A 230,741-nucleotide genomic window follows, 5' to 3' on the forward strand; every position below is an offset into this window, starting at 1 on the left:
GCCTAGAGTGCAATGGCACAATCTCGGCTCACTGCAACCTCCGCCTCCTGAGTTCAGGTGATTCTCCTGCCTCAGCCTCCTGAGTAGCTGGGATTACAGGCATGCACCACCACGCCCAGCTAATTTTTGCATTTTTAGTAGAAACAGGGTTTCACCATGTTGGTCAGGCTGGTCTTGAACTCCTGACCTCAGGTAATCTACCCACTCTGGCCTTCCAAAGTGCTTGGATTACAGCCATGAGCCACCACACCCGGCCGATACTAATTTTTTAAGCAAGCCAGGTGACTCTGCAGTGCAGCTGGCATTGAGCAGCACAGATCTAAACCTATAAATGTCCCCTATATGCCTCCCCCGATCTCTGTGGTGCTTCCCCATCACATACAGATGTGCTACAGAGAGCCTGCTGGGAACTTCACAGTCCTAGTGCTTGACACGCATTGTCACTTTCACCTCTGTTATTCTGGGTACATCAGATGTCCTATCCCGACCTCAGTTTTCTTATATGTGCAGTAAATAATTTAGATGAGGTATTCTGGAAGGTCAGAATCCAAAGAACAAGTTATCATTAGGGGGTGTGGAGAGTGAAGGTGGTGACTATTTAAAGTGCAAAAACGTACCAAGATTATCATCTTTCTTTTGCACATATCTAACTGTGCATCTGGGCACCACATACTCTGTGGTGTTTTCCTCTACTTTGAACCACTCCTCCCCGAAGAAGAAAAATAACTTTTTATTGGAAGAATGTGAGCCCCTTTAAATTATCAGGCCCAGAAAAGTATCTAAAATATAACGGCAGTCAGGTCTCACTCCTCCTTGAGCTAAATAATTACCTCTTACAGCTCCTTGCCATGCAGCTCTAGACTAACTGAAGCCAAATGACCACAAAAATGCCATACATCCTGTACTTCAATAATGAATAGCCAATCACTAACCAATGCCAATTCTCTAGACCAGTGAGAATTCCTAATAAATAAGTTTTATAATAACCGCTTCTGATCTTTTTTTCTTTATAAATATTCTCCAGAGCACTCCCCAAGGCAAACTGATGATGTATCCTGGGCTGCAGTTCTCAAGCTTGGCCCAAATGAGAGGATTTTTCTCAGCCCCTTTGCCAGGCACGCAGCAGGAGGCACCCCATCTACTGGGCCTGCCAGGCCGCGTCTGGTTTGCACTCCAGCGCAGATCCCACAGCAGCTGCTGCTGCATGCTCAGGCCCCAGTGGGAGGGGGTATGTGAGTGAGCGAGTGTGGGGTCCAGCCAACCATTCCAAATGCTGGCACAGGGGTGGGCTCCATGCAGGGTTTGCAGCTGGACCAGGTGTGTCACCCCAAGGGGAATGCAGTGGTGCCCAGGCAGGGGTGCCCATGACCCTAAAGCCCTGAAAGGGTGTTACAATGTGCTCATTAGCTCTTTTAGTCCCGCCATCCACAGCCCAACAGACGGTGGCATGTTAACAGCTCAGCCAGCCCCTTGCCCCATTCCAGCCCACAGCTCCGGGGCCAGCTCAGCCCCATCACTACTTTCCATCATGTGAGGATGGAAAGTACTACTTTCCACCAGTGGAGGGCAGAGGGCCACAGTGTTACAGCCTTTGTGAGTACCCATGTTCAGTGGGTCTGGAGTTCTTGTCCCATGTTGAAGAAGAATGAGGTCACACTGGCAACTGAAGGGTGATGAGGGCAGAGAATTTTATTAAGCAACAAAACAGCTCTCAGCAGAGAGAAGACAGGAAGGTGGTCTCCTCCAGCGTGGCTGAATCTGGGGTTTTTATAGGCACAGGATGGGGGAGGGGCAGGCCATAAGTAGTATCAGAAAAGGCAACGTTCAATTGGTCAAAAAGCATTATTCAGAAAGAACCAATTGGGAAAGGGTGGGCAAATAGGAACACTTCTCACTCTGGGTCACAGGTTTCATCCAGAACCAACAGTCCAGTCTTTCAGACTTCAGGCTGTTTTTGGCTTGAAGGTGGGGTTTCACTGGGGACCCGCCCCTATCGGCCTAGGCATTTTGTCTGCCTCCTGCTATCACAAATAACTTTATGATTATTAATTTTGCCTCAGCTTCTTCCTTTAGCTTGACATCCCGTTTGTGATACAGCCAGGCTATCAGCTCTACACCATCTCTTCCTTATCTAGATGTCACCCTTATCTGAAAGATTCCTTCTCCAGAAGCTTCCTCTCTCCCAAACTCCTCCAACTGTATGTGTTGGGGGTGGGGAGGGGGAGCTAGCAATTTATTTATTGATCTGCAACTCTGTGCCAGGTCCTCCACCAGGAGCTTGACCTACTCCATCTTTTTTAATTCTCCTAACTCCCCTGAAAGGTAGATAGCACCCCACTTCCTCACAGCTAAGGAAAGGGAGTCTCTAACCACAGCAATTGCCCTGATGTTCTACCCCAAATCCAAAGCCTGTGTCTGACTCTCCCTGCCTCCCCCTTCACCACCCCTCCACTTCATTCCCAGGGCACTAAGTGCAGTCAGCAGGTTCCTGCTCACCTGTTCACCACTGGACATAGGCCCTGAGGCCCTACAACCAGTGTGTACTGCATGAGTAAGCCCTAAACCCTCAGTCAGAAAGGATTTTCTTTTGTTTGTTTCTTTTTTGAGACAGAGTTTCGCTCTGTTGCCCAGGCTGGAGCGCAATGGCGTGATCTCTGATCACTGCAACCTCCGCCTTCTGGGTTCAAGTGATTCTCCTGCCTCAGCCTCCCGAGTAGGTGGGATTACAGGAATGCACCACCACGCCTGGCTAATTTTTTGTATTTTTAGTAGAGACGGGGTTTCTCCATGTTGGTCAGGCTGGTCTCAAACTCCCGACCTCAGGTGATTTGCCTGCCTCAGCCTCCCAAAGTGCTGGGATTACAGGCATGAGCCACCGCACCCAGCCTAGGATTTTCTAATAGGATCACGCCACGCCCCTGATTCAACCCCTTTCTTCAATGAGGCCACTGCTCACCAAATTAAGCCCAAATTACCCAAGGCCCTCATCGTCATTAGCCACCCTCTCCACAACTCCCTGTGCTTTCCTACCTCTGGGTCCTCTCCGACTTTTAAAGCCTTCAAAGAATTTAGCAGGAAGATAGTTATGTTAAAAATCACCTGGCCCTAAGGTCATCTCTGGTGAGAATAGCTGAATGCAAATTAAACTGACTCATCATAATAATAGTATGCCCTAAGGCAACCTGCAAATGTGGAATCTCCAGTACACACACACACACACATACACACACACACACACACACACACACACACACACAGAGAGACTGAATTAGAATCTGCATCTTAAGGCTGGGCACTGTGGTTCACACCTATAATCCCAGCACTTTGGGAGACCGAGGCAGGTGGACCACTTGAACTAAGGAGTTCAAGACCACCCTGGGAAACATGGCAAAACCCTGTCTCTACCAAAAATACAAAAAAATTAGCCAAATCTGGTGGCACAGGGCCATGGTCCCAGCTAGTAGAGAGGTTGAAGTGGGAGAATCGCTTGAGCCTGGGAGGTGGAAGTTGCAGTGAACCGAGCTCATACCACTTCACTCCAACCTAGGTGACAGTGAGACTATGTCTCCAAAACAAAAATCTGCATCTTAATAAGATTCCTAAGACAGGTTCTCAAACTTGAATGCCCTGGAGAGCTTACCTGGCCTGGGTGCCACCCCAGTTGTAATTGGTATGAGGCGGCTTCCCAGTAACTGCTCACTCATTTAAACGTAGTCATTCAGTGACAGAACACTACCCTGACAGAGTACCAAAGACTCAACTCTCATACTGCTAAGAGGTAACTTTTTAGAACCTGGGGGAGGCAGGGAGCAATGTGACACAGTTAACTTGAGAAGTTTTTTCTCTTTGAAAAGCAAGTCACTTCTAGGGATTTACTCCATAGAGACACTGTGCACTTTTGCACCATTGTGAAAAGATATGAAGTGGTCACAAGCTTTATTCAAGTCAAATGGTCCCAATAGGAGACGAAATTACTGTATACCCACATATGATGAAATACTAGTTATTTGAGACAGAGACATGGAAAAACATCCAAAATACTCTGTTCAGGTAAAAAAAAAAAAAAAAAAAAAAGAGAAAAAGAAAAAAGAAAAAGAAAGTTGCAAAACACCACATACAAAAAGGATAACTAAAAAAATGATAAATATTAGTATATGCACAGAGAACGCGCTACTTTGAAAGGGAAGTATAAGAGACATATCTTTTAGATGTATTCTTTTTATAACTTCTAGTTTTCTGTAGATCAGAGTTGAAATGCTCTTAGAAAACACAAGGAATATGCTGGGCACAGTGGCTCACGCCTGTAATCCCAGCACTTTAGGAGGCCGAGGCGGGTGGATCACCTGAGGTCAGGAGCTCGAGACCAGCCTGACCAACATGGTGAAACCCCATCTGTACTAAAAATACAAAAATTAGCCGGGCATGGTGGTGCAGGCCTATTGTCCCAGCTACTCAGGAGGCTGAGGCACAAAAATCGTTTGAACCTGGGAGGCAGAGGTTGCAGTGAGCTGAGATCGCGCCATTGCACTCCAGCCTAGGCAACAGAGCAAGACTCTGTCTCAAAAAAAAAAAAAAAAAAAAAAAGAATAGAAAAAAAAGAAAACATATGGAATAAATAAGTCTCAAAAAGCTTAAAAATGTAACGGATAGGCTGGGCGCAGTGGCTCACGCCTGTAATCCCAGCACTTTGGGAGGCCGAGGCAGGTGTATCACAAGGTCAGGAGATCAAGACCATCCTAGCTAACACAGTGAAACCCCGTCTCTACTAAAAATACAAAAAATTAGCCGGGCGTGGTGGTGGGCGTTTGTAGTCCTAGCTACTGAGGAGGCTGAGGCAGGAGAATGGCGTGAACACAGGAGGCAGAGTTTGCAGTGAGCTGAGATTGCGCCACTGTACTTCAGCCTGGGCAGCAAGACTCCGTCTCAAAAAAAAAAAAAATGTAACTGATAACACTGCAGTAATAGCATAGTGACATGGGGAATAAAGAAATCTTGTATCTGAAGAACGTGAGCACCTTTAAATTATCAGGCCCAGGCAAGGCACGGGGGCTGATGCCTGTAATCCCAGCACTTTAGGAGGCCAAGTCAGGGGGATCACCTGAGGCCAGGAATTCAAGACCAGCCTGGTCAACTTAATGAAACCCTATCTTTACTAAAAATACTAAAATTAGCTGGGTGTGGTGGTGCACACCTGTAATCCCAGCTATTGGGGAGGCTGAGACAGGAGAATCATGTGAGCCCAGAAGGCAGAGGTTGCAGTGAGCTGAGATCGCGCCACCACACTGCAGCCTGGGCGACAGAGAGAGACTCCACCTCAAAAAATAAAAACTAAATTATCAGGCCCAGAGAGGTGATAGAATGAAACCGTAGTCAGGTCACTCTCTCCCAAGCTATATAATTACCTCTTGAAGCCAAGTATCTATCAAATGCCATATACCCTATAGTTCAATAGCATACAGCCAATCACTAACCAAGGTTAGTTCTGTAAGCCAATGAGAATTCCTGATAAACAACTTTTGTAATCACCCCTTCACCTTGTGTCAGTAGAGGGTGTAAGAGCAGCTGATCTATCCTTTTTTCTTTAAAAAATGTTCTCTGGAGCACTCTCCAGGGCAACCTGGAAGTGTGTCTGTCCCAAGCTGCAGTCCCCAACCTTGGCCCACCTAAACATTCTATATTAATTTTGCCTCAGCTTCTTCCTTTTAAGGTTAATACTCATCACAAAACAGACATTTGAAATATAAGCTTTATTTTAAATTTAAAGAAATATTGAAAATAAACATTTTTTACAAATTATAATCAAGCACTCAAAACAATTTAGGAATGTTAAACACTAATTCTTAATTCAAAATAATGACATCCATAGAATACAACCCTGGTGTTGGCCAATATGAAGTTTACTTAATATTAGTATTTTATATACACTTAACCATTAATCCTTCCTAAAATTCAATAACGATTTCACTTTATAAGATGAAGCCTTTTATGCAATACCCAGAGATAACTTTTTCAAATATGAAACACTTATACCAGTGAGGAAATTATAAAAACACATATCAATTATACTGAAGGACTTGATTTAGAGGCTGCCTGTATATAGATGCATTTCACCTTAGGAAGTACACATGCACATCAAAACACTTCAACTGAATATAGATGCCATTACATTATCTTAGTTACGTTACAAAGCAAACGGCAGGTTCATAAACGTTGTTCTATCATGTATCAACTGAAAAAAATATATTCAAAAAAAAAGTTTTTGAAGACTCATGGGAGTGGAATGTGCCCGCATTAGGAACAAAGCTTTTACAGGACCACCTGTCTCCAGCTGGCTCCCAGGGACCACTGAAAACAGCTGGCTACCCTCAGAAAGACAAGATGGTCTTGTTAATAATTTCAATGGACTCTCGAAGCTCATCCTCCTTGATCACCAGCGGAGGCGACAACCTGATAATGTCGCCATGGGTTGGCTTGGCCAGAAGTCCATTATCTCGAAGTCGTAGACACACCTTCCAAGCATCACAATCTAAAGAAAAATAGTAAAACGTACATGCTCAAAGATAAATGTTTAAACATCCCTTGCCATATGTATGGGCAAAGTGCAGCCTGGCAAAACAAAATTAACAGAACTTGCTCAAGTAAGGGAAGCTTGGACTGGGAGCGGTGGCTTATGCCTATAATCCCAGCACTTTGGGAGGCCGAGGTGGGCGGATCATGAGGTCAAGAGATTGAAACCATCCTGGCCAACATGATGAAATCCGTCTCTACTAAAAATACAAAAATTAGCTGGGCATCATGGTGCGCACCTGTAGTCCCAGCTACTCGGGAGACTGAGGCAGGAGAATCGCTTGAACCCAGGAGGCGGAGGCTGCAGTGAGCGGAGATCACGCCACTGCACTCCAGCCTGGTGACAGAGCAAGACGCCGTCTCAAAAAAAAAAGGGAAGCTTGGAGCTGCAAGCTTGCTTTGTTTTTACTCCTAAAAATGAAGTTACTCTTCACTTTTCAGCAAGCACATAACTAGGTTTGAATGATATGATTAGACATATCATAGTTTTTCATAAATGAAAAAGACCAAGCCAAAAAAAAAACAAAAAATGTGCTAAGGCTGCTGTATTAATCACACAAGGAACTAATGCAAAAGAACTTGGGTATGGGCTTGGTGCAGTGGCTCACACCTGTAATCCCAGCACTTTGGGAGGCCAAGGTGGGCAGATCACGAGGTCAAGAGATCGAGACCATCCTGGCCAACATGGTAAAACCCCATCTCTACGAAAAATACAAAAATTAGCCGGGCGTGGTATGGCACACGCCTGTAGTCCCAGCTACTCAGGAGGCTGAGGCAGGAGAATCGCTTGAACCCAGGAAGTGGAGGTCGCAGTGAGCCAAGATCATGCCACTGTACTCCAGCCTGGCGACAGACACTCCAGCCCAACAGAGCAAGGCTTTGTCTCAAAAAATAAAATAAATAAAATTCTAAAAAAGAAAAAAAAGCACTTGGGTATGATACAGATGATTAACTGACATAAAATGGGCAATACTCAAAACCCAGTGAACACTACACATTCCAAAAAGGGACTCGCTTCCTGAGCTCCACATTTTATAGCAGCGATTCTCAACCTGGCTGCACATCAGAATCACCTTAAAGGCTATTGCTAATGCCTGTGCCCCGTCCCAGATACGTCAAATCAGAATCCCTGGGGTAAGGCCAGGCTTTGACTCATTTTTTTAAGAAGCTCCCCAGGTGATTCTTCTTATTTTATTATTTTTTTTTTTTTTTTTGAGACAGAGTCTCACTCTGCCGCCCAGGCTGGAGTGCAGTGGCACGATCTCAGCTCACTGCAAGCTCCACCTCCCAGGTTCAAGCGATTCTCCTGCCTCAGCCTCCTGAGTAGCTGGGACTACAGGCGCCCACCACCTCGCCCGGCTATTTCTTTGTATTTTTAGTACAGATGGGGTTTCACTGCATTAGCCAGGATGGTCTCGATCTCCTAACCTCGTGATCCGCCCATCTCGGCCTCCCAAAGTGCTGGGATTACAGGCATAAGCCACCACGCCTGGCCCCTCAGGTGATTCTTTAAGTGCAGCCAAGGTTGGGAGGTTGGAATCGTTGCTTTAAAAGGAAGAGTTATCACAAGAAAATCCAGCAAGGAACACCTAAGGGTTACAAAGGATGTACTAAAACATCTAACACCCAATTAAGCGACAGCCAGCATTATTTTTATTATTGACCCCATAACTGTCATTCATATCATTATTTCTGCTGTTCCTATAACCTCTACTGACACAAAGCATCAAAGGGAGGGAGGGAAGGATAGCAAAGAGGACACTTTCAAGTCCAGACTCACCAACAAAAAAACTTGAACTCTCTAAATACTGCATGACTAACTTAAGGCAGAAAAATAAGTGTCTTAAAGGAACAAGGGTCAAATTGGTTAAATGTGCCTTCATTTAGAAAAGAGCTATATTTTTTATACTCTTAATGTAATTATAAATCAGACAATAATCTGTCTAAAAGGTTTGGTCATTATGTCAGTCAGCAGTTTCAAACAGAACATCCCAACAACCAATTAAAATACCAAGTGTGGCCAGGAGCAGTGGCTCATGCCTGTCATCTCAGCACTTTCAGAGGCTGACGTGGGCAGATCACAAGGTCAGGAGATCGAGACCATCCTGGCCAACATGGTGAAACCCCGTCTCTACCAAAAATACAAAAATTAGCTGGGCATGTTGGCACATGCCTGTAATACCAGCTACTCGGGAGGCTGAGGCAAGACAATCGCTTGAACCAGGGTGTCGGAAGTTGCAGTGAGCCGAGATGGCGCCATTGCACTCCAGCCTGGCAACAGAGCAAGACTCCATCTTAAAAAAAAAAAAAAAAAAAAGTGTGGCCGGGCGCAGTGGCTCACGCCTGTAATCCCAGCACTTTGGGAGGCCAAGGCAGGCAGATCACGAGGTCAGGAGTTCGAGATCAGCCTGGCCAACATGAGGAAACCCCGTCTCTATTAAAAATACAAAAATTAGCCGGGCGTGGTGACAGGTGCCTGTAATCCCAGCTACTCAGGAGGCTGAGGCAGAGAATTGCTTGAACCCAGGAGGCAGAGGTTGCAGTGAGCCAAGATCGTGCCACAGCACTGCAGCCTGGGAGACAGAGCAAGACTCCATCTCGAAAAATAAATAAATAAATAAAATAAAATACCAAGTGTATTTTAGGTCTTCCTTAAAAAATTATCTTGAGGAAATGTTTTATCTCCATACCTTTGGTTTCTTTAATGACAATAGCGTTTAATAATCCTTTTCCTCTTATGGCAGTTACAACATCAGAAGGTAGCTTCATGAGTTCATTTCTCAAGATAAGGCCCAATTTGTCTGCATTTTCAGCAAGGTTTTCTTCTTCTAAAACCTACGTTTAAAGAAAAATTATACAAATGTTAAGACTGTCCTTTTTTTGTTGTTCTTTGGAGGACAACAGGGACTGTAAACACAGGAAAAACATGACTAGATAAAAGACCAAAGGAACTTAACTTTCATTGCTATTTTTCAAAGCCTGTATTAATTTCTAATGAAACACACACTAGCTCAGAGCCTTGCTTTCATCACAAATCTATTGCCAATCATTCATGGCAAAATAGGGATTAAAGTTTATTTAATGCAACTCACATACTGTCATTAATTGAATACATCAATGGACGAAATGTAATTCCTAAACTGCAATAGTTTCTTCCCCCCTCACAAAGATCTATCCCCAGAGATTACATAATAATTGTATGCCTTCAGCAGGCACTTAAAAAAATCAGCCTGAAAATATTATAAATCCACACTTAAAAGAAGACTTGCTTGCTAAGCAAAAAGACAGGGCTGGTAGGTGGGTCACAGTTGAGAGTTCTGTGAGGGCCAGCCAAGGCTGAAGAACCCAAAGCGCCAGGTGACTGTGAACTCACGAAGCCCACGGAGGAAATCCAGTCTACTAGGCCAAGTTTAAATTACTTTTTGAGAATATCTTGTTCCTAAAATTTTTCCTCTATACTTCATGTTTTCTAATATTTGGGATTCTTATTGAATTTCTTATTATACCAGTGGGCCCAAATTAAAAATCACTTCAACATTGCTTTAAAGACTAGACACCGTATGGCTGTATCAGTCTTTACCTCAAGGGCTGCGATGGCCACTCGGCAGCCTAGTGGATTGCCACCATATGTGGACCCATGCTCCCCTGGCTTAATGGTCAGCATTATGTCATCATCACACAGCACTGCAGACACCTGAAAGACAGTCAATTCACCATGTCATTTCTCAGCACTAAGCATTCTACTAAGCATCCTTTTCCCCAGAGTCTCGCTGTCAGCCAGGCTTGAGTGCAGTGGCGTGATCTCAGCTCACTGCAATCTCTGCCTCCCGGGCTCAAGCAATTCTCCTGCCTCAGCCTCCCAAGTAGCTAGGATTACAGGCGCCCACCACCACACCACACATGCTTTTTTTTTTTTCTTTTTTGTAGTTTTAGTAGAGATGGTTTCACCATGTTGGCCAGGCTGGTCTCGAACTCATGACCTCAGGTGATCTGCCTGCCTCAGCCTCCCAAAGTGCTGGGATTGCAGGCATGAGCCACCACACCCGGCCAAGAAGCTGATACTTAATGACGTCAATGAAAGAGTTTACATCTGCCAACCTAACTACCGGTAACGACCTAATGACTTAGTCATACCCTAAAACGTTACAAATACTTTAGGTACACTTCAATGGCACAAAACAATATAATTTTGCAACTAAAAGAGAAAAGCTATTTCTGCAATGATATAATTTCACAATCCCTTCCAACGTCGAGATGAAATGCTTTGTTTAAATGCTTAAAAAACAAAGCTGAGCATTCTTTTTAGCAAAAGTTTTGTCTATTCAGCAAAAACATCTATACTTCAGACACCTCTGATGCAGTAACAATTACTGGCTCTGAAAGGCAAACCCAAGACATGAACTACAACAAACATTAATTTTTTTCAGTCTCTATGTTCACCAGTCATGGTTTTAAACAATTAGTAATATGCCATGCTTCTGAACACTGGAAAAAAGGACAGGAGTCTACAGGAGTCCTTTGAGGGTAAACTGTTTCCACCCAAATCCAATGTCATAGCAAATTCCAAGGCACACTCAATTCTTCAGGCAATAAGTAAGTGGGTCACACACTGGTCCCTTAAATGTTTTTATTACAGATATTCCAGGTGGCCTACAGCACACTTGGTAAAATCAAACCATCTGAAAGGCATTATTGTCACAATCAGTTGATGTATAAATACTTTAGGGGTATATTTTAAAAGAGTAGGAAATGGAAAGAGGGGGGACATGAAACTTACAGGGTATAAGCCCCCAGAAAGGGCCTTTCCAAGGAGGACTATATCAGGTCTGACATTTTCATAATCAACAGCCAGCCATCTACCAGTTCTGGCCAATCCTGTCTGTATTTCATCAGCAATAAACAGAACCTATTGGGGAAAAAAACATAACCCTATTAGTGATCACTTTCGTTTCCACAGGGAAAATAGCCATCTTTATTTCACTGTCCCCCCCGCCAACAATAAATGTGTAATTCTGATGTGCCCTCGGATTTGTAAAAATGTTTTAACCATACACACAATTTCAAGAGTATCCTATGAGAATTCTGTAGACTCAAAAACTATTTCCTTTGTCAGGCCACTATCTCCCTAGAGGCCCATTCTGCCCTGCTCTACATAGTGAAAAGGTGCTGATGCAAAGGTGAGGGTTTTGTATGGCTTTTCTGGACCTAACTACCCTCTGGGAACAAATTAATTCATTTGTTTATTCCACAAACATTTAATATGTGACAGGAACTCTCAAATGGTAAACAAAATACACTACCATTAGCCCTGGGGGAAAGGAGGAGAGAATACAACAAAGGGCTTGCGGGGGCTCATAGTGAAAGGCTCTTAGAGCAGCGAGGAAGGAAACGCTGTTAAGGCCAGGTCTGCAGTTCTGCACAGGGCCCAGGACAAGGCCAGAGACAGGAAAAAGTCAGCTTCTGTGCAGGTTTCTAAGCACTAGAAAGTACTTAAGCTCTTAGAATGCCATCGCCCTCTAGTGGAAAGTAATTTAATCTTTGCATTTATCCAATCAGCAGAATTCAGAGAGGAGTTGGGGAGGAGCCCATTCAGCCTTATCACAAACAGCTAACTCGACATTCAGCCTTATCACAAACAGCTAACGTGACAACCTGGTGCCTGGTGCAGAGCTCTCGCACTCCCATTAGGTAGCCTGGATCCGGAACAACAACGCCTGCTTCACCCTGAATTGGTTCTACCATGAACGCAGCCACATTTGGATCCTGAAGAGCACGCTACAGAAGAAACAGGAATAAGTTTTAATAACTTTCTTTCTACCACACTTGGAAATCTGAAAGCATATACCACACATATTTTCTATTAAGTATGCAAATCAAGTTTTTGCACTAACGTAAATTCTGACTTCACAAGAATTTGAAGTGGAAGACTTCAAATTCACTGCCATTTAATTATCAGAAGCTCCAAATAACTCACCTTTAAGTTACACTAGCCTACATTTCCTTTTTTGCCTCATTCTGTTGCCCAGGCTGGAGTATAGCGGCACAAACATGGCCCACTAAAGTCTCAAACTCCTGGGCTCAAGGTGATCCTCCTGCCTCAGCCTGCCAAGTAGCTGCGCACCATGCCCAGCTAATTTTTTATTTATTTTGGTTTTTTTTTTTTTTTTTTTTTTGGAGATGGAGTCTCACTCTGTCACCCAGGCTGGAGTGCAGTGGCACGATCTTGGCTTACTGCAGCCTCTGCCTCCTGGGTTCCAGCAATTCCCCTGCCTCAGCCTCCCAAGTAGCTGGGATTACAGGCGCACACCACCACGCCCAATTAATTTTTTTTGTATTTTTAGTAGAGACAGGGTTTCACCACTGTCTCTGGTTTCACTGTTGGCCAGGCTGGTCTCGACTCCTGACCTCAAGCAATCTGCCTGCCTCGGCCTCCCAAAGTGCTGCGATTACAGGCGTGAGCCACTGCGCCTGACCTTGATTTTTAAATTTTTTTGTAGAGACAGGCTCTCCCAATGCTGCCCAGGCTAGTCTTGAACTCCTGAACACAAAGTGCTCCTCCAGCCCTGGCCTCCCAAAGCACTGGGATCACAGGCACATACCACCATGCCCAGCCTGTTTTCTAATACACAAATGTACCTAAATTAAATCTGGCTGGGCACAGTGGCTCATGCCTGTCACCCCAGCACCTTGGGAGGCCAAGATGGGCAGATCACTTGAGGTCAAGTGTTCGAGACCAGCCTGGCCAACATAGCAAAACCATGTCTCTAAAGAAAATAGAAAAGTTAGTTGGGTGTGGTGGTGTGTGCCTGTGGTTCCAGCTACTTGGGAGGCTGAGGCAGGAGGTTCACTTGAACCCAGGAAGCGGAGTTCGCAGTGAGACGAGATTGTGCCACTGCGCTCCAGCCTGGGTGATAGAGTCAGACTCTGTCTCAAAAAAAGAAATTAATTACTTAAATTAAATCTAAAGTAAATAGCCTTTTAAAGCCAACTTAAGGCTTTCTTAAAAAGTCTTCCACTTCATAACTTTAAAAAGCTAGCTAAAAACAGAAATTTCACCTAGTAAGTAAGCAGGTATACCCAAGTTAACTGTTATGAAGGACACACATCTAAAGTAGTTGACTGGCTGTACAGAGTAGATCACAGAACTCAGCTTTCTCTGCGTTGGAAACTAATTGATCGCTACTGAGAACAAGTCTGAAATCGTGGCTTAACTTAAGTGAGATAAATTTGCATTACTGTCATATAATGTACTTTTAATTCATATATTCAACAGCTTTAATTTCTATTCCCAATGAGCTGAGCACTATGACGCTAGTGAAATACCTCCAGTGCAGGCAGATCATTATAGGGAATGATGTCGAATCCTGGCATAAATGGTCCAAAACCATCATAACTGGTTGGGTCTGTGGAACTGGAGATAGCAGACAACGTCCTACCCCAGAAGTTTCCAGCTACAAAGGAGAAACAAACAGTGATTATTTCAAAGAAACCCAAAATTCAATAAGCACTATCCCCGCAAAATACCACAAGAAGTTTGACTCAAAAAATAAATCAAGGGCTTGCTTTAGTGCACCTTCGGTGGGCTTTCAATTTTTAAAACCAAGTCTGATATTAAACACCATGGCTCCTATGACACAAGGCCACTAGGTCTGGCCTTGTAATTCCTATTTTAGGCATTTCTCTCTACTGAGCCTCTTGACTGGAATATATAGCCCCTGAAGATAGATAACTTACTTTTCTTTCAATAATCCCCAACCCAATACCAAGCCCTAACAATTGAGGTCTTGAGTGCGTGTTTTCTAGAGAAGGTGCATTTATGATAGTGATATGAGAAAGAATATCCTTCATAGACAATTAGTGGTTTTCCTTTAAAAACTCCAATACTGCAGGCTAACAACAGCATACATTTCCAATTTCATTTGGAGAAAAGATCCTCAAGCAATCCAAACACGTTTCCATTTTACCTTCCTTGATATTATAATCCTTTATGATGCTAAATGACAGACGTCTCCCTTTCTGCTGGAACATTTTTTATCCATTAATAAAGGTGACTGAGGATCTACTATGTCAGGCATTGTTTTAGATGTTGGGGAATAGGCCGGGCACAGTGGCTCACTTATGTAATCCCTGCACTTTGGGAGGCCAAGGCGGCTAGATCGCCTGAGGTCAGGAGTTCAAGACCAGCCTGACCAACATGGTGAAACTCCATCTCTACTAAAAATACAAAAATTAGCCGGGCATGGTGGTGCACACCTGTAGTCCCAGCTACTCACAGCAGGCTAAGACACAAGAATCGCTTGAACCCAGGAAGCAGAGGTTGCTGTGAGCTGAGATCGCACCTCTGCACTCCAGCCTGGGTGACAGAGCAAGACTCTGTCTCAAAAAATAAAAAAATAATAATAATAATAAAGATGTTGGGGAAGCTGGGTGCAGTGGCTCACGCCTGTAATCCCAGCACTTTGGGAGACCGAGGCAGGCAGAACACCTGAGGTCAGGAGTTCAAGACCAGCCTGGTTAACATGGTGAAACCCTGTCTCTATTAAAAATACAAAAATTAGCTGGGCGTGGTGGTGGGCGCCTGTAATCCCAGCTACACAGGAGGCTGAGGCAGGAGAATCACTTGAACCCTGGAGGTGGAGGTTACAGTGAGCCAGACTGCAGACTAGGTGACAAGAGTGAAACTCCGTCTCAAAAAAAAAAAAAAAAAAAAAGTTGGGAAATAGATCATGATCACAACTGGCAAGATCCCTATCCTCAGGGAGCATGATCACAACTGGCAAGATCCCTATCCTCAGGGAGCTTCCTTTCTAGCAGGGAGAAAACACCTAACATAAACCAGTAAAGCAAGTGAGCTGGATAATTTCAGAGAGGGTTACATTCAAGAAGGAAAGACACCATGTAAAATAACAGAGAGGTTGGGAGTTTGTGACATCATGTTTTTATCTTCTCACCACTTCTGCCAGCAGCAACTCAATTAATCAGTGCTGGATTATCGTATTTTGGCTTCATCTCGTTTCTAAATACTGTTCTTGCAAAGCCTCTTTCACCAGCATCCCTTACCTACAAGTAATCTCTTCTTTCACTTGTCCACAAACAATAGCACATTGATTTTGACTAGGTTTGTTTAAGAAGAAATGCATTGATTAGACCATTAGCCTATTTGCTCTCCCCTGCCTAGCCTCAGGAACCTCATCCTCAGTCACTTACCCTGCAAGTATAAAGGACTTACAGTTAGGGACAGTCTTCCTCTGTCTCTCCACCCCACTGACTCACCAGCTTCTTTCAATACTCAGGTGAAAACATCTTTGCACCCTTTGCTATTAAGAAAGAGACTGGACACAGTCTATAAGAATGAAAATCACCAGAAACACCATTTTTGTTTGCAAGAGACAGTTATGTTGTCCTACAATGAAAGCACAAGATTTTTAAATGGCAAGTTACAGAGTTTTGCAAAGATTTCTTCTTTGGGAATACCCTCAAATACCAATCACCTCTGGCCTTCGGTTGAACTCTGGATTCTATTATGTTATGGGGTTTATCATTTAACTGCATGTGTTCACAAGGCAGAATATTTAATGATTTCAACTATCACAAGAATGAACTTTGACCATTATAGTGACAAATCTACACATACTTGTTTTTTAAAAAAAATAAAGCTTAAAAAACAAGTCAGAACCTCTCATTTGAATATCATATAAAGAACCCAACAATCAAACTACATCTTCTCAATTAATTGCTAGTCTCCCTAACCAAAATTCAAGTTATTCCTTTCATCCAGTCCCAGAAGCCTAACAAGGGCAACTCCAAGCCTCCTCTTTTCAACAGCTTCTAAGAGGAACATGGCACAACAGGATCTCCAATATCAAGATTCAAACCACAGTCTATGTAGGCCACGGCCCCACACTAACTTCACCCAACCCCAGCACCCAACACAAACCCTCCACCAGTAAGACTATCTAATTAACTGGATAACTGCTATGAAAAAAATCTGACAGGCAAATGAGAGGAATAGGGAGTTCAGAAAGAAAAATCCCATATATGAAGAAATAATCCCAAGAAGAGGAAATCCCTCATAAATTTTTATGAAACATTCAGCAAATACGTATCATGTACCGGGCAAAACATATTACAAGTATTTCATCAGCAAATTAAAACAGTAAATTTATACATATATATACATATTTATACATATATTTATACATATATAATTTATATATGTATAAAATATATACATGTATAATTTATATATGTATAAAATATATACATGTATAATTTATATATGTATAAAATATATACATGTATAATTTATATATGTATAAAATATATAAATGTGTGTGTGTGTGTGTGTGTGTGTATATATATATATATATATATATATATATATATATATTTTTTTTTTTTTTTTTTTTTTTTTATAATAGAGACAGGGTCTCCCTATGTTGCCCAGAAGGCTGGTCTTGAACTCCAGGGCTCAAAGAATCCTCCTGCCTTGGCCTCCCAAAGTGCTAGGATTACAGGCATGAGCCACCATGCCTGGCCACAGTAAATTATATTGTATGTTTCAATCATAGAAGTTAATATTTAATTTCACATACCTGCAAAAATAATCTTTGCTTTGTATTTCTGAATGCCCTTCACGGTATAGCCCCACTTACGAGCTAGTTTACAGGCAGTCTCTCCAGCCTCCACTCCTATCAGGAGAGAAAAATGTTCAGATTTTTTAAAATGTTAAACTATCAAAATATAAAAAGATTATTTTTGAGGGTATTTAACAAAAAAAGGAAATGTTTTACCTGTATTCATAGGAAGAACTTTGTGGTAGTTGAAAAGTTTAGTAATATACTCCTCATATTCACCAAGTACGTTATTATAGAAAGCTCTAGATGTTAAGGTCAATTTGTCCACTTGACTCTTCAGAGCATTCACAATCTTGGGGTGACAATGCCCTTGGTTGACAGCACTGTAAGAACTCAGGAAGTCAAAATATTTTCTGCCTTCTACATCCCATAAGTAAATACCTAAAATACATAAGAAAGGAAAATAATTTTAGACAATTACTATACGGCATAAAGTCCAAAAATTAAGAATGCTAGCAAGCCCTCTGAATGCCTATATATGAACCTCTATTTAATATATATTTGTAGTTAAAGCTTGTTTTAGCTCAGGCATAATAAACTTTGGTTTGTAAGGAATTACTAAGAATTGTATTTTATCTGCCCAGCTTCAAAATACACATTTAACAAAAATAACACAAAAAGGTTATAAACTCTAGAGTAAAACCTTTATCTAATTCTAAGATTTAGGATCCAAAATTAGAATTTAAAAGCAGAAGTTAGGCAGGGAGCCGTGGCTCACGCCTGTAATCCTAGCACTTTGGGAGACCAAGGCAGGGATTGCTTGAGCCCAGGAGTTCCAGATCAGCCTGGACAACACGGCAAAATCCCTGACTCTACAGAAAAATGCTGGGCATGGTAGTGCGCGCATATGGTCCCAGTTACAGAGGCTGAGGTGGGAGGATTGCTTGAGCCTGGGAGGTAGAGGATGCAGTGAGTCGAGATTGTGCCACTGCACTCCAGCCTGGGCACCAGAGCAAGATCCTGCCTATAAATAAAATAAAATAAAATAAATAAAATTTAAAAATAAAAAAGCAGAAGTTACACATAACAGACAAAAATCATGAGAAGTAGACTATAATAACCCTTAGGATGGAAAAAAAAATATTTGTAAATCATGTGTCTGATAAGGATCTAATATCCAGAACTCTTACAACTCAATTTCAAAAGGACAAACAACCCAATTTAAAAAATGGGGAAAGACTTGAATAGCTATTTCTTCAAAGAAGATATACAAATGGCAAGAAACACATGAAAAGATGTTCAACATCACTAATCATTAGGAAAATGCAAGTTAAAACCACAATGACATACCATCTCACACTCCCTGGGATGGTTATAACTAAAAAAACAACTTTGACAAGGATCTGAAGAAATTGGCACTCTCACACTTTGCTAGTGGGAAAGAAAAAACAAGTTTGCCATGTCATGTAATATGAAACAGATTTTCAATAGTTCAAAAGAAGATATGTCTATAGTACTGGTACCAAATAAAATACAAGCAAATGGCCAAAATGTGTGATACCCTTATGTTGTCATTTTCTGGTACAAAGCTAAGTAATAAACTTTGGTTTTATTTGGTTAAGGCTGTTATTTATTCCAAATTGTAGATTAAATCACCATTTGGCAACTACCACAGTAATCATTTATTCAGGCAAGAATCATTAGTGGATGCTGAAATTGTGAGTAAAAGTTCATGAGTAACTGGATATTTACAGAGTTTTACACTCTGTCCCCATGAGATACTTAATACAAAGGGAAAGAAGACCAAGACAACCAAGGATTGAGGAACTGTTCTGGGTTAAAGAAGACTAGACATGACAACTGAATGCAACTCATCAGAGGTTTTTCTTTTGATATAAAAGAGAACAAATGACATCTGGATTAGGTCTCTAGACTAATGGTGCTGTACCAGTGTTAAGTTCTTGATTTTTACAATTACTCTATGGTTATAAAAGAGAAAGTCAGCTGGGCACGGTGGCTCACACCTGCAATCCCAGCACTGTGGGAGGCTGAGGTGGTAGGATCACTTGAGACCAGGAGTTCAAGATCACCCTGGGCAACATGGCAAAATCTAATCTCTACAAAAAATAAGCCAGGCATGGTAGGGCACACCTGTAGTCCCAGCTACTTGGGAAGCTGAGGTGGGAAAATCACCTGAAGCCGGGAGTTCCAGGCTGCAGTGAGCCATGATCACACCACTGAACTCCAGCCTGGGCAACAGAATGAGACCCTATCTCAAAAAGTCATTGCGTTATTGGAAAGACACACTAAGTATTTATGGGTAAAGAGATGTCATGTGGCGGGGCGCGGTGGCTCACGCCTGTAATCCAGCACTTTGGGAGGCTGAGGTGGGTGGATCACCTGAGGTCAGGAGTTCAAGACCAGCCTGGCCAACAAGATGAAACCCTGTCTCTACTAAAAATACAAAAATTAGCTGGACGTGGTGGCATGGGCCTGTAGTCCCAGCTACTCAGGAGGCTGAGGCAGGAGAATCACTTGAACCGGAGAGGTAGAGGTTGCGGTGAGCCGAGATCGCACCATTGCACTCCAGCCTGGGCGACAAAGCAACATTCCGTCTCAAAAAAAAAAAGAAGAGATGTCATGTTTGCAACTTCCTCTCAAAACAGTCCAGAAAACAATGTAGAATATGCAGGCATGGGAGGGGGAGAAGAGAAGGGAGTGAACACACTAAGACCAAAGCAGTAAAAAGTTAGCACTTGGAAAATCTGGGGGCAGAATAAAAGGAAAATGTCAGTACTACTTGTTACAACTTTTCTTAAGTCTAAAATTATGCCAAAATAAAAGTTAAAAGAAAAAAATGACAGCAATATGACAGTACTTTCCTTATTTCTCTTGCATTCCCTCTTGGTAAGGTCTACATGACAAAGACAATGGTTCCTCTTTGAAGCCTCCATAGCACCTAACACAGCAGCACTAGACACTCAGTAAATGAATTAACTGGCCAGGCGCGGTGGCTCACACCTGTAATCCCAGCACTCTGGGAGGCCAAGGTGGGAGGATCACAAAGTCAGGAGTTTGAGACCAGCCTGGCCAACATGGTGAAACCCCATCTCTACTAAAAATACAAAAATTAGCTGGGTGTGGTGGTGCACGCCTGTAGTCCCAGCTACTCAGGAGGCTGAGGCAGAAGAATCGCTTGAACCTGGGAGGCAGAGGTTGCAGTGAGTCAGGATTATGCCACTGTACTCCACCCAGGGTGACAGAGTGAGACTCCGTCTCAAAAAAAAAAAGAAGAAGAATTAACCATGTCTGCAATATACACATTAAACACATCTAGAAAAATCTATATTGCGAAAATATGGAAGCAATTGTTTTTTTATAAAAGGTTTCAAGAAAAGGGAAGAGATGGATTAATTTGAAACGTACCTTTTCCTCTCTCCAGGGCTACAGGTAAAGGATGGTAGTTGTGTGCACCATACTTATATTCTCTTTCAAAAATGTCATCAGAGGTTGGAGGGCCTTGGACTGTTTTTTTAGTTGCGACAGAGGTAGCAGAAGCCACTGAAGAATGAACTCCGCGACTAAGTACAGCAAACCTCTGCAAATGTGCTAGTTTGGAAAACATTGTGTCCTTCAAGTAGAAAAACCACAGATCTGTCCAAAGAAAAGAGAATGCATTAAGAGTGAGAATCCTTGGCTTATGCCTATAATCTCAGCACTTTGGGAGGCTGAGGCCAAAGGATCACGTGAGCCCAGGAGTTTGAGACCAACCTGGCAACACAGCAAGACTCCATCACTACAAAAAATTGAAAAATTAGCTGGGTGTAGTGGTGTGTATCTGTAGTCCCAGCTACTCAGGAGACTGAGGTGGGAGGATTGCTCGAGCCTGGAAGTTGAGGCTGCAGTGAGCTGAGATTGCGCCACTGTAATCCAACCTGGGACACAGAGAAAGGCCCAGTCTCAAGAAAAAAAAAATGGCCAGGCACGGTAGCTCACATCTATAATTCCAGCACCTTGGGAGGCCAAGACAGGAGGATCACTTGAGCCGAGGAGTTAAAGACCAGCCTGGGCAACATAGTCTCTATAAAAGAAAAAAAAAGAGTGAGAATCTTGAGTCAGGTGTGGTGGTTTGTGCCTGTAGCCCCCAGCTGCTCAGGAGGCTGAGGCGGGAGGATCACTTGAGCGCAAGAGTTTGAGGCCAGCCTGGGCAACACAGTGATACCCTGTCAATCAGTCAATCAATCAACCAATCAGTAAGAGTGCGACTCTTTCCAGAGCTAATGAACTGTGTGTTGACTGAGTACCTGCTAAACACTAAGTATTTGTTAAGCACCTACCACAGTCCAATACCATCAGGCACGATGCTATGAGACAGCTACAACTGTAGGGCAGAGACCAGAGGCAGGGAGACCAAATCAGAGAAGACTGCCAGAGACTAGACATGGGGCAGGAGACAGAGGGACTGACAACTATTTTGTCCTTGTATATGGAGAGTGAAGCAATTAAGGTAGAATTTGGTTTCTACCAAAATAAAAGGGACCATCCTAAAATAAAAACAATAGGTGTGGAGAGGAAAAAGTTGACTTCTGGGGTATGCGAAGTGCTTAACACCAAAGTTCCAAACTATAAAAAGTCAAATCTTTTTTTTTTTTTTTTTTCTTGAGGGTGGGGAGGACAGGGTCTTGTTCTGTCACCCAGGCTGGAGTGCAGTGGTATGATCATGGCTCACTGCAGCTTCAACATCCCTGGCTCAAGCAATCATCCTACTTCAGCCTCTCCATTAGCTGGGACTACAGGCACGCACCACGACACGCAGCTACTTTTGTATTTTCTGTAGGGATGGGGTCTTGCCGTGTTTCCCAGACTGGTCTTGAATTCCAAGGCTCAAGCAATCCGCCCACCACAGCCTCCCAAAGTTTTCAAATTAAAGGTGTGAGCCACTGTGCCCCGCCTAAAATCTTTTACTTAGCCACAAATATCTAAAACTTCTGTAGGTCAAATTTATCATAAACAAAGGTGAAAGGCAAAAAGACTAGGAAAAAAATGTTAACTTATAATAGCTTTAAAGTGTTCACAGCAAGTTGAGTTAGACCAAACATATACATACATACATAAATACACACATACACACACACACACACACACACACACATACACATATATATGAGATTCCCAAACAAAACAATCTATTCTGCTAGGATGGTTGTTTCTACAAAACTTATCCTGAAAAATTGTGGCATAAAAGGTATTGTTGACCAGGTGCGGTGGCTCATGCCTATAATCCCAGCACTTTCCGTAGCCGAGGCAGGCGGATCACCTGAAGTTGGGAGTTCGAGACCAGCCTGACCAACATGGAGAAACCCCGTCTCTACTGAAAATACAAAATTAGCCAGGCGTGGTGGTGCATGCCTGTAATTCCAGCTACTCAGGAGGCTGAAGCAGGAGAATCGCTTGAACCTGAGAGGACGAGGCTGCAGTGAGCCAAGATCGCGCCATTGCACTCCAGCCTGAGCAACAAGAGTGAAACTTTGTCTCAAAAAACAAACAAACAAAAAAGCTATTGTTAGCAAAAGGTAACTGAGAAACTAGAGAGTCAAACTACAAACTACAATCCGTTACTTGTATGAGCGTTAAAGTCTAAACATCGCTGAGCAGGCTGGTGTTTACCCTGCAGCCCCATCACATAAGTCAGAGCCATGGCTACTCTCCCCAGTCACCCCCAGCCCTAAAACTAGCCCCTCCACAAGTCTTCACACACCTCTTTGTACCCAATTTACCATTAAGCATCCTGATAAGCCATGAAGTAAAAACTAAGCTATGAAAGAAACTAATAATTAAAAGGAAATTAGAGCATGTGCATAGGAATCACCTCTGGAAGGGAAAAAAAAAAAAAGCTTAAAGATAAATTCATGATTAGGAGAAAGTTGCCAAAAACTAGGCATACTTATTCCATCTATACTTACTTTCTAAAAGACTAGTTAATTCATGTTTCAACAGAAGTCTACCAATGACTAGTCAAACCATGTATAATCTCACAGCCACTCTTGATTCGAGCTGCCAAATTAGCAAAACATAATACTTAGAGTTTGGCTTACTTCCCTTTAAACTTGGCACTACCCAGTAAATCCAGTATGTTCAGGAATTTGCAATTGCTAAACAAAATCCAGCACTCCGGTTTGCCAAAGACTCACCGACTATTTTTTCTTCCCACGGTTCAGTCTAGAATACAGATTTTTAACCCAAGATCAAGGGACAGTCTGCAGAGAGTCCAAAATCTCCTGAAATAAAATGCAGAACTACATGCAGACGTATATTTTTCCAAGAAGAAGGTCCATAACTTTCATCAGACTTTATCTCAAAGGGGTGGGTACCAACAATCAAAACAAAAGTGATATAAGAATCATCCAACTGGAGGTAGCTGCTAGCAAAAATGTCTAACTGTACTATACGGAACTTCCCCAAAATACTACTGCTAAGTCTAAAACACTCAAGTATGATTTCTTTCTTGGACTCTTTATGCTTTGCTCAGTATGAATAAATTGTTTGATCAACTAAAAAATTAGAACATTAATTTTTGCCTATCAAATTAGCAGTAAAACACTCAGGCAATACTTAGTGGTTCTCTAAACTGTAACAGCTTTCTAGGGCCAGGCAAGGTGGCTCACACCTATAATCCCAGTGCTTTGGGAGGCCAAGGCAGATCACTTGAGCCCAGGAGTTAAAGATCACCTGGGCAACATGGGGAGACCCCGTCTCTATAAAAAATATGAATATTAGCCAGGTGTGGCGACGCGTACCTGTAGTATCAGGTACTCAGGAGACTAAGACTAAGGTGGAAAGATCTCTTGAGCCCTGAGTTCTGGGCTGCAGTGAGCCATGATCTGTGCCACCAGCACTCCAGCCTGGGCAACAAAGCGAGACTGTGTCGCAAAAAAAAAAAAAAAAAAAAAAGAATATCTGAGATTATCTAAATTCAACATTCTTATTTTACATAAAAGTTATCTGCACAGCTAATTTCCAACAGAAATGGGATGAAAAATTCATTTATCTGTTAGGTTTAGGCAGTTTTATTAAAGAATAACTGGTGACAAAATAATATCATTCAAAACATTACTAATACTCATTCTTAAGGTTTTTGTTTCTTTTCACTTACAGATGGAGTCTCAGCTATGTTGCCCAGGTTGGCCTCGAACACCTGGGCTCAAGGGATCCTTCTGCCTCAGCCTCAGGAGGAGGTGGGACTACAGGCATACACCACTGGGTCAGCTATTCTTAAGGTTTTTAAGATGAAGTCTAGATATTTAATCCAACTGGGAAAGGTCAGAAACTGGATGCGCCATGATGTATCAAAATCCTGTAAACGCATTTCTATTAAAGAACCTTCTGTGTTCAAGTTACTGTGCTTGGCACTGTATGAGAAATCTTAGAGCAGAATTAAGATGGACTTAAAAATAGCCAACATCAATAACATCCTCTTCCAAAAAGGTTTCAAAACCAGGATACTCAAGTGGAAAATCCCAAGTTTGGAGACCGGGATTTTAAATTCTGTCTGTGGTTCTGAAGAGTAACTCTGGGTGATTCTGTCCATCTTTCTGAGCTTCAATCTCCCCATTTGTAAAATGAGGTTGAAGTGTTACTGAGGATTAAATGGGTTAATGTTACTGTGCCAAATCCAGCACAAAATGGCCACTCAGTTCCCTTTTGCCCTTAAAACTAGCCGGTTTCTGAAATATCAGAATCAACGGTGCCATGATTTCTTTTTAAAACTGTTTAAAAAGACACACACACACACACCATTTTTCAGTTGATAAAAAATTAGAAAACACAGACAAGAAAATTACTAGCAATTTTACACTTGCATGATAACCATTAACATTTGGTTATTTTTTCTATGCATAATTAGCATCCATATTAGCTTTTTTTTCACCCTCTCCTATAGAATTTACTATTTAAGTCTGTCCTAAAGACTCCCAGGGACTGTGCAGACTTGTAACGGGTCCTAACACTGCAGGCCACTTGTTTTTATGCCTATAAGTCTATACTCTAAGCTCCTTTAAAAAACAATTCACTTTGCATTCCTAGAACCTAGCCCAGATTGGGCATCCTGTGGGCCTTTATCAAATAAAGAGGTCAGTCTTACTTAGGACTCCTGAGGGAGTCAAGGTAGCAAGTGATCAAGACCATGGGATCACCTATCCCTGACCAAGTTGAGTCTAACTCTAAGAGGGGGTGTTCACTCTCTGACCTCATCTAGAATAACTCATCTCTTCATCAAGAGTTTACTTCATTAGATCTAATGGCCTTCAAAGGTCAAAATAATGTGTTCCAGGCAGCTATCATGCATCTACCTGACGCCCATACTCAGGTCCTGGAAATGAGAACAAATTGCTCTTGGCAAGCTAGAATTCTAACACTGAAGGTTTTATCCACGTATTAACAGGGTCCTTCAGGCTACCATTACTCCCTCCATCTAGCCCATCCATCTACATTAGAACATACCTACAGTAAAATTTCCACAAAAGGCTGCATTTTGAAGTTAATTTAGCCTATACTCTTAAAAACTATTTTCTTACTCTAAAAGAATAGTCAGTGTAAAGTTGTACAAAAGCCACTTAAAATATTCAACTTGAGGAGTAAATTTGTTCTTGCTATTTTGACAAATATTTACTTTTCCTGAGGTAACCATTCACAAGTACAGGCCTTTAAAAAAAAAAAAAGAGTTCTACCAACAGAAGTCTCTTTGACGTAATCAGTATTCTGGCTAAAATTCAAGCCAAGTGCATCATTGGCAAACAACTAGTTTTACTACTGAGAAAGGACTGGGGTCAACTACAGCACATCCTCCACACACATCCAAATTCGTGCATTCATCGCTATTTGTAAATGTTTGAGATTTGACAGGTCCTCAAGAACTCACTAAAGGGCATAAAATATGCACACAAATAACTGTAATAAAGGCAAGCTATGGGGATAATACATATTAAGACAGCTGCTTTGAGGGAAAAAATGTCTTTTAAAAATGTTTACTATTTAAAGTTATACTGGATTTTTCTTTGGGAGGGGAGATGCAAAACTAATCTTAAACACCATGAAAAACTGTAAACCCAAAACTATAAGCTTTTTTTTTTTTTTTTTTTTTTTGAGACGGAGTCTGTCGCCCAGGCTGGAGTGCAGTGGCATGATCTCAACTCACTGCAAGCTCTGCCTCCCGGGTTCAAGCAATTCTCCTGCCTCAGCCTCCCGAGTAGCTGGGATTACAGGCACACACCACGATGTCTGGCTAATTTTTGTATTTTTAGTAGAGAAGGGGTTTCACCATGTTGGCCAGGCTGGTCTCAAACTCCTGGCCTCAGGTGATCCGCCTGCTTGGGCCTCCCATAGTACTGGGATTACACAGGTGTGAGCCACCGTGCTGGGCCAAAAATAAGCTTTTTAATTTAACTCTTGTTTTTATGAAAAGATTCATGTAAAGACAGAACCAGGATATTCTAATGAAAGGAGTCTATTGTTATTTCACATGGCTAAGAGCGATTGATTACAATCTAAAGAACAGCTCCGGGGTTAACTGAAAGAACTAGCTTATCCACAGAAACCCTTTCAATCCCAGAAGGAGAAATTTAGAATTTGGAAACTGAACATTAGTCATTTCTTAAGGTAAAGCCACTTCATTCCAAAGTCACTCTCTGTTCCCCCTTAATTTATCACCGTAATTTATCTAAGAGGTAAAACTGAACACCAAAAAGTTAAGATGTAGAGTGACAAAAGGAGACGGTGGGTCACAGGGCCAGTGCCCAGGTGACTTCGGGCCTCAGTCCTCTCGCCAGCAAAGGGCGGACAATGACCCCTCCCGTCCCGCCCGGGAAGGCGATCGAGGAAAGGCACCGGCCAGGCCCATTTACTGATGCTCAGCAGGGTTTGCAAAAAGCCCCCAACGGGAGGTTTTCATGCTGAAAGTCCTGTTGCCCCCCATCCCCCACCATCTAATTAACCTGCACGTTACTGTAAGGAAGGTTCTGCTTCTGTAATTTTCTTTATTTCGACAGAGGCTGGAGAAAAAAAAATCATAGGCTGGAAGAGGGGAGCGATGGGCAGGCCGATCTGCAGGGCGCAGGAGCAGGCCAGGAGGACCCAGCCCTCCAAGGCTGCATCAGCGCCCCCGCCGCGTGACCAGGGCCACCGGTTTACTGCACAGCTCCCCCGTCCCCAGAACGCAGCCTCCCCGCCGACCCCAGGAACCAAGGGTGCCCAAAGGCCTCCTCCCCGGAACCCCGGGGCGCCTCGGGGTCTCCGGGCCGAGTGGGCCGAGTCCTGGCCTCCACAGGCCGCGAGCGCAGGGGGCGGCGGCTCCGCCCGGTCTGGCAGGCGGAGCTGCCACATCCTCAGCCTCTCCCTGCCTCCCGCCCCTCCCGTCCGCCCGCCCGCCCGTCGGCCGCTCTGGGCTGGAACCAGGACTCGGGCCTGCAAGCCGTGGGGCGCCACGCCCCTGCCCCCTGAAGCTGCGCGCCGGCCGGCGACTCCAGGGCGCCCGGGTCCGAGCCGCCCACAGAGTAAACGTGCCGCGGAATCGGGGCTCGTTCCCTGGCCGAGGCCCAGCGCGCCCCCTCAGCCAGCATCCCCCGAACCCGGGCCGCGGCCACCCCGCGCCCGCCCGCCTCCCTCCCTCCCTCCCTCGCCGCTGTCAGGGAACCCCGACCAGGGCCCAAACCAGAGCCCCAGGACCTCGGCGCCCGGGCGGTACCTGACAGCGCCTGAGAAAAACCTGTCACATGCGGAGTCTACGAAGCGCAACAGCGACGCCGGAGCGACACTGCGACTTAAAGGCTAATTCCGCCCCGCCCCCAAGACACCCTCGCCGCTCATTGGCTGGGGCGGAGGGCAGGACACCAATCGAGTGGGCCCCGTCCTCCGCCCCGCCCCCCAGCCGCGCATCAAGGATCTTTGCTCCTCCCGCGGATTCGATCCGCGCTCGCCTATACCTGAGCTCGCCGGCCTATACCTGAGCTCAGCCCCCTCGGTCGCCTCCTCTGGCGGGACGAGAGGAGTCATTGTCCGCCCTTGCTAGCGAGAAGACTGAGGCCCGAAAAGGAAAAGTCTGTTGGGCCCCCCACTGCGCGGGCCGGGTGTGGCTGGAGGCCGAGAGAGGTGAGGCTGGACCGCCCTCCCTGTGCTCCTGGAGGGAGGGACCAGCCCCAGCTCTGCCCCAGCCACAGCTGCGGGAGCCCCATGCCCTTGAACCCTGATGCGCCGCGCGGCTTAGTTGTGCCTCTGAATCCACCTCCAAAAGTCGTCGCTGCCTATGGAAAACACACTGCCCACCTGTTCGCAGCTGCTGTCAGATAATTGAGTGGCAGCAACCCACTCAGAGTACAGATTTGCCTGTGGTGCCCTCCACAGCCGGTTATTAAATTCAGAACACAAAATAGATATTCCGGGACAACCTCATGTTAGAATCGGAAGGGACTTGGGCTTCACTTAGCCCACACATGTATATTAAATTTTGGAAAACAGAGACCCAGAGAAGGAAAGCGACTTACCCAGTCATCCAACAGTAGGGGCAGTCTGGTCCTGTGTGCCCCTCGCCACCCCTCTCAGAGGGCAGGCGCTGGCAGCTGCCGGCACCACATTCCATTAGACCACAATGACCAGTCAGGGGCCCAGCTGGAAACAGAGGGCACACTCCAATGTGAACATTTCCTAAAACGTGGTGGTGGGGGCCCGTGGCTCAAGCCTGTAATCCCAGCACTTTGGCAGACTGAGGAAGGAGGATTGCTTGATCCCAGGAGTTCCAGACCAGCCTGGGCGACACAGTGAGACCCCGTCTCCACAAAAAAATAAAAATTAAAATTAATCTGGTGTGGCACACCTATGTTCCCAGCTACTCCAAAGGCTGAGGTGGGAGGATCACTTGAGCCCAGGAGGTTGAGGCTGCAGTGACCTATGACTGCACCACTGCACTCCAGCCTGGGCAACAAAGCAAGACCATCTTAATCAACCAATCAATCAATCAATGTAGGCAAGTAAACCACAAGGGATGGAAAAATAACCTGGGTCTCATGCACCAGCGAGGGCCATTATCCATCCTAGGCCTAACGGGCTCCAAGTGGGGTTTCCAGAATTCCAGAACCCAAAGAGAGGAGTGTGGGAAAGGCTATCCGGTCACCAAAGTCATCAGCAACTGCATGGGAAGGAGCTGGATAATGAGCATCTCCTGTCAGGCTTCCAAATGGGCTGAAGCCATTAGAAGGCCAGAGGCCAGGGGAGCCCTTTAAGACAGGTCAGCCTCCTGGGACACACAGCAGGGTGGAAAAGGGTGGAGACGGGGTAGGGGAGCAATTGGAAGGCATCCAACATACATAACTGGCTAAGATAAGTCTTAGCTAAGCAGAAAGTAAAGTCCATGCTAAATGGTAGGGGTAAGAAGGTGATATGGGTGCAGAGCTGTGAACAGCAGAGCCGACATCTGCAGATGTGCAGAGCAAGACACCAAAAGGGATTCAGTCCCCCTGGGCTCCATCTGCCCTAGACCAAGGTCACTCTCACAGACTGTTGTGGCCTTGGGCCCTCCGGAACTCACTGAGAGCAGAACATTGCCTTTTATTTCTTTGATGTTCCTCCACAGCACCCAATACAATGTGATTAACTTCCTGGAAGTTAGGTTATTCCGCCCAAGGGGTCAGAAAGGAATGGTTTCTCCATGGTCCTGCTCTATAAACCTGGGCAGGTATGTGGGGCCATGCCCAGCTCTTGGAACTCTTATAGAGCCCAAGACTCCTGAGTTATGCCTTGTCGAGGAAGAGCAGGTGAGTTCAGGAGAGGCACATGACACCCACGATCCAGGGGTAACATAAAGTATGTTACAATGTCTTTGGGCTCACAGATAAGGTGCTCTTTAAGGAGTTTCATATGCAAGAAATTGCTGGAAATGTCTGAGTTTTATCTCTTTCCTCTTATCAGAAAAATGCAATAGGTCCAGAGAGCATGATAACATTTTATGGTTTCTAGACTAGAGTTGTTTTTCAGCATAATGTGGCCTTGACAGAGAGACCTGAACTTGAAAGCTGCTTCTTTTCAACCAAGAAACAGAGCTGCTTTATTTGTATGTATTTTATTTGTTCAATCTAGAAACATAAAGGTAAAGTGTACACTACAAAGATTTTTGAGTCTCTAAAAACTATTAATAATTCAAGTAATTAACTATATGAGGACCATAAAACCTGAGGATATAAAGAGTGACCCTCAGGCCAGGCACAGTGGCGCACGCCTGTAATCCCAGCTACTCGGGAGGCTGAGGCAGGATAATCACTTGAACCCGGGAGGAGGAGGTTGCAGTGAGCCAAGATTGTGCCATTGCACTCCAGCCTGGGCAACAAGAGCAAAACTCTGTGGCCCTCATAACAGACATCCAAGACCTAAATTCATTTCATCAGTTCATTCGACAAATGTCCCTTGAGTGCCTCAGGTGCCTGACCTTGTGAGGGGTTTCACATCATCAGGCAACACCATGTGAATCCTTTTTGTTTGTTTGTTTGTTTGTTTGTTTGAGACAGAGTCTCGCTGTGGCGCCAAGGCTGGAGTGCAGTGGCATGGTCATGGTTCACTGCAACCTCCACTTCCTGGATCCTCCCATCTCAGCCTCCTGAGTAACTGGGACTTCAAGCGCATGCCACTATGCCCAGCTAATTTTTGTATCTTTTTGGTAAAGATGGGGTTTCACCATGTTGTCCAGGCTGGTCTTGAACTCCTGGACTCAAGCAATCTGCCCACCTCTGCCTCCCAAAGTGCTGGGATTACAGGCATGAGCCACCATGCCTGACCCATATGAGTCTCTTCAGTAAGGAGGGAGAAGTTCCAGAAACGCTTCTTTAACAGATGTGAACAAAAATCTTGCGACATTGGTCATCTAAAAAAGCTGCAACCGTATTTTAAAAAAGGAAAGAATCATTGATTTTCTTATACAGACAACTCTTTAGTATTTAGTGGCCAGAAAAACAACGCGTGGGCTATGCAGGTCTCTTGCTTTGCGTTGTTTCCTTCATTGTCCCACTCATCCTGACTTCTTATTAGTATAGCCTGCATATACCTGGGCTTCAAATGATTAAAAAGGAAAATCCAAGCTGACAGCCAAGGAGGAAAACTGATAATGACACAGAGAAAGTAAGTGTTTGGCGGTTTTAACCTGCAGGAGAAATTTTGTTTCCCAGATTATATTCACCCTAAAAAGATGTCTTCGCAGCAGAAGTCTGGGCAGCATGTGTAACGCATCCTTCCTGCTCTCAGTGCACCAAGTCAGGACAGGTATTCAGGTCTGGTGGAGAGCAAACCTCCTTTAAGTCCAGAAAGGCAGGGATCTGGAAGGAGCAAGTTAAGCAAGGCATCGAGGACAGTGGGAGAGGGATCGATGGTAAAAGTTCTGAACTGGAAATGATAGACAGAGGCTCAGAAATGTTGCTGTTCATCTATGGGTCCTCATATGAGGCTGTGCCTGACGGGAGAATTAATTTTTCTCTCCCCTGAGCTAAGCTCCACCTAAGAACTCTGGCTGCAATCCTTTCCTTCCCCCAGGTGAGACCCTCCCTGACAACTGAGACTGAAGAGGCCTCATCCTCTTCCTGAGCACTTCCTGTCCACGTCAGGCTGGCCTGCAGTCTTTTTTTTTTTTTTTTTTTTAATTTAAAAATATACATAGAGACAGGGTCTCGACATCTTGCTCAGGCTGGTCTCAAACTCCTGGGCTCAAGCAATCCTCCAGCCTCGGCCCCCCAAAGTGCTAGAATTACAGGTGTGAGCCACCATGCCTGGCCTGCAGTCATTTGTTAACCTACAATATCTCTCTGGCTCTCTAACTCTGTCTGTCCATTTGAGAAAAGAAAACTCACTCATCTGGGCGCAGTGGCTCATACCTATAATCCCAATACTTTGGGAGGCCAAGGCGGGCGGATTACCTGAGATCGGGAGTTTGAGACCAGACTGACCAACATGGGGAAACCCCGTTTCTACTAAAAATACAAAATCAGCCAGGCGCGTGGTGGCACATGCCTATAATCCCAGCTACTCGAGAGGCTGAGGCAGGAGAATCGCTTGAACCTGGGAGGCAGAACTTGCAGTGAGCCAAGATCACGCCATTGCATTCCAGCCTGGGCAACAGGAGTGAAACTCTGTCTCAAAAAAAAAAAAATGAAATGAAAACTCACTCGTAGCAGGTATTCAAGGTTTGCAAAATCAGGCCAGAGAAACACCAACACCGGACATCAGTTACAACCCCCACAACTCATGCCCCGGGGGTAGATGTTTAAAGGCATTTTTGTTCCTGACTACCTAACACACTTATCTCATGTTCCTGGAATTTATGTTACAAAAAACAATGTACAGACAATCAGTAGCTTATTTTAATGTAAATTCTTGGTTAACAATTTAGGAATTACCTTTTCTTTTTTCCTTAAAAACCCACTTGGGGCTGGGCAAGGTGGCTCGTGCCTGTAATCCCAGCACTTTGGGAGGCCAAGGCGGCCAATCACCTGAGGTCATGTGTTCGAGACCAGCCTGGCCAACATGGTGAAACCCCGTCTCTACTGAAAATACAAAAATTAGCCAGGAGTGGTGGCATGCACCTGTAATCCCAGCTACACTGGAGGCTAAGGCAGGAGAATCTCTTGAACCCAGGAGGTGGAGGTTGCAGTGAGCAGAGATCACGCCTGCACTCCAGCCTGGGCAACAGAGCAAGATTCTGTCTCAGAAAACAAAAACAAACAAACAAACAAAAAAAACAAAAAAAAAAACCCACTTGTAACTGATGTCAGTCAGAGTGTATGATCAGGGCAACTTGAATGGATTGTTCCCAGGTGGCCATCCTCAAGCTTTGGGCTTGAATAAACTCTATACTTCACTGTATTTTCTGAGTCTCATTATTTAAGGTTGGCAATGTCTTATCTTCCCAACCACATTTCAGTTCTTAAAGGCAGAGCTTGTCTTGCAGGATTTTCACAGCCTCCCAGCGCCCATCTCTACATGGCTCTAGTAGAAATTACTATTCTACACTCGTTTGTCACTATTCATCTTTATTCCTCTGGAAAGGAATTAGAGGCAGAGCAGGTAATCATTATGGGAGTGGTTCTGAGATTCCAAAAGCCTCGATTCCAAAACCCTAGAATAGTGACAGCTATTCAAATTAAAGCCCTAGAAGCTTGAGTTGAAGGCAGGAGGATACTTCAAAGCATTATTGCCCATTTACATTTGGCTAACTGTCCCGCTGAAGGAATATCACCCGGGCCTGGCACGTTTACAGTTGTCTGGAGAGGAGATGGACAATTCTCTGGATGTGGCATGAGATCCAGAGGGGAGACTCTGCAAGGATCTTGAGAGCTGGGGGGCTGAGGCCAGAGGACACTGGGTGCCTGAACGACTGGGTACAGGAGAGTGGGGGGAACAGAAAATACCAGAAGAGGGATGGAGGAGGACCAAGCCCATTCAGCTCACCAAGCCAGGGGGTCAGAGCTATTCAAATTAGCCCAGAAGCAAACATGTAAAAAGCCATTAGGCTCACGGAGCTGTGAAAGTCAGCTAAGTCTCAATATTGAAAAATAATATGTTGGCTGGGCGCGGTGGCCCACGCCTGTAATCTCAGCGCTTTGGGAGGCTGAGGCGGGGAAATCCCCTGAGGTCAGAAGTTCGAGACCAGCCTGGCCAACATGATGAAACCCCGTCTCTACTAAAAATACAAAAATTAGCTGGGCATGGTGGCAGGCACCTGTAACCCCAGCTACTTGGGGGGCTGAGGCAGGAGAATCGCTTGAACCTGAGAGGCGGAGGTTGCAGTGAACCAAGATCTCACCATTGCACTCCAGTCTGGGGGACAAGAGCAAGACTTCATCTCAAAAAAAAAAGAAAAATAATATGTTTTCTTTCTTATGAACATAGGCATTAGAGATGCAAATACAGAATAGATTTTAGAGATAAAGAGACACTTTAAAACCTAATCTAGGCCAGGCTTGGTAGCTAATGCCTGTAATCCCAGCACTTTGGGAGGCCAAGGCAGGCGAATCACCTGAGGTCAGGAGTTCAAGACCAGCCTGGCCAACATGGTGAAACCCCATCTCTAAAAAAATGTAGCTGGGCATGATGGCAAATGCCTGTAATCCCAGCTACTCGGGAGGCTGAGGCACGAGAATCACTTGAATCCGGGAGGCAGAGGTTGCCAAGAGCCAAGATCACACCATTGTACTTCAACCTGGGTGACAGAGCGAGACTCTGTTAAAAAAAAAAAAAAAAAAAAAAAAAAAAAAAAAAAAAACTAATCTAACTCTTTTAAAGGCAGAGAAATCCAATCCAAGATTCCAAGGTAAAGGGCCCCCACCTGTCTTATGAAATGGGTCACGGGGGCAGCCAAGAAACTGTGTGTTCTACCAATCGTGTTCCACATTTGAGACATTTAATCAGAAGTAAGAATTTTGACTAAGAACAAAAAAGGTTGAAATAAAAATTTTTAATACAAATTTAAGGAATGAGCAGCAGTATTTATTTAAAGAATATTACATTGCTTGTTAATTTAAAAAAATAAGAGAAACCTCAATTACTAGTTAAACATTTACTTTATTTCCTTATCTATTTAGGTAGTAAGAAGATCAGTGTGTTTTGCAATGATTTTTTTTATTGATTCCATGATTGCAAACTTAGATAACTTTGATTACTTTTCTTTTGAGGACTTTAATTCTGACTCTTTGAAGTTGGACTATAATGAAAACAAACCAGAAAAGAAAAAATTTCCACAGTTTATTCCTGAAATTGTTGACCTAAGTAAATGTAGCTTTAAAATTCTTTGAATTTCAAAGCTAAATGCTATGAAATAAATATATTAATACAATGGGTATTGTAAATCATTTCATCTTTGCTGAAAACATTTAATATTTTTTGCACAGAACTTTGCAGAGAGTTTCACCGTTTGGGACAATCAAGTTCACCAAAAGCAACGCCAGTCCTGGTATTTGGGTCATCAATACGCTCTGTCTTTGTGGCTGTCACATCCTTAATCGTGGTGTAGGAAGCTGGGCACAGTGGCTTACACCTGTAATCCCAGCACTTTGGGAGGCCAAGGTGGGTGGATAATTTGAAGTCGGGAGTTCAAGACCAGCCTTGCCAACATGGTGAAACCCCGTCTCTACTAAAAATACAAAATTAGCTGGGTGGTAGTGGTGTGCGCCTGTAATCCCAGCTACTCGGGAGGCTGAGGCAGGAGAATCACTTGAGCCTGGGAGGCAGAGGTTGCAGTGAACCAAGATGGTGCCACTGCACTCCAGTCTGGGCGACAGAGTGAGACCCTATCTCAAAAAAAAAAAAAAAAAAAAAAAAGTCATATAGAATCCTTCCTTTCTCTCTTTTTTCTTTTGTTCTCTTTTTTTTTTTTTTGGAGTCGGGGGACAGAGTCTCGCTCTGTCACCAGGCTGGAGTGCAGTGGCACGATCTCGGCTCACTGCAACCTCCACCTCCTGGGTTCCAACGATTCTCCTGCCTCAGCCTCCCGAGTAGCTGGGACTACTGGGACTAGAGGCAGGCGCCACCATGCCTGGCTAATTTTTGTATCTTTTAGTAGACACAGGGTTTCACCATATTGGCCAGGCTGGTCTCAAATTCCTGACCTAATGATCTGCCCACCTTGGCCTCCCAAAGCGCTGGGATTACAGGCGTGAGCCACCGCCCCCGGCCAGGATCCTTTCCTTTAACCTGAATTCTCCCCCAAAAGATTTTAGTTACAGGCTGGACACGATGGCTCACCCACCTGGCACTTTGGAAGCCTGGGTTGGGCAGATCACTAGAGGTCAGGAGTTCGAGACCAGCCTGTCCAACATGGTGAAACCCCTAAAGATACAAAAAATCAGTTGGGCACAGTGGTGTGTGCCTGTAATTCCAGCTACTCGGGAGGCTGAGGCACGAGAATCACTTGAACCCAGGAGGTGGAGGTGGAGGTTGAAGTGAGCCGAGATCGTATCACTGCACTCCAGCCTGGGTGCCTCGGTAAGACTTTGTCTCAAAAAAAAAAAAAAAAAGATTCTTGGAGATCCTTAAGTTATATTCTTCTCCACCACCTTAAGTTTGACTTAGTCCTTTGATCATACAAATTACCTTTCTCGGTATTTTTTGTTTTTGAGACAGGGTCTCGCTATGTCACCTGGGCTGGAGTGCAGTGGCACAATCACAGCTCTCCACAGCCTCAAACTCCTGGGCTCAAGCAATCCTCCTGCCTCAGCGTCCTAGGCAGCTGGGACCACAGGTGTGTGCCACCATGCCAAGCTATTTTTTTTTTTTTTTGTAGACATGGGTGGGGGTGGGTCTCACTATGTTGCCCAGGCTGGTTTCGAACTCCTCCTGAGCTCAAGTGATCCTGCCACTCAGCCTCTCAAAGTGCTGAGATTACAGGTGTGAGCCACCATGCCTGGCCTCTCCCCATTTTTAATTCAATTTTGAACTGTTTCTGCAGGGCTCCTAACTTGCAAAGGGCAGTGCACAGCCTTTTGATTCCAAAGAAAATTAAGGCAATTAAATACATTTCAGCTCTGGCCCTCTGAGGCACGTGCTGGTGTCAGTCTTGACTATGGCCCCTGCTCTAAGGAACATGTTAGCAGACCCCAGAGCACCCAGCGTTCATACTACAGAGTGCTTGAGAGAGCAGGCTTTGGATTGAGGCAATCCAGAAGTCAAATCCTGACTCTATCGATAATCAGTTAGGTAACCTGAGACCCCAAGCCTCACTTATCCCATCCTGTAAAAGGAGTTGTTCTAAGGATCACTGACACATGTGATGCTTCTCCAGCTACTTCTAAGCCACCTGGCACCTCAATACATGGTGGTGTAATTATCTTTATTTACAATGATAAGTGAAGGCCCTTCTCCAAGTCCTCTAGCTTTGAATCTTCCCTCTTCTACGGAGATTCTTATTGAAATCTAAAGAAATCAAGTACACATACTTAGAAGGCTTTTTTAAAGTGTCTATTTAAAAGGCAATGATGTCGGATGTGATGGCTCACACCTGTAATCCCAGCACTCTGGGAGGCTGATGTGGGTGGATCGCTTGAGTCCAGGAATTCGACACCAGCCTGGGCAAAACGGCTAAACCCTGTCTCTATAAAAAATACAAAAATTAGCCGAGCATGGTGGTGCATGCCTGTTGTCCCAGCTATTCTGGAGGCTGAGGTAGGAGGATCACCTGAGCCCAGGAAGTTGAGGCTGCAGTGAGCCGCACTCTAGCCCAGCCCAGGTAACAGAGAGAGACCTTGAAGAAAAGAAAAGAGCAATGTTATTTTATCACCAGAATCTGGGATCTGCTTGAGTAATTGTACTCAGAAAAATCCACTTTTTTTTTTTTACTCTGTTGAGTAAGGTGTCCTGCAGACAGCTCAGAAAACTGTTCCCACACTGGCGCAAACCCTGGCCACCCTGGAGTTATTTCTGCCACTCCCTGGAGTTTGGGAAGCACAGTGAGGCTGTATTACAGGTTTTGAATTTCACTCTGAGTTGGTCTTCCTCTGCACAATAAACAAACCATATTAACACTTCCTACTTGGTAATTTTCTAGAGGAAGCTTGAGATAAATCCAGGGAGGTAGCCCAGTGCCCCACTGGCAGATTGTCAAAGGACAGTTTAAATTTTCTTCTAAACTTCCAAAGATTGATGCTAGAAGGAACTTTGGAAACCTTCAAGGCACGTAAGTTAAAGCATCTAGCTCTTTCCTTTTCTTTTCTTTTTTTTCCATCACTCTGTAGAACTACTTTCCTCTTTGACATTTTCTCCCCCAGGCAACTCCTTCTTTCTGTTTGTTTTTTGTTTGTTTGTTTGTTTGTTTTTGTTTTTGAGACGGAGTTTCGCACCGCACCCTTGGCCTCCCAGGTTCAAGCGATTCTCCTGCCTCAGCTTCCTGAGTAGCTGGGATTACTGGCATGCACCACCATGCCCAGCTAATTTTCTATTTTTGGTAGAGATGGGGTTTCTGCATGTTGATCAGGCTGGTCTCGAACTCCCGATCTCAGGTGATCCTCTCGCCTCAGCCTCCCAAAGTGCTGGGATTACAGGCGTAAGCCACGCGCCTGGCCTTTCTGTTTTATAAAGAGTTAATTTGTTTCCTTTCTTTACAAATCAAGGCAAATTAAAAAGTACACTGAGAATTCTCTTTCCTGCTTCAACCCCACTCAGCCCATAGTGGGCAATGCTTTACACTGCTTCCTCGTTTATCCTTTCAATGGTTCTTCGTGCAAATAGAAGCAAATACAAATACATGTCATTGTTCTCTCCACTGTAACACGTATGTGCTTTTTGTACTTTACCTTTTAAAAAAAAAAATGAGAGTGTGTTCCTTTTTTCTTTTATTCTATTGCCCAGGCTGCAGTGCAGTGTCGTGATCTGGGCTCACTGCAACCTCCGTCTCCTGAGCTCAAGCAGTCTCCTGCCTCAGCCCCCCAAGTAGCTGGGGCTACAGGCACGAGCCACCATGCGTGGCTAATTTTTTGTATTTGTAGTAGAGATAGGGTTTTGCCATGTTGCCCAGGCTGGTCTCGAACTCCTTGGCCTCCCAAAATGCTGGACTTACAGGCATGAGCCACCACACCTGGCCTGGGACTTTACCCTTTAATACGCATGAACTTCTGTCTGTGTCAGTATGGAGAGCTCTCCTTCATTCTTTTTTACAGCTACATTAACAGCCCTGTGTTGCCGAACACTTGGATTATTTCCAGTCTTTTGCTATGATAAACAGTGCCACAAAGGACACTTTGTCTCTGACATTTCATGCAGGTATATTTGTATGATAAAGCCCTACAAGTGGGATTGCTGGGTCAAAGGACTTGCCTACATGTCCAACAATAAGGTTAAGACTCTAAACCCAGGGCTTGGATGAGAGGAAGCATGCTGCCCAATGTGTGGTCTATGGGCTGGTGCCAGTCTCTCAAGGAGATACTGCAGAAATTGACAGTAGTCAGAGAATTTAGAGCAACTTTACCTTGTTGCAATACCAAAGTGCATTATCATTTTTCTAAGTAGTTCATTTTTATTGATTTTAGCAATCTGTGACCACAGGAAAGAAAGAAAAAATTACTTTTTTTTTTTGAAATGGGGTCTTGATCTGTTGCCCAGGATGAGTACAGTGACATAATCATCGCTCATTGCAGCCTCAATCTCCCAGGCGCAAGCGATCCTCCCACTTTAGAGTAGCTGGGACTTCAGGTATGTACCATCATGCCCAGCTAATTTTTTTTTATTTTTTTATTTTTTTATTTTTATTATTTTTTTATTTTTTGTAGAGATGGCCTCTCCCTATGTTGCCCAGGCTGATCTACAACTCCTGGACCAAGCAATACTCCCACTTCGGCCTCCCCAAAGTGCTGAGATTATAGGCATGAGCCACCGAGCCCAGCCAAAAAATACTTCTCATGGCTATGCAAAACATGTTTGAAATTACAAATAAAAATCACACCGGGTGCAGTATCTCAAGCTTGTAATCCCAGCACTTTTGGAGGCTGAGGCAGGCAGATCACTCGAGGTCAAGAGTTCGAGACCAGCCCGGCCAAGATGGTGAAACTCCATCTCTACTAAAAGTACAAAAATTAGCCAGGCATGGTGGCGGGCGCCTATAATCCCAGCTACTTGGGAGGCTGAGGCACATGAACCATATGAACCTGGGAAGCAGAGGCTGCAGTAAGCAGAGATTGCACCACTGCACTCCAGCCTAGAGACTCCCTCTCAAAAAATAAATAAAACAAAATAAAATAAAATAACAAATAAAAATGAATGTTTCCAAAGCTACAAACAACTTCTTTATTATTATTGTTATTTTAAAATTTTATGTTGCCCAGGCTGGACTCGAACTCCTAGGCTCAAGCAATCTTCCCACCTCAGTCTCCCAAGCAGCTGGGACTACAGGCGTGCACCATCACATCCAGCAAAGCTTTTTATTAATGTGAGATGTTCCTTTCAAATCATTTCACATCCAGAAAGGCTTGTTATTCACACCTCCAAAAAAGTTGTAGAAAAATAGAACTATGCCTAAACATCCAAAAATAAAATATAATTAAGCTAACGAAAAAGGAAAAACCTATTTCAGTCATTTAACAGCAATGTTTTCAACATCAACATATTGGGGTGTGAGAGATACAAGATTCGCCAAACGTGGATGAGCTGTTAGAAAGAGAGGGAGTGAGAAAGGGAGAGAGCGCCTCTCCCAGATGAAATAAATGGCAATGGCACAATACAAAATGTCATAGGTGCTAAAGAACGTGGTGACATCTCACCTGCAAAAGGCCGGGAATCCCCAGGCAGAAAAGCAAAGCATCAGGAATCAGTCTGTCTGCTGGGATCCAGTCGCCAAAAAATGGGGAGCAGGGATAAGATAAAATATGAATGAGCAGAAAGAAAAGTTTAGAAAATCTATTTATGTTTTATAATCTTGTCCCTTTTTTAATTTTAATTATTAGTTTTTTGAGATAGATTCTCGCTGTGTCACCCAGGCTGGAGTGCAGTGGGGCGATCTCTGCTCCCACTGCAACCTCCACCTCCTGGGTTCAAGAGATTCTCCTGCCTCAGCCTCCCAAGTAGCTGGGACTACAGGCATGCACCACCACACCCGGCTAATTTTTGTAGTTTCAGTAGAGACGGGGTTTGACCATGTTGGCCAGGCTGGTTTCAAACACCTGACCTCAAGTGGTCCACCCATCTTGGCCTCCCAAAGTGCAGGGATTACAGGCATGAGCCACCACACGCAGCCAATCTTATCATTTTAAATGTACATTTTACTTTGCAATGTAGATCATCTGCTAGCATCGTAGCATATGTAAACATATACACATAGCTTAGATAAACACATATATTGGGGATGGTGCAGGATTACTATTTTCTTATTCTGAATGGTATGAGATCAAAAAGCTGATATGGGCCAGGCGCGGTGGCTCACACGTGTAATCCCAGCACTTTGGGATGCCGAGGTGGGTAGATCACCTGAGGTCAGGAGTTCCAAGACCAGCCTGGCCAACATGGTGAAACCCTGCCTCTACTAAAAATACAAAAATCAGCCAGGTGTGGTGGTGCACACCTGCAGTTCCAGCTACTCGGGAGACTGAGGCAGAAGAATCACTTGAACCCAGGAGGTGGAGGTTGCAGTGAGCCGAGACTGTGCCACTCTAGCCTGAGTGACAGAGTGAGATGTCATTTCAAAAAAAAAAAAAAGGCCGGGAGGTGGCTCACGCCTGTAATCCCAGCACTTTGGGAGGCCGCGGCAGGTGGATCACAAGGTCAAGAGATCAAGACCATCCTGGCCAACATGGTGAAACCCCGTCTCTACTGAAAATACAAAAATTAGCCGGGCGTGGTGGCATGCACCTGTAGTCCCAGCTACTCAGGAGGCTGAGGCAAAGCAATTGCTTGAATCCGGGAGGCAGAGGTTGCAGTGAGCCGAGATCGTGCCACTGCACTCCAGCCTGCCAATAGAGAGAGACTCTGTCTCAAAAAAAGAAAAGAATAAAAAAAAAGCTGATATGGACTCAACCTAAGTACCCCTCAATGGATGAATAGATGAGGAAAATGTGGTACATATATACATGATAGGATTCTCTTCAGCCATAAAAAGAAATGAAATTCTGTCCTTTGTAGCAACATGGTTTTGGAATTGGAGGTCATTATGTTAAATGAAATAAGCCAGACACAGAAAGACAAATATCGCCTATTTTCACTCATATGCAGGAGTTTAAAAAGCTGATCTCACAGAGGTAGACAGTCAAATGGTAGTTACAAGATGCTGGGAAGGGTGGGGAGGGGTGAAGAGAGGTTTGGTGAATGGGTACAAAAATACAGTTAGGGGCTGAGCACAGTGGCTCACTCCTGTAATTCCAGCAATTTGGGAGGCCAAGGTGAGAGGATGGCTTCAGCCCAGGGGTTCAAGACCAGCCTGGGCAACATGGTGAAACCCCGTCTCTAAAAAAAAAAAATACGAAAAATTAGCTGGGCATAGTGGTGTGTGCCTGTAGTCCCAGCTACTCAGGAGGCTGAGGTGGGAGGATCGCTTGAGCCTGGGAGGTCGAGGCTGCGGCGAGCTGTGATTGTGATGATGCCACTGCATTCCAGCCTGGGTAACAGAGGGAGACCCTGTCTTAAACAAAAACAAAAACAAAAAACACACCAAAAGACCCCACATAAATACAGTTAGACAGAAGGAATAAGTTTTAGTATTTGATAGCACAGTACGGTGACTATAGTTGACAATAATCTATTGTATAGTGCAAAATAGCTAGAAGAAAAGATGTGAAATGTTTCCAGTACAAAGAAATAATAAATGTTTGAGGTGCTGGATATCCTAAATACCCTGATTTGATCATTACATGGCGTATGCATGTATCAAAACATCACATGTACCATGTAAATATGTACAATTATTATGCATCAATTTAGAACAATTATTTTAAGCTGAAAGGCCACTGGATCAGATACATGGCAGGAACGGGGGGCAGGGATCAGGCTTTCTTACTCACCATTGCATCCCCAGGTCCTAGCACAGTGCCAAGAGGGGTTATGTGGCTGTTTACAGCCTTGAAAATAAGTACCCGCATCAAGAGCCAGCATGTTTCTGCAGGTGTGGTTGCTAAATATTTCAGTTTCTAAAGACAAGGATAAGGCAAAAACATCCCATATCTGTCCTGCCAGGGAGTTATTCAAACATAGTATTTTCTTTTTTTTTTTTTTTTTTTGAGATAGAGTCTCGCTCATGTTGGCCAGGCTGGAGTGCAGCAGCACGATCTTGGCTCACTGCAACCCCTCCGCCTCCCGGGTTCAAGTGATTCTCCTGCCTCAGGCTCCTGAGTAGCTGGGATTATAGGCGCCCACCACTGCGCCCAGCTAATTTTTGTAATTTTAGTAGAGATGGGGTTTCACCATCTTGGCCAGGCTGGTCTCGAACTCCTGACCTCGTGATCCACCCACCTCGATCTCCCAAAGTGCTGGGATTACAAGCATGAGCCACCACACCCGGCCAAGTATTTTCATCTTTTAGAGTTGAAAGAGAAATTCGAGGCCAGGTGCGGTGGCTCATGCCTGTAATCCCAGCACTTTGGAAGGCCAAGGTGGCTGGATCACTGGAGGTCATGAGTTCGAGACCAGCCTGGCCAACACAGCAAAAACCCATCTCTACTAAAAATACAAAAATTAGCTGGACATGGTGGTGTGCGCTGTAGTCCCAGCTACTCGGGAGGCTGAGGCGAGAGAATCGCTTGAACCTGGGAGGTGGAGGTTGCAGTGAGCTGAGATTGAGACACTGCACTCCAGCCTGGGTAACAGAGCGAGACCCTGTCTCAAAAAAATAAATAAATAAAAGACCGGGCACAGTGGCTCATGCCTGTAATCCCAGCACTTTGGGAGGCTGAGGCGGGTGGATCACCTGAGGTCAGGAGTTCAAGACCAGCCTGGTCAACATGGTGAAATCCCATTTCTACTAAAAATACAAAAATTAGACGGGTGTGATGGTGCGTGCCTGTAATCCCAGCTACTTCGGAGGCTGAGGCAGGAGAATCACTTGAACCCAGGAGGCAGAAGTTGCAGTGAGCCGAGATTGTGCCACTGCACTCCAGCCTGGGTGACAAAGTAAGACTTCATCTCAAAAAAAAAAAAAAAAAAAGAAAGAAAGAAAGAAAGAGAAATTCGAAATCAGCTGTGGATCCTTTTACATGGGTTTGTTCTCCATAAGCACATGGAATCTTGCCACTTGGAAGACAGAGATATAGAGACTGCCAAAACACAGTTAAGGTGGTTATAATTCAGCTTATTTTAGAAAACCATGATGGAAGCTCATGGCTTTATAAGTGAAAAGAACCAGTTATGGTTCAACTAAAAAAAAAAAAAAAAGCGAGTAACTCTGGTACTTTGAACTTGCCTTGGTAATATCATTGACTTATTTGTGAGTAATGTTTTGCCACACTTTGGGAGGTATAAATGTCTGGGAGGACTTTTCTTTTTAAAAAAATTACATTTTTTATTCTTTATAGAGATGGGGTTTCACCATGTTGCCCAGGCTGGTCTCGAACTCCTGGTCTCAAGCGATGCCCCACCCCCCCAACTCCCAGTCTCGGCCTCCTAAAATGCTGGACTTACAGGCATGAGCCACCAAGCTGGGCCCCTGGAAAAACTTTTCTAAAATACACGCCAGATCTGTATAGAACAGACATGGCAAAGGAGGAATTAGTAGCACAGGGTTCTTTCTTTCCAGCCTGAATCCCAAATGACATCAGTGCAAAGGGCAGGGTTTCTTTGTACAGAAACAGCTGACAAGAAAGCCATGGAATTTGCTGGACTGCACTGTACCAACCACCACCTGTCTGTGACCTCCATCCACCTGAGCTCCCCTCGCCAATGCCAAGCCAGGGTCCTCTGCTGTACTCCCAGAGCCCAGGGTAGCACCTGGCACACAGTTGGTGCCCAATAAATGTGCAAAAGAAGAGAGGAGGGAAACTTTAGGTCATATATTTATTCTGATTTCCTTTTTTTTTAAATCGCATGTACCATGTAGATTTGTACAATTATTATACATCAATTTAGAACAATTGTTTTAAGCTGAAAGGCCACTGGATTAGACACATGGCAGGAATGGAGGGCAGGGATCAGGCTTTCTTGCTCACCATTGCACCCCCAGGGCCTAGCACAGTGCCTGACACAGCAAACCAAGAGGGGTTATGTGACTGTTTACTTAATTTTTTTTTTTGAGATGGAGTCTTGCTCTGTTGCCCAGGCTGGAGTGCAATGGTGCAATCTTGGCTAACTGCAACCTTTGCCTCCTGGGTTCAAGCGATTCTCTCACCTCAGCCTCCCGAGTAGCTGGGATTACAGGTGTCACTACATCCAGCTAATTTTTGTATTTTCAGTAGAGACAGGGTTTCACCATGTTGGCCATGCTGGTCTTGAACTCCTGACCTCAAGTGATCCGCCGGCCTCAGCCTCCCAAAGTGCTAGGATTACAGGCATGAGTCACTGTGCCTGGCCCATATATTTATTTTAATACACAAAAGAAATGGAGGGAGGATATAAATGTTTTGAATGAAGAACTCTTAAAACTCAACAAGATAAACAACCCAATTAAAAAATGAGCAAAGGACTTGATGGACACTTCTCCAAAGATGACATACAAATGGCCAGCAAGCACTTGAAAAGATTCTCGATGTTATTAGTCATTAGGGAAATGCAAATCAAAACCGCAAGGAATTACCACTTCCTATCTACTAGGATGGGCTTTTTTCTTTTTTTAACTTTTTGAGACAAGGTCTCACTCTGTCACCCAGGCTGGAATGCAGTGGCATGATCACGGCTCAAACTGCAGCCTCAACCTCCCAGGCTCAAGTGATTCTCTCACCTCAGCCTCTTGCATAACTGGGACTATAGGCGCATACCACCACACTCGGCTAATGTTTGCATATTTTTTGGTAGAGACGAGATTTCGCCATGTTGCCCAGGCTTGTCTTGAACACCTAGGCTCCCAAAGTGCTGGTATTACAAGCGTGAGTCACCCTGCCTAGCCTAATTTTCTTTTTAAAATTTTTGAGAGACAGGGTCTCACTTTGTTGCCCAGGCTGAACTCCTGGCCTCTAGCAATCTCCCTTCCCTCCTTCCCTCCTTCCTTTCTTCCTTCATCTCATTCTGTCACCCAGGCTGGAGTGCAGTAGTGCAATCTTGGCTCACTGCAACCTCCACCTCCCAGGCTCAAGCAATTCTGCTGCCTCAGTCTCCCGAGTAGTTGGGACTACAGGTGTGTGCCACCATGCCCAGCTAATTTTTTTGTATTTTTAGTAGAGACAGGGTTTCACCATATTTCGCAGGCTGGTCTCAAACTCCTGAGCTCAAGCAATCCACCTGCCTCGGTCTCCCACAGTGCTGGGATTACAGGTGTGAACCACCACACCCAGCCTCTTTTTTTTTTTTTTTTTTTTTGAGACAGAGTCTCACTCTGTCACCCAGGCTGAAGTGCAGTGGCACCATTTCAGCTCACTGCAACTTCTGCCTCCCATGTTCAAGAGATTCTCCTGCCTCAGCCTCCAAGTAGATGAGATTACAGGTGCCTGACACCATGCCCAGCTAATTTTTGTATTTTTAGTAGAGATGGGGTTTCACCGTATTGGCCAGGCTTGTCTCGAACTCTTGACCTCAAGTGATCCACCCACCTCGGCCTTCCACAGTGCTGGGATTACAGGCGTGAGCCACAGCACTTGGTTTCTTTTTAAAATCTTTATTTTTTTATTTCAGTAGCTTTCGGGGTACAAGTGGTTTTTGGTTTCATGGATGAATTGTGTAGTGGTGAAGTCTGAGATTTTAGTGTACCTGTCACTTGAGTAGTGTATATTGTACCCAACGTTTTTTTTAATCCCTCATCCTTCACTCACCCTCCCCGATCCTGAGACTCCAATGTTCATTATATCACTCTCTATGGCTTTCTGTTGGTTTGAATTTTTTTTTTTTTTTTTTCCAGATGAGGTTTTATTCTTGTTGCCCAGGCTGGATTGCAACGGCGTGATCTCGGCTCACCGCAACCTCTGCCTCCTGGGTTCAAGCGATTCTCCTGCCTCAGCCTCCCGAGTAGCTGGGATTACGGGCATGCACCACCACGCCCGGCTAATTTAGTATTTTTAGTAGAGGCGGGGTTTCTCCATGTTGGTCAGGCTGGTCTTGAACTTCCGACCTCAAGTCATCCCCCTGTCTTGGCCTCCCAAAGTGCTGGGATTACAAGTATGAACCATGGTTTTAATTTTAAAAAAAGGAAAAGAAAAAAGAAAATCAAGCCAAGCAGGGTAGCTCATGCCTGTAATCCCGGCACTTTGGGAGGCCGAGGCAGGTGGATCACGAGGTCAGGAGTTAGAGACCAGCCTAGCCAACATGATGAAACCCCATCTCTACTAAAAATACAAAATTAGCCGAGCATGATGGTGCATGCCTGTAATACCAGCTACCTGGGAGGCTGAGGCAAGAGAATCGCTTGAACCCGGGAGGCAGGGGTTGCAGTGAGCCGAGATCGTGCCATTGCACTCCAGCCTGGGCAACAAAAGCGAAACCCCATCTCAAAAAATAAAAATAAAAAAAGAAAAAGAAAATCACAAGCATTCACCAAGATATGGAGAAAATTGCAACTCTCGCACATTGCTGGTGGAAAGGTAAAATGGTACAACCACTGTGGAAGACAGTTTGGCTGTTCCTCAACAAGCTAAACATAGAATTACCATGTGATCCAACACTTCCAGTCCTAGGTGTATGCCCCAAAAGACAGGTATTCAAATAAAAACCTGTATAGAAATATTCATAGCAACACTATTCTCAACAGCTAAAACGTGGAAACAATACAAATGTCCATCAACCGATGAACGAATAAACAAAATGTGGTCTGTCCGTATGATGAAGTATCACTCAGTCATAAAAAGAAATGACACCTGATAGGTGCTACAACACGAATGAACCTTGAAAACATTATGTTCAGTAAAAGAAGCCAGATACAGAAAGACACGTATTCTATAATTCCATTCCCATGAAATATCCAAAATAACCAATCTATAGAAATCAAGGGCAGGGCCATGCGCAGTGACTCACGCCTGTAATCCCAGCACTTTGGGAGGCCGAGGCAGGCGGATCACAAGCTCAGGAGATCAAGACCAGCCTGGCCAACATGGTGAAACCCCGTCTCTACTAAAAATACAAAAAAATTAGCAGGGCATGGTGGCACGTGCCTGTAATTTCAGCTACTCAGGAGGCTGAGGAAGGAGAATGGCTTGAAACCAGGAGGCAGAGGTTGCAGTGAGCCGAGATCACGCCACTGCACTCCAGCCTGGCCACAGAGTGAGACTCCATCTCAAAAAATAAATAAATTAATTAATTAATTAATTAAAAAGTCAGGAGTGGAAGCACATTCCTGTAGACCCAGCTACTTGGTAGGCTGAGGTGGAAGAAACACCTGAGCCCAGGAGGCTGAGGCTGCAGTGAGCCATGATAGGGCCTCTACACTCACCCTGGGAGACACAGTCTCAAAAATAAATAAATAGATAAATAATTTAAAGTAAAAACAAAAATATTCTTAAGTAAATAGTTGATGATTGTTTTATGATTGGTGGCCCCATTCATATAACTTAAGTTACTCTGGAGTCGGCCAGGCACGGTGGCTCACACCTGTAATCCCAGCACTTTGGGAGGCTGAGGTGGTGGATCACCTGAAGTCAGGAGATTGAGACCATCCTTGCCAACATGGTGAAACCCCGTCTCTACTAAAATACAAAAAATTAGCCAGGCATAGTGGCATGCGCCTATAGTCCCAGCTCATCGGAGGCTGAGGCAGCGGAATTACTTGAACCCAGGAGGCGGAGGTTGCAGTGAGCCGAGATCATGCCACTGCACTCCAGCCTGGCAACACGAGACTCCATCTCAAAAAAAAAAAAAAAAAAAAAAAAAAAATTACCCTGGAGTCATCAGGCCCAGATTTCAGGCTCTTCTCTTTTATTTATTTATTCATTTTTCTTTTGAGATAGGGTCTCACTCTGTTGCCCAGGCTGGAGTGCAGTGGTGCAATCATGGCTAACTACAGCCTCCACCTCCCCAGGCTCAGGTGATCTTTCCACCTCAGCCTGGCACAGGCCACCACGGCCAGCTAATTTTTTGTAGCTCTTCATAGACACAGGGTGTTGTCATGTTGCCCAGGATGGTCTCAAACTTCTGGGCTCAAGTGATCCACCCATCTCGGCCTCCTAAAATGCTAGGATTACAGGCTTGAGTCACCGCACCTGGCCATCTCTTCTCTTTTTCTTACCACATGTGTGACCTTAGACAAGTCACTGAATCTCACTAAGTCTCAGTGTCTTTGGGAGTAATGCAGGTGACCTGGGGAAAGTAACTTCCTCTCTAAGGATCAGTTTACTTAACCAACAAATGTGGGTCTTAGCCAAAGGACAAAAGATTTGACCAGGCACTTCACCAAAATACATATCCAAATGGCCAACAGGCAGACACAGTCAACACCATGACTCATGAGGAAATGAAAATTAAAACCACAGTGTGGCCAGGTGTGGTGGCCCATGCCTGTAATCCCAGCACTTTGGGAGGCTGAGGCGGGTGGATCACGATGTCAGGAGATCGAAACCAACCTGGCCAACATGGTAAAACCCTGTCTCTACTAATAATACAAAAAAAAAAAAAAGAATTAGCTGGGCGCGGGGTCACATGCCTGTATTCCCAGCTACTCGGGAGGCTGAGGCAGGAGAATCGCTTGAACCCAGGAGGCAGAGGTTGCAGTGAGCTGAGATTGCGCCACTACACTCCAGCCTGGGTGACAGAGCAAGACTTCATCTCAAAAAAAAAAAAAAAAAAACAACAAAACTGCTTGGCAATATGTACTATGGCTACACATCTGCATAACCAGTAGTCCCACTTTCAGATTTTTTTTTTTTTTTTTTTTTTTTTGAGACGGAGTCTCGCTCTTGTCCCCAGGCTGGAGTGCAGTGGAATGATCTTGGCTCACTATAATGTCTGCCTCCAGGGTTCAAGCGATTCTCTTGCCTCAGCCTCCTGAGTAGCTGGGATTACAGGTGCCTGCCACCACACCCAGCTAATTTTTGTATTCTTAGTAGAGACTGGGTTTTACCATGTTGGCCAGGCTTGAACTCTTAACCTCAGGTGATCCGCCCGCCTCGGCCTCCCAAGGTGCTGGGATTATAGGCGTGAGCCACCACGCCCCGCCTAGATATTTTACCAAAGTTTATTTACCAAAAGACATGCTCAAGAATGTTTAGTCATAGTAGCCCCAAAATGGAAAGAACTCAGTTACCTATCAAAAGACAAACAAGTTGTGGCATTCATAGTACCGTAAAATACCAACAGTAATAGGAATGAAAAATCTACAACTATGCAAAACAATATGGATGAAACTCATAGTGTTCAGCAAAATAAGCCAGACACGAGAGATCACACCGTATGATTCTGTTTATATAATCACAGGAAAAAAGGAGACACAACTTCTCTCTGCTGTTTGAAGTTAGAGTCATGGTTCTCTTGGGGAGGGTAATTATTAGTAGGGACACCGGGGTGCTGGCCAAGTTCTGTTTTTTTGTTTTTCATTTTTGTTTTTGTTTTTGTTTTTGTTTTTGAGACAGGGTCTCCCTCTGTTGCCCAGGCTATAGTGCGGCTCCCTACAGCCTCGACCTCCTGGGCTCAAGCAATCCTCCTACCTCAGCTCCCCAAGTAGCTGGGACTATAGGCACCACCACGTGAACCACCACGCCTGACTAATTTTTATATTTTTAGTAGAGATGGGGTTTTGCCATGTTGCCAGGCTGGTCTCAAACTCCTGAGTTCAAGTGATCTGCCCGCCTCATCCCAAAGTGATGAGATGACAGGCATAAGCCACCGCATCTGGCCTTTCTCCATTTTTCTTTCCCTGAATCTGTGTCTGCCCAATTCCCCTAAGAGTCAGGTGTTTCAACTGACCACGTGATGGAATTACACTTCCAAATGTATCAAAGACTTCATTTACTTTACCAAAGACTTCATTTACTTTACCAATAAATATGGGAATTAGCTAGTGGGAGAGGCGCTTCATCAAAATAGATCACCCAAATGGCTAACAGGTATATAGAATTGTAGTATCTTAACCAAAAAGAGTATTCCAAACAGCATTTATTGAAAAAATTTTTGTGTTACCCTACTCATAATTCTAAAATCTAGTTAAATCAGTTCTTAGGAGTTATTTCTGAGGCAGACATGGTTGCTCATGCCTATAATCTCAGCACACTGGGAAGCTGAGGTGGGAGGATTGCTTGAGCCTGGGAATTTGAGAACAGACTGGGCAACATAGTGAGGCCCCATCTTAAAAAACGACAATTAGCCAGGCACGGTGGCTCACAGCTATAATGCCAGCACTTTGGGAGGCCGAGGCTGGTGGATCACCAGAGGTCAGGAGTTCGAGACCAGCCTGGCCAACACGATAAAACCCTGTTTCTACTAAAAATACAAAAAATTAGCTGGGCGTGGTGGTGGGCATCTGTAATCCCAGCTACTTGGGAGGCTGAGGCAGGAGAATCGCTTGAACCCAGGAGGTGAACATTGCAGCGAGCAGAGATTGCACCATTGCAATCCAGCCTGGGCAATAAGAACAAAACTCCATCTCGAAAAAAAAAAAAAAAAAAAAATGAGCCCATTATAGTGGCGCACATCTGTAGTCCCAGCTACTTGGGAGGCTGAGGTGGGAGGATCGCTTGAGCTCAGGATGTTAAGGCTGCAGTGAGCCATGATTGTGACACTGCACCCCAGCCTGGGTGACAGAGCGAGACCTTGTCTCTAAAAGTAAAAGAAATAATTCATGAGTAATTGGATATTTACAGAGTTTTACACTCTGTACCCACAAGGTACTTAATACAAAGGGAAAGAAGACCAAGACGACCGAGAGAGGCTGAGGAACTGTCCTGGGCTAAAGAAGCCTAAATAGGACTGCAATGCAACACATCAGAGGTTTTCCTTTTGTTGTAAAGGAGAACAAATGAAATCTGGATTAGGTCTCTAGATTAAGTAATGGTGCCATACCAGTGTGGAGTTCTTGATTTTTATAATTACTCTGTGGTTACAAAAGAGAAAGTCATTGTGCTTTAGGAAAAACACACTAAATATTTATGGGTAAAGAGACATCATGTCTGCAACTTCCTCTCAAACAGTTCAGAAAACACTGTACAATATGCGGGCGTGGGAGGGGAGAAGGGAGTGAACATACTAAGACCAAAGCAGTAAAATGTTAGCACTTGGAAAATCTGGGTGAAAAGTAAAAGGAAATTTATTTTATTTATTTATTTATTTATTTTTGAGATGGAGTCTCACTCTGTTGCCCAGGCTGGAGTCCAGTGGCACGATCTCGGCTCACTGCAACCTCTGCCCCCTGGGTTCTAGCAATTCTCCTGCCTCAGCCTCCCAAGTAGCTAGGACTACAGGTGCACACCACCATGCTCGGCTAATTTTTGTATTTTTTAGTAGAGATGGGGTTTCACCATATTGGCCAGGCTGGTCTCAAACTCCTGACCTCATGATCCACCCGCCTCGGCCTCCCAGAGACCTAGGATTACAGGCGTGAGCCACCACGCCTGGCCAATAAAAGGAAATTTTTAGTACTATTGTTACAACTTTTCTTTTCTTTTTTTTTTTTTTTTTTTTTTTTTTTTTTTTTTTTTTTAGGCAGAGTCTTGCCCTTTCGCCCAGGCTGGAGTGCAATGGCACAATCTCGGCTCAATGCAACCTCCACCTCCCAGGTTCAAGCGATTCTCCTGCCCCAGCCTCCGGAGTAGCTGGGATTACAGGCGCGTGCCTCCACGCCCAGCAAATTTTCGCATTTTTAGTAGAGACGAGGTTTCACCATGTTGGTCAGGCTGGTCTCAAACTTCTGACCTCATGATCTGCCCACCTCGGCCTCCCAAAGTGCTGGGATTACAGGCATGACAACTTTTCTTGAGTCTAAAATAATGCCAAAATAAAAGTTAAAAGAAAAAAAATGACATACCTATGACAGTACTTTCCTGATTTTTCTTGCATTCCCTGTTGGTGAGATCCATATGACTCAATGGTTCATCTTGTAGCCCTCATAGCACCTGACACAGCAACACTAGCCACTCAGTAAATAAATTAACTGCATCTGCAAAACACACATTACATGTATCCAGAAAAATGTATATTGAGAAAATATAAAAGCAACTAATTTTCATAAAAGGTTTCAAGCACAAAAGGGAGGAGACAGATTAAAACATACCTTTTCCTCTCTCCAGGGGCTACAGGTAAAGGATGGTAATTGTTTGCACCACACTTAGATTCCCTTTCAAAAGTGTAATCAGACCAGGCGCGGCACAGTGGCTCACGCCTGTAATCCCAACACTTTGGAAGGTCTGGTGGATCACTTGAGGTCGGGAGTTCAAGACTAGCCTGGCCATGCTGGGCATGGTGGCGCATGCCTGTAGTCCCAGCTACTCAGGAGGCTGAGGCAGAAGAATTGTTTGAACCTGGGAGGTGGAGGTTGCAGTGAACTGAGATCATGCCACTGCACTCCAGCCTGGGTGACAGAGTGAGACTGTGTCCTTCAATTACGAAAACCACAGATCTGTCCAAAGAAAGGAGAATGCTTTAAGAGTGAGAATCTTGGCTTATGCCTGTAATCCCAGTACTTGGGAGGCTGAGGCTACTGGATTGCTTGAGCTCAGGGGTTTGAAACCAGCTTGGGCAACATAGTGAGATCTCATAGCTACAAAAAAAGAGAAAAAAAAATTTAAAAATTTAAAAATTAGCCAGGTGTGGTGGCAGGACCTTGTAGTGCCAGCTACTTTGGAGGCTGAAGTGGGAGAATTGCTTGAAGTTAAGCCCAGCCTAGGCAACCAGACCCTGTCTCTACAAAAAAAAAAAAAAAAAAAAAAATTAGCCAAGCATGGTAGCATGTGCCTGTGGTCCCAGCTACTCAGAAGGCTGAAGTGGGAGGCTCATTTGAGCCTGGGAGGTTGAGGCTTCAGTGAGCCTTGATTGTGCCACTGTACTCCAGCCTGAGTGACAGAGCAAGACCCTGTCTCAAAGAAAAAAAAAGTTATTACTATAAAGATAAGCATACTAAATTGATTTCTGCCCATAAATTGGATTGTGTTTCTCTCAATGTAAGAAACACTCTCCAGTCACTCCTATGAATACAGTTCCTTGGCTATGTGGTTTCAAACAGGGATCTAAAATGGTAATATTTAACATCAGAAATCTATGACCAGCAGATGGCCGAAGTCTGAAAAGTTACCTACCAGGCTGTTTTGGGGTATTAAGAACTTTTAAGGTTAAGGCTAAGAGTTAATGTCCTAGAAATCTAATAGGTTGGTGTTGATACAATTAGCAGCCACTGATTCAAATTCTGTGAAGATGCTTTGCTTCTGCTAAGAAAATGGCCTGAAATGTGTGTCTGTATATACTGCGTGCAAATGTAGACACTCTGGGTATATCTAGCATGGGTCTGAAATGGCTGAAGAAAGGAGTGTTAGTGTAGAAATATTCCCTATTTAGGGATTATGGGGAGAAGGAGAGATACATATATACTTTATAATACCTTCTGATAATTACAAACTTATTTTAAAGCTTTGCTAATAGAGAACAAGGAATAATGAAACAAGAAATAAAAATGAATTTACTACAAAAAGAATTTATTAGACAAACACACCAATAGATTGAGTCTAAGGATTTGGTCGGAAAGCCACCGGGTCTTTTAAAGCAGCAGAAGTCCAAAGTCACACGCTTCAAGCATTCCTCTGCAACGATCTGTGGAAACCGGAAGGGTCAGGAATAAAAGCACCGTGCTAGGCCATGAACAGATCAGCCTCCCACCTCTCTCCCTATTCCCTCTCTTCTACTGAAGTCCGTGATTCTGGCACCTGAGAAGACTGGAATGAAATGTTTCCCACTTATTACAGAATTCAGCTTCTTTGTTACAGAGGAATTGTCACATTTGAATTGTCTGTTTAATATGGGATATTGCTTTTGAGAAACCAACAAATAGTTATTAAAGGAGTGTTTACCAAAGTGTAAGGTGAATATTATCTAGTATAGTAACTGCATTTTTAATCTCATCTGGCACCAACTGTCTTTTAGAAAGTTACAATGTGTTGTTTGGGGGACATTCTTCTTTAGAAAGAAAAGAGTCTGATTAGTGGATATTAAGTAATTAAATAATACATACTATCAAATCTTATGAGAGTCACATGAACCATTAAGTCTTCACTTAATTTAGGAGAAATGGGGAATATTTTCTATCATTCCTGATAACAGAACTAGATATTTCAAGATCATAGTAATGGAATGTAATCCATAATACCAAACAGTGTGCTTTACTTTGAAGCCATTGACCATTAAATTTGATTGTTAGTAGCATAGGCTACCAAAAAATAGCAAAGAATATGGTATCCACATAGATCTCAGCTGGCCTCAAGTAATCAAAAGCGAGAATGAAACATACATGACCTCTGGGTTTCTGAGATGTGGGCTACAAGATTATATTAGGTAGAAAACTAAAGGAAATGTATTCCAGGCAAAAGTGGCAAGGGAATTTCACAGAACTAATTTTTTAAGGGAGGTAATAAAAGCAGCAGTTAACATGCATGTCCATGTATCAGATTCCTGGAGGTGAATCCATTAGGAACATGACAGCTCTTCACACCCAAGTATTGCTTTCATGGGCCCTTACAATCTCTGCTTGTTCACCACCATAGAGAGTCTGTCTGTAACAAGAATTGTTTTCAAGTCAGAATCCTAGACGAAGATCTAAAAATGTTGAGTTTGTGCTTTTAAAAAACAGTCCAGTCCAACTGTCCACATGTAGTGTGTGCTGATGGAGCTAGTTCTTCCCCAACCTGGCTCACTACTGGGAGCCCAGGAATCCCTGGGACAGGCAGATAAGCCAGGACTGAAGTTTTAAAGTATCAACTACTGCAAATCAAAGTAGGCAGCCTCATGCATAGACTTCATGATATTAGTTGAGCCATCGCTGCCTTCATTATCATTTTTATGCCTTTGGGGTCACTGTGTGGTTTGGTCCAAGCTGTTCTCAAAACTTGCAGTGGAACAGACCTGTGTCTACTTTAGCAGGTGAGTCTAGCTACAAATCAGTCACCTTTCCTACCACGAACTTCTGGCCTACTCCGAAAACCAAGGTACCCCCTCTCTCAGGAATAACCTGGGGAGGTTATTTGGAACAAGTATTGCGTTCCAGTCCGAATCTTAAGTAAAGATCTAGAAATGTGGAGTTTTATACATTTTAAAAATAGTCCATTTCAGAGCGGCAGTGTGTGCTCCAGGACCAAGCTCTCCCCAGCCTCGTTCAGGATTTGGAAGAAATCTCTGGGTTTGGGCTGAACCATCGAGCATGAGGAGGGGAAGCTATCAATTGTGAACAGAGACTGTTTCTCACCCTCTGATGAGCCAGCACCTTTAAAGGTTCCATCCTAGCCGCCAGCAGCTGGCAGCCAGGGCGTCTCTGTTCCTCGTATTTCTCTCATGGCATCTTGGTTAGCTCCGCGCCGAACACCCAGACCCTCAAAAACTAGCCCCTGAACTGAATTAAACCTGACCCAAAGTGAACAGCAAGGTCCAGAAACGGCAAGGCTTGAGTCAGCCTCCGTCCCCGGACACTTTGAAGGACCGCAGATCCCTGACCCCTTGGTGGCCCGCGAGGATCGCGGGTGCGCGCGGTGGGCAGGGATGCGGCGTCTCCGGCCGCTGGAAGGGAAGGGGCGCGCTGACACCGCGCACCTGCACCCCTGGTGGAGGAGCCGAGGGCACACGACGATGCCAATCCCTCGTGAATCCCGCGAAGGAGGGGCCAGGGGGCTCCGGATTCATAGACGCGGGGCGTAGAAGGGGGTCAGGTAGGAAGGCCCAAGGAACGGTGCGAAAGGGCTCCCGGGGGCGGCAGCCGTCAGCGGGAAGGAGGCGGCGGACGGGAAGAGGACGTTGGCCCCGGAGTAGGAGGGGAAAGTCTGGAAGTGCAGAGCTCCGGTGCCGGGAGGGCCAGGACTGGCCCCCGAGCCGCCGCCGCCGCCGCCCCCCGCCGCCCCCGGCTGGGGCGCGCCACCCCCCACCTGCGCCGCGCCGTCGGCACCCGGGTTCTGCTTCTTCCACTTGGTCCTGCGATTCTGGAACCAGATTTTCACCTGCGTCTCGGTGAGGCTGAGCGACAGCGCGAGGTTCAGGCGCTCGCACACGGACAGGTAGCGCGTGGCCCGGAACTTGTTCTCCAAGGCCACCAGCTGCTCGTAGGTGAAGGCGGTGCGCGCGCGCCGCGGCTTGGCGCAGTTGGGCTCCACGCGCCGGCGCCTGGGCCGCGGGGAGCCGGGGGAGCCCGGGGGGGACCCTACAGGGCCGCCTCCGCCGTCCTCGCAGGGCTCCCCAGACGCCAGTGCCCCGGCCGGGGCGTCAGGTGAGCGCGCTGGCCCCGGCAGCAAGCGCGCAGCCCGCTCCCGCAGCCGCGGCCTCCTCGGATCCTCCGCATCCTCCTCCTCTTCCGCCTCGGAACCCTCCAAGGGGGACGCCTGCCCGGCGCCTGGGCCCGCAGCATCTAGGGGAGAAGGGGTCGGTGAACAGAAGCCTCTCCAGGTCCCCAAACCTCCTCCTCGTCCTTCCTAGAGCAAGCAGCTCTCCCCCCAACCCAACTCCGGGTGCTGCTCCTGTCCCCACATCGCGCTTCCCTCAGGCCGGACGGCACATCCTCGCCAGCGGGTTTAGGGGAATGGTGTCCTCTTGCCCTTTACAATCTGCCATCAAGTAGGCGTCCAAGAAATGTATGCTAAATGAATGAATGACACCCCGCATTAAGAAAAAATAGTGACCTTATTGGGTAACCATATTGGGGAGAAGGATCATTGTATTAAGACATCTAGATGTCAAACGCTTTTAGGGCTGTGCCTTCCCCAGACCCTAGAAACCTATTTTGGTCTAGGACTCCCAGCAATTAAAAGAGAAGTTATTAAGCTCTCTGCCCCACCCCACCCCCGCCCCCGCTTTAAAGTGAAATTCCCTTTCCCATCTTCTCTCTCCCGCCGTGTTAATAGAGTTTCAGATTTGTGCGGGGCCGGATCGATAGATGTCATCTATTAAAGGTAAGTTTTAATCGAACAATATTAGGATCAGACAGGGAAAGGGGGTTTGAAGTCGGTACCTGCAAGCTGCGGGCAGGAGATATGCAGGCGCCAGTAATAGAATATCGATCACGAGGGTGGGGGAAGGGAGTGCGGCCCCTCGGAGAGAAGATCCGAACAATTACCAGGCCGCCGGCCCGGGCCCAAGTGCGGCCGCCAGAGGCGCCCCGGGCCCCAGGCAATCGCCGCCAAACTTGGGGAGGGGAGCAGGGGGCTGCGCGGCACCCAGCCTCCCCCGGGGACCTGAGCCTCTGACCCTCCAGGAAGCCGCCTTTCCCTGTCTGATCCCAGCAGGACTCCTGCTGTCTTCCGTCCTTCCAGCCACAAACTTTCCTGACCCCTTCATCAGGTGTCCGCCAGCGCTGGGAGTAATTCAGAAAGGGTTTCGAGGAGAAAGTACCAAAAGCTTCCCAACACTCCATCCGAGCCCCGCCCCCAGCCCAGTCGCAGTCAACAGTTGAGTCTGGGGAGCTTGAGCGCCTGGGGCAGCCCAGCCCCGCAGGCGTCTCCGGGTGGCACCTGACCTCGCTACTCACGAAGACCCCCGGCGCAAGCCTTAGCCTCAGCTCCCCCATCCATAAAATAGAGGTGATGTTAATGATGCTGTCCATCTCTCAGATTCTGAAGTTTTCATCACCTTTATCCCAGCCCTTAGCCCAGGTCCTAGCACGTGGCAAGCGCATTAAATGCCCGATAAATGAGTAAGCCTGGCAAGACAGGCGCCAGGTAAGTTTCCACCTCGAGCATCAGAACTGTGGTGCGAGTGAGCTTGGCGAGTGAGCAGGGATGCAGCAAATCCCTGCCCTGTAATGCGGGGAGCCTCCTCTCTGCCTCTATCCAATTCCGAGGCGGGGGCTACACTTCGCACCCGGTCCCGTGCGCCTTCTCTCTGAGGAAGACGCTGTTAAGGGCCACTCACCGGGCCCGGCTGTTCCCCCATATACTCCGCAGTGTTGGGGCTGAGGCCTCCTGGGGCCGGGGCCGCCTTGCATCTTACCAGGGGTCTCCAGCTGTAGGACAGGGTCCCTGGAGCTGGCATCTTTCCCCGCTTCGACCTCCGCCAAACTTTTCCTGGCTTCCCGGGGAGCCGGGCGCACGGCCGGGAGCGCTGCGCGGGTGAATTTCTGTGGGTCCAGGATGTCCAGGATAGAGAAAGAAATCTTGTGGTGGGAGGGAGCCGCCTTGGCCCCGCCGTCCTGCCATGCCAGCATGCCCGTCGCCCGCGGGCCGGCGGTCGGCGGCGCGGGGTTGGGGATGGCGCCGCTCGGGCTTGCCTTCGGCTGTGGCTTGGCCGCAGCTCTCCAGCCGGGAGCCGGGTCCGCGCGGCCAAGTGAAGCTGGGGAGGGGGGCGGGGAGGCGGGGCGGGGAGAGCGCCGCGGGGGGCTGCGCGCCGATTGGCACCGGCGCAGCCCGGGCCAGCCTCGGGACTATCCGGCGCTGTGCCGCGGCCGCTTGCCTCGGCTCGGGGAAGCCTCCGCGCGCCCGGTGCGCGCGCCCGCGGGGACAGTGCTGTCGGCTCCGCGCGCCTCCGCCCAACCTTCTGGGACTCTCCGAGGGCGCGAGGGAGGCTTCCATCCCGGGGATCCCTCACCTCGACACACATACCTCTGTGACTTGAGTTTGTGCCCTTTCTCCGGCGCACCCGCCTTAGACTTGGGGATGCAACTGAGGCCAGGACTGCTTACTTCCAGGCAATGCTCAGCGCATCTCCTTCCCCGCCAGTGAATTACTGTAACAACTTCAGACCCGGTTACCTCGGAGGTAAAATCCCTCACGTTCTCACAGTTTAGCGTTCACAAAGCCCTGAGGCTTGCACGATCTCTTTTTATTCTTTGAGCATCCCTGTGAGATGGGCGTCACGTGGCACAGACCACTGTCCCCGTTTTAAAGATGAGGAAATCGAGGTTCAGAGCTAAGAAGAGATTTCCCAGGGTCACTGTGAGTTGGTGACAGAGTCTGGGTTTGGATCTGGGTCTTCTACTGGACCAGTCAGTGCTTTTTTAGTACATCCTGCTGTCTCAGAAACGGAGGGAGAAAATCCCGGACTCTCAGTCTTTTGCTTCCACTCCAAAGCCAAGCCAGAGGCCAGCAAGAGGTTTGGAGAGGTGGTGAGCCCCCACCGGGATGCCAGCCGCTTTGGAAACTTTGGTGGCTTCAGGCACAGAGCCAAGTGAGATGGCTGGGGGTGTCTGCCCTGGTTTGCTATGACCCGGAGCACAGCCCTTGATGGACAAACTTCAGGCCTTCTCCAGAGTCACAAATTCGATCGTTTGCAACAGAAATTGGATCTGAGAATTAGGTTGCATCTCTGACCCCCATTCCCTCTCAGCCCCAGAAGCAGAAGATTCAGAAATGCCTGTCTGGTTTGAATTTAAGGTCCGAGAAGAGAGACAGTTGAAATGGCCCTCATCTGCCCCACCAAGTCCCCTGGGAAGGTGATCACCAGTGGTGGGAGAAGCTTCCACTGGCCACACCAATCCTAAATTTCTTCTTTTGTCTCTTGGGGAGCACACAGCAGTCTGTGAGCACTAAGCATTTGTTTCAGGCAAATTCTGAGGCTTCTCCTAGTGTTTGTCCCAGAACCACCTCTGACTCTGCTGTTCCTTTCTTCTCTGCCCCTTAGGGTTTCCAAACAATGACTTGGCAATTAATATTGTCTGAGCAGGTAAGGAGTAGGAAGAGGAGGAGAAACCTTCTCATTAAAGTGCTGGGGGCTGCTAATCCCATCTGTTATTGAAGAGGCATCCTAAGAAGCCAGCTCCTTGTAGCTTTTCTCATTCAAACCTTGCTGCCCCTCCCAGAGGTGGTCACTGTATTCCCTGCGGACTTTAAAGCCCTGCCGAAATTCAAGCCAGCTCCAGTCCTAAAGTGAAGACAGATTGTGCTTTTAAAGTTCAGGAAAGGAAGTGCCCTTCCCAAGCCCACTGGACCACCTCCCACCAAAGGGAATTCGAAAATCCCAAAGAAAAGATGACCCTGAAACTAAAAAGTGGCGTCCCAGAACCTGGACTGCAAATCACAGAGCCTTCCTGAAATACGGATAGGGTACTTTGTTTTCTGTTTTGATAACGCTTTCTCACCCAGTTCTCGATTTTTTTTTCTAATCTTCCTTTTTGTTTCTCCCCCTTCACCCTTTTGATCCTAGCCGCCCCTTCTACCTTTTCCCACCATGTTTACTTTTTTTTTTTTTTTTTTTTTTTTTTTTTTGAGACAGAGTCTCTCTGTCACCAAGGCTGGAGTGCAGTGGCGCGATCTCGGCTCACTGTGCAACCTCTGTCTCCTTGGTTCAAGCAATTCTCCTGCCTCAGCCTCCCAAGTAGCTGGGATTACAGGTGTGCACCACTGTGCCAGGATAATTTTTGTATTATTAGTAGAGACAGGTTTTCACCATGTTGGCCAGGCTGGTCTCAAACTCATGATCTCAAGTGATCCACCCACCTCGGGCTCTCAAAGTGCTGAGATTACAGGCATGAGCCATCGTGCCTGGCCCATGTTTATATTTTTAAATGCTAAGGTTCTTCAGGGTAGCTAGGAATAGGTTTCCTTAAGTTAGCCCCAGATGGAAGTATGTGGCTTCCCACTGTCCCTCTTATTTATTCTCCTGTGAGAAACCTTGAGACTCTTTATTCTCACAGGATGGTGGCATTCCAGGGGCCACCCTATACCCCAAACCAGAGGGACAAGGGAGGCCCAGACAGCCAAGCGTAACCCAAACCCGGATCATTTCCATTGTACTCCATAGATTACCTCAAAAAATTTTGTTTAAATGATATGAATCATCTTTCCCTTGAGGTTCACAGATGTTAAATATAGGGAAGGAGCTGAAAAGGGAAGAAGCAACAAATTGGAGAGAAAGCCAAGAATGGTAGAGGCCACATTCCTTAAACCTGTGAATCTTTACAAACTCCTTCTTTTAGTGGTTTTCTGTTTTGCTTGTCCCTTATTTTTCAGATTTTTTTTTTTTTTTTTTTTGAGATGGGGTCTCACTCTGTTGCCCAGGATGGAGTGCAGTGGCGCGATCTCAGCTCACTGCAGACTTTAAGCGATTCTCATGCTTCAGCCTCCTGAGTAGCTGGCGAGTAGCTGGGATTACAGGCCCGTGCCACCACGCCCGGCTAATGTTTTCTTTTGTTTTGTTTCAGACAGAGTCCTGCTCTGTCTCTCAGGCTGGAGTGTAGTGGCATGATCTCGGCTCACTGCAATCTCTGCCTTCTGGGGTTAAGCGATTCTCCTGCCTCAGCCTCCCCAGTGGCTGAGATTATAGGCACGCACCACCACGCCTGGCTAATTTTTATATTTTTAGTAGAGACAGAGTTTCACCATGTTGGCCAGGCTGGTCTTGAACTCCTGACCTCATGTGATCCATCCGCCTTGGCCTCCCAAAGTGCTGGGATTACAGGTGTGAGCCACCACGCAAGGCTTAAATTTTTTTTTTTTTTTTTTGATACAGAATGTCACTCTGTCACCCAGGCTGGAGTGCAGTGGTGTGATCTCAGCTCGCTGCAACCTCTGCCTCCTGGGTTCAAGCGATTCTCCTGCCTCAGCCTCCCGAGTAGTTGAGACTACAGGCATACACTGCTGCGCCCAGCTAATTTTTATATTTTTAGTAAAGACAGGGTTTCACCATGTTGGCCAGGCTGGTCTCGAACTGCTGACCTTGTGATCCACTTGCCTTGGCCTCCCAAAGTGCTGGGATTACAGGCGTGAGCTACCGCACCTGGCCTAATTTTTTGTGTTTTTAACAGAGACAGGGTTTCACCATGTTGACCAAGCTGGTCTCAAACTCCTAGCCTCAAGTGATCTGCCCGCCTTGGCCTCCCAAAGTGCTGGAATTACAGGCATGAGCCATTGTGCCCGGCCAGATATTTCTGGTCTACGTGTTCATTGTAGCACAAGGTAATGTCAATGCTCATGCTTAGTACTTGGCTGCAGGCAATAGATGGCACACAAGAAACTTCGCTGGGTCTCCCATCAACATGAAGGGATAGAAATGTCCTCTCTTACTCATCCAACTTAAAGAGAAACCTGCTAACCAAAGAACAGGATACTTTCTTCAACGTGGGGGATAGTGGAGGAGGAGGTCCTAGATAATTTTTTTTTCTGGCCACCTGTTTTGTAAAAGACCAGGAGGCAGTGAGCATCCTTTTCAGTACAACTTGGCCATGTGTTTGGCTCACTAACATCCTCACATGTGTATTTATACCCACGCTATTCCTATATAACATATCCAGATCCAGCAAGCCACCTTCCCTCTGTGCATAGAGTTGATTTTTTTTTTTTCAGCCTGGGCATTAAAATTCCGCCTGAGTGCTGTCTTTAAATTGCTTTGATGCTAGGTGGGTTCCAACCCTGACCTGTCCTGATGGCAAGTGATGCCTGTAACAAGCTCAGGATCAATATTCATAGCGGGTGTCCTGGGCTGATAACACTATCCAAGACAATGTTCACTATCAGTGCAGACAGCTGAGATATTGCACCATTAGGGATGTTGTGTTAAATAACCTGATCCATTTCTGGGGCTATTTAATGAATTTCACAGTTTAGATAGCATCTTTAAGGAGAAGGCAAAGGCTATTCCGGAGGCACTGATGCAAATCAATGGTACCAAGCTTCCCAAGGTATTCCACAAACAAAAATGCCTATAATTCCAGCACAGCCTTGAAGAGCCGCTGAGTGCCATGAATAGTGTTAACAATGGAAAGAATTTGCAGTTTATGCAGAGGGAGTGGGGGGGAGGGGGCAATATTATGAGCCGTGTTAAAGCATTTTAGATAAAATCTTATGTTCCTAAAGTAAAATGCAACTGAAATTCTCTAGGTAAAACTCTGCATTTTGAGCCAGCCCCCAGGGTAGGATATATATGCCAAAGAGACAGCTTCATAAGACACAGCTTGATGACAAAGAGGGACACCTCAACTACCAGACAGCCTGTGGGTAACCCCTTTTCCCAGTACCTCAGCCACCTTCCCCAAGATGTGCCTCTTCAACTCAAATTGGTCTATAATATGGGAGAGGGTAGGCACTAGATTTTAGAAGGAAGCCACAGATAGCAGAATCCATCGTTTGTTTACCGGACTCTATCTCCCTTGGTGCTGGAGAGGTCATTTACAATTAAAGGCTAGCATTTACCATTTCCCACCAGAGCTTTGAACTCTGGCTGCCAAGCACAGCAAGTATTCCTACAAAAAAAAAAAAAAAAAAAACAACACCTCATAGACTAACTTGTGAAAGCTGAGTTGAAAATATAGCCTTCCCACCTGACCCCAAACCAAAGTTGACAAAAAATCAATTCCCTCATCTTAGGGCATGCTCCCTGCCACTGGTGGGTGCTTGAGCTTAATGGGCAAGGAAAATGAAGATGGGTGGCCGCTGAGGGCCACATGCTCACAGAAGTTATGGAGATGCAGAGACTCAGCAGGGACATGGAGAGTCAAAAACAAGTGTGCAGTCTGGGCATGGTGGCTCACATCTGTAATCCCAGCACTTTGGGAGGCCGAGGCGTGCAGAACACCTGAGGTCAGGAGTTCAAGACCAGCCTGGTCAACATGGCGAAACCTGTCTCTACTAACAATACAAAAATTACCCAGGTGTGGTGACAGGCGCCTGTAATCCCAGCTACTGGGAAGGCTGAGGCAGGAGAATCACTTGAACCTGGGAGGCGGAGGTTGCAGTGAGCCGAGATCACACCATTGCACTCCAGCCTGGGCAACAAGAATGAAACTCCGTCTCAAAAATAAACAAACAAACAACAACAACAACAACAACAAAAAGAAGTGCAGAGCAGAGCGGAGAAGCTACGAGAGACAGGCAGATAGGTGAGTTCCAGCTGCTGCCACCGTTGCTGACTTCTTCCTGATGCTGGTTGTTCCATTCCCGGTTCCCTGGGAGCCTCACTGCATCCCTACAATACTATTTCTTCTTGAGGGCTTCCCTGACTTACCCCACGCCGACTGGAGCACTCCTTCCCATGTTGTTTCTGGGGCACGCTGCCATCATAGCCCTTGATGGACATCTCTTGGTTTTGCCTGATCTGAGGATACACTCCCCCTTTTCTGGTGTCTGTAGTTGATTTTGATAAGATTCCCCTGGGCCCCCACCCTTGTATGTGGTAGTGATGGGACTGCCAATCAGGCCCCCCAACCTTCTTCTGGCCAAGAGGTAAGAGTGAGCCCCTACAGGAGTAGAGTCCCACTGGCCTCTCTCCCAGGAGTATCTGAAGCAGAGTGACACTGCTTCATTGTGGCAGTGGTGCCCAAAACTAAATAATCTGTTATTTCCCACTCTTGACGCTGACGGTTCCAGTACTTGCCCAGGTCTAGTTGTTCAGCATTTCCTTTGATTTTGTAAATTGCCTACACTCTTCCCAACCTTCTCTTCCCCTCTGCATTTTGGAATTCAATTAGCCAGAGTCAAGGAACCCTGACAGGCACAGCCTTTATCACACTGCCTGGCATACAGACTCTGGCCCTTGGATTGTCTTAAAGTCAGGGAGTGCAGAGCGTGCATCCTTGTGCCCACCAGTACCTTGGTGTTTGGTAGGTTGAAGAGTTGAAAGCAATAAATGGTGGCCCAGTAACACAAACCCACAGCTCCACAGTTTGACTGAGATGGATTGGAAACCCATACCTTAAGAGACCATACAGGCTGAAGACAAAAATCGGATCAAGAAATGTTTAGGTATGGATATAGGTTCATAAGGGGTCTGACTCCCATGCTGAGCATCTGTGGAACAAGCTTATGCTTTTATTCAGGTCATCCATGCTGGGTACCATGCTTTTTATAAAGAAAAATGCAGGGGCCAGGCTCAAGTATCCTCTCTGCACTTTGGGAGACTGAGGCGAGAGGATACTTGAGCCCAGGAGTTTGAGGCTGCAATGAGCTATGAGTCATGCCACTGCACTCCAGTCTGGGTCATAGTACAAGACCCTGTCTCAAAAAGGAAGAAGGAAGAAGGAAGGAAGGAAGGAAGGAAGGAAGGAAAGAAAGAAAGGAGGGAGGGAGGGAGGGAGGGAGACAGAAAATAAAAATGCAGGTGTAGAACCGTAGAACCACCATGAATGTAACCCCATGTGGTGTTTCCGACACTGGTAGACGTGTTGCGGTATCTAGCCTCAAAAAATGGCCACCCCTAATCAACCATGCTGCTTAGTGCTCATGCCCCTGTGTCATCCACTCCCACACTGAGCCTGGCCTGGCCCTGGGTGACCAGTACAACGTGGCTGAAGTGACTCTGTGACTTCCAAAGCTAAATCACAGGAAGCCCTGCAGCCTCCACTTTGTTCCCTGGGAACACTTGCCCTGGAGACATTTCCTCTTTGACTCTTGCTGTCATGCTGTGAGATACACAAGCCACATGCAGAGGCCACGTGTAGGACTCCAGAAAATAGCCTACATCAACTGACAGCCGTCTTCCAGGTTCCCAGGGCCGCCCAGACCTCCTGAATCTAAATCTATGTTTTAAAAAGCCTTCCAGGTGATTCTAATGCACATTAAAGTTTGAGAAGCATTTCTTTCTTTCTTTCTTTTTTTTTTGAGACAGTCTCGCTCTGTTGCCCAGGCTGGAGTGCAGTGGCGTGATCTTGGCTCACTGCAACCTCTGCCTCCCAGGTTCAAGTGATTCTCCTGCCTCAGCCTCCCGAGTAGCTGGGACAATAGGCCTGCGCCACCATGCCCAGCTAATTTTTATATTTTTAGTAGAGACGATGTTTCCCTGTGTTGGCCAGACTGGTCTCGAACTCCTAACCTCAGGTAATCCGCCCGCCTTGGCTTCCCAAGGTGTGAGCCACTGTGCCCGGCCTGAGAAGCATTTCTATTATCAATGGTGCTCTGATTTTTTTTTTTCCACTATAGCCCATCTCAATAAAACAGAAGATTCTTTGGCTCATATGGCCCTCACTTGGTCTGGTCTCACTTTCCAGGGAGATGGAATTTGATAACAAGAAAGGTCTTGGTGACTGGTGGGCACCTGCTATTTTTGCCTGTACCATGTCGCTTCCTTATTCTTCTTTCACAGTGCCCTGCTTTTTTGCTTTCTTTTTTTTTTTTTTTTTTGAGAAGTCTTGCTATATTGCCTAGGCTAGGATACAGTGGCCATTCATAGTTACAGTTGCAGTCATGTACACTATAGCCTCCGACTCCTAGGGTCTAGTGATCTTCTTTTTTTTTTTTTTTTTTTTTTTTGAGATGGAGTCTCGCTCTGTCACCCAGGCTGGAGTGCAGTGGCGCGATCTTGGCTCACTGCAACCTCCGCCTCCCGGGTTCAAGCGATTCTCCTGCCTCAGCCTCCTGAGCAGCTGGGATTACAGGCATGTGCCACCACGCCTGACTAATTTTTGTATTTTTAGTGGAGATAGGGGTTTCACCATATTGGTCAGGCTGGTCTTGATCTTCTGACCTCGTGATCCACCCACCTCAGCCTCCCAAAGTGTGGGATTACAGGCGTGAGCCACCACGCCTGGCTTCAAGTGATCTTCTTGCCCCAGCCTTCAGAGTAGCTGGAACTTCACATATGTGCTGCTGCGTCTGGCTAATGTGTCCTGCTTTTTGCTGGAGGGCTTGTCCTCTCCCTTTCGTTCTGGTCATGGTGGGACTATAGGCAAGTGCCCCACCTCCAGCCCTGGTAAGGGCACCAGTCAGGCTGGAACATCACAGTATCACTTCCATTGGAACACAGACAATGGGGGACACTGACCCAAGAGAGCCAATCAGAGTTCTTTCTGGAACAGCCAGACCAAGTTGAGGAAAAGGATCCTCACCAGGTGGTGTACCGGAGACTCTGTGAGCCCAGAGCTGATAACCAGCCATTCCTGACGCTGTCCGTTGCTAGACTATCTGGTTGTGCGAGCCAATAAATTCCTTTTAAATTTAAGCCATTTGAAATTTGGCTTCTGTCACTGGCAGCCGAAGAGTCCTGACTATGACAAGCAAATCTGAAAGGATGAGGCATATGTCTAGTATAGCAATAGATGGTTGATGGATTCATAGTTGAGCTGAAATTCAGACATGAGTTGTAGATTTGTTATAACAGGCCGAAAGCTCAGTCAGTGGTGTATGCTTCCTGGCACACTATGGTGTTCATGTGCCACCTGACTAGCTCTGGCCCAAAAGATGCAAATGAGAGTCCATTGGATCAGGGTTCTGGGGAAGCTTTTGCTTTCTGGGTATAAAGGTAAGACTCAGCTGTCATATGCCCTTTTTTCTTTTTTTTCCCCTCCTTCCTGCCTGAAATGCAGTCATGATGCCTCGGGTGGAACAGGAATCTTGCTAGTGTGAGGGGCAGGCCACATGCCGAGAGGGTGATGGAGCAGAAAGCAGGAGACAGCCTGATGGTCCTGGGAGCTGTTGTCCCATTCAGGATTTCCTTCCTCTTCGCTTCTTGATATATGAGGAAAAGTAAAATCTGATTTGGTTGGGCAACTATGGCTGGGTTTCTGTTACATGCAGCCAAATGCAACCCTAACATAGACAATGCCCTACACTCATTGCATCCCAAGAAAAGCCTGGAATTTTCAGATTAAGCTTTAGCCTATCAGTGGCCCACACTTAGAGACTTGCCACCTTGGACCAACTTGTCATTTTTCAAGTGAGGGACCTGGATCTCTGTATTTGTTTCTTGTCACTACTGCAAGAAATTACCATATACTTAATGGCTTAAAACAACAGATTTATTATCTTACAGTTCTGGAGGTAAGAAGTCCTAAACTTGAAGTACCAGCAGGGCTGCATTCCTTCTGGAGGCTCTAGGGAAGTAATCCAATTCTTTGCCTTTTTTAGCTTCCAGAGGCCACCTGCCTTTCTTGGCTCATGGCCCCTTTGTATTCAAGGCCAGCAGTGTAGTATCTTCACACCTCTCTCTCTGACCTCTGCTTCTGCTATCACACCTCCTTCTCTGACTCTGACTCTCTCCTGCTTCCCTCTTTCCCTTATGAAGACTCATGTCATTACACTGGGCCCACCTGGACCATCCAGAATAATCTCCCTACAGGAGCATAGGCTCTGCAAGATCTAAGTCCCTTTTGCCATGTCAGGTAATATATTTAGAGGTTGTGGGGATTGGGAGGTGGACATCTCAAGGGGGCACTATTCTGTCTACTGTAGTCCTAGAAATGAAAAGGGACTTGCCCAAGAGTACCCACAGAGTTGGCTGAAAAGAAACAACTATGGGTAGGCTCACACCACTGGCAGAAGCACCCCTTTTCCTCCTCCTTGGCACGAAGTTAAAGCCCAGCCATTCTCCAAGGTCCATTTTAGGCTGCCCCTGCCCAGAAGCCACAGCTGCCCTCCTAGGCCTGCAGAGGTCATCCTCTTGACTGTGTCTGTGTCACTCATTGCCACTTGGTGCACATTTGGTCAGCAATCATGAAGGTCTTCCATTTTTCTCTGCCCAGTCTTGATCCTGGAAGGCAAGGATCACACCTTAGAACTTTTTTGTGCCCACTTCACAGAGTAGGGTCCCAATACGTGTATGGTTCATGATGTTCCTAGCGGATTCTCCAAACTGACTCACTCAGCCCCTGGAAGACTAAAAACTGCATTTCCCAGACTCCTTTGTAGCGTGGGCTAGGTTCCACCAAGCCAGACACAGTGAAAGTGAGTGGGTGGCCACAGGTGGAGGGCACAGTGGTGGATATGTTTTGTTCTTTTGGGGGCAGTTGTGCTGGGGGGCTGCACTAAGTGATGGGGCAGTGGTCCCAATGGAGTAGTAAAATTGTTTCTCGTAGCTGCATGGCTCCTGGCTGTGTAGGACTTAGACCCCTCATCTGTAAGCTCCTTCACCTCATGTAAACAAAACCCCTCTAGCTGGAGTGGTCTCTATTGTCTGCCACTAAGAACCCTTATATAAGGTATACTACTCCCCAACCCCATTAGTGGAAATCCCAAGGGGTAGGAACTATATTTTATTTCACTTGTAAACAGCTCCCCTAGTAAGCGTATCAACAAAATATACACAATTCATTGAACCCCATAACATTTCAACGAATTCCTCATCCTTTCTGTGAATCAAGGGCCTGAAAAGAAATGGTGAAATAATATGATCCTCTCTTCTTTGAAAGCTCAAAGCTATATTGGACCAGAAGTAAAGTGTTCTCGTTTCAACTTAATAACTTGAAAGGTTCCGAGGGGCCATCGAGGAAACTCCTCCCTTTTAATATCAATGTGTATTTATTGCAAAAATAATGTAGCATTGAGTGGTATTTTATAGCTTATCCAAGAATCTCCTGGGTCTAACGCATTGTGATAGTCCCATTTTCTTCTCAGCCCAGGTCCTATGCATCCTCATCTATGCAGGGCTGTTATCTGCATATAATTTTTTTTTTTTTTTTTAAGACAAAGTCTTGCTCTGTCGCCTAGGCTGGAGTGCAGTGGTGCAATCTCGGCTCACTGCAACCTCCGCCTCCCAGGTTCAAGCGGTTCTTCCGCCTCATCCTACCGAGTAGCTGGGACTACAGGCATGCGCCACCACACCCAAGTGATTTTTGTATTTTTAGTAGAGACAGGGGTTTCACCATGTTGGCCAGGCTGGTCTCGAAATCCTGACGTCAAGTGATCTGCCCACCTCGGCCACCCAAAATGCTGGGATTACAGGCATAAGCCACTGCGCCCGGCCTCAATTTTGTATTGTACTTTTTCTTTCTTTCTTTAATAGAGACGGGGTCTCACTATGTTGACTAGGTTGGTCTAGAACTCCTGGGCACAAGCTGTCCGCCTGCTTCTGCCTCCCAAAGTGCTGGGATTGCAGGCGTGAACCACCGCCCCTGGCTACAGGTGCCTTCTTGTCTCAATTTGCCTTTGGCCTTTCTTAGAGACTTGTTTTCTGCTTTTCCTGCTCTTTGTCCGCTGATCTCCTGGGAAGAAAGCTTCCGAAAAGGATACCGTTTCGGGGGCGAGCGACGCCGTGGTGCCCAGGCCGCGCCCCAGTTCCGGGTTTGCACCCGGTCTTCCTGCCCTGCCCCGCCCGCGGGACTACAGTTCCCAGGCGCCCCTGCGCGGCCGCGGCGCCGGCGCCGGCGCCGGTTGGGACGCGGAGCTGAGGCGCAGGGCCGGGCGCCATGGCACCGTGGGGCAAGCGGCTGGCTGGCCTGCGCGGGGTGCTGCTTGACATCTCGGGCGTGCTGTACGACAGCGGCGCGGGCGGCGGCACGGCCATCGCCGGCTCCGTGGAGGCGGTGGCTAGGTGAGTGGGCCGCGGGACGCCGCTGGGGCCGCCGAGCTCTAAGCTCAGCCCGGTCCCCGGCTGCTGGCAGGGGGCGGGGCGGCAGGGGGCGGGGCCGCGGCGCAGGCCCCGCCTCGTTCTCCCCCTTCCTGCCCCGGTGCGCGCACAGCGCTGACCCCGGACGACCCCACTGTTGCCTCGGGCGAGCACCAGGACTCTGCTGGTTAGGTCTGCGCGGTCAGACAGGGCGGCCACCTGGTACGTGAGCTGCTGAGCGCTTGACCTGCGACGAGTCTGAGTTGAGATGTGCTGCAAGGGTAAAATGCATACCGATTAACAAGACTTAGCCGGGCGCGGTGGCTCGCATCTGTGATTCTAGCACTTGCAGAGGCAGAGGAGGGAGGATCGCTTGAGGCCAGGGGGTTGGAGACCACCCTGGGCAACATAGGGAGACCCCGTCTCTGCCAAAAATTTAAAAATTAGCCGAGTGTGGTGGTGCACGCCTGTAGGCCCAGCCACTTGGGAGGCTGAGGCAGGAGGATCGCTTGAGCCCAGGAGGTCAAGGCTACAGTGAGCTGTGATCACGCCACTGTACTCTAGCCTGGACTGCAGAGCGAGACGGTCTCAAAAACAAAACCCCCAAAAACACCAGACTTCGTGAGTAAAATGTAAAATAATACATGAAAATGGGTTTATGTTGTTGTTTGCCTGTTGAAATAATATATTTTTGGTTTGTTTTGTTTTTTTCTTTTCAGACGGAGTCTTGCTCTGTCACCCAGGCTGGAGTGCAATGGCGCGATCTCGGCTCACTGCAACCTCCGCCTTCCGGGTGCAAGTGATTCTCCCCCTTCAGGCTCCCGAGTAGCTGGGATTACAGGCACCCGCTATCATGCCCAGTTACTTTTTTTTGTTTGTTTTGTTTGAGACGGAGTTTTGCTCTTGTCGCGCAGGCTGGAATGCAGTGGTGCAATCTCTGCTGACTGCAACCTCCGCCTCCCAGGTTCAAGCGATTCTCCTGCCTCAGCCTCCCGAATAGCTGGAATTACAGGCATGTGCCACCATACCCGGCTAATTTTTTGTATTTTTGGTAGAGACGGGGTTTCACCATGTTGGGCAGACTGATCTCCAACTCCTGACCTCAGGTGATCCACCTGCCTCGGTCTCCCAAAATGCTGGGATTATAGGCGTGAGCCACATGCCCAGTTGATAATATTTTTAATATACTGTTTTAGGTTAAAATATTTGAAATTAAGTATACCTTTTTTTTAAAAACTTTTGTTAATGTGCTTATTAGAATACTTTAAATTACCTTTGTGGCTGTCATTATAATTCTGTTGGACTGCATTGGTTTAGGTGAGAGGAGGAGGAAGAGAACATCCTGCTGGCCAAGACTTGACCATGAGGACACTTCTTTTTTTTTTTTGAGACAGTTTCGCTCTTGTTGCCCAGGCCGGAGTGCAGTGGCGCCATCTGGGTTCACTGCAACCTCTGCCTCCCAGGTTCAAGCGATTCTCCTGCCTCAGCCTCCCAAGTAGCTGGGATTACAGGCATCCCGCCACCACGCCCAGCTAATTTTTGTATTTTTAGTAGAGATGGAGTTTCACCATGTTGCCCAGGTTGGTCTGGAACTCCTGACCTCAAATGATCCGCCTGCCTCAGCCTCCCAAAGTGCTGGGATTACAGGCGTGAGCCACCGCACCTGGCTGACACTTTTCTTTTTATAATTTTTTTTTTTTTTTTTGAGACAAGGTCTCATTATGTTGCCAGGGTGGTCTTGAACTCCTTGGCTCAGGCAGTCCTCCTGCCTCGGTCTCCCAAAGTGCTAGGATTACAGGCATGAGCCACTGTGCCTGGCCTAATTTTTTTTCTTTTTTTTTTTTTTTTTGAGACAGGGTCTTACTTTGTCACCCAGGCTGGATTGCAGTGGTTCAATCTCACTGCAACCTCCACCTCAAGGGCTCAAGAGATCCTCCCGCCTCAGCCTCCCAAGTAGCTGGGACTACAGGCACATGCCACCATGCCCAGCTAATTTTTTTGTATTTTTTATAGAGATGGGGTTTTGCCGTGTTGCCCAGGCCGGTCTTGAACTCCTGGGCTGAAGTGATCTGCCCACCTCAGCCTCCCAAAGTTCTGGGATTAGAGGTGTGAGCCACTGTGGCCAGCCAGAAGGACACTTTCAGTAGCATGGTTGGCACCACTGGACCTGGGCTTTGTAAGGCCTCCTGTTGGCATCCCAGGTCAGCACTGCCATATGTTGATAGGCAGTCGGGAAGGGCTAATTGCCAGGACTTGGCCTCCCAGAGTCACTAGCTGGGGCACCCTGGCTTGGTAGCCTGATGTCACTGGGACTCAATATACCTATCTGTAGGTGGCAATTAAGTGAGTCTCTTGGTCCTTCTTAGAGACCCCATTCTACCAGTCTGCATGTCTGATGTCTGGGAGCCGCTGAGATGGGGACCCAAACGGTCCTGCATAGCGAAGCCGGAGGTGTTTGGGAGGCTGGGAACTGGGAACAGGGAGACTTGGCTTCCAGGAGCAAGTGTGAAGGGCAACCCAGACCTAGGACACTCCGCTGGGTCCTCGGTCTGCTCTCAGTGTTGGCTGAAGTTCAGGGTTAATGCATTCCTGACCTTATTCTCTATTACTCCAAAGCTTTAGACTAGCTCAGTCACAGATGAGAGCATTCTGTGGGTGGCACTGGTGGGAATCCAGCAGAGGGCTCTGGGCAGTGTTTTGGGGTGAAGTGGGCCTCATTTGGGGAGCAGAAAGCCAGAGCTCAGTGCTGTGACTGGGGCAGGCAAGGCCTCATGGGAGACCTTGCCACTCATTGCTTGTGGAAGATTTGTCGTATCTCATGCGTGAGAAATGACACAAGTACAAGGTCATTCCTGGCAGTACCTTTTAAATAGCAAAAGACTGGAAACAGCTCAGATACTCATCAGTTGGGGAGTATCAGGGTCTGACGTGTGGACGGGAGGGGGACAGTAAAGCTGCAGGCACACAGGTAAATCGCATCCTCACAGGTGGGCACACAGGTAAAGCACATCATCACAGGTAGGCCTAAGGGGTGTGAAGACGGGAGGGTACTGACAGTGTGATGGGCGAGGGTGGCCTGTGCTAGAGAGGGGGTTGGGACAGCTCTGAGGAGAAGCCACTGGACAGACCTGGAGGGATAGGAGGGAACTGTCTACAGGAAGAGGCCGAGGAAGCGCATTCCAGGCAGAAGGAATGGTAGCTGCAAAGGCCTCAGGAAGAGAGCACTTGGCGAGTTCGAGAGGGTGGGGTGGGGGAGTGGCTACACCAGGCAGGAATTTGAGGGGCACCAAGAGGTGTCCGGACTTTATTCTGAGTGGCAGAAAGTCAGTGAAGACTCTAGTTAGGCTTATCATATAGTCTGATTTATATGTTTTAAAGAAATGCAAGTGTAAAAAGTGAGCCATACAAGTGCAAATGAAAGCAAGGGAGATTTCCTTTGAAACCTTGGAGAGAAGGCCTTTACATCCAGGCCTCGAAATCTAGAAAGCAAAAACTACAAACAAGCAGCCCAATAGCAGTATGAGCAAAGGATGCAAACGGTTCATGGGAGAGGAAGTGAGTGAGGCTCCGCCTTACTCAAATAAGAGGTGTGTGATCTCAGCTCACTGCAGCCCATGCCTCCTGGGTTCAAGTGACTCTCGTGCCTCAGCCTCCTGAGCAGCTGGGACTACAGGCATACGCCACCATGCCCAGCTAATTTTTTTGGTATTTTTAGTAGAGATGGGATTTTGCCATGATGGCCAGGCTGGTCCCAAACTCCTGGCTTCAAGTGATTCACCCACCTTGGCCTCCCAAGGTGCTGGGATGACAGGCGTGAGCCACCGCGCCTGGCCTGAGAAATGCAAATTAAAACTATATCAAGCTGCCCTGTTTCATCAATTTGACAAAATTGGCCAAAATCCAAAAGTTTGAGAACACGTTCTCTGTGAGAGTTTGTGGAAACAGACCCTGCCACACATTGCTTGCGGAAGATACATTTGACATTATCTACCAGTGGTTCCACTTCTGAGAATTTGTCCTCTCATGCGTGAGAAAGGACACAAGTACAAGGTCATTCCTGGCAATGCCTTTTAAATAGCAAAAGACTGGAAGCAGCTCAGATATCCACAGTAGGAGAGTTTTAGGATCTGTCTGTTTATGCAGCAGAATAACATGCAGTGTAAGAAGGAATGAGTACCTTGTCTATAGACATATTACTAGTGGAGACAGCAAGCACACAGCAGGGTGCACGGTGCGCTGTTTCTGGTATGGAAAAGGCAGAAATGCAAGAATGTATTTCTCCTGTTGTGTTTGCATAAAGACACTGGAAGGACGCAGGCTGCTTCAGAGTCTGGGAAGAGCTGGAGGATAAGGAAAGTGGGGACCACTGTGTGGTTGGAGACAGGGTAGGAGAAAGACTCTTCACTGTATAACTTTGTGTATCATGTTTTTGTTTTTGTTTTTGAGACAGAGTCTTGCTCTGTCACCCAGATTGGAGGGCAGTGGTGCAATTTTGGCTTACTGTAACCTCTGCCTCTTGGGTTCAAGTGATTCTCCTGCCTCAGCCTCCTGAGTAGCTGGGATTACAGGCACCTGCCACCATCCCTGGCTAATTTTTGTGTTTTTAGTAGAGATGGGTTTTGCCACTTTGGCCAGGCTGGTTTCGAACTCCTGACCTCATGTGATCTGCCCACCTTGGGCTCCCAAACTGCTGAGATTACAGGTGTGAGCCACTGTGCCTGGCCTGAATATCATTATTAAGATTTTTAAACTATGTGAATGTATTTTCTATTCAAAATATTACAATTCAAATATTAAATTGAATATTAAAATTCAGAATATTAACATCTGGGCACAGTGGCTCACGCCTGTAATCCCAGCACTTTGGGAGGCTGGAGGTAGGCTGCGCACCTGTAGTCCCAACTACCTGGGAAGCTGAGGCAGGAGAATTGCCTGAGCCCAGGAGTTTGAGGCTGCCGTGAGCTATGAATGTGCTACTGCACTCCAGTCTGGGTGACAGAGTGAGACCCCCACTCTAAAAAAAAAAACCATTGTGTTTTAATTAAAATATTTCAAGGAGATCTCTCTGGCTGCAGTGTGGAGAGCAGGCTGGCAGTAGGGCAGGAGGCAGGGGCCAGAGAGGACACAGGGTCACCAGTTAGATGGTTCCAGTGGTTCAGGGAGAGCTGGTGGGGCTTGGACTGGGTAGAGGGCAATGGAGGTGGGGAGGAAGGCATGAATTAGAGGTGTTTTGGAAGCAGGACCTATGGGACCTGCTGACATACGGGGTATTGTGGGGGTCAGGGAGAACTTGAAATAAAGGGTCATTTCCAGTGTCTGACTGGAACAGCTGGCAGGGTGGAGGGGGGCAGGGAGGGGGTCATGGGGCAGGAACCATGATGGCTCATGATGTATGTCAAGTTCCTGGCCTGGTGTTTGGCACACAGTAGACCCACAACAGTGTAACATTGAAGACCACTTTCTTTTCTGTTTCTTTTTCTTTTTTTTGAGACAGGATCTTGATCTGTCTCCCAGGCTGGAGTGCAGTGATACGATCACGGCTCACTGCAGCCTTGACCTCCTAGGCTCAAAAAAATCTTTCCACCTCAGTTTCCTGGATAGCTGGGACTACAGGTATATTGCCACATGCAGGTTTTTCTTTTTTGTTTTTTTTTGTTTTTTGTTTTTTGTTGTTGTTTTGAGACAGAGTCTCAGTCTGTCTCCCAGGGTGGAGTGCAGTGGTACGATCTCGGCTCACTCACTGCAGCCTCCGCCTCCTGAGTTCAAGTGATTCTCCTGCCTCAGCCTCCTGAGTGGCTGGGATTACAGGTGCCTGCCACCATGCCTGGTTAATAATTTGTATTTTTAGTAGAGACGGTGTTTCACCATGTTGACCGGGCTGGTCTCAAACTCCTGACCTCAAGTGATCCACTCGCCTGGGCCTCCCAAAGTGCTGGGATTACAGGCATGAGCCACCATGCGTAGCCCCCAAGGGACAGTTTGAGCCCTGGTCTGCCCAACCCAGTCCCCTACTTGGAATCCTTCAGGGAGAAGGGGGTGTTGGGAAATGTCACAGGCTTCTCTAACAGCTTATTTTGAGCAGATGGCCCCCACCTGATACAGAACTGTCCAACAAACGTGCAGATTCCTTCCAGGTTGTGACACTAGAAAGGGTTGTGTTAACTTCTCAGAGTTCTGGGTTGGCGTCTTCTGACTGATGGATTGCCAGGAGGGTTTTGTTTGGATTTGCTTTGCTCCTGCAGATTTATCTAGCTGGGGGTGTCTCTGGTAGCAGCTACACTGTATACATCTAACAGCAATGTAATAACAATCCTGAAATATACTACAGCCTGTTACGTAGCTGGGAGAGGCTAAAATCTCCCTTCCCAAAAGCATATGGGATTATTTTTGGTGAGGGGACATCACACCCGTGATCTGGGAGGTTTTGTTATTGTGCTGTCTGTGGGCCTGCAGAACCGATGGCCTGGTCTCTCAACCCCATGGGCTTCCCATGCCATAGGACCAAGTCCCCATGCCCTGCCTTGTCCACGGGGGTCTTCTCAAGTGACCTTTGTGGCCTCTTCCACTGGCCCCCAGTTACACAGACTTCGTGGTGGGGTTTTCACTGAAGGGGCTGCTGAGCTGTCCAGCACCCACAGACCTGTTTCCGCCCACACCAGCGTGCCCTTCGGCTCTCGGCAGACCTTGGCAGGTCCCCCTTCAGCCTTTCTGTTGGCTTTTAAGGGCAAGGCCCCTCCACTCTGGCCCAGTGCCTCTGGGGCCAGATCATCACCCTCAGGGGCTGGGAAGCTCTGTACACCCTCCCTCACATGCCTGTGGGGCCCGTGACAGATGCCCAAAGTGGCTGCGAAGGTGGTGCAGGAAACTCCCCCTCCAGGAAAGTGCGCCTGCTTTTGGAATTTTCCCTGGGGATTTTCCAGAGATGCAGGACACCTGTTTTCCTTGCCTGGTGATTGAGCCAGGAAGCCTTCACGGAGCAGGCCCTACCTGCCCAGGTGAAGCCTGTGTGGCCTGCAGCCACGGGGGTGAGTGGCCGCCTTGATATGCACAGCCTGCTTTGAAGTCCTGCAGGAGCTCAAAGGAAGTTCCTGGGGTGAGACCAGCCACCGCAGAGGGAAAAGTGTGATTGGAGTGGGGTGGGGGGTCTTAGGGTTGGCAGGGGGAACACCCACCTCCGTGGCAGCTCCCAGCACCGTGGGCTCCCTGGCAGCATCGTCTGTTCTCTGAGCCTGCGAGGGGTGACACACTGTCACCATTCTTCTTCTCGGATTTTCTGTGGTGACAGAGGTCCTCCGATTTTATTGAGGGCCACGGAGCACAGGGGAGGTAGAAGCTCAGCTTTTAAAAATAATATCCACAGCAACAGCAGTCACCCTGCATTGAGGGAGGCCTGTCATGCGCCAGGCAGGTGCTTAGCCACCCACCTTCCCTTCACGCCAGCCCCTGAGGTGGGGGGGCTTCCTCTTTTCAAAGTGAGGACCAAAAATCAGAGAGATTCAGGAACTGGCAGAAGTAGAAAAGGTTGCCGAGCCCACATTAAAGATGCACGCACACACACACACACTCGTTCATTTATTCCTTTTTATTTTTTTCATTCATTCATTCCTTTACTCATACACTCAACAAGCAAACATTGAGTGCCTCTGCTGTACTAAAAACACCATCCTAGGCCCTGGGGATGTGCAGCAGTGAACAGGCAGATGGCAGCCCGTGCCCTGGTGGAGCCGATGCTGCAGTCGTGGGGGACCAGCAGGCGACAGCATGCACTTGGGAAGGCTAGAGCGTCTGAGACACGCAGCGAGGTGGGGAGCCCAGGGCTGGGTACCTGGCCTCGCAGATCCCATGGCGAGGGAGCTGGGATTGGAGGATGCTGAGCCAGCCAGCCAGGCAGGCATCGGGGCTAAGAGCATCCCAGATGGAGGAGCAGGAGGCCCAAACCTCTGAGGCCACACTGGTGCTGCTGGCCAGGCAGGGCCCACTCACTGCTCTAGGACTTGTGGGTGGGCGTGGTCACGGGCTGGAGGACATCTGTAACCGGCCACGTCCCTCCAACAGGCCCTTTATTGAAGCCCTTTCATGGGCGGATTGGGTTCCCCGAGGGGAGCCATTCAGAGGCAGCGCCCAGCACAGCGAGGGGTGCAGAGGCCGGCCTTGGGGCCCTGGCCCTATGGCTGGGAGGCATCTGCATGTGAAAGGGGGTGGGCATTTACTGCATCCTGTCTTGGGCCACTAAAGCACATCTGCTGGGCCCAGCCCAGGCCCGGCTCGGCCTTTTTGGAGCCGGCGGAAGGAAGCAGACTTGGCCCAGGGCAGCCTCATAAAGCAATTCCCACCCAGGACCACCCCGATCGATCGCCCTGGTGCTGTGGAGCCAGGCCCGCAGCCCTTCCGTCCAGTAGCACCTCTCAATCCCCTGTGTGTGTGGGCACCTTCGGGATCCTGATAAAACGTAGGTACCTCCCAGTAGGTCTGGAGCAACGAAGGCCAGGGCCAGGGGATCTTTGAAGTCCAGCTGGTCCTGGCACCCCAGGATCCCCTCCTTCATGCCTGGCTTCCCTGGCACCATCCGGCCCTAGGGACACAGGTCCCTGGGAGTAGCAGCAATAGTAACAATAACAACAACAACAACAACAACAATAATAATAATAATGTAGGCTGTGGGCCTGGGCTGGAGCTTCATCTGTGTTGCCTCGTCCAACCCCCACACGCGGTGTGGCACCTGCCAGAGGGGTCTGGCCGGACATTGTAGGGAGAGGGCCATTTGTTTGCATTTGTTTAAGCCAACAGTTGTTTTCCTGATGCAACCTGGACCTTGGACAAGGGGTGTTTGTCGAGAACGTGCTGTCGTCACCTGTGGTCCCGTTTGCTGTCAGAAGGTGAAGCACTTTGTCTTCAGAGATGGGAGCCGGTGCTCTTTCATCCTAGGTTCTGTGATTTCAGCTGTCATTTCAACATTTTAAGTTTCATAAGAAATAGGTGGCCTCCTTATGTAAACATTCTCACCAGCCTGTAAATATACAGAGTGAGAAGTCCAAGTCCTCCATCCTTGACCAAGTCCCAGTGACTTCCCCAGGGTAACACAATACATCCTTGTCCTTTGTATTCCTCAGAAGCACAGAGGATTTTGAGATGCAGCCTTCCCTGACTCTTGTCCGGTTCTGCAGGCACCTGCCCCATCACTCTTGAATGCCACTGCCTCACCATTGCCCAAGGCATGTGTTTGGTTAGTCACAGGTCACTGGAGGCTGGAGACCCCTTGCAGGTCCCCGGGCCAGGGGTTTTGAATTCTTTGTAGCCTCAGAGCACTTATCCAACCAAATGAAATTTTGAGTAGAACTCCAAAATTATATATATATATATATATATATATATATATATATATATTTATTTATATATATTTATATATATATTTATATATATATATTTATATATATTTATATATATTTATAAATATATATATATGAGAACAGTGTTTGAATACTATATTAGTTTTAATCGGGACGGGATCTTAATATATTGCTCAGGCTGGTCTCAAACTCCTGGCCTCAAGGAGTCCTTCTGCCTCAGCCTACCCAGTGGCTGGGCTTATAGGTGTGTGCCACCGTGTCTAGCTCAGAATGGAATATGTTTTCTATGTTCAAATTTATGTTTCTTCTGAGGTCAACTGATGAAAATGATGGAAGTGTTTTTATGAATAACAATGTTGGGCTGGGTGCAGTGGCTCACACCTGTAATCCCTGCACTTTGGGAGGCCAAAGCGGGCAGATCACATGAGGTCAGGAGTTTGAGACCAGCCTGGCCAACATAGTGAAACCCCGTCTCTACTAAATATACAAAAATCAGCTGGGTGTGGTGGTGTGCGCCTGTAATCCCAGCTACTTGGGAGGCTGAGGTGTGAGAATGCTTGAACCTGAAAGGCAGAGGTTGGGGTGAGCCAAGATTGTGCCACTGCACCCCAGCCTGGGTGACACAGCAAGACTCTGTCTCAAAAAAAATGTTGAGGTCTGTGGCAGTGAACTGCACAACACAGTTTATATGCTTAGAAGTTTATGTGAGTGCTGGAAGTGAGCTTATTAGGAGGGATGAGTGAATGCTTTCTAGTTTATCCAGACTTCAGACTGTTAGGCAGCTATGAAAGAATGAGTTCGCTCTGTTTGGTGCTGACATTAGTTTATATGACATGAGTGCTGTATATACCAAGTGAAAAAGCTGTAGAATAATGTGTATAAACTTACTGTTTTTTTGTTTTTTTGTTTTTTTTTTGAGACGGAGTCTCGCTCTGTCACCCAGGCTGGAGTGCTGTGGTGTGATCTCAGCTCACTGCAACCTTGGCCTCCCGGGTTCAAGTGATTCTCCTGCCTCAGCCTCCTGAGTAGCTGTGACTACAGGCGCCCACCACCATGCCCAGCTAATTTTTGTATTTTTAGTAGAGACAGAGTTTCACTGTGTTGACCAGGCTGGTCTTGAACTCCTGACCTCAGGTGATCCGCCCACCTCCGCCTCCCAAAGTGCTGGGATTACAGGCATGAGCCACCACACCCAGCCTAAACTTCCATTTTTGTTAAGAGAAAAGAAAGAAAGGAAACACAACCACTCCCATATATCTGGGGTAGAGTCATAATAGAATCACCAACTTGAACTGTATGGAAGGAGACTGAGGAAAATCTGATGGCTGCTTGGAAGCTTTCCCGTGGTTCTGCTGGCAGGAGTAAGGTCTGCTTCTCAGTTTCTGATCTCAGCCTTGGTGGGCAGGGGTCGCCCTGTGAAAATCAGGGGCAGCCAGGGTGGGTCTGGCACAGGATTATTGGTTTACCCTGCAGGTGCTGCCTCTAGTTGGAAGCCCTTGGCCAATTACAAAGTGAGTGTGGCACAAGTTACAAAGCTCATGAATGGAGTCCTGCCCCTACCCCCAGTGCCCCACAATGTACAAGAAGCCATATTGGCAAAGCAGTGCCACACCTGCCCGCTGTGATGTGCAGGGTGATTTCCCAGGCCCCCGGCGACAGTCACGTTGCTGTCCAGCTTGTAGAGGAGGAACCTAAGGTTCACAGAAGTGATAGGACTTATTCAGACACCTTTCGAGGAGGGCTGAGGGCTGCTGCTTCTGCCAGGGCAGGCACCACCTCTTACCTGTTGCAAAGCTTCATCCTGTCACATAAAGTGTCAGATGTCAGCTCTAGTGTGAGAGCGTGGGTTTCCAATCCCAGCTCTGCCCCATAGTTGCCGTGTGGCCTCAAGGAAGTCCCTTAGCCTTCCGTCACCCCATTATGGCTGCGGCTCAAGGGCCCCAGTTTCCTATGTGTAATTCCTGTACCCAGGCTCCAAGAATTAAGTGAAAAATTTTCTCTTAAACCAATGTTTGGGCTGGGCGAGGCGACTCACGCCTGTAATCTCAGCACTTTGGGAGGCCGAGGCAAGCGGATCACCTGAGGTCAGGAGTTCAAGACCAGCCTGGCCAACATGGTGAAACCTCGTCTCACTAAAAATATTTTAAAAAATTTGCTAGGTGCGGTGGTTTGCACCTGTAATCCCAACTACTCAGGAGGCTGAAGAATCACTTGAATCTGGGAGGCGGAGGTTGCAGTGAGCTGAGATTGCACCACTGCACTCTATCCTGGGCGATACCAGCGAGACTCGGTCTCAAAAAAGCAAAAACAAACAAAAGCCAATGTTTTCCTTTTTTTTTTTTTTTTAAGTTTTTGTTTTCTTTTCCTTTTTACCTTAAACTATCAAGAGATAAAAGCCAACGTTTTACTTATTCCATATCTAGGAGCTAAAGGAGAATTTTGTTGTTGAAGGGTCAAATAATTTTGAAGAGTGGGTTGCTTTGCCCTTTTTTTTTTTTTTTTTTTTTTGAGACAGGCTCTCACTTTGTCACCTAGGCTGGAGTGCAGTGGTACAATCTTGGCTCACTGCAGCCCTGACCTCCTGGGCCCAAGCGATCCTTTCACCTCAGCCCCCAAATTAGCTGAGACTACAAGTGCACACCACTGCACCTGGCCAATTTTTGTATTTTTAGTACAGACAAGGTTTTGCCATGTTGCCCAGGCCGGTCTTGAATTCCTGAGCTCAACGGATCTGCCCACCTCAGCCTCCCAAAGTGTTGGGATTACAAGTATGAACCACACCGTGCCCGGCCATATGAAGTCTTGTAGTTGTTGAACTCGGTGTACATGCTAAACCAAAGCACACAGTTCTGCTCAAGGAGCTGTATTTTCCACATCTGTTTATATTTTCATGAGGCCAACATAAAAGGATTCTCATCCCAGTTCTGTCCCTACACGAGCCACTGAACCCCTCCAAACCACAGGTCCCATCTCCAAACAGCAGGTCCCATCTCTAAACCACAGGTCCCATCTCCAAACCACAGGTCCCATCTCTAAACCACAGGTCCCATCTCTAAACCACAGGTCCCATCTCCAAACCGCAGGTCCCATCTGTAAATGGAAACATGAACCCACCTCTCAGACTGTCAAGAGGATTCAACGTGAACATGCTGGTGGGGCTTGGTGGAGGAGGAGCCGGTCACCGGGCGCTGCTGTAGCCACTGCTGGGGCCCAGTTCACCCTGGGCTCCCTGCTGGTGTAAACTTTCCCCTCTTTCTAAAGGTGCCCCTGGGTGATGCACTCTGGGCTCCTCCTGCTGGCCTCCTTCCCAGGGCACCTGGCTTCCTCTCAGAATGTACCTGCCCCAACAATGGGTTTGTCAGAGACGTGGTTGTCATTGTCACCACCACAGCAATTACTGCCATTTATTTAGTATTTGAAATGTGCCAGGTGCTTCTCATGTCTTTTTTTTCTTTTTTGAAATGGAGTCTCACTCTGTCTCCCAGGCTGGAGTGCAGTGGCACCATCGCAGGTCACTGCCACCTCTGCCACCCAGGTTCTAGTGATTCTCCTGCCTCAGCCTCCTGAATAGCTGGGATTACAGGTGTGTACCACCACACCCAGCTAACTTTTGTATTTTAAATAGAGACGGGGTTTCACTATGTTGTTCGCCATGTTGGCCAGGCTGGTCTCAAACTTCTGACCTCGGGTGACCCACCTGCCTCAGCCTCCCAAAGTGCTGGGAATTACAGGCGTGAGCCAGTGGTCAGGAGTTCTAGACCAGCCTGGCCAACATGGTGAAACCCCATCTCTACTAAAAATACAAAAAATAAGCTGGGCATAGTGGCTGGCACCTGTAATCCCAGCTACTTGGGAGGCTGAGGCAGGAGGATCACTTGAACCTGGGAGGCAGAGGTTGCAGTAGGCCAAGATCGCACCACTGCACTCCAGCCCTGGGGACAGAGTGAGACTCCATCTCAAAAATAAAAAAATAAAAAAATAAAAATAAATGATCTTCATGACAGCCCTGTCCAGTAGCTACTGTTAGTGCCTCATTTTACAGGTGAGGAAACTGAGGTTGCAGAGGGTTAGGTGACAAGCCACAGTCATACAGGGAGGAGGTGTGTCTGCTTCCCGAGCTGAGCTCCCACCTTACTTACAGGGGCCTGGCCCTCAGGGACGTCAGGCTGCTGCTGAGGCTCCTAGGCTGAGGAGTGGAGGAAAGGACCCAGGATCCCCACCCCTCCACCCCCACGTGCCACAAGGCATTTCCTGTCCCTCTGGACCTTAGTATCCCCCGCTGTGAAGTGAGACACTCAGGCTATGTGGTCTCCAAGGTCTCTGGCTGCTGATTCCCATGCACTTGATTCTAAATTGTGTTTATTGATTCCTGGGACATCGATGCTTGTGGGATCGACATGTCCCTGTGATCTGGGCTCCGTGGCACAGGCACTTCAGAGAACACTCTAGATGGGAGTTCTGCCGGCAGGTGAGGAGGCGCAGGTACGGGAAGGTGTGCTGCGTGTTTTATAAGTGCCCTAGCTAGGGGCCGGCCCCAGCTTGACCTCATTGCCGTCCTGCTAAGGTGACTGCCCAGCTGACCCAGACCAGGAGCTCCAGCTAGGGCCCAGCTCCTGCATCACTGTGTCTCTTCTATCCATTCAGACTTTGGACTCTGATGACACAAAGCTGTGTGCAGGTGCTCAACAGCGTCTAGCAGACCTGTTGCCCTGGCCCATCAGCTGGAAGGAGGAGCAAGTGCAGCAGGCTCGGCTGGAGCCAGTGTGAGGCCGTGCCCTGTGCCAGGGGCCCGTGGCATCTCCACTGTGCCCAGCCTTTACCTCATCTCCTTCATGGCAGCCCTGGAGAGCTGGAAGGCTGGGCACCACCATTACCCTGTTTATGGCTGGGGCTCCAAGACTCCACGAGCCTGGTGCGCGCTCCAGGGTGGGAAGCCAAACCCCACTCCCAGGGGGACAGATGCCGATCTGTTGCTGCTCTTACCTGCAGGTGGTCCCCCAGCCCAAGCTGGTGTGCATCATGGCGCAGGGCACAGGGTGGGCTCATCCCCACATCAGCGTGGGCATCCCCAGGGCGTATGTGAATAACTGTATTTTTCTATTGAAAAAACAACTCTGCTCTGCTTACGGGGCTCCTGCTTGACCTTCTGTTTTGGAAAATTGGATTTTTGGAGGAAATCAGCACTTTGTGGGTTTCAGTTCTCCAAACATGCGTGTTCAATCTCCATTGCTTTCCAAAAGGGGAGTGACTGAAGATCTGAAAATTAGACAGTGGCTAGCACTGCCCAGAGGCCCCGTTATTAAAAACATTTCGAGGCCGGGTGCCGGTGGCTCACGCCTGTAATCCCAGCACTTTGGGAGGCTGAGACAGGCGGATCACAAGGTCGGGAGTTCAAGACCAGCCTAGCCAACATAGTGAAACCCGTCTCTACTAAAAACACAAAAATTAGCTGTGCATGGTGGTGCGTGCCTGTAGTCCCAGCTACTCGGGAGGTTGAGGCAGGAGAATTGCTTGAACCAGGGAGGCAGAGGTTGTGATAGGTTGAGATTGTGCCACTGCACTCCAGCCTGGGCAACAGAGCGAGACTCTGTCTCAAAACAAAACAAAAACATTTCGAGCCAGTGGCGCTGCTGAGGGCCTGGGGCTGGTGCTGCGCCTGCATCTCCTTTCACTACAACCCCCAGGGAAGGGGGTGGTCAATGTCCTTTCCTCTCTCTGAGGAAACTGAGGCATTGAGCTTGTATTTCTCTGCACTGGTTCCCATTTCAGTAGTAATAGGGACCCTCCAGCACACCAGGTGATGTCTGCGACGTGGCCCCGGGAGGCAGGAGCAGGATGGGAGTTAGGAGGCTGAAGCCTGATGTGAGGGAGCGCTGCCCCCCCAACCCCACTCCCCGGGAACCAACCCTCTACCCCTTTGCCCTGCTGCCTCCACACCCCTTTCCTCTGGCTGTGAATTTCTCCATTACCACGTGGGCCCGTCAGATCTGGAACTTGGGTCAGTTAGGTGCTTCTCCCAGTAAAGCACCTACTGTGCTGGGTACTGGGTACTGACTGTGCAGGTAGATTTTGGGCAGGATTCTAGAGAGCATCTGGCAAAGTTGCTGCAGGAAAGGGTCAGTCACTGCCTGCCAGTCTCGGCCCCTGTGAACCCACGAGTTGACATGTCTCAAATTCCAGCCTCACTTTGTGGGCCAGGCACCCCTTCTGACCTATGAGCTGCCAAACTGAGCCTTTTGATGACACTGCCCCCAAGGGTTCCCTGCAGCCCTGTGTCCTCCTGAGCACCTGGTGGCCCCTTTCTGGCCTCCGAGACCCTGGCCTGGGTGCTCACTGCCCCTCATCCCTACATAGGAGATGCTGGGGTGACTCCTCTGTTGGTAAACCAAGGCTCTGGTCTCTGAGGATGGGGCTAGTCCTGTGCCAGGGTGCCCCCAGGTGCTGATCTTGGCTCCACTGTGGTTGGTCACCAGGCATGGCGGGGGTGCTGAGCAGACAGAGCCCTGCCCTCCCAAGCCCTGGGCTTGCAGTGGAGGCAGGAGGAGGGAGGTGGTGATGGCAGGACCAGAGCAGCACCAAGGGCTGTGTGGGCACAGCTGGGAGGATGGGATCTGGCTGGGTGCATGGCTGTGGGGCCTCCAGGAGGAAGAGGCGTATGAACCCTGCTTTGCAGGATGATCAGGGTCAGGCCCCAGGGGAGCATGAAGGCAAAGACTCAGGGTGCTGTGAGGGCCTCTGGGTCGCACAAAGGTGACCAGTACCAGGGCTGGAGGGCAGGGGGCCCAGCTGGGAGGGGCTGACGCTGCCCTTTTCCTGTGGCCCCCTGCCGCCTGCCCAGCCTCCCCCCGAGGGAGCCTGTGCTCCCTCCAGCCTCAGGACCCTCGGCGGTCCCCAGAGGGCCGGCTATTGAGCTGTCCCAAGGTCACTCAGGATGTCCAATAATTGTCCTAACAGTTTACCTGCTGTGGAACAGTAATGAGAGGGTTTTCATTATTTGCGGGTGAGCGCTCCTGGCAGATGCCGACAGCCAGCAGATGTGGAGAGTCCGAGGTGATTTGTAAGGGCCGGTTCATCTGATGCACGGTAATTGCCCCGGGCGACGTTGTCACTCAGAGGCTCATCCTGGCCTGCTGAGATGAGGTAAAGGTCAGTTCAAAGATCCAGTTCGGGCCAGGCGTGGTGGCTCGGGCCAGGCGTGGTGGCTCAGGCCAGGCGCCGTGGCTTACACCTGTAATTCCAGCACTTTGGGAGGCCGAGGCAGGGGGATCACCGGAGATTGGGAGTTCAAGACCAGCCTGGGCAAAATGGTGAGACCCCATCTCTACTAAAAATACAAAAATTAGCCGGGCATGGTGGTGGGCACCTGTAATCCCAGCTACTCAGGAGACTGAGGCAGGAGAATCGCTTGAACCCAGGAGGTGGAGGTTGCAGTGAGCCGAGATCGTGCCATTGCACTCCAGCCTGGCTGATGGAGTGAGACTCTGTCTCAAAAAAAAAAAAAAAAAAAGATCCAATTTGGCTACAGGAAGTGGGAGCAAATCCCCACTCCCATGGGACTCCTGGGGAGGAGGTAGCGTGCTGAGGTGGGGGCCATGGTCTCAGAGGGGCTGTCTGGCAGCCAGGACCCTGCAGAAGGCCCCTTTCCCCAAGGTTCTTGGGTGGTGGGGTGAGGAACAGCCCACCCCAGAGCTGGGCTTGTCCCTCTTTGCAGGGGCTCTTTGTGCAGCTCTTTGCAAGCCTTGCTGGGGTCCTGGAGCCGTGCCTGACTAGGGCTTTCCTGATATTTTGGAATTCTTGTACTTCATGCCTCCCAAGGCTTAGTCTGTGATATCTGGTGGCAGGCCCCACTGGGGGATGACAAGGATTTGCTTCCTCAGCTGTCCTAGTCGGCCTGGGCTGCCATAACAAGTGGCATTGACGGGGGACTTCAACAGCAGACGTTTATTTTTTCACAGTTCTGAAGGCTGGAAGGCTGATACCAGGGGGTCGGCATGGCCACTTTCTGGTGAGGCCCCTTTTCTGGGCTTGTAAGCAGGTGCCGGCTTGCTGTGTGCTCACATGGCCTCTTTGTGCATTCAGGAGGGTGCTCTCTGGTGTCTCTTCTTCCTAGGACACTGATCCTATCATGTGGGAGTCCCACCCTTATGCCTTCATTTCACCTGGATTACTCCACAAAGGCCCCATCTCCAGATGCAGTCACATTGGGGATTAGGACTCCCTGTCTGGGCTCATAGGCCTTGCTGCTTACAAGCTGTGTGACCTTGGTCAGGTCTCTGTCTCCTAGGGCCTCCATCTTCTCCTTTCTAGAGTGGAGATAATGGTTCTTGCCTCATAGGCTCATTTACCCAGTGGGTACGACTTACTGAGGGCCACCTGACAGCCAGGTACCTGGCCCTTGGGGATGCGCATAAGAGACAGCAAATACCTTGGGCATGAGGACAAAATCAGATCATGGATCCTGAGTGACACCACCGTCCTTACCCAGCTGCAAGGCTCAGTATAATGTTGTATTAATATTTTACTCTTTAAACAATAGTGCATACTTTCCTTATTTTCAGTAATTTAAAATAAGGAAGAGGCAACCTGGGGCTGATCCCTGGTGGTCAGAATGGGTCTCTGGTGACAGCTCAAAGGGGGGTGTGGTCTGGGGCACAGAAGGACAGAACCCAATGGGAGGGGACTTACCCCAGCATTTCACATCAGATTTTTCAGGGACAGATTTCATTTCTAAAACTAGTACTTGATATTATAAGAGCATATAGGTTGAATGAACTTATATTGGTATTTCAAAGGAGGCCAGTGGCTTAAGAGTCCCAAAGTGAGTTCTGTGACTTACTCATGTTTCATCCACATATGAAGTTGTGTTTGGAATAACAGATGTGAGGCACTGTCGTCTCACTGTCACATCGATTGCTCACTGTTCTGAGAAGGTCACATCATCATTCATTAGCAATAATTAGTCCCTGGGGACCCCCTGCACTTCTTCACTCAACTGCTCCATTAACTTGGGTGCAAATCACACGTTCCAGGTGCCAGTCAATGGAGATCTATCCATAATGTACAAGGTGATGCTATTAGTTACAATATATTAACTGCCTAATTTAAAAATAAAAAAGCTATCTTTATGAAGGGCAATTAACCACTAAATGTAATTGATAATTCATAAACCTCTGATTAGGAAAGACAAATAATAAGAAAGGAATGAATCACCCGTCCTATTGAAGAAGACTTTGCCAGCCTCTCGTCTGCATTCACTATGTGGTCAGCAGATCTACAGATTTCTTCCTAAATTGCACCTGTCAGCTCCAGGGCTGGGGATCTGGAGGCTCATTTAAGTGCAGAAACTTGTGTTTTCACCAGTGAAGCCTGTCTGTTTCTTTTGGGGGTTATAAGGAGGCTGCAGGCTCAGGACACCCGCAGGGAAGTAGTGGGTGAAGTCATTTAGACTTCTCCATCAGTTAGTCATTCAGCAAATGTTTATGGGGGATTGTGGAGTGCCAAGCCCTGTGGGAAGCCCTGGGGATGCCATGGAGACCTGAACAGATTCATCCCTGAACTCCTGGAGCTCGTAGGCCAGTGAGAAAGACAACAAATGCATAAATCAGATGATTGGAGACACTGGTTAGTGTTACAAACAAAAACTGACAGAGACAGGGTGGAGGCAATGTCACACTGGATGGTGGGAGGAAGGGACATTGGCCTGAGTCCTGCCACCTTTTCGCAGTAGCTGTCACTACCACTGAGGGCTGTATTTGGGGCCCTCCCCCACTAGTGGGGAATCGTGCCTGGCTTATCTGCCTTTTTTTTTTTTTTTGCGACAGAGTCTCACTGTGTGGCCCAAGCTGGAGGGCAGTGGCGCGATCTTGGCTCACTGCGACCTCTGCCTCCTGGGTTCAAGAGATTCTTCTGCCTCAGCCTCCCAAGTAGCTAGGACTACAGGTGCCCGTCACCACAACTGGCTAATTTTTTTTGGTATTTTTAGTAGAGACAGGATTTCTCCATGTTGACCGGGCTGATCTCGAACTCCTGCCCTCAAGTGATCCACCAACCTTGACCTCCCAAAGTGCTGGGATTATAGGCCTGAGCCACCATGCTCTGCCTTATCTGCCCTCTCAGTGGTCCTCCACTCCAGCCTCATTTTCTGGCTCCACCTTCCACATACCCCACGCTGCTTGAGTTCTTTCTATCCGAGAGGGTGGGGCCAGTGCACACGTGCCTGTGCGCAAGGTGGGTGGCCCTTCCCACCACCTGGCCTGCCCTTTTCTGCCATCTCCTTGTCTGTCCCTCAGGTCTCCAGTTGGGCCTGAATCCCCAGTCTTTTAAGACCCCACACTGAGCTGTGTCCTTTCCCCACTATGTGAGAGAGCTCCAGGAGAGCTGATTTCCTGTTCCTGACTCAACTGTGCGTAGATATCAGCTCCATCTCCAAAGTCTCAGGCTCAAGAGTGGGACAGAAAGCCCTTGACATTTCTGGGATTCAGTACCTCACCCATAACATGGATAAATTACATTCATACCGGGTTCAGTTTGAGTTGAGTTTTTAGTTGGGTCTCACTTGCTCAGATGGAAGTTGATTTCAAGCCGTAGTTCTAGTAACTGGGTTGAATCTGCGTGTATTCATTTCATTGGGCCACATCTGTAAACAAAACTTGAAAACATGCTTCCTCTCTATGTGTATTTTCTATAAATTTTAAATTATGCATTTAACACTATTGCTTAGGTTATAAAAAATATACAACTTGAAAGAATAGATGAAGAGCCAAGATGTCTGCATCTTTGGAGATCAGTGGAATGTGTGTGTTTCGGGACCTGTCTGAGAACAGTGTCAGATGTAATTAGCATGGCTGATTAATTTTACTAGGGTTTCTTAAAAGTGCCTCCCGGCCCTTGGGCTTGCAGCTTGATGTCTTTTCCACAAGTCCACACTGCAGCTCAGTGCAGATGTCAAATATGACCGCTGCCTTGTTGGGGCCAGTTTGTCCAGGAAGGGCTCTTGTGATCTTGGCGAGGGAGCCAAGTCCTGCCTGTCACCCTCCCCCCAGGTCTGAGTGACCCACCCCGCCTGCCTCTGTAGGTTCCTCTAGCATGCTCGGGTCCCTTCCTGGTGGGCGCCAGGTCCTCCAGCCTCCTGTCCCTGCACAGAAGCACCACACCCTGTGGCCCTCTCTCTTGCTTCCCCAGGGAGGCCTCCCCGACCTTCCTACCCCACCTTGTCACCGTCTGTCTGCTCACCCTGTTTATATTCCACGTAGCGTCTCTCTCTTCTCAGTCACAAATTGCCCTTCCTTTGCGGGGTCTCTTGTTTGGTGCCCTCCTCCTACCCCATCCTGGATGGTGGCCTGGAGATCAGGGACCTTTTCCATGCTCACGACTACAGCTCTGTGCACCAGGCCAGTGCCAGGCACGTAGTAGGCGCTCAGTGACAGTTTGCAGAAGGGTGGATGTTACTTCATTTGGTGCGTTCTGAGAACTTGCCCAGGTGCAGCCTGGATTCGCGGGTCTCCTGTGAATTCAGGAGGGAAGAAGCTCGGTGCCGCCGGCCAGTGGCAGCATCCTGAAGTTCATGAGACCTCCAGGCTGGGTTTGGGCAGGGTCTAGGTCCTGTCTGTCCGTCCCGGAATAGTTGGTGTCCCTGATGACTTTGGCAAACCTTTCTCCATTGACAGTGATGAAGACAAACCTGTCTCGGGCCATCTGCCTTTGTACTTTCTGGGAAGTGTGGATCCAGAGTTAGTAAGGCGTGGACGTGTGCAGCTCACCTGCAAGTGGAAATGCTAAGTGTGGTGGAAAGGGACAGAGAAATAGCTGTGGACGTTCAGAGGTGGCCCCTAGCCAGGGTGAGCAGGATTGTGGAGAGGAGGTATTGCATGGATCTCGGGCTGGGTAGAAGTGGCCAGGCAGGTGGGCCAGGCACGGTGGCTCACACCTGTAATCCCAGCACTTTGGGAGACCTGAGGTCAGGAGTTCGAGACCAGCCTTGCTAACGTAGTGAAACCCCCGTCTGTACTAAAAATACAAAAAATTAGCCAGGTATGATGGCAGGCGCCTGTAATCCCAGCTGCTCTGGAGGCTGAGGCAGGAGAATCGTTTGAATCTGGGAGGCGGAAGTTGCAGTGAGCTGAGATCATGCCACTGCACTCCAGCCTCGGCGACAAGAGCGAGACTCTGTCTCAAAAATAAAGAAATAAAAAAAATAAGTGGCACAGGTAGAGAGGCGGGGGGACAGAGCTGCATCCCAGGCAGGGGGAGAGGCAATGAAAAGCAGGGGTCAGGTGGGGAACCTCGGGGAGCCTCAGGTGTATGAAGTTCAGTGAGGATGGAAAAGAGTTGTCGGGGCGTGGTATGGGGGTCCTCTGAGAAGGGATCTGCTTCAGCTCAGAAATCCCAGCCTAAACACATCCTGGGTCAGCCAGGGCCCCCTCAGGGGCTCACAGTGGCCTGGTCTGCTCTGGGCTTTGCTGGATGCCCTTCGAGAATCACCGCGCAACCTCCTTCAGAGGCCCAACACTGCACGTGCTGACTTCCCAGGCCTGTGTCTCCCCTGCCGCAGACTGAAGCGTTCCCGGCTGAAGGTGAGGTTCTGTACCAACGAGTCGCAGAAGTCCCGGGCAGAGCTGGTGGGGCAGCTTCGGAGGCTTGGATTTGACATCTCTGAGGAGGAGGTGACCGCCCCGGCACCAGCTGCCTGCCAGATCCTGAAGGAGCGAGGCCTGCGACCATACCTGCTCATCCATGACGGTAGGCCTGTCGGGCACCAGGACCTTACAGGGGTGAAAGCTCCCCTTTCCCAGGGTGGGGGCTGTGCAGAGGGCCTCTTTCACTGGGGCAAACCACTGACTGAGCTAGGCCACCAACACTCATGGATGGGGGGTAAAAACCTCATGGGGCTTCCTGCTGGGGGCTGGGGGCAGGTTAGGACCCAGCCCTGTCCATTCCTTGGCCTCACACCAGAGGGTCCTTAGAGCAGGTTCTGGATGGCTCCTGGGAGGAAAATCCTAGGCTTTCTTTCCTGATCTAGGATGGACCAAGGGACCAGGGAATTGTCAAGGTGGCAGAGTTCTAGCTCCTGTTGAGAAAGAGACAGAGAGAGAGACAGAGAGAGAAAGAGAGAGAGAGAGAAAATGAGAACGAGAATAGATGAATATAAATGAGAAGCTACGTTGAGGTCCATCGCTTCTAACGTCTGGCACCATAGCCTTCAACTATGTGAAAACCAGCCCTGCTCTTTGGAACAGTTTGCAAATGGCTGTAGGCACAAGGTTTGCATCCTGATTTTAGTCTGAATGCAAGAACAGAGAGCCCCTTTGACCCTCAGTGGGGAGGTTTTCTTGGAATGAAGCAGAAGGAACAATATTACTGGTGCCTCCTGAATATTTAAAAAGAAGAGACATTAGCAATTCCAGACACTTCTCCATTGGTCCACTGCACCTTCTTCCTTCCTCTGCGCTTGATGTTTTTAGTTTTACAAACCTCTAGGCAGAGGCAAGCGTGGCTTTCCTTTCCAGGGCAGGGTGGGGCTCTCAGAAGTGGCGGGTGCTCCCTGAAAGCCCAGATGTCGACTTCATAGCCCTGGTGCCAGTTAAGGGTGACATGCCTGGCCTTTAGAAATCATGTTTCTCAAAATTCTTTCTCTGTAATCTGGGATCCCTGCTAGTATCTTTGGAACATGGTCTTCAAAGAAAGAAGATTTAAGAAAAATTATCTTGCCCCATCCTCCAGAAAAGGGTTGCTGGACCTGGGAGTGGAGCTGGAAGAAGCCAGCAGAAGAGGGAAGTGGGCATCCGCTTGGAGGGTGGCCTTGGCCAGTGAATCAGACAAGCAGACGGCAAATCTGGGAGGCTGGAGGGAGGACGAATGCTCTTCCTCAGCTCTAATCCTGCCTCCGTGTTTTCAATAACTAGACCCTTGTTTTCAGACTTGGAATTTTTTTTTTTTTCAATCATTGGTGGATTTTCTATCTAACATTTTATGAAAATTTTCAAGCATCCAACAAAGTTCAAATAATTTTTACTTGGAATAGTTCTGATTTTTTTTTTGGAGACGGAGTCTTGCTCTGTCACCCAGGCTGGAGTACAGCAGCGGTGTGATCTTGGCTTCCTGTAACCTCCGCTTCCCGGGTTCAAGCGATTCTTCTGCCTCAGCCCCCCACGTAGCTGGGGTTACAGGTGCGTGCCACCACACCTGCTAATTTTTGTATTTTTAGTAGAAATGGGGTTTCACCATGTTGGCCAGGCTGGTCTTAAACTCATGACCTCAGGTGATCCACCCACCTTGGCCTCCCAAAGTGCTGGGATTACGGGTGTGAGCCACCGCCTCCGGTCTTGCTTGGCATAGTTTTATACCCTTCACCTAGATTGTAAATGACATTTTTTGATATTTTCTTCACTTTATATCCATCCATCCCTCCATCTATCTATCCGTGTTATTATTTAGATGCATTTCAGAGTAAAATGCAGACACGGGTATACTCCCCTAAACACTTCAGCATATCATTAGAGTTTGGTATTTGTTTACAGTTTTTCCTGTTGATGTAAAATTTACATGTAATGAAATGTACACACCTCAAGTGTACTTTTGCTGAGTTTTGAAAAATGCATGCACCTGTGGAGCCCAACCCCATGAAGAGCTAGACCATCACCATCACTGACAGCTACCTCGCACCTTGCCCAGGTGGTCTCCACCCCTTGTCCCCTTAGAGGCAACCACTGTTTGGATTTTTTCCATTACAAATAAGTTTTCCTATTCTAGAATTTTATGTAAATAGAATCATACAGTATATAATTGTGCTGGGGCCTCCAGTGCTACCCCCCGGCTGAATGATTCATTAGCAGGACTCACAGAACTTAGAAAAGGTGTTACACTCACAGTTAGACTTATTACCGTGAAAGAATAAAGATTAAATTCAGCAAAGAGAGGAGACACATGGGGCAAAGTCTAGGAGAAGACAGGCGTGAACTTCCTGTTGTCCCTTTGAAGTGGAGTCCTACTGGGCACACTCGATTCTCCCAGCAACGATGCGTGGATTCTCCCAGCCACGATGCGTGGATTCTCCCAGCCACGATGCGTGACAACACGTGGGAAGCATCGGCCACCAGGGAAGCTCACTGGAGCCTCAGTGTCCAGGGTTTCTGTGTAGACATTAGCACCTGTGTCACTGACCTTAGCGACTCAGTCTCCAGCCCCGCAGAGTCCAAACTGATACAGCTGGGCCAGGGCCTCAGGGATACAGAAACAGGTGTTCACTGTAAGCCAAGCTGTTAGCATAAGTGATCTGGTCAGACTGAGAGAGCAGGGCCCAAGGCCTTGAGCATACAAAACCCCTCTTATCAGGTAGAACATCGCAGTGGCTCAGAGGTTATCTCCCAGGAGCCAGTCCTGAAGACAGGCCTTTTTTGGAATGTACAGGGTTTGAGCAACCTAGTCTTGCTGAGTTAACCCTTTCCGTCACAGTAGTCTTTTGTGTAAGGCTTCTTTTACCCAACATAATGTTTTTGAGACTCATCCATATTGTTGCGTGTATCAGCAGTGTTGTTCATTTTTATTGCAGAATAGTATTCCATTGAGTGAACAGACCACAGTTTATCCATTCACATGTTGTTAATACCTGGATTGTTACCAGTTTTAGTCTATTATGAGCAAATCTGCTATGAACATTCTTACACAGTTCTTTTGGGTAAATACCTAGCAGCAAAATAACTGGGTCATAGGGTACATGTATGTTCATCTTTATAAAATTCTGCCAGACCTTTTTTTCAGAGGGATTGTACTATTTTACACGTCCTCCATCTGCTGCAGCTGTTCAGTATCCTCACCAGACCTTGGTGTTATCAGTCTTTTTAATTCTCACCATTCTGGTGGGTATGAAATCGTATCTCATTGTGTATTTCAGTTTCTTTCTTTCTTCCTTTTTTTTTTTGAGACAGAGTCTCGCTCTGTTGCCCAGGCTGGAATACAGTGGCGCAATCTCAGCCCACTGCAACCTCTGCCTGTCGGGTTCAAGTGATTCTCCTGCCTCAGCCTCCTGAGTAGCTGAGATTACAGGCGCCCGCCACCATGCTGGGCTAATTTTTGTATTTTTAGTAGAGAGGGGGTTTTGATCATGTTGGCCAGGCTGGTCTCGAACTCCTGACCTCAGGCGATCCGCCTGCCTTGGCCTCCCAAAGTGCTGGGATTACAGGCATGAGCCACCGTGCCTGGCCTCAGTTTCTTTTCAATTTAGAAAGGTCAACATCTAATCCTAAGAGAGATGACAGCATGTTTCTTCTAGGATCTGAAGACACAAATCCAATGATTTGATGTATCCTTGCGAATTTTCCTATTTTAATTTAAAATGGGGGAAGACAAAGAAGAAGGAGGAAGAGAGTTTCCTAAGGGAGCTGGTGAACTGGACCTGTGGGGATGGAATTCTGCTTTTTCTTTAGGACATATGTGTGGGGTTGCCTGAAATGTGTCAACAGTTCTTACAGTTTGGGACCAGTAGTGCCAACCCTCCAAGGCTTGTGCAGCCCCATTTCCTCCTGCTGCAGGCTCTCAGTGTCTTCTGAGCAGGTTTCCCTTCTTAGTTGCAAAGCTGTGGGTTTCCTGCCTGCGATAGTGACCTCAGGGAGCTCCTGGGGCTGATGTGGTATTGGGATGGAGGGTCCTGGGTGTGCCCACCTTTCTCCTCATGAGCCCTCTGTGAGAAGCCAAATTCCTTCCCTCCTTTGTTAAATAGGAATAACACCCTTCTGTGTCCACCTCCCATGGCAGCTGTGAGGATCAGAAAGAAATGCATCTGAGAAAGGGGGAGGACATGTAAAAGGTGTCCCTGGTAGGAGATGGGGAGGTAGGCCATGTCCTCCTAGGGCTTCGTCACACTCTCTCTCTCTCTCTCTCCAGGAGTCCGCTCAGAATTTGATCAGATCGACACATCCAGCCCAAACTGTGTGGTAATTGCAGACGCAGGAGAAAGCTTTTCCTACCAAAACGTGAATAACGCCTTTCAGGTGCTCATGGAGCTGGAAAATCCTGTGCTCATATCACTGGGAAAAGGGTAAGTTGGCTCCAGGGAGAGTCATTTCTTGGTGCTTTAGATGATGCTGTGCCAGTCTCTGACTTGCGGAATCAGGCAGAGAAGGATGCAGAAGGGGAGATGGGAGGAGCACCGGTGACCTTCTTTTCCCTCCCTTTTTCATGCTTTCTCTCTTCATTTCTTTATTCCTCTCCTTTAATCATTTCTTTAGGAAACAGGAACACTGTCTTCAGGAGCTGGTTGATCAAGCTTCCATGTGGAGTCTAGACTAGAAGAGGGCGTCATTGCAGAGGGAGACCCTCTGGAGATCTCAGAGGCCAAGTGTTGATTGTCCCAAGTTTAGAGCAAAGAAGGAGAAGGTACATTTGCATAGGATGTAGCAGGGTGTTGGAGAATGCTCTCAAGGGTTGTCTAATTAGTAAAACATAGGCTTGAGGGCCTACCCAGTCTGGGCACCGACAGTCTCTGGCCACAGATCACTGTCTCTGTAAAGCTGTGATTTTGTGATCAGTGTTTTGTCTGAGCCTCTAGCACATACCTTGCAATCTCTTTCTTAAACAAAACAGTGTTGGTTATTTTTAACATTTTTCTTACACTGAGATAGCACATGTTCATTGAAGAAAAATTAGACAATACAGATGAGCAAAAGAAGAAACCAGAAAGTATTTTTAGTCCCACTGCACGAGGAAAACACCTGTCCCTATTTTGGTGTATGTCCTTGCAAGTGGCTTCCTGTGCGAATAGACTATTATGGATGGAGATGTTCACAGCATTGATGTCACACTTGACCTTGTTTTGTCACCTGTTTTTTATTGTTCACCAAACAATATTTGTGACTGACTTAGCATGCAGCAAATGGATATGTCTTGGGGCATGGTTATCTATTGTGTGGCTATCTTGTATATATATATATTTTTTAAGACTGAGTCTCGCTCTGTCACCCAGGCTGGAGTGCAGTGGCGTGATCTCGGCTCGCTGCAACCTCTGCCTCCCGGGTTCAAGCAATTCTCCTGCCCCAGCCTCCTGAGTAGCTGGGACTACAGGCACGTGCCACCACACCCAGCTAATTTTTGTATTTTTAGTAGAGGCAGGGTTTCACCATGTTGGCCAGGATGGTCTTGATCTCCTGACCTTGTGATCCACCCACCTCGGCCTCCCAAAGTGCTGGGATTACAGGCATGAGCCACCGCACCCAGCCTCTTGTAATTTTTTTCTTTTTTTTTTTTCTGCTTATAAGTTTATTCAATGCAAAATAACCCTCGCCAGTTCTACTGAGGTGGCTGACCATATCCACGACCAAATACACCTGTAAACTGAAATTCGGTTGCTGACCCATTCCCAGCCTCAGCTTTCTCATTGGCAATGGGGGAACAGCACTCCATCTGTGGGTGTCTCTTTCTCTCTGTGGGTGTCTGTGTGTGGATGTCTCTCTCTGTCTGTGGGTGTCTGTCTGTGGGTGTCTCTCCCTATCTGTGGGTATCTTTCCCCACCTGTGGGTATCTCTCTCTGTCTGTGGGTGTCTCTCCCATCTGTGGGTGTCTGTCTCTGTCTGTGGGTGTCCGTCTCTGTGAGTGTCTCTGTCTGTGGGTGTCTGTCTGTGGGTGTCTCTCCTCGTCTGTCGGTGTCTCTGTCTGTGGGTGTCTCTGTGAGTGTCTCTGTCTGTGGGTGTCTGTCTGTGGGTGTCTCCTCGTCTGTCGGTGTCTCTGTCTGTGGGTGTCTCTGTGGGTGTCTCTCTGTGAGTGTCTCTGTCTGTGGGTGTCTGTCTGTGGGTGTCTCTCCTTGTCTGTGGGTGTCTCTGTCTGTGGGTGTCTCTCTGTGAGTGTCTCTGTGAGTGTCTCTGTCTGTGGGTGTCTGTCCTCGTCTGGGTGTCTCTCTCTCTCTGTGGGTGTCTCTTCCTGTCTATGGGTGTCTTTCTCTGTCCGTGGGTGTCTCTGTCTGTAGGTGTCTCTTCCTGTCTGTGGGTATCTCTGTCTGTGGGTGTCTCTGTCTGTGGGTGTCTCTCTCTGTGGGTGTCTCTCTCTGTGTCTCTCCTCGTCTGTGGGTGTCTCTTTCTGTCTGTAGGTATCTCTCCCTGTCTGTAGTTGTCTCTCTGCATCTGTGGGTGTCTCTTCCTGTCTGTGGGTATCTCTCCCCATCTGTGGGTGTCTCTCTATCTGTGGGTGTCTCTGCCTCTCTGTGAGTGTCTCTGTTGGCTTCCCCTCTTGTGGGTCTTACAGGTCGGTCACGCTCCAGACCTTTAGGCCGCACCCTGCCAGTCTCTGGATGGCTGTGGCATGGGGTAGCAGACACGCTCTCCAGGGGCAGATGGTGGTAATCACAGAGATTCTAGATCCCCGTGTGGGTGAGGTACCAGTAGAAATGTCTCCAGGCAAACTTCCTTCCCGCAGCCTCAGGACCTGAGAGACTGCCTGGCCTTCATGACGTGAAGGTTGGGCACATTCTCATCTGCCAGCTCCGGGTCTTAGGCAGGTGGACATTCTTCTTGGCTACCATCATGACTCTCTCCTTAAAAAGGAGTTCATAAATAGCAATCTGGTTCTTCTTAGGCATCAACATCTCTGCGGCTGTAGGGTCCAGGTCCGGGACTGGAAAGCGCGATTTTTTTCTAACTGATCCCTGCTGACGGCATCTAGATTGTTCCTGGTTTTTTTACCATACTAGGGCTTTGATGAGCATCTTGGTGCATTTCGGATGACGTCTCCGGATACAGTTACAGAACGAGTATTTTTGAGGTTCTTGAGGCATGTTGCCAAGTTGTTTCCAGAAAGCTGCACAGATTTATTCTGCACAGCCTAGAATTCTAGAATCACAGGGTTCTGCACAGCCTAGAATTTTAGAATCACAGGGTTCTGCACAGCCTAGAATTCTAGAATCACAGGGTTCTGCACAGCCTAGAATTTTAGAATCACAGGGTTCTGCACAGCCTAGAATTCTAGAATCACAGGGTTCTGCACAGCCTAGAATTCTAGAATCACAGGGTTCTGCACAGCTAGAATTCTAGAATCACAGGGTTCTGCACAGCTAGAATTCTAGAATCACAGGGTTCTGCACAGCTAGAATTCTAGAATCACAGGGTTCTGCACAGCTAGAATTCTAGAATCACAGGCTCCTAGGGTTGCAAGGACACTTTGGAGTGTCTACCTCAGCTTCTCATGAAGTGTGGGAATTCTGAGGCCGTGGCGGGGGAAGTGTTTTCCAGCTTCGGTGCTTTCGGTGCTTCTGGTGACAGCTCTCACTGCCTCTGCTTGCTGTACGGGACCAGCTGATGGAACAGACAGGGAGGGACTTTTTAATCTGGCCATTGGCCATTGCCACGCACTTTGTGTACCCCGTTTTGTGTAATTCTGACTACCACCTTGTGGGGTCTAGGCAGGTCATTGCCGTTTTGCAGGTGGGGGTGTTGAAGCCACAGGAGATGAAATAAGCTGCTGTCCCCCAGCCATTGAGTGCTGATAGGATCAGGAGTGCCACTTGGTGTGGCCGACCCCAGACCCTGCGCGTGTTACCTCTAAGCTACATTCTAGAGCAGACTTTTTGCCCACACAAGCCTTAAATGTGGGCTGGGGACAGTGGCTCACGCCTGTAATCCCAGCACTTTGGGAGGACAAGGTGGGCAGATCACCTGAGGCCAGGGGTTCAAGACCAGGCTGGCCAACATGGTGAAACGCTGTCTCTACTAAAAATACAAAAATTAGCCAGGCGTGGTGGTGCATGCCTATAGTCCCAGCTACTCGGGAGGCTGAGGCATGAGAATTGCTTGAACCTGGGAGGCAGAGGTTGCAGTAAGCCAAAATTGCGCCATTGCACTCTAGCCTGGGCGACAGAGCAAGACTCCATCTCGAAAAAAACAACAAAACCTTAAATGTATTTTTGAGGCTGTGTTTAAAAATGGGGAGATTTTACAGAAAATATCCAGATTTCTGGATTCTTTTGAAGAATCAGAAGATCTGACAATACTGAGCCTCACATTCCTGCACATGCAGCAGCGTCGCTGGAGCCACTGCCTCCATTAGTTTGAGTTTACTGCAAACCCCAGCCCTCCCTGTTGTCCCTGTCTCCAGACCACAGAGTCAGTTGCCATTGATCGTGTGCGGTTTGTTGTTTTTTTTCAAAGTAGAGAAGTACTTCTTCACGCTGTGTCTCTATCAAAAATGGACAAGTGAAAGATGTTTCACGAAATAAAAGGATTTTCTTTTTAGTAACTAAACATTTCTAGTGTGTTTCTCATGTAAATAAAATGTGTCCTGTATGTAGTCAGGGTTCCTCAGAGAAGCCCGAAGCTACAGGATATAGATATGTAGCGAGATTGACTGTGGAGCCCTGCAGAGCAGGGCTGGCAGGCTGGGGACTCAGGAATGCGCTGCAGCAGAGTCCTAAGGCGATGTGCTGGTGGGATTCTTGCTCGAAGGTCAGTCTTTGTTCTAGTAAAGCCTGCAACTGGTTGGATGCGGTCCACCCACATTGCGGAAGGGAATGTTCTCTCCTCCTAGTTCACCGATTTAAATGTTAATCTCATCCAAAAACACCTTCACAGAAACATCCAGAATAATGTTTGACCACATATCTGGGCACCGTGGCCCAGCCAAGTTGACATATTAAATTAACCCTTGTAGTCCCTTTTTAAACTTACACCCATTGCAACTTAGGTCGCTGCTATGGAGCAAGCCACAGAACCTGGCCTCTTAACTTATTTCCCCGGGCTGACCCGTTAGGACTTTGAGTCACCAACACCTCACTAGAGAACAAGCATAATGAAGAAGCTCTGCAGTAATTCGTTAATGTTAACACTTTTTTCTTTAAAGATGTCTCATGCTGAGCTTGGTGGCACACGCCTGTAATCCCAGCACTTTGGGAAGCTGAGGTGAGAGGATGGCTTGAGCCCAGAGGTTCGAGACCAGCCTGGGCAACATAGTAAGATTCCATCTCTACAAAAAAGAAAAGAAAAAAAGTAGTCTTGTAATTATTAAAAACCACTATTCCAGATCATGGATAATAATAGTCAGAACAGGTATATTGTTGAAAAAGGAAAAAAAAAAACAAACCCGGAAGCAGTCGCTTTCAGCTTTGTAATACTGCAGCAAATGTCATAGTAAACAAGGATTTGTTTAAAGTAGGAGATTAGTGGGGTCTCTGCTGATGGGGGTTCTGGGTGTTTAAAAACCAGAGAAAGGAACTAGCGGTTTTAGGGCCTAGGTCCCAGTTTCTCAGGACAGCCCGAGGACCCTCAAAGAGCTGCCATCACCATGCTCTCTTCGGCTGTGGGTCACTGCTGGTGAGGTCCATCCTGCACTGCAGGACACAGGGGCACAGGCTGAGTGGTGCCCACCAAGGAGGCAGGAGCAGTGGGTGGGGGCGCCAGGGCAGACTGTCCCTCTCCTGGAAATGGAGTGATTTACATTTGGCATCTGTTTGGACCCGAGAGTGGGAATTGCCTTTGTAATTTCTTCTGTCATGCTGCTGTCAGAAAATTAAGCTGTTTACCTGACAGACTATGGAAGGTTAATGGCTCTTCTGGGAAAGGTCAAGTGGTCATTTGCAGGGAGGCTGTGCTGAATAATCGGAAACGGCAGAAGAATAAAGCATAAAATTGCATCTGACTCCTCCTCCTGGGCTTCCCCCTTTCTTTCCAGCATCCACGGGTTCCTCTTTGTGGCTAGAACATTCACGTCCTAAGTGGGGCTGCCGTTGGCCAGGTTAAACCAGTAACCAGTAACAGGAGAAATCCATCGCATCTCTAGTGTGTGGAGGTTACCGGGCTTTCATATTAAAAAAAAATTTTAAGTGCTTATATTTGCCGTGTCTCTAAAAAATGTTTTCAGGTAACAGTAGGCCTCAAGATGCCTTTTTGTTTTTCTGAATGAATAAGGAATAAAGAAAAATTCTGGGCACTATAAAATCAAGCCCAGATTCAGTTTTTAAAAAAATAAATGTTAAAGTTTCTCATTTTGATTCCTGGAAGTTCGTGTTCTCCTTGGACTCTAAAGATTAGCATGCAAAGACAAGGTTTTGATTGTGTATTTTAAGTTGCATGTTCAGTTTTTTTAAAATCCCATCCAGGACTAAATTTAAACATAAGAAAATCCAGGTTTCTTTCGCTTTAGAAGAGGCTGCAGGGAACGTGAGGCCAGCGGAAGTGTCGCCGCGTGGGTCCCCTTAGGAGGTTTTGCCAGATGATGGGAGGTGCTTGCTCCCCGTCCACCCAGCCTCCAGCCGGCCCCAGGGTAGCTGAGGGACAGGGGTCTGGGCCCAGAAGCCCCCAGAATCCTCAGCTCCAAACAGAGCTGTACCTGTCGCAATGGAGTAGTTTTGTTGATTTCAGGTTTTCTTTTGTTGCTGGGTAAGCATTTCCTGTGCGGGGTATATTCTTTCCTCCGTCCTGGCTTACTTCCACACATCACTTCATTAGGGAGGCCCTCCCTACCCACCTCGATGCCCTCCCTCTCCTGGCACAGGTGGGCAGGAGGGGACGAGGGTCTTGGCCTTCGAAGGCCTGCAGAGGGCCTTGCCTGTGGTGGCGTGGCCACCCTGGTCCTCAGCAGGGTGCTCAGCAGATTCCAAGGTGCTCCCTGGACCTGGACCTGGACCTCCCCTTCACCTCCTTTTAGCTTAGGTCTCAGCTTTCATGCCTCTCCTGCCTCCCTGAACCCCGCCTGTCCCCCGCCCTGTTCAAGCAGACTGCCTCTCCCCTGGGTCCTGCCCTTTAAAGTTTGTCTGTGGGCTTCTTTGCTTCCCCACCAGACCGTGAGTCCCTGGGGAGCAGGCCTGGGGCTGGGAGTGTCCCCGAGTCCTGCAAAGGGCTGTGGAGCATCTGGGATTGTTAATGCCAAGGGGGACCAAGGTAACCTGGGCCATTTGCAGCACCAGCCAGTGCAGGCCTCAGGACCTGGTGTCCCCTTACCGTTTCCTGAGAACTCTGGACCCCACTAAAGAAATCATCAGACCAAAGTAGCCGATCGTCCAACTGGGAAAAAGAAAAGGCAGTACTTTTTTAGGCCATGTAAATGCAAAATATACATTCGAAGTCTGCGTTTAAGACATGAACTTAGAGATTTCTAAGCCTGTTTTTGGGGGTCACTCTAAAAGGGAGGGCATTTGCAGGTCCCCCCTCTGTGAGCATTCACGGCATCCCAGCCAGCCTGTATCTCTGTGCCATGACCCCAGAGCACAGAGCCTCGGAGGCTGTGGAACAGGCCTGGGGTTCACGTGGAGAGTCCCAAGCCCACGTCTCAACAGGAGATGCCCACACCTTCAACAAACAGACTCCAAGCTCCAAAGCCGCCTAACAGGGGAGTGGCAAGGGACCAGCTCTGGCAAGGCCCGGGTTTGGCTGAAGCCCGTACCTGCATCCCAGCTTGTAAGTTTAGCCAGGAAGCGTCTGAGGCAGGCAGTGGAGGAGGCACAGGGGTGAGTGGTTCATCCCACAGGTGTGGCTGGGTGGCTCCTACAGCTTCAAGGCGTCAGGTGGGGCAGAAAGGGACAGGCAGGGTCCCCAGGAGTGGTGGAGCTGGAGGAAGGGCACAGCCCCAGGGCAGCTCCCAAGGAGCTCAGTTCTCACACCCCAGGTGGTCACAGAACACATTTCAATCCCCCAAATTGAACAGGGCTGTGTTCATTTTTTCCTTCCCCCAGCTCATATCTTACTGCTTGTGTCAGCCTGGATGAAAGGTTATTTATAATAATATTCTCCTGTCTCATCTGGGCAGCTTCTGCTTGCAAGGTACCGAGTTAGTAACTTTGCATGCGTTATTCTGTTCAAGCTTCACAGCAGTCCGTGAGGTGGGTATTGTTTGTTGTTCGTTTTGCCCATTTTACAGATCAGGAAACTGAGGCCCACAGGCATAAGCAACCCAAAGTCACACCGTTAGAAGGCAGCGACATCTGAACGCTCAAGTCAGCATGCGCTCTTCTTCCCTCTCATTTTCTGCATACGTGCTTTCTCCATGTCTCCCAAATCCTAAGGGCATGGCAGAAGGAGAGGGAAACTGATGTGATAGTGGATGGCAAAACATTTTAGTGGTTACAAGAATCAAGCCCCCTTGTGTATTCTTGGCTTTCAGTGAACTGCGTCTTCAGAGCAGTGCAGGTTAAACCACTTTCTCCCCCACTGTAGTCAATTGGCTTTGTTCAGCCAGAGCCGGGTCTGGCCCACCATGTGTCTGGACTGTGGGTGCCTTGAGGCTCCGTGTGACGCGATCGTAGGGTGGGCCAGGCCGGGCTGCAGCCAGCCACCAAGCCAGCACTGGGCTCAAAGAGCAGTGAGGCCATTTTGAGAAAGGAATGCTCCCTCGTGCAGAGCCTGTCTCCACCCCCATGAGACGGGAAGAAACAGTTGTCTTCTCATAAAAGCATCTGGCGCCCATGAAACCTGGCACCTCGCTTGACCTCCGGCTACTAGGGGATGTAGCAGGGTGCTATGGAACTAATGGAGTTCTCTTCTTCAGCCAGCAATTAGGGGTTAATTATTAGCAATTAGGGGTTCGCCACATACCCTGTGGACCTGCTGTTCCTTCCCAGGACACAGGTCACTTGTCATTCTCTGTGTTAGCAACTGAAACCATCTGCCCTCTGGGTCCCCTGTTAATCATTGCAGCAGGGTCCCCGCGAGTCTGACAGCAGGGGCGCGTTCTGTGTGACCCGTGGCGTCCCTGGAGCTGCTGGCTGCTGCGCTCTCCCCACTGGGTATGGCAGCCTGCCGCCCGGCTCTGTGGTGCTGGTCCCCTGCGATCATTCTCAGCGTGGCGCCTGGACGGCCCCTCAGCCCCAGCTTGGCTCTGCAGCCAGCGGGATAGTCCCAGTGCTCAGCTCCCAATAACATCCTGCGGTCAGCTCCCCGTGCTCAGCACCCCGCGCTCAGCTCCTCGTGCTCAGCATCCCGTGCTCCGTTCTGCTCTCTCCTAGGCGTTACTACAAGGAGACCTCTGGCCTGATGCTGGACGTTGGTCCCTACATGAAGGCGCTTGAGGTACCAGCTCTGGTTCTGTCCCAAGCTCTCTTCAGACCTCAGGGCACCTGGGACGTTTTGGGTCTTTGTTGAGAAGAGGCTGTGTTTAATTAATGTACAAATGGCCTTTTGTGTTTCCACAAAGGCTGCCTGCCTGTTCTGGGCTGGTCCGGCCCTAGGCTGTCCTCCTCCCTCCCCATCTCTCCCTTTTCGTCCTCCCCATCCTCCAGTGGGCGCAGCCCCCCTGCCTGCTGTGGACCCTTCCGCTCTCCCAGCTGGTCTCTGCCACGCTCCTCTTGGGCTTGTGGCTTCTGTATCAGTGCTGACCACCGGTCTCGTTCCTGACCCTGGGCGTCTGCAGCACCTCAAGCTTGACGGGTCCTCACTGGCCTCCTTCCTGACTTCCCCTTCAGTTTCCAAGGCCATCTGTGGCAAGGCCTCCGGGTGGGGCTCCCCTGGATCCACTCTGGCCCAGGTCCCATTAGCTGCCCCAGGTCAGCCTCACATCCCGTCCCATCCTCACAGCCGCAGGTGGGAGGGAGAGGCAGACGAGCAGATGGAGCCCTGGGCTCCACCCAGGAGGTCTGTGATGAGCTGGGAGTGAGCAGGGGAGAAGAAGGGGAGAAGGGATGGGAGGACGGAATTGCAGGTGAGTGAGCAGAGCACTGCTCTGCTGGCCCTTGGGAGCCCTGTAGTTTTGCCAGCTCTTGGATGCCTTCTGCTGTGCGTAGGCCTTTGAGCGGATGGCAGGGTGCCTGGTGCTAGGTGACCTGAGCAACCCGGGCAGCCCTTTCTGGAGTTGTGAGGCTCCTGCCTGTGAGATGAGTTCTCAGGCCCACAGCATCCTGCTTCTTCAAGGCCCTTGACTCTTGGGGGCACATTTGGGACAGGGTTTCCGTGGCTGGGCGTACACCTGTTCGTTGATCCCAAACCCATGCCATGTCCCTCTCTCTTTTCCCAGTATGCCTGTGGCATCAAAGCCGAGGTGGTGGGGAAGCCCTCTCCTGAGTTTTTCAAGTCTGCCCTGCAAGCGATAGGAGTGGAAGCCCACCAGGTAGGTTGGTGCCTTGTGAAGTGGGTCGGGGGAGGCAGCCCCATCAGGGAGGCCCTGGAGCTTGGAATGGATTGCAGGACTCAGGCAGCCTGTGGGGTTGGCCAGGCAGCCAAGCATGGGCTCCCTGTGAAAGCTGACCTGGCTGGGAAGGAGGGGGAAGATAGCAAACGAAATCCACTGAATAGTTTCAACCGTGAAGTTCTTTCAGTGTGAAAGCAAGAAGCAGAAATGCCTATGGCTTTTCCTGAGTTTTTGCTGCTTCTCTGAAAGGTTAAGAATTGACAAGTCCTATCAGTGTGTTAATATATCTCACTGGCAAGACAGTGTAACAGCAAGATTACAACAATATGGAAGAAATAATAAAGTCACTCATTTTGCGACCTTTATATTTTGACTATTTTGGGATAGATTGCCTTTCAAACTTCCAAATTTTAGAAAGGAAAAAGAATAGGTTATGATTTTATTGTCTACACCTACCCCACCCCCACCCTAAGTGAGTCTGGCTTCGTCCTCCAGTGGGTTTTCTTTTCTTTTCTCTTTTTTTTTTTTTTTTTGAGTCAATGTCTCCATCTGTCACCCTGGCTGGAGTGCAGTGCAGTGGCACAGTCATGGCTCACTGCAGCCTGGACCTCCCAGGCTCAAGTGATCCCGCCATCTCAGTGCCCCCTTACCAGCCAGGCCCCCCCGCACTGAGTAGCTGGGACTACAGGTATATGCCACCATGCCCGGCAAACTTTTTTTTTTTTTTTTGAGACGGAGTCTCACTCTGTCACCCAGGCTGGAGTGCAGTGGCACTATCTTGGCTCACTGCAACCTCCACCTGCTGGGTTCAAGCAATTCTCCTGCCTCAGCCGCCTGATGAGCTGGGACTACAGGTGCGTACCACCACACCAGCTAATTTTTTATCTTTACTAGAGACAGAGTTTCACCATGTTGGCCAGGCTGGTCTCAAATTCCTGACCTCAGGTGATCTGGCTGCCTTGGCCTCTCAACGTGCTGGGATTACAGGTGTGAGCCACCATGCGCAGCCCCGGCTAACTTTTGTATTTTCCATAGAGATGGCGTTTTGCCATGTTGCCCAGGTTGGTCTTGAACTCCTAGCTCAAGCCATCCTCCTGCCTCGGCCTCCCAAAGTGCTGGGATTACAGGCATGAGCCACCACACACAGCCCCCTCCAGCAGGTTTTCTGAAAGATTGTAAGAAATAGTGGGCAGCCGGCATGGTGGCTCACGCCTGTAGTCCCAACACTTTGGGAGGCTGAGGCAGGTGGATCACTTGAGGTCAGGAATTTGAGACCAGCCTGGCCAACGTGATGAAACCCCATCTCTACTAAAAATACAGAAAAACAAAAAAAATTAGCTGGGCGAGGTGGTGCATGCCTGGTAATCCCAGCTACTTGGGAAGCTGAGGGATGAGAATTGCTCGAACCTGGGAGGCAGAAGTTGCAGCGAGCCGAGATAACGCCACTGCACTCCACCTGGGTGATAGAGCGAGACTCCTTCTCAAAAGAAAAAAGAAACAGAGTCCACAGCTGCCCCAGGCTGTCCTGCTGCCTCCTCGGAAGTGGGCAGCAGAAGCATGGGTTGGGGGTCCCCCAGGTGTCAAGCCTGGTGTATGTTTCCCCTGTGTGCATTTCGGTCCAGAATACTGGTGCCTCATGGTGCTTTGAGAAAGATGGCCCAAAGCTGCCGAAGTCTAGACACTGCACCTGCACCTGCCCTGAGATCCGTAGCGATGTCAGAAGATGCAGGCTCTCTGGAGTCCCCAGAAAACACCTGGGAAATGTCACGTTAGTCTGTTGAGAAGGAAGGGTTTGTGTTTTGAATGAGTGAGAACTGCAGCAATAAATAACCTGGCTTTTTACTATCTTGCTTCATAGGGCAGAATTTCTTTTTTTATTATGAGAGATTTCAAACATACAGAAAAGTAGAGAGAATGATACAGACCCCCCATTATATCCATCACCCAGCTTCAGTGTTTAAGATTTTGCCACATTCCTTTCTTCTATCCTCTTTTTTTTTCTTTTAAAAAATTTACTGACTGGGTGTGGTGGCCCACGCCTGTAATCCCAGCACTTTGGGAGGCCAAGGCGGGTGGATCACCTGAGGTCAGGAGTTCAAGACCAGCCTGGCCAACATGGTGAAACCCCGTCTCTACTAAAATATAAAAATTAGCCGGCTGTGGTGGTATGCACCTGTAATCCCAGCTACTCAGGAAGCTGAGGTAGGAAAATTGCTTGAGCCCAGGAGGTGGAGGTTGCAGTGAGCCAAAATTGCGCCACTGCATTCCAGCCTGGGCAACAGAGTGAGACTCTATTTCCAAGTAATAATAATAGTAATGATAATAATAAATTTACTTATTTTTTTGCTGTCATATTTTAAAGCAAATCTCAATTGTATCCTTTCATATTGTAGCATGACATTAAAAAAAATCGTGATTTTTAGATGTAACTACAATACATTAAAACTCCTAACATGGCCAACAGGCACACAAAAAGATACTCAATATCATCATTCATCAGGAAATGCAGATAAAAACCCCAGTGAGATACCACTTCACACTAAGATGACTGTATAGTTAAAAAAAAAGAAAGAAAATAACAAGTGTTGGCAAGGATGTAGAGAAACTGGAACCCTTCTCTATTGCTGGTAGGAAGGTGAAATGACAATGTTGCCACGGAAAGCCACTTGGTGGTTCCTCAAAGTTAAACACAGAATTTGCCATATGACTCAGCAACCCATTTCCGGGTCTATACCCAGAAGAACTAAAACAGGTGTTCAAACAAAAACTTGTACACAGATATTCATAGCAGCTCCATACACAATAGCCAAAAGGTAAAAAAAAAAAACCAAGATACCTGCCCATCAACTGATGAAAGGATAACCAAATGTGGTATGTCCATACAGTGGAATATTATTCAGCCATAAAGAGGAATGAAGTTCTGACACATGCTCCAGTATAGATGAACCTTGGTAGCATTATGCTAAGTGAAGAAAGCCAAACACAAAAAGACACATATTGTATCCTTCCATGTATAGCAAATGTCTAGAATGGGCAAATCCATAGAGATGAAAAGGAGATTAGTGGTTGGCAGGGGTCAGGAGCGGAGGGGAATGGAGAGTGCTGCTTCAGGGTACGAGGTTTCCTTTTGGGGTGATACAAATATTCTGGAACTGGGCCGGGCGCGGTGGCTCACACCTGTAACCCCAGCACTTTGGGAGGCTGAGGAGGGCGAATCACTTGAGGTCAGGAGTTCAAGATCAGCCTGGCCAACATGGTGAAACCCCGTCTCTACTAAAAATACAAACATTAGCCAGATGTGGTGGTGGCGCCTATAATCCCACCCACTTGGGAGGCTGAGGTGGGAGAATTGCTTGAACCCAGGAGGTGGAGATTGCAGTGAGCCGAGATCATGCCACTGTGCTCCAGCCTGGGCGACAGAGCCAGACTCTGTCTAAAAAAACATACATATATATATATATATATATATATATATATATATATATTCTGGAACTGGACAGTGATGATGGTTGCACAACGTTCTGAATGTGCTCCATGCCAGTGAATTGAATACTCTGGTCACAGTCATAAATTTTATGTAATGTGTATTTTACCACAATAAAAATTTTAAAACCACCTAAAAAATTAACAGTGCTTTTTGTTAGTATTATTTAATACCAACCCATATTTAAATTTCCTTGACTGTCTTAGAAATGCTCTTTTACTGTTGATCTGTTGGAATCCAATCTGAAGAAGCTCCGTGACTTGTGTGTGGTTTTTATGTTTCCTGAGCCTCTCTTTTTAGCCCTCCATCATGGAACATTTGAAATATCTATGTCAGTAGAGAGAGCAGCTCGGGGAACTCCTAGGTACCCATCACTGTGCTTTAATAATTATCAACTAATAACCACTTTAAAATTGTTTTCAACTTTTCATTTTGAAGTAACTTGACACTCACAAAAAGTTGCAAACATAGTACAAAAGGTTCACATGTGTCCTTCACCAGCTTCCCCATCATCATCGAACGATGATAAAACCAGGAAATCAACACGGGCACAAGGTGGTTAGCTAACCTAGAGACCTTATTCAGATACCACCAGTCAGACCACTCATGGCTTTCTGGGGACACGTTGCATGTAGCAGTCATGACCCTAGTGTCCTTTATCTGTGAACTCTGATCACCTGTTGAGGAGGTGTCTTCCAGAGTTCTCCACTGTCGTTGCTATTTGTCCCTTTTCATAAGTATCTTTTTTTTTTTTTTTTTTTTTGAGACAGAGTCTCGTTATGTCACCCAGGCTGGAGTGCAGTGGCACTGTCTCAGCTCACTGCAAGCTCCACCTCCCAGGTTCACGCCATTCTCCTGCCTCAGCCTCCCAAGTAGCTGGGACTACAGGCGCCCGCCACCATGCCTGAGTAATTTTTGTTTTTGTATTTTTAGTAGAGATGGGGCTTCACCATGTTAGCCAGGATGGTCTCGATCTCCTGACCTCGTGATCTGCCTGCTTCAGCTCCCAAAGTGCTGGGATTACAGACGTGAGCCACCATGCCCAGCCTTTTTTTTTTTTTTTTGAGCAGGAGTCTCATTCTGTCACCCAGGCTGGAGTGCAATAGCATGATCTTGGCTCACTGCAACCTCCTCCACCTCCCAGGTTCAAGTGATTCTCCTGCCTCAGCTTCCTGAGTAGCTGGGATTACAGGTGCCCGCCACCAAGCCTGGCTAATTTTTGTATTTTTAGTAGAGACAGGGTTTCTCCATGTTGGCCAGGCTTGTCTTGAACTCCTGACCTCAGGTGATCTGCCTGCCTTGGCCTCCCAAAGTGCTGGGATTACAAGTGTGAGCCACCGCACCCAGCCTTAATAAGTATCTTGTGGGAAAGTACTTTGACACTGTGTAAATATTCTCTTTCCCATCATTAGTTCTAATTTTGGCATCTTGATAATTTTATTTTTTTATTTTTTGAGACGGAGTTTTGCTCTTGTTGCCCAGGCTGGAGTGCGATGGTGCCTGGGCTCACCACAGCCCCTACCTCCCTGGGTTCAAGCAATTCTCCTGCCTCAGCCTCCTGAGTAGCTGGGATTACAGGCATGTGCCACCACGCCCAGCTAGTTTTGTGTTTTTAGTAGAGACGGGGTTTCTCCATGTTGGTCAGGCTGGTCTCGAACTCTCAACCTCAGGTGGTCTGCCCGCCTCGGCCTCCCCAAGTGCTGGGATTACAAGCGTAAGCCACCACGTCCGGGCTTCATTGGTGTATTTTATGTGTGGCCCAAGACATTTCTTCTTCCAGTATGGCCCAGGGAAGCCAGAAGATCGGACACCGCTGCTCTAGAGGTTTATGACCAAAATACTGTATTTAAAGCTGCTGGGAATAATTCTTTTTTGTGGGTGGTATTCCCCCAAGTGGACGCTCTTTGAATTCATTTTCATTTTGATGTTTAGGGAATTGGCTTAACATTTACATTTGTTTTGTAGTTATGTAAAATATTTATATGGTTCTAAAATCAAATCCACAAAGCAAGACATATTCAAGGAAGTCCAACTTCTGTTCTTTTCCTTTTATTTTGTTTTTACCTGTCTCTTGTAGTTAACCATGTTTATAAATATTATAGCTATAAATATTTTATAAGTATTATAGCTTACTTTTTTATTTAAAAAATAAGCAACTATGTATATATTTGTATTCTCATAGGATGAATTTAAGAGATAATAAATTATCAAAATAATTTGTTTTATACATAGAGAGAAAGGCTAATGATTTAATCTGAGTTTAAAAATCAGTATTTAAAAGTTTATAAGTAGGCCGGGCATGGTGGCTCACGCCTGTAATCCCAGCACTTTAGGAGGCTAAGGAGGGTGGATCACCTGAGGTCAGGAGTTTGAGACCAGCCTGGCCAACATGGCAAAACCCCATCTCTACTACAAATACAAAAATTAGCCGGGCATGGCAGCAGGTGCCTGTAATCCCAGCTACTCAGGAGGCTGAGGTGGGAGAATCGCTTGAACCCAGGAGGCAGAGGTTACAGTGAGCTGAGATGGTACCACTGCACTCCAGCCTGGGTGACAGAGTGAGACTCCGTCTCAAAAAATGAAATAAAATATTATAAGTGGTATGATCACAACCATCTCAAACAGCCCCCTTCCCCCCGACCCAAAATCCAAACAAAAACAAAACCCTGCCACTGCCTGGAAAATAAGACCTGGCCGGGCGCTGTGGCTCACGCCTGGAATCCCAGCACTTTGGGAGGCTGAGGTGGGCAGATCACTAGAGCCCGGAAGTTTGAGACCAGCCTGGGCAACACGGCAAAACCCCGTCTCTACAAAAAAATAAATAGGCAGATGTGGTGGCATGTGCCAGTGGTTCCAGCTACTTGGGGGGCCGAAGTGGGCAGATTGCTTGAGCCTAGGAGGTTGAGGTTGCAGCGAGCTGAGATTGTACCACTGCACTCCAGCCTGGGCAACAGAGCGAGACCCTGTCTCAAAAAAATAGGAAAGCAAGAAGGAAGGAAGGAAAGAAGGAAGGAAGGAGGGAAGGGGAAGGGGAAGGGAAGAGAGGGGAGGAGACGAGACTGGCTGTCCAGATGGCATTGCTGGTGATATTTGGATGGTCTGACCTCGGGTGATCTCCCGGCCTTTTTCTTGTGGCATTTTCAGTTATTTTCACAGTAAGCTTCCTTCACATTTGGAATGAGATACAGCCCCCCTCACCGCCGAAAGAAGACGGGGTCTGGTGAATCTGGGTTTGTCGTTTTCAGATGCTGGGGCAGTGCGTCTGGGAGGGAGCGGGTCTGTGGATTCCTGGTGGGTCCCCGTGGCTGCTTGAGGTTTTGGTCACTGCTGCTGCCATCCACCCTGAGCATCTGTGGCCCTGGAGAGCGAAAGACTTGTTTCCTCTGGTGGCTCCGAGCATATGTGGCAAAGCTGTGTCTTATTTACCTCCCACATCATCGTCCTCTCCCACCCTCATATGACATTTCTGACTGTCTCCTTGACAGTGGAGCAGCAGCTGCATGTTCCAAACATCCCCACCCTGCCATTTTCCTAAAATGCTCACTAACGTTATTTGATTCTCAGGGTGTGTAGACATTTTAAAGCTGTATTTCAAGATAAGGCCATTTCGAATGGACTATGTCTTATGCACAGGGTAATAATTCTCTGTTCCTGGCTTTTTTATTTTTAATGAAAAATGCCTGGGAGGACCTCTCTTGCTGCTGAAGTGCCAGGCTGTGGCAAACCTTAAATTTTTCTAGTTGCTTTAATCAATAAAGTTATCACCAGTCATTTCCCTTGATCACTGCTGCTTCCCGAGACCCTGACCTGCTTCTTGCTGCTGAGTTTTCAGTCTGCACTCAGAATAGATATAACTCCCCAAATCCAATTTTCATTTTAACCTTTCCTCAGTGGCCTAGAAATCACAGATTGCTGGTATTATGCTACTAGATGGGAAATTCAAACCTCTTAGAGGCAACCTGGCCCTTTCTAGGATTAGTAATAAGGCAAAGAATAACATACCTTAAAGGTTACTTCTAGAAATATCTAATTCTCATGGTTTAAGCTTCTGAATCAGTGGATGGTTTTATAGCTTCATATGAGCACCCAAGTGATGTGAAGGTTTTGGCAGTTTTCCGTCATCATAAGAAGTTCTGTGGGATGCAAATCATGCAGGTTTAGTAGAGATCGAGACTGTTCAAACCAGAGCACTTAGTTATATGTGGCAGCCAAGGAGCCTGGTCTGGAGGGGCCCTTTTCACAGGTGAGGAGCCTGAGGCTTAGAGATGAAACACCTTGTCATAGACACTTTGCATTCCCACCATGAGGTTAAGACAGGATTTCTCAGGCTGGGCGCAGTGGCTCACACCTGTAATCCCAGCATTTTGGGAGGCTGAGGTGGGTGGATCACGAGCCCAGGAGTTCGAGACCAGCCTGGGTAACATGGTGAAACCGTGTCTCTACAAAAAATACAAAAGTTAACTGGGTGTGGTGTCTGGCACATGCCTGTGGTCCCAGCTGCTCAGGAAGCTGACGCATGAAAATTGCTTGAATCTGGGAGGCGGGGGTTGCAGTGAGCCGAGATGACACCACTGTACTCCAGGCTGGACAAGAAAGTAAGACCTTGTCTCAAAAAAAACAAACCTCCCCCGGATTTCTCAACCTCGACACTTGACGTTTTTGGACTGGGTCATTTTGTGGTGAGGGGATGTCCTATGCATTGTAGGGTGCTAAACAGCATCCCACTGTCCACCCACTACATGGGACCACCCCTTCCCAACCTGTGAAACCAAAATTGTCTCCAGACATTGCCAGATGTGCCCTGGGGAGAACCGCAGTATTAAGAGAACGGTTACAGAGAACTCTAGTACTGAACCCAAGATTACTTTGCCAATGAGGAGTGAAGCCAGGCGCCAAACCATCGTCTTCCAGCCCCATCCAGTGCTCTTTGCCATAGCCCAACTCTCAGGGAGGGCCAGCGGTGCAGCAGAATTTCTTAGGGAGGTGGGGAGGGTAAGGAGGATTTCAGGTGGGGGGATAGGCAGGGTTTCAGGTGGGGGGGTAGGGAAGATTTCAGGTGGGGTGGGTAAAGAGGATTTCAGGTGGGGGGTTAGGGAGGATTTCAGGTTGGGGGGGTAGGGAGGATTTCAGGTTGGGGTAGGGAGGATTTCAGGTGGGGGGTAGAGAGGATTTTAGGTGGGGAGATAGGGAGGATAGCAGGTGGAGGGGTAGACAGGATTTCAGGTGGGGGGTAGGGAGGATTTCAGGTGGGGGGTTAGGGAGGATTTCAGGTGGGGGGTAGGAAGGATTTCGGGGGGGTAGGAAGGATTTCAGGTGGGGGGGTAGACAGGATTTCAGGTGGGGGGTAGGGAGGATTTCAGGTGGGGGGTAGGGAGGATTTCAGGTGGGGAGGGTAGGCAGGATTTCAGGTGGGGGGTAGATAGGATTTCAGGTGGGGGGCAGACAGGATTTCAGGTGGGGAGGGTAGGCAGGATATCAGGTGGGGAAGGTAGGAAGGATTTCAGGTGGGGGGGGTAGGGAGGATTTCAGGTGGGGGGGCAGACAGAATTTCAGGTGGGGGGGTAGGCAGGATATCAGGTGGGGAGGGTAGGAAGGATTTCAGGTGGGGGGGGTAGGGAGGATTTCAGGTGGGGGGGGTAGGGAGGATTTCAGGTGGGGGGGCAGACAGAATTTCAGGTGGGGGGGATAGGCAGGATATCAGGTTGGGGGGGCAGACAGAATTTCAGGTGGGGGGGTAGGCAGGATTTCAGGTTGGGGGGGCAGACAGAATTTCAGGTGGGGGGATAGGCAGGATATCAGGTTGGGGGGGAGACAGAATTTCAGGTGGGGGGGTAAGCAGGATATCAGGTTGGGGGGGAGACAGAATTTCAGGTGGGGGGTAGGCAGAGGCTGCGGTGATCTTCGTGGCTCGTGCCCTCAGAACTGCCTGTGAAAAATGGGGGTGAGGTTTGCAGGCTTATCCAGAGGCCTGGCCATATAAACTCAAAGGTTCCCTACCATTTCGTTCCCTGATTCTCAGGGCATCAGTCCTAACTATAGGGGTCTGGGGACAGTCTGTACCCCTAGGGGGAGGCTGGTGAGTGGGGAGTGCATGTCCGTCCACATGGGGGCCACTCCGGGCCAGTTCTTTCTGCTGCAGCCCCCCTCCCCCATGGGTGTTTCCACTGAGGCCTCCCACGAACTCTGTTGGCTAAGCCCCGCTTCCCGGCCATGGGCATTTTCTTTGGATTGTCAGTGTGGGGATGATCCTGCTCAACTCCTGACTGGGAGCAGGCTGGCCTGCTGGGCCGTGCCCACTTCCAGCACTGAAAGAATGGGCCCAGGAGGGGGTCAGCCCTCCTGCAGCCCTGGTTTGAATTGGAAACTCTGTCCACCAATGCCTGGCACCTGGCACCTAGCCCTGCAGCTGTGGGTCTGAAACTGATGGGAGTTGCAGCCAGCCCTGGCTTTGTCTTTGTGATGTGTCCTAGTCATAAGGTGCTCTGAAACCTCATGGCTTAGTTTTCCTTCAGAGTTTTTCTCCCTTGGAGCCTTTTTTTTTTTTTTTTAGTAGATTTTATTTTCTTCTCAAAACACAAGTATTTAAAATATCTGATTATGAAGCAACTCATGCTCATTAAAGGAGCTAAGAAAAATTCAGAAAAGTAGAAGAAGAAAAGAAACCACTCATTTCATCAGCCTAGAATAACACAAATCATGCTTGATCTTGCCAATTTTTTGTGTCTATATATACATTTTTAACACAAAATTGGGATAATCTTTTTTCTGCTGTTTAAAATCTGAGTTTTCCCCCTTAATATCCTATTGGGAACAATTTCTTTAACTTATATTTTAGGTTCAGGGATACGTGTGCAGGTTTGTGATACAGGTACATTGTGTGTCTTGGGGGTTTGGTGTGCAGATTATTTTGTCATCCAGGTCATAAGCCTAGTACCTGTTGGGGGTAGTTTTTCAATCCTCACCCTCCTCCCACCCTCCACCCTCAGGTAGGCCCTGGTGTCTGTTGTTGCCCTGTGTCCATGTGTATTCAGTATTTAGCCCCCACTTATAAGAGAGAACACGCAGTATTTGGTTTTCTGTTCTTGCGTTAATTTGCTTAGGATAATGGCCTCCAGTTCCATCCCTGTGGCTGCAAATGACATGACCATTTTCTTTTTTAGGAGACAGCTTTCTTTGTGCTTATTGAAGCACTTTAACGAAGCAGTTTTCATGGCTGCATACTATTCCGCTGTTCAGACTCCCGTCATATTCTTGACCATTCCCTATTGATGGAGATGAGGCTGCTTCCAATTTCGCTCTTGTGCATAACCCTGATGAACACATCTTGTATGTACATCCTCTTGTACATTTCTAATTATTTGCTCCAAATCCAATTATGTGACTGGGAGGCTGTGATGCATGTTGCTTATTTCTGTTTCAGAAAGCTGTGTCCGTTCACCTTCCTCACCTGCTGCATATACAGATGCTTGTTTCCCCACATCCTTACCAACACCATGATTTCTGGCTTTTTTTTTTTTTTTTTTAAGTGGTCTTTGCGTTTTGCTGTTAGTCTTGTTCCTTATGAAGGTGTCCGACCACAGTGGCAATCACTCAGCATCGCACTGCCTCCAGGTCTCTGTGGGAGCCTGGGTTCCTTTGGGTCCTGGATCCAGGGCTTATCCTAGAGTGAGCCGTCATCTCAAGGCATCTCCCTGGGGGATATGTGCCCCCCAGAGCTGCAGTTACAGACACTGAGCTTGCTCCACCTTCACCACCCAGCCCTGCTGCTTCCCGCCCTAATCCTCCTGGCAGAACTCCTGGATAAGGAAAATATTTGTGAACCACAGAAGCTCTTTGGCGCTGGAATTTTGCACTCCAAAGCATCGCCGCCTGTTAGATGACGTTTCCCTCCAGCACCTAGGACGTTGAAGAGGAGACCAGGGCAGGCAGGCAGATGAGTAAGAGGGAGGATTGACTGCTATAGCACCTGACCCAGGACACCTGCCTCTGGGACTGTGGCGCCTCCCTCCGGCTCTCTAGATTCTGGGTTCTGCGGTGTCCGACCTTTCATTTTTTTCTCCGCCTCATCCCCCACCATGTCGTGTCTGAAAGGAAGCGAAGCCCAGCCCTGGCAGGTGGAGTATTTTTATTTCCCCTGACAGCGCACCTCCTGACCTCTATCTTCTTGCCAGTGATTTTTTAAATCCTAAATGATTTGGCAATAATTGCTCCTCCTTGCGTGATTATTGCCCTTCACCGATAGTAAATCTGGGAATCCCCCGGGGTCCTGAGCGTACTTTGGTATGCGGAGCCCACAAGCTGGCCTGGACAGGCATCACTGCTCCAGGCAGCTGTGCACCCAGCCGGCCCTGGCGTCCCGGCCCCCAGCCTCCGCCTCCCTCGCCGACAGCTTCCCGGGGCTCTGCCTGGATGCAGCCTCGCTTTATCCCGCAGAACCTCCACGCTGTTCCTGCATGAGGACTCTTCCTCCAAGAGACCACATTCCTCTGGTCCCGTCTCCGTGGGCCACATCCACAAATGTCCCACCCAGCCCAGGAAGAACCAAGTCTCTATTCTGGGAGGGAAACCTGTGTGCTGTCTGGTTTTGTATGTTGGAGGAGCATACACACAGTTTTATTTTCCCCAGAAGCATGGAGGTGTAGGATGACATGTAATATTTGGAAGACCCATTCCATTTCCAAGGAACCTTCTAGCAGGATGGCCCTGGAGTCTCTGGCAGCAGTGGACATGGTCCTGCATTGGAGTGCTGTGAATGTTCACCGCTGACCTCACGGTTTGAAGACAATTCCTTGAGAAGGGCAGAGGGGACCCGAATACGGGGGGTCTGGCCAGCCCTGCTACCAGATGCCAGCAGCCATGGGGGCTTGCCTGGCCAGCCCTGGCTTTTCCCAACCCTTAGAGTGCCCTTTGTGCATGCAGCAGACACTGGTGCTGGTCCCATTCCTGGGAGCACACGGTGCTACTGGCTGTGTCTTGCCTGGCCAGGTGCTGGTTTGATAGACACAGAAACCTCATTTGGATTTGGCAGGATTTTCCCTAACATCAGTCATTCTGGAAAAAACACTTTGAATTTTTATCATATCTGGGTATTTTTACCATATCTGGGTACTTGCCACTAGCTCTATTTACTTCACATTTCTTAAAATTGATTCATTTTATTACTTAAATAAATGTATTTTAAAAGGAACTTTTGATGACTACTATAAATGGAAAACCAGAATCTCTCACTTACCATAATAGATTAATCTAAAAATAAAGACCACATGATTGCATTAAAATGTATGTCCTTGCTCTGCCTGGAGTCAAATAGTATGTCACCCATGTGCATGACACACTCTGGGAAGCACAGGCGTGGGTGGGGGAAAGATCAGAGAAAATCCGTGGAAAGTATGAAGTAGAGAGCACCACACCAGGAAGACGTGGTTTTATTTCAGTACCTCATGTCTCGCGGTGGCTTGCGGCTACCAGTAATTGGCAGAATTCTCAACATTGCAGCCCTCAGCCACCTCCTCCGAGCTCTCTCTCAGCGCCACCATCCCCTGTGGCTTCTCTGAGGGAGGCCCCTCTGGCCTCTGCTTGACTATGATACGTGACGAGTCCATGCCAAGTGGCAGAAAAGCGCCGTGTTCAGCTGAAACTACCTCCCTGGCCTCAGAGGGCCTCATTGGCTCTGTCTTTGTACTTTCTCACGACTCCTGATGATTCCTTGGTTATCTGAAGACCTGTTTGGGAGACGGTTCCCAGGACAGTTGCTTCAGGCTTATATGTGTGTGCTTTCTGGAATTCACAGCATGGCCTGCCCTGGTGAATGGTGGGGAGATGGGTAGTGAACACATGTGTGGTAGCCCCTGCTGGGTGTGTCCCACCTGTTCTCCATGTCCTACAACCTGGTTGGCCCCTTTTGCTTGTCAGAGCAAAGCTCAGAACCTCACCTCCTCTGGGAAGCCTTTACTGACCACCCACAAGCCCAGTAGGTCAGGAGGTCAGGCCTCACAGCCTCCTGTGTGTTATCCCAGGCCCTGATGATAAGACTGTGGAATTACCTGATTAATGTCTGTCTTTAGCACTTGTCGTGAGCTCCATAAGTGCTGGGACTGCATCTGTCTGATTCACACTGTGTGCCCACTGCCTGGCCTGGCACCGACCCGCGAAGGCCTAGGGCAAAGGTATCAAGTAACCAGGGCAAGGGTGCCTGCTGCAGGTCGGGGGCCTCTCTGATGTGGTGAGATAGGGAATTTCCTCAACGAAACATTTCCTCATGTTTCTGTTTCCTTTGTAACATGTTTAGGCCGGGCGCGGTGGCTCACACCTGTAATTCCAGCACTTTGGGAGGCTGAGGCGGGCGGATCACTTGGTCAGGAGATCGAGACCATTTTGGTTAACACGGTGAAACTGCATCTCTACCAAAAATACAAAAAAATTAGCAGAGCATGGTGGCAGGCGCCTGTACTCCCAGCTACTCGGGAGGCTGAGGCAGGAGAATGGCGTGAACCTGGGAGGCGGAGCTTGCAGTGAGCCAAGATCGTCCCACTGCACTCCAGCCTGGGCAACAGAGTGAGACTCCGTCTCAAAAAAACAACAACAACAACAAAATGTTTAGATAACTTATTATGTCCTGGCCCTGTGCTGGGTGCTTCACTAAGATGATTTCCTTTAAACGCCACACCCGTTATACCCATTTTACAGATGGAAGTGGAGGCTGGCCCAAGGTCACACAGCCAGCAAACAGCAGAGCTGGGATCTCCACCCTGCTGCTGTAGCTCAGTGTGAGACAGGAGTGAGTCGGTGCGTCTGCTGGCCACATCGGACCCGCCCCCCCTTTCTGTGGTCCCCTTCCCCCAGGTGGAGAGCATAGTTTGCCTGGACCCATCCTTGCAGGCAGAGTCCAAATCGGTGGGCCACACACTCAGTAAGACTACCCCAGCTTGGGCATGCTTCACAGTCATCGTTTCATTTTGTCTTGATTTTGGTTTGTGTATTTATCGGTTAGCCCCGCTTAGCATCTGAATTCCAGTGAGGAGACCTGTAGTTTGTTTGAGACAGAGTTTTGCTCTTCTTGCCCAGGCTGGAGTGCAATGGTGCAATCTTGGCTCATTCTCCTGCCTCAGCCTCCCAAGTAGCTGGGATTATAGGTGTCCGCCACCATGTCTGGCTAATTTTTTGTATTTTAATAGAGACGGGTTTCACCATGTTGCCCAGGCTGGTCTGGAACTCCTGGGCTCAAGTGATCTGCCTGCCTCAGCCTCCCACAATGCTGGAATTACAGGCATGAGCCACTGCGCCCAGCCTATTTTGAAGCTTTTAATCAGATTTTGGAGTAGGAGAGTGAGAAGAGCTGGTTGGTTTTTTTTCTTTAAAATTGTTATTACTTTTTTTTTTGAGACTGAGTCTCACTCTGTTGCCCATCCTGGAGTTCAGTGGCACAATCTCAGCTCACTGCAACCTCCACCTCCCAGGTTCAAGCAATTCATGTGCCTCAGCCTCCCAAGTATCTGGGATTACAGGTGCATGCCCGGCTAATTTTTGTATTTTTAGTAGAGACTGATTTCAGTATGTTGGCCAGGCTGGTCTCGAACTCCTGACCTCAAGTGATCCACCCGCCTCGGCCTCCCAAAGTGCTGGGATTACAGGTGTGCGCTACCACTCCCAGCTGTTTTTTCTTTAAATTACATTTATTTATATTAAAAAAAAAAAAAGCATGAGTCCATTTAAACAATAACACATGTTAATATGGCAAAAGGAGACCCACAAATGACGTTTTGGCCACACTGGCGGGGACTGTACGACTCCCTCCGCTCTATGTGGGTGACCAATGGGAAGTCTTGTTTGCGCCTCATAAGCGTGTCCAGACACAGCCAGCCGTGCCATAATGCAGAGCACTCATCTGCTTAAGACACATTTGCTGAGCATCAACCAAGTGCCAGTTGTCAACCCAGATTCCTTGTCCTGAAGGAGCTCCTACTTCTGGAAGGAAGGGTGAGATGAGCAGAGTCCTTTATGCTGCACTGTGACACGGGTGGCACGAGGGTGTGATCCCAGAGTGCTTTGGGAGGCCACGCAACCCAGCCTGGGGGCAGAGGAAAGGTGGTGGTCACCGGAACTAGGTCCTGAAGGCCTGGGAGGAATTAGCCAGCAGAGGAGGGAGGTGAGCAGGCAGAAGGTCAGCACATGCCCACAAGCTATTTTTCAGGTATTGATGTATATTTCCAGCTATTGTCATTTTCCCTTCACCCGAAGGACGACTTCTACATTTCTTGTAGGGTAGATTTCTTGGTGATGAATTATTTCTGCTTCGGATGTCTGAAATATCTTTATTTCATCTTTGTTTTGGAAAGATATTTTTGCTGGGTACAGAATTCTAGATGGGCATTTTTTTCTTTTACTGCTTAAAAGATGGCGCTCCATGGTCTTCTCACTTGCATTATTTCCAACAAGAAATCTAACGTCTTATCTTCGTTTCTCTGTATATAACATGTCTCTTTTTTGTCTGACTGTTTTATAGGATTTTCTCCTTGTCATTGGTTTTGAGCAATTTGATGATGATGTGCCTTAATACAGTTTTCTTCGTGTTTCTTGTATTTGGTGTTCATTGGGATCTTGGATCTGTGGATTTATTATTTTTATCAAGTTTGGAAAAGTTTCAGTCACTATTTCTTCAAATATATTTAAGTCTTCTCTCATCTCACTTTTTTTTTTTCTTTTTTTTTTTTTTTCTAATTTTGAGACAGGGTCTTGCTCTGTTACTCAGGCTGGAGTGCAGTGGCACGAACACAGCTCACTGCAGTCTCAAAATCCCTGGCTCAAGTGATCCTCCCACCTCAGTCTCCCAAGTAGCTGGGACTACAGGCGTGCACCACCACATGTGGCTAATTTTTTAAATTTTTATAGAGACAGGGTCTTGCCGTGTTGCCTAGGCTGGCCTTGGACTCCTGGGCTCAAGTGATCCTCCCACATCAGCCTCCCACAGTGCTAGGATGATAGGTGTGAGCCACTGTGCCCCAGCTCATCTCACTTTGAGAAACTCTAATTGCGTGTACATCAGGCCACTTGAAGTTGAGCCATAGCTCACTGATGCTCTGTTCATTTTTAAAAATAATTTTTCTGCCTCTGTTTCATTTTGGGTAGTTTCTATTGCCATGTCTCCAAGTTCATTCATCTTCTCCTCTGCGGTATCTCTTCTGGCATTAATCCCACCCAGTGTATTTTGATCCCTGACATTGTAGTTTTCATCTCTAGAAGCTTGGTTTGGATTTTTTCTTTTATCTTCCATTTCTCTACTTTTGGAACACATGGAATACCATTACAAGGGCTGATTGAATGCTCTCGTCTGCTCATTCTTACCTCTCTGTCAGTTCCGGCTCAGTTTGGATGGACTCATCTTTCTCCTCCTTCTGCATGATACTTTCCTTCTTTGCACGTCTGATCATTTTTTATTGGGTGCCAGACGTGATCAATTTTACCTTCTTTTTGGGTGCTGGATATTTTTGTGTGCCCATAAAGAATTTCAAACTTTGTTGTGGGATGCAATTAAATTACTTGAAAACAGTTTGATCCTTCCAGATCTTGCTTTTAAGATTTGGGGGCAGCACCAGAGCAGGGGTTGCCCTGGATAAATTATTCCTCACAGCGAAGCCAGCGGCTTCTGAGATAGCACTCAATGCCCTGTGCCTTGTGAGTGAGCTTTCCCAGCCTGGCTGGTGGGGACATACACAGTCCTGCGTGAGGCACAGGCACCGTTTTCTCTAGTTATTTGGTGTGATTCTTTCCCAGGCTCAGAGAGTTTCCTCCCTCACGTGTGCTGGCAGTGGTCTGCTGAGTACTTGAGGGGACCCTCCATGATCTCCACAGCTCTTTCTCCATGCAGCCTTCTCCTCTCTGATTCCCTGTCCTGTGGACTCTGCTCCTGGGTCTCCCCAGAATCCTAGCTTTGTCTCCCCAGTTCAGGAATCCTACTGGACTCTACCTGGGTTTCCTTCAGTATTAGTCAGCCCAGACTGTCATACAAAACACCACAGACTGTGTGGATTCAACAGCAGAAACTTTTTTTCTCACTGTTCTGGAGGCTTGAAGCCTGAGATCAGGTGCCGGCAAGTCCAGTTTCTGGTGAGGGCTCTCTTCCCTGCTTGTAGATGGCCGCCTTCTTGCTGTGTCCTCCCACAGCCTCTCCTCTGTGCTTGCATGGAGAGTGCACTCCAGTGCCTCTTCCTCTGGTAAGGACAGCAGTCCCATCAGATCAGGACCCCCTCTGACCTCACTCAACCTTAAAGAATTACCTCCTTACAGGCCCTGTCTCCAAATACAGTCACACTGCGGGCTAGTGAATTTGTGGGGGACACGCTTCAGTTCACAGCACCCCTCCTGTGCCCACAGTCTGGAAGCATCGAAGGCAGTACGCTGGGGGCAGTCACAGGAGCCACCTCATTTGTTTCCTGCGTCTCAGAAGTCAATGTCCTTTGTTGCTTGATGTCCGGTGTCCTGAAAGCTGTTGGTTCATAATTTGGTTTTCCGGTTTTTTCAGGTGAGAGAGTTTGTCCCAGAGGCTAGTTTTTGAAATGATGCCCAGGCTGTGAGCATTTCCTCTGTGTGTGTGTGAATTTTGGTTTGTATATTATTTTGTTTTTAAGGCAATACCTTCACCATTGAAAGCAAAACCTATATAAAGCAAAACTTACAAAGATTTGCCAGAGATTTGCTTCACTTTCGTGGAATCAAGGGCAAATAACCAGGTTACAGAGTCTTTAGGATCAGGTAAAATTTAGCCTGTGTTCCAGCGGAGGCCAGACAGCGTTCAGCATCCCTGCACGTCCTTGGGGCGCCAAATCACTTTGACGTCTGCTGATTGATTTCAAATTGCACAAATATATACCATTCAAAGCCGTGGCCTATGGGGGCAGTGTGAGATATATTCAAGGTGGGTTGACTTTTAATCAATACGATGACAATATTATCTTGTTTAATTTGTATGATGGTGGTTTTAAACATCAAATCAAGCCATTTATTATGTCAGAAAAAAGATGAAGGAGCCCGGGAATAAAACTCTCCTGACATCACTTCTGAGCATATTTCACTGCCGTGACAGGCCGTCATGATTGGGGATGACATCGTGGGCGACGTCGGCGGTGCCCAGCGGTGTGGAATGAGAGCGCTGCAGGTGCGGACCGGGAAGTTCAGGTCAGTGCCAGCTGGAGTCATTTATTCACCTTCCTTCCAGGGGATGACCACATCCTCATTCTGTTTTGTTCTTCAAAATAAAGGGGATATTCTTTCCAAATCAAAGAGCAGTATGTGGGCATTCACTATCTTGTATTTAATGGACCTCTAAGAACAGGGCTGAGTGGTCTTTTATAGCAGACAGTGATAAAATAGAGTGGCTTTTGATACAGGGTCTGGGTTTTGGAATGGTGTGCAGTGCAAAGAGAAATAAGCAAAGGCGCTGTCCATCCTGGCGGCAGCCCACCGGGGAGTTGGGCCAAATTCGTGCTGCTGTCCCTTCGGCAATTTGATCAGACCCTGCACCGCAGCAGTTACAGCTGTGGGCACTCAGCCCCTTGGACAGCCTCCCTCTCCTTTTGTTCACCTTCTCCACTCTGTGAGACACAGAGAGCATGGAGACCACAGAGGGTTGCTCAGGGATGCCCTGGAGCAGAACCTCCATCTCGAGAAGAAGCTTGTGTTTTATTTGTTGGCAAAAGTCTGCCTGGTCTGGAGCAGCTGTCAGGGGTTGGGAGCTCCCGGGCATGTGGAGGGCCTTGTGGTCCCCAAGCTCCAGCTCACCTGGTCATCGAGAGGATCTTGGACATCAGAGTGTTGCCTTGCTTTATGCTAGATGGTTTCAATTGTGGCCATTCAGAGAAAGCACAACTTTGCAGATGCTGGGGAAACTTGGTTGAAACATGGTTACCTGGGGGTACCTGGATTTGGGGTGGGGGCAGTTACATTTGTCCTGAGAGGTCTGCTTAGGCAGGACCAGAGAAGACAGATTAGAGGGCCCGACCATCGCTCTGAAGCCTCTCCTGCGGGTTGGGAGCCATGGCTGAGTGCGAGGTGAGTGAGGAAGGCTCAGCGCACCTGGGTCCAGGGTCAGGAAGTTGGTCCCTTCCAGCTACGTCCCAGACCCTCCCAGGCTTCCCCCGACATGTATGACATATGGGCCTTCTTTCTTTCTTGAAGTTGGGTTTTGTGGCTGCCCTTGGTTAGGCCCGGCCTAAGGGAGTGAGGGAGACCCCACTCACAAGCCACAGGAACATTTTTTTCCAAGAGACCAGCCAGCGGTCCCCCAGTCCCCAATCCTGCCTTTCCTGCAAAGGTCGCAGAGCCTGGTCTTGCTGCTGCTCCCAGGCGAGGGGATCTCCACTGACAGCGGACCTCGGAGCCCTATAGTTGATGCCGGGTGCTGCCTGGCGTCAGCCATCAGGAGCCCAGCCCGGCACCCCATGCGTCTCAGGGCACATCTGTGACCCGTGAGCACAAGTGACGCCTCCCTGCTTGGGAACAGCGGTGTGGCTTGGCAGGAGGTGGAGAGGGAGAACCATACCATGTTGTGTACTGGGCTTCTTCCAGTTCCTTGGAGGAGAAACATGTCTGTCCTGAATGCCACCCCAGTTGGGGTCTTTCTGGCCAGCCCAGGCCAGGTGCCCCTATAAACTGAGAATGGGCCTCTGAAGAAGGCCCCCCACAGCCCACGAATGCAGGTGGGCAAGAGGGAGGCTGTGCCCACCCTACGCCAGCAAGGGTTGGTGCTTTTCAGATTCCAGTTACCTGCGTGCTATTTGAAGAGGAGTATGAGGTGGGCATCCCCCATGACACTGTCTCCTGGAGAGAGAGAAACTGTTTTTTTTTTTTTTTTTTTTTTTTTTGGAGACAGAGTCTCCCTCTGTTGCCCAGGCTGGAGTACAGAGGTGCGATCTCGGCTCACTGCAACCTCCGCCTCCCAGGCTCAAGTGATTCTCCTGCCTCAGCCTCTTGAGTAGCTGAGACTGCAGGTGTGCACCACCACGCCTGGCTAGTTTTTGTATTTTTAGTGGAGATGGGGTTTCACCATGTTGGCCAGGCTGGTCTTGAACTCCTGACCTCAGGTGAACCACCTGCCTCTTCCTCCACAAGTGCTGGGATTATACGCGTGAGCCACCGTGCCCGGTCCCGGAGAGAGAAACTCTATCAACAGTTTGCCAAATACTTCCACACTGCCTTCTCTGCGTAGATAAACAGACTGGTAATATTTTGGTTTTTTCTTTTTATAAAAATGGGATGATATTGTTTTGCAGCCTCCTTTTTCCTTGAACACTGTTTTATGGCCTCTTTCTACAAGTGTCTTCATAATGATTTTCTTGGTAATTTTTAAAATTTCAGTAGTTTTTGGGGAACAGGTGGTGTTTGGTTACATGCATAAGTTCTTTAGTGGTGATTTCTGAGATTTTGGTGCATCCATCACCCGAGCAGTGTACACTGTACCCAGTGTGTAGTCTTTTATTTCTCACCTACCTCCCACCCTTCCCGGCAAGCCCCCAAAGTCCATTGTATTATTCTTATGCCTTTGCATCCTCATAACTTAGCTCCCACTTATAAGTGAGAACATACAGTGTTTGGTTTTCCAGTCCTGGGTTACCTCCATTCCTTGAGGTCTCCAACTCCATCTAGGTTGCTGTTAATGCCATTATTTTGTTCCTTTTTGTGGCTGAGTAGTATTCCATGGTGTATATATACCACATTGTCTTTCTTTCTTTCTTTCTTTCTTTCTTTCTTTCTTTCTTTCTTTCTTTCTTTCTTTTTCTTTCTTTCTTTCTTTCTTTTTCTTTTCTTTTCTTTTCTTAGTTTTCTTTCTTTTTTTCTTTGAGATAGAGTCTTGCTCTGTCGCCCAGGCTGGAGTGCAGTGGCGCAATCTCACCTCCCGGGTTCATGCCATTCTCCTGCCTCAGCCTCCCAAGTAGCTGGGACTACAGGTGCCCACCACCACGCCCGGCTAATTTTTTGTATTTTTAGTAAAGACGTGGTTTCACTGTGTTAGCCAGGATGGTCTCGATCTCCTGACCCCGTGATCTGCCCACCTCGGCCTCCCAAAGTGCTGGGATTACAGGCGTGAGCCACCGCGCCCGGCCTCTTTCTTTTTTTTTTAACTTTTAAGTTCAGGGGTATATGTGCAGGTTCATTACATAGGTAAAAATGTATCATGGGGGTTTATTGTACAGATTATTTCATCACCCAGATATTAAACCTAGTACTCGTTAGTTATTTTTACTGATCCTCTCCCTCCTCCCCTCTCCACCCTCCAACAGGCCCCAGTGTGTGTGTTATCCTGTGTATCCATGTGTTCAGATGCTGTAGGAAAGGAATCAGCGTAGTACCGGGCACACAGCAAGCCCTCAGCAAATGGCCAGGGTGGGGAGCACGTGCGGCCACTACCATCCATATCCATCCGTATCCATCCATATCCACCAAGCTCCAGACATGGAGTCACCTGCCTCCGTTGAAGAGGATGGGACTTAGCCCGTTTGTTCCTAACGAGATTTAAAATGTCACATCTTTTGATGTGTTTGTAAGGATGCAAATCTGCCTTTGTTAACATGCAGGACGAAGGCAGAAGAGTGTTAGCTTGGCTAAGGTGGGGACCCAGTCGCTGGGGGAGGCCACATGGGCATCAAAGGAGGTGAGGCTCTGCGTGTGTAGGTGCACCCCAGTTAAAGGGATGGGAGGCCTCCCAGCCATTGGTGACTCTGGAGCTGCGCTGTCAGACACAGTAGCTGCGAGCCACAGGGGGTGACTTGTAGCTCGTCCACAGTGAGACGTGCAGGAAATGTAAAATACACACTGGATTTCAGAGACTGGGTGGGGAGAAAGGATTGTGAAAGAGCTCATGAGTATTTTTTTTTTATATCGGCTACATGTTGAAATGCTGATATTTCATGTTAACATTTCACCTGTTTATTTAAATCTTTGTTAACGTGTCTACTAGAAAAGGTTCGCTGGCCTCTGCAGGAGTGTTGGTGGCCCCAGGTGGCAGCTGCCCTCCTCCTGCACTATCCCCTTCTCCCTCCAGATGGTACTCTCGGTGCACAGATACACTGAAATGCTGGAGGGGTGTGGGGTCTTGGATGAGCCGGGCTGCGGACCCTGATGGGGCCTCACTCTCTGGAGGGCCGTTTTGGGACTGGAAGTGCCTGCGTGGTGCTCCCTATGGATGTGTGGCCAGCCCGGGGCCAGCAAACAGCCTCTGGAGTCAGCTGGGCACCTGCCACTGGGCTGGCATCCCTTCCTTCCAGGAAATGTCCCCAGCCAGGCTCTATGGAGCAGCACCTCGCCTTCCAGGGCCACCCCCAGCCCTCTGGCACCTCAGCACAGCCCCATTCTGCACAGCGGTGAGCCTCCCAGGGGCAGCAGCTATGTCTCCTCTGCAGCCGAGGCATGTTGTCGCAACCCTGTGCTGAGCCTCTCATCTCCTGTGAGTGGCCCAGAGAGGCCTCAACAGGGCCAATGACCACTGGATGGGTCAGCTGGGCATCAGAAGGGCTTCCAGGCTCTGTCCTCTGTTGGTGGCCTTGGCCTGGCCTTGGCTGAAATGGGAGAGTGAAGGGGGAGGAGGGGTGGCCTTGTCCTGGGCCCAGGTGGCAGAGAGCCCTGCAGTGAGTAACTGCGCTCACACTTGGTTTGAGGCCAGGGCAGGATGGGGAGGCCGTCCAGGCTGGGCAGCTGGCGGGTGGGGGCAGCGGTCAGTCCTGCCAGTCACTGGCGCCAGAAAGGGAGAGAAGCCGGAGGGCTGACTGAGGCCTCCCACTGGTCCTGCTGCGGGACGTGCCCTCAGCCAAGGTCTTCTAGTACGGAGCACGCACACGTGCACCCACTTACACGTACACACACACATACACACACACGATTGTGTTTCTGAGGCAGCTGTCAGGAGTCTGAGGCCGAGAGGTGGCTGAGGAGTGGGATTTGGCCGCTCACTGGCAGTGAGATCTCCTTGTCACCTTGGATGTATCCATTTCTGTTGCTTTCACTATAAAATGGCCCAAAGAGAGTGAAGCATTGGGGTTGGGAGAGATTGCGGGTGGCTTAGCTCCGGAGGGAAAGTTTTGCAGGGCCTGCTCCCCAGGAAAGCGTCATCCCCGGGCAGGGGGGTCTGGAGCTTGGCCCGGCAGGGCTGCCCAAGAGCCCTGGATGGGGAAGCACAAAGCTTTCTTTTCATACCTGCTCCCTGTGGAAGTCCCGCCCAGCCAGGGGGTGGCCCTCACCCGGCTGGCAGGTAAAGGCCTTCTGGGTGTCCCCCGCCTGCCCTGTTCCCAGGACTCCTGACACATTGGACATGGCTGCTCCCCCGGACCCCTCGAGGTCCCATCCAGCCACAGCATTCCTGCCGCCCGGGCCCTGGACAAGAGTGTCTCCTCCGTGGAGGGGGTCCCGTGCCGTGGGTGGCAAATCCTCATGGTGCCATGAGTCCTGCAGCCCCAGAGGGTGCTGCTGCCCTGCCGTGAGAGGCTTTTTCAGATGGGACAGCTAGGACCTTGGCCAAGGCCACCTGGCAAGGTTTTACAGAGGCTGGACTGGAACCTGGCCGCCCCCAGTCCCCTGGGTGGGTGCTTTTGCCTGCACTTTTCCCTGGTGGAATGTCCTGCCCTTGGGGCCGCATTTTGCAGCAGTCACAGGGCCCGGCTTCACTCCAGGGCCCAGGCAGGGCTCCACGTTTGGATGCGGGGCCCAGTGGGTAAGTGCACCGCTGCCCACGCCCCCCAGCACTGTTGCCCCTCCCTGCTTGCCTGCCTGTCAAGGCAGCCCTCATCTTCCTTGGAGGATGGGGCTGGGCTGGGAGCCTGTGCCCTCCCATTCTGACAGATGAATAGAGGGAAGGGACGTTTTGCCCAGTTCCAAGGTGCCCTCTGTGTCCTCAGTGGAGAAGGAAGAGCCGCTGGCACGTCTGAGCCACAGACCCTTCCTGCCTCTTATATCCCCACCAACCTGTCTTCCTGTGGACATGCCAGAAACCAGGCTGTGTGGCCCCTCACCGTCCCCATCACTCTGTTCCCTATTCCACGCCACACCCCGCAGCCGCCACCCAGTCAAAGGCGCCACTGCCTGGGAAGCCCCTGCACTGGTCCTGGAGCTGCTGTGTAAATAAAGCCGCAATGCGGAGCTCGCCTCAGGTCTTGTCTTATTGTTTACCCAAGGCTGGCAGATGTTTTATGAGCCCAGAACGTTCTTGACAAACAGTTTGCCCTTCTGAGAGGGAAAGTTTCCTGGACCGTGATTCCCAACGTCCCGCAAGGTCCCTTCTAGCTGGGGCCTGGGTGTTGAAGGGGTTTCCCCCAGCGGGGCGGCCAGCCGATCTAGGATTCCAGCCGTCTTGCGCAAAGCTGGAAGACGAGGGGCTGCAGGGTGCGTGGCTGTGGAGCTGGCTGGGTCGGGAGGGAGAGTGCCCCCACGCCTGGCCTTTGACCTTGGAAGTTGCTGCCGTCAAAACAGCAGCTTGTCCTGGGTCTTCCCGGACTTCGCAGCGACGGATTTCAGAGTGTTTCCTGTTACGAGAAGGCTGTGGATTCGCTTTGGAACATGACAGATTTTTCTTCTGTGCTACGTGGAGTGTGAGGGAAGGAAGGGAACCTGGTGTTAATTTTTCAGCAGTCACATGTCAAAGTGAGTGGCTAGCAAGGCGGGGGTCCAGGCTGTGGTGGCCCCGGTCAGCCTTCCAGGAGTCAGGACCCTCCTCCTGCCCTCCTGTGTAAACAGACCAGCCAGGGCAATCTGAGCCAGCCCTGGTGGAGAGAAAGGGCCAGTGCTGGGCTTGGGAGCTCACCCCAAGTTCCTCAGGTACTCATCCTGGCAGTGCAGGGAAGGGCACCGGGAACAGGCCTGTGGAAAAATCCACTGTGCAATGAGTCCGTGAATCCCAGACATCCTCTCAGCAGCCGTCTGGTCCTGCCCGGGATAGAGGCTGTGGCTTCTGGTGTAGGTGGGCACTTCTGAGCTCAGAGGGGTCATTTGGCTCACCTGAGGTCACACAGAGTGGGGGACACCCCAATTTAAGCCTGTACACTTTTTTTTTTGTCTTTATTGGTAACAGCTTTATTGAGAAATCATTCCCACGCTGAATAACTCAGTGGTTTTCATACATTCACAGAGCTGTGCAGCCGTCCCCACAATTTTATAACATTTCATCACCCCAAAAAGAAGCCTCAAATCATTTAGCTATTATTAGCAAAGCACCCCCCACATTCCACCCAGCCCCAGACAATCACTAATCTACTTTATGTCATACTTTCTTTCTTTTTTTTTCTTTCTTTTTTTTTTTTTTTTTTTTTTTTTGAGACAGAGTCTCACTCTGTTACCCAGGCTGGAGTGCAGTGGCATGATCTTGGCTCACTACAACCTCCGCCTCCCAGGTTCAAGCGATTCTCCTGCCTCAGCCTCCCAAGTAGCTGGGATTATAGCCACGCACTACCACGCCCAACTAATTTATGTATTTTTAGTAGAGATGGGGTTCCACCATGTTGGCCAAGCTGGTCTCAAACTCCTGACCTCAAATGATCCGCCCTCCTCGGCCTCCCAAAGTGCTGGGATTACAGGCATGAGCCACCGTGTCTGGCCTTATGTCATACTTTCATTTGAAAAGTTTAGAAAAATTAAATTGGCCCAGAAGTTTGAGACCAGCCTGGGCAACATAGCAAGACCTCATTTCCATTAAAAATCAAAATTAGCCAGGTGTGGTGACACCCACCTGTGGTCCCAGCTACTCGGGAGGCTGAGGCAGGAGGATCTCTTAAACCCAGGAGGTCCACAAGGCTGCAGTGAGCTGTGATCATACCACTGCACTTCAGCCTGGGTGACAGAGCAAGACCTTGTCTCAAAAAGAAATTTTTTAAAATTATGGTAAAATATAAATAACATAAAATATGCCATTAAACAATTGTGATGTGAATAAAATTTGAATACATAGCATAATGAATAACAAAGCGAACGCTCTAAGGTCAAGCACTAGGAGGCTATCAGCTCCCCAGAAGACCTAGTCCCTGATTGACACGCCCAGTCCTGCAGAGGCGGCCCTGCCTTGCCGTGGGCACAGTGGCCGCAGTGACTGGGCCTGCTTTGTTCTCCCACATGGCTGGCTGCCCTCCAGCATGGCGCTGGCTCTTCCTTCTCTGACCTTTATCCAAATGGAATCGCACACTGTTCCGTTGAGCTGTGGCTTGTTCATCGTGTCCTCTGTGGCTTGAACACCCCTCTCTGCCCATCCCTCGGAGGGAACATCTGGGTGGGTCCCAGTTTGGCCCTTCTGCACAGGCTGCCAGGAATGTTCTGGTTTTTGTCTCCTGGACACATGGGCGTGAGTCCTTCTGGGGCAGATCTGCTGATAGATGGCAGTGCTGGGTCGTGGAGGAGCGTATGTTCAACTTGACCAGATGAGGCCAGACGGGTTTACGCCCCCACCACGGGGGACCCTGTTGCTCCCCGCTCCGACCATCACGAGCTGTTCTGGGAGGGAGGCCCATGTTCTTCCCAGTTTACGGTCCTGGGAGGTTTCTGGACATTGCCAGCACATGGCAGTCCCGGATGCTGGGCCTCCTGAGAGAGTGGGGAGGAGACCCGAGGCGGAGGCAGGTGTGTGAAAGGAGGCTGGTGGGGTCCACATGGCTCAGCAGGTGAACGTGGGGTTTCCAGGGGCAGACACCCCGTCGTGGCCCCCATGGCTTTGTCTGGTTGGGGCAGCGTCAGCTCCCTCCTCTGCTGGGTTTCCTGCCTTCTGTTGGCTGCTGGAGCAGGGGAGACAGGATTAGGAACAGTCGCCGTTTCTGGTACTGACCTTCATTAGCATCCTTGGCTCCTGACCGAGGCTGCTTCGTGTCCAGGGCAAGAGGGGAAAGATGTTCAAACCTGAACCCCCCTGCTGGGCTTGGTGCCGCCTGTGGGAAAACGAGTGGGCTGAGGGCTGGGGGGCTCTGAGCTGAGGAAGGGGGTCCCAGGTGGAGGCCAGGAGGTGGCCGCAGAGTGAGGCCACAAGGCCTGGGGGTTGGCCCAGAAGGTAGGACCCCTGTAGGCAGCCTCCCAACCCCAGGAATTTGCCTCCTGGGAACGTGCAGGTCCCTCGAGGGTCCTGGAAGGCTCTGGAGTGGTGGGACAGGGATTGAGGGAGCGTCAGCAGGGCCCTCTCATCTCCCTAGAGCCGCTCAACAGGTGTTGCAAGGCGCGTGCTCTGGGCCTGGTGCTCACACGTGTTCTTCTCCCAAGACACTCCCTGAAGTGCGTTCCCCAGGAGCTGGAAGGGGGATAACGCAGGTATGCCTCACGGCGGGGCCGATGCTCATGCTTACACACACTCGGCCTCAGCTCGGCTACACCCTGCAGAAGCCCAGAGAAGCTGCCCGCCTTCTTACCCCTACGATTTAGATTTGCAAATGGAAGCTCAGAGAGGTGAAGTAACTTGCCCAAGGCCACACAGCCTACCAGTGTCAGAGTCAGAATTTGAACCCATCTCTGCCTGGCTCCAAGACCTGTGCCCCTGAACATTCTCAAGCCAGCCCCTCAATTAGCCAAGTGTTGCTGGAGCTCTGAGCAGGGGCCAGGCCTCACAAAACAATAGTAGCCAGTGTTGGGGCTCACAGGACTGGTCAGCTCCCACCCTCCCCCGCTTTGGCCCCCTCCACACACACCCGACCTGCTGCTGAGCTGGACATAAGCAGGACCTGGCTCTGGGGGCTTCTGACCTAGGGCAGGCCCTGAAGTCGGTCATTAGACCCCACACACCCACCTGAGAGCCTGGCGGAGACGTGACAGGTAACAGCCCCAGAAGTCCCATCATTGCTGCCTTTGTGGTTAAAGTCCGCTGAACCCGAGCGCTCTCTTCCCCTCCAGTGTGTGGTGGGGAGGTGGGGAGGGGACCCAGGCAGATCTGGGCAGCCGTGGCCAGGCTGCAGCAAGCCGGGGAAGAAGGGGCCCACAGTGAACTTGCAGCAGGAGCTGTGGCCACCGTCCTAGCCAGGCGGGCCACCTGCCCAAAATGTTCTCTAACCTTAACATGAACCTGGGCCACTTGGGCTCTGCTGGATGCCCCCAGGGCTGCCAGAGCCTGCCCGCCACAGAGCCCCTCTGAGACCTGGAGTCTCACCTGAGTCCTCTCACTGCCCACAGGGCTGGTCTCTGCCTTTCTGCTGCTGCTTTGCGGCTTGGGGACACGGCCAGGGCTGGTGGCGCTTACAACCCAGGGGCAGGGGAGGGCACATCCCCCACAGCATTCACCATTGCTGCTGTGTTCTGATGCATCAGGGAACCTGCATTTTTTATCCTTTGATTGCTACATCTTTTCCAGCCTGGAAAAGTGAAGAAGGAAGGAAAGGGGGGCCCAGAGGCCCCTGACTCCTGTCCTTGCAGACACAGCTGGACGCAGTTCTTATTTTCAACCATCTTGCAGCAGTGGTTTTATTTGTGTGCAGGTTCCTCTGTGTCATGGGTGGGACCCAGGATGTGAACCTGGTGTGCTCCCCTAGCTCCACTGTCCTCAGCCAGGGACAAGGCCCCCTACTCCAGCCTCCAAACATAGTTCCAGGCTGGAGTGCCCTGTGCCCAGGCCCAGCCTGATAGCCCCGGGTGCTCTCCCTGACTTTCCATGAGCCCGGGGGCTGAAACCAGAGCAGCAGGGAGACAGAAAAGCCCAGCCCCACCCTCCAGAGGGGGAGTCCAGCTGTCCAGACCCCAAGAGCACCGCCAGAATCTGGGTGTGAGACCCAGTCCCCTGCTGCGTGCTAACCATGTAACCTTGGACATGATCTCTTTGTGCTTTTTTTTGTTGTTTTTTTCTTTTTGAGATGGGGTCTTGTTCTGTATCCCAGGCAGGAATGCAGTGGCACCATCATGGCTCACTGCAGCCTGGAACTCCTGGGCACAAGTGATTCTCCCGCCTCAGCCTCCCAAATAGCTGGGAAACGGGTGTATGCCAGCACGCCCAACCAATTTTTAAATTTTTTGTAAAGATGGAGTCTCCCTATGTTGCCCAGCCTCCTGGGCTCAAGTGATCCTCCCGCCTTGGCCTCCCAAAGTGCTGGGATTACAGGGGAGCCGCTGCACCTGGCTTGAGCATGATCTTTACCTTGCTTGGCTCTGGGTTTCCTCATGTGTCAAGTGGGGCTGAGCCCCAGCTGTGTGGGCTGAACAGGGGAGGGTTAAGCTTGGCCCCGAGGGTGAGGGCCCGCCATGGTGGTGGCTCCCGCGTGGCGTATTTCCCTAACGGTTTCCAATGGTCTGTCCTGCTAGACCAGGCTGGTGGGACGTACACTGCCTCTGGGGTTCTGTCCACCCCGTGGGTGTGGTCCACCACATGGTCATGGTGGCTTTCTAGGGTAGACTTGACCTTCCCCACTGCCTTTATTTATTTATTTATTATTATTTTTTTTTTTTGAAACAGAGTCTCGCTCTGTTGCCCAGGCTGGAGTGCAATGGTGCGATCTTGGCTCACTGCAACCTCCGCCTCCCGGGTTCAAGGGATTCTCCTGCCTCAGCCTTCCAAGTAGCTGGGAATACAGGTGTCTGCCACCACACCCGGCTAATTTTTGTATTTCCAGTAGAGACGGGGTTTCGCCATGTTGGCCAGGCTGGTCTTGAACTCCTGACCTCAGGTGATCTGCCCACCTCAGCCTCCTAAAGTGCTGGGATTAGAGGCGTGAGCCACAGCGCCTGGCCTTCCCCACTGCCTTTAAAATCTCAATGGTCCCCACTGCCCACGGGAGGAGGCCCAACCCTGTCCTCTGTTAGCCCCCTGGTCCCCATAGATATTTACCAAGCACCTACTATGGCCAGGCGCTGTTGAGGATGTGGGGAACCGAGTGAATGTGGCGGGTGTCCCCTGCCCTCTAGGGCTGTTCTTCCTTCTAGGGAAGGAGGTTCAAGCCCCTCTCCTGACGCCCAGCTGGCCTCCCAGCATCACGGATCTCTGCTCTGCTGGTCCCCTGGAGTGGCCCTGGGGCCACAACATAACACTCTTGTAAGAATAAGAGTTATTTTTTATGGCACAATCGCCCCTGCCCTGGGTTTGTGAATTTGGGGGATTTTTTTTTTTTTTTTTTTTTGAGACGGAGTCTTGCTCTGTCGCCCAGGCTGGAGTGCAGTGGCACGATCTCAGCTCACTGCAAGCTCTGCCTCCCAGGTTCATGCCATTCTCCTGCCTCAGCCTCCTGAATAGCTGGGACTACAGGCGCCCACCACCACCATGCCCAGCTAATTTTTTTGTATTTTTAGTAGAGACAGGGTTTCACTGTGTTAGCCAGGATGGTCTCGATCTCCTGACCTCATGATCTGCCCGCCTCAGCCTCCCAAAGTGCTGGGATTACAGGCGTTGGGGGATTCTTAAGAAGGAAAACCACCTGAAAGTGTGGGGTTATTAAAAACAGAAACCACCCCATGCACCCACCACTCGCAAGCAGCTCACACAGCTCCCATCTGACCAGGGCTCCCTTCTCATGGGCGAGTGAAAGTTGCTGAAATAGGCCTCCTGGTGAGGAGCCTCCCAGCCAGCCCTATCAGTGGCACTGAGGCTGTGCTCCGACTGTGGCATCCCCCATGTCTGTCCTCGTTACTAAGCAAAGATTTGTGCAGAGGAGTGCTCTACACTTTCCAAGGGTTTAATCCAGGAGCTGAGGGCCAGGGGCTCCATGACCGTAGACTCAATCTCCTGGGCCACAACCATCCATGAGGGGGAGGACGAGGGGCCACACCCTGCACTCTGTCCCAGCATCCCCTCTCCCTGGAGCCATGCAGAGATGGCCTCATTTCGTCCCACACTCTCATGCGGGTCCTAGACACTGGCTCATGCACATACACACACACACACACACACATACACACATGCGCACACGCACCCATGCTCTCTCTTTGGCCTGTGAGGGCAGGATCCCAGCTGCCCCAGCGGGGAAGGGGTGTGGGGAATCAGCCCTGCAGTTGCGGTGTGAGAGGCAGACATGGCATGCTGGTCTTTGGCAGTGTGGTCCCGAGTGGATGCGGCTGGACAGGTGCCTTGCCACAGGACCCGGGCCACCCGCATGCATCCCATGAGTCCATCCAAGCCCGTCTGCCCTGCATCAGAGAGGACACCCCCGATGCCAGGAGGGAGGAACCCGGTGAAGCCAGGAGCGGTGGGCAGTGGCCAGCAAGGATCCCCAGGCCCCCAGGGCAGTGTGTATCTGGCTTTCTTGCATGCCCACCTGGCATCCTCCCTGCCACCTCCTGCCTCCCGCCCCACCCCTCCTGCGTCCCACCCTGGTGAACCTCTCAGGGTTCACTCTCATTTCCTCCTCCCCACGTCACCTGCTCGGGCCACAAGAGGGCGCCTTGCTGCCAGGGATGGGACAGGCCGGGCCTGCTGGAGCCAGGGCCGATGCATGCACAGCTACATACACTCACCGGGGCCCACATGTGCTCACGAGGGCCCGCATACCCACACGATCCCACATCCACATGTGTGCACGCCAGGCCCCACAGGTTCTCAGGCCCAGGCCACACATCCACAGGTGCCCACTCTTATGCTGGCCTTATAGTGCATACACACACACACACACACACACACACACACACACACACACACACACACACACACACACACACACACACACACACACACACACACACACACACACACACACACTCATGCCCAGACCCCCACGCCCCAGGCCACACATGTGGCCCTGCTCACACCCCACTCATTCCCTCCCAGATGCTGCGCCACCCCCATGCCCTGTGTGCCCTCTGCCTCTCGGGGCCCTGGGGGCCCCAGCTCCAAGAACCATGGGCTTGCTTTAGCCAGGCCTCCACAAGGCTGCCCATTCCTCAGGACACCGGCCCTCTCCTCTGCCGCCCTTCACGGGTGCAGACGATGAGCATGGAGAACACCACAGCGCGCAGGGCTGAGGGCCACCATCAGAGTCTCCTGCAGCCCTGGAGTCCCAGGGCCTGAAGCAGGCAGAGCGGCCGAGGTGGCCTCACCAGCCCGTCCTTCTTGTCTCCTTGGCACCTTCTCAGAGAGAGGCCTAAGAACACGCTCTGGGCGTTGGGGGCCTCCCAGTGTTCCCTGCGAGTTTGGAGAGGCCAGGTCCCTGGATGAGGACACCCCCACCTGCCAAGCTCCCCTCCTGCCAGTCCCACCTGGAGCCTTCGTGCATGCTGTCCGCGCCCTTCACCTGTCCCGCCACCTCTTCCTCGGCCTGCCTGGATCCTGCCATATCCTCAAGGCCTTCCCTGGTGATGGAATTCCAGAGTCCTCCCAATTGCAAGGGCCTGAGGGATCCGCTGCCCCCCAACCCCCCACCCTGTCTCAAGGTCATGTGCTAATCCCGTGCAAGCTGGGGTGTGGGCTGGCTGCCATGTCAAGCTCGTTTCTGTTGTACCCAAAACACAGTCTCACCTCCAGAAGAATTACCTGGCACTCCCTGGAGTTCCCGCAGCCTTTTCATTTTCAAATAATTTTTCAGATTTCCAGAATGGAAAGAAATTCCATACACCCTTCTCCCAGAGACAGACCCCATTCAAGCTTTGCCCATCATTCCATGAAGTCCTCTAGAGAGAGGAAGACCCAGTCCGGGGCCAGGCCGCTCTCTCTGGTCTCTTTGTTCTCCGTCCTGGAGCACTTTCCTGTCCTCGCCTCAGTTCTCACAGATTGCCAGTTTTGAAGATTACGAGACAGTCATTTTGTGTGGTGTTTTCTCACGATACAACCCAGGTTACGCGTTTGGGGCTAGCATTGCATAGAAGTGATGCTGTGCTTGTTCTCACGGGCGTGTAATGTTGGTTTGCCCAAATATTGGTGATGTTAAGCTTGACCTCTTGTTTAAGCGACCACATAACGTTGTGTTTTTCCCCTTTGTGATTGATACATATTTGTGCGGAGATGCTTTGAGGCGGTGCGATGTCCCACTTTCATCTGCCAGTTTTAGTGTCCCTTAGTAGTTCTTGTTTGAATGAATGATTTCTATGATGGTCGCCAAATAACTCCATCATTCTTCCTTGTATTTACTCCTGGCATTTTACTTTAAGGAAAGATGTTCTCTTCTTTCCACTGATTGATGTATGCCAGTGTGGGCTCTTGGCTTCCTATGTAATTCAGTGGGTTATCGTCTGTTAACCGTCATTATTGGTATATTCAGATGGTCCCCGACGCAGGCACTGGCAGCTCCTTCAGGCTGGCCCTGTGACCTTTGGGTATATCCTCACCGTTCTTTGAGCCCTTCCTTGCATTTTGGCCCAAAAAGATGTTTCAGGTTCATTTGTTCAGTCTTTGCTTCAGCCCTGGAATCGGCCATTTCTCCAAGGAGCCCCAGTTCCTTCCAGTGGAGAGCGCTGTTTAGAATCTCAGCCCAGGGCCCCAGGTGTGCTTGTGTTGTCTCTGGGAGTTGCTCCTCAGGCCCTGGCGGTGGACAGAGGTAGGAAAGATGTGCATGGTATGCAGACATGACACACACATGCGTTTGTGCTTACACTACCCACCTGGACCTGCCCCAAAGCCCGAGCTCACACCAGTGCCTCTGATTCCAGTCCGGCAGCACAGGGCTCCTTCTCACCTCATGCCTTTACACATTCATGCCTTCCTTCCACAGCAGGGAGAAGCCTGGCTTGCTCATTCTCTCTCCATCTGCTTATCGCTGCATCCCATGTAGAGCCAAGTCCCTGACCTTGCCTGTGGTGGACACTCTGCGTTTGTTAAACTGAATAACAACAGTCCTCCCTATTGGGAGAAGCCTTTTCAGCTTCCCAGACCATTTCTGCATTTGTGGTTCTCATCCAAGCCTCGTGGGTAGGCATAGAAAGTCTTCTCTGTTTTCCAGGGAAGCTGCAGACTCACCCAGGGTCACCCAGCTGGTAAGGGTGTAGCAGGACAGTGCCAGCATGTCTGTCCCAACTGTCCCTATGGCCCCTATGGAAGATTAGCCGTGTGGTAGCAAAGTGTCCCGAGGAAGGGGCATTCTGGGATGTTCAGGTGCTCGACTGGGCTGGGACTTGTACTTTGGAAATGAGAAGAAGCCCAGGCTCAAATCTTTGCCCCACTGCTTGCTGGCAGGAAGACCGCTGAGCCTCAGTTTTCTCATCTGTAAAATGGACTTATTTTGGACTGACTTCCCAGGTATCCTCAGCACCTTTATTACAGGAGCTCCGTTAATACGTGGCTGCAGGAGGTAGTTCGGGGAAGCAATGGGAGTGGAATGCTGGGTGCATCGTGGCCTGGGGTTGTCGGCCAGGCCTCTGCAGGCATCTGAGATATTCCTGAGGGCAGATTCAGCCAGGCCCACACTTCCGGATAGAACCACAGGGCCATGAACTGAGACCATTGAGGGAGACCGCTTGGCTTGGAAAACTCGCCCAGGGACCATGTGCTCTGATTTGCAAAATGCACCCCTCAGAGCGGCTTCCTGCCTTCACTTTGTGCAGAGTTGGGGATGGGGGGGGTGTGGACGGACCACGTCACCCAGAAGTTTGTGTCCTCGGATGGGGAGGGGAGAGCGTCTGCCCAAGCACAACCTGGAGGCTTCCCTTACTCCCGATGACCTTGTGGCAGTCAGTGTCGCCCAGGCAGAGTGTGGCACGCCTTGGGGACCAGCCCCTCCCAGAAGGATAGGCGCTTGATTGGAAACGTTGACTTTCATTTAAATAAGTAAAGGTCAGGGCCTACTGCATAGTGAGGAGGAGATGGCTCTTCCCTGCCTCTGTCCTCCCTTACCCCCGTGTGAGTGGACAAACCCCCCCGTCCTCACCCAGGTGGCCCGCTTCTGCCACCCGCACTATATCCAAGACACAGCCCAGCTTTGCAGGCACTTGCCGTGTGCTCCGCAGTGTGCAGGGTGATGAGATGAACAAGACCATGTGGCCTGAAAGGTCCCACGCTGCAGAGGGCCCCAGCCCAGGGCCAGACCCCAAGTATGTGCCTGGAGTGACTCAGGGGTGCTCGAGGAGGACACAGTGGGATACAGAATGCAGGGACTGAGGCATAGGGGGTGGCACAGGGGCTCAGGGCTGTCCCATGAGTCGGGGCTCATTGGGTTGGCAGGGACCACATCTGCCCTGGTTGATGCTCTACCCATGCAGGCTCTAACGGCAGAGTTTGGGGATTGGTGCAGGGGATACAGGGGTCCTGGGGTGGGGAGCTCGGGGGCAGTGGGCCAGGCAGAGCAGAGCCCTTTGCTGTGTCGGAAACCCCTCGGAGGCCCTAGGCGTGATAAGTGAGTGTGACACAGGAGAGTCCCGCTGCGTGAGCCACCCACGATTGCAGAGAAGATGCCCTGCATGTCATAGGCTTGGCGGCCCCTGCCGGGGATTTGGCATCGCCGTCTTTCCTCCGGTGCTGGGGAGCTCAGCAGCTAGAGGCAGATGCTGGATTGTCTTTCTCTACCACAGCAGGGCAGGTAGCTTGTCTTTTAGTTTGTTTTTTTAATCTCCTGTATCTGTGACTCTGCAGAGAGCCAATAGCAGGAAGAGGGCAGCACCAGCACATCGGAGGCCGAGGACAGCTTAGACAGGAGGTCCGGAGGCTCTCAGCCTGACCAGCCCTGGCCCAGGGCCGGGGAAAGGCCTGGGCTTTGGGGTCGAGGGCAGGGGATGAGATCTCAGACCCATGACCTAACCATTGACCTGCCTGGGCCGCTTCACTCCTGCGTGCTTCCTTCCCTGTCTGTAAAAGCGGATCGCGTGAGGGGCCTTGCAGGAAGCTCTGAGGCCCAGTGAGGCCCCCGTGGGGACAAGCGAGACCGCCATGAGCGCCCGTCCTTCCCGCCCAGTGCCTGGCAGGTTCCTGAGCGCTCTCGGGGCTTCGGGCTGGGGCCCTGCTGCGGCGAGGGGGGCGCTCCCCAGGCTGGCGTTGTCGGTGGTGTGGCTTTGGCTGACACGAGGTGGAGAGAATCTTGTTGACCTGACCGTATAAAGTAGCAATGCGGCCTTACAAGTAGTTCTAGGCCTGGAAAGGAAAGGGAAAGAAAGAGCGATGGAATCTGGTATTTTCTCGGGTGTCCTGGGCTCCATCTGAAATATTTCTCCATGGGAAACATTCCCTCCTGGGTCCTTGGCACCTATTGTTACAGCATGCAGGCACCGAGGCTGCGGCCTAGGGGTGACACCTCACTCGATTGTGTGGCCATAGCTGGTTACTTAACTTCTCTGTGCCTCAGCGTTGCCACTGTGGGTGGCGATAGCAACATGTCTTCTTCCTAAGGTTGTTGGGAAAACACTGATTGCAACAGTGACAGACACAGGACCCACTCCACCAGAAATTGTGCCACGAGATTGTTTACCCACCAGACACCTGTATGAGAGAGAACTGATGTCGTCCTCACTTTGCAGAGAGGTCAAGTAACTTGCCTAAGGTCACACAGCCTTTGAACCCTGGGAGTTGAACTCCGTCATCTATGCTCTGAACCACTCTGCCACATGCGGTGGTTACTGTCAGTTCCGTTTGTTTCCACGCAGTTTTAAGTTAGTCCTGTGGTTTGCTTTTATTTTATTTTTAAGACATGGTCTTGCTCTGTCACCCAGGCTGGAGTGCAGTGGTGCAATCATAGCTCACTGCAGCCTCGACCTCCGATGAGATTCTCCCATCTCAGCCTCCCAAGTAGCTGGGACTATAGGCACATGCCACAATGCCTGGCTAATGAAAAAAAAATTTTTTTTTGTAGAGACAAAGATGTTGCTATGTTGCCCAAGCTGGTCTTAAACTCCTGGCCTCAGGTGATTCTCCCACCTCGGGATCCCAAAGTGCTGGAATTAGCTTGGTGTGAGCCGCCATGCCTGGCCTAGTCCGGTGGGTGTTTAAACCGTGCTGGCCTTTAGGGGGTGCATGCTGTGAAGACCTGTGGGCCAGAGGCCAGGTATCAGGAGGAGACACTCAGGCCTGTTGAAGCAGCTCAGAGCCACAGGGCTGCGAGAGCAGCTGCTTCAGGCTCCTCAGGCCGTGGGCCCCTGAGCATCAGTTCTGCTCTGCTCCCTCCGGGGAACTGGGGAGATCAAGGTGGGGCCCCTGGACCTCCCCTAATTCAGCCAGAGAAGCTCTCATCTCTTCCGGGGTTCCAGGCAGGATTCCCCTGGGCTGGGGTGGGAGGTTCTGCTGCTTTAAAACCACTAGAAAGGCTTGAGAACCAGTGATCTCCTGCCCTGTTGCAGACGCGGAAGCTGGGGTGGAGCAGGCCTGTAAGGTGGGGGCTGGGGCCGGCACTGGGTCCCCAGGCTTTTCCACCCCTGCCGCGTGTGTGTGCAGACTGGCCGCGCGGTCCGTGGGCTTGGGCCTGCCGTTTGGCTTGCTCCCGAGTATCTTGCCCAGAGGCCTTGTGGCTTTCAGGGATGCTGTCTGGGGCTGGAAGTCAGTCCTTGTTTTGTCCTGGAAGGAGTCAGCGGGAGGGAGAAGAAGGGGTTAACCTGTCTGGAACCAGGAAGGAGGAAGCGGTAGTGTTCCCGCATGCAGTCCCAAATAGACTCCTGCTCCTGCTCCGAGGCCAACCCAGCCTGGCTGGATGGAAGCTCCCCGGCTGGGCCATTGTTCCGGCCCCTCTCCCACCCTGAGAGAGTCCCCAGCCCGCTGGGTCAGGGCAGGACATGGGCAGGCCAAGGCTTCGGGCTCCAGGGAGGCCAAGCTGCTGGGGCCCAGAGACCTGGCTGTGTATCCCAGAGCCAGAGAAGAACCTCCCTGAGGGCTCTGTGAGCCAGAGGGCTGGGGGGTGTCGAGAGACAGGCAGGGCAGGGCTGCAAGATTAGAGTGAGTGGAGGGGTACCTGATGCCATTTTGGAAGGGACCCCTGAAGGCAGGAAGCAGGACAGACCCCCCGCCATTGGCAGAAGACCTCTGGAATCCTGAGATACTTATATTCCCTGCGACAGCTCCAAGCCCAGGGAACCAGACAGATCGGGGAGGATCGGCTAGAACAGTGCATCCTGGTGGGTCGTGTTGGAAGCTTTCTGAGGTCCGTCTGCTGCTGAGAGATGAAGGGATGGAGCCCTGGCTCTGCTGTGGGATGCCAGGTTGCCCAGGCTCCCCGACCTCTCCAGCAACAAAAATAATAAACACAGCATATGTAATATATAAATAATAAAAGTAACAGCCATCTTTTCAGAATAATCTAGCACTTAGAATGTGCCAGGGAACATACAAGCACTTTTCTCCTTATTTACAGTAAGCCTTAAGGTAAATTTCATCATCTCCAGGTTTTAAGTAAAGAATTTGAGAATCAGAGACATTCACAGCAACCTGGTACACCCGGAGCCTGGCTGACCCCAGCACCACTGCTGGCGGCCCCACCTCGCTCACCCAGACTCCCCGCTTCCCCAGCCACCTTCCAGCTCCCTTGAGAGATCCTGGGAGCATGGTGATTGTGGGGTGCATGGGGCCCAGTGAGCTGTTGGGGATGTCAGGATTCTGCCCATGAGATCCTCCTGGTTGCCGGGCGTGAGGACCTGGACTGGCAGCTGTGGGTGGCCTCATGAATCAGGGATCAGAGATAGCGGGCAGCAGGCGGGCCCAGCCCGGAGCAAGCTGTGCCATTGGCAATGCGGGGAGGCTGGGCCCCATCGAAGGCTGGTGGGACTGGTGGAGACTCCTGTCCACTGCCCAGCACTAGGCCTGCAGCAGACACCGCAAGCCCCAAACTTCCCAAAGCCCCTCCCCAGTCCCACAAGATGGTATCTGCGGACTGTGCTCATGAGAGATGGCAGCCAGGCAGTCCCCACAGGGCATCCATTTTCAGCTGCCCCCGCTTCTCAGACAAGGAAACTGACGCCAGAGAGCCAGGCGGCCCAGGAGCTGGCTTCCCCATTTCCTGCTCCTGTGGGCCCCACTGCAGTGCCCACGGGCCGGGCTGGTATTACCCGAGACTTGGAGATCTAACGGGTGCGAGTAATTTAGGCTGCATGGACACAAGCTGCTGGCTCGAGTCGCCCCGTTATGAATGTGTGTGGGTCTGTGCCCCCATCGTGTGCCGCCACAGGGCCCACGAGTGTGCTGAAAGGGAAGGACACGGCCAAGGGGCCGTGGTGGACAGGAGACCTTCTTGGGGGTTCGGTGGTATCCTTGACCCCACTCTGACTGAGCACTGCCCCAAGGCACTGCCATTCCAGGCCCCCTTCCCTGAGCCTCCCACCACAGGCCCACCCACCTGCTGGGTCCTCCCACCTGCAGGGCCCGCCACGTGGGGCTCACCATGCGGGGTCACCATGTGGGGTCACCATGTGGGGTCACCTTGTGAGTCTCACCACGCAGGGTCACCATGCGGGGTCGCCATGCGGGGTCACCATGTGGGGGTCGCCATGCGGGGTCACCATGTGGGGGTCGCCATGCGGGGTCACCATGTGGGGGTCGCCATGCGGGGTCACCATGCGGGGTCGCCATGCGGGGCTCACCATGTGGGGTCACCATGTGGGGTCACCTTGCGAGTCTCACCACGCAGGGTCACAATGCGGGGTCACCATGTGATTCTCACCATGTGGGGTCACCAGGCGAGTCTCACCATGCGGGCTCACCATGCAGGGTTACAGTGTGAGTCTCACCATGCGGGGTCGCCATGCAGGGCTCACCATGCGGGGTCGCCATGTGAGTCTCACCATGCGGAGTCACCATGCGGGGCTCACCATGTGGGGCTTCAGGAGCTTGCTGAGCACCCTCCCCGCCCACGGTCACTCTCCATGGGGTCTTTAAGCCTCCCTGGGCCTGAGCAGCTCCCAGCCTTGCTGCTGTCTTTCCGCTTCCTGGCAGTGAGGTCTCCTGGGTGCCTGGTCTCAGCCCCTTGGGATGTTTTGCGTGAGGAAGGGAGGCTTTGATGCTGCGGAGCATCTGTACTGCCCACTCCAGTGGCTTCACAGGAGCAGCTGGCTGTTTGTTCTGAGCTGTTCCACCTTGTGCCTGCCAGAGGGGAGACAGTGGACAGGCCTCCCTCCCCCCAAGTGGTGGGGTGGACCCCCTGCCCGCTGTGGCCACATACCTGGGGGCCACGCACCACTGCCCTGGGCTGTGCAGCTGCTGTGAAGAGTGTGCTGCTGAGACCCTGGAAGAGACGGAGGATGAAGTTGTGTTGCCAGATAGTCCATTTGTTCTGAGACTCGCATGCCTGGGAGAATCCTGGGAATTAACTAGCTCCTTCTCTCCCATCCCATTTTACAGAAAAGTGAGACCCAAGGTGGTTTCTGACTTGCCCAGAGGTCATAACTGCTTGGACACTCGTGGTCCTCAGATCCCAGGTTTGCTGACCAGTGCAGGCTCTCACAGCCACTCAGCTCCTGCAGCCGTGGCATGGCAGAAGAGGGAAGCACTTCTGGGATTTGTGCTGCCTCCCTGACATTTGAAGGCCCTTCATTTCTCTAGATATTGGAGGGGTTGAATTATTTTTAGTTCAGCCTCAAGGGATCAGAGAATAAGCTTGCAGCAACGTTGGCAGATGGGCTTCTTCTAGCGGAGAGTGGTTATTCAGGGCCTCTTATTGAGAGAATCGGGTGATTTGAGGAAATCTGGGGTGTCCTGAGGCATACCAGAGGACCCCCAAGTTTTTCTTGTGGCTCGTCTGCCATCAGGAAACCAAAATGACTCTCCTCGTCCTGAGTTCTCCAGGGTGTGGACCTGGAATGCTTAAGTGGAGGCAATGGCCTATCTTTAAGACGAGTACAGCTCTGAAGCCGCTTAAGCGCCCAAGGCCATGTCCTGCTCAGGGCACTTTGGGCCTCAGTTTCCTTATCTTTAAAATAGACAAAGTTGGCTGGGTGAGGTGGCCCTGCCTGTAATCCTAGCACTTTGGGAGGCCAAGGCTGGCAGATTGCTTGAGCCCAGGAGTTTGAGGCCAGTCTGGGCAACATGGCAAAACCCCATCTCTACTACAAATACAAAAATTTGGCCGGGCATGGTGGCTCATGCTTGTAAACCCAGTACTTTGGGAGGCCAAGGACAGCGGATCACTTGAGGCCAGAGGCTCGAGACCGCCTCTACTAAAAATACAAAAATTAGCCGGGCGTGGTGGCTCACGCCTGTAATCCCAGCTACTCAGGTGGCTGAGGCGGGAGAATCACTTGAACCTGGGAAGTAGAGGTTGCAGTGAGCTGAGATTGTGCCACTGCACTCTAGCCAGGGTGACAGAGCAAAACCCTGTCTCAAAAAAAAAAAAAAAAAAAAAAAATTAGTCAGGCATGGTGGCACACACCTGTAGTCCCAGCTACTCAGAGGCTGAGCTGGGAGGATTGTTTGAGCCCAGGAGGTTGAGGCTGCATTAAGCTGAGATTGCACCACTGCGCTCCACCCTGGGCAACAGAGCGAGACCCTGTCTCAAAAAAATAAAATAGACATAATAAGAGTACCTACCACCTACGGCTGGGGAAACCAGAATGAAATATCCTGCCAAAAGCACTCACCGCACTTCCTGGCACACAGCAAGGGTTCAGCAGTTACCAGCTTCTGCTCATTTTCTTGGTGTTCTCATCAGTATGATTATTTAGGGAAACTTGGGTCCCCAGATAACCGTGGGGAGAGGAGGGCTTTACCTCCAGGTGCCCTGGCCCAGCCGTTCGTGCAGCGCCGTGCTGTTTCTGTGTCTGTGCGCCTCGGTGGAGATGCTGTGGGTGGGTGGGCAGGTGTGCCTTGTGCTGTGGCCTCCCGAGACAAGGAGGGCTCCCACCCAAGCAGGGCCCTGCAGCCCAGGCACATAGCCCCGCCCTGGCCCTCCAGGTCCACATGGCTGTGGGTTTCCACCAGGGGGCGGCAGGGACTTGTGGCCGGGGACCCAGCCTGGTTTCTCCCGCTTCGCTTCGTGGCCAGACTAGGGCCAGGGGGGCTGTGCAGGATGGGGCCTTTTCACCACTGCCTGGAGCCACTGGCCCACCAACCCCACTGACAGCTCTCAGTTTCCCTTTCCCCGAGCGCCGTTCACCCTGAGGCACAGCACAGCCTCATGCTCCTGGCCCCACTGGCCTGCTCCCTTAAGCTCAGTTTTGCCTTTGCAGTTTGAGTGACATTTTTGCTGGGGATCCGGGGCTGCTCGGGGTGGCCTCGCACACCCGTGCACTTTGGCTGCCTGGAACATGGCTTGGGGTTCACGGTGCTCCGTGGTTTGACCCTCACAGGCAGGGTTCCAGCAGCCAGAGAGAAAGAGCATCTTCTCCAGTTGGCCCTACAGTGGCCCCGGGACCCCAAAGGCTGCACTGAGGTGTCCACCAAGACCAGGGGGCAGAGTCCTCCTAAGTTCTGGCCCTAGATCTAGGCTCCAGATCTCCCAGGAGTTGGAGCCAGAGGAAACTGGGCTCACTTCTTTAGCAGGCTCTGGACACACGATGCCTTTAGGGGCTCGAGAAAATGTTTAATTTCTTTTAAAATTAGAAGGAAAAAGTCTCTGGAACATTTAGGGCCAAAGAAAATGTTTTAATGTTTTTTCTCACTTTAGAAATAATAATTTCAAAAATCTATTAAATTATTTAACAACTTTTTTAATGGAGGAAGGGGCCCCCCAAATCACGAAGTGGCCTTGGGCCCGGGGATGGCCAGATGAGAGCCTGCCATACCCACGCAGTGTGCCTGAGTCCTGGAGTGCAACGTATTCTGAGCCACCCAGAATGGAGAGTCACCAAGAGGCAGCTTGGAGGTGGGCCGCTGCCCCTGCACACTGTGCTTGGGGGAGACAGCCGATCTGACCAGCCTGCAGTGCCAGGATAGACAATTTGGGCTGGAGCCAAACTTGATCAAAGGGAGGCTGACTTTATCGAGGGCTGCTTTGTGGAGGGCGTTCATTGTGGAAAGAGCCGAGGAAGGAGCTCTCTGCCTTGCAAGAACATTGCCTGTGGCTCAAAATGGCCACATGGGATGCAATTCCTGAGTTGGCAGAAGAGCCAGCCTCTGCTAGCACCAGACCTAACGGAGGCGTGGCCCATGGCCACCCTGAAGAATTCCACCTGGGCGTTTGGTGTCCCTAGCATATCTCGAATGGCAGGCTGAGGCTCGAAAGTCTCATCCCTGTCTGCAGGACCCCCGCGTGAGCCTGGGACCACCCGTGGGGACAGTGTGTGGCTAGGCAGATGCCTTGGGCACTCGAGGGAGCACTGAGGCCCTGGAGGGCTTCTGTGGGCGGGAGTTCCCATGACGTCATCCCTCAGTGCAAGCTACAAGGGCTTCTTAGGACACACTGGACGTTGGGGAGGGCTCTAATGGTATTTGCACAAATTTGCAATGTTGGAGACCAGAGTGGGGTGGGCGGGGTGGGCTGGGTGGGCTGGGTGGGCGGGGTGGGCCAGGCCCCGGCCCAGATGGGGTGACCTTTCCTTCACCCCTACTTCCCCACTGCAGGGGTGCTGCCTCCCCACCTCCTCCCTGGGGAGATGCTGACATCTGCTCATTGGCAGAGTGCTCGGTGCCCACACTCTGTCCCTGTCCAGACGTGAAACGGACAGCAGGAAGGGGCTTTGAGGGGTCTCTCCTGAGACACCTCTCCAGCTGAGGCTCCTGGAGTTGGAAGCCCCTGCAGACTCGGTGGCTGCCTCACCAAAGGCTCCATCTGCATTAGCCCCCATGACCTTCCCACTTTGCCTGGGACCGCAGTTAGAGCTGACCAGCACCTGGGGCAGTCTGGGGTCTGGGGCTGGTGTTCAGGCCAGCATGGAACACAGATGCCTTCAGTGGCTCTGGTGGGCACGTGGCTTGCACAGATCGGACTGTGACCCCAGGCTGCGGGACTCAGCCACCAGGCGCCTTCACTTACTTATTTACTGACCTTGCAGTTATCCAGCACTTATGTGTTTACGGATACCTGTACAACAGCCAGAGAGGTACGAATACATCTCCACCTACAGGTGAGGGCACAGAGAGGTTAGGACCCACCTGAGGGGATGCAGCCAGCAGGTGGGACTTGGGCCCTGGCAGTCTGTTTCCAGCCTGTGTGCTCAAGTCCAGGGTCTCCCTGGGACTGGAGAGGGCGCTAGGGGAATGGAGCCGCCTCCTGCATCAGAGCTTCTCCTGCTCCAGCTCAGCCTGCAGCTCTCCTGCATCCCCAGGTGGGGACCAGAGAGAGGGGCAGGCCGGTGCCAGCCTTGGGGAGGGGGCAGTTACCAAAAGACCTTGGCCCCCATCCCAGCCCTCTGCACCCTGGGGCCCAGCCAGGCTGGAGGCTCATTTTTCCCAGAAGCCCACCTCCCTGCCTCCTTCTGGGGGCTCACCCTGCCCTGCTGCCTCTTCCTGATCGCCTCCCCTCACGTTCATGGGGTTTTGTGGACACGCCTGCCCGTCTTTCATCAGTGGTGTCCAGCCATCTCCCTGACCGAGGCTGAGGGTCCTGCACATCTAGGCCCCATCATGGTCGTTCTCCCCGGTCCCTGCCTGCCCATGGCTCTTGCCACAGTGGGGATGCAGCAGCTCTGGGTTAAGTGTCTCTCGTTGCCACTGCACTGCGTGTGCCCTGCGAGTGTGGGCTGCTGTGCCACACCTCACTGCCATCCATGCCCATCTCAGGGTGTGGGCCCAGTGGGTCCTCAGGCTGTACCTGTCAGGGGGCTAGATACCTGGACAGGGTCTTGTCCGAGGGTTGAATAGGAGAGAAAATGCCCCCATTCCAGCTCAGGCAGTACAAGCCTCCATCCTCCCAGACTCTGTCTCCCTGACTGCTCCTTCCTGTGCGGCCCCCACAGGGGTTGGCAGGGTGCACTCCCCAGAGGGATAGGAGTTTGTGGCAACTTGAGGGTAGACACTGCCTGTCCTCCAGACCCTAGACACCCCTGGTCGGCCCAGGTGCGGGGTCTGCCCCCATCCCAGAGCCATCATTCCAGCGAGGACAGTGCAGGCCCAGGTGGCTGTGCCGTGGCTGCGGTGATGTGCTCACTGGGAACAGCAGAGGTGCCCTGGGAAGGCGGAGGTCTGGGAGCCCAAGGGCTGAGCCTTGGGGCCTCAAAACAGGGAGTCTTTTCTGGGCTCAGGGCCCTTCTGGAGATGGGACTTCTAGGTTGCCAGGGCCACTAGCCGTGAGGAGTTCAGCTGCCCATGGTGGCGGCGGCTGGGGCTGTATCTTGTACTTCTCAGCTTTGTAGAGGGGTCCGTGGGGCCTGTCTGGCCCCAGCACAGCAGCGCACAGAAAAGCCACTTTATATGTTCGGGATTCCATTAATCCTTCTAGTTTGTACATTTTTGATGGCACCTTCAATTTTTTTCTTTTAAAACTTAATGTATTTTTTTTCTGATAATATAAGAAATGCATGCCTTCTTTGGAAAATACAGAAAATCACAAAGAAAATAATCCACAATCCCACCTTCCAAAAGGAACCACAGTTAGCATTTTGTTCAGCCTGTTTTTTAAAAAACAAACAAACAAAAAATGCCTACTAAAAGCAACGATTTATAAACTGTGGTTGTAGAGTTAAGCTCATACCCAGAGTTGCCGGCATCTCACCAGTTCCTCTCCTGGGACGGTGATTGTGCCTTCCCGGAGCTGCCGCACCCTGGCCTCGCAGCCAAGCCTGGTGACAGCAGTGGGGTGACCCTGTGAGGCCCCTCGGATGGCTGATGCTGAGAGCCCAGCAGAGCTGGAGCAGGTAGGGGCAGCCTCCCCAGGGCTGATCTGAGAGACAGGTATGTGTCTTACCCGGCATCACCCACCGGGAAGGCCTCCGTCCGCCGCCACGCAGAGTCATGCTGGGTCCCCCCATCTCGTGTCTTCTGGGGAATGGAGCGGAAGCCCTCCCCTCTCTGGAACCAGGGGTGGGAGGGACTGTGCTCCCCAAAATGAATATTCCTTGGCTGTGGGTGAGCCTGCCAGCTCAGAGTCCCCGGGGGTCAGGAGCAGACTGGCAGGGGCCATGGCAATGACTGGGACACCTGGGGAGCCAGGTGTCCAGGCAGGCTCCAGCGTCTGCTCCCAAAAGTGTGGGGCATTGAGATCCTGGATGGATCTCAGGGGAGCAGGCGTGCTCAAGCTGACACAGCCCAAGCTGTCTTTATTTACCACCAGACCCGAATCCACCTCTGGGCCAACACTCTTACCCTGCAGGAGGCCTGGCACCTGTGTTTGTATTTTATCACCATGAGGTTGTGTGGGCTGCTGAGAGCGTGTGCAGAACTCTGGGCACAAGCCTCGGCTCTGCGGCCGGCTGAGTGGCCGGGCCTCAGTGTTCTCATCTCTGAAGTGGGGAGAAGGATGCCCCCGTCACGGGACCTCACAGTGTTAGATAAGATTGCAGATGCGATGAGGTGGGGGCCCATCAGGCCTGCTCAGGGCGTGGCTGTCCCTCCTGGTGCAGACACCATCATGTGGAAGGCGATCACATCGAGTGTTCTGGCCACTGCGGTGCGAGCGCATATGTGCGCAGGGCTGCACGTGGGCGGCCTGGATTGGGCTTCCTTTCTCGGCTTGTCTGGGAGGATGGTGGCTCCCAGCGGGTATCTCCCTGTCTCTGCCCCACTCTGAGGATGTGGGTGCTTTGAGCTGAGTGAAGGAGGAACTTCTCCAGGAGAGAGCTCTGTCTGCCACCTCCCCCGTGGCCCCCGCCCCTGGAGCAGAGCTGTCCTTACAGGGCCACAGCCTCTGCTGGCCCCGCAGCCCCTTTGCAGTGAAGGGGGGCTCCTGTGTGTGGCTCCCTCCAGATGGACAAAAACCAGGTTTGGATGCCGGGGCCTCGGCTGAGTCCATCGCTTCTCTAAGCATTCCTTTCCTCGTCTGGAAAGTGGGGGTGTTGTATTGTGCGAACCTCCCAGGCCATCCCCGGATGAACTGAGATCATGCCCATAACATAGACTTCCGCCTGGTCCCTGCTCAGAGCTCCCCAAATGGTCATTGCCACATCTAAACAAATTTTTCTTTCAGCTGGGGGTCCTTGCGGCCGCTGCAGCGGTGCCCACGGCAGCCCATGCGCCCAGGCAGGAAGCTGCTTTGTGCAGGAGGGTCTTTGTGCAGGGGCAGTGTGGGCGAGCCTGGCAGCCTCCTGAGCGGCAGGACTATGCGGGCGCCTTATTGAGCTGTCAGCGGCTGGCAGCTGCTCCCAGGTAGCAGGAAGAAGGGCCGAGCTCCACGTGGGCATGAAAGGCCCAGCGGGTGTGTCGGGGGGCGGGGTGGAGTGGAAGTGTTAGTGCGAATGTGAGTGTGTGTGCACGCTTGCAGGATAAAGATGAGTTTTTAAAATGTGTCTCCTGTGGTTTTTGATTTTTTTAATCTTTCCCAAAATCAATACAAACAATCCACAGGCATAATTTGGGTCTGTAAAGGCCGACGCTGTCATTCTGCTGCAAGAGGCAGGAAAGTTCAGTTGGGGGGAAAATGCAGCGCTTTTGCTGTCATTAAGTCCAGGGGTGGCTGGCGACAGTCGCGGCGCTGATGGAGCTCAGAGCAGAGGCGGGAGGGGTGGTATCGACCAGGTGTGTGTGTCTCCGGCGTGTGATGTGAGAACCCAGGGCTCGCCGGGATGCTGTCCTCCCTCCCTCTGCCAAGCTGGTGGGAAGGCCCTTGCCAAAGCACACAAGACCCCTTCACACAGCAGGGGCACAAGGTCTTCGAGGCAGAGTCGCCTGCAGGTGGGGTGGAAGGGGTGCGCCCCAGACCCAAGGATTGCCCACCTCTCCAAGACCATCCCTGGCCGCTGCTGGGCAGAGTGGGAGGGTTGTTGGCACCTGCTGTGGCCGGGGCTGTGCCAGGTCTGTACACATCATGCCCTTTGCTGGGCGGCAGCCACCACGTATTCTCAAGGGCCTGTGCTAGGCCCCTGCCGGGCCCTGGGTTGTTCCCTTCCTTATGAGCTCCCATTATTAACTAAAGAAGACACTGAATGATCTCATGTGGTTGTATGTTTTTTTTTTGTTTTTTTTTTTTTTTTTGAGACGGAGTCTCACTCTGTCGCCCAGGCTGGAGTGCAGTGGCGCGATCTCGGCTCACTGCAAGCTCTGCCTCCCGGGTTCACACCATTCTCCTGCCTCACCCTCCCGAGTAGCTGGGATACAGGTGCCTGCCACCACGCCCGGCTAATTTTTTGTATTTTTGTATTTTTAGTAGAGACGGGGTTTCACCGTGTTAGCCAGGATGGTCTTGATCTCCTGACCTCGTGATCCACCCGTCTCAGCCTCCCAAAGTGCTGGAATTACAGGCGTGAGCCACCGCGCCCGGCCTCATGCGGTTGTATCTTGGTTGGTAAGGCAGGTCTTTCTATGCCCCACCTGCCAGCCTCATCATCCGTGTTCCCCGCCTCGCCATGCTTCTCTTGCTGTTTGTCCACACGCGTACTTACTTTGTTTTATATCAGTTTTTAGATACAAAAATAGTACAGGTAGAATTCTGTATTATACATTTTCAGGGAACATCATATCACACATATGCTGCTCTTTCACTATGGTTTTCATGTTTTCTGTACCTCTCCCGCTCTTACCCCGCCTCCCACCCAGATTTAGCTCTGTTAACCCTTCAGGCTTCTTTTTCTGCACACACACACGCACACGCGCGCACACACACAGGAGGTTGTCCTGTTTGGTTTTTAGAAATGGAATTGTCCTGTTCCTCTTTGCACCTTGCTTATTTCACTTCATGGTGTGTCCCAGATACCCCTTTCTAAGTCACCGGCAGAAGCAGGACCTTGTGCTTCCTGACGGCTGTGAGCTGTCGTGGCGGCACACCTGTCCTCGGTGTGGAGTTCCCGTTCGTTCCTGCAGTCCTCTGTTAACGGACATTTAGACTGTTTCCCTTTTTTCCCCTTTTCATTACAAACAAAAAAAATTGCTTTCTTAAACTGATTTTCGTGTTTTTAAACTTTCTAATTTCTCATAAATATTTCAACTTTAGATTCTGCAAGTGAGTCTATTAGTGTCAGGCTTTGTAGAGGAAAGAAAAGTTCTAGAAGAGTCTGCAGCTCGTTCTCCCACCCCCTGCCCCCAGTGTCCACCCACAGAGGTGTGAGCATGCAAATAGGGTGAGCTTCTGTCTCCCGTCTCTTGGGTGTCTTTTCCACCTGGGGCCTCCCTGGGGCCGCGCTGGGGGAGTGAAAGGCCCCTCCCTGGGCGCCCAAGGCCCCTGGCCTGGATGCTGTAGCCTTGCCTGAAAGCGGAGGAATTCTGGCTGCCTGGTTGACGTCAGGGCTGGCCCTGCCCCTCCAGGAGAAACAGTCTGGGGGAGGGCTGCTCAGGCTGGACCCAGCCCTGACCAGATGGGCCATCGGGCCTCCTGGGCCCTGGCAGGATGTCGTTCCAGGGATACAGCACTTCCTTGCTTCTAAACTGCTGAGTGGTCAGTGTCGGTTATCAGCTGTCCACATATATTGCATAATCTCAGATGCTGGCTTGCAACAGTGAGTGGAGGTGGGTGGCCACACTGTCCCTTTAGAATAATCCACATGGCCCTGTCCAGGCAGGGCAGCCTCTGGGCTCCCACCCACTGCCTGATGCCCCTGTGCCTGGTGAGCCTGGGCTGGGTCTATTCACTGTGGATGGGTGTGTTCAGAGTTCCCCAGTCAGCAAGCTCCCTTTGTCTCTAGGGGAGTTCCTGGGAGGTAAAGGGGAGCCTTTTCAAGCCACAGGATCACCCAGAAAACCTACGTAAGCATAAAAGTTCAGAAAAATCCCGCCAGCCTTGGAGCTGGGGAGACTGCTTCCCTTGGGGCCCAGGCCACTCCAGAACCATTTCTGTGATGGTAAAATGAGTGGGGGCCCCATGCTGGCTCTGCCTCCTGTGAACATGATCCTCTGGTTCGTTCACCTTCAGGCTCCCGCATGAGCCAGGTGGTTGGTGTTAACTCCTATCTTCTCTCTGTCTACCCGGAACCCCCTGCCCAGAGCTCCAGGGAGCTCCGCCATAGCCAGGGGAGGGAGGGCTCCATTCACCTCCTTCCAAGTTCCCGATTTTGCTCTACTGATTTTTGTCTGCGGTGTATAATCAATCAGCCTGGACCCCAGAGAGGCCTTCTGTGGAGGTGGATGGGTCTCAGAACTGCAGGCTGCTCCCCCTCCTACCTCGGGGCCCCCACTGTGCACCTGTGGCTGAGGCATGTTTTCTGGGGTTCCTGGCTTTGGCCTGCATGGCTGGGTGAGAGGAAGGCATGGGAGGTGATGCTGCTCACTGAGCAGGGCCTGCTTTGGCCACCACGGGATCAAGAGGCCTGTTAGATGCCCAGGTAGAGACCCTTGGTGGGCAGGCAGGTGGATCTTCGAGAATGGAGCTCCGCGGGACAGGTTGGCTGATCTCAGCAAACCCTGAGGCTTCCCCAAGGCCATACAGCTTGTCTGGCAGAGCCTCAGCAGGAGCCCGGGTCCCCAGACACCGAGGCTGGCTCTTTCTGCTGTGGCCTTCTCACAGACCAAGGTGGGATCACAGCCTTGGTAGCCTTGAAGTCTCCCTAACCTGGCAAGACAGTGGAGAAGGGGGGCAGCCAGCGGGACATTCCATTGTAGAATAAATGTATGCATGGTAAAACACTTGACATCTATTAACTTTTAAGTGGCAAGAGTGATTCTTGTGGTTAGACCTGAATGGGAACTAGTAAGTCTAAAGTGAAAATCTAATTAGATTTTTCCCACAAAACAATTTTCCAGCAGTGCATTGTGGACATAAAGGTTTGATGAATGTATAGCCAGGCACAGTGGCTCACATCTGTATTCCCAACACTTTGGGAGGCCAAGGCAGGAGGATTGCTTGAGCACAGGATTTGAGACCAGCCTGGGCAGCAATAGTGAGACTCTGTCTCTATAAAAAAATAAATTAGCAGGGCATGACGGTGTACACCTGTAGCCCCAGCTACTCGGGAGGCTGAGGCAGGAGGATCACTTGAGCTCAGGAGTTCAAGGTTGCACCATGATTACACCTGTGAGTAGCCATGCACTCCAGCCTGGACAGCACAGCAAGACCCTGTCTCAAAAAAAAAAAAGATTTGGCCAATGAATGTTATCAGCTAAACTGTGATATTTAAGAGAAAGGAAGGAACTCCTAATTTCTGAGCCCTGGTTCTGAAAAAGCTTTCTTTTTTCTTTCTTCACTTTAGTCTTGTTAGCAAAACCTTAACAGTTCATAGAAGAAATCATTTTTTACTTTTTTCCCCTTAATCTGAGCACATCTGGGGTCGCCCTGGTGGTCCATTGGTGTGATTTGCAGGATGGGACCTTACATCCAGGGAAGGGGCTGCCAGGCTGGGCCTGTGCCCTGTCAGCATGGCTGGGAAGGGCATGGCCTCCGGAATCAGAGGCCTGGGTTGAATCCTGGCTGAGTGCCTAGTGGGGCACTTTGGGACAAATGACCACCTTTCTGAGCCTTGCTTTTCTCATCTGTAAATGGGGGTGGTAATGCCTACTTAGTTGAATGTTAAATAAAATGAAGTCGTGTCTGTGAAGCACCTGGCATGGGAGTCGGTGGCCGTGAGGACGATGCTGGCCTCGCAGGGACTGGGTGGCACAGGTGCCCTCACCTTGGCGTGCAGGGCGGATGGGCCAGGCTTCCAGCCAGTGCTGGATCTCAGAGGCCCAGGGGTTAGAGAACTAAGGGCCTCTGAGCCAGGCTCCTCGTTGCAAGTAGACTTCTCTCCTCTGCATGCTGTGAACTGGGCGTGAACACCTCCTGTGATGGGGGGCTCACTCCTTGCCGAGGGAGCCTGGTAAGCTGTTGGCACAGTCATCCTCATACCCTCTCTCCTGACCTGTGTCTTATGGCCTCTGCCCCCAGGCAGCTGTGGGGCAGGGGGCTGGGGTGACCCCCGTCTTGGTTGTTGAGCCCTTGCCCTAGCTGGAGGGTGACTGTCCCCCCTACTCCCCCGACACAAGGCACAGCCTTCCTTGTGGCTGTCAGGAGAGAGGGCCCGTCCTCCTTTGCGCCCACGCTGCCCCTGCGCCCTGTGGCACTGCATTCAAAGTGGGTGTGCCTGCTTTTGTTTCTTCCTAGGACTTCTGAAAACGTGTGTGGGTGGGGGAGGGTGTGGAGGGTTCGTGCGCCGGCTGGCTCGGCTGCAGTGGCGTGGGAGGCGGCCCCAGAGGGGCAGAGCCACAGCGTGTTTATGTGCACAGGGCCGTTCCCTTCCTGTCCCGCGTGTGAACACCAGTGTACAAATGTGTGCACACAGGCGTGTCCCCCGTGCCTTTTCCCTACCTTGGCTGATCGTGGGGAAGATAGACTCGCTTCCCCTCTCCAGGCAGCGATTCCGGAAAGGAGGCTCTGGAATGCCAGCTGGGGGCAGGGAAGCCACGGCAGCCAGGAGAGACCTAGCAGGACCACAGAGGTCTGCGACAGCCGAGCCCTCCTCTCCACGACTCTGCCATCCCTGTGTGTCCCCAGGGTAACGTCCAAGCTCCACAGCAGGGACCAGCCCTGGGTCCCACAGAGGAGGCTGGTCCAGATGGTGGACTAGAGCTCCACTTGTGCCAGCCTGGGTGCAGAGGCCCGGCCCAGCCCTTCCTAACCTTGCCGTCCTGGGCCAGCTGTTCAGTCTCTCCGTGCCTGTTTCTACACAACCCATCTGTAAAATGAGGCCATGGGAGCCACCACCTCCCCCAGGCCTGTCGCCATCATTGGCGCCTCCACCAGCATTAGCACCAGTGTCTCCATGAAGTTGGGGTTCCTGGGGAGATGGCTCCCCCCAGCCTCACCTCCTCCCTGCCTCAGAGACTGAGCAGAAGGAAGGCAGCTGGACTGATGAGCAATTCGCCTGGGGCCCCAGAGAGGCCTGATCCCATCCCGCTGGGGCACACCCCAGGTCCAAGCCTGTCTGGGCACCCCCAGGGCTCTGGACTCACCTCCACCCCTCCCTCTGCGTCCTTGGTAGTCACACTCACCATCAGCAAGCTCGGCACCCCCGGCCCTCACACTGACCCCAGCACCCCTTCCCCAGGCTCTGGTGGACTCCTTGCTCATGCTGCCTGCTCTGCGGCGGGGAGGGCAGAGCCTGCCAGCCCCTCCCACACTTCCCTCACCAAATCACAGGACCCTCGGGGTGGAGGCCGGTGCGCGGGGAGGTAAGCATCAGGTGGTGGGAGGCCATCGTCAGCAGGGGTCCCAGAGTGGGAGACCCAGAGCTTTAGGACCCCAACATGTGGAGGGGCCGGGGTCCCTGGGATGGGGAGATGCCTCAGCCAGGGTGGGCAGAAGTGCTGCAGCCCCTGAGACCCTGCAGGCTTGGCTGGCCCCCCGGGAAGAAAACCTACAGCTGGGAGGGCAGTTCACGCAGGGCACGTGGGGAGCCAGAGCGCCCTCCACCTGCAGGCCTTGGGGAGCACCAGGCAAGGCTTCTTGGGGAGCAGGGCTGCCACCTCCGACCTCGCTCCAGCCTGACCTCACCACGAAGGTGCATGCAGGATGCCCGCAGGCCCCCAGGTGGCAGCTTCCTACAGTGCTTTTCCACCAGAGACCTTGCTGAGGCCCAGGGCCCTGAGACCCTCAGGCCCATCACAGCCTCCCCACTGAGCACAGGCACATCCATCCCCTCCCCTTCTCCACCTGTCACCTGTCTGTCTTCCAAGCTTTGTGGGGCTTCCCAGTGCCCCAGCCCTGCTTGTCAGGAGAGGGGCTGGGAGAATGGCAGGGTCTGGCACTCCAGGCTCCCCCTGCCCTCCTGCGCTCTTGCTCTCCAGCCTTTCCCCACGCTGGAAGTGAGTTCATGATGTTAATGGCAGCAGCAGCTGTATGAATGGAGCAGCCATGGTGCACCAGGCACTCTGCTAAGCACTTTATGCACGTTCTTAAATTGCTGGATCCCCATTATAGAAACGGAGTCTTAGGTTGAAAAACTACTTGACCAAGGTCATCCCAGCTGTAAGTGGCAGAGCAGGCCCTGAATCCAGGCAGCCCAGGCTGATCACCACCCTGCCACCACCCACCCCTCTCTCACATACAGGCTCTAGGCCTCCTGTCTATACTGGAATCCCCCACAGCAGATCCACATGGAGCTGTCTAAAGAAGCACCTGCCCCTCCCCTAGACGAGGCAAGAAAGCCATCTCCACCTGGAGGGAGAGCAGTGAGGGGCATCATTAATGGGCTGTTGGGTGTCCTGATTTCTTTGAGAGAAGACGAGCTGAGCAGGCACAGCTCTTAATCCTCCAGCCACTGCCCCCCAGGCTGAGGCCTGCCAGCCCCCGCCCCTGTAGTCATTTCTAAATCGGGTCTAGATGGACTGGACTCGTGGCTGCCAGAGACCATTTGAACCCCCTACCTCCAAATTCCCCAAAGTCCCCGCCTGCAAAGGACCAGCCCCAGCATGAGGCCCTGAAAGTGGCAACATTTCAATAGCCTACCCTGGACAATCAGGACGATCCCTTTGCTAATTTATACGCTATACGTTTGGGGTTTAATTGGAACGTAATTGTAATCCATATGCTGTTAAGGTAATTACACTTATAAACCTAATATAATCCATAGATCAATGGGTTTGGAGCTAATTAAGGCAACCGTAATTAACATTTACCAAAAAACCTTGCAATTACTGGAATATCCTTTAAGCTGGCCTTCCGAGCTGATAATGAGCACCGCTCTGCGCTCCACAGCCTCCTAGCGTTCCTTTATTCTGCACAAGGGGGCCTTCTGGGGACCTCGATGGGGGGGGAGGGGGCGGGTCAGTGCCTGCTTTTAGCACCCTGGGACTCTGATCAGGGACCCAGCTGATGAGTGGCAGCACCACGGGAAGCCAGGTCCCTGTGACTTGGCTGTCCCCAGAACACGGCTGATTTTCTGGCTCAATAGACTCAGCCCGACAAAGGGGAACTTGGAGAAAGAGAACGAGAAATCCATATGCCGCACTGGGACAGAACCCAAGTGGGGTTCTCACATAGGGAGAATATGGGGCTTTCCTCCTGCCCATCCCCTGCACCTGCAGCCAGGATGCACCTGAGCTCAGACTGCCCTGAAACCCCGGGAAAATCCCAACAGCGGCACCATAGGGCCAGGATTACAGCCATTGTTTTTTTTTTTTTTTTTTTTTTGAGACGGAGTCTCGCTCTGTCGCCCAGTCTGGAGTGCAGTGGCACAATCTCGGCTCACTGCAAGCTCCGCCTCCCGGGTTCACGCCATTCTCCTGCCTCAGCCTCCCAAGTAGCTGGGACTACAGGCGCCCGCCACCATGCCCGGCTAATTTTTTGTATTTTTTTAGTAGAGACAGGGTTTCACCGTGTTAGCCAGGATGGTCTCGATCTCCTGACCTCGTGATCCGCCCACCTCAGCCTCCCAAAGTGCTGGGATTACAGGCGTGAGCCACCACGCCCGGCCTACAGCCATTCTTGAATGTTGTGTGACTCCCAGTGATATTGTCACCTTGGGAGCTGCACAGAGACCCCCTCACCGGCCAGGCCCCTCCTCTGTCTGCAGAAGGAGGTAAGGGCCCACCACATTTGTCTTACCACAAGCTAAACTGTTGGCATCTGTTCTTTTCCTGCTCCAGGAGGGACAGAGCGCCCCTGTTGTCCTTGCGGCACCGTGCTCTGGGAACTGGGTGCTCCTGTGGACAGCTCCATGTGGGTCTTCTTCGAGAGACTCCACTGCAGATAGAAGGAGGCCTCGAGCCTGTAGTTGGGGGGCGGTGGTCAGCCTGGGCTGCCTGGATTCAGCTCCTGCTCTGACATTTACAGCTGGGACAACCTGGGCCAGGTAGAGGTTTTTCAACCTAAGACTCAGTTTATTATTTATTTATTTATTCATCTTATTGACAGGGTCTTGCTCTGTCACCTAGGCTGGAGTGCAGTTGTGCAATCATGGCTCACTGCAGCCTTGACCTTCTGGACTCAAGTGATCCTCCCACCTCCACCTCCTGGGCAGGATGCATGCCTGAGGTGGGACTACTGGCATGCACCACCACACCGGCTAGTTTTTAAAATTCTTGCAGAGACAGGGTCTCCCTTTGTGGCCCAGGCTGGTCTTGAACTGGGCTCAAGAGATCCTCCTGCCTTGGCCTCCCAAAATACTGGGATTACAGGTGTGAGCCACTACACCCGGCCTGGACTCAGTTTCTATAATGGGACTTGGCAGTTTAACAATGTGCATGCAGTGCTTAGCCTAGTGCCTGGTGCAGAGCCACTGCTTCATTAATGCTGCTGCTGCTGTCCTTGTCATCTCTATCATTGACAGCCCTAGAGGAGCTGAAGGGGTGGGGCCTGGTGGGAGGGGCTGGGTGGGCGGGGCCAGGTGGGCTGTCTGCACCTCGCTTACTCCTGGGTGGGCTGTGAACGTGGCGGGTCCCAGGGCTCACTTTTCCCCCATCATCATTTCTGTACACTTTTTCCATCTCTGGGCCTTAGGGCCTTTCCAAAGACTTTGCAACTCTGGCAGAAATTTCTAGACAGAATTAGGTTCTTTAACAAAGGAATGAGGCAAATGTGGACAGGAGATTGTTCATAATTGCGGCTGTCATTTATTGAGCACCTGCTGTGTGCTCTTAGCCTCTGGGCTAAAGACTGCACAGACGTAATTCACTGACTGCCAACAGCAGCTTGATGAGGCTGGCATTTTAGTCTCACTTTAGGGTGAGGAAGCTGAGGCTCAGAGAGACTGAATCACAGGTTTGAGTATATCCAGCGAGGGGGCAGCTGGGCCAGGATTGGAAGCCAGCCATTCTCAATGCCAGTGTGCTTTCTGCCTCCCGAGTGGAAGCCCTGACCCCTTTGCTCTCTTCCTGGGTGGGCCAGTGGGGCTGGGTGAGGGGTGAGTGTGTCAATGTTTCCCTCAGCCCAGTGGTGGAGAACAGGCAGGGTGGGCGAACTCCTGGCTGGACCAGAGCCACAGGCCTGCAGGAGGCACCCTTGCCAGGGCGAGTGAGCACTGTAGTCTGGGAGAACCTAGAGTGAGATGGGGGCTCTACAAGGCACAGCTCTCCCTGGAGGAAGGGACTGTCCCTGCCTTACAGGGCCTGGCCCTCCCCACTTGTCCAAAGCCCAACTGGGTCCTGGTGTGTCAGCACTGTGCACCACACCTTGTGCTACCAACCCAACCTGTGTCCCCGTCTGATCTCCCTGGACCCTCCCACAGCCTGGGAAGGGTCCCCCAGCTGTGAGGTCAGTATGGGGGACCTTGCTCTGCAGAGGGCACCTGTAGGGCTGGCCTTATTGGAGTCCCTCCTTTCTAGGCCCACAGTCCCACGCTGCCTGGTGTGCGGGGCCTGAATGTCATCGTTTCATACATTTTATCCGATTTTCTAGTTGCTTTAAGGTACTTTATCTATCTTGACTGTTAGCCTCTTTATTTTTCAAAAAAAAATTCAATATAATAGTTTGCATTTTTTCTTATTGATAATAAAACCACTGACATTATTGAGCTCTTGTTCTGGGCTCAGCTCTGCCCCGAGCTGTTTGTACATGTTACCTTGCTGAACCTGCACCCAAGTCCTCAGGCCATTATTCCCCCTTACAGATGAATGAAGTCACTGGTCTGAGGTCACACAGCTGGGACGTAGTGGAACCAGGCTGGGTGCTAGCTGGTTGACCTAAGTATCCAGTATTTATTTAGTGCTTACGTGCACTGGCTCATTTAGTCTCTACAGCCTTGCAGAGGCCACAGTTATGAGGTGGCAGAGGTGGTATTTAAATTCAGGCCCCTAAACTTGTGTCTGTGTTCCCTCTTGAAAACTTCAGCAAACTGAAGAAGTGAAAGGCAGAGAGTAAACCACCGACCAGCCCACCATCCAGAGGTGACGGTGACCTCTGATACCGCTGGGTGTCCACCTTCCGAACTCTGTGCACAAATGTGCCCTCTGTGTTCTAGTCCACAGTGAGGTCAGGAGCACGGGCTGTTTTGGGACATCTCTTCCCAGTGCCCAGTTCCAGAACACCCTTCCACACCACCGTGCGTTCTCCAGAGCCACCGTTTTAATGGCTGCACCCTGCTCCCGAGTGTGGGCGCATCCTAAACAGTCCCTTATTATGATGGTTAGACACTCCATGTGTTTCCAATTCTTCATTATTGTAAACCCGACTGCATTGCTCATTCTTGTAGCATGGCTTTGCATTTATTTTGGATTTTTGCTTTAAGATAACTTCTCACACATGGAATTGCTGGGTCAAAGGGTATGCAAAATTCTAAGGTGTTTGGTACTTCTGCAGAATTCTCCCTCCAGACATCAAGTTGCTCTCCCATCTGCACTGTAGATAATCCTGCAACTCTCGACACCCTCACCAACAAATAACACCAAGGACTAGCAGTGTCATTTTTAAAACGTGCCTCCATCGATAGGAAAAGAATGGGATCTTCTTTGATTGATAATGAGACTAAAGGCTTTTTCTGTCTTCCTCGGTCGCTATTTGTTTCTTCTATAAATTGCATATTCATATCCTTTCTCAGTCTTTTTTGTATGTTTTTTAAACGAAGGCTTTTCTTTAATGGGAAATCTGCATTTCATCAAAGATGGAGCGCAGAGTCTGTGGTTCATTTATTCTCTGGAGAAGATGCTTCTTTTTTGTTCTCTAACCAATCAGAGACCAGCCTGAAGATGCTGGCAAATTAATTTCAGGCGCATGAGACAGGCGGTCGGTGCTCACGAGGAACCTGGCTGAGGAAATCACATTTTAGTCCCAACTCCTCGAAGTGTTGAGGCTGCCTGGAGTCCATGCAGACCAGGGTTCAAATCCCCACTCAGCCACTTCCTAGCAGCATGACTTTGGGATGTCCCTCAGCCATCAGAGACTTCACTTTCTGGGCTGTACCATGAGGTGTTGGTGTGCAGTTTAAAGGAAGTTTGGACGGCTGTGGTGTGGGTAGTTCTGAGTGCTCAGTAGGCAGACCTGGTTTTGAGCTGATAGAGAAGGCCCACACGAATAGGCAGAGCTGGGCCTCGCCAGGGCCTGGCTCTCAGTTGTGCTCAGCAAATGCCTGTTGCACAAGGGATGGTGCCCAGGTAACCTGGGTGAGCTACAAACCAGAGCCGCTGGACGAGTTCCAAAGGGAACCCGAGCACACTAGCCCCCTTTGGATTTGGAGTGGGAGTCGCCACATAGCTTTATTTGATTACTTTTTATCCAAATCCCCGTATCCTCGGGAATTCAAGGACAAAGATATATAACAAAATGATTTTTGTCTTGGAGTAAATCACAGTCCACTTGGAAAATCTCCATCCTAGAGGAGGGTGAGGGTGCAGGTCTCGGGGTGAGGCTGGGGATGAAGCCTCCCATGGCTTTGTGGTTACCCTGCTGGTGGGCTCACTCCCTGCAGGGCCATTGGTGGAGTCACATGATGCCAGGCAAGGCTGGCTAAGCAGGGTACAGAGCACACTGGGGGAGGGATGGCTGCACCGGCATGGACCGTGGGGGATCCAGGGTGGGGATCCCTCCTGGGGGCCTTGGGCTGAGTGGTGGAGCATGTTGCCTGAACACGTGAGCCCGCGGACATCTAGGGAGCTTAGGGCATGGCAGGGGTGGGGTGCGTTGCCTGCAGCCTGGGGCAGCCTCGGCTCCTTCATGTCAGCGCGTCCTGACACCGTGACACTGCACATGGTCACGTGGAGCCTGACCTCTCGTATCTGCTTCATCTCTGGCTTTCCTGTCCATCTGCCTGGTGCTTTGGAGGGTGTACCAGGCTGTGAGGGAGAAGCAGCCACGTGGCTCCGTGTTCTTGTGCTGCAGCTGGGCCAGCAGATCTGGGGGAAAGGCCACTTCCTAGTGGCCTTTCTGGTGGGAGGGAGTCATAGTGATGAGTCTGGAAGCTGAGCCCTGGCTTGGGAGCAGCTGGAAAGGCTGCCTGTGGCCTCCCTGAGTGGACGTCCTCTAGCAGTTGTTCAGCCTCCCTGTCCCCAGCCAGCCACCATCTAGCTGGCACTCCCAGTGGGCCCCACGAGCGACGTGTTGCTGTGCACAGCCCTTACTAGAATCCCACTTTCCAGATGAGGGCGACAGGAGGAGGAAGCATCAGTCACTTGCCCAAGGTCCCACCAGCGAGGGGCTCTGAGCCTGGACGTGACCCTCTGAGCTGCTCTGTCCCCCCTTGGCGTTGGAGCATCTCAGCCTCTCCCAAGAGTGTGTGCCCTTGCGTCGCTGGTTCAGAAGCCAGAAGGCTTCCAGGGGCAGACCTAGGCAGAAGCCCTGAGTAGGCATCCTGGTCAGCCCTGTGGGGGTTGGGGGCCAGTGGGCAGGGGCACTCACCATGCTACCCGACCCCCCATGGCACCCCCAACGTGGAACGCACGGGCTCAGGACTCACTTTTATTTTGGTAGAGCTTGGAGTCCCCATTTCCATGTTTTGTTTTTCTTTACAGTCCCAGTGTCGAGCTTAGTAGGACACAGATGTCTCAGCAAACAAAATTAGGAGTCATCCAAGCAGGCCCCTGCGGCCATAGACATTCCCATGCGTAGCGAAACCAGGCCCTCTTGCCAAGCACTCTTCGGGAGGATATTTGGAAAAAATGTAAAGGCATTCATTTTTCTCTTGACCTTTTCTGTTGGAATTGTGGGGCCTTAACACTGGAAGTAAAAGGAGTTATAAGACACGGCTGGCTTCCTGCACCCGGGACAGCCCCAGTGGCCAGGCCTGGCCCTGTTCTCCCATCTGGCCCTCGGTGGTTTCTGCAGAGGTTACCAAGCACAAGGGCCAGGCCGCGGCCCCTACCTCTGTGCAAAGAAGTTGGCGATGATGTCCAGGTGCAGGGGGCAAGCTTTCTACCCCCAGGCTAGTTAAGGACAGAGGAGACTCGAGGAGGGAGAGGACCAGCAGAGGACACTCTATGGGGGTAGCTTCTGGCAAAATAGTGCTATCTGAAGATGAGTTTGAAGTCAGGAATGTTTGCTGAGTTGGCCTGGATATTGGAAGTGTCTTTTCTTTTGAGCCCTTTGGCTCTCTTGGTGCTGACCATCTGCTGGTGGAATATGGGTGGGCTCCCAGAGCACCTGCCCCTGTGGTGTATACCAGCTGGCTCTCAGCTACACCTACGAGCCTGCACTGGTGTAGATTTGGGTCCCAGGTTCCCCACCAGGGGCCTGGCTGGCTTCCCTGGGGCCACACCCTTCCAGCAAAGTCACATCACAAGTTGTGTGGAAATGGAGGCCACCACCCTAGCCACAGAGGTGAGGCTGGTGAGGCTGGTGAGGCCCAGAGTGTACCTGTTGGGGATGCTGCAACACTTGGAAATCCGGCTGCCCGAGGCTGGAAGCCGCCTTGCTGCGTATGTCATGTAGGATAATGAGTGGACTCTTTTATCAGTCCTGGAGGACTTCCTTGGCCAGTCTGGAGTAAGCCATGGCTGGGGAGATCAGCTGTTGGAAGTGCTGGGTTTTCCTGCATCTTTGGTCCTTTGGTGGCACGGGCCTTCCCTTGCAGGCCTGAGGCACCTGTCTGGGGTGTGTGCCATTGACTCAGTAGCCCATGGGCAGTAAGTTCCGTGGAATCAGGCACATTTTCAGCCAGAGCGGCCAAGTGCTCCCTGCACTGGTGTTACCAACTGAGGTGCCACCCAAACCAGAAAACCCTGGGGCTGGGCAAGACAGCAGCTTTCAGGAGCTGGGAAGAGGCATCATTTCCACTTTCCAGGCCCTGTGATCTGGTTTGTAGCCTGTACCAGGGCACTGGAGTCCTGCCTTGGCACAGCTCATGGTGTAGAGGAATAACCTCAGGTCCGGGTGAGACACTCAGCCTGTGATGGCTTCATATGGTCACTATGTTGTTGTATATGGAGAGAGGACTGTTTCTTGGTTTTAAATTTTGTTTTTCATTTTATAAATGTAATATATTCACATGGAAAATTTGGAAATTATAAACAATCAAAAAGAAGCAGCTAAAAAAACTCCTTTCATAATCCACCGGCAACATCAGTTAACATGTGGCATATTTCCTTCCCGTCTCCTCCACTCCCATTTTTTTTGGACATCTTAAACATAATTGAGATTGTGTTTTATGTAGAATTTTATAGCATGTACTTGTTAGCTTTGAAACAGACCCATCTGCGTTTGCAATTTGGCCTGCAGGGAAAAGACCAGATTGCTGAGTCTTAGCTAAAGCTGTGGGAGAAGGAAATCTAAAAATACCCTCCTCGTTGGCCTGCTCAGGGAGCGCTGTGGCCTCTTGTTCTCCCTGTCAATACAGCAGAATTAGCCATGACTCAGAGTGGGTCTCCGTGGTGATTCTGCCTCCAGAGAACATGCCGTGCTCCCGACGTCAGGCTCACAGGTGAACGGGGGCACTAGCCAGGGACAAGGGGCTGGAGCCTGGCCGGCCCAACTACAGAGGGGCCTGGGGTTCGGCTCCTGCTTGAGGAGCCCCTCTAGGGCTCTCCGGGGTCTTCTGCGGAGCGAACACTTTGAGGGGAGCATCTGTCAGAGACACATGATGCTTCTTCACCCAAAGCCCTACCCTGGCTGCAAGAGGAGAAAATCAATACCGTGAAGAACATTTTAGAGACTTCCACTTCCAGCAAGAGGGAGCAGAAGTGCCTTTCCCTATTCCTCCTGCCAAGTGCAACGAAAAACCCTGGACGTCAGTTATGAAACAAACAGAAGAGGCTGAAAGGAAGAGAGGAGAAGGCAGACTGGAGGGACCTCAGGACCTGGGGATCAGTGGAGGGGTGAATTCCCTGGGTTTCCTTTGTGCCTTGTACATGTCAGACGTGGAGCTGAAGAAGCCAGCAAGAGCCTCTGCAGAAGCCTGCTCTCCCTGGCCAAAGGACCAAGCCAGGGGCACCTGGCGAGACAGAAAACATTTAGGCAATAAGTGTGGTACTCCAGGCAGACACCACAGAAAACCCTGTGGTCCCATCCCTACTCGTGCCAGCAAGGGCTCAGTGGGGAGCCTGGACCAAAACACTCACCAGGCTGAAATGAGCCCCTACCACTGGGGGTGTCAGAGAAGGCCAAGGAGGGAGCCAGGAGCAGGGAGGGAATGAGGTCCCCCAGCTGGAGCATCAGTGGAGACCACATGGTAAGCCTGTGCTTCCCCTAGTCAGTGGTGACAAGACATCCCTTCCCCTCCCGCTGGACGGGCAGTGTCATACTGAAGAGTCAGGACTTCATCGCCACTCAGAGGTTACAAGGCTATCCCCCCACAACAGTGACAATGGAGCCCACATGGGACACAGTAATGAGGGGTTCCTGCACCTCCCAACCAGGGGAAAACTTCCCCCTTGAAGAACAGTAATGAGAGCACCTCCCCCACCTCAGTGTCAGCAGAGGCCAAGTGGGGAACCTGGACATTCACCCCACCCAAGCAGAATAAGGCAGCACTACCCTCTTCCCCTGCCTGAGTTGTGTCCAGAGAAGGCCACTGAAAGGGAAGGTTTAAATAAGACTCAGAGTCTCGCACCACACACCCAGAATGTCCAGCTTGTGGTACAAAACCACCTGTCATGGTAAGAACCAAGGAAACCCCAACGTGAATGAGAAGAGAAGACCAACAGACACCAGCACTGAGATGACACAGATGTCAGGGCAAAGACTTTAAAACAGCTACTGGAAAAATGCTTCAACCAGCAATTGCAAATATGCTTGAAACAAATGACAAAGTAGAAAGTCTCAGCAAAGAAATAGAAGATATAGGGCCAGGTACGGTGGCTCATGCCTGTGATCCCAGCTCTTTGGGAGGCTGAGGTCAGTGGATCACTTGAGCCCAGGAGTTTGAGACCAGACCTGGGCAACACAGGGAGACCCTGTCTCTACAAAAATTAGAAAATTAGCTGAGCATGGTGACGCTCACCTGTAGTCTCAGCTACTTAGGAGGCTGAGGTGGGAGGATCACCTGAGCCTGAAAGGTCAAGGTTGTAGTGAGCTGAGATCACGCCACTGCACTCCAGTCTGGGCAACAGGGTGAGACCCTGTCTCAAACAAACAAACACATAAATAGAAGATATAATGAAGAGCCAAATGAAAATTTTAGAACTGAAAAATACAGTAGCCAAAATAGAAAACTCCATGGATGGGTTTGACAGCAGAATCAAGGGGACAGAGGAAAGAGTCTGTGAACTTGAAGGCAAGAAAATAGAGATGCCCCAATCAGAACAGAGAAAAAAATAGACTGAAAAGAATGAACAGACATTTCACCAAAGATGATATCCAAATGGCAAATAAGCACATAAAAAGATGTCACGAGTCACTAGGGTAACGCAATTTAAAGCCACAATGAGAGATCACTACACACCTATCAGAATGGCTAAAATAGCCTGGGCCTGGTGGCTCACAGCTGTAATCCCAGCATTTTGGAAGGCTAAGGTGGGTGGATCACTTGAGGCCAGGAGTTCGAGAACAGCCTGGCCAACATGGCAAAACCCTGTCTCTACTAAAAATACAAAAATTACCTAGGCATGATGGTGTTCGCCTGTAATTCCAGCTACTTGGGAGGTTGAGGTGGGAAGATCACTTGAACTGGGGAGGCAGAGGTTGTAGTGAGCCGAGATCATGCCACTGCACCCCAGCCTGGGCGACAAAACAAGAAAGACTCCATCTAAAAAAAAAAAACGGAAAAAAAAGAATGGCTAAAATAAAAAATACCGATGAGAACAATGAGAATCTGAATCACTCAGACATTGCTGGTGAGAAGGTAAAATGATACAAACACTCTGGAAAATAGCTTGGCAGTGTCTTAAAACTCTAAATGTAAAACTGTCACATGACTCAGCCATGGTACTCCTGGGCAGTTATCAGAGAAATGAAAAATTATAATTTACACAAAAACCTATACACAAATGTTCGTTGCAGTTTTATTGATAATAGCCCCAAGCTAGAAGCAATCCAGGTGTCCTTCAGTGGGTGACGAGAGGAACTGCATCCATGTCATGCAGTAGTACTCAAGAATAAAAAGAAACAAACTCTCTTTTTTTCTTTTCTTTTTTTTTTTTTTGCATAAAATCCAGATCCTGCACAAAAAAGAAACAAATTTGATACTCACAATGACTTGGATGGACTCCCAGCGAAAAAAGCCTATCCCAAAAGGTTATGTACTTTCTGATTCCATGTATAGAACATCCTCAAAATGACAAAATTCTATCATGCAAAACAGATACTGTTGGATGGGGCAGGGCAGGAGGGCAGTGAGCGTGGCTATAAAGAGCAGCCTGAGGGGTCCTGGTGGTGATGGAAAGCTTCTTTATTTCACTGTATCAATGTCAATTGTTGACTTTGATATTGTTCTATAGTTTTGCAATATATTACTGTTAGGAGAAACTGAGTCAGTGGTGTTCTTACAACTGCATGTGAATGTCCAATTAGCCCCAAATTAAAAGTTTACTAAAGCAACAATGGAACAAGAAAAAGAAAAGCCTTTGTACGTAGCAACCCAGAATGCCTATAAGTGGCAGGAGCTGATGACAGGCGTTCTTGGTTCAGAGCAATGACAACTCTGGGACAAGTATGCTGCTGGGAGAAAGAGACCAGGAGCTGCACACCCAGACAGATGCTTTTGCAGTGGGATGGCGGTGGGGGGTTGGAATGGATCGTCATTTACTTTTTATATTTAACACTTTTTTTTTTTTTAAGAGATGGAATGCTCTGTCACCCAGGCTGGAGTGCAGTGGTACGATCATGGCTCACTGCAACTTCGAACTCCTGGGCTCAAGCGATCCTCCCACCTCAACCTCCTGAGTAGCTGGAACTACAGGTGCACATCAAAGCACCCAGCGGATTTAAAAAAAAAAAATTTTTTTTTTTTTTTTTTTTTTTTGAGACGGAGTCTCGCTCTGTCACCCAGGCTGGAGTGCAGTGGCGCGATCTCGGCTCACTGCAACCTCCACCTCCCAAGTTCAAGTGATTCTCCTGCTTCAGCCTCCCGAGTAGCTGGGACTACAGGCGCGCACCACCACACCCAGCTAATTTTTTGTACTTTTAGTAGAGACAGGGTTTCACCGTGTTACCCAGGATGGTCTCAATCTCCTGACCTCGTGATCTGCTCACCTCGGCTGCCCAAAGTGCTGGGATTACAGGCATGAGCCACCACGCCTGGCCATTTTTTTTTTTTATAGAGACGAGTCTCACTGTGGTGCCCAGGCTGGTCCTGAACTCCTGGGCTCAAGTAATCCTCCCACTTCAGCCTCTCAAAGTGCTGGGATTACAGGTGTGCCCCACTGTGCCCAGCCTTGGATTGTCATTTAGCAGTCTATCTGTCTGAACATCAATCTCCTGACGTCCTTCCTGCAGATATGAACAGAGCCCCTGCTAGGCATGAGTACTCGGAGCATAAGCTCCTGGTTCCCCAGTGGGAGACAGATGTGTAAGGAGGCAGTCTCAGGGTAGGATGTTGAGTCTGAGCTGGGGACAGTGCACTGTGCCATGGAATTATGGAGAGTTTTTCCTCCTATCTCTAAGTTCCAATGTGTGGCATGGTTATATTACATTTTTAGGATGGAAAAGTTATACCATATATTTAAATGAATTAACAGCATTTGCAATGACCTGGATGAGATTGGAGACTATTATTCTAAGTGAAGTAACTCAGGAATGGAAAACCAAACATCTTATGTTCTTACTGATATGTGGGAGCTAAGCTATGAAGACGCAAAGGCATAAGAATGATACAGTGGACTTTGGGGACTTGGGGAAGAGTGGGAGGGAACGAGGTGTCCTTGTCCAGCAGACACTCTGTGTGAGGCTCCATGCATCTTTATGCACTCTGCTCTGATGTTTGCAAACACAACGCCCGGCAATACGTGAGGCCCCCCTGAGGTACTCAAGGGGCTTCACTCACCGAAGCTCCCCTCCCCACAGCAACCTGAGCTTCTGCAAAAGCTGAGAAGCACGCATGAGAAGGGCACCGCCCCTGCTTGGAAATAATTTTTTGGTTGCAATAGGGGGTTTTGTTTGTTGGTTGTTTGTTGCTTGCTAGCTTATTCTTGCAGAAGGAAGAGCTGGTCTCCTTTGCCATCCCTTACTGAGGGTCGAGAAATACAGACAGGTGTCTTCAGGCTCTCCGTGCAGGCCACAGTCCCGAAGAATTCACTTGTGAGCCTTTGTGGCAGTTTATGTTGAGGATTAGGTTTAGTTTGGGGAGAGGAGGATCCATGGAGCTGGGGTTCCAGATTTGATGTCTAATTTTAGAAAGGACGCTATTTTTAAATCAATAGCCGTGCAGCCTAGCATATCAGTCTGACCCTGTGCCCTTCAGGGACGCACTGGGGAGGACATTGGTCAGGACGGAGCCTGACAAGAAAGGAATGTTACCCCACGCTGTGCACCCCAGGCAGCCACTGTCGTCCAAGAATTTCCAGGTCTTTTCTGGTATCTCTTCTTGGCACAGGCGGAAGAAGCCTTGTTCCCATCGTCCCAACATGCAGCTGGGGACCTGGAGAGCGTTTTGGCCTTGCTCAAGGTCACAGGAAGGCAAGGGGAAGGCTGGCGAGGGCCCTGTGGATCCACCCTGCTCCAGCCCGGCGTCAGGTTACAGCAGTGGGGCTGGGAGGGGGAAGGGGTGTCACTGCAGGAGCTAAGGAGAAATCCGGGGTTGACACCCTCAGAAACTGGAGAAGACCAAGGAAGCAGAGCGGAGAGTGCCCCCTGCAGTCCGCGGAGGGCCTTTGCCGAGGTGGGCCTGGAGCCCTCGCCATGCCCCTGGGTGGCCCGCAAAGCCAGGCTTGGCTGCCTGGCAGTGTTTGTTGTGGGCAGTTGCCATGCCACTCCGGTGGCAGCAAGAGCAGGGACAGGTGTGGCAGAGCCTGGTGGTTCCAGCCCAGCCTGGCCTCCCGGCTGCATCTTCTCCAGTTACTCGAAGCGGGCCAGGTCCTGGAGACCGGGCATGTGGTTATGGGCTCTCCAGATTCTTGGCGCCTTCTCGATTGCAGGAGTCTAGTTAGCATCATGGGACCCCTGGGAGACCCACTCTCAGGAAGGGCTGTCCTTCCCCCCCGGGGGACACACTGCTTACTTGTCCCCTGGGAGCACTGGGCAGGGAGACTGCAGGTGCCAGCCACTCCTGCAGCTTCTGCTCAGCCTCCTCTGGTGTCCCCTGCACTGTCACCAAGCCGTGGCCTCAAGCAACTTGTGGGTGCCTGTGATTTAGGCCTTGGGGTGTTGGAGCCTGCTTGGACCAGCTGGCAGGAGTCAGTTGTGACATCTTTTGCCAGCTCTCTTCTGTAGCTTGAAACTGGCCACAATGGAAGTATTTACACCATGGAAGTTGGCAAATGCACAGACCCAGCACCCCCGCCCTCCGTCCCGGAGAGCCAGTTACCAGCACACGTCTGCCTTTTGGGGTCTTTTGTGCAGGGCTGATGGATGGAGCCGCAGCAGACACTTGGCCTGGCCACTGTGAGGCTGTGTGGTGGGAGGTCGGGGGCACCTGAGACAGAGGGAGGAGGCTGAGAGTCTGAGGGGGCAGCCAGGCCTGGAGGGCCGTTTGGGATTCCGTTGGATTTCCCTGCTCTTTGTCCAGGGGCAGGAGCCTCCCTCCCAAGGTCAGGCCCCATTGCTAGCTGTGCTGGTCACACATCCCTGTGAGCAGGGGTGCAGAAGAGAAGTGGTCCCTCAGGAGCCCCACACCTGCTCCCATCCAGCTCTCCTCCAGATGACATCTCCAGGCACTGGGACCCCACAGAGGCAGGCCCCGCTCAGCCTGCAGAGCTCCCGGTGGAGAGGGAGGGCGGGGGTCCAGGTGGCCTGAGGAGAGGTGTGCAGGCCAGCTGAGGGGGCTCCCAGAACTCCAGGAGCTCAGAGATGGGCTCTTGCCTTTGCAGCCCCATCCTTGGGATGCCCCAGCCCTTCATCCAGACCTCTGCTGTGATTGTGTCAGGACCTGTCCCTACAGTGGCCTGGAAGCTCCAGGTGGGCAGGCCTTGCCGTGGTCACCTGTGTCCACAGGCCTGGGCAGAGCAAACTGATGAGTGTTTACTAAATCAGAGATAAGACACAACCAGAGAGCAAGTGCACGCCCGGGCCTACCAGGGCTGTGGGCATCACAGCCCGCTCAGCCGCTGTCTGCCCTCCACGTGCCCCTGGCTGCCTCTCTCAGCCTCAGCCCCCTCCACTCATGAGTGGGAATAAATAAGAGAGTAGAAAACATAAGTGAGGTTCTTGGCTGGCCACCTGGCTCATAGCAATGTTTAATAGATAGTAACTGGTGTTATGACTGAAGACGTCCTTTGTGGGCTGTCGGGGTTCTTAATATCCCCGAGTAACCACACGGCAACGCTCTGGCTTGACAAGGGGCAGCACTGCTGGTCAGCAGCCCAGCCAGCCGCAGCGGCCACTTGTGTTCCCAGCTGTGGCTTGTGATCTATGGTCGACTGAGCTGTTACTCTCCTCGGTTAGACACGCGTGTGCACACATGCACACTCATGTACTTACACATGTACACGTGCATGCAACGCACAAACACAGACACACGTGCACATGCATGCACACACTGTACACACGTGCACACACGAGTGCACAGACATGAGGGCTCACTGTGATCTGCTCTAATGCATGGTCTTAGTAGCTATATAACATTCCATGGTTCTTTTTTATTTCTTTCCTTTTTAAGATGGAGTCTCGCTCTGTCGCCAGGCTGGAGTGCAGTGGCGTGATCTCGGCTCACTGCAACCTCCGCCTCCAGGGTTCAGGCGATTCTCCTGCCTCAGCCTCCTTAGTAGGTGGGACTACAGGCGCATACCACCACGCCTGGCTAATTTTTTGTATTTTTCAGTAGAGACGGGGTTTCACCGTGTTGGCCAGGATGGTCGCCATCTCTCAACCTCGTGATCCGCCTGCCTCAGCCTCCCAAAGTGCTGGGATAACAGGTGTGAGCCACCATGCCCGGCTGGTTCTTATTTCTATAATTTTATTGAAGAATAACATACCTACAGAGCCGTGTGCATATCATAAGGGTACAATTTGATATATTTTCACGGAGTGAAATACATCCCTGAAACCAGCTCCGGATCGAGAAGCAGGACACTTCCCACCCCCTTCTTGTCCTTTTCCTGCAACCCCCATCCCCGGGGTGACCATTCCCCAGCCTCTGCCCACGGGAAGGTTTTGTTCGCTCCTTTGCTTTACAGAGGTGAAACTGCGCGATAAGGCCCCTTTCGGGTCTGGCGGCTTTTGCTCAGCCCTGCGCTTGTGAGATCCCTCCGTGGTGCTGTGGGGAGGTGTGGCTACTTCCCGCTCCGTGGCGAGTCGTGTTCTGCCATTTCTCCAAATACCGATAGAGGCTTACAGTGCTGGACCGTGGAATGGGGTCTGGAATGTTCTCATACAGGTCCTGTGGTGCAATGGGCATGTGCTGGCACTGGGATTCTGTGTCTGACGCTCTTCATCCTAGACCTGTGAGAGGAGACTCTTGTCCCCAGGGCAGTGAGGAGGAGGCCAGCTTTGGAGTGGCCACCCTCATCTCGCCGTTACACACCTCACTTCATTTAATTTTTAAACAACAGTCCTGCTGCCGGTGGCCTTTTCTGTGTTCTATAGAAGTGAGAGCAGGTGCCTGGGGACACTTGGAGGCCCCCCTAGGTTTGTCTGTAATGAGCTTGTGCTGGCGACCGGCATGTTCCGTCCCCGCCACAGCTCCCAGCGTGCTCCCAGCGCCCTCCCACAGCTTTGGGCAGTTAAGACATGGGCTTGGAGTGGCCATTGCAGGACATGCTGGTAATGGGGGTGAGGGGTAAGCTTCGTTTCCAAGGCAGGTCTGTGCCCTGGGGTCTTGTCCCCCTCCACATGCACACTGCCTGGGTGGGGCTCATTCTTGCAGGCAAGGCCCGGGATCAGGAATGGCTGTCTTTCTTCTGCCCAGAGGGAGCTGCTTGTAGCTTGAGGTGGCCCTGAGACTGTGAGACAGGCCACTGGGAGGCCCAGGCTCTAGCAAAAGTGGGGATTTTTTTTCTCTGCCTAGTTTTGGATCAGGTTTTTGAGGTTGTGCAAACATAGGAATGAGGCCTTTCACCCTGTCAGTTGTCTGTCGGGCTGTGTTGCACAGTGGCCCCTCGGGACAGCCTACAGAGCAGCTGTCTCTTCCAGGCATTGTTGCAGGGCCTGCTGTCTCTGCTGTCCTGGGCCGGGCGCTGAGTTCTGTCGCGGAAAGTCTGAGGGCAGAGCTGGGAGGGCAGCGTTTCCAAAGCAAATGGAAAAGGCAAACGGGAACGTGGCGGGCAGGGTGGGCAGGGCAGCCTGGAAACACACCCTTTGTCCCATGCAGCTCATTCACTCAGCCAGGATTTGCCGAGTGGCTTATTGTACTCTGTGGCCCTGAACCAGGGCTGGGGGATCTCAGGGACATGTGTGTCCACAGAGCACACAGCCTGGAGCGGAGACGGGCACCTGCCACCTCCCCCATCACAGATGCCACGAAGGCTGTGAAGGGAAACAGACCTGGAAGGCAGCGGAGCCGAGATGGGGTTGATGAGTGTCACTAGTCACAAGCAAGGTGTCTCTGTTCTTTCTTCTACATGTTTATCGAGGTATAACACCCAGGAAAGGACATCAAGTATACAGTTTGAATTTTTGCACACACGTACACCCATGTAACCCCCACACAGATCAAGATGTGGAACATTCCAGCACCCAGAAGTTTCCCCGTGCCCCTTCCCAGTCAGACCCCCTGACCCCAGGTCACCCCTGCCCTGACTCTCAGTGTAGAGCTCACCCGGCCATTTCCTCTTTTGCTCACTGCGGGTGGAGGAGGGCCTTTTACAGGGAAAAACTGTGACTATTAATTTAGATTTAAAATGTATTGGTAACAGGCAGATCTAACCAGTCCCTCCCTGGCTTCAGTCTCTTTGGTGGCTTCCAGGATTACTCTTAGGAGGGACTGGAGGAAAAGCCCCTCTCTGTCCCCATGGCACACACAGTGACCGTTACAGCCCTTCTCTGGGCCCTCACTGCCACCAGTGGACTCACTGTCTCCCCCTACCCTGTGCACAGCTCCTTAATTTGGGTCCCTCTGGTTTAGCTCAGTGCAGCCAGAATTCACCCAGTGCCTATGCGAGTCGGGCACTGGGCTGGCCCAGGGGCCTTTGGAATGAAGGGGACAGTCGGTGAGCTGAGGTTTCCCCAAATCAGAGGTGTGAGCCTATGAGTAGCCAGGTTTTTAATTTTGTAATTGAGATAGTTACATGCCATAAAATTCCTCTTAAAATACACAATTCAGTGGTCTTTAGGTTTTTCATATATTCACAATGCTGTGCAACTATCACCTCTAATTCCAGAACATTCTGTCACTCCAGAGAGAAACCCTGTACCCATTAGCAGTGACTTCCCACTCGCCACACCCCCAGCCCTTAGCAGCCTCCAGCCTCTTTCAGTCTCTGTGGATTCACCCACTCTGGGCATTTCATATAAATGGAATCAGACGATACATGGTCTTTTGTGTCTGGCTTCATTCACTTTGCTTAATGTCTTGACCGTTCATCTGTGTTATGGTGTGTATCAGAGTTTCACTTCTTTTTGTGGCTGAGTAATATTCCACTGTGTGGATAGGCCACATTTTGTTGATCTGTTATCAGCTGATGGACATTTGGGTTGCTTCCTCATATGGTTTGGCTGCATCCCAACCCAAATCTCACCTCGAATTCCCATGTGTTGTGGGAGGTAATTGAATCATGGGGGCAGGTCTTTCCCGTGCTGTTCTGTTCTGGTGATGGTGAGTTAGTCTCACAAGATCTGATGGTTTTAAAAAGCAGAGTTTCCCTGCACAAGCTCTCTTCTCTTGTCTGCCGCCATGTGAGACATGCCTTTCACCTTCTGCCATGATGGTGAGGCCTCCCCAGCCATGTGGAACTGTAAGTCCATTAAACCTCTTTCTTTTGTAAACTGCCCAGTCTCTCTGGTATGTCTTTATCAGCAGTTTGAAAACAGACTAATACACTTCCACTTTTTGGCTATTGGGAATAGTGGTGCTGTGAACACTAATGTACAGGTTTTTGTGTGGACACGTTTCCAGTTGTCTTGGATGTATATCTAGTTGTGGAATTCCTGGCTCATGTGGTAATTCATGTTTAACTTTTTGAGGAATGAGCGGCCATTTTTAAAGTCTGGATAGGAATATGTAAGGAAGAAAGTAAATTTATTCACTTCCGTTCAGGAAATTTACCTACCAAACAACATGCTGAATGGGAACCTTTAGGGGCTTGGCTGAATGGCCCTGCACAAGGTGTCCAGGATGCACTGCCTGAAAGCTGTGGACCCTGTGCCTGGGAAGAGGACCAGCAAAGGGCAGAGCCCCCCGTGTTTCAGATGGAAAGGTTAAGTAATGTGACTCTGCTAATGCAGTCCAGTTCATTTATGAGATCATGGACCTCTTATACTACAGATTTTTTGTGTTTTTTTGCTGAGTCTTTTGCTCCTTAACCGCGTTCCCTGGCTGGCCACCCTGCCAGCACCACGCTGGCCCTCAGGAAGCATCATCAGCCAGAGACACAGGCCTTTGCTGTGGCTTCACATGCCAGCAGAGGAAGACAGACAACGTGGCGATGGATGAGGAAGCTGGGTTGTCTGTAAGAGGATAAGGGCTGTCATTAAACAGGTGGGTTCAGGTGGGTCTCGTTGAACCATGAGATTTGAACCAAGACCTGGGGGAGTGAGTGAGGGGTTGGGGAAGGGAGGTTAATGCGAGTTCTGGGGAAGGAACATTCCAGGTGAGGAAACAGTCACTGCAAAGCCCCTCGGGTGTCGGAGAAAGACACTCAGGTGGCTGGAGGGGTGGGAGAAGCATTGGGCAGAGAGAGGCCAGGGGCTGGCAGGCCTGCCGAAGGCTTTGCTTCTCTTCTGCCAGGCGGGCCATCACAGGCCTTGCACAGAGGACAGCAATGACCTGCCTTCAGGTTTCAGAAGGTCCCTCTGGCCGCTGTTTGAGAGAAGGTCACAGTGGGATGAGGGCAGAGCAGGGGGACTGCTCAGGAGGCTTTTGCAGTTACCCACGGAGTGGTGGCGGTCACTGGCACTGAGAAGTGTACATGCTGCAAAGAAAATACTCTGTTCAGGAGGCCAGGTGCGGCGGCTCATGCCTGTAATCCCAGCACTTTGGGAGGCTGAGGTGGGTGGATCACTTGAGGTCAGGAATTCGAGACCAGCCTGGCCAATATGCTGAAACTCTGTCAATACTAAAAATACAAACATTAGCTGGGTGTGGTGGTGGGTGCCTGTAATCCCAGCTACTCGGGAGGCTGAGGCAGGAGAATCGCTTGAACCCAGGAGGCGGAGGTTGCAGTGAGCAGAGATCACGCCATTGCACTCCAGCCTGGGCGACAGAGCAAGACTCCATCTCAAAAAAAGGAAGAAAGAAAGGAAAGGAAAGAAAAAAGAAAGAAGGAAGGGAGGGAGGGAGGACTCTGTTCGCATAATAAAGAAATCCAGCCGTTTGACCGTGGGCGTCATCTCATCGCTGCACTTGGCAGAGGTCATCGCTCCTGCTCCCATCCGTCTCAGTCCTGTGGTCCCTGTCGTGTGTAGAAACACATACTCTGTACTTTGATGGGATCATAGCAAAATATCAGCTCCACCAATCATGGTTCCCCGATGGTGACACCCACGCACTCAGGGCGTGTATCGGTGTGCATGGAGTTGCCTTGCGCTCAACCGCGTGGTGTGGGTAACGCAGTTGTTCCATTGTGTGTCTCGTAATTCCCAGATTGGTAAATAATGTTGCTTCTAGTTTTTTGCTACTTAAGCATTGTCACAGTGAACATTCGTCTATAAACGTGTGTGTGTTTTAAAAATAAGCTTATTTTGGAATAATTTCATACGTACAGAAAAGTTATGGAGTTAGGATGTTTTCATCCACTCTTCATCCAGTTTCCACTATGAACACCTCACACATCCGTGGTACATTTGTCACAACCAAGAAACTGACATTGGTACCCACACTATTCATGAGACACTAGACTTTATTTGGATTTTTTTCTTTTTGAGATGGGGTCTTACTCTGTCATTCAGGCTGGAGTGCAGTGGCACAGATCACATAGCTCACTACAGTCTCCACCTCAAGTGATCCTCCCACCTCAGCCTCCCAAGTAGCTGGGACTACAGGTGCGAGCCCCCACACCCAGCTAATTTTTTATGTTTTGTAGAGACAGGGTCTCACTGTGTTGCCCAGGCTGGTCTTGAACTCCTGACCTCAAAGGATCCTCCTGCTTTGGCCTCCCAAAATGCTGGGATTACAGGCATGAACCATTACGTCCAGTCTTTATTTGGATTTTACTACAAACATACGCTTCTGTATACTTGTGTGACTATTTGTTTAAGGTACAGTCCCTGAAGTGGGATTGCCATGCCTGATCCTTGCTGCCACATCGTCATCCCACAAGGGACAGGGCCCCACTGTCCCCCATCACTGAGCAGTGTGCCCAGGTGAGATCGTGGACTTGGGCCCCCTAGGCCAGCCCAGCCTCTTTGCAGCTGAGGAAAGCGAGGCTTAGCTGTTGGGGGCTGTGAGGGGATGCAGCTTGCCACACCTGACACCCAAACGCTGATTTCGTTTACATGAGGCTCAGGTCCGAGTTTATGCCTGAGACCTGGGAATCAAAAAGCCGCCCCCGCAGCCTCCAGGGACCTGGCCCCCCTGGAGCCACCGTGCTGTCCCACAGGTGTCACCCATGGAGGCTGCAGGAGCGCCTGGCGTGGCCCAGGGGACGCGAAGCCCTGGTGCTGCCTCCTCCCAACGCCTCTGTGAGTTTTGCCTCCGATAGACCACGTGTGTCATCTGCGTGCACGTGTGAGAAACCCGAAAGACAAGCAGATGAGACCCGCCTGCCAAAATATTTGCTGCCGCGCAGAACGGTAAGTCGTTTTTGACATATGGATCTCAGTGCGCAGCCACAGCAAACAGGCAGCGCGGAGCTGAGGGGCACAGGTTTGCTGGGGGGTGTGAGCCGGGAGCATCGCCAGCAGCAGGCTCAACCGCCTGCGAGGGCACGCACGGATTCGCTAGCCACCGAGAGCAGGGCCCCAAGAGTGGCCCTCGGCATAGTCCCCTCGAGTCCCCAGAACTTCACAGGCAGAGAGCCTGGCTCGAGGGTGGGCAGGAGCTCGGTCCGGTTTATCTGCGGGAGGTGTTGTGTGCAGAAGCCGTGGGCACCGGGGGCTGCAGAGCTTCAGACCTGGAGCTGCGCCTGGAGCCGACCCGAACCCGGCACCTGTGCTGACCCAAGGGTCAACCAAAGTCCTGAGTTTGGCTGCGCCGAGGGAGGGGAGTGGTCGCATCCCACCGGGTGCCTGGAATGGCGCTGGAGGAGGCAGCGTCTGATTTGGGCCCTGTAGGGCCAGAGGGGATTTGTAGGGACAGAGCAGGAGGGAGTGGAGCTGAGGCTGGGGGAGGGCATGGTCGGAGGTCCAGAGGTGGGAGAGGGGCCACCATCCTGAAGCACACCCCTCCTCGTCTTCCTGCAGCCTCCATCCCTTCCTGATCTTCCATGTCATGGGCTCCAGGCTTGGGCCCAGTGCTGTCCTTCTCCACTCTCTCCGCAGGGAGTCCCCCTGGGTTGTGGCCTTAAACCCAGCCAGATGATGCTTCTCCAGCCTCTGCCTCCTGCTGGGCCCTCCCCTGAGCTCAGGAGCTGCCATCAATAGCCATGCGACCTCCCCCTTGCCATCATGAAGTATCTCAAACTTGGCAGCCTCAAAACAGCCCTTTGGGAGTTTAAGCAAAAACAGAATATTTTGGCATAGTCTTAAAGTAATTCCCCCCACTCCCAAATATTTAGCAATTACAAAGGGCAAAATAGGAAGTTTACAGTGGAGAATCCTGATGGACACAGCCTCGGCCAGGTGATCAAGGTTCATGTCACCAGTCAGGAAGCAGCGTGCGCTCCTGGTGTGCTGAGAAGGGCAGCTCACCTCCTGCGGGTGCCCTTCCCCCAACGCACCACTCAGCCTCACCATGGGGCGCATCAGACAAAACCAAACTGTCCGCACCTCCAAGGACAGGCACACTGGGGGTTAGGGCTTCAGCGGGGATGGAGGTACAGTTCACTCCCTAATATGCCATTTACTTGGAGAAGCCCTTGCCAGTTGCCTGAGGCAGAAGCACCCAGTTCTCTCTCTGCAGGATCCGTGCTTTGTTCTTCCTGGGATGCGTCAGCCCCTGATTTTCTGTGACAGTCCCCTGCGCCCACGTCCTGCAGCCTCTCCTGGGGGCAGGAGCTATGGGGTTTCTTGACTCCTACCTCAGCACTTGGGTCCAGGCTCTGAGCAGAGACCTCTGTAGGCGTCTGCAGGACTGGCTGGCCCTTGTGCCTGTCTTTCCTCTCCCCTCGTCCTGGCCCCCTTTGTCCACTCCTGCACCAGCTTCCCTGGACCCACTGCCACTGCATCACCTGGTCGGATCTGTGTCCCCTGCACTCTCATCACCTCAAATTTGCATCCCGGTCCCCCACACCCTGACCCCCAAAGGCATCGTGCATGTGGATGAGTGAGTGAAGGAAAGGCTGGCGTGTTGGGTGCGCAAGGTCGCAGGGACGTGAGGTGCCTGGATGGCAGAGAGCCAGGGCTGGGTGAGAACCTGGGTGCCAGGTCAGGGGTCCGGGCAGCCTGGTGGCCCCCTGAAAACGTTCACACCCCTTGGGGTCTGCTGTGATACATACTAATCAGTGCTTCATGAGAAAGGTATGAGCCAAAAGAAATGGGGGTTCCCACTGGATTGGTCGTTTCTGCATTGTCTGGAGCTCTCAGACCTGGTTTCTTAACCCCTATGTTCACTGAACACCCTGGGCTTGATGATCAGCTGCTGAGGGCGACTTCACGTGAGATTATAATTGTACTGCCTCATGGAGTGCCCACACACGTTAAAACCGCCTGGCAGGCAGAAGTGAGAATACAGCTTTCCCAGAAACATATTCAAAGAAAAACCCATTACCAACCCGGCAGAACATAAAGCACTAGTGTGGGGTGTGAGGCAGCACGTGGGAGCGCTGGGGTGGCAGCAGGGCCAGACCCCACTCCAGGGGTTGCCTCCTTTCCATGAGCTGCCCCCAGACCCCCTCACATCCATCCTGCCTCCAGAACCCCTGTATCTTGCTCCCACCCCCTACCATATGCTGCTCCCAGACCCCCCTCCATGGCCTGCCCCCAGATCCCCCTTTGCTGCTGCCCCTATATCTTACCCCCAGACTTCCCCATATCTCGCCCCCAGACCCTCCTCCATGGCCTGCCCCCAGGCCTGCTGGTAATATGGGATACAGAGGTCTCCTCACTGCACACACAAAACTCCTTCCCTGAGCAAGGGATAGGCAGAGCTGAGGGTGGGGGTACTGGGGGGCTGAAGGGGGTTCTTTAGGGCAGGAGTTACCTGCCCTGTAGATGGGGAGACCACATTAGTGTTTGTGCAAAGCCCTGCCCTCGTGCACCTGTCCTTCCATAGCCCACGATACCCCATCCAGCCCGGGCCCTGGGTGGGCTGCTGAGCACCCGACCACAGCCAGGCCTCTGTGTACCACTGTCAAGGGGACTTGGCCAGCCATGATCCTAAGCGCACAGGTACATTGCTCCACCCTCTCAACAGCCACGACCCAGAAATAAAGTAGGCACTGTAATTTGCATTTTGAGGATAAGGAAACTGAATAATAGAGTCTGCTGAGCACATCCTCAGTCTTTCCAGACCCTGGAAAGTAGGTCCCATTGTCATCCTCATTTCAGAGCTAGGAGAGCAGAGGCCAGACAGGTTCCATAGCCTGCTCAGGCGGGTCCGTGCTGGACCAGAAGAGCCAGGTGGGCTGATGGGTCCTGAGCTTGTGCTCCTGACCGCCAGGCTGTGTGTCTGATGGCCGAGGCCAGGGTGGCTCAGTCAAGCCCAGCCAGCCCAAGACTAGACCAGCCAGCCCAAGACTAGACCATCCCCAGAGTCCACCCAAGCCTCCTGGGCACAGGGATCACCTCCCACCCCTGGCCCACCCATACAGCCTTTTCCCATCTAACCCTTTCTTTAAAGCAAGACATCCCTTGGAATGAGTCCACACTGAGATTTTATGGATCCAAAGAAAAAACTTAATTAGCTTCATAAACTGTCAGTTGAGACTCTCTAGAGGACACACCTCTGGCTTTCCGGTTCCCCAGGGAATCTGAGTCTCTGAGGCAGGTGGACAGCCAGGTCCCTCTTCACCCAGCACCAGGTAACCTTAGAGGCCTGGCCCTGCCTTCCTCATTTTGAAATGTCACCCTGTGGTCATCTCTTCTTCCCTGATGTGAAGCAATGACCAGCTCTGCCCCATCCTACACATGTGTGCACACATACATGCACACACATGCACATACCTTCACCTCCCTATCCCTCCCCAGGGGAAGGCCTTCCTTGGGGCCGCCCCTCCTCCACTCTGGCAGCATTGGGACTTGAATGTTGTGGCCCCATGACAACTGTGCTTAGCTACTCCAGCTCCTCGTGTGACCTCTCAGCCCCCAGGCTCTGAGCTACCTGAGGTGAGGTGGGACCACACTGGTCCTCACCTTGGTGCAGCCCACACAGCCCCATCCTGGGAGTGCCACCCAGGTTCCCTGTAACTGTGCTTTCCAGGGGCTGGGAGGACCTCTTCCTCTATGCCAGGTGTGGTGCTAGAGTGGCCCCAGCCGAGAACCTGGCTGGGACCAAGCCCCAGGACAGTGGTCAGGCACACACCTGAGTCGCTCTTCCTCCCATAGACACATTTGGAGTTCCCACTGCCTTCCTAGGCCCCACCAGATGCTGTCACCTCCAGGAAGCCTTCACAGATTCCTCCCTGCTGATAGCCTCGACCTGGTTCCCAGGGCATTTGCAAGGGAGTAGAACAAAGACCAAGTCCGTGCAGGGGCTGCTGGCTGTGTGCTGAGCACGTACCCCGTGACCACCTCAGGGGCGGCTCTGAGAGTCCCCACTTGACAGGTGAGTCACAGGGCCACAGGCGTGGCTTGGGGTCCTCTGCAGAGCCCGATGTGTCACTGGCCCTCATGTGTCCTTCTCCGATCTGCTCACTCATTCATTCATTCATTTATTCAGCAGGGGTTCTTGAGTGTCTGAGTGGGGCGTCTGCTGTAAAGGACTGGCGGGACGCAAACGGTTACCACTGGTGTGACGGGCTCTGATCGGGAGGCACAGGGTGTTGGGGAGCTCAGAGGGTGACATCTCACCCTGCCTTGGCAAGTGTGGGGAGGGAGAGGGTTCAGGGAGGATGTAACTGTGTGTGTGGCAGGTACCATGATGGCACAGAGCCGAGGGGACCTAGGCACAGTTACTGGATGCAGGGCTCACACCGTGCCATGCATCAGAAGCTAGCAGGGGCTGAGCAGCATCTCTGCCCTCCCCCTTGCACCCCACCACCCAGTGCAGCCCAGCACCTGGGGGGCATGGGCCAGTGCCTGGCACATTTTGTCCTGACTGTGGAATAAAGCTCTTCACAGCCCTGAGTGCTGCTTTAGCTTTGGCCCCCCCCATCTTAGGCTGCTCAGAGGCCTCAGGCCTCCCTGGAGGGCCAGAAGGGATTCCCAGTGGCAGGATAGCATGGACAGGGGGGTCTGCTGTGTAAGCCTGGGAAATGCTGGCTGCTTGAGGCTGGCACACTCCCCTGAGGCTGTTCCAGGCACGGTCACTGGGTCTCCCCGTCAAAGTGGCTCTAAGGCAGGTCCCGGTTACCAGCAAGCAGATACATGTTGTAATGGGCTGAGAGTTGGTGCGTATCTCATGTTCCCCAGAGGAGCTTAAGGACAGCCCCTCTTTAAGGAACATCTCCCGGGCCGAGCGTTCTGAGTGCCCTCTGAGCAGGCAGCCCGCCACCGGGGCGCTGGCCAGTCTGAGTCAGTCCTGCCTGGGAGGCAGTCAACTCTGGGGAAGGCAGAAGAATCACAGCACTGAGCGCCGTCCAGTTTCCCCTCAACTACATTCGCGGACACGGGGCCAACAGGGGAAAACTTACATAGCACCTATTCATTCTGAGGCCTGGCCAGCCTCTGGAAATCAGCATTTCAGTGTTGGCCAGGAAGGACGCCAGGACTGTGCTGTAGCATTTCAATGTATGGCTGTCCCACAATTTATATTCCAGTCCCCTGTTGATGGACACATAGGTGGTTTCCAGTTTTTTTCATGATCATACATCATGCTACCGTGAACAGCTCTGGATGTGTCTCCTTGTGCAAATATGGTGCTAGGTGTTCTTCAGAGCATTTTTCTCCAAACTTGCCGGGTAATATGGTCACCTTGGGGAGCTTGTTAAATATACATATTTCCAGGTCTGCTCTGGTGGGTCTGATATTTGGAGCCAGGAATCTTTTCTTTCTTTTAACAGATACTTAAGTGATTCCTGTGGTCCAGGAAGTTTTGCAAGCTCTGATGCGGAAGAGCTCGCTGGAGCAAACATGTATGTTCTGTTTTACTAATTAGATATACGCTGCTGATGACTCCAAAGTGGACGTGCCATTTCTGTCCCCTCCAGCAGTAGGAAAGAATCCCATTATCCCACATCCTGGCCAGTTCTTGGTATTGTGAGATTTTTTTAAACTTCTTCTCTGAAGACTATGATGGTATTTTGTTGTAATATAATCCACATTTTCTATATTATTACTGTGCTTGAGCACTTCTTCAAATGTTTGATGACCTTGACCATTGAAACTTCCTTTTTGTGAATTACCTATTCATATCCTTTGTAGCTTTACTGTGGAATGCTTGTTACTGATTTGTAGCCATTCTTTATACATTTCACTCCCACTCGTTTGTCAGTTATGTGTGGTGCACACATCTGCTCCCAGTCTGTGGTTTGTCTTTCCACTTTTTTTATGGCCTCTTATTGGGACACAGTTTTAAATTAAAATATAATCAGATTTATTAATCATGATGTTGTAGTTTGTGCATTTTCTATCTTGTCTAAGAAATTCATCCCTCTCCTTGTTATACTTAGAAAGAAGGATATTCTACATTCTCCTTCAGGAGTTCTAAAGATTTGCTTTGCACATTCAGGTTCCAAATCTACTTGAATTTGACTTGTGTATATGGTGTGAGGTAGGGATTTGATTTTATTTTCTACGTGGATAACAGTTGTTCCATTATCACTTTTGAGTAGTCCACCTTTTCTCTCATTGACTTGTAATGCCACCTCTGTCATATGTCAGCTTTTCATATTTGCTTTATCAGTTCCTGTTAAATGTATTTTTTAAAGCTTTATTGAGACATAATTCACATGATACAATTTACCCATCTAAAGTGTATAATTAATGTTTTTATTATATTCATACACCATCGCTATCGGTCAATTTTATAACTCTTTTTTTTTTTTTTTTTTTTTTTTTTGAGATGGAGTCTTGCTCTTGTCACCCAGGCTGGAGTGCAGTGGCACAATCTTGGCTCACTGCAACCTCTGCCTCCTGGTTTAAGCACTTCTCCTGCCTCAGCCTCCCGAGTAGCTGGGATTACAGGCACCCGCCACCACACCCGGCTAATTTTTGTATTTTTAGTAGAGATGGGATTTTGCCATGTTGGCCAGGCTGGTTTTGAACTCCTGATCTTGGGTCTTGGGATCCACCCGCCTTGGCCTCCCAAAGTGCTGGGATTACAGATGTAAGCCACCATGCCCAGCTATTTTCATTACCCCCAAATAAACCGTGTACCCTTTAGTTACCTCCTCATCTCCGTAACCGTAAGCAAACACTCATCTGCTTTCTGTCTTTGTGGGTTTCCCTATTCTAAATATTTTTTATGAATGGAATCATATAGTATGTGGCCTTTTCTGTCTGTCTTCTTTTACTCTGCATGTTTTCAAGGTTCATCCATGTTGTAGCATGTATCAGGACTTCATTTCTTTTTATGGCTGAATAATGCTCCACTGTATGGATAGACCACGGTTATTTATTCATTCCTGTGTTAGTGTATATTTGGGTTGTTTCTGCCTTTGGCTATTGTGAGTAATGCTGCTATAAGGATTCATGGGCAAGTTTTTGTGTGGACATAGGTCTTCATTTCTCTTGAATATATGCCTAAGGAGTGGAATTGCTGGGTCACGTGGTATCTATTTTTAATCACTTGAGGAACTGCCAGACTATTCAAAAGCAGCTGCACCATTTTATGCCATTTTACATTCCCACCAGTAGTGTATGAGGGCTGATTTATCTATGTCCTTACCAACGCTTCTTATCTGACTGTTTAATTCTAGCCATTCTAGTGGCTGGTGAAGTACTATCTCATTCAGATTTTGGTTTGCAATTCCCGACAATGATGACTAGTGATGTCAGGCATCTTTTCTTGTACTTATTAGCCATCTGTATATCTTCCTTGGAGAAATGTCTATTCAGATTTTTTGCACAATTTTAATATACATATACTTTTTTTTTTTTAAACAGAGTCTCACTTTGTTGCCCAGGCTGGAGTGCAGTGGCACAATCTCGGCTCACTGCAAGCTCCGCCTCCTGGGTTCATGCCATTCTCCTGCCTCAGCCTCCCAAGTACCTGGGACTACAGGCGCCCACCACCACACCCAGCTAATTTTTTGTATTTTTTAGTAGAGACGGGGTTTCACCGTGTTAGCCAGGATGGTCTCGATCTCCTGACCTCATGATCCGCCCATCTTGGCGTCCCAAAGTGCTGGGATTACAGGTGTGAGCCACTGCGCCCGGCCTATTTATAGATATATTTTTTAAAGTCAGGATCTCTGTCACCCAGGCTGGAGTGCAGTGGCACAATCACAGCTCACTGCAACCTTGAACTCCTGGGCTCAAACCATCCTTCTGCCTCGGTCTCTCAAGTAGCTAGGACTACAGGTATGCACCACCATTCCTGGTGAATTTTTATTTTTGTAGAGATGGGTTTTTGCTATGTTGCTCAAGCTGGTCTCAAACTCTTAGCCTCAAGCAATCCTCCTGGCTAGGCCCCTCAAAGTGTTGGGATTATAGGTGTGAGCCACCACATCTAGCCTCCTTTGCACATTTTAAAAGTGGATTAGTTGCCTTTTTATCATTGAGTTGTAAGAGTTGTTTATATATTCTGGATATAAGGCCTTTATCAAATATATGATTTACAGGTACAGTTGACCCTTGAATAACATGGGGGTTAAGGGTGCTTGCTGCCTATGCAGTAGAAAATCCGTATGTAACCTTTGACTTCCCCAAAATTTAACTACAGATAGCCTGCTGTTGACTGGAAGACTTACTGAAAACATAAACAATTGGTTAACACATATTTTGTATATGTATTATACCCTATATTCTTACAGTAAAGGAAGCCAGAGAAAAGAAAATTTAAGAAAAGCATAAGGGGCTGGGTGTGGTGGCTCACACCTCTAATCCCAGCATTTTAGGAGGCCGAGGCAGGTGGCACTTGAGCTCAGGAGTTCAAGACCAGCCTGGGCAACATGGTGAAACCTTGTCTCTATTAAAAAAAAAAAAGAAAATATATTTACTGTTCATGAAGCAGAAGTGAATCATCATGAAGGTCTTTATCTTCATTGTCTTCACATTGAGTAGGATGTGAGTAGGCTGAGGAGGTGGAGGAAGAGGAGGGTTGGTCTTGCTGTACCAGGGTGGCAGAGGTGGAAGAAAAACTGCATATAAGTGGGCCCATGCAGTTCAAACCCAGTTGTTAAGGGTCAGCTGTATTTTCTCACATTTTGTGGGTTGTCTTTTCATTTTCTTGATGTTGTTTTTTAAAGCATAAAAGTTTTTAAAGTTTTGATGAAGTCCATTTTATCTTTTATTTTCTTTTGTTGCTTATAGTTTTGGTGGCATATCTAAGAATCCTTTGATAAATCTGAAGCCATGAAGATTTACCCCTGTGTTTTCTCCTAAGAATTGTATATTCTTAGCTGTAACAGATAGGTTTTTGATACATTGTTAATTCACTTTTGCATATGGTGTGAGGTAAGGGTACAACTTCTGTTCTTTTGCATGATGCTATCCAGTTGTCCCAGCAGCATTTGTTGAAGGCTATTCTTTCCCCTTTGAATGGTTATGGCACACTTGTCAAAAATCAGTTGACCATTGTAGTAGGCTGTTCTTGCACTGCTATAAAGAAATACCTGAGCCTGGGTAATTTATAAGAAAAGAAACTTAAATGGCTTACAGTTCTGTAGGTTGCACAGGAAGTATAGCAGCATCTGCTTCTGGGAGGCCTCAGGAAGCTTCCAATCACAGTGGAAGGCAAAGCAGGAGTAGGCATCTCACATAGCGAGAATGGGAGCAAGAGTGGTAGGGGTGCCGTATACTTTTAAATGACCAGATCTCATGAGAACTTACTCACTATCGCAAATATGGCACCAAGCCCTGACAGATCTGCCCCATGACCCAAACACCTCCCACCATGCCCCACCTCTAGCATGGAGGATTACAATTCAACATGAGATTTGGGTGGGGACAAATATTCAAACTAAAGCAACCATATACACAAAGTTTTATTTCTAGATTTACAGTTCTATTCCATTGATCACTGACATGATTACTGTTGCTTTGTAGTAAGTTTTGAAATTAGGAAGTATGAATCTTCCTACTTTGTACTTCTTTTTCTAGATTGTTTTGGCTATTCTGGGTCCTTTATAATTGCTTATGAATTTTAGATTCAGCTTGTCAATTTCAACAAAGAAGTCAGCTGGGATTCTGAAGGGGGTTGTGTCACATCCGTAGCTCAATTTGGGGAGTGTCTTAGTCCATTTGTGCTGCTATAAGAAAATACCTGAAACTGGGTAATCTATAAATAAGAGAAATTTAGCTTGGGCAATATAGGGAGACCCCATCTCTTAAAAAAAAAAAAATTAGGCATGGTAGCGTGCACCTGTAGTCTCAGCTACTCAGGAGGCTGAGGTGGGAGAATCACTTAAGCCCAGGAGGTCAAGGCAGCAGTGAACCATGATCCACTATTGCAACTATTGCACTCCAGCCTGGGCAACAGAGTGAGACTCTGTCTCAAAAAAAAAAGAAAAGAAAAAGAACAGCAGTTTATTTCCTCACAGTTCTGGAGCTGGGAATTCCAAGATCAAGGCACCGGTAGGTCGGTGTCTGGTGAGGGCTACTCTCTGCTTTCAAAATGGTGCCTCTTGGTTTGTCCTCACATGGCGAAGGAGGGAAAGGAGGAACAGGGACAAACAGTGTTCATAGCAGCTCTTTTATTTATAAATTGCTAATCCTGTTCATGAGAGCAGAGCCCTCATGACTGAATGACCTCCTAAAGGCACCACCTCTAAGTACTATCACGTTGCTGGTTTAGTTTCAACACATGAATTCTGGGGGGACATTCAGACCATAGCAGGGAGCATTGCCATCTTAACAATATTAAGTATTTTGCTCCATGAACATGGGATGCTTTTCTGTTTATTTAGATCTTCTTTAATTTATTTTAACAAGTATCATTAATCCAAAAATCTGAAATCTGGTATGCTCCAAAACCCGAAACTTTCTGAGCACTAACATGACAGCAACAGTGGAAAATTCCACCCCTGTCCTCACGTGATGGGTCGCAGTCAAAACACAATCAAAACCTTGTTTCATGCACAAAATTATTTAAAATTTTGTATAATTACCCTCAGGCTATGTGTCTAAGCATATATGAAACACAAATTTTATGTTTAGATTTGGGTCCTATCCCCAAGATATCTCATGTATATGCAAATATTCCAGAATCAAAAAATATGTAGAGAGAGAAATTTGAAACACTTTTGGTCCCATGCATTTTGGATAAGGGATTCTTTACTTGTATTTTGTAGTGTTCACAATATAAATTTAATATAATACAAACAATATAAGCTAAAATATAAAATTTGCACTTCTGTTGTCAAATTTACTACTGAGTATTTTATTCTTTTTGAGCTACTATAAATGGGGCTGCATTCCTGTTAGATTTTTTCTTTCTTTCTTTTTTAAGAAATGGAGACTTAGGCCAGGAGCAGTGGCTCACGCCTGTAATCCCAGCACTTTGGGAGGCCGAGGCGGGCAGATTGCCTGAGTTCAGGAGTTTGAGACCAGCCTGGGCAACACAGTGAAACCCCGTCTCTACTAAAATACAAAAAATTAGCCAGGCATGGTGGCTGGCGCCTGTAGTCCCAGCTACTCGGGAGGCTGAGGCAGGAGAATTGCTTGAACCCGGGAGATGGAGGTTGCAGTAAGCTGAGATCGTGCCATCGCACTCCAGTCTGGGCAACAGAACGAGACTCTATCTCTAAAAAAAAAAAAGAAAAAGAAAAAAAAGAAAATATATGGAGCCTTGCTGTGTTGCTCAGGCTGACCTCAAACTCCTGGGCTCAAGTAATCCTTCTGCCTCAGCCTCCCGAGCAGCAGGGACCAAGCAGCAGGGACTATAGGAGTATGCCACTGTGCCTGGCTAGATGTGTGTGTTTTCTTTTTTTTGGAGATAGAGTCTTGCTCTGTCCAGGCTGGAGTGCAGTAGCACAATCTGGGCTCACTGCAACCTCTGCCGCCTGGGTTTAAGTGATTCTCCTGCCTCAGCCTCCGGAGTAGCTGGGACTATAGCTGTGTGCCACCACACCCAGCTAATTTTTATATTTTTAGTAGAGGCGGGGTTTTCCATGTTGGCCAGGCTGGTCTCAAACTCCTGACCTCAAGTGGTCTGCCTGTCTCGACCTCCCAAAGTGCTGGGATTACAGGCGTGAGCCACGACACCCGGCCTAGATGTGTTTTTAAAACAACATTGTATAGTAAATTTTTCTTAGGCTGGTTCAAGGCTAACATGCTGAAGGTCCCAGGTAGTGAAGCAGGTGAACCCTGAAGGACCGTGCCCCTCCTACACCCACCCTAGCAGCTGTTCCACATTGTAGATGGATCCCTGCGTCCCTGCATTGTCACCTTTCTGTCTAAATGAGAGGTGGGGAGAAGGAGGGGAGAAGACCAATGAGGTTAGTCACCTCAAGGGGTGGGGCCGGTGCAGAGAAAGATGGGAACTGTTCCCTAGTCCTCTTCCTTCTGGAGTTGGGAGGGGGAAATAGCCCTGCCCCCACATGTGATCCAGCATGGACTATGGTCAGTTACAAATATGAGTGAGCCAGGCCCCCGCCCTGAAGGATCTCCCAGATTTGTGGGGAAGACACAAACTCAGCGCAGAATGGAAAGGGGCCTGGGGACACAGTGCTATGCCGAGCTTGGAATTTGCTTCACGAAGGGACAGCCAGCAGTGTCTGTGCAGGTCCAGGGAGGCTCCACAGGGGAAGTGAGATTTGAGCTGAGGCTTGAAAGAAAGGTGGACCGAGAGGAGACGACTTTCCAGGGCAGGAAGTGGCCTGCACAGAGGCCCCGAGGCGAGAAGGACCACAACTCTCCTGTGGACCTCCTCTTTGTACGATCAGTTTTAATTACGCAAAAAATTATATAATTAAAGGTTTGCTCATTTAAACAGACCTTCCCTGGATTAAGAGTAATTAGGTTTTATTGTCATTATCTTGAAAATGGCCTTGCCGTGGACCTGTGAACACAGAATTATTTAGATATGTGTGCATAGAAATCATCTCATGGATTTTTTTTTAACTGAGATGAACTTGGGGGATTCTCAAGTTCAAGTGGTGCACTTTAAAGATAACAAACAACCCTTCAGGCTGGTGTGGGGAAGCCCTAATTTGTAGTGCTTGCCACTTTCTTTTTTTTTTTGAGACAGTGTTTTGCTCTCGTCACCCAGGCTAGAGTGCAACGGCGCAATCTTCGCTCACTGCAAAACCTCCACCTCCCGGGTTCCAGCGATTCTCCTGCCTCAGCCTCCCGAGTAGCTGGGATTACAGGTGCACGCCACCATGCCCGGCTAATTATTTTTGTATTTTTAGTAGAGATGGGGTTTCGCCATGTTGGCCAGGCTGGTCTCAAACTCCTGGCCTCAAGTGATCCACCCGCCTTGGCCTCCCAAATTGCTGGGATTGCAGGCATGAGCCACCGCGCCCGGCCTCCACTTTCTATGGTGTAAATATTCCTACCACGGCTGATTTCCTCTGGGGAACCCATGTCCCCTCCACTTCTGCCTCCATGGTCTTTGCTTGTTTATTTTCAAAAGTGGCCCAAATCCACCCTGAGGCCAGGCGTGGTGGCTCACGTCTGTAATCCCAGCACTTTGGGAGGCCGAGACGGGCCATCACCTGAGGTCGAGAGTTTGAGCCAGCCTGACCAACATGGGCAAACCCCGTCTCTACTAAAAATACAAAAATTAGCCAGGCATGGTGGCACACTCCTGTAATCCCAGCTACTTGGGAGGCTGAGGCAGGAGAATCGCTGGAACCCAGGAGGTGGAAATTGCAGGGAGCCAAGATCGCGCCACTGCACTCCAGCCTGGGAGACACAGGGAGACTCCATCTAAAACAAAACAAAAGAAAACCCAAAAAAACCCACCCTGAGTTTAAAAGAAAAAAGCTAAGAAATGCTTGCTGGGCTGTCTCGGGTGGCAATGGCGCTCCCATGCCTCCCACAGATGAGGACGTGGAGGCCCTGGCCGAGTGCTGAATGCAGGTTGGAGGACAGGGCTGCCGGCCTCTGTAAGGATGGGGACCCCAGACCCACCCGGTGGAGCTGGGGCTGACGGCCGTGATAAACACAGCCTCACCCTGGCATTGCCCACCTCCACTGGCCGCCAGCTTTGACGGACAGTCCCACTGCCACTGCCCCTCTCCAGGCAGGCCACATTCACAGGTGTTCTGTACAGAGAGCAGAAGTTTGAGAAAACGTGACCCACTGAACAGACACTTGCTGAGGCCGGGGGCTTCATGTGTCAGGCCCAGAGGTGGCCACAGGCACAACACGCGTCCCTCAGCCTTGCCACCTCTGCTGCCCTCCAAGGTGCCCTGGGTCCAGCTGGCCAGAAGCACTGCTTTCTGGAGCAGCAGCCACTTATGCTTTTACTTTTTTCTTTTTTCTTTTTTTTTCTTTTTTTTTCTTTTTTGGACCGAGTCTTGCTCTGTTTCCCAGGCTGGAGTGCAGTGGCACGATCTTGGCTCACTGCATTCTCCAGTTCAAGTGATTCTCCTGCCTCAGCCTCCTGAGTAGCTGAGATTACAGGCATCTGCCACCATGCCTGGCTAATTTTTGTATTTTTAGTAGAGATGGAATTTCACCATGTTGACCAGACTAGTCTTGAACTCCTGACCCCAAGGGATCCACCCGTCCAAAGTGCTGGGATTACAGGCATGAGCCACAGTGCCCGGCCCTGCTTTTTCATTTTGAAATCAATACAAGTTTTTACAAATGTCTGCAAAAAATACCCATATTGATGGATCCTGGCTCCTCAGAATCTGAGGTTTTTACAAATGTCTGCAAAAAATATCCATATTGATGGATCCCAGCTCCTCAGAATCTGAGGTGACAGCAGCTTGCAGAGGACACTGCTCCCCCAACACTGCCTTCCAAGGAAGACATGCCCTACCCCAAGGCCTCCCTTGTCCCCTCCCTCCTCTGACAGTCAGGTCCAGGGGGTCCTGGAGAGGGCACTGGCCCACCCTGCATACATGTTGCACAGTGCCCTGGGAACGAGGAAGGAAGGGCAAAGGTTAGGGAAAACCAGACGTCAATTTCTTGACCAGCCGCAGCCGGTGCAGCGCGGTTTATTTATAGCCCTGGTGGAGCGCCCATAAATCAAGGCTTTCCCCAGCAGCGCGGCTGTGAGGGCTCCGAGATGATCTCATGGTGCCCCTCCCTTGAACCATCCCAGCGAAAGCAGGCCTGTCACCTTCAAGGACCAATGCTTCTGCCGGGACTCGAGCAGAACCTGTTCCTGCTGCTGCAAGGTTTACAGGCAGCCTTGGGAACAGTCTGTGCAGAAATGTCAGGAGCCTTTTCCTGCATAAAGCATCTCAGAGCTTATAGCACCTCCTTGGCGGTGGCCGTGCTCGCAGCCTGATACATGGGACCTCTGTCTCACTTGGAGTGTGCACCGCAGGTCCTAATTCCTTATCTGTTCCAACCACAAAAGCTTCCACTGCTGGACGGAGCCCTGTTATCATTCAGGCTTCTGAGCCCCCTGGAAGGCAAAGGCCTCTCTGTGAAAATGAAGACTTGGCTTTAAAAAGCTGACATGGGCTGAGCCATGGAGTTGCTTAGATGCAGTTCACAACCTCGCAGACCCACGGCAGGATTCCACCCAGGAGAAGGTCCTGGAGGTGGCCATGTGGCTCAGGAGAATGAGCTGGGAGGAGCAGGGGCCAGGCTCAGTGCACAGGTCCCAGTGTGCAGAGCTCACCCAGCCCCAGCTTTCATCACCCATCTGAGATCGGCCTCCTTCACTCCTGTTCTCTGGGACTTCCTTGCTGTGTTAGAGACTCAAGCAAGACCTTTTCTTTTCTATCCCTGGATGGACCCGCCTTTCCCGCATCTCTGCGGGTGAGGTCGGTTCTCGTTCAGGCCTGCAGGGTCCCTGGTGCCGCAGCCCCTCTGGTTGGAAGGCCCCCTGCGTGCAGCCCCGTTCTCCAGCCTCGCTCAGCTCTGAATGAGTTCATTATGTCTCAGCTCACCCTGGCCGCCAGGCTGGCAGTTCTTCGGGCTGGCAGGGCTCGGGAGCTGTCAGCCTGCCAAATCCAGTTGTTTGACTTCATGTTTCAAGGCCAAGTCCTTTCAGGAAAGTTCTCTCCATCCCACCACTCCACCACCCCCCGCCCTTAGAAAAATAAATGCGTGATTGACTGGCTTTGCAGGTTTTTCATCCATCGTTCTTTCCAAAGAATAGTGTGAACAGCTCATTCGGCTCGTTCATGTGACGTCCTCCCTCTCCCAATCCCTGTCTCTCTCTCCTTCCACAGCCACATGAAATTGAAGTGGGAGAACATGGTGTGTGAGCATTATTGGGGTTGGGGTGTGGAGCAGGTATCGGCTTTGGTTGAGGTCTGCAAAGGAAAGCACCCCCACTGCCAGGCCGCTCTGGAGTGGCTCCCACCCTCGACTGAGGGGAAGTGCTGGAACCCTCTGCACGAGGGCAACCTTTCTTGGGCTCTGAAGGTGCCTCTTATCCCCTGAGCCAAGACTTCTCCTGACCCAGAATTCTGAGTTGAGTTCCGACGCAGGAGTGGGCAATGGTGAGCAACTCCAGGCTGCCCCGAGAAAGCCGCTGTGTGACCCCATTAGGGGACTTGGCTCCCCTGCCAAGCCCCCACCCAGCACCTGTCCCTTGTGTCATGACTGGATTTGTCACTTCTAGCCCAGGAGCTCCAGGTGAAGGGGACTGTGTTGGTCCTGTCTGCCCAGGACTCTCCCCACCCGCGCAGTGCACCCGTCCTACAGAGGCACAAACAAGGCTCAGCTGAGCCCTTGCCAGAGGAGACACGGTGGGCACCAGCCCCAGCGCTGCCACCTGCCTGCCTCCTCTGCCACCGAGGGAAGCCATGTCCTCTTCTTGAGCCTGCTTCTCTGTCCACAAAACAAGGACCAGATAATTAGAGTGCACACCTGGAGGGACAGAATGGCTTTGTATCCATCTGGCTGTGCCCTGTAACTCAAGGGATGGGACTGTGTCATTGGTAAACACTGCAACCGGCCTCCTTCCCAGGAAACAGGATCCCTGTCTCAGACAGAAGCAGTCTCACCCATCCTGGGGCCTCAGAGCATCATTCCTTTGTGAGACTCAGATGTGAGGAATTCCTGTTTCCTCAGGTCTCTGTGTGGGGAGTGCAGAGCAGCCCTCTGAGGGGGTGGAGTGTGCAGGAAATAAGCTGGGGGGAAGGGGGCACCGCGGGTGGGTGTTAACTGCTGCTTCGGGGTCCAATCTTGTTAATGAAAGCAGGGGTGAGGCAAGGGGGGAAGACTCCCTGTACCTGACGAGTGGCATGTGTGTGGCTCCAGCCGGCATGGCCTGAGCTGCCGGTGAGGGAGAGGGCCTCAGGGAGAAAAGACAAAAACTGGGGTGCCCCTGAAGGTGGGGCAGAGCTGGGGAAGTCAGGGGCTGTCCACAGGTGCAGGCCTGGGGCTGGAAGACACAGTCCATACCACCCCCAACCCCCACCACCTCCCCTGCCATGGACAGTGTGGCACAGGCTCCTGAGGATGAGGCAGCCTGACCCCTACCCCTGGGCTGTCCCCCCGACTCCTGGTTTCTCTGGAAGCCTGGGGTTCCAGGCCATGTGGTAGAGAACATCAGGTTTAGGACAAAGTCATTGTGGACACTGAGGCCCAGAAAAGGGACTTGCCCAAGGCCACACAGCAGGTGGCCAGCACTGTGTCTGTGTCTCTGTTATTCCTTTCTCTGCTTCCTTTGGGTTTATTTTGTGCTCCTTTTCTACTTCCTTAAGACGGGAGCTTCAATGATCAATTTCAGACCTTTCCTCTCTTCTAACAAGCATTTGGTACTATGAATTTCCCTCTGAATCCTGCTTTAGCTGCATCCCAACTTCTGATACCAGGTAGGAGTAATTGTTCTAAGCTCCGCAGCTGACTACAGAGAGCGGCCACATTTGAGAAACGTTCTCATCTTCTCTGACAATGGAGCTAGCAACACTTCCTGGTTCTAAGGGCTCTGAGGAGCAAATTAGACTCTGTCTGGTGGTGAAGAACTTTGTTTAGGAACAATTTAAGATGCCAACAGGTTCATCTGCTCTCCTGCCTCCTTCTCCCCACCTTGTAACACACCCTAGACAAGTCAGCGCTCAAGTTTATATGGACAAATAAGCAAGTAAAATTAGTTAGGAAATCAAATATTGGAGTTGGGGAACAATAAGAGAAGGCAAGCCCTATGGGATGGTAAACTGCAGTATAAAGCCCCATTTGCTGGCACAGTGTGGTCTGGCATGTGACTAGGTGAGGGACAGTGCAGGGTGGCCTGCCTGCATATGCCAGGCTCTGTGTACCACATCTCTCACCAGGAAGGCAAAACCTGGCAGATGGCACCTGGGCCTGATGGATCCTCAACCCTCTCAGCACCCAAAAGAGGGAAGTCCCATTACCCTCACTCACCCAGCCCCGGGCTAGCCCTGTCAGCTCTCGAATTGCAGCATACCCGAGCTCTTAAAGCACACTGGACCTAGGGCTCAGGTTTGAGCTTTCATGATGAGACCCTGAGGTCACTGGCGGGGAAAATGAGTCACTGGGGCATTCCCCGAACTTGGGAAAAGCCCTGGCCCCAGAATCCTGAGCCTAAATTGCTGCCAAGTTCCCAATTTCCCTTCCAGTCCTCAGTTTCCCCTTCTCTCCGGCCCCCTCCTGAGGACCACTGAGCCCCAACCACCACCGTGCCTATGGCTGGTGCCCAGGAGGTGGGAGCTGTGGAGCTGCCTCCAGGCCTTCCCGGAGGCCCCGTGGCTGTCTTACTTGGTTTATGGCTTCCTGGTAAACGGTGGGACAGGACCAGGGTCTGAGGAAAAGCAAAGCAGTGTTGACAGAGTGTCCTGGAGGGCAGCTTGTCTCCCTGGCATGGAGAGGAAAACTGAAGAAAACAGGATTCCGTCTAGGAATCGTCCAGGGCGCAGCAGCCCGCCAGCAGCCCGGGCAGCTTGGATGGGGTCCCTGTGGGCACAATCGGCCCAGTGTGGGGCACACCGCCCCAAGCAGGCTGGCGTCCCGGGGGCCAGAATGAATGGACCCTCACTGGGCCGCTTTGACAATTTATGAGGTGACGACGTTGCAGCTATGATTAATGAGGTGGCCTCAGTCGGCGTTTCGGGGAACCGGGTACAAGTTGCTAGGTAAATACAGGGGGAGGGTGCTGCCCTCCCCACTGGCCTGCTCTGGGTCCCTATGCTATGCCTCAGTCTCCCCATCTGTGTGGAGGAACTGATGAAGACAGCACATGCCCCCTGCCCTGGCCCCTGGATTGCAAGTCCAGACAGGAGAGAGCGTCCTGGGAAGCCAGCTGAGAGCACCTCTTTCTCTTTGGGTCCTGCAGCCTGTGGGTGGCAGGCAGGTAACCCCATCTGCCCAGAGCCAGGCTGCGCTCTCGGGAGGGACACAGACTCTTATCCTCTTAGGTACAGCCTCCCTGGCCACCGCGGATGAGCATCTGCCCCTCCCGGGCCTCAGTTTCCACACCTGAGATGTGAGAGGTTGTACCCTAAAGGCCCTCCATCTCTCAGGTTGGGGGATCACTCTTCTTTCCCTGCAGTTGTTTCCAGCATTAAAGTCACACTGGGGTCCGTGTTCCAGCCCCCCCATGTTGGCTGCATGATCCGAACTTTACTCCCATATCCTCCTCTCGGGGGTGTGACGTGAGGTCTTCCCCAAGTGGCCCCGAGTGAGGCCCCACCATGGACCTGCTGGGCGGACCCCCAGGGCACGCTATCCAGAGGGTGGCGGACCCAAACGCAACGTCCCCAGTGGCGGTGGCTGAGGAGAGGGGCTGGGGCGAGGACCAGCTCTGGGCAGTCTCCAGGTCATGCATGTTTGACGCGGGAGGTTTCGCTGTCTCCAGGGGCTCCCTCAGCTGACCGAGGGTGTCCCTTACTCCATAATGTACTGATATGGTCAGCGGAGCAGGTGGCATTTGCCATGCCTGCCCTGCTTGGGTATTTGGCCCCAGGGCCGGGGTGCCCCTCCCACAGCTATTGAGCACCAGGCCCTTGCTGCGTCTGGCTGGGCTGCAGAATACCCTTGACCTTTCAGCATCCTCAGTGCCTCTGTGGAGTGGTGCCATGACCAAACTCGAGACTGTTGTTATTATGCACATTATTAAGACAGCATCGGCCGGACGTGGTGGCTCACGCCTGTAATCCCAGCACTCTGGGAGGCTGAGGCAGGCGGATCACTTGAGGTCAGGAGTTCGACACCAGCCTGGTCAACATGGGGAAACCCTGTCTCTACTAAAAATAGAAAAAACTAGCTGGGCGTGGTGGCGTATGCCTATAATCCCAGCTACTCAGGAGGTTGAGGCAAGAGAATCACTTGAACCTAGAAGGCAGAGGTTGTAGTGAGCCAAGATCATGCCATTGCACTCCAGCCTGGGCGGCAGAGTGAGACTCCATCTCAAAAAAAAAAAAAAGACAGCATCACTGTAGCCAAGAGACCTTAAAAGAAAAAAGTGCATGTTTAGACAGTTGTTCATTTCCTCCAGTTTCCTGCCAGCCCCCTTCTGTAGCTGTGGGCACGTGCACGTATAAGTCTTCTCTTTCTTACCCTGCTCATTGTTCATAGCTGCATAATATTTTACAGAGCAGATAAACTCTGCCGGCCTTAACTACTCCCAGGGTCGAACATCTCCTTTTCTATTGTAAATATATCTGCAATTCCTGTAGATTTTTTCCTTCAATTCAGTAAACTGTTTTTTGTTTTTTGTTTTTTGTTTTTTTTAATTTGAGACGGAGTCTCACTCTGTCACCCAGGCTGGAGTGCAGTGGTGTGATCTTGGCTCACTGCAACCTCTGCCTCCTGGGTTCAAGCAATTCTCCTGCCTCAGCCTCCTGAGTAGCTTGGAAAACAGGCATGCACCACCACACCTGGCTAATTTTTGTATTTTTTAGTAGAGAGGGGGTTTCACCATGTTGGCCAGGCTGGTATTGAGTGCCTGATCTCAAGTGATCCACCTGCCTCAGCTTCCCAAAGTACTGGGATTACAGGCATGAGCCACCGCACCCAGCCCCTTTGCTCTTCCTTTGTCTTCCGCCATGATTGTGAGGCCTCCCCAGCCATGTGGAGTTCTGAGTCCATTAAACCTCTTTCCTTTATACATTACGCAGTCTCAGGTATGTCTTTATTAGCAGCATGAAAACAGACTAATACACCATGTCATTTAATGAGGCTGGGCCTGCCTCTTTCTGATGGAATGACCTCTCCCCAGGTGACAGCCTCTGGTCCCCTCTGCCTTTGGAGTGACTTCTCCTGCATGGGGGTTCTGGGCAGGGTTGGGGGGTGAACACTGGAGAGGGATCAGTCCCAGCTCTGTTCTTCCCCACCCGCTGCAACCTGGTTGGGGACTCGAGGAGGGCACCTAGCAGGCTGCCAGGGGGAGGAGGAGGGACTGCAATCTGGGCCCAGAGCCTGGCTGTCCCCCGTGGAGCCACACAGCAGGCACCTCAGAGTTTGCATCCATTGGAGATGGCCAGGGGTCTGCTCCTGTGGGAAGAATGGTTTCTGAGCTCCGAGGGAGCCTGTGCTGGAGCCTTGGCTGCCATAGAAGGCCATTCACGTCCCTCACACCCCGGCCTGTGCTGCTGGGAAGGCTGTCACTCCTAAACAATTATCTGCTTCTGTGTTAACCTACAGGTATTCCCTCTTTGCTTTGGCTGCCAGGGAACTCAAAGCTAAGTTTTTTTGCGCACATTCCCAGGCTTCTGGTGTAGATATCTCCCTTCTTCCTTACTGTGGTTTCTGAGCCACCCTGCAGACTTCCTCTAGATCTGTCCCAGTACAAATATCACTGTGTGCCCTTCTAGGCTATCTGGGATACTTAAAAATAAATAAAGACAACTCTCTGAGGCTTAACTTGCATACAGCGAAGTGCATGAATCTGAAGTGTGTGGCTGATGAATCTGTACACACGGCTCTCCCTGCACAGCCACCTAGATGAAGACGAGGAGTACCTCCAACACCCAAGCCCCCCTCCACCCAGTCAACACCCTTCTCCAGAGGAAGCCAGCCCGTGCCTTCACCCCCCTCTTCTGCCTGATTGATGGTAAACTTGAAGTGAATGGGCTCCTACACATGAACACCCACTCGTTCATTTCATCCGTGTTGTTATGTGCAGCCAGACTCCATCCTACGGCATCCGTGGGTGACGTTTCGTCACGAGGCTGGACCACGATGTGTTTATCATGTCACTGTTGCTGTACATGGGCTGTTTCTGGCTTGGGGTCCTTATGAACAGAGCTGATCAGAACATGTCTGTCCATGGCTCTTGGTGGACATAGCCTCATTTCATGTATGTGACTCAGGAGCAAGGTTGCTGGGTCCCGCGGCACTCACGTGTTTAGTCTAGGAGATTCTCACCAAACATTTCTCCAGAGTGTCTGATGTACCATGTTGCGCTCCCGCCAGCCTCGCGTGAGTTCCCATAGCACCATGTCTTCTGCAGCACACGATGTGGCCGGACCTTTCCACGTTGGCCATTCAGGTGGGCGTGGAGCAGTGTCATTTCCTTCCTGAGGGGCCTGCACGAATCCCTTTTAGGTGGAACACACGCAGAGTGGGCCGGCGCTCATAAGCAGTCCCGTGTGAATCCTTGGAGAGCCGTGGAGGTAGCGCTGCATCTCTAAGTTGGGGCCGTGCTTTTCTTGGAACAAGAGCCCTAAATGTGGGACCCTAAACAACACCCAGGGAGGAGCAGCCTGGCCTATGAGCAGGGGGGCACCATGAAGCTGGGTGGACGGGTGGGGAGGCCTGACTTTAAGGGACCTGCTTCCCAAGCAAACAGGCCAGGACAGAGGCTGCAGGTGTGAGCCCTGCCCTGCCACCATGATGGTGAATATGAGGTGTCAACCTGATTGGATTGAAGGATGCCTGGATGGCTGGTAAAGTGTTGTTTCTGGCTGGTAAAGTGTGTCTGTGAGGGTGTTGCCAGAGGAAACTGACTTGAGTCGGTGGACTGGGTGACGGAGACCTACCCTCAGTGTGGGTGGGCACCCTCTCATCTGCTGTCCTTGTGGCTGGAACAAAGCAGGTGGAGGAAGGTGGGAAGATTTGTTTGCTGGGTCTTCTGGCTTTCATCCGTCTCCCTTGCTGGATGCTTCCTGCTCTGGGACATGAGACTCCAGGTTCTTTGACCTTTGGACTCTGGGACTTGTACCAGTGGTTTAGCTGGAGCTCTCGGGCGATGTCGGCTTCCCTACTTTTGAGGATTTTGGACTCGGACTTGGCCACTACCAGCTTCTCTCTTCCCCACCTTGCGTACGGTCTGTTGTGGGACCCGCCTAGTGATCGTGTGAGCCAGTTCTCCCTAATAAACTCCCTTTCATGTATAGACATGGATCCTATGAGTCTTTTCCCTCTGGGGAGCCCTGCCTAACACAGTGGCGTAGAGCTCCAGGCAGGCCTCTCACCTGGCCTTCAGCTTCAGTTTCTTTGCCTACTGGGCTGAATATTGGTGTCACCACCCAGGATAGCAAGTCCCCATCAGTGTCACTACCACCTGTCAAAAAGATCCCCCAGCCCAGCACTCAGGTCTGGGAGTGGCAGTGGAGATGACACTAGGCTCTAAATAGGGGGGCTGAGTGACTCCAGCACCCCTAGGACCAGCAAGGGCACCCTGAGCACTGGGGGAGGACTGGTGCCGCCTCTCTGCACCCCTGCTTTCTCCTGGGCCACTGGGCTAGACATGGGGCCTCCCTGCCCCCATGTGGTTTGGCCTGAAAAAGAGAGGAGGTGGGGTGGCACTTCTGGGGCAGCCCAGAGTGAGTGCCCTGCCCTGAGCCCAGCGTGTGCCCCGCCTGTGCCCCTGGGTGGGGGATGCATGCAGACCTCAGCCGGGGGGATCTGGCTATTGGAGTGCACACTGGGAGGGACAGAGTCAGCTCTTTTTAATCTAAACACACACCAGGTGCTTAACGTGTTTTTATCAAAATATCATGAACAGCTGCAAGAGGCTGCTCTGCTCCAAGGCCCTACGCCCAGGCCCGTCCCTCTGCCAAAGCGAGCCTTTTAGGTGAGCCCTGCTGGCCACCTGCTAGCCCAGGCCTCGGCTCCTGGTGGGCCCTGGACCAGGCTGCAAGCATTTCCAAGCGCATGGCAGCGAGGCGTCCAGGCCTCCCAGCCCCGGCTCTGAGCCTCCGTTTGGTCAGCAGTAAGATGGGGCGGTGGCACCCACCTCCCCAGCTGCTGTGAAAACCAGGTGAACGGAAGCATGACAGCCCCTCACCAGGTCCCAGCGGGAGGACTCTCAATGATTGGCACTGCCAGGAGTAATGTTATGAGAGGAGCGTCCCATCAGCCTGGAGGGGACACAGGCTGGGTCAGCACCCACAGGGGCTTCTGCTTCTCTGTCTCAGGGAGTCCAGGATGGCCCCTTGTCACTGGTCCCCAGGCACAGCCACACAGGTGCCTCTGCAGGGGCTGGGAGTCAGCTGCCCAGGGCCTGCTTGGCCACCGCAGAGCAGGAGTGTGGCACTGTGAGCCTGGTGGCCTGGCGGGGCGCGGCCTTGAGGTTCTATTGATAACCCCACGGGGAAAGCCCCCCTGAGGTGCTTGGTCATCGGACCTGCCCACCGTCTCCTGAGGTGGGGCCTGCTCTCCAAACAGTCAGGTCAGCATGAGTTCCCATGAGGCCAGAGCCAGCATGAGGACCTGCTGGGAGCAGTCCATCCACCCATCCGTCCATCCGTCCATCCATCCCTGTCCACCTGTCCACCCCGATGCAGTTCCTGCCATCCACCTGTCTATCTGTCTACCCGTACACCTGTCCATCCCCATCCATCCATCCCCCTGTCCATCCCTGCCCATTCGTCCACCCTGATGCAGCGCCTGCTGTCCACCCTTCTCTGTCCATCCCATCCATCCATCTCCGTCCATCCATCCATCCATTCCCATCCATCCATCTCCATCCATCCATCCATCCATCTGTCCATCCCCATCCATCCATCCCCCTATCCATCCCTGTCCATTCATCCACCCATCCACCGTGATGCAGCACCTGCCATCCACCCTTCTCTGTCCATCCCCATCCATCCATCTCCGTCCATCCATCCATCCACCTGTCCATCCCCATCCATCCATCCCCCTATCCATCCCTGTCCATTCATCCACCCATCCACCCTGATGCAGCACCTGCCATCCACCCTTCTCTGTCCATCCCCATCCATCCATCTCCGTCCATCCATCCATCCACCTGTCCATCCCCATCCCTCCATTCCCCATCCATCCCTGTCCATTCATCCACCCATCCACCCTGATGCAGCACCTGCCATCCACCCTTCTCTGTCCATCCCCATCCATCCATCTCCGTCCATCCATCCATCCATCTGTCCATCCCCATCCCTCCATTCCCCATCCATCCCTGTCCATTCATCCACCCATCCACCCTGATGCAGACCTGCCATCCACCCTTCTCTGTCCGTCCCCGTCCATCCATCTCCATCTATCCATCTCCATCCATCCATCCAACCATCCATCCACCTGTCCATCCATCCACTCATCCACCCTGATGCAGTGCCTGCCGTCCACCCTTCTCTGTCCATTCCCATCCATCCGTCCATCCATCCATCCATTCATTGCCTATCTGTCCACTCACCCATCCACTCATTCCACCCACCCATCTGTCCCCAGCCATCCATCATCCTGTCCATCCCTGTGCATCCATCATCCTTCCAACCGTCTGTTTGTCCATTCCCATCCACCTATCCACCCATCCACCCAGGCGAGCACTTGCCATGCCCACCACCTGCACCATCTCGGTGAATCTCCATCGTAGCCCCAGGAGGGGCTCTTATCAGCTGCACTTTCAGGATGAGAGAAGGGAGGCTCTGAGTGGCCATTTGCCTAAGGTCACACAGAGCTCAGGGCCAGCCCTTCCCATGGCCGAAGCCCAGGCCCCCTCTGCCAGTCCCGCCTCCGGGCTTGCAGGTAGAGCAGCCAGGGGTTCTGTACTCCCTGCCAGGCAGCTGCCAGCCCTCCCCGCTCCCCTCTCGGTTCCTCAGCCTGGCTATGGGAGGCCCAAGTCCCTCGTGTCATTGGAATTAGGGAGGCCTGGCTCTCAAAGCTTTCTGTAAACAAGGAGAAAAAGAGAAGCCACTTTTGCTGTCTGGACATGCTGTGGGCGTCCTGGGGAATGTGCTGGCCCACTGCTTGGGGCCTGACTTGGAGTGCCTGGGAGCTGTGTCTGTGCCGTGGCCTTGAACCGAGTGTCGTGCTCTGTGGACAGAGCCGCCGACTCTGGGGGTGCTCTTCCCATGGCACTGTCAGCCCCCATTCTGGAAGGTCCCAACTGGGTCCCCCAGGCCTGTGTCCCAGAGACCTTCCAGGTCTTCATTCATTGATCATGCATTTATTTTGGGGGGTAGGATAGGTCCTGACGACCACGGGGCAGGGATCTCTGAGTTGGGGCTTTTGCAGAGTGAGGGAGCGAGAGGGTGTTCCAGGCAGAGGAGGTGGCAGAGAAAGGCACCAAGTGAGGCAGGGGCAGTTGGGGACATGAGTGCTGGGGAGCGGGGAGAGGGGGCAGCTGGTGGGTAAGCAGGGGCCAGCTCCAGGGCCCCCCTGTGGGCCACATTAGGGAGACAGGGTCTGGCCTTGTTGGTAGCGCGGCCCCTCGCAGTGATGGGTCCCCCGTCAGACCTCCAGGATCCTGGGTTGCTGGTTTGGTGCAGCCCTGGCTTCTGTGAGCTTTTGTTTCCATTACTGGCACCTGTAGCTCTTCCTAGGCCCCTGCCCTGGGGCAGGCACTGCTTTGCCAAAGGCACAGAGGGCTGCAGGCGGCTGGGGCAGGGTGGGGGGCTTGCCTCTTAGGGCTCAGCTTCACAGGCCAGAAACAGGGCTGGCCCGATCTGGGTGTGGGCCTGGGTGGGGTGGCCAGCCTGCCCACACCTCTCAGTCTGGATGTGGGGAGAGGGTGTGGGGAGAGGGTGTTCCATCCAGGGCAGTTGGTCTCCAGAAGGAAATTCTCTGTATCTGGGTGCTGCAACCTAGGTGCCCGGGGTCTCACACGGTGGGGCCTCCCCAGAGGAGGTGAAGTGCATGTGGCCCCTCGTGCTGGAGCTGGACTCTAGGGAGGACCAGGAGGGTGAGCTCAGGCCAGGGCGCCAAGGCCCTGAGCCCCAGGGGCCTGCCTGTCTTGCCCATCACTCCTTCACTCATGGGGAGGGACTGCCCCCCAGCCCAGATTTCTAGGAGGGCTGAGGCTCACAGGAAGCCGATGCCGGGCAATCACCCACAGTCCCCAGTGGTCAGTAGGAAGGAGGCTGCCTGCTTGTCTGCTCAGGCAGTTGGCTGACTGCTCCTGTGCTCACTAGGAGCCGAGGCCATGAGGCCACTAACGGAATGTCCCTGATCTCAGGGATCTCAGTGTGGAGGGGGCAGCACACAGGTAACCAAACAATTGTGGCAGATTGATGGGTGCCGTGATGGGGCCCACACAGTTGCCGTGGAGTGCAGGGTGGGCACCTAACTGAGGAGGCGAGGGTTGGAGGGAGGCAGGCTTCAGGGAAGACTTCCTGGAGGAGGTGACTTGTTCTTGGGGAACGAGGCCCAGGGAGCTAAAGCTTTAGGGCAGGGCAGCAGATTCAGAGACACCAACAGGGGCAGGGGAAGTGCACTAGAGTGACGTGTGCCTGGCATGGGAACAGGGAGACGTTAGAGAATGGTGGGAGTGTGGCAGGCTGGGCCCGCCTTGCCCCTTTCAAGGAAGCAGCTGCCACGTCACACCCTGCAGTGACTGCTGCCCATGGTTTGTCGGCCCATATTGTGGGATCTTTCAGATTTTCTCAAGAAGCCAGGTTTCCAGCTCCTAATTTTGAAAAGTTCTATGTGCGCTTGACCGGGGGCCTTATGTACGTGAATTGGGTGAGGGCCTGAGACAGGCGGGTGAGCGCTTGCCCCACACTCCAGCCAGGGTCGGGGGTTCAAGGGACCACATTTGCCACGTGAGGGAGTCTCTGGAGACCACCAACCCGCTGGTGGGCGGCCAAGCGTCACCACCAGTCCCTCTCAGTGCGTCCCACCTCTGTTCTCAGCCCCTGCGGTGCCCGCAGTCAGTGGGGCAGTGAGAACCGCGCAGGAAATAGCTGGCGCCATGGTGTCGGTTCTGGTTGACAGAGTGCCACCTGGCTAAACCCAGCTGTAAATAAGCCCCGTTTCCTCCCTGTGGACAGAGACTGGTGGGTGCCAAGGTTCATGGCAAAAGCCCTTCCTTGCCAGGCCCCACTGCTCTCTGCCTGGCTGGCACACGCCCTTGCCTCAGGCCTGGCCCCCCGGGTCCTGTTGACCACCAGGCTGCAGATCCCAAGGAATGCAGGCATCTGGGTGGCCCCACGTGGAGCACCAGCCATGGGGAGGCCGTGGGCTACCACGCCCCACGTGCACTCCCAGCATGCACCGTTCCTCTTCTCCAGGTCCCGTCGGCCTCCATGTGTGCTGTGCCCCATCCCCCCCGCTGCACTGCCTCTTCGTAGTGCCCCACCTCCATCCGGGGGTGGGTGGGAGGGGAGACCCCTACCTACAGGCCTCCGGGTCTAGCCAGAGTCAACCAGCCCACCAGAGACACCCAGATGCAGGCTATGCCCCATGTGCCCAGGGAGGATTTGCTGACATGAGCCCAGATTTCGATTCTTGTGGAAGGGAGATGAACCAGATTTAAATCCCAGCTCTGCCACTTCTGGCTGTGACTTTGAGCATGGCTGTTCGTCTCTGGGGGTCTCTCTCCTCATCTCAGAGAAGCAGATCACGGTGCGCACCCCATGGCGTGCTGTGTAGAGTACATGGAGATGCCACCCACAGCTGGCTTACTGCAGAGGTGTGGGCCCATTGTGGTATCGCTGATGTCCTGGGGGCCACAAGTCTGCTAGCTAGAGGAGCCTCACCTGCGTCCCGGGGCCTGCCCACTGGCTGGTAGAGAGCTCTGAGTTGTGGGCAGCAGGCAGGCCTATTTCCAGTGAGTCTGTGGCTCCTGGGGGTGTGTGAGACCTTGGGCAGGTCCCTTCCTGTGCCTCGGTTTACCCACTAGGGCTCAGAGCCCTGGGGGACTGGCTCAGTGAGTGCCTCCTCCTGCGAGGAGAGACTTTTGTCCTTACTAGCTAGAGGGCAGGTCAGCCAGGGCAGGCTCTGGGCCCTGGGCACCACCCACTGGAAGGAAAGGGGGTTCAGTTAGCCCAGCCCTGCCCCACCCCAGCTCTTCACACATCCAGATGGGGGCCAGACCACCAGGAGACTGTAGGGATCCAAGGCCGAGGGGCAGGAGACGCAGTGCGCCTCTCTCCTATTTCTGGGTTGCACCCGCCCACACATGTGCACACAGGGAAGGTGTCTCTTTTGGTTGGGGGGCACAGGACCCCACCTCACTCTTAGCTCTGAGACACCCTTGTCAGGCCTCCTGGACAGGTGAGAGGGACAGGGCAGGGTGGGGTGTGGCCAGCTGCAGTACCAGGGAGGGGTACTGGGGCTGGGGCCAGGCCAGGGCAGGATAGAGTTGGGGAATCCAGGCCCCTCACCATTGCCCTGGCTCTTTGTACGTAGTGCCGCCTGGGGGCGGCAGCCTAGCTGGACACCTGCAGTGCGCTCGTGCCCAGCCTCTGTGGGTGTCTGGCTCACCCCAGGTAGGAGGAAGGCGGGCGTGGGTGGTTTGGGCTAGGCAGGCCCAGCCAGAGTGCACATCTTTCCTATCCACACACACATTCCATGTGTAGGGGCTCAGGGGGAGGGGTCACCTCCTCCCTCCCCACCCCTCCTCGTTACAGAGGAGCAGATGGCCAAACGGATGGGGGACAAGCACCTGACCGGGCCACTGCTCCCGCTCTCAGCTGGGCCAGCAGGAAAGGGAGTTTGGTACCTCCAAGGGAGGTCCCAGCCAGGGGAAGTGTGTCCCCATCCCTGCTCCTGGCCAGGGAGGTGAGGGACCCAGAGAGGCCCAGGACGAGGACTCCTTCAGGCCTGAGTTTTTATTTGGATTTTTTTTTTCTGCCAAGTGGCTTTAAAGCAGTCCAAGAAGGTCCTGTATGTGTGAGCAGGTTGGGCAAGGGGAGAGCGGGTCTCCAGGCTGGGAGCCTCCTTGCGGCCCTCGCCTCAGGGCTGGCATGTGGCCCTGGACCCTCCGGTCCCTCCAGGCCACCCTTCATGCCAGGACCCAGCTGGCTTCAATGGCAGGAGGTGCCCTGGGCTGGAGGGTCCCCAAGCTGGGCTCCGGGGCTCCAGGTTGACTCACAGCAGTCCCCAGGCCTGTGGGCAGAGCTGGCCTGGGAGGACACGGGCCTGAGGGCTGAGCAATCCCCGAGTGAGAACAGGTAGCTGAGGCTGGAGCCTGTGTCCATCAGGCACCTGCTAAGGCCCAGGCCTAGGGCTGGAGTGCTGGGCTCAGGTGCCATGTGAGCTCTTTGCAGGCAGGGACCAGGTCAGAGTCCTTTGTGTGCCTCTTGACCCCCAGGCCCTGGGAGAAGAGGGACTTGGGAGGCCTTGGCTGGATGCACAGGCTCTGTGGGAAGGAGCTCCTGCTCGGGTTTCTTTGTAAGCAGCACAACATGGCACCTTCCCAGAGGTACATGGGCCTGGGCATGTCATCCCCCGACCTACTTCCAGAACCCAGGGGACAGAGGGGGCGGAGCCTGCCTGAGCTCTGTGGCCATCTCCACCCCGCCACCCAACTACCCTGTAAGGAGGCCACCGACCCTCGGGCACCTGCCAGGGACCCGGCTCAGGCCAGGTCACGGGCTGGATGTGGGATGTTCTGGGCCTTCTGCCCGCCTCACTGGGCCCCAGCAAGCTGCTGTTCTGAGGGTGGCTGTGCTGGGCCAGCACGTGGACAGCAGGGAACGCCATGGGCACTGGCCTAGTGTCTGTGATGTGCCAGTGCAGACCATCTGATAAGCAGCCTTCAGAGAAGCTGCGGGGGTACAGGTAGAGGCAGATCTCCCAGCTGCATCCTCCAGGCACTTGCCAGGGCCAGGCTCTGGTGAACACCCTTCTAGAAATAACCCCCCAGGCCCCTGGGGGTCTTGGGCTCCTGGGGTTCTGATGGAAGGATGCCCCTTGCCCGGCCTCACTACCTCCACCTCATGAATCACCCTCTGTCCTTGTCCTGCAAGTCTGTCAGCACAGCCGAGCTGGCGTCACCCTCTGATGCCGGTGCCCGGATCCCTGAACTCACTGGGCAGCCGCCCCCCACACCTGGCTCCCAGCCACTGCCTTTCCAAAGCAAATGGGGACAGGGATGCCTGCCCCTCCCTGGGTAGGCAGCTGTTGCGGCCTCCAGTCGTGAGAGCCTCTGCCCCTGCAGGGTGGGGAGGAGGCGGGTGGGCCACCCACTGGGAGTCCCGGGCAGCTCAGGTCCCTCAAGAGCCCCTCGGGGAGAGGCCGCACCTGTCTCCCTTGGTCAGTGTTCCCCAGAAGGCGGTGCTGGCCTGCATGTGCCCTGGAGGAGGCGGCAGGGAGACTGGCCTCATGGGGCTCTTTTGCTGGGGCCTGGCCACCATTTTCCTTCGATTGGTACAAAGACTGTCCCTGTGAAGCTGGCCAGGCGACAGGCACAGAACCGCCTTGTTTTCTGCCTCTCACTCACCCGTTCCCTGCATTCGGCTGACAGAGCATGAGGGGGAGGAATCACTGATGACAGGCACTGGCCTGCCCAGCTGGGGGCCTTTGTTCATTCATTTGGTGGGCACTTCCTGGGTGCCTGCCCTGGGTCAGGCCTGTGGGGGGGGACCACTGAGGGCAGGAAACCTGGCCTGTCCCTCCAGGAAGCGAAGTCAACACTGGCACCTGCAGGTGAAGTGGCAGAGCAGCCCCCAGCTTTGATGGCATGGGGTGGTGGGGGGGCACATTCTGCATGCTCAGAAGAGACAGCAACTCACCCTGTGGAAGGAGCATGCAGTGGGAGATGGGGACAAGTGAGTGGGGTCCTGAAACGTGAATAGGAGTTTGCAGGTGGAGCAGGTTTCAGGAGCATTCCACGGCATAGCACGGGCAATGGCAGGGAGAGCTGGGATGTCTGAAGAGCAGCGGCCCGGGCACTGAGTGGCTGGCGTGGGGAGGGAGGTCCACGGGTGGGGCCCAGTCAGGATGGACTCATCTGCCATGCCGAGGAGCTGGGCTATGATGTGGGCAATAGGGAGCCACCGCAGTTTACACAGGGGAGGTGGGAGCAGGTGAGCATTTAGGGAAGCCACTCCGGCTGCAAGAGAGGAGAGGGGGCCAGGCTGGACGGAGGAGCTAGTGGAGGGGGAGGGGGAAGGGGAAGGGAACAGGCTTTAGCAGGAGACCTCCTGTCCTCAAGGGGCCCGGGTCACCCTGTGGGGCCCGGTGGTTAAGGCCAGCCTCCCGGTCCTGCAGCCACACGCCTCCCAGCTGTGTGCCTCCACTTCCACCTCCGAAACCCGGGCAGCAGGAGCCACCCTGCAGGCTCCTGCGCAAGGATGGGGGAGGTACCTGGAGGGCCCACCCCACATCAGAAGCAGGTCCTCAGCCAGAGACACCCAAATGCAGCCCGAGGGAGGCTGCCCCCAGGAGAGGAGAGAAGAACCCGCGGCCGTCCCGCAGGCGCCTGGGGAAATCGCTCACTGCTCCCACCTCCCAGCCAGGCCCTGAGGGCCAGGCACCTCTGGCTTAGTGAAGAAGCCACCCTGTAAAGGCCTGGTGTCTCCACGCCATTCTCGGGAGGACAGCAGCAAGGACGATGGACAGGAGCAGTGCTTGGCCTTAACGTCCCTGTTTCCGGAAGCGTCCCTGCCCCGCTCAGTCCTGTCCCGCTCCCTCTCCCATCAGTGCCCTCAGACCCCAGGCCCTTCTTTTCTTTCTTTCCCAGCAGTGCTGACAACTGTGAGTGTGGAACTGGACTGTGAACGCTGGAGGGCAGAGGGTGGAGGTGGGAGGGGGCAGGGCCAGAGCCAGGGTGAGTTGCAGTGTCCCCAGGTGCAGGGGAAATGCCAACTTCGTGTTCAGTCTTGCCTCTTTTAATTTGTTTCATCTCAGAGTGGCCCCCAGAGCCAAGCCCTATGCTACCTTACAGATGAGGAAACTGAGGCTCGGGCAGGTGAGGAGACCAGCCCTGGGCCATGCAGTTTGTTGGGGACAGAGCAGGGTGCTCAGCTGTCTGGGGGCCTGGGCTGGGCCTGGGGCAGGGGGAGGAGCAGCGCTGTGACCCCCACAGGGAGCCCTCAGCCAGGCCGGTAGGCCAGGGAAGGGCGGAGGGGCTTAACGCAGGCCCACGTGGCCAGGACACAGAACCATGGGGGCGGCCCCAGCCCCTCCCTGCCTGTTGCAGGCCCCTGCCCCTGTTCCTGTGTCCCATGCCTGTCCCCTCCCTCTGTGTGTCTGTCTCTACTCGCCTGCCCTCTCTCCACTGTCTTTTCTCTGTCTGCGTTGTCCTCTTTCTCCCTGTTTCTGCCTGTCTCATGGTGCTTCCTGTCCCTGCCCTCCTTCCCTCCGTGTGTGGCCGTGTCTCTCTGTCTGTCTCTTCCGCCTCCTTCAGCTCTGTCCCAGCAGGGCCATTTAGGGCAGGATGGTCTGAGGCCCCTCCTGCTTCACCCTCTCCGCTCTGTCCCCACTGCCGAGGACGCACGTTTGCTGGGTTTGTTGGTTCAGCTTTTGTACCGTGACATCTCTGAGGTCCACAGGTTACAGGGCACTGGCCAGCGTGGGGCAGGGACTCCTCCTGCCCAGGCCATTGGACAAAGCAGAGCTGCTTCAGGGGCTTGGGGCCACTAGGCCAGGAACAGGTCCCCTTCTGCCCACCCCAGCTCCCTGGGAGACGCAGCCCACAGCAGCGTCACGTAATTAAGACATAAAAGTCCACAATTTCCGCTGCGTGTGGGCAAACACCAGCCGGGTGCTAATGCAATCCTTTCTTTTAGTGGATTCTTGAATTTAAATGATATGTAATTAAACATAATTAGCCACGGATGCCATTCGGCTAGGTACATGTGCAGAGTGGGGCTGGCCGGATTCTCATTACAAAGCGTCATCTTCTATGGGGAGAACTCTTGTTCCCTCTCGGGGCTGGTTGCTTTTGCCTGGACAATAAGCCCGGCCCCAGGGCACCTGGGGAAGGTGTCCAAGGAGGGGGTCCTGGGGACCAGTCCCCCGGGGGCTCGGATGATGAATCATGGCAGTGTTTGCTGGAGGAATTTTTGTTCCGCTTCGGGCAACAAGGAGCCCAAACCTCTCACTGTTGTGGGGAGAAAAGTTGGAAATCAGATGGGAACTGGCTGCAGTACCAGAGAGGACGTCAGACCTGGGCCGCCGCCTCAGCCCCCGACTCCTTGTAAGTGTGGGCTGGGTGCACACACGGCGGCTGCGAGCAGTGCTTTGCAGCTCATCTCCCCAGACCCTAGTGGGAGCTGAGGGCAGCCCGGCAGGGCTAATCCAGGGCCATGCACACAGGCCAGGCAGAGGTGAGACCGGGGAGTGGAAGCGCCGCAGGTGCAGAGGGCAGGAGGGGGCAGAGCCGCGGCGTAGGCGTGAGCCTACTGGCCCTTCCCGCAGGCACCCTCCCTAGTGCCAGGTCTGCTGGGACTCCAGGCTGTTGGGATGCCCCCTAGGGTCCTGCTTGGAGCCTTTCTGACCCTCCCGATCCAGTGCCTGTGCTGGGCTTCCTCCCCACTCACCCTGTCCTCCCTGTGCCGCATGTAGCCCACACATCAGTGTGTGTCCATCCACCTGCCTGTCTGCCCCCCCACCAGCCTGTGTGCCCAGGGGAAGGCTCAAGGCCGGTCATGCTCCACCTCCCTGGCCAGCTCAGCCCCAGCCCACGGTGCATTCCCCTGACAGGATTGCTGAGTTTTCAATTTTAGCCACAACAGTGCCCACACCCGTGCCAACCAACCTGTCCTTGCCACGAGTATCGGCTCCTGCCCTCCTCATGGGAGCCCATGGCGCATGCTATTATGACCTTGGTCTAGAGGCAGGGACACCAAGGCACAGGGGCTTAAGGAAGTTGCCTGAGGCCACGTGGCTGGTAGGGGGTGGAGCCAGGTTTATCCTCATGGCACAGATGAGGAAACTGAGGCAGAGAGATGTTTTGCCACGGGGCTAATTTACTGAGCTAGCCAGCCCTTGTGGTTTTGTCTCTGTCTCGCTCAGAGGACCCCCCCTCTCCCGCCCACCTGCCCACCCAGCTTGCCGTGCCCTCGGCCAGAGCCAGCAGTCGCAGAGGTAGAGCTGCTGAGAGAAGCCTGTCATCTGTCCTCCAAGAGGGATCTGAGTAAGCGGAGGAGCATCAGCAGCCTCACCTCAAGGGGACCTTGGACCCCTGCCCACCCTTCATTCTGTACCAGGGCAGGGTGTGTCTGCACAGCCTGGAGCCAGGTATGGCTGGCAGCCCCAGGAAGACAGGGCCAGCCCTGCCCGGCCCAGAGCAGCCACATCTCTGCAGCAGTGGTGCACTTGAGTGGAAGCACTGGCTTCCCACGAGTAAGAACTTGAGAAGGGGCCTGTCCAGAGCCCTGGGGGACGGTGGACAGGCCAGCCCAGGGGTCCAGGCCTTTCCTGTAGGGGCCGAATCGTTACCACTTCAGGCTCTGCCAGCTTCCATTTGGTCTCTGTTGCGTATTATTCTCTTCTTTTTATACCCCTTTAAAAATATAAAGACAGGCTGCAGGTAGGATTTGGCCCTCTGGCCTACACAATGGCATCTGTGAGCATCATATGTGGCTTTTCTTTCTTTTTGAGACTCTCATCTGTCACCCAGGTTGGAGTACAGTGGTGTGATCACGGCTCACCACAGCCTCAACCTCCCAGGCTCAGGTGATCCTCCCACCTCAGCCTCCCAAGTAGCTGTGACTACAGGCGCCCGCCACTATGCCTGGCTGATTTTTGTACTTTTTTGTAGAGATGGGGTTTCAACATGTTGCCCAGGCTGGTCTCAACCTCCTGGGCTCAAGCAGTCCTCCTGCCTCAGCCTCCCAAAGTGCTAGGATGACAGGCGTGAGCTACCACGCCTGGCCCATACGTGGCTTTTTAATTAAATTTTTGAGGTATAACATTAGTAAAGGGCTCTAAAAGTGAAGAATAGGATGTTAGCCCCACCCAGGTCAAGATCTAGAACATTCCTGGCACCCCTATTCACCTTTCCGTTAGGAAGCCGTCGTCCCACACTCTGTCACTAGTCTGCCTTTGCCAGCTCTGGAGCTCTCTGTAAGTCAGTCCTGCTGTGTGTATTCCTCGAGTCTGGCCTCAGTTGCTCTTCACGTCTGGGGCTCACCCCCATTGCTGCGGCAGGAGCTCACCCCAGGTTGAGCCGCGGTGGAGTATTCCAGTGTGCGATTCTGCCACGGTCTGTTTTCCCATTCTCCCCCTGGTGGGCATTTGTCCAGTGTTTGACTTTTGCTATTGCAGCTAAAACTGTGTGGAACATTCTAGAATGTGCCTTTGGTGAACGTGAGGATGCATTTCTGCTGTGTACATACTTAGGAGTGGGACTGCAGGGTCACAAGTGGATACTGACATGCAGTTTTCCAACGTGGCCCGTACCGTAGAAGGCCTCGTGGTGATGCCGAGTCCATATTCCAGCACTGATGCAGGATTGCGCAGTGCCGAGTTCCTATTTCAGCACTGATGCAGGATCACGCACGTCTTCAATGCCCCTCTCCTAGATCGTGGATACCCTGTGTGGTATCACAGAATGGCACACACAAGACAAGAGGCCTCTAAAGCCCCGACACTGACACGGGTTGTTCTTGCTGGGGTTGCTAATGGAGCAGGTGCAGGTGAGGGTGCTGATGGAGCGGGTGTGGGTGAGGGTGCTGATGGAGCGGGTGAGGGTGCTGATGGAGCGGGTGAGGATGCTGATGGAGCGGGTGAGGATGCTGATGGAGCGGGTGCGGGTGAGGTTGCTAATGGAGCAGGTGTGGGTGAAGGTGCTGATGGAGCGGGTGCGGGTGAGGGTGCTGATGGAGCGGGTGCGGGTGAGGGTGCTGATGGAGCGGGTGTGGGTGAGGGTGCTGATGGAGCGGGTGTGGGTGAGGGTGAGGGTGCTGATGGAGCGGGTGTGGGTGAGGATGCTGATGGAGCGGGTGAGGGTGAGGGTGAGGGTGCTGATGGAGCGGGTGAGGGTGCTGATGGAGCGGGTGCGGGTGAGGTTGCTAATGGAGCAGGTGTGGGTGAAGGTGCTGATGGAGCGGGTGCGGGTGAAGGTGCTGATGAAGCGGGTGCGGGTGAGGGTGCTGATGGAGCGGGTGCGGGTGTGGGTGCTGATGGAGCGGGTGCGGGTGCTGATGGAGCGGATGCGGGTGCGGGTGCTGATGGAGCGGGTGCGGGTGTGGGTGCTGATGGAGCGGGTGCTGATGGAGCAGGTGCGGGTGAGGTTGCTGATGGAGCGGGTGCGGGTGAGGGTGAGGGTGCTGATGGAGCGGGTGAGGGTGCTGATGGAGCGGGTGCGGGTGTGGGTGCTGATGGAGCGGGTGCGGGTGAGGTTGCTGATGGAGCGGGTGCGGGTGAGGGTGAGGGTGCTGATGGAGCGGGTGAGGGTGCTGATGGAGCGGGTGCGGGTGAGGTTGCTGATGGAGCGGGTGCGGGTGTGGGTGCTGATGGAGCGGGTGCGGGTGAGGGTGAGGGTGCTGATGCAGCGGGTGAGGGTGCTGATGGAGCGGGTGTGGGTGTGGGTGCTGATGGAGCGGGTGCGGGTGAGATTGCTGATGGAGCGGGTGAGGGTGAGGGTGCTGATGGAGCGGGTGCTGATGGAGCAGGTGCGGGTGAGGTTGCTGATGGAGCGGGTGCGGGTGAGGGTGAGGGTGCTGATGGAGCGGGTGTGGGTGAGGGTGAGGGTGCTGATGGAGCGGGTGAGGGTGCTGATGGAGCGGGTGTGGGTGAGGTTGCTGATGGAGCGGGTGTGGGTGAGGGTGAGGGTGCTGATGGAGCGGGTGAGGGTGCTGATGGAGCGGGTGCGGGTGAGGTTGCTAATGGAGCGGGTGTGGGTGAAGGTGCTGATGGAGCGGGTGCGGGTGAGGGTGCTGATGGAGCGGATGCGGGTGCGGGTGCTGATGGAGCAGGTGCGGGTGTGGGTGCTGATGGAGCGGGTGTGGGTGAGGGTGCTGATGGAGTGGGTGCGGGTGAGGGTGCTGATGGAGCACGTGAGGGTGCTGATGAAGTGGGTGAGGGTGTGGGTGAGGGTGTTGATGGAGCGGGTGCGGGTGTGGGTGCTGATGGAGCGGGTGCGGGTGAGGGTGCTGATGGAGCGGGTGCTGATGGAGCGGGTGTGGGTGCTGATGGAGTGGGTGCGGGTGTGGGTGCTGATGGAGTGGGTGTGGGTGAGGGTGCTGATGGAGCGGGTGCGGGTGAGGGTGCTGATGGAGCGGGTGAGGGTGCTGAAACGGGTGTGTGTGCGGGTGAGGGTGCTGATGGAGCGGGTGCGGGTGTAGGTGAGGTTGCTGATGGAGCGGGTGTGGGTGTGGGTGAGGGTACTGATGGAGCGGGTGCGGGTGAGGGTGCTGATGGAGCGGGTGCGGGTGCAGGTGAGGGTGCTGATGGAGCAGGTGTGGGTGAGGGTGCCGATGGAGCGGGTGCGGGTGTGGGTGAGGGTGCTGATGGTGCAGGTGAGGGTGAGGGTGCTGATGGAGCGGGTGTGGGTGAGGGTGCTGATGGTGCAGGTGAGGGTGAGGGTGCTAATGGAGAGGGTGCGGGTGAGGGTGCTGATGGAGCAGGTGCGGGTGTGGGTGAGGGTGCTGATGGAGCGGGTGTGGGTGAGGGTGCTGATGGAGCGGGTGCGGGTGCTGATGGAGCGGGTGCGGGTGAGGGTGCTGATGGAGCGGGTGTGGGTGCTGATGGAGCGGGTGCGGGTGAGGGTGCTGATGGAGTGGGTGCGGGTGAGGGTGCTGATGGAGCGGGTGTGGGTGCTGATGGAGCGGGTGCGGGTGCGGGTGTGGGTGCTAATGGAGAGGGTGAGGGTGTGGGTGAGGGTGCTGATGGAGCGGGTGCGGGTGCGGGTGAGGGTGCTGATGGAGCGGGTGTAGGTGAGGGCGCCGCATACTCGTCCCCTTGCCTGGTCCCCCAGGCTCATACTTTGGTGTGTGCTCATTCAGGAGCAGCAGAGTGGCCATGCTTGGGACGGCCAGCCAAGCGATCCCCACTGGTACTGGCATCTGTAGGTGCCCCTGCTTGGAGCGGGTGCTGTCAACTGCCCTTTGCTGGAAGGGGCAGGAATGTCCAGCAGTGGTGGAAGCTCTCGAAAGAACACGGGGCTGGGAGTAGAACTCAGTCAGATCCCAGCTCTGGCCTCCCTGCTGTGTGACCTTCAGCAAGTCTCTGAACCTTTCTGAGCTGTTTCCTCACCTGTTCAAGATGGGGGTGACCACTTCTTCCTTGGAGGATGGAAGGGAGAGGGATGTGAGGCTCGTGAGTGCTGTGCTCGGAGACTGTGCGGGAGGGGAAGCGGCTGTAGCCCCATACAAGCGGGTGGGCAAGGAAGTGGGGGCGCCGGAGGGGCTTAGGGGACAGGGTTCTGTCCTTGGGACCTGGACAAGAGCCAAAAGGTACACCCTCCCAGTCACAGGGGAGCCCACACTGCCCTCCCTACCCAGGGACTGCCCCTGTGGCCCCCGTCCAGGTCCATAGCCTCAGCAGTCCCTGAGGGCCAGGAGGTAGCCTCCAGGCCACTGGGCTGAGAACCCTTAAAAGAAAAAGTCCCCCTGCCCATGACAGTCATTTTAGGGTCAAGAAAGCCCTTTGCAGAAACCAAACCCTTTGAAAGGGCCAACACGGCTTTTAGATGTTGTGAGAACCAACTTCAAGCACTTCCTCTTAGACCAGGGTGGCAGCTTCCAAAGTGGGGGCGCTGCTGCCGGGAGACTGTGGTTTCCCTGCTTCTTAGGCAGCTTGGGCCAGGCCGTGGGGTGATCCAAGCAACATGTCCCTCGGTAGTGGTAGGTTTGCAGACGGGCCGGTCCCCACTTCCTGCCAAGCTCCAGCAGCGCTTCTGTGGGTGCAAGGCTGTGGGGAGGGGCCTTCTGGCTCACAGCCCTCCAGGCTGCCCACAGCCCCTAGGATAAGGTGCCACTTCCTCAAATGACTGTCAAGACTCTGGGATGGGGGCTGGGCACGGTGGCTCACTCCTGTAATCCCAGCACTTTGGGAGGCTAAGGCGGGCAAATCACTTGAGGTCAGGAGTCGGAGACCAACCTGGCCAACATGGCGAAACCCCATCTCTACTAAAATATACAAAAAAAGCCGGGCGTGGTGGCGGGTGCCTGTAGTCCCAGCTACTCATGAGGTGAGGCAGGAGAATTGCTTGAACCTGGGAGGCAGAGGTTGCAGTGAGCCAAGATCGCACCATTGTCCCCCAGCCTGGGCAACAGAGTGACACTTGGTCTCAAAAAAATAAAAAATAAAAAAGGCTCTGGGATGTCTCCACGAACCCACCTGGGGCTCTCCTCTCCCACCCACGTGTCTACCCATAGCTCCTGCCTGCCTTCAGGACTTAGCCCACAGCCCCTTCCACAAAGTCCCCTGGCAGGGCCCGGAGGCCTCTGCACTGTCTCATGGCCTCATTCCTGTGTCCTCAGCATCCAGTGAGACCTCAGGAGATGCCTGGGGAATGGTTGAAGGCTTTAGAGAGGTTGCTGCCCCAGAATCTCAGCCAGAGGGCAGCTCATCCAGGAGCCCGGTGCCTCCTCTGTTGGGTGGGCGTGGCCTCAGAGGACACCAACCAGAAGGCAAATGCTGTCACTGACATGCAGGCCCCCAGTGTTAGGGCAGGCAGGAGCTCCGGGTCTCTACCCCCAGCTGTCCCCACAGTGCACATGGACTAGGCTCCTCCCACGGGGCACTAGGCCAGGCCAGGGGTGTGGGGTGAGCCCCTGGGGAGCCCAGAGCAGGGTACACTCATGTCCCCACCATCCAAGGTGAGATGCCTGTGCTGGAGGTCCGGAGGGAGCTGGGCCGGCTGTCACTCCACCACAAGGCTGAGCAGGCTCCCAGTGGGAGACAGGTTTGGGGAGGTGTCCAGGTTGAGGGCACAGTCAGGAAGGGCCATGTGTGCCTGAGTAGGGCAGGGGGAGGAGGGGGATGGCCAGTGGCCACGGGCCAGGCTGCCTGGCAGGACCTGGAGGTTTCCTCAAGCTAAGGCCAGGCCCGTGCTAGATGCTGGGAGGGTGGGTGTGGCTGCAGAGGGGTCAACGTTGGGGCACTGACTAACCTCCGGCCATCCTCTCCAGGCCCAGTGATGAGCACCATCCGGAAGTGAAGGCTGATGGGTACGTGGACAACCTCGCAGAGGCAGTGGACCTGCTGCTGCAGCACGCGGACAAGTGACAGCCTCCTGGGAGAGCCCCACCTCCTCCACCCCTGCCTCTCCTCCACCCCTGCCTCTCCTCCACCTGCCCCAGTGCCCAGAACACCTAAGGCCCTGACAGCCCTGCCTTCTGCCCTCTGCCCTGCATGGGCAGGCATTTGTTCCCTACCTGGGTGGCCTGCTTCCCTGCCTGGGCCCTGACTTCAGCTCCCTGTAGTGAAGTCCAGGAGGGTGGGACAGGCCTGTCAGGCCTCTGGGAATCTCCCAAATCCCAGAACTCACCACTCACCGTGGGCACCTGGTCCTTTAAATGCAGTAAACTCCACCTAACCGGATTCAGGGGCACTGTGCCCACTGCCTCCTCTTCAGACTCTGCATTTCAGTGAAGAGCCTGGAAGAAACCCAGGGGCCTCCTATGCACAGATCTTGCAGCTCAGAACCAAGTCAGCCTCCCTGCGACTGCTCAGGCACACTGCCCACCACCCCACCCCCGAAACAATGCCAGCCCGCTGCTTTTTCTATCCTCCCAGTCACCTTTGCAGACAAAGACCAGGGGCAGCTCCCGAGGGCACTGTGAAGGCTCCCATGCCACACAGTGAGAACTGTAGCCTCTGCGTCCAAGGCACACAGGGGACTTTCTGAAGCCACTGCTGGACAGACTTGAAGGTGTCACGCCTGGTGTGTGCAGGAGGAAACTAACAGTTCAGTAAACTCTGCCTTGACCAGCAGCCTTTGACTCGGGCTTTGACTGCTAGGAAGAACCGTATGGGGGAGGCCACCAGCAGGGTCTGGGCCACTGTCTCTAGTCCTGCCTTATGCTTGAGTCACTGAATATCAGAGGTGCAAGGGACAAGGGCCCTGAAACACCTCACCTGCTCCAGCCCCTTCACTTAGCAGATGGGGAAACTGAGGCCAGAGGGGCCAGTGAGCTGCTGTTGGCCCCATCTGGAACAAGGCAGTCCAGGGCAAACTTTGGCACTGCCTTCCCTAACGGAGCAGCCTGTGGCCTGGTGGTGGTGAGCTTTGCTTTCCCGACCAAGGGCGCGGCGGCCTTCCCACAGGGGCCCTGGGAGCAAATCACTCATAACTTAAGTTTCAGGTTTCAGAATCAGTCAGCTGAACAGATAACTTGATTGCTCCATTTCTCCCCAAATCAGTTCAGAAGCTACTGATAACCCTTGAGATACTGCTTCTTTATTTTATTTTATTATTATTATTATTTTTGAAATGGAGTTTTGCTCTCGTTGCCCAGGCTGGAGGGCACTGGCATGATCTCAGCTCACTGCAACCTCCGCCTCCCGGGTTCAAGCTATTCTCCTGCCTCAGCCTCCCAAGTAGCTGGGACTACAGACGTCCGCCACCACGCCCGGCTAATTTTTTGTATTTTTAGTAGAGACAGGGTTTCGCCATGTTGGTCAGGCTGGTCTTGAACTCCCAACCTCAGGTGATCCGCCCACCTCAGCCTTCCAAAGTGCTGGGATTACAGGCATGAGCCACCGCGCCCGGCCTGGAGACCGCTTCTTATGACAGAAGCCATGGGTCCCCGGAACAGGATTTCCATCACGTGAAGGTGGCTGATAAGAAAGTGTGGGACCCACGCCAGGGAGGGGCAAGTGCAGCCCCCGCAAGGCCGCCCATTAAATCAGGATTGGGGGAAACGGTGACAGTCTTTTCAGCAAGATGAGAGGCCACCAGCCGGGCCAGTGTCACTGGATTTGAGGGAGGGCCATTTGGCCCCTTATTTGGAAAATATGCAGATGACTGGCTCCTTGATGGAGTCCCCTGATGGCAGCTCCTTAGGAGACAACACAGGATGTTCAGGCGGTGGCTGCAGTTCAGTGGTGGCCTGGAGGGGCTGTGCGTGATGCAGGGCTGTGCGTGATGCCAGGCAGTGGTGATGCCGGGTTTGTGCATGATGCCGGGCTGCAGGTGATGCCGGGCTGCGGGTGATGCTGGGCTGCGGGTGATGCTGGGCTGCGGGTGATGTCGGGCTGTGGATGATGCCGGGCTGTGGGTGATGCCGGGCTGTGGGTGATGCCAGGTTTGTGCGTGATGCCGGGTTTGTGGGTGATGCGGGGCTGTGCGTGAGGCCGGGCTGTGGGTGATGCCGGGTTTGTGGGTGATGCTGGGCTGTGCGTGATGCCGGGCTGTGCGTGATGCGGGTTTGTGGGTGATGCCGGGCTGTGCGTGATGCGGGGCTGTGGGTGATGCCGGGCTGTGGGTGATGCCGGGCTGTGCGTGAGGCCGGGCTGTGGGTGAGGCCGGGCTGTGGGTGATGCCGGGCTGTGCGTCAGGACGGGCTGTGGCTGATGCCGGGCTGTGGCTGATGCCGGGCTGTGCGTGAGGCCGGGCTGTGGGTGATGCCGGGCTGTGCGTGAGGCCGGGCTGTGGGTGAGGCCGGGCTGTGCGTGATGCCGGGCTGTGCGTGGTGCGGGGCTGTGGGTGATGCCGGGTTTGTGCGTGATGCCGCGTTTGTGCGTGATGCCGGGCTGCGGGTGAGGCCGGGCTGTGGGTGAGGCTGGGTTTGTGTGTGATGCCGGGTTTGTGGGTGATGCCGGGTTTGTGGGTGATGCCGGGTTTGTGGGTGATGCCGGGCTGTGCGTGAGGCCGGGCTGTGCGTGAGGCCGGGCTGTGGGTGAGGCCGGGCTGTGGGTGAGGCCGGGCTGTGCGTGATGCAGGGCTGTGCGTGATGCCGGGCTGTGCGTGATGCGGGGCTGTGGGTGATGCCAGGTTTGTGCGTGATGCCGGGTTTGTGGGTGATGCCGGGCTGTGCGTGATGCGGGGCTGTGGGTGATGCCAGGTTTGTGTGTGATGCCGGGTTTGTGGGTGATGCCGGGCTGTGCGTGATGCGGGGCTGTGCGTGATGCGGGGCTGTGCGTGATGCAGGGCTGTGCATGAGGCCGGGCTGTGGGTGATGCCGGGCTGTGGGTGATGCCGGGTTTGTGGGTGATGCCAGGCTGTGCGTGATGCCGGGCTGTGGGTGAGGCCGGGCTGTGGGTGATGCCGGGTTTGTGGGTGATGCCGGGCTGTGGGTGATGCCGGGCTGTGGGTGATGCCGGGCTGTGCGTGATGCGGGGCTGTGGGTGATGCCGGGCTGTGGGTGATGCCGGGCTGTGCGTGAGGCCGGGCTGTGGGTGAGGCCGGGCTGTGCGTGGTGCGGGGCTGTGGGTGATGCCGGGTTTGTGCGTGATGCCGGGTTTGTGCGTGATGCCGCGTTTGTGCGTGATGCCGGGCTGCGGGTGAGGCTGGGTTTGTGTGTGATGCCGGGTTTGTGGGTAATGCCGGGCTGTGCGTGATGCCGGGCTGTGCGTGATGCGGGGCTGTGCGTGAGGCCGGGCTGTGGGCGAGGCCGGGCTGTGCGTGATGCAGGGCTGTGGGTGATGCCAGGTTTGTGCGTGATGCCGGGCTGTGGGTGATGCCGGGTTTGTGGGTGATGCCGGGTTGCGGGTGATGCCGAGCTGTGGGTGATGCCGGGTTTGTGGGTGATGCCGGGTTGCGAGTGATGCCGGGCTGCGAGTGATGCCGGGCTATGCGTGATGCCGGGCTTGTCTGTGGGTCTTTAGTTTTTTCTCCTTTCTTTTGTGTTTAATGGGGAAGCTTCCAGCCAAGACAGCGACCCCTCTGGGGGAAGGAGTTCAAGCTGAGACCACCTCCTTTTTTTTTTTTTTTTTTTTTTTGAGATGGAGTCTCACTCTGTTGCCCAGGCTGGAGTGCAGTGGCCGATCTTGGCTCACTGCAAACTCCGCCTCCCGGGTTCACGCCATTCTCCTGCCTCAGCCTCCCGAGTAGCTGGGACTACAGGCGCCCGCCACCATGCCCAGCTAATTTTTTGTATTTTTAGTAGAGGGGTTTCACTGTGTAAGCCAGGATGGTCTCGATCTCCTGACCTCATGATCCGCCTGCCTCAGCCTCCCAAAGTGCTGGGATTACAGGCGTGAGCCACCGCGCCCGGCCAAGACCTCTTCTTTCAAGTTGCTGCCCAGGAGTGGGGTGCCCAGAGGGACAGCGCCTGGAGGTACAGACCCCTGCTTTGTTGGGGCGGGAGCATGCCGCCCTCTGAGCCGCGGTGGGCTCAGTGAAGTGGGCATTGTCATCCTTCCCACTGCACAGGTCTAGAATCTGGGGTGCGGTGAGCTAGTGGCTTGCTGAGGGCCAACAGTTAGTGGGGGTGGAGCTGCGACTTGCAGGAAGGTCCAGCCCTGCCTCCCAGGCCCTTTCTAGCCCCTTGCGCCTCCGTGCTGCTTCCCACCCTTGCCTGGAATCCTCCCGTGGGGGACACGTGGTGGCCCCTGTGGCTGACTTTCCGGCTGAGCCGGGGCACCAGTGTCCTCGCTCTAGAGATGAGCTCTTCTGAGGGGTGAGGTCCAGCCACACCTGTGGTGGGGTGGTGTACCCCTGAGCCTGTTACCCCGTCTATAAAACAGGGGGATTCACTTCTTTAACAGGCACTTCCCGGCCCTGCAGGGCGCCCTGTCCCTGGCTGGAGCTGATGAGCCGTGCGTGATGCTTGCCTGGGGGTCGGTGTTGCCTAGAAGTGAGGAATGACCTCCTTCACCCCTAGCTCCTTCCGGCAGCCTGGCCACTTCCAGCATGTGGAGGGGGCCCGGGCCCTGGCAAGACGGTGTGGAACCGCCGGCCGCATGCGGGGCTGGAGTTCGGGGCTGGCAATGGGCTAAGGCCCTGTGTTCAACACATGCCATGGAACTGTCATGAAAAAAAGACTCTCAACACCCAGGACCACAGGTCCGGGGCGCTTCCAGGGGTCTTTCCCACCAAGGCCCGGAGTGAGCAGCAGCCTGGGCCCAGCCACATCTCCCAGGCTCGGGAGCTGCCAGGCCAGGCAAACGTGAGGGGTAGCGGGGGGGGGGGGGGGGGGGTGGAGGGGAGGGCAGGGGGAGCAGGCCTCTCGGGCCTCACCCATCCTTGCACCTTCCAGCTCTAGGGCCCACACAGTACCAAGCCCTGTGCTCAATGTACCACTTATGAAAACTCAATTCAAACTGGCTTAGTCCAACAAGATATTTGGTGGTCTCACATGACTTAAAAGTCCAGGCCTAGCTGGGTCTGGGATCCCAGTCGCTGTCACGGGAACCCCATCTCTTCCCATTGCAGCTACTTGGCAGGTGGCGGGATGTGCCCCAGCCACCGACTTCCCCTGCCTGCTCAGCAACCCCAGGGCCTGCAGAAAAGGCCCACGAGACTCAGACTGGCAAAGAGACTAGGCGGACCAGGAACAGGGGCGCAGTCTCCGTCCCACCCAAACCCTAACCAGACAGAAGACGGCACGTTGTGTCAGACGGAGGACGGACGCCAGCGAGTGTCCATGCCCTCATTGCTGACGAGGCTGGGAACTGGGCCAAGTGAGGCAGAGGCCTCCACGTCAGATGTGAGCGCCACTGGCCCAGGTGACTGCAGTTCTTCCCTCCTTCCATTCAGCTTGAGCCGTCTGGGGGATCGGAAAGGCTGAGGCCTGACCTGGTGCCGCTGTCCTGGGTGGGCCTGTCCTGCTGGGTGGTTCCTGCGCCTCTCGGGGAGGTTGGCCGGCAGCTGGCAGGTGGAAAGCCTCCTATGTTCACCTCAGGGCAGAGGTGGGGCCACAGGGCGGGACGGGCGAGTGTGGCGCACCTCTGGGGTGGGTGCTCTTGGGTCTGCCTCCCGTCCCAGAGTGCGTGTCAACAGTTCCAGCTGCCCCTCTCAGAACTGTCCTGGTTTAGGAGGTAAACCACGGGGCAGCCTACATTCTACATGGTTTTTTTAACATTATAAAAGCAGCATGTGTTATTACAGGAAATTTAACAGAGAAGTATATAAAAAGAAACCAGAAGTCACCCGGGAGTCTGAGCACTGTGCTCTCTGGGGCCTTTCCTTCCGGCCTTCTTCCTTCCAGCCCTTTCCCTGCACACTGGACAGAGTGATTCTCTCTCGTAAGCCCACAGGGTTATGATCGCTGTGCAGATGAGACTACACGCGTGTCCCATGTCAGAAGCATCTGTGCCTGGCCTGGGCACTGCACTGGGGGTAAGGCCTGGGGCCAGGCCCCACGTGGGGGCAGAATGGAGCTGCTACCCAGCCAGGGACCTCGTCTAGGGATTGGGGGCGGCAAGGGGTTGGTAAGGGCCAGAGGTAATTCCAGGGCCACTCTGTGCCCTACCCTCAGGTGGGGCACAAGGGTGGGGGCACAGCGCTTGGTAGAAGCCCCCCGCCAGCCCCTGGCCCACCAGTCATCTGTCAGATACGGAGGCAGGGGTAAGGGTGCGCTGGGGAAGTCAATGCATCCAGCCTCCCATCAGTGAGTCCCTGGGCCTTGGGTAAGGCAGGGCTGCAGGGACGGCAGTGAGGACAAGGGGCTCACCTCCCCCTAGCAGCCCCACTTCACGTGTTTCTTGAATTCAGTGTTCATAGACTAAAAAAAAAAATCTTGCTAAAAGCAAAAACAAACCAAAAGAAAAGTGGGGGCTACACAGCCTCATCCCCAGAGGGGCTGCTCTGGCACTAACAAGCATTCTAGGCCAGACTTCCATGGGCAGATCGTGTGGGCAAGTGTTGAGTTATGGAAATCAAGCAAACCTCTCCACGCCTGTCCTCCAGGCCGCAAACACCCCCTTC

At 51.3% G+C, this 230,741-nt stretch overlaps 3 protein-coding genes across 18 annotated transcripts; 1 reads left to right on the forward strand and 2 right to left on the reverse strand.

Moving 5' to 3' along the window:
* Positions 1-5,728: 5,728 nt before the first annotated feature.
* On the reverse strand, positions 5,729-27,982 carry OAT (ornithine aminotransferase). 5 transcript variants are annotated; one of them, XM_024253049.3, is made up of 11 exons: positions 27,883-27,982; positions 23,336-23,422; positions 20,571-20,798; positions 17,361-17,585; positions 17,163-17,258; positions 13,891-14,018; positions 12,220-12,342; positions 11,345-11,473; positions 10,148-10,261; positions 9,258-9,402; positions 5,733-6,526 (listed from the first exon to the last, which is right to left on the reverse strand). In XM_024253049.3, the coding sequence occupies exons 3-11, from the start codon at positions 20,767-20,769 to the stop codon at positions 6,366-6,368; spliced, it is 1,320 nt and encodes a 439-aa protein (XP_024108817.3). In that variant the 5' UTR covers positions 20,770-20,798; positions 23,336-23,422; positions 27,883-27,982; the 3' UTR covers positions 5,733-6,365.
* A 26,354-nt stretch (positions 27,983-54,336) lies between these two features.
* Positions 54,337-59,081, reverse strand: NKX1-2 (NK1 homeobox 2). The gene is made up of 2 exons (XM_002821243.4): positions 58,800-59,081; positions 54,337-57,222 (listed from the first exon to the last, which is right to left on the reverse strand). Exons 1-2 carry the CDS (start codon positions 59,011-59,013, stop codon positions 56,504-56,506), a joined length of 933 nt encoding a protein of 310 aa, XP_002821289.3. The 5' UTR covers positions 59,014-59,081; the 3' UTR covers positions 54,337-56,503.
* An 11,686-nt stretch (positions 59,082-70,767) lies between these two features.
* Positions 70,768-224,863, forward strand: LHPP (phospholysine phosphohistidine inorganic pyrophosphate phosphatase). Of its 12 annotated transcripts, XR_010141643.1 has the most exons (9): positions 70,782-70,976; positions 92,889-93,076; positions 97,217-97,370; positions 106,248-106,311; positions 107,252-107,344; positions 125,929-126,020; positions 172,480-172,558; positions 224,059-224,097; positions 224,452-224,487. XR_010141643.1 is itself a non-coding variant. In XM_009245890.4 (8 exons), exons 1-8 carry the CDS (start codon positions 70,852-70,854, stop codon positions 224,519-224,521), a joined length of 825 nt encoding a protein of 274 aa, XP_009244165.1. In that variant the 5' UTR covers positions 70,781-70,851; the 3' UTR covers positions 224,522-224,863. The 12 variants fall into 12 exon arrangements, 10 of the variants coding, with proteins under 10 accessions (XP_002821288.1, XP_009244165.1, XP_024109153.1 ...); XM_009245890.4 differs by lacking the exon at positions 172,480-172,558 and having other exon boundaries at positions 70,781-70,976; positions 224,452-224,863; XM_054523011.2 differs by lacking the exon at positions 125,929-126,020 and having other exon boundaries at positions 70,791-70,976.
* Positions 224,864-230,741: the final 5,878 nt, after the last annotated feature.

Source organism: Pongo abelii, chromosome 8 (genome assembly GCF_028885655.2).
Source record: "Pongo abelii isolate AG06213 chromosome 8, NHGRI_mPonAbe1-v2.0_pri, whole genome shotgun sequence".
Lineage (NCBI taxonomy): Eukaryota > Metazoa > Chordata > Mammalia > Primates > Hominidae > Pongo > Pongo abelii.

Bases quoted from the DNA above. Each gene is read 5' to 3' on its own strand.
- LHPP (XM_009245890.4), top strand. From the start codon at position 70,852: ATGGCACCGTGGGGCAAGCGGCTGGCTGGCCTGCGCGGGGTGCTGCTT. The intron at 70,977-92,888 runs GTGAGTGGGCCG...CCCCTGCCGCAG, and splicing joins TCCGTGGAGGCGGTGGCTAG to ACTGAAGCGTTCCCGGCTGA. The intron at 106,312-107,251 runs GTACCAGCTCTG...CTCTTTTCCCAG, and splicing joins CCTACATGAAGGCGCTTGAG to TATGCCTGTGGCATCAAAGC.
- NKX1-2 (XM_002821243.4), bottom strand. From the start codon at position 59,013: ATGCTGGCATGGCAGGACGGCGGGGCCAAGGCGGCTCCCTCCCACCAC. The intron at 57,223-58,799 runs GTAAGATGCAAG...CTTCTCCCCTAG, and splicing joins CCTACAGCTGGAGACCCCTG to ATGCTGCGGGCCCAGGCGCC.
- OAT (XM_024253049.3), bottom strand. From the start codon at position 20,769: ATGTTTTCCAAACTAGCACATTTGCAGAGGTTTGCTGTACTTAGTCGC. The intron at 17,586-20,570 runs GTACGTTTCAAA...TATGTATTTTAG, and splicing joins AGCCCTGGAGAGAGGAAAAG to GTATTTACTTATGGGATGTA. The intron at 11,474-12,219 runs GTTGTCACGTTA...TTTCCCCAATAG, and splicing joins AGCTCTGCACCAGGCACCAG to GTTCTGTTTATTGCTGATGA.